Genomic DNA, 227038 nt, shown 5'->3' with positions numbered 1-227038 from the left:
ATTGAAAAAAAATGAAAAAGTAAATATGAAAAAGTTTTTTTCAACTGAAAGTAAGGAGCAGCATTAAACTTAAAACGAACAGAAATTATTATGCATATGAGGGTTTCACCTCCACCTAATACCGCGCTCTTTACACTAAAGTATTTTTTAGTAATTTCAACAATTTTTTCTACAGCCTTTATGATTCAGGGATTGGGGCAAAATTTAAGCTTTAGCGTAACGAGCGAGGTATTGACGAGGGGGCGAACCCGGTCATATACGTAGTAAAAACATACGAATATGGAAGTTCGTTACGTAAGTTACGTATACTTTTACTAATAAAAACGTTCGTAAAAAATTAAAAGTTCTAGTCGCCTTTTTAAGTAATCAAAATGTTGGAGGTTAACTAGGCCTCCTCGAAGGTGCCCCGCTCTTTAGGCTAAAGTTTTTTACTGTTTTAAAAAGTAGAGCTGAGAGAAAGAGTCAAACTTTAGCGTAAAGAGCGGGGCGTTAAGGAGAGAACAGCCCCTTTCATATACGGACTAATTTCTGTTCGTTTTAAGTTTTGATGTCGCTCCTTACTTTCAGTTAAAAAAACTTGTTTTTATTTAATTATATTCCCCTTTCGGTAAGAGAATGTAAGAAAAAGCCTAAAATAAATTTTTTTCGATGATAGATTACGCTTGTACCCGGACAAAATCTTTATTAGCGCCCCTCCCCTTCTGTCCCTCAAAAACTTAAGGCTAGATGTTAAAAAAAAATTTCATTTATTAACAATTTTTTCAATTTATTAATTACCTAATAATCTATTTTTTAATTATTGTCATGTTAATTTAATTATTATTTAATAATTTTTGAATTTATTTTATTTTATTAATTAAGTGATATAATCTTTATTTAACAACTTCGTATCTGTGCTTTTCGCACAATTTAATGCATTTAATTTATACTGGACTTTCAGATTCACATATACGCCCAAGAATCAATTAAAAGGGCATTATGCGTTGAAAATTATTTATTCAAAGGAATCTAATTTACTATTTACTTTCCATAAATACAACTTGACCTTCAGATAAATTTCTAAATCCAATACAAGAGTCTTCCAGGCAGTAGATTCTAAAAATAACGACTATATGGTTATAAAAAGAAAATCATCGCAATACTGGGCTATAGTAATTCAAAGGACGATTTGTTGCACGACTTAAATTTTACCAGAGAGTAGACAGATAAAAATAATATTCAGTTTTTCTTTATTGTTTTCTGTGTTTATGATATATATATATATATATACACACACATATATATATATATATATATATATATATATATATATATATATATATATATATATATATATATATATATATATATATATATATATATATATATATATATATATATATATATATATATATATATATATTATGAAAAGAGAAATCACCAATGCAACAGCACAAACACATAAAAAAAAAAAGTAGTAGTCCTCCTTTATATTCAAGAGAGTCTTGGGTCAAACAGTTTGTGGTAACAAACTGTAAGTAAAGAGAAAACACAATAAATACCCATCTGTAATCTTGTTGGTGGCATAAATAAATAAAAAAATTGCAAAATTCAGTCTTTTATACATTGGAGCTTCAAACTTCTCCGATCTGCCCTTCTTTAAACGTAGGACTCTCTGAGTCCTATGACCCTGAATATCCATTCAGGTCTAGCTTTCAAAGAATCTTAAGGGGAGTGTTGAACTTAATCAAAACGCGTTATGTATAAAGAGGTTGTCAAAACGGCGTAGGTCTGGAATCGCTTAGGGTATTAAGTTGGAATTTTCGTGGAATGATAAGGGTGGGGATTGATGAGATCAATTTACCAAAACGGCAAAATTCGTATGATACTACCACTACTACTACTCCTTGTACTACCGCTCTTACTACTAGTAATACTACAACTACTGCTTCTGCAGCGACTACTATTAAGGCTGTCGTAATTGCTTTGCGTTTTAAGCTGGAACTTTCTGCGAATGCCTTGGGGGAAGACCAATTGATCTAAAGGCAATATGATCGAAAGGCATTGTTTCGGGAGGGGGTAGTAGTTTAGAGAAAAATTATTAAATAGCCCGTGCTCCTTGACTCTCAGGATGGAGACCCCTTTTGTCCCCAATAAAAATGCTGGAGCTACGCCCCTACTTATCATCACTATTACTATCACTGCTATTCCAACTAATACTCCTATGGTAACTAAGATTAAGAGTATTAAGATGAAAATTTTAGAAAATGTGAAGGAGTAAGTCAATCTAAATTAAAAACACTTGCTTGTACAGGTTACCAAAAGGGTATATTGGCAATATCGTAGACACAGCTGATATATTAAGTCGAAACTTCCAGGGCTTGATGATGGGGTGTTCAACTGACCAAAAGATAACATGCTACTACTGCTACTAGATGTACAGCTGCTGCTGTTAGTAGCCTATTCCTACAAGTAGAAATAATATTCCTACTACTATTACATTCACTACTGCTACACCTAAGGCTAAGGGTATAAAGGCGAAAATTTCAGGGGATATTCAGGGAGGAGGTTGAACTGAATCAAATACACTATGTGCATGCAGGTTCTCAAAAGGGCGTATCAGCAATTTCTTAGGAATGGCTTGCAGTATGAAGTCAAAACATACAGGCCTAGTTGTACAAGATAATGAACTAATCAAGAGGCAAATATTTGCATGCTACTACTACTGGTTCAACTGCTACTACTACCACAACTATTGATACTCCTGATATTGCTACTATCATTATAGCTTCTACCTATAGTATTGCAACCAAATCTAAGGGTGAAAATATGAAAGAATGTTATGACAGTATTGAACTAAATCAGAATATACCATATGCATAGAGGCTGTCAAAGGGACGTAACAGCAATGGCCCAGGATATGTTTACGGAAATAAGTTGAATTATTCCGCCTGTTTTAAGGAGGATTTTGAAAAAAATATAAGGTGCTATGTGCATAGTGTTATTAATGCTACTACTACGGCTACTGTAGCTATTGGTACAATTGAACCTAAGGGTATTAAGGTAGGGATTTCAGGGAATGATAAGGGGTATGTTGAACTTGATCAAAACGTACTATGAAAATGTAGATTGTCAAAAGGGTGTACCAGCAATATTTCAGAAAGGGTTTATATTATTAAGTTGAAACTTTCAGGGTACGTTCAGGTGTATTTTGAACTAACCAAAAGTAATCCTGAACCCTTATCTTGTTTTTTCAGCTTAATTTGGCCTTGAAATTACTTAGGAGTAAACAAATAAAAACTATTTCACAATCACAATCTAGAAAGCTCGCAATCTCTGTTGTTTCTGTGACTTACGGCATCAAAGTAACCTATCTCAAGAAGATCAAACTTACCCCAGGTTTGGGGTAAATCCGACACCCCCAGGTAAATCCCATGCATGCAGATATACAAGTTATTTCACATTAAGACATGACAGAGGATCCCTCTATAAACGGAAATACCATAAAAACCGAAACTTGTAAAATTTTGTATGTGCTATAGCAGAATGTCTTTTTTTTCTTACCATGGAGTAATTTCGACATATTTTTATGTACAGATTGATAATTCAATTCATATTATGTTTTTCAAAAAAAGAAACAAAGTAAATCAGAATATAATATAGAATACATGTTAATATTTCAATATCGAAAAAGAAAAAAATTACAACAGAATTAAAGTGATAACGCAAAATAAGTCATATATCGGAAGAACAAAAGAAACATATTAAGAAAACTAGCATAACTAAGTAAAGAAGAAAATAAAATGATCAAATTCATGATTGGAAAATAATCCATTGCTTTGCTTAACCCTCAGTCCCACTCCCAAAGGAAAAAACAAATCAGCTATTATAAATTTTCTATAGAAATTTTGTGAACTCTTAGAAAAATAAAATATTCTAATACCTTGCGATAGCGTGGTGGATAAACGCTGATCTCATGATCGACGGGACAGCGGTTCAATCCCTCGCTTCGCAAGGAATAGTTACTTTATATTTCTTACTGATAATTTTTTTTTCCTTCCGTCTGAGTCACTTTGAATTTAATAGAATTTATAATAATGAGAGAAAATTGGTATAATACTTTTAAAAAAGCAGGGGACAAAAAAATAAAAACTAGCTTCAAATAATAAAAATATAATAAAACAATAAGGAAAGTCAGATTTATATCATTTAAAATTTATTGTTTTTTTTGTTCACTGCTTTGTTTGAATATTACAACCGTTTTCTCTATATATTTTATTTTTTAACTATCCCATTCAATGACGAGCATGGTTCAAAACTTTCCCCAGAATCGTCTGAATATTTTTCAAAATAATAGAACTAATTCCCAAAAAACAAATCTGTGATAATTTTTTTTTTTCTCCGTTACAAAATATTGAAAGAAAAAAATGGTTATGGCACTTGGTATGCCAAGTGATATATAGCTATCGCAAATTCTGTCGGTCTGTCGGTGTGTCGGTCTGTCTGTCAGTCCCGGTTTTGCTAGCTTAGGCACTTCCAGATAAGCTAGGACGATGAAATTTGGCATGCGTATCAGGGACCAGACCAGATTCTAACTTTTTTTTTGTAATTTCGACGCTCTTTACTTCACATATAATTTTTTTATTGATTTTTTTCTTGTTTTAATATACACGATAAACCTTACAAGAGAAAATCTTTTTAACTTAGTCGATCAAACTAAAGAAGTCGGCATGATTTTTTGTTAAAAAAAAAAAAAAAAAAAAAAGAAAAAAGACATAATATCATCCTTTCGTGTTAAAAAAAACAAGTTTCTTTGCCTGAAATTAAGGATCGACATTAAAATTTAAAACTAACAGAAATTACTTCGTATATGAAAGGGGCTGCTCCCTCCTCAACGCCTCGTTCTTTACGTCAAAGTTTGACTCTTTCTTTTAACTCTTCTTTTTAAAACAGTATAAAACTCTAGCGTAAAAAGCAGAGTGTTGAGGAGGGAGCATCCCCTTTCATATACGAAGTAACTTCTGTTCGTTTTAAGTTTTAATGTCACTCCTTACTTTCAGTTAAAAAAAACTTTTGTTTTATTAAATTTCTTCAGTAAGGCAAAGTTGTTCCACCTTGGCGATTTTTGCACTGAGACTACCATTTACGTTCCATGACACGTATGCGCTTTTTAATATAGGGCTCGATCATTTCTAAGAGATTAGCTTTTTGGCTTCAAGTTCTTGCTCAACGGGCAGTTACCCGTTGACAGACAGAACGAGACAACGAGAGACAGAAGGAGAAAAGGAAGACTGTTTTCCTAAATTAGTGATTAATATAGACCAGCACTTGAATGAGGCCTTATAATATATATATATATATATATATATATACTAGCTGTTGGGGTGGCGCTTCGCGCCACCCCAACACCTAGTTGGTGGGGGCGCTTCGCGCCCCCCCCAAGCCCCCCCGCGCGCGTAAGTCGTTACGCGCCATAATAGTTACGCGCCATTGTAGTTGTGTCCCTATGTCCCACCTGTGAATATAGATATATATATATATATATATATATATATATATATATATATATATATATATATATATATATATATATATATATATATATATATATATATATATGGTTTTAACTACGTAAAACTTGCGAATATACAACATTCTTTGCTGTCCCATTGTCTTTGCATATAAATAGATTGTCAGGTTTACCGACTCTTGAACATGCAACATATAATGGTCCATGGGAAAACAATCTGTATTCAGATCTATACCTCATGATTCTAATGATTGCCCTTGAGCTTTGTTGATGGTGATTGCTAATCGACCATTCCCTGTCCCGGTCGTCATTTACATCCCCCTGTTTCCCCCGGTGTCCCCGTTGTAGTTGTGTCCCTGTGTCCCGGTCGTCATTTATATTCCCTGTGTCCCGGTCGTCATTTGTATCCCGGTGTCCCGGTCTGTATATACATTCGTTTTTTAGTTTTGTTTTTCTCCTTTATTTTTTTCCTTTTTTTTTCTTTTTTAGCTTATTTAGATTTTTAGATTTTTTAGTTTTTTTATTAGTTTTTAGTTTTTTTTTCTTTTTAGTTTTTTTGTCCCGGTCGTCATTTATATCCCCCTGTTTCCCCCGGTGTCCCCGTTGTAGTTGTGTCCCTGTGTCCCGGTCGTCATTTATATTCCCTGTGTCCCGGTCGTCATTTGTATCCCGGTGTACCGGTCTGTATATACATTCGTTTTTTAGTTTTGTTTTTCTCCTTTATTTTTTTCCTTTTTTTTCTTTTTTAGTTTATTTAGATTTTTAGATTTTTTAGTTTTTTTATTAGTTTTTAGTTTTTTTTTCTTTTTAGTTTTTTTGTAGTTTTTACCTTCTTTTTAGTTTTGTTAATTTTTTTTTTTTACTTATGTCCTGGTCGTCATTTATACTCCCTGTGTCCCGGTGCTTTGTTGATTGCTAATCGAACATTCCTTTTGTCCTGGTCGCTTTCTCTTTGAGTGTCGTCATTTATTTTTTTCTTTTTTAGTTCTTTTAGTTTTTACCTTTTTTAGTTTTTTTTAGTTTTTTAGATGAAATTTTTTTTTAGTTTTTTCCTTTTTTTCTTTTTAGTTTTTTATTGGTTTTTACCTTTATGTTAGCTTATTTTTCAGTTTTTTCCTTTTTTTTTAGTTTTTTTTTTATTTTTTATAGTTTTTTACCTTTTTTTAGTTTTTTTAGTTTTTTTAGTTTTTTAGCTTTTTTACTTTTTTTATTAGTTTTTAGTTTTTTTGTAGTTTTTGCCTTTTTTTAGTTTTTTTTTTTAGTTTTTTATTGGTTTTTACCTTTATTTTAGCTTATTTTTCAGTTTTTTCCTTTTTTTAAGTTTTTTTTAGTTTTTAGTTTTTTTAGTTTTTTACCTTTTTTTTAGTTTTTTTAGTTTTTTAGCTTTTTTATTTTTTTTATTAGTTTTTAGTTTTTTTTGTAGTTTTTGCCTTTTTTTTAGTTTTTTTAGTTTTTTAGCTTTTTTATTAGTTTTTAGTTTTTTTTGTAGTTTTTTTAGTTTTTTAGCTTTTTTATTTTTTTTATTAGTTTTTAGTTTTTTTTGTAGTTTTTGCCTTTTTTTAGTTTTTTCAGTTTTGACGTCACCTGATCCAGTTTTTTCAGGTGACGTCACCTGATCCACGATCCACAGATCCACAGACAACTTATTTTTATATATATAGATAGTTTTTTTTTTTTACTTATGTCCTGGTCGTCATTTATACTCCCTGTGTCCCGGTGCTTTGTTGATTGCTAATCGAACATTCCTTTTGTCCTGGTCGCTTTCTCTTTGAGTTTCGTCATTTATTTTTTTCTTTTTTAGTTCTTTTAGTTTTTACCTTTTTTAGTTTTTTTTAGTTTTTTAGATGAAATTTTTTTTTAGTTTTTTCCTTTTTTTCTTTTTAGTTTTTTATTGATTTTTACCTTTATTTTAGCTTATTTTTCAGTTTTTTCCTTTTTTTTAGTTTTTTTTTATTTTTTAGTTTTTTTAGTTTTTTACCTTTTTTTAGTTTTTTTAGTTTTTTTAGTTTTTTAGCTTTTTTACTTTTTTTATTAGTTTTTAGTTTTTTTTTTGTAGTTTTTGCCTTTTTTTAGTTTTTTCAGTTTTTTTTTTAGTTTTTTATTGGTTTTTACCTTTATTTTAGCTTATTTTTCAGTTTTTTCCTTTTTTTTTAGTTTTTTTTAGTTTTTAGTTTTTTTAGTTTTTTACCTTTTTTTAGTTTTTTTAGTTTTTTTAGTTTTTTAGCTTTTTTATTTTTTTTATTAGTTTTTAGTTTTTTTTGTAGTTTTTGCCTTTTTTTAGTTTTTTTAGTTTTTTAGCTTTTTTATTAGTTTTTAGTTTTTTTTGTAGTTTTTGCCTTTTTTTAGTTTTTTTAGTTTTTTAGCTTTTTTATTAGTTTTTAGTTTTTTTTTGTAGTTTTTGCCTTTTTTTAGTTTTTTTAGTTTTTTAGCTTTTTTATTTTTTTTATTAGTTTTTAGTTTTTTTTGTAGTTTTTGCCTTTTTTTAGTTTTTTCAGTTTTGACGTCACCTGATCCAGTTTTTTCAGGTGACGTCACCTGATCCATCCACAGACAGACAGACAACTTATTTTTATATATATAGATATATATATATATATATATATATATATATATATATATATATATCTATATATATAAAAATAAGTTGTCTGTCTGTGGATGTGTGGATGGATGTGTGGATGGATGTGTCAGGTGACGTCACCTGAAAAAACTGGATTAGGTGACGTCAAAACTGAAAAAACTAAAAAAAGGCAAAAACTACAAAAAAAACTAAAAACTAATAAAAAAAATAAAAAAGCTAAAAAACTAAAAAAACTATAAAGGTAAAAACCAATAAAAAACTAAAAAAAAAACTGAAAAAACTAAAAAAAGGCAAAAACTACAAAAAAAAACTAAAAACTAATAAAAAAAGTAAAAAAGCTAAAAAACTAAAAAAACTAAAAAAACTAAAAAAAGGTAAAAAACTAAAAAAAATAAAAAATAAAAAAAAACTAAAAAAAAGGAAAAAACTGAAAAATAAGCTAAAATAAAGGTAAAAACCAATAAAAAAATAAAAAAAAAAAGGAAAAAACTAATAAATGACGACACTCAAAGAGAAAGCGACCAGGACAAAAAAACTAAAAAAAAAGGCAAAAACTACAAAAAAACTAAAAACTAATAAAAAAAATAAAAAAGCTAAAAAACTAAAAAAACTAAAAAAAGGTAAAAAACTAAAAAAACTAAAAACTAAAAAAAAACTAAAAAAGGTAAAAACTAAAAGAACTAAAAAAGAAAAAAATAAATGACGACACTCAAAGAGAAAGCGACCAGGACAAAAGGAATATTCGATTAGCAATCAACAAAGCACCGGGACACAGGGAGTATAAATGACGACCAGGACACAAGTAAAAAAAAAAAATTAACAAAACTAAAAAGAAGGTAAAAACTACAAAAAAACTAAAAAGAAAAAAAAACTAAAAACTAATAAAAAAACTAAAAAATCTAAAAATCTAAATAAACTAAAAAAGAAAAAAAAAGGAAAAAAATAAAGGAGAAAAACAAAACTAAAAAACGAATGTATATACAGACCGGTACACCGGGATACAAATGACGACCGGGACACAGGGAATATAAATAACGACCGGGACACAGGGACACAACTACAACGGGGACACCGGGGGAAACAGGGGGATATAAATGACGACCGGGACAAAAAAACTAAAAAGAAATAAAAACTAAAAACTAATAAAAAAAACTAAAAAATCTAAAAATCTAAATAAGCTAAAAAAGAAAAAAAAAGGAAAAAAATAAAGGAGAAAAACAAAACTAAAAAACGAATGTATATACAGACCGGGACACCGGGATACAAATGATGACCGGGACCCGGGACACAGGGAATATAAATGACGACCGGGACACAGGGACACAACTACAACGGGGACACCGGGGGAAACAGGGGGATAACCTGACAATCTATTTATATGCAAAGACAATGGGACAGCAAAGAATGTTGTATATTCGCAAGTTTTACGTAGTTAAAACCATATATATATATATATATCTATATTCACAGGTGGGACATAGGGACACAACTACAATGGCGCGTAACTATTATGGCGCGTAACGACTTACGCGCGCGGGGGGGCTTGGGGGGGGCGCGAAGCGCCCCCACCAACTAGGTGTTGGGGTGGCGCGAAGCGCCACCCCAACAGCTAGTATATATATATATATATATATATATATATATATATATATATATATATATATATATGTATGTATATATATATATATATATATATAATGGAATGTATGTCTGTGTCCATTATGTAGTGCTACACCGTTTATCTGATTGCCCAGAAACATTAAGAGGTGTTTGCGTACAGTCTTCCAAAGGTTTTAGGTATAAATCCCTCCCCTACCCCTTCCGAAGCCCTCTTCGTACTTTTACGGTGACAAAAATTAGAGACCCTTCAACACAAAACTTGGCGGTCATAATATTCGCACTTTCTGGATATTTAATTAACATGTTAGCTAATTACAAATTCTGTCATCTACTACACTTTCCAAAAAATTAAATAAAATCAATAAATCTTCTGTATTTGGTGCAACAGTTTCGTCAATTTGATAAACCTTATTTTTCAAATCTAAAAATACTATCGCTATTTTAAATGTGAGGAATATTTTCAAAGGGTTAATTTTATGGAGGGATATTTTCAATTTCAAAATTAATTTGATCTGCATATCTTTTCCAACTCCTAGCATATGTAATTAAATACATTAATTAGGTAATTTATATAAATGTAGGGCAAGACAACTTTATTCAGCCTGGGATTAACTCTATTATGGAAATCATGAGGTTTAAAAAATTTAAATGTTCGTGTGTATAAATTCAGTGTGTAATCAAGTTTTTCGACATTTCCCAGGCGGGAGGGTAATTTTTCGTATGTAGGGGATTTTCCGGAAGGAGAATTTATCGCGGTGGGAATTTTTTAAATACTTTTAAATTGAAAAAGATGATTGTTAATACGCAGGGGAGATTTTCGCGGAGGAGGAGCTATCCACGGGCAAAGAATTTTCAGGGGGAGGGGAATTTTACTTGAATTTTCTTTCTTTTGAGATTGCAGCAACATACAACAGATAAGCTAGTTATAAATCAAAGCTGTTTTTAAAGAGACCAGCTTTAGGCTTTAAAATCCGAACAAAAAAAAAATTTGATATCAGAAATCCGAATTTATTACTATTTGAAAAAGCAAAAACAGCTGACCAAGAAGGTATCGGGAAAACGCTATTTAAAACCTATGGCAACAAACTATTCGTTAGAGCTTACTTTGTTTGAAAAATAGCTGGAAGGAAGACTTGAATTATACCTGGATGCAATCTGAAATAACCGCAATCTTACGTGGGTGCAACCTACTCCCCTACCCTCAAATTTTCCCTACCCAATTTCGAAAAATATCTTTTTTGGATATTCTCAACTGAAAAATACCCTTTTAGTAATTTCATAGAAGAATACCGTTCTGTGGTATTTTCACTGGGATAATCCCACAATGTCCTCCCCCAAAATTTAAAAAAAATATGCTTTGCCCCCATCCACATTTTCATGAACTGGCATTGCTGACTGTCATCCGTTAAGCATGGAGGATAAAATTCAGGCGCAAGATTTTTTATATTTTTGTCAACAGAATTCTAAAAGCATTTTCATCATCCACCTGTCTTATTAATTTTTAAATACCCCCCCCCAAAAAGAAAAATTCCCAAAGTGTTACCCAGTCAATATTTCATGGGTGCAATACACCCAGTGAATCATTATTTATCATTCACCTACGTTCAATTACTTTTATATTTTACTACTGCTTATTACGTCAATTGCTTTTTACATTCTACGTCATTTTACTGCTTTTCTACATCATTTCTAAGAATTTAATTTCTTTGTTGTTTCGTCATTATTTTCTTCTGTTATAATTTCGTCATCGTTTCCTTCTGTGCTTGCACAAGTGTCACTGTTTTGCCCATTTAAACAATATTATTTTGTGTTTTATCGTTTTTCTGTATGGTTGCCAAGGGCTATTATCTTTTCTATCATTGCAAAAGGGGGTCTGTCATTAATTTTCTCGTTCACTGTGAGAAGTGACATTGCTTTTATATATAATGATACGACTCTTTTAAGGCTAAATCAAACAAGACCTGTCTATTGAGGCCATTCATTGACCCATTCTTGTGTTTTATCGTTTTTCTGTATGGTTGCCAAGGGCTATTATCTTTTCTATCATTGCAAAAGGGGGTCTGTCATTAATTTTCTCGGTCACTGTGAGAAGTGACATTGCTTTTATATATAATGATACGACTTTTTTAAGGCTAAATCAAACAAGACCTGTCTATTGAGGCCATTCATTGACCCATTCTATCAAGGAGCAATTTCGTTTGACCGTGCACTAACCTGAAGCACAGCACAGCACAGCACATCCTAAAATTGTACCAACAAGAAATTCCATTTATAAAAATTACAGGCACAGACAATTGTATGTACAGAAGATTCCACTCACTAATGACAGCAATTTTTGATGTACAATTCTAAATTTGAGATGTTTGACTATATTTCGAAATCTACATAAGAAAACTAGTTTTGTTATAATTCTTTGCGCTGCTCTTATTAAAACAACAAACAAACAAAACAATAAAAAACTTACAAGTTCACAGCTGGGAAAACAGAAAAAATATGTGGTTAAATGGAAAATGCATGAAATTATATAAAAATTACGTAGCCCGTTTTTCCCTTTTTTTGTATGAGGGGGGGGGGAAGAATGGAAGGTATCCGGTGACCTCTTTAATCATCATACCATTGGTTCTTCATTTAAAAGATCCTCAACGGTTGAAATATTTTACCAATATAAACCATAAGCCACTGTAAGCTATACTGTCCTTAGATAGTACAACATACTACTTCATGGGATTATTCTAACATCGAACTCTTTGAGGAAGAATCAGAACTCTTAGCTAATAAAATCGTTTTATAAAGTCAGTTCTCCTGAAAAGGCTATTGCTAGCTTCGGGTAGTTTTATCAATTAACCAACGTTGGCTAATAAGCAATCAACTAATCACAGATAAGTTTAAAACAAAAGTTGGGAATGTTGGCGCACTCGTGCCATTTTGGCACTTTTTGCCAGTCGTTATTTTTACCATTGAGAGTCGAGTTGAGAAGAGTAATAAAATCATTTTATAAAGTCACTCCTCCTGAAAAGGCCATTATTCTAGCTTCGAATAGTTTTACCAATTAACCAACGTTGACTAATAAGTAATCAACTAATCACAAATAAATTTAAAACAAAAGTTGGGGATGTTGGCGCACTTGTGCCGTTTTGGCACTTTTTGTCAGTCGTTATTTTTACCGTTGAGAGTTGAGCTGAGAAGAGTAATAAAATCGTTTAATAAAGTCAGTTCTCCTGAAAAGGCTATTATTCTAGCTTCGAATAATTTTATGAATTAACTAACGTTGACTAATAAGTAATCAACTAATCACAGATAATTTTAAAACAAAAGCTGGGAATGTTGACGCACTTTTACCATTTTGGCACTTTTTGCCAGTCGTTATTTTTACCGTTGAGAGTTGAGCTGAGAAGAGTAATAAAATCGTTTAATAAAGTCAGTTCTCCTGAAAAGGCTATTATTCTAGCTTCGAATAGTTTGATTAATCGATCAACGTTTACTAACAAATCATCAACTAATCACAAATAAGTTTAAAACAAAAGTTGGGGATGTTGGCGCACTTGTGCCATTTTGGCACTTTTTCCCAGTCGTTTTACATTAAAATTTGCCTGAAGCATTACACGTTCTTACATTTATGGCTTTGCTATTTTAAACATTAAAAATGTGCTAAATAAATGCAAAGTCAAATAACATAAAATATTAACAAATATAATTTTCTGGTTGCAATTCTATTTAGATGTAATCACCTGGGTATAAATCTCCTAGCATTGTACAAATTTTGCCCTTAGTTTGGATGACTGGCAGTAAAACAAAATTTTCCCCGGGGGAAGGGAATTCTTACCCAACAGACACCATTATAATTCAGACGACAATACTTACTCCAATGACACATACCGAATTTGTCAAATGACAATAAAAGTTTTATGACATAAAAGATAGTGACATTTACTGCAACAATCGAAAAACAGATGACCAAACATTTTGAAGCGATCTGTCTGTCTCTCTATTTAAACTGTCAAACTACCCGAAAACGCTCTGAGACCACACTACATTACCAAGTAAATTTTTAATAGGTTCTGTATTAAGTCAATTTAATGTAACTGAACCATCTTAAGGAATTAAGTCTATTTAAGAAATCAAGTCAATACAAATCTATTCTGAAACAAGACTGGCTACACATTTAAGTAAATTCTTAACATGTTCTGTATTAAGTTAATCGTAAGCAATTAGGTTAAATTAAGTCGGATAAGTAGTGAAGTCTATCTAAATAAATTATAAAACCACACTGTCTTCACGTTTGAGTCAATTAAGGTAGCCTACTTTGTAATTTACTTCAAAAATTTTGTCTTTTTTCATACATACTTCCTTTTCTTTCCTTTTTTTCACTGAGTCAATTCTCTCGTTCCAAGGAGCTTATTTCAAAATTTAGTCTTTTTCTTTCTTTTATGTACCGCTGGAGTTACGCCTAAACATCATACCTGGCATTTTCAAACTCCTGAAATAATTGGCAAAACCCGTTTGCTGATTTGCATTCAGAGGGAATATCAACAAGGCAATTACTGTATGTATGTTCAATCACACTTCGATCCTCCTCGTCTACATAATATTGTTGACATTCTTGACATATTGATGATATGAAAAGCTTATGCCTTCTCCACAACTAGATTTTACTCTTATCGAAATTCAACTAGCGCTAATTTGAGCCAATCAGATATGTGATAGAATTTTCGATTGACTGAAATGTTCCACGAAAATACTGTTTGGCTTAAATTAGTGCAAGCTAAGTCGCAGTATTAGTTAAAATTATGAAAACGTCTTGGAATAAAGAACAAAGTTGATTTTAGTCAGGGAAATCAACTTAATTTCCTAGAGGGAAGCTTTACAGTTTTTTATTCGATTCATCATCGTTCAAGGACTATTGGAGAATGTTCCTTCTTGATTAAATGCCAATCACTTGAAGATATCAAGGTCACAGTATGACTATCCTAAACCCAACACCACATAAGAGGGGGGGGGGGTGGTACCGGCTTGAACCCCACACCCAAACAAACACACACAAAATTTGTGTCAAACTCATGAAAACGTAATAAAAATACATTTAAATATTTTTTTTTACATGTTTAAAAAATTGTACCCCCCCCCCCTAAAAAAAGAACTGTACATGTTAAAACGTCAGATACAACCAACGACAGTATGCCTCTTTCCTTGCTTTGTTTTGAGCACTGAGAACGGCTTAGAGGAAATCTTTTCCAAATATTAGCTTGGTCTTTTTCTTTTTTTCAATGGCTAGAAATCACCTTCTTTTGGTTTTCTATTTATAATTTATTTTCCTTCGTTTTTTTGCTTAGCCTCAAACTGTCTAAGTCCCCTGGAACACCTCCCAAACGAAAGGTAGTATCATAATCTAGAAGACAATACAGAAGAAACAATTTTACACTTTTAGAAACCCTTTAAGTAAAACTAAAATAAACAACATAAGTGTGGGAACATAAAAAATTTATTAATTGCAACACCCTGGATTAATCAGAAGGGTCAAATCAAACCTACTCTCAGGTACTTCTCCTTGTCATTTTTCTATACCCCAAAAAGGTTTTTTTTTTGCTCGTCATAAAGATTTGCTGAGAAAGTGGCGAGGCGATTAGACTCTGAGTTCTGCGGTAACATATTTGAAAAATAACATTTTTCAGTTATTATCTACAAGTACTACAACCACCAACTATCTGCAGCAACAAGCCGCCCGAAGCCGACACAATTACGCACGCTCCTCCTTCATCCCAATCTATTCAAAGCCTCCCTCTTTACATCATCCCAGAAAGTACACATTTCCCGTAAAAATTTCCTTACGACATCCTCCCAATCTAAAAAAAAAAAAAAAAAAAAAACCACCATCCTCCGGTTATATTTTTAAAAATACCTTTTTTGAATCTTCATTAAAAAAACTCTTTGCCCCCCCCCCCTCATTTATATTTTCGCGAATTGGCACCACTGGTAACAAACAAACTGACAAATTCATTTTTTTTCACAAGTGCTACTTTTTATATTTTTATCACTTCTTCCTTTGTTTACAGTTTTATAATGAAATTAAACAAATCTGAAATGGACAACATTAAAACTACCCTACTCAAAACAATAATACTTCAGCAGAATATATATAAATATATTTTTTATATTAATCGAAAAATAATCCTTTACAAGAACCCTTAGAGCGGATTTACAAACAAAAATTTTAGATGCCAAATTGACCTAATCACTAATTAAGTTCGGTAAAATGCGAAATATAAATTCATGTTTTATACTGTATAAGATAATCTAACATTATATTATTTTTTACTTATTGGAAATAGATAAACATTAGGTACGATAAAATAAGGCAAAAGAAGAAAAAAAAGTTGAAATTATTTTAGCTCATATCTCCAGAGATGTATTTCTTTCACAAAAATAGATTTTCACTGAAGTTTCAAGTCCATTTTCCTATATTTCAACACAATGGGTCCCTAAATATAGGTTATAGAAGGGTCCAAAACTCCCTCCCGACCGAAGGCAGAAGTTTATTTAGAGTCATAACTATCCCTAACTGCATTTTATTTCTAATCAACGTTTCACTTCACAATACCCTAGAACTATTTCAAGTGATATTTCTTCTGATTACGATCATACTTATTTGTGTTTATAAAAAAAGAAATTTCAAGTAAGACTGAATATTCGACTTCACCGAGAATCTGAAGATAATACAAAATAAACAAACACAATAAAATAAATAAAAATGAGCAAATACAACTATTTCTTGAACCCTTTTAAAATGGGATAAATATTCTCAAACGCATCGTAAATTTCTTGTCTAACTTTGGCACCTGAAAAAAGAGAAACAAAGTTATAAGAGAAAGAAGTTGAGAAGCTGGTATTTGGCAACAGTGACGTCAAACACGTGTTTATATTTTAAAATTTATTTGCACATATTTGCAAAAAACTATGGTTGACGATAAGACATAACGTCAGGATAATACCATTATTTACCAGTATTTCCCCTTTACTTGCTTCCTTTTCAGAAATATTATACTGGTCTGTTATTACACCAATTTAATACCAAAAAACAGTATTGGAAGTCTGATAATATTATTTTTTTTATTTAAGAGAATACAAAAGAAGAACATACACTTTAGTACTTAAAACAAAAAAAGACTTTTTGTACGAAAAGAAGGAAGTTAAGGAGCTGGCCTCTGGTAGCAGTGGGATTCAACACGTGTTTTTCATGAAAAATCTATCGGCAGATATGTTTAAACAACAACCGTTAATAAATTTGCAAAAGAAAAGTGTGTACCAGTGTTTTCACTTTGCTTGCTTTATTTTTATTTGCCATAATACCAATTGAGTACCAACAGCTTAATATCAGAAGTCTGATTTTTTTTTTTTTTTTTTTTTTTTTTTAAGAACATAAAAAGGGGAAAAGGGAAACGTTTACTTTGGCACCCGAATAAAAAGAATGTTTATTATGAAAAAAAAAAATAAAAAGCTTGTCACTGACAACAGTACAGTTCAAGATATGTTTAAATAAAAGATATGTTTAATGGCAGATATCTGCAAGCGACTATTTTTGACATAATGATAGATTTTTTTTCTATTTTGTTTGTTTTTTGCCGTCTTAAATTTTGGAATCATTATTATGATGAGATCTTTTTTCCTTAAGAAAAAAAAAAAGTAAAAATGGAAACATATACTTTTACACTTGAAAAAGGAAAAGAGTTTTAGCAGAAAAAGAATGAAGACAAGGAGCTGGTTTCTTGCAACTGTGAAGCATAAAAAGTGTTTTATCGAAAAATTTCGTGGCAGGGATTTACAAACGACTATTTTTAATGGAATGAGACATAAGAGTCTGTTCAGGCTATCCGCATCCAGCACGGAATTCAACACGGACGAATGTCTTCTCAGAACCAGTGTCCAACCTTGCTATTCTGGCGCGTTACAATTTAACGCTTTAAAGTTTTTCTGGGTTGAACACATAGAGAATCTGCAAACGATTTTTTTGCTCAAAACACATTTCAAACCCGCTGCCTGAAAACACAACTAAGGTCAGAAAAATACCAGTGTTTTAATTTGTCTAGCTCCTCTTTATTTGTGATCATACTTCTGTGGCGTTTGGCAAAAAGGGCCAAGCCTAAGTTTTACAAAAATGAGTTAAGCATTTGATTCGAAAGAACTCAAAGAAATCTATCAATCGGCCCATTAAAAATGGGGGTTATCTTTAGTTCTGACCGAGTTATAAATTGTTCCAAAATTGTATAGAAAAAAGTGTAAGTCCCTTATCTTCTACGTAATGTACCCTTGAGCAATTTGGACACTTCCAGTGAATTCTGATTGAGAAGTTAACTAGGATTCAGTAAGAAAACTCTCAAGCTTCTTAAATTCTAATTAATGAGAAAGATTTTGTCATTGTGCGTTTTTATTTTCATTATAATCTCCTGTAAAATTAGGAAAAATGGACTTAAGCCCTTTTTGCAAAATGCCACAGACTAAGGCTGCTATTATAACAGTTTTGTACACGAACCAGTATTGGAAGCCAAACAACATTTTTGAATGAGGAGTCCGCGAGACTCCCAAACCACCACGTTATGCCCGCTCTTTTGGGCATATCATAAATACACTACTCCCTCTCAGTTCCTTTATATTAGATAAAAAGAGGCTTAACATAAGCCCAGTAATAAGGCACTCAAACTGTTAATAGCTAAGGGCCATAAGGAGCATGGAAAGATTAGATGCCCTTGGACTTTTATTACAAGTGAGGATTATGAAATCTGGGAAGTTGCATAAGAGGAGGGGCTAGGAATGGGTGGACCTTTCTGTTGTTTCCAGCTAGGACGACTTTTTTTTTTATTATAACTGAAGTACAAATAGATGCAAAGCATAAAACAGTATGCAATAAAAAAAAAAAAAAAAAAAAAAAAAAAAAAAAAAAAAAAAAAAAAAAAAAAAAAAAAAAAAAAAAAAAAAAAAAAAAAAACAACAACAAACAAACAAAACTCACCGGTAAGGACGACTTTTCCACTGACAAAAATTAGAAGGACAATCCTGGGTTTGACCATTCTGTAGATCAATCCGGGGAAAAGTTCAGGTTCATAACTAAAATGAGAAGATAGTTGTAATGGAAGTAGAAGGAAAAAGTGAGTTTAAGAGATGACATTGAGCCAAACTGATAAAGAAAAATGGCACTTGTACGATATACGCCCTACCTAATATTTTTCTAATATATTTCTCTGACGCTCAATCCTAATGAAATATACCAAATTAAGATAAAAGTATAATATTTTAGAAACAAATTTGGGCTATATATTTGCACATTAAGGGGGACAGGGGTAAAGCATAGCGGGTCTGCATGCATAATGTATTAGGTACAATTATTCTGCATATTATATAGTAAGAACCATTTTCTAACTTCACACTGTCCAAATACTTTACCCCCCCCCCCCCCCCCTATTGTACAAATATATAGCCCAAATTAAATATTTTCCATCGATTCTGTCACTTCTCTTTGTCTTGTTTCAAGCTAAGCTGAAAGAAATTAACGAAAAAAAACAACAACAAAAAAAAAAACGGTTCAATAATGCGTCAATGAATGAACAACTTGAGCAGTAGGGTGTATATCATACAAGGGGAAACAAATGTAAAACGACAAAAGAGGAAGCAGAGAGTAACTTATAGGAAGGAGGTAGGTCACACAATAGGACAAAAAAAGACGCTGTTTCTGTCAACTCTTACTTCAAAGTATCATACACAATATAACCAAGGACTTGAAAATAGTTTAAAGGTTATGAACTTAACAGCCATTATTTCTCCCTCTTTCCTCAAATTTCTCCTTATTTTTTACCAACAGGAGATCAGCTAGACCTTTTTTTTCAGGGCATAAGTACTTGACTATGGAAATTTAAGCTGTTATCTCTTCGCATTACTTTGATGGTTTTTCTAACCTTTAAAAAGAAGAAATCGGTAAAATTAGTAAGATGGTACAGAATACGACACATTTAAATTAAAACCCAATTGTTCTAATCGGTTAAATGAAACTTAGCAAATGTAGAAAATTTAGTTTTTAATGAAAAAAAATCCATATGCAGTTATGCAGTTTTTGGTCGTAGCCAACACCAGAAAAAAGAAAAAAAAAGAAAGAAACGTAGTTTAAAAATCAGCTAAAACATGTGACACCAAACAGCTTATGAATGGGGTTGCTTACCTTTGAAGGTGTAGCTTTTGTCATTGGGATTCAACAGATTGTTAATTTTAAAATAGCTACCCCAAACAGCTTAAGAATGGGGCAGCTTACCCTTGAAAGTGCAGCTGTCATTGAGATTCAACAGATTGTTAATTTTAAAGCAGCTACCCCAAACAACTTAACAACGGGGTAGTGACACCAAACAGCTTAAGAATGGGGTAGTTTACCCTTGAAGGTGTAACCGTCATTGGGATTCAACAAATGGTTAATTTTGAAAATTATTTTAAAACAGCTACCCCAAACAGCTTAAAAATGGGGTAGCGACATAAACAGCATAACAATGGGGTAGTTTATCTTTGAAGGTGTAGCTGTCATTGAGATTCAACACATTGTTAATTCTTAAATTTATTTAAAAACAGCTACCCAAACAGCTTAACAATGGGGTAGCGACACCAAACAGCTTAAAAAGGGGGTAGTGACAACAAACAGCTTAAGAAAGGGGTAGCTTACTTTTGAAGGTGTAGCTGTCATTGGGTTCAACAGATTGTTAATTTTGAAATTTATTTTAAAACAGCTACCCAAACAGCTTAACAATAGGATAGTGACAATAAACAGCTTAAGAAAGGGGTAGCTTACTTTTGAAGGTGTAGCTGTCATTGGGGTTCAACAGATTGTTAATTTTGAAATTTATTTTAAAACAGCTACCCAAACAGCTGAACAATGGGAAAGTGACAACAAACAGCTTAAGAAAGGGGTAGCTTACTTTTGAAGGTGTACCTGTCATTGGGGTTCAACAGATTGTTAATTTTGAAATTTATTTTAAAACAGCTTAAGAATGGGGTAGCTTATTTTTGAAGGTGTAACTTTCATTGGGATTCAACAAATTGTTAATTCTGAGATTTATTTTAAAACAGCTACCCAAACAGCCTAACAATGGAGTAGCGACACTAAACAGCTTAACAATGCGGTAGCTTACCTTTGAAAGTGTAGCTGTCATTGAGATTCAATAGATTGTTAATTTTAAATTTTATGTTAAAACAGCTACCCCAAACAACTTAACAATTGGGTAATGACACAAAACAGCTTAAGAATGGGGTAGTTTACCCTTGAAGGTGTAGCTGTCATTGGGATTCAACAAATTGTTGATTTTGGAATTTATTTTAAAACAGCTACCCCAAACAGCTTAACAATGGGGTAGCGACACTAAATAGCTTAAAAATGGGGTAGCTTACCTTTGAAGGTGTAGCTGTCATTGAAATTCAACAGATTGTTAATTTTAAAATTATTTTAAAATAGCTACCCCAAACCGCTTAACAATGGGGTAGTGACACCAAACAGCTTAAGAATGGGGTAGCTTACCTTTGAAAGTGTAGCTGTCATTGAGATTCAACAGATTCTTAATTTTAAATTTTATTTTAAAACAGCTACCCCAAATAGCTTAGCAATGGGGTAGTGACACCAAAGAGCTTAAGAATAGGGTAGCTCACTTTTGAAGGTGTAGCTGTCATTGGGGTTCAACAGATTGTTAATTTTGAAATTTATTTTAAAACAAATACCCAAACAGCTTAACAATGGGATAGTGACAACAAACAGCTTAAGAAAGGGGTAGCTTACTTTTGAAGGTGTAGCTGTCATTGGAGTTCAACAGATTCTTAATTTTGAAATTTATTCTATTCGTACATTTTAGCACTTTTTTTCGAACTGACACCCCCTCTCCTTTACACAAAACCCAAGCGTATGCACCCGTGTAAGAGGGGAACAGATTTTAGCCTCTGGCTCATTGGCATACCCAGATGGGGAGCGGGAAAGCTACCTTTCTCCCCCGTCAACAATATACACTGAACTGACACATTGCCTGTAAATACTAGTAGAGTCCAAGAGCGTCTGGGAAGACCTTTAATTGAGCTGTACAGGAACAGACATATTTCAGGCTGAGTACTTTTTTAGGGGAGCCTTAGAAATAGAATAAACTTTCGTTATTCATTCTTAAGTGGAAAGCTGGAACAGGAGTAATTAAGTGGGAGCCAGGATAGGAAAAGGATACCACTCTATTAAAAATAAGAGTGATTTTAAAATAAAACATATCTATTCATATTTTCAGACACCCCTTGACCCTCCCCGCCACCCCATATGTGATTATTTAAATAATAGTAATAACAATAATCTTTTAGAAAGATTAAAATCTAAAACAATATTCTTTTTAAAAAAAAGGATCCTCCCGGAAGGCCTACTCATTTTATCTCGCCGAAGAGAAATTAAGATAAAACATAAACAAAACAGCCCAAGCCACATTAAACAGTACCCAGGTAAGTGAGGCATCTGTCAAAAAGGTGGCATGATACTTATATTTTCATATATCTGATATTATAGCCCAAGATTAGAGAGAAATAAACACATGACTTTAGTCCCTCTATGTGTAATGGCGACTGAGCTACCAGTCACCTCATTGACTTCCAGCCCAAGCCAATAGATTTGCCACAACAAGAGTGAACTCGTCCAAAAGGAAATAAGAACACAGTTCTAGCGTGCCATCCACTCGGCCAATAGGATGGCTCATTTTAGTGCTAGTTCAGACGGTGAATGGGTTAAGATAATAACATCAAAAAATTCAAATTTCTATCTTACATTTTTGTATTTTTCTGTCTTTATAGTATTCCCAGATATCTAAGAGATATCTTTCTATGTGTTATTGTTATCATACTTATAGCTGGTGATTATTCCTAGAAAATTTAGGTGGGCAACTGGTGGAGAAAAGCACTCCATCCTTGCTTTCTAGTTACGTCCACGATCAATACAGATCATATACACTCAGTTCTATTTTGATCAGTAAAAATTCTATTCTGAAAACTAGAAAAGAAAAAATCATTTTATAAGCTCGTAATATCACACCAAAATTTAAAATTTAAAAACCTTCCTATTTATATCAATATTTCTTTCAACAGTTATAATTGTCAAGATGTGAACTGACTTTCCACTTTTTCAGATCCAAAATCACCTGCAAAATTTCGAATCAAGGATCTTACTTCAAAACTCGACATTTCCGAGTGGCAATTACACATATCTCCGCTTTCAAAGCTTGGGGAAAAAAAAATCCGTAATACCATTTTCCGCTAGTATAATGAGCAACATGAAAGTGACAAGTTACAATACTGACAACTCCATATGCTGTGGTTACACTTCTACAGTTTTCGCTACAGATCAGTAGATTAGTCGCTACTCGACTATATGTATTAAGACAAAATCATTTTATGTTAACCCATTAGCGGCTTTCCTTACAAATTAGTCACGATTTATTTTCAATCTCTAGTCTGCACTAAGAAGTAATTATATCAGACACTAAATGTGGGTAAATCACCCAAGGTAATTTAGATTTTTACTGGCTTTCATGGCCACTAACTGGCTCCAAGGGCAATCTGTTGTCCTTTTTTCTTCTAAGGTTCATCTAGAAGGTAGTGGCAACAACGTTATGTAGTATCCCTAAGGGTTGTCAACAAACGGGCGTTTTCTACCATGTGGTAGTGTATTTTGTAAATATACTGCTAAGAATGCTGTTCCAACCGTGGCTCAAGACAAGATTCCTTGAGGAGCAATTCAAGATGTGAGAAAAAAAAATTATCTGGCTAGTATCAGCTCTAGAGTTCAAGTACCGCTTGCTGCTGATAGCTGACGAGTGTGGGTGACTGAGAGACGAGTATTACCTTCTCAAGCTTGTCTGAAATTGGCGGTTTTCGTTCACAGTATGGGGTGGGGGGATGGTAAACCCATCCACACAAAGAAGGAAGGGTCTTCCACAAAGGAAAAATGAGATAGGCAAGACATCTGACAATACGACGCCCAACGACTATTCGTGCCATTATATTATTATATGTATTATTATTTTCTTTTTTTGAATGTGAAGGCAACGGGCCTTTGCAGTCTGAGCCTATACTCAGTTTTTTTTTGTGCGCTCTTAATACTACCATTACTACTATTAATAATTCATAGCAGCACCAAACCACACGAGGCCAATACAGCTACACACTATCCTCCTGCATCCTAATCTATTCAACACCTCTCTCTTTACACCCTACCAGGAGGTTCATATTTCCCTTAAACCTTTCCTTAGAATATCATCCAACCACAACCGGGGACAACCTGCTATTCGATTAGCGCTTAATAATAATAAAGATAATTAGGTTTATCTACTTAAAGTGAATTCTGTCTACGAAGAAAGGTCTCTTGAAATAGCGTTATTTGGTAACTATAGCTTCTAGGGTCGTTGATCCAACAGCTCTTTACAGAATTTCATGGAAATACGCAAGAGTTTTCTGAGAAGACAATAGATGCTTGGTTCTGAAGCAGGTGGTATTGGTCCAATATTAAGATATGCACTTACCTACTAAACTGTCCATGGGTTAAGACTAAGCCTTCTAAACGTATTGGAAATTTCACATCACAGGAGCCAACCATATTTTGAATCTTGAAATCTAAGAATTTAGCCTATAAATAAAATAATGAATCATAAATCATGACATTTAAAAACGAACAATAATATCAAGTAAACTAACACATAAAAAAAGCGTGTTAACTCATTCACTGGCACTACAAGTCCATCCAACGGTCAGGGACTCCATACCACTGGATTTGAAAAATCGAAGATATCGATACCGATTCTAACCGCTCACTTTTTGAAAGTAAGACTAACCAGAAACCTAACTCGGATTCCTGATTTTTAATTAAAGCTTAGTGTTTATTTCAATTTGAATCATAATACGGTTATAGTTTGGTTTCTTAAAGGTTGTGGTACAGTTAAGTTTGTGGAATAATATTAAATAAGACTGCGCCTTAATAGTCCAATTCAAAAACATATAGTAAAAATATAAATAACTTTCATTCCTTTCTTTTCTTTCGAAATCCTGCTAATAAAAGAGCCTTTCTTAGGTCTGAAATTCAAAGGCGGCCATAAAAGTTAATTTCACAGGACAAAGTTGAAAGTGATTTCACTTCTACAAAGCTTTAGAAACACAAATATGAAAAGGCTCTAAATTTAAATTTCTGCAACAGCAGAGTTGCAGAGCAACAGCTCTGCAACAGCAGAGTTTCAACGGGGTAATTTAATGATACGCGTAACTAATGCAACTACAACTAATGATAATACTTAGGGTAAAGGCATTAAGGTGAAGCTTTCCGGAATGTTTAGAGGGATGGTGAACTGAATCAAAACACACTATGAGCATGTAGATTGTCAAAAGAGTCTACTAAATCTATCTAAGGAGCGGCTTAGAGCATTAATTTGAAACTTTCAGGGTACGTTGAGGTAGATTTTGAACTAATGAAAAGGCTCTATGTGGAAGTTACCACTATTACTACTAATACTACTGCTTCAACAGCCACTTCTGCTGAGGATAAGGGCATTAAGGTCAAATTTTCAGAGAATATTTAGGCAGATGTCGAACAAGATCAAAACAAACTATGAGCATTCATGTTGCCAAACGGATGTATGATCAGTTTCTTACGAACAGCTTAGAGCATTAAGTTGAAACTTTCAGGGCGTGTTCAGAGGCATGTTGAACTAACCAAAAGGCAACTCGTGCATAATGCTACTACTGTTGTTATTATCGCTGCAACTACTACAACTACTTAGGCTAAATGTATGAAGACGGAGGTTAAAGGGAATATTTAAGGGGATTTTAAACCAAATCAAAACGCATTTTGTTTATGCAGGTTATCGAAAGGCCGTATAAGCAATATCCTAGGATTGTCTAGGGTATTAAGTCGAAACTTTCAGGGCATGCTAAGGGGAGTGTTGAAACAACCAAACGCCATTATATGCACAATACTACTGCAACTATTAATACTACTAGTAAGGCTAAAGGTATTAAGAAGATTTTCAGGAAATGCTGAGGGGGATGTTGAATTAAATGAAGCACACTATGTGTATGCAGGCTGTCAAAAGGGTGAAACAGCAGTATCCCTATGACGCATGTGCTTCAGCAATGAAGCACAATAATATTACTACTATTATTACAGCTAATGGTAATAATATGGAACTTTCAGGGAAAGTCCAGAAGGACGTTGGGCTAAATCAAAACACACTCGGTTGATGCAAGTTGTAGAAAGGGCATATCGACAATATCTCAGAAATAGCTTAAAGTATTAAGTTGTGAAGAGCGAACGTTGAAAATAGCCTCAAAAGGCAAAATCTGTAATAGATTCTTTTACTATGATTACTACTATTGCTAATGATAAGGGTATTAGTAAAACTTTCAGGGAATGGTCAGGGCGGTGTTGAACTGCACCAAAACGCACTAAGTTTGGTTATCAAAGGCGTGTATTAGCAATATCTCAGGAATGCCTTAGGGTATTAAGCTGAAACTTCAAGGGTACCAAAATTACTACCAGTTTTGCTATTACAGTAAAAAATCAAAACAGTTTAAGCGTATCCTGACTGTCAAAATAGAACAGGTTGTCAAAAAATATCCTTACTATTGAACTAAAAAGGGTGTAATTGCATACAGGTCAACAAAATAAAATGGGATATCTTATAGGAATTCAGGCGAATTCCCTCGTGTGAAATCTACCCTTGAAACTTCCAACCACATGGACCCCCCCCCCCCTTCCCTTCAAAAATTACTGTATACTTTCCAATAACAATTACAATACGTAGACAACGTGTATAAGATATGTAGACAATTGTAATTTATAAGAAATTTTATTTGAAAAAACGAATAATTGTATATTAATAGAATTTATACAGATCTTATATATGAAAAATTGAAGCCAATCTTTTGTGCGGCAATACCAAATTTTCTTGGTAGAAAATGGTTCACCGAAAATCTTAATTCCGCTAATTTTTTTTTTAACCTTAAAAGGAAGAAGATAATATTTTAAGTTATGCACTTTCGTATGGAAAAGTTTCGATGGAAAATAGTTCTTCCCAAAAAGTACATGGCGATCCTAGAAAATGGCTCATCGAAAATTTAATTCCGCTCATTTTTTGTTAACCTTAAAAGGAAGAAGATAATATTTTAAGTTATGCGCTTTCGAATGGAAAAGTTTCGATGGAAAAATAATTCTTCCCAAAAAGTACATGGCGATCCTAGAAAATGGCTCACCGACAATTTTAATTCCGCTCATTTTTTTGTTAACCTTAAAAGGAAGAAGATAATATTTTAAGTTATGCGCTTTCGAATGGAAAAGTTTCGATGGAAAAATAATTCTTCCCAAAAAGTACATGGCGATCCTAGAAAATGGCTCACTGAAAATTTTCATTCCGCTCATTTTTTGTTAACCTTAAAAGGAAGAAGATAATATTTTAAGTTATGCACTTTCGAATGGAAAAGTTTCGATGGAAAAATAGTTCTTCCCAAAAAGTACATGGCGATCCTAGAAAATGGCTCACCAACAATTTTAATTCCGCTCATTTTTTGTTAACCTTAAAAGGAAGAAGATAATATTTTAAGTTATGCGCTTTCGAATGGAAAAGTTGCGATGGAAAAATAATTCTTCCCAAAAAGTAAATGGCGATCCTAGAAAATGGCTCACCGAAAATTTTAATTCCGCTCATTTTTTGTTAGCCTTAAAAGGAAGAAGATAATATTTTAAGTTATGCGCTTTCGAATGGAAAAGTTTCGATGGAAAAATAATTCTTCCCAAAAAGTACATGGCGATCCTAGAAAATGGCTCACTGAAAATTTTCATTCCGCTCATTTTTTGTTAACCTTAAAAGGAAGAAGATAATATTTTAAGTTATGCGATTTCGATGGAAAAATAATTTTTCCCAAAAAGTACATGGCCATCCTAGAAAATGGCTCACCGACAATTTTAATTCCGCTCATTTTTTGTTAACCTTAAAAGGAAGAAGATAATATTTTAAGTTATGCGCTTTCGAATGGAAAAATAATTCTTCCCAAAAAGTACATGGCGATCCTTTTAAATCATAAATTGACTCAATAAGCAGCAAATATTTAACCAGCCGCAAAGCGATAAATTATCCTAGTAACTACTTATCAAAATGAGAAAATAAAGCTTACACTAAAGCCAAGCTTTTGCACAATTCTTGCGTATTTCCTCGCTGCTAATCGTGAGTCTTCTTCTGACTTAGCTCCGGTGCAGACCATTTTCCCACTGCTGAAGATCAGTGCAGTAGTTCTAGGCTCCCTTATCCTCATAATAACAGCGGCAAACCGTTTTGGATTATACTCTGCATTTCGGGCTTGAAGGGCAATCTTTTTTAAGTCCAGCCTACACCCAAGATTTACGGTAGATACAATGTTCCTAAAACGAGGAAATAATAAGAATATCGAAGAAGGGATATGACCAAAGGACCTACACAATTCTGAAGAAGTTCAGATTTTTCATTAAAAAATTTCCCGTTTTGCAATTGAGTAGGCCTAAACATAATTTTCATTAACTAAAAAAGGAAAATTTCCCATTAGCATTTGGGTATGCTTAAACATAATTTTCGTTTACTGGAAAAGGAAAAATTTATCGTTAGAATACATCCAAGATTTACAGTAGATACAATGTTCCTAAAACGAGGAAATGATAAGAATATTGAAGAAGGGGATATGACCAAAGGCCCTACACAATTCTAAAGAAGTCCAGATTTTTTTTTTTCGATAAAAAAATTTATAATTTGTCAAAATAATTTTTTGTGACAATTATTATTTATGTAATTTGCATTTATTATTTATAATAACTAAAATATCTGACAGAAGCTTTGGTATTCTCAGTTGCTTTGGTGTTCTCATCGAAGTAACTCTATTAGCTTCTGTGACAAGTTGCGACAATTGTATATATTAATATTGGTTGTTTTTATTCCTTGATTATGGTTATTTTCGTTTTTATATTTTTTCATCAGCGTTGAAGACGCCTCATTTTCATACGGGTGAAACATCCACGTCATTTTAGTTTTTATCTTTTCTCTCTATTGGCTGTAGATTCGTTTGTTTGTTCTTCGTTGAAATTTCCCTAAATTTCGACAATCTAATTCTTATACCTATATTCAGATTTTATTTTTTAATAGCAATTTTAAATAATAGAAACAGCCATACCTCCCCAAACAGATCCAACGGATTACCAACCTATATCCAGATTAAAATGTTGAAACTATGGTAAGAGATGACAAAATGCATAACTAAAATATGATGACCCTTCCTTAGTAAAGGTGAAAGGTAACTCAACGTTACTAAGAAAGGGTCATCATATTTTAGTTTTGTGTTTTGTTTTAAGGTTTTTTTTTTCTTTTATATTTTTATCAGTTTATTCTGTACTGAGGATGGTCAAGCGGAGGCCTTGGTCAGAATATTTGCATAATTTTTAATTTTTCACTGGCTGTTGTCCTCGTTCTTCTTCTCTTTGCGATTTTGTGTTTTGTCATGATTAGCCAGTGTGATTCCAGAAATTATTTATGGTAAGAGATAATTACTTGTTTCCCATTCTATCCGATATCAAAATAGTATTTGAAGATCAGGGAATAAATTCGAACATTCGCGGTAAAAAAGGAAAAAAGACGAGAGACCTGATTCTTGTTGGCTCCAATACTGAAGTCAAAACCAATATTATGCCTTAGCCATACTCTAACTACTGTCCTCTTTCACGGTCACAATGAAGTCCAACACAATATCAAGGTATTATTGGGACAAGAGGAAAGAGTTCCAAGCCTTTGCATTTAAAATAATAACACAAGACCTGGAAAATTCTTGCAGGTTGCAATACTAAAGTCAAAACTGATATTCTTTCTTAACCTTAATCTAACTAATATCCTCTTTCAAGGGCAAGCCCAAGTCAAATCTGATACTGAGTAAGTTCAAGTCTTTATAGAAAATAAAACAAAAATGGTAGAACTGGATAAAATCATTTTGTGTTTTGTCATGATTAGCCAGTGTCGTCTCAGAAATTATGTATGGTAAGAGATAATTACTTGCTTCCCATTCTACACGATATCAAAATAGTACTGGACGATTAGGGAATAAATTCGAACATTCGCAGTAAAAAAGAAAAAACGAAAAAAAAAACGGGAAACCTGATTCTTGTTGGCTCAAATACTGAAGTCAAAACCAATATTATGCCTTGGCCATATTAGTGACGAGCTGAGGCTCGGTTACTCTAAGATTGTGGCAAATCGTTGACAATATAGGAGAAGAGCGCTAACTCGGCTTTACTCAAATTTTTGTGATCATTCTGTACTCTTCTGTACTTGTATTCGGCCACTTCTGTTGACCGATGATCTAAAACGTATTCGTAACAACTATTACCGGTACTGCAAATTTCTTTTATATCTGCCTCGTTCTTAATGGAATACAAAACTAGTTAAAAAGTATTGTGCGACACATATTACTGGTGTTTTCGAAAAATTATGTGCCAAGCTAGCTATTGAAACGCTTTATAGGCTATGATGTTTTCATCGCCTTATCCGTCTTTTTTCTATATGTGATTAAATTTGTTTCTTGTTTTACTTTTGCTGTTTTCTTTTGTATTTACTCCACTTAACCTCTGTTTTGTGAAGTGGGTGATAAATAAATTATTACTATTATAATCAACTACTGTCTTCTTTCACGGTCACACCGGAGTCCAACACAATATCAAGGTATTCTTGGGACATGAAGCAAGAGTTCCAAGCATTTGCATTTAAAATAATAACACAAAACCTGGAAAATTCAGGCTGCAATACTAAAGTCAAAACTGATAATCTTTCTCAACCATAATCTAACTAATGTCCTCTTTCAAGTTCAAGCCCAAGTCAAACCCGATATTGAGTAAGTTCAAGTCTTTACAGAAAATAAAACAAAAATGGTAGAACTGGAAAATTATATAAACCTGCAATGCTAAGGCAGCCGCCTAAACTAAGTCATAGTTGCAATACTAAAAGGTCGTAAATTCTTCAGAACTTCGAAACTGGTTTGTTGGATGACAAAAAAAGAGGCAAAGCTTCAGTCCCAAGTTTTAATGGACAGCACAGGCCTCAACCATCTTCACCGAGTATGGACATGCCCATAAGCCTCTTCTATTTATAATAGGATCAGTTTATTCCGAGTCTTATCAGCAGCGTTCTCTGCCATAGGTGCATTACATGGAAACTATAACAAAATAAGTCCCTTCCCATTTTCAAGCTCTGCACAAAAGTTTTGAAAAGTTTACTAAAAAAAAAATTCAAATGGAGTACTGATTTATCAGCCAAAACTCACTGAAGGACAGGAATAATACCAGGATCCGCAACAGAGGCGGGTGTATGTGGGGTGTAAGCTTGCTAAACAAAATTCGAATAGAGTACTGATTTACCAGCCAAAACTTACTGAAGAACAGGAATAATACCAGGATCAGCAACAGAGGCAGGTGTATGTGGGGTTGCAGGTGCAGGTGTACCAGGGCCGTATATACTCATTGATCCCTCATGCTGCCTTTGTATTGCTGGAGACATCATATGATTCTGCAAAAAATATTCATAGAAATATTGTGACTCGAAAACTTCACGTTATTTTGCTGAATCGAATATTCATGAAAAAATTCACCTATTAAGCATTACAGTTTTTTTTACTGGGTCAAATTTGACACAGAAACAACAAGTAAATTGAACAAAGCGTAAAAAAACCAGGATTATTTGGCTTCCCTTTCTGACATAAGTTTAGGGAATATTGTAATTGGCTCTAAAAAAAAAAACAATAAAATTTTACGGAATTACGTGGTTAGCTTTCGAAAATGCCTGACAAAGATAAACCAATGAAATAAAAGCAAGATTTTCAACATAGAGGTGTAAGAAGTACAAGCTAAGAACTGTTGCATCAAAACCTCGGATAAATACATTGTTTGAAGTCCACATATCATGCAAATTGAATTTATCTTTTTTTAAAACTATTTTTGACTTTTTTTTTCACAAAATCTTTTTTCTGTTGTATGGACAGCCAAAATCATTAAGGGAAAAACATACGTAAAGTACATAAAAAAATTAACCAGAAAGTACCGAATTACCTAGTCTTAACAAATTTCTACCAAGAATAAAAAAATTCTTCCCTCTAATTTCCACGTGCATAATTGCAAATCTAGCTATATAATTAACATTACCGAAACAAAGGAGGCTTTCCAGTTTCCAGAAAAGTTAACAATTCGGTCAATTCGTGACTGATCTGACTCAACAAATTCACTACTGAATATCTGTATAGGCTATCATGTGAGCTGTTTTTTTATAGTTTTAATATTTATCTTAATGTTATACTATTTTTAGTTTATTATTAAACTATGTTACCTCTTGATTTAAAAATAAAATAAAAAATAATTCAACACTTCTATTTGTTACAGGGATGCACAAATTTTTTCAATGCAAAACGTGTATAGGATAAAGTTTATTGCTAATTAGCAAGATAAATGTCATTGAGACACTAGTTATAAATAGTTATAACTTCTATAATATAAATTATAAATAAAATACATAATTTATTAATTACACAATATTTTAATTGTAAAATATTAAATTTATTAATTAAAATAGATTATATAATTTTTAAAATATAAAACTATAAATGCTATATATAACTACTATAATATAAATAACCACTTAAATAATTAATCGACTTAGCAGAATAGAAGAATTAAAATGAACTAGTTGTGGGCAATCAAGTCATGGCTGATTGTAGAAAAAGCCAAGACAGATAGTCCAATTGAGTGATAAGAAAAACGTGGGATTAATTCCCCCTTATTAGGATTGTATAAAAAGGAGTTTAGTTCATTTGTTAATAGATATGTCTATCTATTATCCGTCCATGCACCATTGCTAGGGCAGTAGAACCAAGGTAGATAGTCATAGAGAAAATATAGTGATAAAACCTATAGTTTTCCAAGTGTTTGATTAATTTGGCCTGGGTAAACGGAGGATGTATGCGGGTGCCTTCCTTATTGGACCAATACACAGTTTGTTATCTTTTTAGCAAGTCACGCCTGACAAGAGTCTCAGGTAGGTTGACCCAGAATTTAGAATTGACATAGGACCATTAGATTGCCTGAAAATCAGAGGTAAACAAGGGACGCTTACCTATGGTCTAAGGCAGGTTGAACCAAAAATTTAGAATTGAAACATGAGACTGTTAATTTTGACTAGAATCAGAGGCAAACAAGCAAGACGAATTAGCAAAATAGAGAATTCAGGAAAATAATTCCGAATAAAGACGATAAATTAATAAATTGGTGAAGCACAAGTAATGAGCGCGGCATAAGTAATATCCCTTCAAATTTTACATGAGATAATACAAATATCTTTATTATTTTGTTCTAGTGATTTACCAGATGGATGCTTTCTGGATGAAAAAGATACAGGGATAAAACAAAGAAGACTGATTGGGTAGCCACCCTGTCTGACACAATATCAAGGATTTCTTTTGCAGCATACATTGAAAGACTGATTTTACAATCTTGATTTTGAGATTTTCCTTAAAATGTGAGGAAGTAAAGCAGTGATACCAGTAGACTTCAAACTGCAGAATTAAAAAGCCCAATGTCAGATAAATTTTGAGATTTTCCTTAAAATGTGAGGAAGTAAAGCAGTGATACCAGTAGACTTCAAACTGCAGAATTAAAAAGCCCAATGTCAGATAAATTTTGAGATTTTCCTTGAAATGTGTTGAAAATTTCCAGGTGATGCCAGTAGACTTCAAACTGCAGAATTAAAAAGCACAATGTCAGATAAATTTTGAGATTTTTCTTGAAATATGTTGAAAAGTTTGCAGGTGATGCCAGTAAAATTCAAACTGCACAGTATATAAAGGAGAATATCTCAAATAAACTTAAAATAAACATAAATTTTTAACATCTCAAATGAATGACTGAATTTTAAAACCTTGTATATTTTGTAGCTTCAAATTTATTTTTTCAATTTGGTTTAATTGCATTTATTTTGAACGTTCTTAGGCAAAATAACCTTTCCATTTCGTTTTTGTAGATTATATTAATCCAATACTGTGGTATAAATTACCTGTATAGACATACAGGTATAGATATACCTGTGGGATTCCATGCTAAAAAAAGGATAATCAATAGGCTTCAATTTTGTTCAACTTAAAAAACGGGGGGAAAATCACTAATACAATAACACATCAAATATACAAAAATCTAAGAGATATAATAAATGCAACAATATATAAAATAATATTAATTAATATCTAGTAATTAATTAGTAATTAATTAATTAATATCTAGTAATTAATTAGTAATTAATTAATTAATGTCTAGATGTGTAGTGCTGTGCAAAGCTGCTATGTAGCAATTGCTACAATTTTAATTCATTGCATTAAATTACTACATTTATAATATATTAATATTAAAGTTTAAATTATCAATTTAGCAAATGAAAATATAGTGAAACAGGTAGAATATTTTAGAAAACGCAGTGGACAAAACAAAAGAGCAACTAACTTTAGATTATAAAGAAATCTGAATATCTCAACTTCACTTCTGGAACCTTTAAATACGAAAAAAAAAAAGATAAACTAAATTAAACAAAATATATAAAGAAAACGAAAACAATAAACAATAATTAAATCTTAATAGCTTCCTAACTCTGTGTAATTTAGTTTTAATTTAATTTAGTTTAATTTATTTTTATTTGTTTACAGAAACTTCTAGATACAAACTTGAAATATTTGGATTTCTTTATTATTTAAATTTGTTGTGCTTATTGTTTTGTCATCTACTTTGTTTAAAATAATCTAACCATTGTCAATATATTTTCAATTGTTAAATTGAAACTACAATCATTTAACAACAGAAGGTCTTATAAAAAGAAATGATCTGATCTGGATCCTCAAATCCCATGCAACATAAACTGCAACAAATTGTCCTAAATATGCAAATACTAAATTAATATATTATATGTAAACATATATACTATATATTTAATTATTTCTAATATTGAGCATATAATACAGTATTATTATATGCTACAAAATTCAAATAATATACAAAATTATTGAATATACAATAATAAATATCTCAAATTATAGATAAGTATATTGAGTATTAGATATATTGAGTTTATTTCATAGATTAATGTAATATACTAATTAAATGAAAAATTAAATTTCTCATCTTTTTGCAATTTTGCATCCTTTTTTTCATTGTCTTTGGTTATTTATATTCAATCTATTTTACACTTACATCCTGAGTTTGTGATATATTGGCATGCTGTAAATGTGGTAAGTTCATTCCAAAAGAAGCTGGATGGCGTGGTGTTTGTTGCTGTTGCTGGGTTTGAATACTCTCATCCTCCTGGTGGTGAATTGGTGTCCCTATGCTTGGAATATTATAGCCAGGACTTGGCAACATATTATCCATGGTGGTTACTAAAAGTAAAGAAATCATTAAAAAAGCCTAAAAATGTGTGAACATTATTGCCCATTCAGCATAAACTCTATATATCTAAGCAAATAGTTCTAGATTTTTCTTTCCTTTTTGGTCAAAACAATAGTAGAAGCTTAAATTCAGGAGGGTTATCCTAAAGATGATTAGAACAAGTCATCTTCGGAGTTGTAGGACGACTGTACTTTTTTACTACACTGTCTACTTTTCATAAAAGAAGAAGTTTTACTACTATAATATAAAAAAAAACATATATATTCCTGTATTTAATACTATGTACATTCAATATATCTATGTGAATTACTACCCCCCCCCCCCCACAAAAAAAAATAAATAAATAAACACACACACACAGAAGAGCTACAATTTTAGCAGGAAACTGGGTCAGGCGGGTATATTTTTTATAATATAGAAAAAAACCGACATGTAGATGGAAAATGCAGAAATCAAAAATAATGCTAGCAAAATTCTATATTTTGCCAAGAAACCAAATCGGGAGGATATTGAATGAAAAATATTCCAATCAAAACCCAATTTTTTTTTTACAATAGTTGCCAGAGGTAGAGAAATTGTTAAAGTATTCTTAGACTTTGTGACTATATTCTCTCTATGTTCACAAAGGATAGAAGAATACAAGTTAATCTTATAACATTGCAGAAGAATTTCTATTTCAATATTTCTTCAAATACTTTGTTTAATATTCAACAGCTCTAAGCAAATTTGCATTTTTTTTCTAATTTCTTTTTTTGAGTCAAACAGCTTTCCTGGGTCTACCTTCATGCCTGGCACTTTTTCTGCCAAACATGAAAACAATATTGGCATGTTTTATTTGGAAGAACAGAACCTTGGCAAAAAAAAATAATTGTAAGGTATAAAATTGCTGCATTTCAGAGAGACTGAGATAAATTTATTTAATAAGCCAATAACTGCACAGAACAATTATCAGCTTGAGTTTCTACACAAAAAGGATGAGCCCAAACAAAATACAGTAAAACTTTTAGTCTTGAACATGTATCTATATTAATCAAATGTATATTAATTGAGCAAATAGTAATTAATTGACTAAATACTTAGTTAAAAAAATAGTAAATTAATCAAATGTAAAATAAGGAATTCAAGATATTGGATACTACATATTACTTTCAAATAAATATCTACTTAAAATACTAAAATTAACAAATGAATCTTATCAATAGCTACAACTGCACTGAGCAATTATCAGCTTGAGTTGCCACAGAAAAAGAGAAAAGTCAAAACAAAATATAGCCTAATAAAATCTTTAGTCTCTAACATGTGCATACATTAATTAAATGAGTAATTAATTGATTAAATAATTCTTTAAGAAAGTAATAAATTAATCAAATGTAAATTAAAGGCATTCTAGATATTATATACTATATATATACAATTATCCACTTTAGTTTTTACAGAAAAAGGAGAGAATGTACACTAATTCTAATGAAGAACAAGGAAAATGTCTTTATCCAATATTTTCTTAGTTAGGGAAGTCCAGCAGAAAACTTCAAAAATATGTAAAAAAAAAAAAAAAAAAAAAAAAAAAAAAAAAAAAAAAAAAAAAATATGTTCAAAAAAATGGTATTCAAAAATACTGAAATTAACAAGTTAATCTTATCAATAACATATTGAGTGAATTTCTGAGTACATCCTCAAAACAAAGGATTAGTCCAAACAAAATAGAATAAAATCTTTAGTCTCTAATATAGACATACATTAACGAAATGTAAATTAATTAAGAAATTAATAAAATGTCTTCAAAATATTATATTGTACATATAAACCTAAGGGCAAATATATACTATAATTATACTTAAAATACTAAAATTAACAAGTTAATCTTGTCAATATCATACTAAGGGAATTTCTTAGTGCATCTTCAAAACAAAGGATTAGTCCAAAACAAAATGGAGTAAAATCTTTAGTCTCTAAACTATACTTAAAATACTAAAATCAACAAGTTAAACTTGTCAATAGCATACTAAGGGAATTTCTGAGTACATCCTCAAATCAAAACAATAGTCCAAACAAATTAGAATAAATAATTTAGTCTCTAATATAGACATACATTAATTAATTGGAAATTCCAATAATCAAAGCAATTAAATATGTAATTAGTAAATTAACTGAATGTAAACTATATGCATTCTAAATATGTATGTATGTATATATTATATGTATGTTATATTAACATGTATTATATGTATAGCTGATAAATATGTATGTAAATTATATGTAGACATAACACTCACGTATTAAAAAAAATTGCAAATCTAGGTACCATCATCTGTCAAACAATAAATCCTTCATATTTTCCCCTTGCACTTATGGTGGGGGATGGGCTATTTGCTATCTTAGAAAGCAGTTGAATTGGGAAATTATAATTTCCTATATTTAATGCAGGGCCTTATTTATACCCAGGAAGCTTTCTAAGAATCTACCTCCACCCTTCCTTTCTATACCTTAAGTCAACTTGAAAAAATATTTGTCTAATAAATACAAAACTATCAGAAATACTTCTATTGCTATTTTCAATTCATTTCATAAAAATGCTGAAAATAACAATAGTTTCAATGAAAATACCCAAAAGAGGTATTCTTAAATCTAGAGGTGCACCATGCCCCTCCATATCACCCATCCCAATCGACACCACTGCAGTTTATGCACAAAACTTAGGGTGTCATTATAAACAATGAACATTGTGACAATAAACAAGAAAAATCCAAAAATATTGATGCAGTAAACACAAAAAAGAAAGTTCATAATCTAAGTAACTAAAAAAACAGCAAATAGCATTGTGAACTCAGAAAATAGTTATGGTGTCCCTAGGCCAACCAATGGAAAACTTTCAAAATTTCAGAGAAAAAATAGAAAAGAATATGATTTATTGGCTAAAATAGCATACAAGGTAGCATAAGCATGTTAGAACAATTACAATGATAAAACAGATGTTAAGGGATAAACATAATTACACAGTTAAATCAATTATTAAAATGCAAAACAAAATAGGGAACAAAAGAGTTTTTGTACCTCATGGGTCAACATTTGGGGGCACAAGTCAAGTTGGGTATTTGGAGCTCTACAAGCATTAAGTTTTGTATTAGGAAGGATTGGGGGATTTTCTTTGAAGGGGGGAAGAAGACATTGATGATAGTCAGAACTAAGACACTTGTGCCCAAAGTTCATGGTAAGGATGTGATTCCAATATAGTCTAGTCTCAAGTCTTCAATGTAGTTTAGTCTCAAGTTCAAGTTTAGCTGAACCTTCATTGTAAGTATAGTTTAGTGTCAAGTTCAAGTTTAGCCAAACCTTCATTGTAAGTGGTATAGGACATCCCCACTATAATTTTTAATGTGCTTTATTGAATGTTTTCAATTTTATAACATTTGGCATTGGTCAACCCAGGGTGACAGACAGAGCAAGCATATTCAAGACAGGGTTTTATATAAGAACAATAAATCATTTTAGGGTTCTGGATTTATATGGAGAATTGTTTCAGAAGGGAGAAAGATTTAAGGAGAAAACTGCAAGATTTAAATAAGCAAAGTGTAGGACTTCCATTTAAGGTCATTGTCCAACTGTGCACCAATCAGTTTAACCATATTTAAATTTGGTATGCAAAGGTAATTATTGAAAGATAATTATTGATAAGTACTAAAATAGTATTTTAATGCATAACTAAGTCTATTTTAGCTCTTTGAATGCAAGTTTTGAGTAGGGACTAAGGAATGAATAATCTAATACTTTATTTTCAGAGCCTTAAGTCAAATCAAAGTGGGCCAACCCATAATTAAGAAAGTTGAATTCAATTTTCTAAGCTACATTGGAAGGTATTTGAGTTTAGAGAATAACAATTTCAGGAATGTATTCCAAAACCTAAATTACACATTGGGAGGGTGCCTTCAAGCATTCCTTTACCCCTTTCCTATTGAAAAGGTTTAGGAAAAAAGGCTGATAAAAGACATGCTTATTTATTACTTTCAGTTGAAAAACACATTACTTTTAGTTGAAAAATCTTGTTTATTTATTTAGTTTGTGATCATTTCTAAATAATGCTGGGATATCTACCTCTCCTCTCTATGGGAAATTCTCCCACACAAAAATTCTAAATAGGAAGTTCATTCTCTTTCCATGTAAAATTGCACAGCCAAAGAGGGAGTAAGATAAATAAAACAAATTACTTGAAATTCCCACTGGAAAATCTCTTCCCCAGTGTAAATTCTCTCATGGAAATATCTTCTAGGACCAGTGATCTATCATAACCATTGGTTCAATATAATTACCCTTAGGGAAAACAAAAAAACCTCTAAAGTAGAATCCTCTGATATGCTGAATCTAAACCTAACCTGAATTTGCTGACATTTTGAATATCTGTAAATTTAAGTACTGCTTTGTATTGGAACTTGTGGGATATTCATCTGTCAGCTTTCATATTTTTGATATGTTATCAGAAACATATACTTTAATTGAACATTAGGTGTTAAGGAAAAAGAAAATGGCAAAATACTGTGAAATTTATTCATCTAAGTTAATTGTGGAAAACCAGTGCTTGTGGATTATATAACACAATAAAAACGGATATATAATGAAACAGTAAGTTTGAGACAAATGATAGCCCTTTTCATACCCATAAACTAGAAATATTTTGGTCACTTTCAAGAGCTCAAAAAGGGCTTAAATCTGAATTTTCAATAGAAGAAATTATTATAATCATAAAGAGCTTAAAAAGGCATCAATTGGTAGATTCACTTTATTCATAATTCAATAAAATGAACAAAAAACAATTTATCTCCAAATTTAACATTTATTTGGATTAGAAATGAACTTTACCCCTACCCTAATATACCAATTCAAGGTACAGCCTATTACAATTCAGGATATATATTTGCACATTAGGAGGGGGAGGGGTTAAATTATTTCAAACACAAATGAATGTTAAATTGGATTCAGGATAGAATTCTAACTAGCCTATACAGGTAAGTTTAAATTTTACCCCTACTCCTCCTAATGTACAAATATACATCCTGAATTGGTATATACAGGGATGGAGGCATAGTTCATTTCTAAGGCAAATGAATGTTAAGTTTGGTAAATTCCAGTTTAGTGACTTTTGGCTATCTTGGCAAGGGGTTAGGTTAGGAAAATTAAATTTTGTGGATGGGTCTACAGGCTAAAGTAGCCTATATCCCTAGAAGGTATTTTAAAGTGTCCACCTCTTTTCCTTCTCCCTCTAGAGGGCCCTGGAATTTGCCTACATGGCAGGTTTATACCCATTGAAATTTCAGCAAAACAACATTTTACTTTAATTTTCAGTTACTAGTTGCCTTTAGTTCTAAAAATGCAATTCCTGTTATTGAGTAGAATTTTGAGCTAGGCTATATCAATGTTTTTTTTGTTTTTTTCAAAGTTTTGTAAATGTATTTACATATCTTTAAAACCTTATAAAATGGGACTGAGCAAAGTTATGAAGCTGAAAACAATTTTGTTGTACTTCAATTAAGCAGAAGATCAATTTTGCAAGGTTTTGCTTTTATAACACACATATTTTTAAAGGTCATCAAAGGTCAGGGCCCTCTAGAGGGAGAAGGAGTGGAGGTAGGTACTTCAAAATACCTTCCCAGGACATACTTTAGCCTGTAGACCCATCCCTAAAAGTTTCTTTTTCCCAACCTAAACCCTTTCCAAGATAGCAAGAAGTCAATTAAGTTTGGATTTAGGATGCATTTTTGACTATAGAGGTAAGTTTATTTCTTATCTAGCCTAACTGAATAGTCCATTAATATAAATATTATCCTAATATGCAGCCAGTGTTAATCAATTACAGAATTATAGAGTTCATATCTTACTATGTTTTTTTTTTGTTTTTTTATATACAGCACAGAGCTATAAGATCATTAGAGCTGGGATGGAGGCTGTGGAAGAATTGTCAAAAATACAAAAAAAATCAAAATAAACATAAAATTACTATTAAACCTACACAAAGCCTCTTTGTTCAAGCATACCTAGTTCTGGATATCTGCTATTCTGATCATTTACCCATTAGGCTATTACATTTGAAAAGAGCATTGAATGGTACTAAGCCATCTGATTTCAGCCCTAGTCTGGAACAAATTTAGCCTCAAATAAAGTCTTAGCCTCTGCAGAAACAGGTGAAAGCACAATATTTACCTCAGTAATTAAATTCTTACAAACTTTAATATGAACAAACAATTGATTCGGAATGATTTCAGCTATTTTTTCTTCTTCATCATTGAGCATCGTTTTCTTTTGCCGGGTTTCCAGAGTATTTCAAGTGGTTTATGGATGTCATTTTCAGGTACGGCCCTTCTAATTGGAATCTGCCAAAGTAGCAGGGTTGAATACAGTTCTGAAAGACCTGAACAAGAGAATTTAATACGATAATGTTCACAACTTGTGATGGATTTGAGATTTGATGTTTATTTTGTTTATTACACTCGTGTAAATGGTTGCGAAAACTCGAAAAAACAAATTTTAGTAAAAATATATCTACTAAAATATTTGATGGTAATTCCAAGTACATTCATAACAATGAACTCAACATGACGTATCAAAAGCTAAAATCCTGAGAAATATGCCTAATTGTAAAAAAGGGAGAAAACAACATAAAACCAGACATAAATTTTGATAGAAATCACACAATCGAATTTATTCTACACAAGAGGTTGGGTAAAAAATTCAAGCCCTTATCTACAAAAGTGCGAAATGTGACATTTAGTGTTCGAGAAAGATGATAATGAATGTGTGTTTACATGTTTTTCTCCTTGAAGTAAACGATGATTCTATATCCACCCAATAATTCAATGATATCAGACAAAGGCTGATTAAAAAGGTGTTCATGAAATAGGTTTATACTAGAAATTCACGTCTAAAACCGCGGAAATAACGAACCCTGTAACTTGAATGCATAAAGCGAGGACCAAAGCAAGGAGCAGTAGCCATCTTTTACATGAAGAAAGTTTCTATTACAATATAAACACACAAAAATCAATTATTGATGTTGATTCTGAATATTTGAGATCTAATAGTATTAAAGTACCTCATTAAAACTATTAGAAAAAACTACCATATTAACGTGTTTTTATCAAATTGTAAATTATGCTTTGGTCTTCAACTATTGTATTCAATTATATTATATTCAACTGTTTATTCTACGGTCTTTGTGATTCAGGGGTCATTCTTAAAGAATTGGGACAAAATACAAGCTCTAGTGTAAAGAGCGAGGTATTGACGAGGAGGCGAACCCCCTCATATACGTAATAAAAATGCACAAATATAGAAGTTAATCATGTAAGTTAATTCGGAAGTTACATATATTTATTACCAACAAAAACCTTCGTAAAAAAATATAATTCTTGACGAGCTTGTATTTTTCCGTTGTCATTCTGACCATCTCCTTATAAAATTAGCCCAAAATTTAGAATGTTTGCATCGATTAAAGTATGTTTTTCCTTTTTCAATTATAAAAATTCTTTATCATTCTTCAACAGAACCACGCCTAAGATATTGTCCCATTATCTACCTTAATACATTTCCTGATCATTTTAAACACCTCCAGACATTGCAATATAAAGCCATAAAAATCCTTGGTACTTTTTTTCCTCGTCCTGCACGACTTAAAAGTCTTTCTGAAAGAAAAATTTTATTTTTATTTCTTCATTTATTCAAACTTATTCAACTTAAGGATTTACAATTATCGCTCTGGCATTATGATATTCAGTCTCTGGCGAGTTATTTTTATGAATCACATATTCTTGTTGCCCCCTTTCGCTAATTCGCTTCATCGTCGGCTCCTTTTGGAGCGTATAGAGTCCCCTTGGTTAACTGTGAAAGAGATAAATTTTCAATAAGATACCAAATCCTTTATATAGCAACTAGGCTTAATTTGTATACTAAACTTAAAAATCTTAATAGCCGATCACTTTTAAAGACTAAATTAGTAAAATATATTATTAACCTTTGATGACCGGGTGATTCTAATTGATAATTAGTTTTTTTTGTACCATTTTTGGCATTTCCAATGGTGGGGGAGCCTCCTTTGTCCTTCTCCTTCTATATATTTGGACGTTTTTAGGTTTATCTTTTTTATCTTTATTTTTTGTGTATTTGAATTTAATTCAATAATTGATAGCCTTTTTTTCGAGCTTAGCTCCCTGTTGGCTTTATTTAATTATTTATGTTTGTTTATATTTGTATGAATAAGAATCTGTCTATCTATCTATCAAAGAACCTAGTTTTTGGGAAATTGTTTTGGTTATTTGACGAAAACGGAAGAAGCTGTTAATTTTAAATGCTGCAAAGCTGTGTCCACATTTTATTTGTTTTAAAGCGTAAATAAACCTTTTCTGCTTCTTTAATTGTATTTGCATGGAGGGGGTTACATTCTAGTTTAGGAGATTATTCTTCTCTCGGTTAGTAGCTGAGTGGTAAAATCTCAGGAATGCATCCAGAGCCTTAAAAATCTCCTGATATGATGTTTAGAAACATCTACCTTAACAGCTTCTCCCTCCAGAGGGTCTGATGGCCTTTAATAATGTTTGAGCAATTTAAGTGAAACCTTGCAAAACAGATCTTCTGTTCAGATGAGGCACAAGAAAAGTATTTTGAACATAGAACCTTTCCTCAATCCCAATATATAAGATTTTAAAGATCTATAAAACTGTTTGTTAAATATAAGGAAAAAAATTGATATGCCTTAAAATTTTAACGAAATAACAGGAATTACATTTCCAAAAACTAAGGCTTTTAATTCCAGTTGAATGGCTATTGAGTTTCACGACTCGTTTTCAAAGAATTGGGACGAACAAATAAACGTTCAAATGGGGATAAGTCCATTTATTAGATAGTGAAAACAGATACAACAGTATGGATATTTCGATCATATACACAGCAATCGTCATCAGCATATATTTAATAGAAATATTCAGACTTCTGTATCTGTTTTCACTGTCTAATAAATGGATTTAATGGTATTTATTAGTTAGTGAAAAAGGATACAAAAGTATGGATATTTTGATCATATACACAGCAATCGTCATCAGCATATATATTTAACCGGAGTATTCAAACTTTTGTATCTGTTTTCACTGTCTAATGAATGGATTTATCCCCATTTGTATGTTTATTCGTCCGTCATAGAAAAGCAGTGTGGTCTTCGAGAAAATACCTAAATTAAGGTATTAGGTCAAAATTTGGACTAAAAGTCAAACTTTAGCATTAAGAGCGAGGGATTGAAGAAAAAAAAACCCCTCATTCTGTTCGTTGTAGCTTTTTATGTTGCACCTTTCTTTCAATCGAAGATTTTTTCTGAAATACTACTACTACTACTACTAATACTACTGCTAACAACTCACCGCAGCACTAACGCCTGAGACCAACACAGCTACGCACGCTCCTCCTCCATCCCAATCTATTCATAGCCTTCCTTTTTACACCCTCTCAGGAAGTTCTCATTTCCTTTAAATCTTTCTTTATGAAATCCTCCCACCCCAAACACGGAAAATCTGCTTTCTGTTTAGCACTAGACGGTTGGCTGAAAAGAACAATCTTCGGAAATCGGTCATCCTTCATCCTCACAACGTGCCCTAGCCATCTGAACCTTTCTTTCATTATAGCCCTAGAAAGCGGGATTGAACTACATTTTTTGTACAGCCTACTGTTTGAAATACAGTCAATCTGCCGGGTATCCAGAACAGTCCGTAGTAATTTTCCGAAAATATCTAGCAAATCTTCATCCGCTTTTCGGAGCGCTCATTAAGATAAGATTTTAAATTAAACATGACTAGGTAAATTTAGGTCTCATATTTTGTATAAATGTTGACGTTTTAGAAATAATTTAAAACATATTTATAATCAACTCGCAAAAGCTCTCCTATGTCCTAGGTCCATTTCTTTTTTCAGTCATGATTAACAGCCTCATGAAGGAATTTCCTGACCGATGGAAATTTGTTGTTGACCTAATGGTATTTCAAACTTGCTTCAAAAATCTAGTAAGCGACCCTACGAGTATCCTCAATTTAATTGGACTTAGGCAGGTAAACCCCTCTAAGTAACCCCTCTTAGGTAAACCCCTCTAAGTCCATGATAATACCGATTTGTTTCCTCAAATCCTTGCCCTGTTTTCTTAATCCTATCTTTCCTGAAATTTCTGTGTCCTCATTTAAACTACTTGGCGTCACAATTTCTTCAAATTTAAAGCGGGAAATCCACGTTCAAGACATCATCCATAGAGCTGATGTGTCTATCTCCCTCCTTAAGGTCCTAAATAGATTCCTTAAATAGGAATTCCCCCATTCCTTAAGGATTAACACGTCTTTTGTCCGCCAGCATCTCGAATTTGCTTGTCCAGTTTGGCACCCTGGCATCTCTCGTGAAGAATCGGAAAAAATTGAATAAATCCAAAAAAAGAGCCTTGCGCATAATTTTCAAAGAAGCCAAGGTGCCATACTCTCTGCTCCTAAAAGAAGCTAGTTTGGAAACCCTTGAGCGAAGGAGGGTTTCGTTGTGCCTCCGTTTTGTAAAAAATGCAATAACAAACCCTCGGACGGTTAGTATTTTCCCCAAACGTCACTCCCCATCCAGATTACGGCCGCCTCGAGCTATTTCTGAGCCCATCCCTGTTTTGCCCCCATTTGCTGCGTTACTTCCACATATAAAAAAGCTTTTGTCCCCTTTATCACAGATAAAATGAATAAAATATCCCACTAGTTTCTCCTTTTGTTTCTCTCTTTTTTTTATATATTGCCTGATGGTGCTGCCCAGGTTGTTTGCTTCTTACCCTCTCTGTTTTTTTATTTGCCCTTTTAATTCTTATATATTTTATATTTCGTTCTCTTTTTTATGTTTATTCACTTATTTTTGCCCCCCCCCGTTTTTATCAGTTCTTACCTTTTTAACCCTTTTATTTACTTTATGCTGTTAAATAATTGACCCTTTTTTGTGTCCCTTTTATATATAATATAAATAAAAGAAATATATATATATATATATATATATATATATATATATATATATATATATATATATATATCTTGTTCTTTTTTATTTTTATTTACTTATTTTGCCCCTTCCCCCTTTCTTTAATGTCCCTTTTAATTCTTTTTCTGAATTCTATTTGTTTAAGTTTAGTTTGACCAGTTTTTATCTGTTTCCTTTTTAATTGACTTATTACAATTTAATTATTGACTCATAAATGATTATTCATTGTAATTTTTCTTTTTTGTTGCTTTTTTTTGCATTTTGCCAGTTTTGATGCAACCATGTGACTTGTAGACTCCAAACTCCGAATTCGACCCGTTTTGGGCTTGTGATAGAGATTATTTTGAAAGAAATGTCTTTATCTTATCTAGCACTTATTTGGAATCATAAAGGCTACCACTGTCAAAGAATTTCGCAAAACAATGAGATTTTAAATTATTTCTCGGTAATAAAGCAACACACCAGGCATTTACGCAGAGGGGAAGGTGGCTTGGAGCCTAGCATTCCTCAAGTTCGGCAAAAGTTTTCCCGAGTTTCTGGAAATGAGGACCAAATGACCCTCGAAAAAAACTTCTTCGGGTGTTCATGTGATGAAAATTCTAGGGGAAAAAAGATTCGTTAATTGGAAATCCTAAGAAGAGAAGCATCTCTGGACGAGTATGGGATTGCTTTTTAAGGAAGTTTTACATAAATATTACCAACCATTCACTGGTCAAGAATCGACGCAAAGTAACAGCTAGTGTTGAAGAAAATATATCCGTCTTTATTGCATCAAGAATTAAAATCGTGCTGATATTTCAGAATTCCGGCTTTGTACCTCACTAAAAAAGAAAAAAAATGTACTAAGAATTAAAACCATACTGATAATTCAGAATTCTGCTTTGTACCTCATTAAAAAGGAAAAAAAGGAAATTGTATCAAGAATTAAAACCGTCCTGATATTTCAGAATTCCGGCTTTGTACCTCAATAAAAAAGAAAACAAAAATTGTATCAGGGATTAAAACCGTACTATTTCAGAATTCCGGCTTTGTACCTCACTAAAAAAAAGAAGAAAAATTGCATCAAGAATTAAAACCATACTGATATTTCAGAATTCCGGCTTTGTGCTTCACTAAAAAAGAAAAAAAGAAAATTGTATCAAGAATTAAAACCATGCTGATGTTTTAGAATTCCGGCTTTGTACCACACTAAAAAAGAAAAAAAAATTGTATCAAGAAATTAAACCTTGCTGATATTTTAGAATTCTGGCTTTGTACTTCGCTAAAAAAAAAAAAAAAAAGAAGAAAAAAGAAAAAAGAAAAAAAAAAAAAAAAAAGAAAAAAGAAAAAAAAAATGGACAATCAAATCACAACCAGTAGTTACTTAACTACCAAATATCAGGGAATGTTTTTGAATAAATGTATACGAAGTTTCTTTTCTTAATTCGACTAAGCCCTTGCTTGTTCTCTAGTGTTTTTCTTTCTTTCTGGTATTTAAAAAAATGAGTAAGAAAAATTTTCTGATTTCTTTCTGGTAATAAAAGTTCTTTGGAAATACTGCTAGTTAAAGGTTGTCAAATATATAGATAGGAACAAGCTTGTGGAAACAAAATTAATATTTTATATTTAGATGAATGATATCTACCTTGTTTTATATACAGAACAAGAGTAATATTAAAAATTACGAATGATGGTCTTGGGCAAACAACGGTTTTGACAAAATTCAAAAGACAGATTGTAAATGGGTAGCTTTACAGCCCACATCGGATGATCGAATTCCTGAATAGAAATATCTTGTCTAATTAAAAATAGTTAAAATACTAAATAAATAAGACATTATTTTAAAATTAACGCGATATAATTATTAATAAATTAAAAGATTCAGTGTCTCAACCCCAAGTTCCTGAAAAGCATTTTTATAAACTTAGGATCTTATTTTATAAACTAACATTTTTATTTTTTTAATTCTAATAAAAAAAAAAAAAATTGAAGTAAAATTTTTTTAATTTAATTAATCCTTTCTAATTTTTAAAACATTTTTTAAACTTAGGATTATGAGTCTAGCTGTCTAGTTTAGCTTAGAAGAGACACCCTTTTGAATAGCACGGATGTACACAGGGTGTTTTGATTTAACTAAGCTCCCCACTCACCGTGTCCTGACAGTTTTAACTTAATACCCTTAGCCATCCTTAAAATATCACAGAAATACCCTTTTGACACATTGGATACACATAGCGTCTTTTGATTTAGCTCAATATCCTCAACAGCTTAACCTCAACTTCCAACCTAATGCCCTTAGTTTATCCTGGGATGCTGTACAGACGCCCTTTTGACAACCTGGACACACATCGTTTTTTAATTTAGTTTACATCCCTCTTAACTTTCCATGAAAGTTTAAACTTAATACCCGATTGTATTCCTGAGATATTGCAACTGGGTCAGTCTGACAACCTGGATGCACTTATACTCTTTTAATTTAGTTCAATATTAGTAGAGGCAGTAGCAACTGTAGCACAAATAGTAGCAGTAACAGCAGTAGCAGTCACAGTAGCAGTAGTAGTGACAGCCACAAGCAGTTGCAGGTGTAGTTACAAGTAATCACCGTCACATGTGGTCGCAATTTCAAGTAGTCGGAGTCACAGTCACAAGTAGTCATTGTCACTCTGTAAAGTAGGCAAAGTCACAGTTGCAAGTAGATGCAGTCGAAATTGTAATTAGCTGCAGAAGCAAGTAGTTGTTACAGTCGCAGTCGCACAAAGTCGTAATCGAAGTACCAAGTAGTTGCAGTCACAGTCACAAATAGTAGCAGTCACAACTACTTGCGTCTCTGCGTCATAAGATTAGCATTGTATATTGACACAATAGGACTAAGTCCGGAGCTGAATTACAACCTGGTAAAAAAAAAAGAAAAAAGGATAGCGAATCTCATCTATGTATAGTTTATATAGAGCAACTATGAAGAATGTAAGGCCCGTAACAACTAATATATTTTTTTAAAGAAAAGAAGATATGCAATAAAAATAATAACAGAACACGCAAATAGAGAAGCCACAATAAAAAGAATTAATTATTTAAATGTTCTATGCTCGATGTATGATTCCTTATTCCGCCAAATATTGATCCAACAAAACTTGAGTCAGGAAAACTATTAAGGAAGGACATGGAGCTTGCCCGTTTCAACCTGAAAGAAAATTTAATAATTATAGAAGAAGAGGACGATTAACACCCCTCAAACATATTGTTATAAACCCCTTCTTCTTCGCTTGGTTGGTCAAACCCTTTCAAAGAGTACGAAATTGGAGACTTTTAGTGGCCTAATTGCTTGTTTAGAGGACTCTTTTAAATATAAAACGATCAATACATCCCCAATACTGTCTAAGCCTTGTCCCACTCTTTTAGTTTATTAATCATATTTACTTAATCACTTATTTTGTCTGAATTAATTACTTGTTTAGTTGAAATTATGGCATTAAACAATGAAATTGCCATAACAATGATAAAGAAGGCTAGGTTGGCTACACTAACTCTAAAGATGATATGCTACAAAAAATAACTTTAATAAATAACATTAAATACGTTTTAGAGTAATTATTGTAAGCAAGTAATTGTTTCTCTGGTTGATGGGTATAAAAGTCAAAATCACGAAAACATATAAATAATGAACTCAGTTTCATTAAAAATTTTAATAATGAATGGACAACCTAAAAAGATAATCTCTTAAACTATAGAAAAAAGAAAAACAACTAAAAGAACTCAAAATAATCAAAGAAGACGAACAGGAACAAAAAGCAATTGCATAACTTTACCATTCATTCCTATTTTATCCAAAAATTAGGGAAAGGATAAAAAAAGAGAATACTAGAAGAAGACATAATTCTATGTCTGTATTATAATAATAATACAGAATCCGAAGACACGTAATTAAAAAAAAAGAAGCCAAAGTGGAGTATAATTTTTTTTTCTGGGGGGAAATTTTATTTGGCTAGAACACGCTAAAATTTAGGAAATACATCTCATTTGCTCTTTTTTCTCCCACTTCTGTCACGCTTAGTCAGAGCAGGCTCAAAATTTTTTTTTCACTATTTTTGTTATATTTTTATATATAACATTTTGTTATATTTTCACTATTATATCAACTATTTTTGTTTGAGAAAAAGAAATCAAAAGCATTTACAAAAAGTAAAAAAAATTCTAGAGTGAAAGAGTGAAATCGGGGACTTACAAGATTGAAAACTAGCACTATTGTTGACAAAAAAAAATATCAACGCCATCTAGCGTTTGGTGATACAGCATTTTTTCAAGCTCTGTAATTGTTTTTTTGCCAGGAACTGAGATCGGACCCCTATTACTACCCTACTTTTACAACTACAGTACATGGACCAATGATTCATATTATTACACTGAAAAATACACAGACAGCTTTTTTTATCGACAATACCGCCAGTTTCCACTCCTTATAAGTTACCCACATCCATTGGACCAAATCTTGTAAATCAAGTAAGATTCAAAGGAAAGGATGAGACTAAACAAACAAATGTATTTTCATTAATTTCGCGGATTAAAAATATTAGTTTGGCAGAATTGTCACATAGCACCTTTTGAATTACCATAGCCGATGTTATCAGAAAATTTTTACATGCTTAAGAGGCAAAAAAAAAAGAAAATAGAATAGTAAGCAGATAAATAAGAAAGGGTACTCGTTAATTAAACAAAACACACCCAAGAAAGTGAAGTTAGGTCAATACAAAGCTCCCCAAGCCTAACCCACCCCCACCCCGTAATGTGCAAATATCTAGTGCAAATTATACAAGTCCGATGCATTCTATCACCCGTCACTTGTCTTTGTTGCTATGAAAATCTTGATCGCGTTTCGTTTAATTAACAAGTACCTAAGAAAGAAGCATAGCACCTTGATAGAAGCAAAGAGATAAGAAAAGAGCATAGTACCTAGATGAAGCAGTATTAGGACTTTTTATGTCATCACAGTCTTTTCAAGACTTACAAAAGGCACTGAATTACTTACTTACTTAGACTCTTACACCTGGGGGCGCACAGGGCAGCCATGGTTGACCTCCAACTTGGCCGACCTTGTGCCAAAGACAAAGTTCATTCAGCGTGGTTCGAAGACCCGTCGCCTCTTTCTCCAGGGATCGACCGAATGTTCTGCGTTGTCTTCTACTCCTCTGAATGTCGGGTGGGGTCCAACGTCATAAATCGTGTAGGAGACACCCTTCGCTCATGATGGTCATATCCCCCAGTACTTCCATCTCCTTCTGATTTCGTCGGTCACCAGTGGTTGTTCAATATTTGCCCTTATCTGGGCATTCGTTACTACGTCGTTCCAATGTGTCGCAAGGATTCTACGTAGACAATTGTTTTCGAAGCCGTGTAGTCTTTTCTCAGCACTCTTTGAAAAGGCTCCAAGAATCGCATCCATACAAAAGTACAAAGAGTCCATTACTCCTAAACAGTTGCAATTTCAACTTCTGATTGTAGTTTCCACATCTCCAAATATTCTTCAGCTGAGCATTTTCCATCTGCATACGCTATGCGTAGCATGACTTCTCTATAATAATTCCCATCTTGGGTCACTATATTACGAAGGTACTTAAATTCTCTGACCTCTTCTACATCAGCGCCTTTGTATCGAATGCTAGCTGTAAAGACCATTACAACTGCGTTTGACATGCTTTTCCTTTTATCAACAATAATCTTCAAGCCAATAGGGGCAGCTTTCGCTGCTAGTTCATTCAGGTTATGTCGAGTGTCCTCTTGGCAGTGAGCCACGGTAGTGAGTCGTGTATTTGACACTCCGGGCTCAGTTGTATGCCTCCTTTAAGGTGGCAAGCTCGAAACATAAAGTCTATAAGTATTGCAAAAAATATTGAGAGATAGTAAACATCCCTGACGTTCACCGGACTCGATAGGGAGCCACTATGACAGCGCACTGGACTGAACAAAACAGTGCAGCAAACAGGGCTTCGATCATATTCACAATTTTCGGATGCATTCCATACGCTAGGAGAATTTTCCACATTGCCCCTCGGTACACAGAGTCAAAACCTTTCAAGAAGTGTATGAACACTAAAATAATCTACACTTGCCATTCGTTCGATCCCTCTAATAGAACACTGAAGCTAAATATCAGCTCACAGCAAGAACGATTTGGGCGAAAACCACATTGCTCATCTCTTAAAATCAAGTCCATTTGACTCTACTAAGTATTATCTGACATAGAACTTTACCTCCACTGTCTGGAGTGTGGCACGTTCTCAGTTATCACATGATGTCTCCCAACCTTTCTTAAAGTTTGATGATAATGCCTTTAATCCAGTTGGGAAGGACAACCCCGTCGTCCCACACATTACTAAGCAGCTTAAATAGTGGGCCAGCAAGAGTTTTTTACCCATATTTTAGCTCCGGGGGGACTCCATCACATCCAGTTGCTTTCCCATTTTTGAGAACTGAATAAGGGGCGAAATTAACTATTGGGCAGAAGGGTAACTGCTCCTCCCAGACCTCAGTTTGTACCCCCCCCCCAGTTGAAATTTAGTTTCTTCAAAAATCTGGTCAAAACTAAGATAAGTCTGCATAATTCCAGCATCCATAGAAACGGGTCAGATTTTTCAGTTTCCACTATCGTTTTCACTTAATTTGGGAAAAACTGCTCCAACTTGGCCCCCCAAGATTTTGACAAAATTACGCCACTGCACTTTCCTTTCTACGCCATATTCGAGGGAGTTTAGGCTATTTTTCAAATTAATGTAAATTTGTTTTCAAAATTAAGCATTACTATTTTAGACTAATCGAGGCAATAGTCATAATTCCTGAATCAGCTACAAATGGCATTTTTCTTTCTCACAACAGAGCTTTTTTAGACACATTAAAAAAATTGACTTCTACAGGCCGTGGTCCGTTCTTCACTAGGTTGTACCCGCCGATGCAACCATGAAAAGGAATGCAATACAGAAAATAAGAAAAATAAAAGCACAGAAATAAGAACAACAATGAGAAGCAAATGAATAAGAAAAAGGCGCAGTACCTTGATGAATCACTATTAGGACTTGTGACATCACCACGGGAAATCAATTTCTCAACTTTTTCGACTGATTTCCTGACATGCTCTCGAAATTTCGAGATAGAGGAACTACGACGCAGGCCACCAAACTAAAGAAAAAGAAGCACAAATGTGAGAAGCAAAAAGAGGAAAACGTGCAATAGCTTTGAGACAGCAAACTCAAGAGAAAGAGAAACAAAGATAGAAAAAAAGAGAAAGATAAACAAAGAAAACAAGGCAGAGCTCAGACAATTGCAGTGGCAGAATCTTGTACAATGGTAAAATAGAAATAAAATGTTGCGTGCGGTTAGAAGTCAGTAAAGCCTAAAACCGTGCTCAACACCATTTTTATGACAAACTAGTCGCTATGAAAAGGTTTTATAATAATAAAAAAAAAAATGTTATTGGATGGATCATCGCCTGAGAAAAAAAGAGAAAAATCTCAAGATGAAAAAAAAAAATAAATAAAATATATATATATATATATATATATATATATATATATATCTATATATATAAAAATAAGTTGTCTGTGGATGGATGGATGGATGGATGTGTCAGGTGACGTCACCTGAAAAAACTGGATCAGGTGACGTCAAAACTGAAAAAACTAAAAAAAGGCAAAAACTACAAAAAAAACTAAAAACTAATAAAAAAAAATAAAAAAGCTAAAAAACTAAAAAAACTATAAAGGTAAAAACCAATAAAAAACTAAAAAAAAAACTGAAAAAACTAAAAAAAGGCAAAAACTACAAAAAAAACTAAAAACTAATAAAAAAAAGTAAAAAAGCTAAAAAACTAAAAAAACTAAAAAAAGGTAAAAAACTAAAAAAAATAAAAAATAAAAAAAAACTAAAAAAAAGGAAAAAACTGAAAAATAAGCTAAAATAAAGGTAAAAACCAATAAAAAACTAAAAAAAAAAAGGAAAAAACTAATAAATGACGACACTCAAAGAGAAAAAAAAGGCAAAAACTACAAAAAAAACTAAAAACTAATAAAAAAAATAAAAAAGCTAAAAAACTAAAAAAACTAAAAAAAGGCAAAAACTACAAAAAAAACTAAAAACTAATAAAAAAGCTAAAAAACTAAAAAAACTAAAAAAAAAGGCAAAAACTACAAAAAAACTAAAAACTAATAAAAAAAATAAAAAAGCTAAAAAACTAAAAAAAAACTAAAAAAACTAAAAAAAGGTAAAAAACTAAAAAAACTAAAAACTAAAAAAAACTAAAAAAGGTAAAAACTAAAAGAACTAAAAAAGAAAAAAATAAATGACGACACTCAAAGAGAAAGCGACCAGGACAAAAGGAATGTTCGATTAGCAATCAACAAAGCACCGGGACACAGGGAGTATAAATGACGACCCGGGGGAAACAGGGGGATATAAATGACGACCGGGACAAAAAAACTAAAAAGAAAAAAAAACTAAAAACTAATAAAAAAACTAAAAAATCTAAAAATCTAAATAAGCTAAAAAAGAAAAAAAAAGGAAAAAAATAAAGGAGAAAAACAAAACTAAAAAACGAATGTATATACAGACCGGGACACCGGGATACAAATGACGACCGGGACCCGGGACACAGGGAATATAAATGACGACCGGGACACAGGGACACAACTCCGGTACACCGGGATACAAATGACGACCGGGACACAGGGAATATAAATGACGACCGGGACACAGGGACACAACTACAACGGGGACACCGGGGGAAACAGGGGGATATAAATGACGACCGGGACAAAAAAACTAAAAAGAAAAAAAAACTAAAAACTAATAAAAAAACTAAAAAATCTAAAAATCTAAATAAGCTAAAAAAGAAAAAAAAAGGAAAAAAATAAAGGAGAAAAACAAAACTAAAAAACGAATGTATATACAGACTGGGACACCGGGATACAAATGACGACCGGGACCCGGGACACAGGGAATATAAATGACGACCGGGACACAGGGACACAACTGCAACGGGGACACCGGGGGAAACAGGGGGATGTAAATGACGACCGGGACACCGGGACAGGGAATGGTCGATTAGCAATCACCATCAACAAAGCTCAAGGGCAATCATTAGAATCATGAGGTATAGATCTGAATACAGATTGTTTTCCCATGGACCATTATATGTTGCATGTTCAAGAGTCGGTAAACCTGACAATCTATTTATATGCAAAGACAATGGGACAGCAAAGAATGTTGTATATTCGCAAGTTTTACGTAGTTAAAACCATATATATATATCTATCTATATTCACAGGTGGGACATAGGGACACAACTACAATGGCGCGTAACTATTATGGCGCGTAACGACTTACGCGCGCGGGGGGGCTTGGGGGGGGCGCGAAGCGCCCCCACCAACTAGGTGTTGGGGTGGCGCGAAGCGCCACCCCAACAGCTAGTATATATATATATATATATATATATATATATTTGTCTTATTTCGTTTTAGATTTTATCGAACTGATTTAGATAGATATTTAGATTTTTTAGATACTTTTTATTTTAGATTTTGTCTTCGGTTCTTAGCGTTGAAGACGTCTTGTTTACTCCGGCGAAATATCCGCATGATTTTACTTTGTCTTTTCCATCTACTGGCCGTAGTCCCGTTTTTTTTTCTTCATCGTGAGATTTCTCTCTCTCTTTTTGTTTTTGTCATAGATGGCCCCATCGTTAACATTTACATTTTGGCTCACATGGTTACCTGAACAAGAGACAAACGAAAAAAAAATCCATGACCTGAACAATTGCAGCTTGTTCAATCGTTGCTACAATATCATTGGTAAGAAACATTTACTCAAATGTGGGCAGAACCTTATGAAGGACATGAGGCAAAGGGGAATCTTGTTACAACATTTTGCAGGCAAGCTAAATTATGGTCAACAAGCAATATCAAAAACACAAGTATATTAATGTGATATATATATATATATATATATATATATATATATATATATATATATATATATGTATATATATATATATATATATATATATATATATATATATATATATATATATATATATATTGACACTGAAACATAAAGAAAAACTGTTATTCCATAATATTCCTCTTGGTAAATTAAACTGAAAGTGTAACATTAATTAAACATTTGATTAAAGATACTGGGAAAAATAAACATAATCTGATAAATTTATCACAATATCAAATAAGTTCAGGTATTTCTAGTACAACTTTTCAGTTGTGCATATATATTTGATTTTACTAAGTATAAGTCCAATACTAACAATTTTTTTTTCAAAATCACAAATACAGTTATTCTGGTAAAGCTTCCAGTGACATTGTGCTAAGCACATTCGTAACAATACTTTTAAATAAACTATACATTCAGAAAATCAGTGAAAATTCAATATTCACATTCGCGACGTTTATAATGCTTTATATCTATGCTCCTGATCATATGTCTACGTATTAAACAAAAAAAAAGTTTATTTTTCCTCAGAAAGCAAGGAGAAACATTAAAACTTAAAACGAACAAAAATTATTCTGTATATCAGGGGGGCTTCCCTTTCCTCAGTGTTCGATCTTACCGTAAAGTCAACTAAACATATCTAAAACCACAACACCTAAACAATCTTTACGCTAAAGTGAACTAAAGACAACAATGTTTGATCAGTCTTTCTTCAAGAATTATGACAAAAAGCCAAAGTTTAACGTAAAGAGTGAACAGGGGGTTTCATGTCATCCACAAAAGCATAGTTATGGGACCTTTCAACTATGCCGAATCAAACTGCTATATCAAATTTTTATCAGATGTATTTGGGGAAAAGAGGGCTTGGGAGGGGGCTCCAGTCTGATTCGTTTTATAACCTTTTTTCCTTCATAGCAGTAGTTAGAAAATGAGGATTTTGATAGCGGTATTTTTTTTTCTTTCAAAACGTGGATGCAATATAACAGCCTGACTTACAGAAATAACCCGTCGTTAATAGAAGTAAAAAAAGAACACTGGAAGTTTATACGGCGTCCAGTAAAACTTACTTTGTATAGCTAAAACCTTTTGCCTGAAGGAATAGACACAGGGCTATCGATACAGTATTCCAGCGATTCAGAACCGTTGAATTGGAAACAACACTGCACGCCATCTAACGCTACCCATCAAAATCTTAATACTAATTGTAAATATTTGTAACATTTAAATACACAAGAAGAGATTCTTATTTTTTCTGATATTACCACAAAAAAAAAAAAAAAAAAAAAAAGTCGATGAGTTACCTGTGGAACTATCTTTTTGCCGTAAGATGTGAGAAATTGTATGTCATGAACATGCCTTTTCTTCGTTTGGCGACTCTTTTGCTACCAAATGGCTACTGCAAGCTAAAAGTTCATTTAACAGATTCAAAATGGAACATTTTGAATCTATAATTTTCGGTGTGATGCACTATGGATCTGATGTTTGGCGGCATGCGAAGGGAAATAGGCTAGACACAGTGCAATTAGGATATCGTAAGAGGTGGCTAGGGATAAATAAGTATATAAATAGTTTACTAGTTTGAGGTGATTTAGGTTTGTTTTCTTTAAGAAGGCTTAGGCTAATTAACATGGTTAGGCTCTGGAATTTTTTTTTTAGTGATGCAAAGGGTGCGGGTGATGAAGAGGGCCTATTTGGAAATGTTGAAGGGCAGCTCAGGTAGAGGGTGGCCGTACCAAATAAAGTGTATTAGATCAGTGTGGACTCACCCAAGTGTGGGGGAATAATTTAGGGCTCGAGGATATGGGGGACCAAGTAAGTGGATTAGTTGAAAGGACTTTACAGGACCGAGAAATACAGGCATGGCAGGTCCAGCGTTCGCTGCCGAATTCACTGGTTCTTCATTGTCTGTCGACGGAGATTTGGGGTGAAGTTTTATTTTTTAAGGTGGGTTTGAATAAGAATGAAATAAAGTTATTAATTGAAATGAGGGCTGATAGTTTGCCACTGGACCAAAAAGAAAGTTTATTGGGAGGGAAAAGTTAAAGGCTGGTCCTTATTATTGTCCTATGTGTGAAGGTTTAGATGATAGCGTACATAACTTGATGTGTGAGTGTGAGGAGCTAAGTGATTGGAGACTTGAAGTGCTTTGTATGGGGGATTGCGATTTTGAGTGGTTGGTGAGCGTGTGTGCGGATCAGTGTTTTATGGGTATAATATATAATGTAATATAGCTTGACACGATTCCTTCGTCTCGTGATGAATCATAGAAGTAGATTTTTGTAAGATTATGTTAGGATCTGCGCAATTTCTTTGAAATTGTTCTTTGTTTGTATTTTTTTGCCATGGCTTATGGGCTTTTAGCGCGAATAAATTCTATTCTATTCCATTGCTCAAATGTGCAGAAAACAGAGGGGTACTTGACTAACCATAAGTTTCAAGTTGACAATTTAGCTTCGGATTAGCACTTAGCAGAACGTGTAAAAAAATGGGTTTTCTGAACATGTCTAAAAGTCTAAGTGATTTACGATACTGAACATATTAAAAACAATAAAAATGGGTTATAAATACCCCACAAAAACTAAACTTATCTGTCACAGCCCTGAGCAATCAAAACTACTTGAAAAATAAAAAACTTTTGGAGATAGCCTATCTATTTGATAAATTTGTGAATTTTAATATGACGGCATAGTAGGTATCCAAAATTATTATTACCTACCCAGAAAATTATTACCTACCCCAAAGCCTACCTACCTACCAAAATTATTACCTACCCAGGTTTGTTGTTGTTATTATTCAGTCTAAGACTGAATAATAATTGTAGTAGTCTTAGTTATTAAGTAATTCTTTAATTATTCTGGATTGTTTCTTCAATGAATTCAATATTTAATCAGTCTATTATACACATTTTTTTTTATATTTGGTAGACATAGGCAATAACCGAAAGAAGAGTTAGCAACTCTCCCAAGCTGAAAAAGTACAACAAGCAGTTGTTTCAATCAGAAGATAATCTGAAGGAAAATGAATTCGAGGCCCTTTGGTGAAAGACTAGAGCAAATGAGGACTCCTGAAAATAGTCTTTCTTAGAATAAAATGTTTATGTAAGACTATAATTAACATTATCTATAAGACGAATATTTGAGACTCTGCTGAAGAAAGCTCTGAAAGCTGAAGAAAGCTCTGCAGAAAGCTGAAGATAAGTAGCCACCATGGATATAGCTACAAAAATTTCCTGGGTACGGGTGGTTATCTGATTTAGTTGTTTGCATTCAACGAGTTTAAATATTTAACCTTTAAACGCATGAGAAATATAATGTTAGTGTATATAACAGACAAATATCTCAAAACACATTATATATCTGCCACTTGAAATTTTTTGAAGCCAGATTCATGAATTCAATGAAAAAACAATAGAAGAAGCTCTTATTTTGAATCCCGACCATATCCGGAGATATTGGAGGAGTTGGAGGGGAAACGGGAAACCTTGGAAAACGCTTAGAGTGGAGACATCGGGATGAAACTTGGTGGGAAGAATAAGCACAAGTCCTAGATACGTGATTGACATACTCGTACTGAATCCGCTCTCTTTGGGGGAGTTGAGGGGGTGTTAATTCGGAGGTATTTTTAACTTAAGAACGGGTGACCAGATCTTAATTAAATTTGATATTAGAAGGAACTCATGTCTCAGAGGTCTTATTTTAAATCCCGACCAGATCTGGTGACATTGGGGGGAGTCGGAGGGGGGAACCGGAAATCTTGGAAAATGCTTAGAGTGCAGACATCGGGATGAAACTTGGTAGGTAGAATAAGCAAATGCCGTAGATACGTGATTGACGTAACCGGACTGGATCCGCTCTCTTTTTGGGGGATTTCGGGGGGGAGGTCCAGTGCTTTGGTGAGTTCGGTGATTCTGGACGTGCTAGGACGAGGTCAATTGGTAGGCGTGTCAGGGACCTGCACAAATTGACTTGTTGTTTTCCCCGATTCAACCATCTGGGGACTGAAGGGAGAGGAAAAATTAGAAAAAATGAGGCATTTTTAACTTACGAGTGGGTGATTGGATCTTAGTAAATTTTGATATTTAGAAGGACCTCGTGTCTCAGAGCTCTTATTTTAAATTCCCACCGACATTAAGCCTCTGATTTTTTTCTTAAATCAATGTGTTGATTCTTATAATTTTGCTAGAGCTCATGCCATATGAGCTCTTAGCTCTTGTTTTGGAAATATATACATACATACATAAATTGTAAAAATTTTCGTTGATGTTTTTTTAAAATATGTACAAAATTTACCATTATCTGATCTATTTGAGAATGAGGTACATTTGCATGAACACAGCAAAAGAAACTCAATCAAGTTGATCCCCAGTAATTTTTTTTGTCTTTGTTTTGTTACCAAATTTTCTTTTTGAAACAAAAGCATAAATTTGTTCTTAGAATGTCCACACCTAAATTAATTCTTAGACCGCAAGCTTAAGATGTTTGATTTGAATATCATTTCCTTTTACGAATGAAATTAACAAAATTTGAGGCTCCCAGAAGTTCAAGATGAGTAGACACCATGGATGTAGCTACAAATTTTTCCTGGGTAGGGGTGGTTTTCCGATTTGAAATATATAATGTGTTTTGAGATATTTATCTGTTATATACACTGAAATTAATTTCTCATTGTGTTATATTTCGTTAAATAATTAAACTCGTTAAATGTAAACAACTAAATCAGAAAACCACCCCTACCCTCCAAACTACCCCCCTGATAACCCTTGCCTATGATCAATAACTGATCCCAAGGGACATATTTTTTTGTTTGTCCTTTAGATAAAAGTCATTACACGTAATGCAAAATATTCAGTTTACAATCAATCAGTTATATTAATAGAAATAATCAGTTTAGAATTTGTTAGAATCTCAAATATGAACATTCATTTTGTCACACAGGTGCATCATCACTTCTTCAGCTAAATTGGTATTATGTGAAGTGTGGTACCGAATTAAGGAACTGATTTAGTCGCAAACAGTTTCCCATTTTTCAGCTTTCTTATCTCTCATTTTTAGCTGTTCAGTCGTGAACAGCTGAAAAATGAATTTTTACGATGGGGAAAAATTAACCAAATAGCTAAACACACAAGAAAATAAGTGTAGAAGGATGAAAAATTCTGTACATAAGAAAAAGAGAACACGACTTAAAGAATGAAGATCGATGTAAATATTAAAACAAATTTATTATAAATATATTCCCAAGCTGGGTTGGACAAATATGAGACATAAATGAAGTTCCAAAATTTTATATTTATCGCCGTTTCTCATTTTTTTTTTAAGAAAGAGCATACTTTTATATTCCTCTCCAAATCTCACAAGGGGATGCCAGCTTCCCACCTTTGGAGACCCTGGATACGGCAACCCCTACTATGTTTGTGGATACGGCAAAAACATAATAAAAATGTTTGTAAAAACATTTTTGACGCGTTTTCAAGTTTTTTTGTAAAGCCCCCACTTACCCTCGAATAGAAACCCTGAATTTGGCCTTGTTCATAGTTCTAAAAGCTTTACACCGATATAACTATACAAATCTGTAAGTTCATCGAGTGCTACAAAGCTAAAATCTATAATTTTAAAACTTAAGCAAACCTTTTTTTTTTGTAAATACCAACAGAAAATTCAATATACACAACTAAACACAGATATAGCACTATAACACTAACGTTTAATCCATTTGCAAATCCTCAGTTTAAAATTTGAACGTGTCATCTAAAGACACAAAGAAGAAAAATAATGGAGAAGAGACACCCCGATATTTTTCTTTTGTCCTCTAATCTTTTTTTGTCACCTAAAAAGGCCCCAGAACTTCTGATTTCCATTCAAAATATCCCTTCCACCATCTTCTAGGGCAATGGGTTTAATGCAATCACCCCCTAAAAAAAAAAAAACTCGAAAAAAAGCATTCGTGATCTTTCTTCCGACAAAAAATACAAATTCCACATTTTTGTAGATGTTTGATGGCCGATAAGAACTAAATCTGTATCTCGACAATGATTCGAAAAGAACCGACGAACAGCTCAAACAATTTTATAACGATAAAATTGTTATAACGATAAAAATTCAAATCTGTCTGCAGTGGCCTAATTGTGTCAAAATCATGGAGGGTGGGGCAAAGTTAGATCCAATTCCCCCAAATCAAGTGAAAACGACATTGAAACGAAAAAATGAGCCATATAGTAACATGGCTATATAGTGATCTATATAGCCATATACTGATCAATGAGTCATATAGTAACATAGCTATATAGTGATCAATGAGTCATATAGTAACATAGCAATATAGTGATCAATGAGCCATATAGCAACATGACTGTATAGTGATCTATATAGCAATGTAGTGATCAATGAGCCATACAGTAACATATAGGAAAAGATATACTAAAGAAAACTGACACGTTTCTGTGGATGCTTGAATTATACATGGTTTATCTTAGTTTTGACAAGATTTTTGAAGAGACAAAGTTTCAGCTGGGAAGAGAGAAGCAAACTAGGGTCTAAGAGGAGGCAAAAAGGGTGTGGGAGGGGTAGTTACCCCCTGCCCCTTAGCAAATTACGCCCGTGCATGTCAGCTATGCCAAAATATTAATTATTCAGCTACAGGTGTAGGAGGATCCTTAGCTACAATTTTCAAGTCTCTTCTAACAACACAGAAATCTTACATAGATCTTGTTGAGAAGCTGAAAAATCATAATGTAACAGAAAAAACTATATTATCTTGTTTTGATGCAGTTTCCATGTACACTTCATGCGATTTCCATAAATGTGAACCGGCCTTACAAGGCAAATTAGAGGAAAATTCTGCTTGGTCAGATTATAAAACCTTGGAAATTGACATAATAATGAAACTTGTACGTCTTTGCAACAAGTTCTCTTTATATTTTATGTTTGAAGAAAAAATTTTCCTTCAGGTTAAGGGCCTACCCATGGGCACTGTTTTGTCTCCTTTTTTGGCAAATTTTTACATGGATTTCATAGAACAAAAACGCCCTCTCTGGTTTCACTTCGTTGATGATATTCTTGCTGTTTGGGAACATGGTCAGGACTCTCTAAAAGATGTTTTGGCACATTTGAACTCTTTTGATTCGAATCTTCAATTCACAATAGAACTGGGAGATTCAGGAAAGCTCCCTTTCTTGGATGTTTTAATTATAAAAAATATTCCCAGCCTTGAATTTTCAATATATAGGAAGCCGACCCATAATGATCGGTATCTACATTTCTCGTCAAATCACCCCCCTTGTGTAAAAAGAGGGGTAGTAATTTCTTTAGTCGACAGGGTTCTAAAAATATGTTCACGTAATCATGTAAAATCCGAGTTAACATTTTTCAACTCGGGAAAGGATAAAACAGACCCTATACTAGGTAGTGGTGTCTACAGAGTCCCATGTTCATGTGGAAAATTTTACATTGGCAGGACCCATCAACAACTAGGGGAACGATTACATGAACACAAAATTTCAATAGATAAGTCCCTGAGATTTGAAAATAAAAATGACAACTTTGATTCAGCTCTGACCAAGCATATATACGAAAATCCTGACCATTTAGTTCTTTTTGAAGAGGCAACTTTAATATCTACCGTAATGGCCTACCGCAATCTTTTAAAGAGGCAATTGAGATAAAAAACAAACAAACATATAAATAGAAATTTGGCTATAAATAGAGACACGGAAGATTTTTTCCTTAAGCCCAATTTATAACAACTTAATATTAAAAGACTCTTATGAATATTTTCGCCCAGTCTAATTTAAGACAACCTGTCCGCATATCCAATGAAAATCGAAATGGTAGACAGGCGAAATCTGTTGCAAGGCAAAGGATTGTTTTTCATATTTTGCTACTGGCTGATAAAATCCTCGTTTTCCACCTATTTGATTTTTCTCTTTTCATTTATTATTTCCTTTCTTGTTTTGATACAAAATATTAATCTTAATTTTCAAGAAGCTTTCTCATCTAATGAGGAAAAATACATTATCTCAACAAAATTTCAACAGTTTGATATGTGACTAAAATGTGTCAGAATTTTAGGGATCACAATTAAAGAGATACTATCCCCGGACATCTAGAAATGGTTGTTTTTTGCATCTACATTAGAAAAAATCCTTGCCCCCCACCTATATTTTCATGAACTGAAGCTGTTGTATACAATTAGATGAAGCTTCTAACATGAAACAGTCCATGAAACTGTTGAATGTTAAATTTAACTTGGGAACATTTCAGTATAACAAACACAAGTTGAATACTTGCAAAAATTTCAAATTTATTGTCCTAATGAAAGAATTACTGATATGAGTCCTGTGGTGGCGCAGTGGATTTGACCTTAGCTTGGTACGGGACCCAGAGATCGAATCACGCTGCAGGAATGCACTGCAGGGCCGACGCAGGGACCATAGTAGTCAAGAAGCGTCGTTAATTCTTAAATAATAATAATAATAATTACTGATATGATATACAAAGAACAGTTTGTTTCATTCGTGAGTAGGACAGCCAAGACCAAAAAAAAATCAAAAAATCGTTATGTTCAGAAACACTAGTCAAAAATGGAATCTCTCACTCCAGAAACGATTTTTTTCTTCTTCAAATTCTCCATTAGTGAAGCTTGATAGTATATTTTCACCAGAAAACTTACCCCCCCCCACCAAAAAAAACTTACGTAAACTTCAAACATAAAACTTCACACATAAAACTTAGGCTTATGAAGAACTTCGTGAAACCTATAGATACGAGTGGTGAGGAATTTTTATATCTAGAACATTTTTTTTTTTTAAACAAAGTGAAGCAAAATCTTTGTAAAAAAAAAAAAAAATATATTTGTAGTTACTCAAATCAAAAAATTCATGAAATATGAAATATTGAAAGAAAAGTTGAGTGTTTAAAAAAAAAAAAAAATAGCCTGGGTATCCTAGCATAAAAATGAACCTACCATGAAAGTGCAAACACCTTCGGACTGTAATATGCCGTTAAAATACACATATTTTATTTTTTCTCATTATAATTTGTTTCCTTGAAATTGGGCAGCTTCATCCGTTCATTGTTTAGGTACTAATCTTTCGGCAGGGGTTATTTTGGCTTTTATTTAGAGGCCTTTTATGCTAAGTTAAGCCCCTCCCTCCAAAAATTTATAGAAAATATTTAGCGGATCCTCTTCCGAAGGAAACATGTAATGTAATAAAAGTAACCCCATTAGATTCGGTATTTCGTGTTCTTTCTAAACATCATGATCCTTTTTTTAGCAATACACCCCGCCCTCTCTGATCTTGCAAGATATAGCCCTGGGAATAAATAAAAACTAGAAGAAAACATAAAACAATGTAACTTTAATTTTATAATAGGCAGCATGTTCCTATTCATCAGAATTTACTTATTATCTACTTTCTAAAATTAGTTCAAATAATATTTTTATATTTACAACTCTATTGTTTTCTTTCAACAACTAAATTTCATCCAGTCGACAACGCACAAATCCATTTTAACAAAGAAGAATGACGTCATAATGAGATTCAACAACCACGGAAATTATACATGAAACGGGCATTGTAAGAAAAGCAGCCATACGTTGGAAAGGGCATAAAATAAGGAATCAAATGGTACTACTCTTACTTTAGTAGCATGCTTACTTGAGAAAAGGCCAATTTACTGGGCTTTGTTCCTACCCGACTAATATTTTATACCCATGTCCTGGTTATTTTTATTCAATCGCAATTTATCTTTTAGATACATCACCTGAAGGACATGTTGTTAATAGGTGTTTAGTCTTATCTGGGGCTAATTTAGCTTTCCTACAGGGGGCCTATTTTTGGCCTTTTTTCTTATGTAAGTTCCCAAAAAGTAAACTTAACATTTTTTTTAAAGGAATTCATATTTTATAGAATTTAATCTTTGTCCACTGATACTCAACTATAGATTTTTGTTATTCAGGGTTGTTCTTATTATTTGGGGTCATTGTTGTTTTGTTATTTGGGTCTAATCTTTGTTCCCTCCTAAAAAATGCCATTCTCCTCTTATTTAAATAAAAGAAAAACCTAACAAACAGACGAAAAAAATACACAGAATAGTAATAACTAGCGTATAATAAATTAAAATACATTTCCAAAGAGTCACAAGATAACACGCATAGAAAAGAAACTCCCGGAAAAAGATAAAAGCAACCTAAATAAAATTCAAACTATAGAAACTATACAACTAAATAAAATACAACGAAAGAAATGTAATAAATGTAAGTAAAATGTTTGATTTAGAAGCCATTAAGACAATTAAAGACTTTAATAGGCTCTTAGCTTATAAGTAGATAATAGCCTATTACACAAGTTCTCATTTCAGTCAGCGATTTCAAGATGAAGGAACTGACCAAAGAAAAAAAAAAGAGACATTACTTTCCTAGTCTCGTGATAAAGAGCATGGTATAATTTCATAGGGCTACGTCAGTGACACGTTTTCATAAGCCAATAATATCATTCTTTAAGCTTAAGTTAAAAAGAGAATCCAAACAACCCCGCCCTTTAAGAACCTGATTGGTTGTTCTGGGAGAACTTTTGAGCCAGTAAAAACATGTATTAAAAAAAAATTAAAAACGTAATGTTCCTAAGTTAAGTAGGTTTTTAAGTTAAAGGGCTGAATCCCTTTTAATTAGTTCAAAATTTTAGGATTATTTGATAGATCTTAAGAGTTGACTAATCCCTAAACTGATAAGTTTTTTTTTGATTTAGCTAAGAAAAAGAAGATAAAGAACGCAATAAAGCAGACATAAGAAAAGCAATGACACTGAACGAAAGAGCAAAAAACTGATAAGCTCAACAGGAGGCATACGAGAGAGTTTCCCTGGCGAAGGGGAATGTTGAACGCTAACAAAGCGCTTTGTAAATTGACGCATCTTTGTTTTCTATGGAGAAGCAAGGCAATATAAAGAAACATAGCAAGATAAACTGGAAATCTAAGCTGTCAGTAAACGTCTTATTATTATAAAGCAGCAGAACGTCTCTAACGCCTAGCCAAGCACACGAGGTTATGTAACGGGTATATGTAAATGAAAAAGGGGGCATTATGAAACAAAGAGACGCATATTTAGTTTGTTAATTTTCATGGTTCGGTTCGCGTTTTAGGCAATCCATCCCCAAACCCCTCTAGTGGTCTCACATAGCCCTAGACTAAAAGAAGAAACTAAACGAAAAAATGATGGAATTTTACTTTATATATGCAGCAAGTACTAATGAATCATATTTCCTGTTTTTTTTTTTTCTTTTTTAGCTATTTGAAATTCGTTTTCATCAATTATTTTGTTACTTTTTCTACATAGCCTAGGGTCATGAGACCATTAGAGGGAGGATGGGGATCAACTATCAAAAACGGGAACCGAATAATGAAAAAAGCATAAAATTAGCAATCTAAAAAGGTGTCCCTTTCGGCCTAGCAGATCTCCTTCTAAAGAGTTGTAGACCTTAGCCCTTCTATTTTTGGATGAAGGGGGGACTTATCATTTTTAGTTGGGAGAAGTTGAGAAGAAGCAAATTACTGAACAGCATAATTGCGGTTTCAGGAAAAAATCTTTTTTGTCATTTTCTTTGTTTTGAAATCTTATTAGTTACTGAAGTATTGAATCATATTTAGTTTTAATTTAATTTAGACCTCAAATGGTGCTTGAGAATTTAGAGCCTAACACGACAGGGCTCAAAAATGAAAAACTCCCTTTCTATTAGATTAACTCTACTAGCTGAAAGAGTTTCAGCTCAAGGGAAAGAAACCATTGATAGTTACTCTTTTGAGTTCTCGTACTGGTGATTTTCAATATATTGTAATTCCTATATATAAACTTTTTATGGATAGAATTAGATCCTTTCAAGATTGGCTGATAAGACTGTTTTCAATGAATAAGGCTTAGCTGGGCTGAAGGCATCTGGGTCTTCTTTATGGTTCTTCCAGGCAAAGTCGCCCACACCTTTGACCTTTTCTGGAAGTTCATACCTTCATTGGTGTTTAAAATGCTCAATATACAATCATGTGCATTTGTTTTTTTTTAAGGAAAAGTCAAATCAGATGATGAAGGGGGGACTTATTATTTTTTGTTGGGAGAAGGAGGTAAACATTTTTCATTTTCTTCATAAAATAATATACAGCTCACTTTTTCATACCTATCACACAGGCTTTTCTGCTAGTTTAATTACATGTCAGTCTGTGAGTAATACGTATGCTGGGTCTGATTTTAAGTATTTACCTGTAATTCATAGAGTATATTATTGCATTATTAGTAATGTATTAGCCAATAATAATGTATTAGTAACTAACAATTAGTGTATTAGTAGAATCTTAGCAATCTTTTTTATTACTGGACGAAAACAACGTAATCCACTTTCTATTGTGGATAAATTCAATCTTTCTTCTGCGTGCTGTGCACCCCCCAGAATACTAAACAGGACCCTCGCCCTCTAAATAAGTGCTACGCAATTTAAGTTTTAATATTTATTAGCGGGAAATAGAAGTACTGTGTGTGACTGTTAGTGTCTAATCATGACTCTGATAATTACACTGTTTTATATATTATATAAAACATATATATATATATATATATATATATATATATATATATATATATATATATATATATATATATATATATATATATATATATATTATATTATATATTATATACAGAAACCTCCTTTAGAGTTTCAAGAAACTAGACTAATAAGGTCCAACGTTTAACCACAGGCTCTTTTGCAACGCCTAAATTGACATTTTATGGACAAATAACAAAATTAAATCAGCTAACGATAAAAGTTCATGAAAATTCATGAAAATCATGAAAAAATTAGGGAGGGGAGACTATATGTATTTATTTTAGAATTATGGGGGGTGGGAGCGATTCTGTTATTTTTGTCAATTCTTTCAATAAAAAACATTTTTCAATGGGAATACCAAACTAAACATTTTTAAAATCTAATGATGTCCCCCCCCCGTAAGGGGGGCGAAACATCTAGGGGCATATGCCCCTACCCCCTGGGCGGGGCCAATGGCACAGCAAAGCTGTCTACTCAAGAAATAATCACAAAATTTAATTTCCCATTGGATAATCTATTAGGCATTCGTCCACTAATAAAAACTGAAAATAGGAAAAAATAAAAATAAAAACACTAAATAAAAACTGGACTTAAGAAATTCTGAATGGAGATCATTATACCATCGGCAATAAGAATCTAAAAGGTTAATTTTAATTCACAATTCGGTTGTCTGGATCTCGTTTTCATTGATTATGAAATTAATCAATGATTAGAAATGATTATGTGACATGATTAGATTCTAATCTGGATTCTCGAATGAAATAACAGATAGATTTTCAAAATAAATATTAAATGAAAGAAAAATATTTAGTAACCGATAGTTTTCTGAAGGAATCAATACTAAGTCAATCAATCATTCGTGGGAAATCAAATTTAATTCCGAATACTTTGCCGAAATTTAATTGAATGCTGGATTTAAAACAGCATACTAAGTTGAAATAATTTTTGTTGTCACTCATGATCCCAAAGAGTATGGGTAACTTTTTTAAGAGTGGAAACTGGCACTCGTTTCAACAAAAAAGAGCCATCAAACGCCATCTAACGTTTGCCGACACTTGCCATATTAGAAATTTTGCAATTGTTTTTCTGCCAGGAACTTAGATTAGGCACTTATTACTGCTTTTAATTTGCCAATTGCATTAATTAAATTAATTATTCATATTATTACACTGAAATGCGAAATATCACCAAACACTAGATGATGTTGATATTTTTTTTGTGTCGACATTAGCACCAGTTTTCACTTTTATATGTTACCCATAATCTCCGGATGATCCGACAATCCAGTCCAAGAATCGAGATAGACAAGGAAAGCCCCCATAAATCCCAAAGAGTGCAGTTACCACTTATCCGGGTTGTCAACGTCAGTAAGCAGGTCTAAGCTTTCATCTAACCCATTTTATCCATCAAGGTACGCGTCTTCAAGATCTCCAATCTATTTTATTATGGGTCTATGGTGCAGTACTTTACATAGAAACACTAAGCGAAAGAGAAGTGAGAAAATGTCATAAAATGCCCTTCACAAAGCGTCTCACTAAAGCCTAAAGCTAGCATAACTACCCTTACCCCTTGCCTTAGCCTTAAGCGGGTAGTGTAAAACGTCCGAATATAGAAACGATATGCTAATTCATCCGTTTGAATATTCAGATGCACGTTTTTAAATAAAGTGTAAAACAACGACACTTGTGCTCGCTGGTCTTAGAAAAAGAAAAAAAGCAGAAAAGTACGCAGTTCTAGGTAAAGGGAGAGACAATAATAATAATAGAAAATTATAATAAGTGCTAAAAAAAATTCGGGAAAACATAAAAAGAAACAGAAGCACAAACGTACGCATTTCCGAATGAAGGAAGAGACAATAATAATAAAAAAAATTATAAGAAGTGTTGGAAAATTTAAAAAGGAATAGAAGCACAAAGGTACGCATTTTCGAATGAAGGAAGAGACAATATAATAAAAAAAAATTATAAGAAGTGCTGAAAAATTCAGGAAAATTTAAAAAGGAATAGAAGCACAAAGGTACGCATTTTTGAATGAAGGAAGAGACAATAATAATAATAGAAAAATATAAGAAGTGCTGAGAAATTCAGGAGAATTTGGGACTTGAGCGGAGGCGAGGTCCCATTCTGAGTACATCCCAGAATGTAAGGCACATAAGCTATTCTTCTGAACTTAATAAAATTTGTAATTTTAATTCTTCTCAATTTAACTAGACTTTAATACAAATAAGAAACTAAATTTTGAGCATTTTTTAATTAATTTTTTTTTATCTATCTTGAATTAATCAAACACATAAAAAAGATCACTTCCAACAAAGTAAAATTGCGTGGGTAAGCGGGAGAGGCCCCCCAAACAGGCACAAAAGCATCGTTTTTTATTAATTTGACAGGAGGGGGATTCTAAAAATATAAAATAGAAAGTTCAAATTAAATAAGAACTATTCTTCCAAACAGTAAAAATAGACCTATCATAGGACATTATGAAACGAATAGGAGAAAAACCTGAGATTTTTAGGCGGTCTCATGTCCACAGCCCCCCTTAGCACCCTCCTGCCCCCTGTGAACAACGTTTCGTTTTGAAATGATCAGTGAATACAAATTCCTGTTACAGCACCGTGTAAAGCCTTCCTGAGCCATATTGTTTGATAGTAAATTTCTCCAAAAAATAAAATTTCCTTACTTTTACATAATTAAAAAAAAACTAGTGTATAAGACAAACTTTTATATGCTTCTTTTGAAAATTGGTTAATATACAAATATTAATGATAAAACAGACTGAGTGTAAGCTTTAATCTATTAACGTCTTTAGCTAAAAGGCTATTTCAGAATTTTTGCTAAATAGCATTTTGACACTAGCCGGGTAAAATTTTTAGCGACACAAAACGACATAAATCGGCATTTTCCTGTGACACGATTTGAAACTGAGAGGTATTCACTATAGCCTTTCGATACTTCTGAACCTATTGGCTATCTAACAATTTTTGCTCGACATTTATCTTAGCCCTAATTGGGCCAAAATTGTAGGTCTGCAACACAAAATGGCAAAAATCAACACTTCTCTGCAGCACAATCTCTTGCGTTACTGAAAGGACTAGATCTTTAATTTTTATTTGAATGAGTCTCCCGATATACTATGATGAAGGGTTCGGTATGATTGTTCCTGGAGAAAAATAGACACGCATCCGTGACCAGCTTTGTAAAAAAAACACACAAATTTCGAGTTTTTAACATTGACTTAAAACCTGGAGTATAATGTTTTCGGATATATCGAATTTGGTGGTATAATTTTTGGGCGTGTATTCCCTACATTTCTAAAAGTATTCAAATGTTCTTCTGCTAACAAGTGTTTATAAGGGTACATAAACTTAAAAAATATTTTATATATTTGAAATCACCCAAAAAAGGCTCTTGATATGCATATTTTATATATTGGTGATGTACATATATTTTGTCTTTTGAGTTTGGGTTACTATCGACACGGATCGCTCTTTAATTTCAGTTCGTTAAAACAAACTCTTTGAGTAAATGAGGCATTTGACTTCAGAAACCATATAATACTTAAAAAAAAAACAAGAAAAATCAGCAATCGCTGGTTTTTATCCAGCCTTATAATTCTTGAAATATTACGGGGTAAAAAGTGCGGGAAAATTTTCGCAAACTTTTCCAGAGCGATTATTGACACAATTTCTCAGAAGTGATCAATGATGAAACACCCCCACTTCCCCTCAAATTTAAGCAAGTCTTTAGAATAGACATTAAAAAAGGAATATATTGATTTACAGAAAATGTGAAACTTCTTTCATTAGTTTTCCTGAACAGCTGATACTTTCGACCTAAGAAGCAGGCATCCAATTAACGCGATACAAAGATCAATTAACAGTTTCAGTAATCAAAATTGCTCAAACAATCAAACAGTTTCAGCAATTAAATTGCTAATTATTATTCAGGATAAAGAGGTAGCCTAAATCAATCTTAATATGCTCTGAGATAGTACCCAACTCAGACACAATGACAGGTCTTTTGCCCCTTCCCCATTCCCAGGAGAAGCAATTTTTTCGTATTGCCTTAAATATAGCCTGTCTCTACCCCCACTAGAAACATTACGAATATGACTAAGCGGAAAAATGTTGTAGTGAATGACGTAGAAACAAAGAACAACAAAATAGGTCCTATTTATCAAAAAAAAAAAAAAAAAAAGAAAAAAAAAAGGCTTGGCACATCATTACTTTTTTTAAGGCAATAGTATTTTTTACATCTTCCAGCACTAGAGAAAACATGATAAAGACCTAGCATAAAACTCCCGTTAAATAGGCTACACAATTTGCAAGGCACTAAGATACTTTTTATCCCTTCAAGAGAATTTGGTCCGCTACAATTCCACTCAACAATTTGATAGTGTCACTACTTCAAAATACTAAAGCGTGTTTAAAGAAATGTTGTAATAATGGAAGACCACAGTTCTTCATTTTAAGTAGGGGGTTGAAGGCCCAAGGCTGAAAAGAACTTTGTCCTCAAACTAGGCGGCGTGGCTTGACTCCGGTTAGACCAGGTCTAAAAAGCAATAAAAACCAAAATAAAATCTAAACAAAAATAATAATAAAAGAAGCAGAAATGCAAAGCAAAAGCAAGAAAACAGAAAGCATAGAAAAGAAAAGCGGTGGAATTCAAACAAACATATCAGTATACTAAATACATCCAAACCCAAATATTCAAATAATGAAAAGCATTGAAACGCACATACAAGAGTGCGGGTAACTTATAAGAATGGGAACTGGCAATATTTAAAAAAAAAAAAAAAAAAAAAAAAAAAAAAAAAAAAAAAAAAAAGACACCCGTCTAGATTTTGGCTACACTTAGCATATTTTCAAGCTCTGTAACCATTTTTCTGTCAGGAACGGAGATCAGCCACTTATTATTACCTTAATTTACTAATTAGAATAATGAAATTAATTATTCTCAGAATTACAGTGAAAAAATGCAAAGGAATTAAAATGGAAATGGAATTAAAATGAAATAGTTATGGTCATCAAATCATGGCTAATTGTAGAAAAAGCCAAGACAGATAGTCCAATTGAGTGAGACGTAAACCAGGAATTAATCCCCCCCCCCCAAACTAGGATTGTATAAAAATTATGTTAGTTCATTTAGTTCAAATGCTAGATGGCGTCAATGTTTTTTGTCAACACTAGCGCCAGTTCCCGCGCTTATAAGTTAAACACACTCTTTGACGCACATGTAATAGAGGCATATCCTGCTTAAGAGAATACAGTATCGGCATTAATTAAAACTATACATTAATACAATATACAATAAATATTATAGCAGCTTCAGTAAACAGTAAGAGTTTTCTCAAAAAACGAAGAAAAAAAGAGTATTCAGTTGAATATTAGCTTAGATTACATAAATTTATGACGACTTTATTAAAAAGATAATAAACTGACAACATTAGTGAGGGTCATCAACAGGATCTTTGATTCGGGGGACATAAAGCCACCTGAAGAGCTTGTTTAGCCATTAAATACCTTAGGGTAAAACAGGTAGATAAACTTATACGTTTCAGGGGTTTTAAACCTGACTCCTCTAAATATGGTCTTGCAAAGCCTACTCCAGTTGTCATGACTTCAGTAATAGTTTAAAACCCTCCTTCTGCTCCCCTCGTCACCTTTCACCACTTCGCCCTTGGGCACAGCTTTCGGTACCTCAATTAGAAGAGTGGTTATTGAACGGTCCGCGACCGCAAGTTTCCTCCAATGATATAATTTAAAAGTTCTTCGATGATTCGTTTCAAACAAGTTATATGCCTATCTTTCTACCAAAAAAGGTAACAGACAGAGGAAGCTGAGAGATGGCCCCACTTTGGTATTTCAATAAGATGTAAAATCCTTGCACGATTCAAATTTTAGTAAGGCGTGGTGTAGTGAAACCACCATTTGCGAAACATGTAATATGAAATATAAAAAGATTTATTGTATTGCTACTCTGAATTTTCAAATGTCTATTTGGAGATAAGTACATCTGGATACACACATATTTGCAACTTTTGGTGCAAAGGGAACTGAAATAAAATATATTTTTACAAGGGTGAATAAGAGAGAGGGTTTCAAACATCTATGTCCAATACAACAGCCCATTTTAACTCAATTTTAGCACCACAGAGTGGATCACCCTGTGGAGCACTCTGTGGAGTACCTTGCTCCATTTCATCGCAATCCAACCACAGATTATGGTTATGCTCTTAGGTATGTCAAGGTTAAACAAATACTTAAATAGTAGTTAAAGCCTGCTGATCATACTGGAAACGTCGTTCTTTGTTCAGCAGGTGTACACATTTTTGGTTAAAAAATTCAGACAATATTGCAATAAAAGGCGAAGATAGCCCCCTTTCCGCTGCAATAACAATAATCAAAGATGTCAACAACAACAACTAGCACAGACAGTAGTTTCTGATTGTTAAGTTAGTGTATTTCATCCCCCTTTGAATTTTGTGAAAGCTGCAACATTATTGCAACATGTTACATATTTGAAAGCTGCAACATATTACTGCAACAAATGTGAAAGCTGCAACATTATTACAACATATTACATATTAGAAAGCTGCAACATATTACTGCAACATATAGCTGCAACAAATGTGAAAGCTGGAACATTATTTGTTCCTTGGCTAACAATTTTTTTTACTGGAGAAGCAGAGCAGGACGTCTCCAACTTATAATGAAGGGGACGGGCCTACTAGTTCTACTAGTAACATTATTTTTTGTGCAATAAGCAATGGATACAATTGTTAGGTGTTTAACGGTAAAAGATTTACGTTCAATATTTGAACATGGTTTTTGATGAACAGAATTCAGTCATTTCCTGTTAATGACAGTACTGAAATAAAGAGATAAACTACTACTACTACTAATAACTCACCGCAGTACCAAGACACCCGAGGCCAACACAGCTACGCACGCTACTCCCTTAACCCAATCTATTCAAAGCCTCCCTCTTTACATTCTCCGAGGAAGTTCCTATTTCCTTTAAATCTTTATTTATGATATCCTCCCATCCCAGACGAGGACGACCCGCTTTCCGTTTAGCCCCAGATGGATGGCCAAAAAGGAAAATATTTGGCAATTTGTTAACCTTCACCCGCAGAACGTGGTCAATCCATCTCAACCTTTCTTTCATTATAGCCCTAGGAAGCGGGATTGAACCACATTTTTCGTACAACCTACTGTTTTAAATACGGCCAGTCAAAAAGCTAAAAGTGAAATATATATTGCTAACAACGCAAGAAAAATGTACAAGCTTATAATCTTTATGCCAGTGTAATTCCTCTGGAAAAAATAGAATCAATTTTCTCTATAATAGAGCTGTAAAGTTCTCGAATAACCAAACTTGAAAACATTTTGCATGCAGTTTAAAGCTTATCGTTTACGATAAAGGACTTCCTTGCCCAAAAATTGGTACAAAGGCTCGTCCAGATAAAACTTGAAAACTGTGGCCTATTGTAAATGACCTATGTGTGATCTATATATTTTGCCTATGGTGTATTCACAAATTTGCGAAAACACCTCCTTTACAATCTTCCTCCTTTCAAAAAACAGCATATACCTTGTCTAGTAACTTTAAATAGCTACTAATAATTAATTTTGGAGCGCCCCTCCCCCTTTCCCAAAAGATGAACCATTGGAGGGTTCACTATACAAGTGGAAAAAACTCCATATTATGAAATAGTTAAAATATTGTGCACTGACAAAGACATTACAGCAGCAACTGAAGAGCTATGAAAGCATTTATTTTTCCTTTTACAGCAAAGAAAACAAAATCTACCTTCTGTCCCAGTTTATCCCTCTTGATAGGCAAATGGCTTACAATGCCATCAATGTTAAATTCAATTCCAAGATGATTATTTTTACTAATTGAGATGATGTTGGGTAAAGAGGCGAGTTATCACGTGGATAGATTTACTTCCCCGGATAGTATTATCAATAAAGATGGCGTTTACAGTTTGAATGTTAAAAGCAGAATAGCTAAGACCCAAGGTGTTCTTTCAGAGTTGAAGAAGCTTTGGAAGAAGAAGAAGATAAGTCTGCAAACTCATATTAGAATATTGGAAGTTACAGTGATGACAGTTGTCAAAGATGGTTCTAAAATAAGGGCGCTTTAAATGGCGGAGGAGGATATGATAAATGTTATTCGGAGGAATTGTTTACAGATTCTTTTGGGTATCCGTCTGACTAACGGTATTTCAAACTCTAAGCTGTAGGAAAAATGTGTTTCTATGCCTCTTTCTAGGGCTATAATCAGAGAATGGTCAGGATGCCTAGGGCACGTTTTGCAGATGAGGGACAACCGATTGCCAAAGGTCGTTCTCTTAGGCCAACCATCTGGGTGAAATGAAAAGCAGGTTGTCCTCGAATAGGGTGGGGAGAGATTGTAAGAAATGATTTAAAGGAGATTGGAACGCCTTGGGAGAGGGTAAAGCGGAAAGCTTTGATTATATTGGGAAGGGGGAGGAGCGTGTGCAGCGGTATGGTCTTAGGTGCAGCAGTGAGTTTTTATTAGTAGAAGCATTAGTATTAAGCTGACCCCTAAGTTAAAAAAAAAAAAATTATTTTCGTAGTTACATACAAATTACAGAACAGCATAACTGCGTTTTCAGCAAAGAATCTTTTTTTTTGTCATTGGTTTTTATTTTGAAATCTTATTAGTTACTGAAGTATTGAATCAAATTTAGTTTTAATTTAATTTAGACCTCAAATGGTGCTTGAGAATTTAGTGCCTTACACCACAGGGTTCAAAAATGAAAAATTCCCTTTCTATTAGATTAACTCTACCCAAAGAGTTTCAGCTCAAGGTAAAAGAAACCATTGATAGTTACTCTTTTGAGTTCTCGTACGGGTGATTTTCAATAGATTGTAATTCCTATATATAAACTTTTTATGGATAGAATTAGACCCTTTCAAGATTGGTTGATAAGACTGTTTTCAATGAATAAGGCTTAACTGGGCTGAAGGCATCTGGGTCTTCTTTATGGCTTTTCCAGGCAAAGTCGCCCACACCTTTGACCTTTTCTGGAAGTGTATACCTGCATTGGTGATTTAAAAATGCTCAAAATACAATCATGTGCATTTATTTTTTTTAAGGAAAAGTCAAACCCAGTGTTAAAAATCTACTTATTTTGGCTGATTTCTCCTGAAAAAGCTATAGTGAAGAGGAGGCTGATTAAAACTCTAATCGAGAAAACTTAAACCGAAAATTGTACTTAATTATTTTCAATTTTAGTCCGGCTAGGGATTTCGTTTGAGCAGTTTAGCTTCGAGATCCAATGTGAGGCAAAACCCACAAGGTCAAATAAAATTGATTTTTCGTCGCACATCAAGAAGAAGTAGCAGTAAACCAAATCCACCTTGCTGTGTTTTTATCGTTCTTTAATTCTACTGGAAAGTTATCTAAAATATCCCTAGAAAATATTTACTTGTTTTTTACAATTAAAATCGGAAGAGATAGCTTAAGTTCTTGTCCCTTAGAGACTTTGTCAATTAGTATTTCCGATTGAATCATTTAGCTTCGAGACTTTAGACGTTCATATTTGCTTCTTTTTTTTCATTAGCTACGCCCATTTGACAACCAATCCCCCATCCCCAATTGCTTTATTGAAAAAAATTATCTGCATATAGGCTTCAGTAGAAAAAAAAACAGGATAAAACAGAAAAAAAGAAAATGGATTAAAATCTAGCCTATGCAAACAATCAAAATCACAAGGCTTTAATAAGATTATTTTTGGGATAGCCATTAAGTAGAAGAAGAAGAAACAACAGTAAACCAAATCCGCCTGGCATTGTTCTTATCGTTCTCAAATTCTACTGGAAAGTTATCTAAAAGATCTTAGAAAGTTCCTCTCGAAAATATAGTGTAAATATATAAATATACTGTCCGGTACTATTAAAAGTAGACGTGGTAGCTTATCAGAACTGCAGTTAAGCCATTTAGCTTCGAGACTCTATACGTACATATTTGCATTTTTTCCCCTTAGCTCTATCCACTTGACTATTGAGCCCCCCCCCCCGGGTCATTTGCAGTAGAATTTAAACTAAAAACAACAAAAAAACACTGGAAAACTAAGAAAAAGAGTGGATTAAAATCAAACATGCTCTTAGTATGCGCGTAAGGGTTAATTTAAGTCTGCTTGGATTAGTAATGACCATCATTAACAGAAAATAAAATTGGCACAAAATATACAATACTAAAATCTTATAAACACTAAGCGAAAAGACGCTCCATGAATAAATTGTCACATAATTACATAAACAAACCTAAGTAAAAGGAAATAAGATTGAAGTGAAAGTTTAACTTGTTAATAAAAATTACTGAACACCTACATAAATGAATAAGATGCATAGAATGCCATCTATATTTTGAATCATTAAGATGGCAATCTATATGTATTACATAATAGTCCTACATTTCACGGAGGGTTTGTTGGTTGACAAGACAAAGGAGGCAGTTAGAGCCCCTATTCAAAGCTATAACATACATGAAATGAAATTTAATTGTTTATTTATTTATTTTTAGAAGCTATTTCAAAAGTCATCTATTTAATTATTTTTTTGAATAAATCACGACATTTTATGAGCACATAAAGAATTAACATTTCGTTTTTTTAAAACACTTACATAATTAAAAACAACACATTAAAATGTATATCAGCATATTTCAAGGCAAAAAATCGATGTAGGGGTTTGAATCACTCCAACATTTCTCCTAGCTATTTCCTTATTTTTAAATGTGTATGGCGCTTATTATATCTATGGTTGGTAATTATAAATCAGTCAAGTCCTTTGGCGGTGAAATCGAAACAAACGATTGGTATTAGATAACGGGTTAACGTTCAAGAAAATAAAGAAAAACCTTTGAGCGGAAACGACTAGAATATACCATCAGCCTTATTCCTAATTACCTAAGCATTCCTAAAAGTAGACCAGAAAAATTGTATATTTTCTAAAGTGGCAATTGTAAAAAACTTTCTTTTTTTTGTACCATTTAAAACACCGTAAAAACAATAAACAATAACTACCATTGGTTTGTTATTATTTGGGACTCTAAGTTAATCTTTAGTGGTCTTTTTCGGTTACTTTTTACAACGGTCTCTCTTTACTTACAGTTTTTTGGCTATGTGTTTGATCAAAAGCTTTCTTAAATTTTAAGAAAGGTTATTACTCCTTCCTTCAGCCCCCGTCTTTTACACTCTAGTTTAATGTTCGAAAAATGATGTTTCGAGTACCTGTTACTTAAATTGTTACTTAACTTATTTACTTAATCAATTAAGTAAATAACTTATTTATTAGTTACTTAACTTAAATTAACATAATATTTGTTACTTAATGTTTGTAACCTAAGCCTAAAAGATCAAAAATTAATTATAGGTATACCATTTCCAGTTTCCAAGCCGAATTCTTTAGACAAATCCTTTTTTTTTACAGGGATGTTCTCATGAACGCCAGTAGGACACCATCCTACAGCTTCATGGCCTCAAGTGAAACTGTAGATTTATTCTTTATTAGTTTATTCACCAAACAAAATATGTTTCGAATTAGCTAACATTCACAAGATATAATTCATCAACATTAAAAAACACTCATTGATCGTGACAATATCCACTTTAATTGATAGGAACTTGCTCAGACATAGGTCCTCCAACGCCTCGTGGCGTATAGGGCAGCAATGGTGCATCTCCACGTCAGACTATCCTGAGCCAGAGACCACAGCTCACTGAGGGATGATCGTATTATTCTTGTTTCAACTTCAAGAGAACGAGCAATGGCGCATGGTTGTCTAACACTCTTCCAGAGGAGTTCAGCACCAAATCGCAAGTATTCTTCGCAACCAATTATTTTCAAATCCAAGTAAGCTTTTCTCTACATCCCTAAATGGGCTACGAGATGTGCATCCATAGGTGAATATGGAGATTACGTTTCTATTGAACAGATGGAGTTTCAGGTACTATTTATCTGATTGAATGCTGCACCCGCATGTGCAATTCAAAGGTTGATCTCTCTTTTGCACCTGTTGTTTTGAATTAGTGTATTCCCAAGATATATGAACTCGCTGGTTCTGTGATTTCCGCTTCTCCAAGCTCAAGAACTCCAACTAGCAAAGTGATAAAACCTTTTAAAATTGCCCTGGTCTTCCTCACATTAATCTGCAGGCCTGTTAGGGAGGCTTTAGAAGCTAGCTCCCTAATGTTCCTTTGCCTATCTTCTGTGGAATGAGTAACAAAAACTTTGTCGTCGGCAAAGTTGCAATGATAGTAACTTGAGCCTAGTATATGACAATATTTCTTTTCTTGACATACATTGGAGAAGCCTGAACTTATCAGTGGTAATGACAATAACAGAATAATGATGAGAATAATAAATTGTTAGTTCTATTAACAATATATCCAAATAACACAAATTTTTTAGATTACACGTTTATCAAAATGTTTTTTGCCTATTTTACTATAAAACTCCCCCCCCCCCCAACATACCCCCTTTTACTATCATTGCGTTCTTTTATCTTGAATATTACTTTCTAATATGCCAAAATATGTATCACATAAACCGATCTTACTATTTACTCACCAGAACACATGCACTAAGGTACATAGGACCAAAAGATATACTCTCCTCCTCTACATGCCCCCCCCCCATTGCGCAACTCCATCCGAAACTTCTGATTTTTTCAGCCTTCAAGATTCTTCAATCTATCGAAAAAAAACAAACAACGTCACATTCTTGAATTCAGGTGATTTATCTCATTGAAAGGAACATTCCCTATGATATTCTTACAAAGATTCTTGAAAAAAAGGGACTCTTATGAATGTCTATGGAAAATTGAATACCAACAATATATATAGCGTACTACTAACAACACATATATGAGTATACATCAAGAATTCTATAAATATAACTTATAAATACAAAAAAATTACATTAGATTTGCTGTTATTCAAGCCCCATCCAAATTCTACATGGATCCAGGTTACTGAACTGTTACGTCAAGCTTTCTGTTACAGGTTAACTTGAAACTGAGTATAAAGCCTTACCTCATCGGGGTCTTGACCAGAAGAATCTAAAGACTCTTGTGACCCCCTTCGAGCGTCCCTGCTTACGCGACGACGTCTATCAGCAGCTTCAAGAATTCCAGCCGCTTTGGCTTGCTTGACGGCATCAAGTCCCTATAAAGCAAAAAATGTCATTCAGATTTGCGTTAAGCCCACTATGTTATTCAAAAGCCTAAAATTGGAAGATGGTGCTAATTTATTTATCTTGTTGTCTAGGCCTAAATCCTAGGGCAAATAATATACATGACAATAAACTAATATTATAATAGCGATTAAATTAAAATATCTAGTCATAACAATACTGTATACAAGCAAGATACATACAGCAAAGAATAAACATATAGCAGTGCACCAACAATATGTAACATAATACAAAAAGAATATGCAAAATAACATACCCAGGTCCTAAGTCCTCCCCACATAGAGATCCCCCCCCGCGATCCAAGTTAAGCGGTTATTATTACTAATTTAGTTATCACAATTTTAACTGTTAGACCTACCCTGAAACATGCCGGAGAGGCATAAAGGTAAGTGATTATTATAGTATTTAAAAATAAGAATTTGGGGATAAAATTCCGTAAGCCAGCAGTCAGTGAAAATGAAACCAAGAAGGGTTTAACGTTCAGCATAATTCAATCAGTATATTTCACATGTCTGAGAACCCCATATTTGATTTTTCAACGTCCTTGCTTAAAGAGAAAAAAGAAAAATGTCATGGGACGTGAATACAAAATTCATTGCAAATTCTCCAACTTTCTATTATAAGATATGTTTCAAAATTTGGGTAAACAGTTCCTGTATTTTTGGTATATTATTCATTTTCTTTCTTTCTATATCTATTTTTTTCTTTCTATTTCGTAAACGTTGAATTTTTTTCGACACTTGAGGTATGTACAAAACCACTATCTGACGTCCATTTGTTTCTATTTCTGCTGAATTAATTGGAATTATTTTCCAAAAATAGGCGTTGGTGTAAAGCGTGGGTCTACAGTACCAGAAGCACTGTAGACTTTTTCGCTTCTACTTTACAAAGGAGCCGGGTAGAAACAGTAAAACAAAACATAAAAAATAGACCTCTAACTAAGAAAATATTCAACTTAAATTTTTAACAGCAACGAAAAAAAAAAAACAGAATAATTCGGAAAGGGCATACATTTAAAAAGGATGATAAATAGGAGAGAGGCAACGAAAATCTAAAAAAAAAAGTTCACTTGTTTAGTATGCCGTTAACAAAGACGATAAAGCCTATGCGTAGACAAGGGCAATGGAGCAAGTAAATACATTGGTAGAAATTATGCAGTCGGGGTTTCTCTGGATTATTGACACAGAGAATATTTTTTAACTCTGAAAGAGGCATACCCAGGTTTTCACAGGGTTTTTTAAACCTGGGTATTCGCTTATTTGTAGGAACTTCCCTTAATAAAAATTCAACCGCCTAATAGCGTAAAGTGAATTTAATCTTTTTCTTCACACTAAAAATGTTTCTGCAATAATAGGGAGGCAGACGTCCACACATAAGCGAAAGACCATGTAGTTTTTACCCCTAAATTATGTCCAATAATACAGCATTTGAAAGAGTCTTCAATAGTTCAGTCAATGTTTTTAGTATTAAGCAAGAATATTGTTTTAGCTAATTGTAGATACTGATGAGTGGCTGGTTTTCAAATTAGGTTTTATGGCTTTTAAAATTCTTAACTCTCGTAATTTTGATTTTATCTGTTGTTGGTTTCCCCGTGCTGTTTAGTTTTTAGGTTTGTTTTGCTTATCCTAATTTTAATTTTTATTTCTTTATTTTTTTTCTGTTTTGCTTTCCATGTTGTTTAAAATTTTTTTCTTCCTTATCCGGTTCGTTTCGTCTATATTTTCATACAGAAATATGACCGTGTTTCCTTGTAACTTGCTCTTATAGCGCAGAAGAAGTGAAACAGTTGCCCCCCCCCCCCCAAAAAAAAAATTGTTTGGTTTCGTCCAGTATTTTCGTGGGACTAAAAAAAAGAACTTCGATCTTCATTTCTTCAATTTAGTTTTCCTTTTATCAGAAAAATAAATGAAACTCTGAAGAGCCAAACAAAAAAAGTCTTTACTATGCTTGATTTACACAATCTATCACATAAATTTAATATATGGAATGCTTCGAGTGGGGTTTCCCAAGGTCAGGTCATTGGTTCAAAGTTTTTATTTACATCAATGGCTTGGCTCTTATGACTAACAGTACCAATAAAATGAGTAAATGCTCATTATTTAGCATAATTACTCCTTTCTGAGACCTCATCGTGCAATCTTCCGTGTCCCAAAAGTTTGAATGAGCATGAAAGAAGTTTATTAGAGAGATAGATGACTTTCTGAAGAGGAAAACAGACTAAGTCTTTACTATGTTTGATTCATAAATCCTCTCAGATGAATTTAAAGTTTTTACTGGGGTTCCTCTCGGTATTATCAATTGTCCAATGCTTTTCATTTACTGGGGTGGATCTTAATAATAATAATAGAATAACTACATGTTCATTATTTAGTGTAACTATCTCTTTCCGAGACCTCATCACGCAATTTCCCAATGTTGCATCAGTTTGAATGAGCTTGAAAAAAGTCTATTAGAAAGATTGATGACTTTCGAATGGCCAAGCAGAATCAATCTTTACTATGCTAATTCATACATTCTCTTAGATGAATTTAAAGTTTTGACTGGGGTTCCTCAAAGTAGTCTCATTTGTCATTTATATTACTTATATACTTTTCATATATATCACTGGGCAGAGTTCCATGATTGCGAATAAATAACAATGTGCTGATTAATTGTCATAATTACCTCTTTCCGAGACCTCATTGCGCAATCTTCTAAAGTTTCAGCAGCCTCGTATTTGCCTTGACGTCTATAAAGAGCACCTAGATTTTTTAGAGTGGTTGTCACAGTCGGTGAGTCAACCTTGGCTGCTTTATGCCAGCCACCATATTCTGCGTACGGCGCAGGAGCTCCATTGGTACGCTTCATTTCTTCTCGTTCTTCAGCCACTTGCCAGATAGGCTTGTTGTTACCTAAAAAACAGCAAATGGTAAACAATCTAATTTCTTTCTTTAATATTCAATCTAATTTTATCATTTTTTTGTTTATATTTATTTGTTTTAGTTTATTATACTTCTTATTCGTTGTTGATTTTAAAGGGTTTTTTCTTTAACTTGGACATTTTTTATTTACAGATAGTTGGATGTTTTGATGTCTTAGGCATTAGTTTGACTCTATTTGTGATATTTCGAGTAAGCATGTAAATTTGTATGACGATGGCTATTACTGTGATTTTTATATGTTTAGTACCTTGTTTTTTTTATCAAACAGTTCGTGGTAACGAACTGTAGTAAGGAGCGACCCGGCTCAATAGTAAACGAAACTCTAAAAAACGGAATTTCGATGCTAAAAGATATATCAAAAGAATCGGATTTTTATGCTGATTTCAAATATATAAGTTTCATCAAATTTAGTCTTTGTCATCAAAAGTTACGAGCCTGAGAAAATTTGCCTTATTTTGGAAAATAGGGGGTAACACCCCCTAAAAGTCATAGGATCTTAACGAAAATTACACCATCGCATTCAGCGTATCAGAGAACCCTATAGCAAAAATTTCAAGGTCCAATCTACAAAAATGTGGAATTTCGTATTTTTTGCCAGAAGACAAATCACGGGTGCGTGTTTATTTGTTTTTTTTTGTTTTTTTTTTCCCAGGGGTCATCGTATCGACCAAGTGGTCCTATAGTGTTGCAAGAGGGCTCATTCTAACGGAAATGAAAAGTTCTAGTGCCCTTTTTAAGTGACCAAAGAAATCGGATGGCACCTAGGCCCCCTCCCACGCTCATTTTTTTCCCAAAGTCAACGGATCAAAATTTTGAGATAGCCATTTTGTTCCGCATAGTCGAAAACCATAATAACTATGTCTTTGGGGATGACTTACCCCCACAGTCCCTGGGGGAGGGGCTGCAAGTTACAAACTTTGACCAATGTTTACATACAGTAATGGTTACTGGGAAGTGTACCGACGTTATCAGGGGGATTTTTTTGGTTTGGGTGTGGGGTTCAGGGGAGGGGGGTATATGGGAGGATCTTTCCTTGGAGGAATATTTCATGGGGGAAGAGAAATTCAATGAAAAGGGCGCAGGACTTTCTAGCATTACTATAAAAAAAACAATGAAAATATAAACATGAAAAAGTTTTTTCAATTGAAAGTAAGGAGAAGCATTAAAACTTAAAAAGGAACAGAGATTATTACGCATATGAGGGGTTCTAAAAATACTTTAGCATAAAGAGCAAGGTATTTAGGAGGAGATAAACACTTCACTCTTTATGCTAAAATTTTTTTTTAATAATTTCAACTATTTATTCTACGTCTTTCTGATTCAGGGGTCATTCTTAAAGAATTGGGATAAAACAAGATTTAGTGTGAAGAGCGAGGTATTAACGAGGGGACCAACCCCCTCATATATATAATCAAAATATAAGAATATAAAAGTTTGTTACGTAAGTTAATTTTTGAGTTACGTATTTTTTTTTACTAATAAAAACGTTCGTTAAAAATAAAAGATCTAGTTGCCTTTTTAAGTAACCGAAAAATTGGAGGGCAACTAACACCTTCTTCCCCACCCCTTATTTCTCAAAATCGTCTGATCAAAACTAAGAGAAAGCCATTTAGCCAAAAAAATAATTAATATGCAAATTTCATTTTAATAATTTATGTACGGAGAGCCAAAATCAGACATGTATTAATTCAAAAACTTTCAGAAATTAAATAAAAAAAACAAGTTTTTTTAAATGAAAATAAGGAGCGACATTAAAACTTAAAACGAACAGAAATTACTCCGTATATGAAAGGGGCTTTTCCTCCTCGACACCCCGCTCCTTGCGCTAAAGTTTGATTCTTTCTCGTAACTCTACTTTTTAAAACAATAAAACACTTTAGCGTAAGGAGCGGGGTGTCGAGGAGGAAAAGCCCCTTTCATATACGGAGTAATTTCTGTTCGTTTTAAGTTTTAATGTCGCTCCTTACTTTCATTTAAAAAAACTTGTTTTTTTTATTTAATTATGACAAGAACTGCCACTGATCGGCATGACCGTGTAAGGCGTTTGACGTTAAATTCATTTGAGTTTGAGTAATTTAGATGAATTTGATGATAATTCAATATAAAATATTCAAATTTAATTAAATCAAATTATTAATGTCCAACGAAGTTCACAGAGAGGAATAAACTTCATGATTACTAAAATTAAATGATAAAAATTTATTACAACCATATTAAATTTAATCTAAATAAACGTAAGTTTAAGTCTAAATTGTTGAATTAAGTGTGCAATTAAATCTAAATTAATATTAAATTAAAGAAAATTTATTTTAAATAAATTGAATTTAACTAAGATGATTTTAATTAAAATAGAATTAAATTTAAAGAATCTAACTTAACATATAGTCAAATTCACAGTAATGCATTAATGCAAGCCAAACAACTGAACAAGAAAAGAATTATATATCCCTGAGTTTTAAGTTCCTTGCTATTCGCTACAATCTTCACCACCAGCACATTAGTCAGGTTAAACCTACTAAAATTTGATAGCACCTGACAGATAAATTAGCGATTACTCTGTACTACATATATCATTTTCCGATGCTGGATATGGCATCATAGCTCACTCGGTTCGACATAATAATCAAGAGTGTCACATAAACAAATTGATATGCCTCAAAGTTAGCCTAAAATTCTGAATAACTAATTCAATAGTTTTTTTAAATTGTTTTATGGTAGATCGAATTGAAGTTGTGTAAATACTTAAAGGCTATTTTTATCTATGCAAACACAACTGAATGGACAGTCCCTCCTCCTATACAGAAAAATTTCTGCTCATTTTGGGGTTTAATGTAATTCTAAACTTTCGTAATAATAGCGTAGACTAGAAATATTCCCGGAAATCAAGAGCAATTAAATATCAATTTCACATTTTTGATACGTCTTTTTAATTAACCCCCCCCCACACACACACACACACACAAAAGAAATTCCCAGTTATGGCCCTGGGGATTATATATCAATTTTTATCTCCACCCTCCCCTCGGATTTCCCTTATTTTTTTTATCTGAATACTCAATGAGAGTTGGCATGTTTTGGCATTAAAATACACCCTCTGATGTATCTGTCTCTCTCCCTAACAGGCGAAATATTTTTGAGGTATAAACAGTTTTCAGTGTCTTTGGTAAATTCCCTGTTGTTGTGCAACTTTAACATTTTATATAAGGGCTTTGAACCTCTACAGCGGAGTTTTCTGGATTAGCGATTACTCTGTACTACATATATCATTTTTGGATGCTCAATATGATATCATAACTCACACAGTTCAACACAATAATCAATAGTGTCACATCGACAAATTGATATTCCTCAAAGTTAGCCTAAAATTCTGAATGACACTCAACGGTGTCGCAGTGGCTGATTGATACTCCTTAAAATAGTCTAAAACTGCAGTTATTACACGATGTCTAAAACTCATTTTTTATCCAAAACACAGTCGCAGCAATTACCAATGCTAGAAAAGCAATTTTAGCCTACATCAAAATAGCTGCATTCATGTTTGGGATGCAATCTTGTCCAAGATCTGATAATTAAACATGTAAATTCTCCTGCCCGAAGTGGTACCAACCCTCGAGATTTAAAAACGCTCACTTTAACAGTTTTCAACAATCCTCACCAGCTTTTAGTCAGTCAAACCACTTTTTAATTTAACAATATTTGACGAATAATTTAGCGACTACTCTGTACTATATATAATATTTATCCATACTCGACATGGCACGACAAATCAATGCTTAACAGTATTGTATCAGTGGACTGACACTCCACAAAAGCATAAAAAATTTCGACACGTAAATATAACACTTTGTCTGAAACTCGTTGTTTCGGTCCAAAATACAATTTTGTACAAATACAATGCCACAGTAAAACTAATTTTAGCCATACAAAAGGAATGGCTACCAAGGTCTACCTGGGGGGGGGGGGGTAAGGGGTTTGAGCCCCCCTCCCACTAAAATGTTTGTCCGACTCGTAAAAGTAACAGAAATTAATATAAATTTTTCTATGCGTCTCTTTGTACCCCCCCCCCTAAAAAAAAATTCTTTGGTAACCCCCCACCCCCAAAAAAATCCTTTTGTATCCCCCTCCCACCTGAAAAAAAAATCCTGGGTAATACCCTGATGGCTACATTTGTGTTTGTAATGCGATCTGGTCGAAGATCAGGCAGCAGTCACTCAAAACGACGTTAGACCTTATGTAACATCATCTTGTATACGAAGATGCAGTTTATGTAAAAAAAAAAAAAAAAAAAAAAAAAACTTGTATTTTATCTAAATATTATGTTTCGATAATTACAAAAAGATAAAAAACGTCGACACCTCAGTGGTACCAGTACAAAAAAAGTACGTTTCCTTGTTATTCAAGCCAAGGGACTGTAAATTTCCTCTACAGGATTTTGATTTAAAAGGTGTAATATTTGTTACAATCCAACGCCATTTTTTAGGGGTCTCAGGCTATTTTTCGTAATACCATAGCTTTGTTTTCGAAATGCCTTTTTGCTACAAAGACTAATCAAGATAATAGTTACCATTCCTGAATCAGAAACAAACGGCAATTTTATTTTAATAGGCAGTTTTTATTAAAATACTTTTTTTTATTTTTGGCTACTATGGGCCAAGGTTCGTCCTTTGCTAGTTGCAGCTAAAGTTAAACCATGATCTGACTACATATTTAAATGTGTAAAACAAAACGTATTGTTTCGTCTCCTGAAAGCGGTACCCATCTTAATTTATTCTACGTCCTTTCGATGAATCACTTATGCAATCCTTAAAATAGATGAGGTAGGGAGGAACGACATTATTGCATATATGTGAGAATTTTTGAGGTCTCGCGTAAAAAGTATATGTATATAGCCTCACATATTTAACCTGATCTGATAATTTACGAAGAACTGCTTAAACGAATATGGTTACCAAATCCTTAGTCAGTTCAGTACCCAAAATATTAATGACTCGACGCTTACATTTTTGGTCAAATAAAATTTCAATTTTATTGGGTAACAGAAAATAAATTATTATTTTTTTCGCTTTTTAATACTTTTAAAGATAAAAGCATGCTTTTAAAAAGATCTTTTAGTGGGCTATCCGTATTTTATCTTTTTATTTAAAAACTTAGTTGAAATCTTAGTTTGAAAATGACATTATTGAAGTATCAGCTCCAGTCCCTCTTCCGGCCAGGCGATCATTCTAGATCATTGATGGTTAAATAAAGATCTAATATAAGTTAATAATTTCGTTGATTATAATTAACTAATTTACTATCACTAGAAGTAAGTGCTGGAAGCAATATTTTCAATATTTTTAATTTTTTTTGCAACTTAAGAAGCAAAATTTAAATCCAGTTTTCAAAGATTCCCAGTTTTAAAATTTTCAATTTTTCAAATAACAAATATTTTTATTGCATTTAGGGATAAAGCATGCTTTTAAAAATACTTTTTTAATATTTAATTTTTTTTTGTTAAAAATTTTTAGTTGGAAAATCTTGGTTCTAAATTGTATCATTTAAGAATCAGGTCTAACCTACCTTCGGGTCAAGCAATCATTCTAATACACCCATGGTCAATTGGAACTCTAATACAAGTTAATGCATTAAATAATCTTAATTAAATCGTATATTTTATCATTGAAAATAAACGTGCATGTAATATTTGAGCTCAAACAGCCGACGGTAACAGAATAAAACACTGATGTTAAGATTTAACCTACAGGGAAAGTTACATAAATGTGTCAAAAATAGTAATTAAGCATATTTATTTACCGTCAATACTTCCAAATTCTTTTTCATGCGCTCGAGTAAGAACTTGCTTATACAATATCTCTGCTTCTTTGTATTTTCCTTGTTTTAAATAAGCAGAAGCCAAGTTGTTTTTCGTTTTCGCAACATTCGGGTCGTCTGGACCAAGTTGGGATTCGTATATCTCAAGAGCACGTTGATAGTATCTTTCAACCTCTTCATACTTACCCTAGAAACATAAATAGTTAAGTTAGTTTAGATCAGGTTATCCCCACACCTAATGTACAAATATATAGCCCAAATTTGTTTCTAAAGTATTATATTTTCATCATGTTTTTGTATTTGTCATTTGGATTAACCTAACTTTACTTCTTGAGTGGTAGCAGTATAATACACAAGTACATATTAAAAAAATAAATGTTTTCCCCAGGAATCTTCATAATTTGAAAATTTGTTGAATTTTGCTTCAATTGGTATGTGAAAATTAAGTACTTGTCTTTTTTCCTTGAGAATTTTATTTTGCATATAACGTCTTTCAACCTCTTCATACTTACCCTAGAAACACAAAATTAAAAACACAAGTAATCACTTCATAATTACCCTAAAAACACAAATAATGGCAAGTTTAGACACAGACTTTCTGCGTTTAAAAGCACTGTAACGTTCACACAATGATGATGGGCAATCTGAAACATAGATGGTAGTAGTAATAGAGCCTTGCTTTATACAGTTGGTAAGTGTTTGTAACTTTAGAGAAAGCTTGTTTAGTGGAAATATGTATGCACCAGAGGTATAAAACCAACTAAAAAACTTGGCTATGTCAGCCTGTAGAGCCCCAGACTCAAAATCTTTTGTTAACGTGTTCGAGCTCAACGATAGGCTTTTTTCCGTCCGTAAAATTTAAAAAATTGAAAATATATCCCTGTTTGGGTCAAATTCGACTTAGTGGAGCCAAAAAAAAAAAAAAAAAAAAAAAAAAAAAAAAAAAAAAAAAAAAAAAAAAAAAAAAAAAAAAAAAAAATAATTAGACTGTTAAAAATTAATGGATAAAGAATTTGATTAGCATGAGGAAGCGGGTCTTTTCTTGGCGCAAATTGAGTATTCCTGAAATTATAGTTTAGGTATACACCTTATTTTTTCTTACGGCTGAAGCATCGAGTTGAATCTTTCGGGGGCATTTTTTTTTTGTTTGGGGAGGGGGGTGGTGGTGGTTAGAAACGTGACAAAAAAAATGTTTGGAGGGGGGGGGGGTTTAAAAAAAAACTGTTCATAAATCAGTTTTTTCCTTTTGATGCCTGTCGTTCCACAGGGTTAACTGGTAATTAATGCTTAAGTGGTAAACTGGTAAAATAACAGATTAGAAAGCTTAGACTGGCGCCAAGTCCATTCAAAAAGAGATGAAAAAAGAAGATGCTCGGAAGCGGAGATTCTGACTGAAGACGACGCCCGCCTGAGTGACAACACTACACTAATTTCGAGGTGTATGCGACAAGCGAACGCTTTTTGCGTTGTGGTAATGATTAATAAATGTTTTATCGAAACTCTTTAAATTAAAAAAAAAAACTTTGAATACCCATCTAAAATGGATTAGCAGTCGTACATTTTTATTAGGCCACACACGGATCACTTTTTCCTATTTTAAAGACAATGTTACTGGCAGGGAGAGCAATTTCAACGCTGATCTTCCCGTGTCTAGAACTAAACATAGACGAACATGAACACTATTCTTCAGTTGGCAACGTGAAATCTCGTAATGTACTAAGAATTATATAAGGTTTTGAAAAAAGAAATACTAATAGTGTTTATATCAATTAATGACAACTAGTATTGTTTAATAAAATTTTGAAATTTGGTCTATTTAGTAATCTGTGGTGGCGTACACTGAATTCTGTCAAGCTTATCAAACAATTTATCAATTAATAATAATAAAGTACTAATCTAACAATGTTGAGTAATTATTACTAATTTCTTGTTTATTAATCAATGAAATGGTGTAAATCAACTTTTAAGACATTGATTTTATGCTGAAAACTCCAATTGGTCATAATATTTCAATTGTGGCTACTATTTCTGAAATTAGTTTTATGAATATACTTCATTTCATATAAGGTCATTTTTTTCAAAACTGTCGGAAAGGACTTTTAAAAGTAAAAAAAAAAGAATAGTTCTAGGCAAGTTTAAATGACTTCAACTCTTTAGCCAGAGGAGAGGACTTTTCAGAGAGGCAAAACCATATTTTCAAAAGATAAATACAAACATAGCATCAACGCAATCACATACCAACGAACCGATCACAACCAACATTATTTACTTACAACCAATTTTGGTCAGACACCAGAAACTGGAACCAGAAACAAAACCATATTTTCAAAAGATAAATACAAACAAAGCATCAACGCAATCACATACCAACGAACCGATCACAACCAACATTATTTACTTACAACCAATTTTGGTCAGACACCAGAAACTGGAACCAGAAACAAAACCATATTTTCAAAAGATAAATGCAAACATAGCATCAACGCAATCACATACCAACGAACCGATCACAACCAACATCATTTACTTAAAACCAATTTTGGTCAGACACAAGAAACTGGAACCAGAAACAAAACCATATTTTCAAAAGATAAATACAAACATAGCATCAACGCAATCACATACCAACGAACCGATCACAACCAACATTATTTACTTACAACCAATTTTGGTCAGACACCAGAAACAAAACCATATTTTCAAAAGATAAATACAAACATAGCATCAACGCAATCACATACCAACGAACCGATCACAACCAACATTATTTACTTACAACCAATTTTGGTCAGGCACCAGAAACTGGATAACGAGCTTTTTTATTTAACCTTTATATGGTAATGGAAAACTCCAGCCCCCCGTGGAAAAAGTGTGGTAGCACAGTAGCAATGCTACTTGGAAGGTTTCATGGCCTACTGACATTTGTTGGTATATTTTAAAATTTGTCGGCAGATTTGGCAGCTTTTAGAGTTCTGTCAAATCCTGCTACTGGCAACCTTGGAACTACCTGACTCCAGTTTTAAGAACGGATAAACTTTAAACTGAAGGCTATTATTTAGTGTTTTTAGAAAGGATGGAAAATTAAACTAATTAAGGCAGCTATAATATCTCTGGAGGAAGCCAAAGATCACGTGACCATCATATTGGAAGGGAACGAACTACACAACAAATTTAGAAAAATGTTATAAAATAGCACAAGCAAAAGTTTTAGTCTGAGAAGAGTCAAAAGGAAATTACACGTGTACACTGTTCAGGCAATATGAAAGAGGAGGGTGACAGGAAGACTTCTGAAAGGACAATTAGGGGATAGAAACCCACACCTTAAGATGTGAACAATCATACAGAAAGTATATGATTGTTAGCTAACTTACTGCAATAAAAAGAAAAATAGACTTAACTACAGTTGGACTCTTCCCTAGGACAATGCTGCTTACATTTCTGCAAGGGGAGTAAGAAATGAAAAGAGAAATGAGAAGAGGTGGAAGGGGCTCATTTCAGAAAAAAAGTGCACTCTCAGTCCCAACTGAATTTTAACATGCTTCACCCTGGATTTTCCCACAGAAAGGTTCTTGATACCAAATCCCCTCATAGCGAGATATACTATTAGTATTCAACCACAATGTGCTGTAATATGCAGCATATACACCACTTATCAAAGCACAAAGCCACCAGATGCTAATCCAACAGCACCATGTTCCATTTCCCTTGGGGTTACCACTCTTCAAGGGAGACGTACTCACGACAGGCATAACTAACCAACAGTCTGAATTTTTCGCAATTGGGTAATTCTACCCGGATAAAGGGTTTATTCCTCCTTCCTTCCAAAGGTCTATCAGGAAACACCCCATCCTTAAAAATAAAAATTTGAGGAGCCCTAACACACAATACAATGATGGTTACCCTCTGAAGTTACATTCGTGTGCAAAAATAGTGATAAATAATCAAAGTTAAATACCTGGTTTTGGCAAAGTAGAGCTAAATTATTCAGCTGCTTCGCTACATCTGGATGGTCTTTTCCAAGTACTTTCTCACGAATTTCCAGAGCCCGTTTGCATAAAGGCTCAGCCTCTTTATATTTCCCACGTTTTCCGTATAGGACAGCTAAATTGTTTAAAGTTGCAGCTACAGCTGGATGATTTTCACCAAGAGTTTTTTCTCGAATCTGCAGAGCATCGTTCAACAGGTTAGCAGCTTCTTTGTATTTATTCTGATCTCTAGAAAATCAAAAATTTTAATCAAGGAATTTGAGCAGTATCTCGCATATCAGCAATATCTCAGGAACAGCTTGGGGTATTAAGTTAAAACGTTAAGGGGATGTTGAACTAAATAAAATACACTACATGGTTACTATTATGACGAATACTACTACTACGACTGGTAGGACTACTTCTACTACGACTACCACTACTACAAATACTACAACTGCGACTACTACTACTAAGAATACTACTACTGTTGACGATCAACCGCTTTAGTCTGATCACTCTTACTATTAAAAATAACTACAAATTACATTTTGCTATACAAATCCTTGTATATAGGTGAATGACCTTTATCTTTTTCATCTAAAAAACTTTTCTATGTATATATTCGTAGCACTTTGAAAAGTGCTCAACAGCCATGACTTAATGCCCACTTAATTGGACTATCTGTGTTGGCTTTTTCTACAATTGGCCACGACTTGACTTGCCCACAACTATTCCATTTTTAATTCAATTCAATTTTTAATTTTCTTACATACAACCACTGCTGGCCACACCAACCGTAATGCTTATTGACAAATTTTCGTTTAACTTTTTCTATTTTTTGTCAATAAATATTCTCTCTGTAAGGCACTAATATGCGAAGATTAGAGGTAGTAAACTTGAGTGATGTACTCACGATCTTGTTGCAAAATCAAGAAAACTAATCGTGCACATATTTTTATAAAAACAAATTTCAACATATTCGAAGTCATAAGTTTTAAATTAGCTTGAAAATGAGTTTTCAAAATTTTTTCCCAAAACCCTACTTCAAATTAAACATAGTTCGAAAAGCGATTGATCTTTACTAGTTCATCACCACTATGTTCAAAAGTCAAGACACAGCACACCTCATCTGACAGCAAGATGCATTATAGTTAAATGGAATTAAATATAATAATATGAAAATATTTTTGAGTGGAGGGGAGATCTAGTCCTTAATATTCGTCTATCTTGATCAGGGAGACAATAATACTACTACAACTAATACTACTAACAGCTCACTGCGGCACTAAGTCACCTAAGACCAACGCAGCTAAGCAAGTTCGTCCTCCATCCCTGTCTATTCAAAGCCTCCCTCTTTACACCCAACATCGAAGTTACCATTTCCCTTAAAACTAACCTTACATCCCATCCCACCCCTACAATGGGATGGCCTGATTTTTTTGTTTGGTCCCAGAAGGTTGACCACCAAGGACGATCTTTGGCAATCTGTCATCCTTCATCTGCGGAACGGGTCCTAACCATCTCAAACTTTCTCTCATTATAGCTCTAGACAGAAGGATTGAACCACCTTTTTCGTGGTTCTGCACGCATTAAATTTAATTCAACATTTCACCCAATTTTCGTAGTCCGACGGAGGTAAATTATGAAAAAGCATTGATTTTAAATCTCTGCACATGAAAAGATCATTCAGACCTTTCCCATAGCTCTTCCCCACCACCAGTTCTTTAACAGAAAGGTAGAAATGTTGTAGCTTCCTGTAGCCAGATTGAGCTGAAATTAGCCTAAGGTATTTATTTCCAATGACAATATAAAAAAAGCTTCCCAGCCTCCCCCCCCCCCCTTTCCAACATTGACTCTTTATGAGAAAGGTAGAAAATGTTGAAAAAAGAGAGGAGATAACGCTTGAAAAATATTTGGAACTTTTACAAAGAGATGGCGCACATGGTGTATGCATAATCTCTTTTATCCTTTTCAAACGAACTCGTTTCCTCTTCGATGGAATTAATAGATTTACCAACTCGACAACTTATTTAGCAATTATCTTAACAAGCTGAAAAGATAAAGAAAGGATAAAAGAGTAAAGAAAGGATAAAAGGGTAAAGAAAATACGTAAAGCAATTAAAAAATAAACTTGCCTATAAACCAGAGCTAAAATATTCAGCATGGTCGCCACATCTGGGTGATCGTGTCCAGACGTTTTTTCCAGATCTTCAAGTGCTTGTTTACAGAGTGGAACAGCCACTTCGTAACGGCCTTGTGAGGCATATTGAATGACTAGATTGTGAAGTGTTCTCAGACGAGCAGGAATTTCATAGCCTGCGTTTGCTTGTTGTACCATAGCAAATTGAGCCTGCACTTGTGACATTCCTCAAAGAAGAGAATGTGTTAAGAAATAGAAAATGCAATAATCAGCTGATGATTGTCCAAAAGAGTACATCAAACCTCTAGGACCCCATACGTGTATAAAGCTAAGGGTATAACCCAGAAAAGACACATTATGTAACAATTATCAAACGTTACAGTGCTCACTTTGGTTTTTCCTTGGAATTAGGTCGGTTAAAAGGAACTATTTATTCCGTTGATTTCCAGCCAACAGAAGTGGCAAATCTAGAAATCTGTAACATGTCTGTATTTCGATAATAAAATCAACTAAAGTATCCCCTCTGTACATTTAAAGACAACGTTTCTACTTGGACACCCTTGAATAAAACTAAAGAAATCCAGGATAGCTGTAGATGGTATAATAATAAGCAAATCTACAAATGTATGCCATCTATGTATTTGAAGAGAGCTTTTCCATCTGTAAAACTTTGAACATAACCGGAATCTGCAAATATCTGATATCTGTACATTTTAAAACATTTGATCTACCTGGACACCCTTGAATATAACCAAAGAAATCCAATGATAACTGTAGATGGTCTATAAATAATGTACTCATCACATACTCTTTTAAACTAAGATAATCTTTTAATTAGATATTCAGCAGATAAATACTGCACACTACTAGCAATGGATGCAAGTAGACCGCTGCAGCAGTTGTGACCAATAGGTTATAATTACATAGCAATATATATATCACGGATAATAAACCGTGTATTCTCCCATACTACACTTACAGATGCATTTTAATTATGATAATTATAATCATATACATATAATCATAATAATTTAAACCCTCTTACCCTCCCTGGATACAGTCTTGTATATATTTCAGGTTTTCAAATGATATTATTACAAAATTTATAGAAAGAGTGAAAGGCATAGCTCATGCACCCCCTCCCTCTCCCTAAGAAAAAAAAACATAGTTGAAGAGAAAGCAAAGCCGTCATTTCCCTCCCTAAAAATGGGTTGCCTCTACCTAAATATTTTTCAACGAATATTACTGAGAGGAGAGTCTTTGGCAACCTCATCGACAAGAATTTAACTAATTATATTTCTACGGGTTATCATTTTATCAGTATTTATCGTTTTGTAATGTTGACGTGTAAATTTGGATACTTCTGAAATAAGTTTACCATGTACAAAGCAATTGCCAAACCCTATTCGCATCGTTTCTGTTTTCACCTTATTAAGACTGTGTTTTCCCTAAAATTCTCTTCCTTGTATGGTCCTTATTTTTAGCTCAACAGTAAATTTGGGTGCTAGCACTTGCATTAATATTCATTTTTTTTTTTTTTTTTTTTTTTTTTTTTTTTTTTTTTTTTTTTTTTTTTTTTTTTTTTTTTTTTTTTTTTTTTTTTTTTTTTTTTTATTCCATGAATGAATATGCTCTCTTTGTTCCTCACCGAGAAAGACCGGAAAAGTTTCTTATACATGGTGGGCCAAAGGTCGCTGACCCTTTTTATTTTTCAATATCTTTTTTATTTCTTAAATTCTTATTTTTTCAGATCCGTGATATCCCTGGTATAAGTACGTGATAGAAAATCATTTTCCATCGCCTTGACTTTATGATACTAAAATGTTATGCATATAACTGTTAGAATAAAAAAAGCTATTTAAAATTGAACTGGGTCAGTGACTTTTGGCCCACCCTGTATATCGTCGTAGGTGATGCCAATTCATCGTAGCTTATACTAACTACAAAGTATTTGTTTTATGTATGTTCACTGCATTCACCTTTATAACTAAAACCCCTCTATATCTCCCCCTTTCCTAAAATCAAACTGTTTTTTTCACTATAAAATAACCAAAATAATCTTTTATTTGTCTAAGAAAGACGACACACAATCGATTGATACAAACCCTGTAAAACCCTGTCCGCATACTGTATTGGTCAGTTTTACTTTGCTTTTGGATATTACAACTGTAACTGTTAAGATGTCGCAGCACCAAACCCCTTGAAACTAACACAGCAGTACAAATTCACCTCCGCCCAACTTTTGTCACTCGTTGTGCGTTATTCACCAGCTTTTTACCCCCTTCTGTAAAGTTCATACTTCCTTAATTGTTTTTCTGATCAATTTTTCCGCCCATTTTAGACTTCCCTTCGGGTCAATTGCCAAAAAAATATTTATAGTAGCCGGTCGTTCCAAAAACGCAGCTTAACCATTGATACATTTTTCTTTTTCATTACATCCCTAGAAAAGGAGATGGGGCTCGTTTTTATCAAAACATACTCTATAATACTTGGTCACTCCAACGACTACCGAAATCGGTACTAATGTATTATAGTGACCCCACTCAACAGGTTTGATCTGATCTGTTTGTGTAAAACCGGTTTTTCTGTCTGCCTTCGGAGACAATTAGCTTAGGCACAGTGATATGAACTGCTATATAGGTATACTTTAATTAAATATTTAATATATATAGTTGGTATTTTGGTTAGGTATTTCAAATAACGCGTTCTGGGTGGCCTGCTTTCCACAATTCTTTGTCGTAGTTTCCATAATTTTGTTATTAAGGTACTATATTTTCATCATATTTAGGTATATATTATTAGGGTTAACCTAACTTCACTTCTTGAGTGGGGTCGCTACAATACATAAGTACCCTTAAATCTATCAATTGGAAATTCCTCTGGAAAAAATCTAGCCTATCGTCCTCAATGTTTCAAAGCTCCCACATTTCAGAATCATAATTTGACAACTCCAACTTCTAACATAATTATCTTTATACAAGGGCTTGTAATAATTACAAAACATTAGCTTCATGTATGTTCACTGCATTCATCTTCATAGCTAAAACCCTTCTAAAATCTCCCATTTCCTAAAAATCAAACGGTTTTTTTCTAACTATAAAGTAATCAAAAGTGCCTTTTAGTTTAATTTTTTTTTAGTCATGTTAAGCAACCTACCTCCAATCAAGTTAACGCCTCAAAAATACCAAATTCACTTAAACAGCCTTTCTTATATAAACATTTAACTAAAACTCTGATAGTCCCTAGATACCTGACCATAATCAAACATCAAGCCTTTCACCTCTTATTGTCTGGTACGCATTCTTGGCAGAAAGATATACCAAAATGATCTTTTTCGGATCCCAACTACTTTCTTAATTTTACCAACAAAGGTCCAACATTTCTTTTGTCAGATTCCACGCATGTGCACATTTACTACAAATGTTCACATTTCAGTGGAGAACAGTTTCATTCCCCTACTTTTTATAACATATTTTTGCAATAAATGTGTTTTAATAAATTTTTGACATATCTATATTTATAAGTATTAGAGGATTTTTAAATTATTTCAAACATTTATAGTGTTTCCTTCTCCACAGCCGGAAATGTGCACTGATGCTGCATTTGTGACAATTAATACCTTTTTTTTATTACCTCTTTCTTTACCTCTTTACATTTTTACCTCTTTCTGGCTCTCAGTCTTCAGTTTAAGCCACGTAATATTTCTTTGTTATCGAGTGACTTGATGCATTATTAATATCAAGACTATCATAAATAAAAACAACAAGTAGAAATAACAGGGAACTCTTTTTTTTTAAGATAGTGGAATCTTTATCCTAAATGAATATTTAGACCCTATATCCAAGGGCCGTGAAAAAATATAAAAGAAACACACATTAAAACACGACCATTAAAACTAAAATCCTTTCAAAACAGTCTTAGCATCCTTACTTGAGGGAAGTTCAATCAGGACTGGTACATCAAGTGAGGTGAAAGCTTGAAGGAATTGTAAGCTTGTTTTTAACTGTTTTTATTTTCTTCGAATTAATTGCCTTTTTTCACCTCATTCGATGTACATGTCCTGATTGAACTTCCCTGAAGTAAGGATGCTAGGACTGTTTTAAAAAGATTTTGGTCTTAATGGTCGTGTTTTAATGTAACTTTTTTTAAAATGTTTTTTCATTAATTTTGCTTGGATATAAAGTCGAAATATTCATTTAGGATAAGGGTTCCATTGTCTTAAGACAAGAATTTTGGGCTGTTTCTACCTGTTGTTTGTATTTATGATGGAAAGGCAGTGTGGTTTTCGTCGCTATTCGATACTATCCTTTATTGCATTCTTTCAAGCTCTTGCAAGAGGTAATAATAATTTTCGAAAAATGCTCCTCGTACTTTTCGTACGTTACAACAGTCTTTGAAATTTTTTTTTTTTAAATCTAGGGAGGAAGAGACAATTCTTTTTTTTCAATGAAAATCCTATGGCAATTCTATAGCTTGGGCATTATTTTCAGAAGTTTGGGCTATAGCTTTTTAACTATAATCAACGAGTTTACCAAGAAAAATCTATGACATATGACAAGTCAAGATTTTTCAGGCCATGTTGCGAACATACGACGAGATTTTGAATAGAGGGCAGAAAAGGAAATCCGCTTACCCATTTTTCTATTTTCGTCAAACTTATCTTCATCTGGAAATAGATCAACAGTGGGATCGTCATTTTTCTCCTTATTAGATACATCATTTTGGGATTCTTCATTCTAAAATTGGTAAAATGATAAAACGGTATGATGGTAAAAAAAATTGTAAACATTCTAAAAACGTAATGATGATAGATGGTAATAAGCTTACTGAGCTAGGGGTGTCACGTGATTGAATCTTCCAAACGATAATTTCGACAGGACCTGTGCCTGTCATCATCAGGTTCAGAATCTTTTTTCTTTTTTTTAATTTTGATTTGCATGGTTTGCTGACTTATCTTCCTATTCTTCCAAACTTTTTTTTTAATTGTGAAAAAACACCCTATATGGAAAGGCAACTTTTGTTGATTAGTATGCCGTGCCTTGTCCGTCTAGTAGAAGATATATGCTCATAACCCGTTGACTTAATGTAACGTGTTCAGTGTGTTAAGTTGACTTAATGAACTAATTTGAAATTTTGTTATCTTTACGTGACATATAAAGCGAATTCGGCTCTTAGAGCTTGTGATAGGCTTTTGAAAAAAAAAAAATCTTATCTCATATAGAATTATCATTCTATATGTAGAATTATAGAATTCATATAGAATTCTACAATACAATTTTTTATATAGAATTTAGAATTATAGAATTCTATTATAGAATTTAGAATTCTATATAGAATTCATATAAGATTATCTTATCTCATATAGAAGTTACAGGAAAAGTCTGATGAAAACATAGGACGAGAAACAACCTTCGAAAACCGGTAGGGTTTATGTCATATTTATGAAGTGAATAGCTATTAACTTGAACTGTCTATTATAAAAAACAAGAATTAGTTTTAGTTTCACCAACTGACAACTTTCTTTGAAGTACAAAGATGCAGCAAATAAGTCTCGTTAAGTCTTCAGATAAGTCTTCGAACCAATACTAGAATACTTGAAGCTACAATGATAAGAGTGATCAAGCATGGTTCTGAAACGGAGGCACTTCTAATGACGAAGGAGGATTTGCTAGATGTTTTAGATAAAGTTGTCTTTTGTCATACCAGCAGAATTGACAACTATGGACGGAGCCATCCCATCGCTTAGGTTACGTTTACTATACGTAATCGCTTTAAGTTGCGCTTTACTAAAGTGATTAGGTTACGTTGAGTTAGATTCGTGAAAAAACTTCCGTTTTTTCACAGTTTGCCAGTGACAGTGAGGTTGAGTCTATACTGTGGATACAAAATAAATGCATTCAAAATTTAGCCTTAGTATCCATTGGTAAACAGTAATTTAAAGTCAAAATCTAGCATAGTTGCATCCAAACTAGCCTTAGGGCAGCTTTTTTCAAAGAAGGGTATCAGCAAAAGGGTAATATAAATAAAAGATATAGGTAATATAATAATAGGTAATGTAGCAATGTCAACAGAAGGGTAATATAAAAATATGTAATTATTACCAGAGATAAAAAAAAACGGCCCAAAAATACATTGAAAATATGAAAAAATAGGTTTTATAATGTAGTTTGCGGACATCCCTGTATATAACGAAGGTTTAAAGGGTCAATGCACTTCTCTAAATTTATCACAAATAATATTATTTTACTAATCAATGAATAAACAGAGATTAGGATATATAAGTGTGTAAAACTATGTGGAGCTTAACCACCCAATACTTTTACTAAAATCAAGTGACAAATTATGTGTTAGGTTTTGAAAAAGTGCTTTTTGATAAGAAACCAATGTCAAAGTGCTTTTCTGTGACTTTTTTATCTTATTATAAATCTTATCCATGCACTTTTACGGTTAATAACCTCAGGATCACGACATAAATTAGAGACATTTTCCATTTGTATATCTTTCTTGGAAAATAACAATTGTGCAATCTGCGAAGCAATGTTAATCTTAATTATATATTAAATTTTAATAATATAATCTTAATTATATAATTATATATTTCAACTTAACAATGTTAAATTGAAATAGAACGTATATTGGACAGGTATATACCATATTTGTCCATATAATGTTTTATATCCTATATTACCCAATTATGTGTTATGTGGTAACGTATCATTTACCAGCACGTAAAAGCATGATTTTGACTTCAAATTAGTGTTTACCAATGGATACTAAGTCTTGGTTAAAAACACTAAGTCGTTTAGACAGGGAATTAAGTGAAGATGAAGAGTTGATGTTGGGTAATGAGATGATTGATCAAGTGATCAGTAAGTCATTAAGTCAGTTTGACTTGACTTGATTTATTGACAAAATAAAAAATACTAGATATATAATTAGAATATACAATACTACCATATAATTAGAATATTGAAAGCTACAGTCCAATATATTTCTGAAACGTGGGCACTCCAGAAGGTGGAGGAGGATTTATAAGATGTTTAAAGAAGTTATCTACAGATTGTTTTGGGTACCCGTCTGACTGAACGTACTTCAAACAAAGCTGTAAGAAAATATGGTTCTATCCGCTTTCTTGGGCTAGAATGAGAGAAAGGTTGAGATGGCTGAGACATGTTCTAAGGTGAAAGATGACATTATTTTCAAAGGTGGATTTTCAAAGGTGGCCCTTTTCAGCCAACCATCAAGAGCCAATCGAAAAGTAGGTCGTACCCAGATCAGAAGCGAGGAGACCGTAAGGAATGATTTAAGCAAAACTGGAACTTCATGGGAGGGTCTAAACAGGGAGGCTTTCAATGATTGGAACTGAGGACGAGCGTGCGTAGCTCTGTCGGTCTCAGGCGGCTTGGTGCTGCAGTGAGATGTTAGTAGTGGCAGTAACAGTTTTTGTGAATTTACAATTTCTACACGATTAGTATCTATTTTCTTATTTACGCAAAGTAGATGTCGTCAGTGAGCCACTAGCCGACATCAAAGACTGCTGGAAACTATTTCTCAAGTCCCGATCGTACTAGCGTCGTAGGGCATGTTTTGGTCGACCTCTTTTGCACCTTCCCTCAGGCGCTACTCATAAACTGTTTTTGATATCGATCCTCTGGATCGACTGGCGGTTGACCAGTTCACCGGTGAATTTCAAGGTTGGTGACCTTTTCCTGTCACGACATGTTCTGTACACTTCCAAGGCACAAGTCAAAGGCTAGAATGCGTTTCTCCAGTTGGGCACTTAATCTCCAGCATTCCGTAATATATAGCGAACAGAGTATTTACTACTGCGACAGACTGTTTTTTTTTTGTTAAAACAAATGGCTCTTGTCGATAGTGGCTGAGCATCTTAGTCTGAAAATCCAATGGAAATCAACTTTTTTGGCTAAAGCATCAAAAACAATTTGCCAAAACATCACAAAAGAAGGAAAATTCACAAATTCACCAAAGGAATGTGAAATCAAATGGAAATCGTGTTGATGAGGGAAATCTGGGCATACAAGTAGCTTCTTCAGCTTATATACCTGACAAAGATGCGGCCAAAATATGTATTTGGAAATATAACCTTCTATAAATATAGACGACTCTTAACTTCTATAAAAATCTACGACTCTTAACTAGTAATCAGTCTCTATGTCTTTTATATTATCGAAAATGGACTTCCATCCCTTTCTATTGACTATTTAAATGAAAATAGTGAAAAAGGATTCTTCCTCTACCTTCAAAAAACGATTCAGTATGATTTCTGAATAAATACCCAAAGACCAAGTCCTGGTCTGCAAAGGTTTAGAAAGACCTTTGACCAGATTCAATCTTTTTGACAAGTGTCAATCACTACTTGCTGTTATTTACTACGAAGTGCTTGATCTAGGACCCTCTTAAATTTGATTGGTCTCGGCCACTGGCTGTCCCAATGTTTACAAATCTCAGGATCATAAATGCAAGGCAACTCTAAAATGTATGTAAATCATCCAAGTTTTCTCTTCAATGTTCTAATTGGCAGAAATATTTGTTTTTTTTCCAAGATCAGTGAACTGTAATATCTTAGCACATTGATTGAGCAAAAACAAAAACACAGCTTCACAGGCTCCTCCTCCAGCCCAATCTATTGAAATCTTCACTCATTACTTCGCTATACATTCGTTACTTACGTAAACACAATCTTTCTTGAAATGATTGTCCAGGATATTATCCAGGGATCGTAAATGAAAGATCACTCTGAAATGTACGTAATGGATGCTTTTGTCATTCCAGAGATTCAGTATGATTCCATGTAACATACAATAGATTCCTGCACAGTAAATTGATGGTCTGCTTAGCAATACGGTGCCCAGGATTGGATCCCTGCCACAGCAAGGTTGGGCGACAAGTATCCTACTCGACAATGTGAGAAAAATACCCAGTAGTTGAAACATCAATTAGACACCCAGTGCGCCAGCAAAGGCTCTGGAAGATCATTATCTTTATCCTTAAATATTCCCCAATATTATATGCCAGTGTGCAAAGATAATTCATTATCCTCTTTTTGTTTCACTTTCAAATTATTCCAATATTGTTAGATCTATCACTTTCGTGTATTTGTTTTTCTACTACTTCCTTCGGTTTATTTCACATGTATTTAAAAATTACCTTTATTAGATTAAGAGTCATGTTTAATGGGAAGGGGAACCAAGACTACCCTCAGTAAAAGAAAATTATTTGAGTAATAGTTTTTCTGAAATTTAGGAAAAATTCTAATCTAGGCATCCACCTTACTCTCGGCTTCCAACCGATCCAAGTCTGACTGGCGAAATTACGAAATTAATTTAAGGGAAACAGGGTAAGAAGTAAGATCAGAGCCCTCTGAATTCCATTAAAATCATTTCTATCAATAGATCTATATTCTTAGCTAATTTATTTGCTACAAAAAAAAAAAAAAACAGATACTAATAGCAATTAGCACTAAATAACAGATACTAAATATCAATTTCAAAATACATGCAATGGATGCTTTTTAAAGAAAACATATTTGAATCAAAATGTGCAATGTCTTTTGTATACAACAAACTAGGGGTGAAAGGTCTAAGAGACCATCCTCCCTTTGTGATAGGGCCTAAACATACCTGTACATCCTGGTCGTATTTCTTAATTGAATTCACGAATTCTAAGTGTTTCTTATCCTCTTCTAACTGGGCGACCATTTGCTCCGAGGCTTGAAGTTTCTGTTGAGTGCTAGCGAGTTCATCCCTTAGCCAAGCGTTCTCTTGGCACAGTCGCCGAACTTGAGCACGGAGCTTCTGTTTCTCAGCTTCAACAGATTGAAGATGAGATGCAAGGGCAACCATAACCTAAAAGATTCAAATTGGTAAAAATCCATAAATCCCTAATCCATGAAGAAATCCATAATCCATAAATCCATAAAAATCCATTAAATTGAAAGCCTTCTAAATGACGACACATCAAGGGTTTTCACAAGAACAAAAGAACAAATTTACAACTATTATATCAGAAAGTATTTGTCAAGATCTGCAAAACTAATTGCCATTAAAAAGGAGAAAAAAAGCAAAAAAAACTAGATAGTAAAGGATTTCAAGCACAAAGCGTTAGTACAAAAAAGATGTTCCAACTTGTAAAATGATTTCGCAATCATTAAATTAGAAAGTCATTTTAGATTTAGATTTTATGAAGAGCATTACACCAGGAGTTTCACTAGGAGAAATATCTTAATTACATATTAATCTTACCAATACTATATTAGAAAGCCCTTTCAAGCTAGTAAAATGGCAAAATCACAAGGAATTTCGCCAGAAAGTCTTTTAGAAAGAAAAAACATAGTCTCATAACTTTTACATAAAAAATTCCAACATGAATATTTTATAATTATTGTATTAGAGAGTAATTGTCAAAATAATCTTTTTTTTCTCTCTCTATCTAAAAAAAGGAGAAAAAAAAACAAATAATAAGATAAAACAATAGGTTTCTTTTAATGAGATAAGAATCCAAAAAACTGCTTTAATGAGAAGAAGAATCCCCAAAACATCTTCGGGGGCGAATGCACCATCGTGCGGCGGTATGGTCTATGAAACTGGAAGGCTACATAACTAGGTTTTTGGTAGTTTTAAATCTAGTAACCATCCCAGAATTTTCAGATGAAAGTATTTTAGCCCTCTTACTGGTAAAATTGTTGTTATGAGTCAAAAAATGGTAGTAATCGCCACTTTGCTAAGAAGTGATACAGATTATTAATAAAAAGGATACTAGAACAATCAATCAGCCGATTAGTTTATCAATTAAAGCCTGTGTAGCACAGCACAGCAGTTTATCAATTACATTATAGTGACAAACAGGAATCGCTCCTGTGAAAACCTAGAATAACTATTTATTTGAAAAGCTATTTAATTCTGCAAAAAAAAAAAATTGGAGGCTACATAGATTTACATGGCTCTTACATTTTTTTTTTTAAATTGCCTATTCGCCCCAAAAAATTAAACTTTTCGAAGTTCAAAAATTACTTCAAAAAGCAACCATAGCCGCTTAGTTTATCAATTAAATTGTCATGACAAACAAGAATCACCTGCAAATACCTAGAATAACTATTTAATTAAAAAGCTATTTAATTCTGCAAAAAAATTGGAGGCTACCTGTGCTTCTCCAAGGCCGAGCTCAATCATTTCCAAGCTCTTTTGGATAAGCGAGGCTTTTTCTTCTAAGAGCTGACTGTCTAATTTTTCCTGATGCGCTGCCTGTAAAGAACAAGAAAGACCACCAAGGATTGACTGATGTTCTGATCGTAAGGCCTCCAGACCTTGGACAACAGTCTTCGTGGATGACACAATCTCATCTTGTGTCATGTTGGTGGCTTGACCTATCAACTCGATCTTCTTCCTAGAAATGTTTGAATTAGATTAATTTATAACAAAAAAATTACATTTATTAAGGTAAGTAGCAGCCTACGTACTGACATCAAGCGGATACAATTATCACACTAACATAATCTTTCAGTAATACTAAGAAAAAGCAATTATAAAGTCATAAAACTCGTCAAAAAAAATCAATAGTAAGAATGTGAACTTGACAAAAATATAACAAAACGCCTGATGAACTACTGCGGCTGATTTTTTGGTTAAAGGGGTTTTTCTTTTGTTAACACAATTCTACAGTAACATATAACCCTACTTTCTAGAAAAAAAAAACTATTTTTCTAAAACAAATTCTGCTAGTTTTAGAGGCAACGCTATTGACAGAGGCACTTCATATGGAAGTGGTGGTCGTATAAACTTCGGAGGGGGTTAATTCGATTGGAAATCCCAATTTCTAGTGCCCTTTTAAGAGTCAAAAGTGGTCGAAGGGAACCAGCACCCCTCCCTCACGCTCTTTTTCCCCAAATGCATCCGATCATACTTTTGAGATAGCCATTTTATTCAAAACGGTCAAACAACTACACCTCCAGGGTTAAAGGACCCCCCCCCAGAACCCCTGGGCAAGGACTCTTAAGTTATACATGTCGCCCATTATTAACATATAAGGTTTTATGGAAGGGATGGTTGTATAAGCTTTGGAGGAGGCTCATTCAATTGCAATTGAAAGTTCTAGTTCCATTTTTAAGAGTGAAAATGATCAGAGGGAACCAGCCCTCCTCCCCACCCTTCCTCCCCAAATGTATCCTATAAAAAAATTCAGATAGCCATTGTTCAAAATTGTCCAACGGTCAAATAACTAAGTGCCCAGGGTTGTCGCCCTTAGCCCCAGGGGCAAGGGCTGCAAGTTGCCCATTGTTAACATAAAGGGATTCTTATTGGAAAAGAGAGGATATTTGATCCTGGGTTTCAAAAAAGGCATAGAATAGCCTACTAAGGTGAAACCTCAAGGAAACCTTGAGATGGATATCAAACACAATTAAAACAAACTATGTGCTTGATAATGGTGAAAAAGGAATAAAAGCAATATCTAAGGAACGACAGGCGGTGTTTAGTTGCAACTTTCAAGGCATGTTGAGGAGATCTTGAAGAGAGATTGGATGGCAACCGGCCACCACCCTCTTTACCCTTTTAGGCGCCCCCTCTTCTCAACACTGATCGAAATTTTGAAAGTCAGTTTGTTCAAACTAGTAAAAAGGTTTAATAGCTATATCTCCAGGGATGATACGCCCCCCCCTGATAGTCCCAAGGTAAACATTGTAAATTATACAATTTGCCCATTGTTTACAAGCAGGATTTACCATTAGGAAAATGCAAAATATTTTATTCTGGGTGTATCCAAAAAGGCTAAGGGTGTCAAGGTGAAACTTCGGAGAATGCAGAGGGGTATGTTATACTAAATCAAAAGGCACTATGTGCACCCAGTTTATCAAAAAGGAGGATATGCAATATTTTAAGAGCCACTGAGGGGCATAAGTTGAAACTTTAAGGACATGTTGAGGGAGATACTGAAAATTGGCTAGAGACCTGCAAGCCTCCCTTGCCCTTTTTACTTGCTCTCCCTCCAAAGATATCTCGTCAACTTATGTAAAAGCCATCTTGTTCAAAATAGTAAAAAAGTCAAATAACTATACCTCCAGGACTGACATACCCCCCCCCCCCAAGCTTCTGAGGCAAATGTAAGTTATATAACTTGCCTACTGTTTATATACAAGGTTGGTTATTGGGAAAGGAGGGGCATGTTTTATCCTTATTCGCCAAAAATCCTATGGGTTTTAAGATAAAACATTTAGAAAATAATGAGACGAATGTCAAACAAAATCAAAACACACTATATATGAAGAAGGGTTGTCAAAACGACCAAGTTTAAGGCATGTTGAGAGGGATGTTGAAAAATAAACGAAGAGCAACCAGCCCCCTTCTTACCTTTTAAATGTCCCAATTAGCACTGAGAAAAACCTTAAAAAGCCATTTTATTCGAAATAGTCACAACCTCTAACAGCTATACCTCTGGGGATGTCACGCCCCCACAACCCCTTGGGAAGGAAATGTAAATTATGCAATTTGTCCATTTTTACACGCAGAAATAGCACTGGGAAGAGAGGATGTTGATAAAACTTGAAACGTTGGCAATCAAAAACGAAAAGAAATTAATCAAAAAGTTTTCCAAAAAAGAAGTTTTCAAAGAAAAGTAAGAGTAAAATTCAAACTGAAAACGATCAGAAATCACTATCAAAGAATAAATAAAACCCAAAACAAACAGAAATTAAATAAACAATCATAGCAAAAACATACAACAAGTACTGATATAAATGAAAAAATACCAAGAAATCAAAAAGTTCGTCGTAACGAACTGTAGTAAGGAGCAACACGGCTCAATAGTAACCAAAACTCGCATAAAAAGAATTTTGATACCAATAGTGGTATCAAAAGAATCGAATTTTAATGCTGATTTTAAATATATAAGTTTCGTCAAGTTTACTCATACCAATTAAAAGTTACGAGCCTGAGAAAATTTGCCTTATTTAAGAAAAGAGGGGGAAACACCCCCTAAAAGAAATGGAATCTTAATGAAAATAACAACATCAGATTCAGCGTATCAGAGAACTCTACTGTAGAAGTTTCAAGCTACATTCTACAAAAATGTGGAATTTTGTGGAATCTTTGACAGATAACGGATGCGTGTTTATTTGTTGTTGTTTTTTCCAGGGGTGATAGCACCGACCCAGTGGTCCTAGAATGTCGCGAGATGGCTCAATCTAACAGGAATTAAAAGTCCTAGTGCCCTTTTAAGTGACCAAATAAATCGGAGGGCACCTAGGCCTCCTCTCACGCACATTTTTTTCCCAAAGTTACCGGATCAAAGTTTTAAAATAGTCATTCTGTTCAACTTAGTCGAAAACTTAATGACTATGTCTTTGGGGACGACTTAATCCCCCACAGTCCCCCAGAGAGGGGCTGCAAGTTACAAACTTTTACCATTATTTACATATAGTAATGGTTATTATGAAGTGTACAGACGTTTTCAGGGGGACTTTTTCGCGTTGGGGTGAGGGTGAGTCGGGAGAGGGGGTTACGTGGGAGGATCAATCCATCGAGGAATTTATCATGAGGGAAGAGAATTTCCATGAAGGGGGTGCAGGATTTTCATTTAAAAAAAAAAATGAGAAAATAAATACGTTTTTTTTTCAACTGGAAGTAATGAGCAGCATTAAAACTAAAAACGAACATAAAATATTATGTATTTAAGGGGGTTCGTCTCCTCCACTATATTTTGCTCTTGACGCTAAAGTATTTTTAGTAATTTCAACTATTTATTATACGGCCTTTGTAATTGGGGGTCATTCTTAAAGATTTGGGACAAAATCCAAGCTTTAGTGTAAAGAGCGAGGCATTGACGAAACTTTAATTTCGTTTTACTTATTCATATGCGGTGAGCCAAAATCAAAATATGTTTTTTTAACTGCAAGTAAGGAGCGACATTAAAGCTTAATGCGAACAGAAGTTATTCCGTATACGAAAGGGGTTGTCCCCTCCTCAACGCCTTGTTCTTTACGCTAAAGTGTTTTTATTGTTTCAAACAGTAGAGTTGTGATAAAGAATCAAACTTTAGCGTAAAGAGCAGGGCGTTGAGGAGAAGATAACCCCTTTTATACACGGAATAATTTCTGTTCGTTTAAAGTTTTAATGTCACTCCTTACTTGGAGTTTAAAAAAAACTTGTTTTTTTTTATTTAATTACTATTAAAGAATAAATGAAACTCAAAACGAAAAGAACTTAAATAAACGATCATAGCGAAGATACGGATAACAGGTACTAATATAACAAATAAACAGGTCTTAAAAGATAAAAATTAAAGTGAATATTCAAGTCAAACTTACAATAAACAAAAATCACTACTAATAGGAGTTTGGCTCACTGTGCTCTCCCCCCTCCCCAAACCGTAAAGGTCTAAAGCCTATTATGTCATTTATACTTTACTAAAGGCAAATTATATTGCAAAAATCTTCTTTTGTGCTTAAAATCTTGAGTTGCTGATCTTTCAGCAATTACTATCATCATTTATCAAATATTCAGTTTATTTTCATTAGTTCTTTGCAAGGACTGTTCAAGACAAATGTAGTTTAAATAAAATGCAAATGAAGAAACAGACTTTAGACTTCTACAATTAGGAAAGGGGGGGGGGTTGCCAGACTCCTGTTTGTAGTGAGTTTTGATCGTTGTAAGCTTAACTTGAATATTCAATTTAAGTTTTACTCGTTTTAAGATTTATTTATTCATTTTTATTAATACCTGTTATCTGTATGTCTGCTATGATTCTTTATTTAATTTCTGTTCGTTTTCGGTTTTATTTATTCTTTAATAGTAATTTCTGTTCGTTTTTTTAGTTTCAATTGTTATAGGAACTTATGTCCACTGATCTTATGTTTAATATAGCCCATTACTTTTCTTTGAAGATTTTCTTTTTCCGAAAGTTTTTGGTACTTGTTAATTAAATGAAACACCAAAAAAGCGAAGTTAGGTAAATCCTAATGTAATCTAACCTTCATATAAGTTTTAGTTTATATAATAATATAATTTGAGCTATATATTTGTACATTAGGGGAAGGGGGTAAAGTATTAGGAGAGGGCTCCTAACCTAACCCCCCTCCAATGTGCAAACACATACCCCAAATTATACACGTCAAATGCATTCTGTTACCCGTCATTTGTATTTGTAGCTGTGAAGACGATTTTCTAAGATCTAAGTATAATTCTTAAGTGTATTTTGTTTAACTAACAAGTATCAAGTTTTTTATATATATATATATATATATATATATATATATATATATATATATATATATATATATATATATATATATATATATATATATATATATATATATTCAGGAAAATAGTAAGTAGTATGCCAACCATAGGTCGCTAATGAAGGATTTTTACTGCAAAACCGTGAGAAAAGAAAAATGGGAATAAGTGTGAAAAAACCATGCCGGAAAAATGGGTAACTTACAATCTATAGGCATGCAATGTGGAATTCAACCCACTATTAAGTGTCATATTAGCCACATAGTGCAAAGTAAGGAAAAATCCGAATTAAACTTTTCGTCAATCACCTAGCCAACAAAAAGCATTGATCTCCACTGCAGGTTACTTTCCGAGGGGGCAAATAAGAGACGAAACCGAGCAAACGTCTCCAGACATAAAATGGGAAATCGATTCTCTCCGAAATAAGTCAAATGTATTAGTCAGAATTCGTCTTCATTTATTTTAAAACAAATGGATATTCATGGCTAATATGAAAGCAGACTCAAACGAGAATGTAGAAGAAAAAACGACAAATGAAACGAAAAATAAAGAATATTAGGGGGAAATCATAAGCAGCTTATCTATTTTAGCGAAATACAATTTAAATGTAGTGTCCGTCCGTCTGTCTGTTACACTAGCTTTACCGTTACACCGTTACATGAGCTCAAAAAATTGAGGCTATTTCTAAATTTTATTAAACTGCTTAAAATGTAAAAAACTGGTGATTGCACAAATGTTTCAATATATTTTGAACATGGACTAAAGCAATTCGAAAACCTTAAAACAGAAAACCAAACCAATTTACGTCATCAATTCGATCCAAAAATGACATGGCGTTGCCGGGACCCAGGACACAAGGGACAATGAGAATCCATATATAGAAGCCTGCCGCGTGCCATGCTGGGGCCCGCGAGGACCGGTGGCAAAGCCGCCGGGACCTAGCACTGTCTGTGGTTAGAACACAAGGGACAACGAGAATCCAAATATAGAAGCCTGCCGCGTGCCATGCTTGTATATATATACATATATATATATATATATATATATATATATATATATATATATATATATATATATATATATATATATATATATTTTCCACGCTCATTTTTTCCCCAAAGTCACCGGATCAAAATTCTGAAATAGCCATTTTATTCACTATAATCGAAAAACCTAATAGCTATCTCTTTGGGGACGACTTACTCCCCCACAGTCCCCGTGGGAGGGGCTGCAAGTTACAAACTTTGACCAGTGTTTACATATAATGGTTTTTGGGAAGTGTACGGGCGTTTTCAGGGGAAATTTTTGTTTTGGGGGAGGGGGAAGTTGCGGGGAGGGGGGTTACGTGGGAGGATCTTTCCATGGTGAAATTTGCCATGGGGGAAGAAAATTTCAATGAAGTGGGAGCAGAATTTTCTAGCATTAATTAAAAAACAATGAAAAAATAAAAATGAAAAGTTTTTTCAACTGAAAGTAAGGAGCAGCATTAAAATTTATAACGAACAGAAATTATTACACATACGAGGGGTTCACCTCCTCGTAATACCTCGCTCTTTACGGTAAAGTATTTTCAGTAATTTCAACTATTTATTCTACGGCCTTTGTGATGGGGTCATCCTTAAGGATTTGAGCCAAAATTTAAGCTCTAGTGTAAACAGCGAGGTATTGACGAGGGGGTGAACCCCCTCATATACGTAATAAAAACAAATATATAAGTTCGTTACGCCAGTTAATTCGTAAGCTACGTATATTTTTACACGTTTTTTATTAACGAAGATTTGTATTAGCAATAAATATGCGTAACTTGCGAATTAGCTTACGTAACGAAATTCTATAATTGTATATTTTTATTATGTATATGAGGGGGTTCTCCCCCTCGTCAATACCTCACTCTTTACGCTTAAGACTCAACTTGGTCCCAATACCATCATGATAAATTCCTCCATGGAACAATCCTCCCGCGTATCCCTTTAACGTGAAAAGGTCCCCTTGAAATCGTCTGTACACGTCCCAATAACCATTACTTTACGTAAAGAATGGTCAAAGTTTGTGACTTGCAGCCCCTCCCCCGGGGACTGGGGGAGCCAGTCGTCCCCAAAGACATAATTATTAAGTTTTTCGACCATGCTGAACAAAATGTTGATTCAGTAACTTGAATGGGAAAAATTAGCGTGGGAGGGGGCATAGGTGCCCTCCAATTTTTAGTCACTTAAAAAGGGCACTAGAACTTTTAATTTCCGTTAGAATGAGCCCTCTCGCGACATTTTAGGACACCGGTTCGATACGATCACCCCTGGGAAAAAAAAAACAAAACAAATAAACACGCATCCGTGATCTGTCTTCTGGCAAAAGTACAAAATTCCACGTTTTTGTAGATATGAACTTGAAACTTCTACAGTACGGTTCTCTGATACGCTGAATCTCATGGTGTGATTTTTGTTAAGATTCTTTTACTTTTATGGGTTGCTTACCCCATTTTCTGAAATAAGGCAAATTTTCTCAGGCTCGTAACTTTTGATGGGTAAAACTAAACTTGATGAAACTTATATATTTAGAATTAGCGTAAAATGCGATTCTTTTGATGTAACTATTGGTATCAAAATTTAATTTTTTAGAGTTTCGGTTACTATTTAGCCGGTTCGCTCCTTACTACAGTTCGTTACTACGAACTGTTTGATAAGCTTTATGTCTTGACAAGATGAAAGTCTTTTTTTCTAAGAAATTATACAACTAGTTCCTTTATTCTTTCAGTTTTTGTCTTCAATATTTGATGCTATTTTTTTACATGCCCCAAGAATGTATGAAGAGTGATGAAATAGAAAGAAATAGACTTTGAAATAGAAAAGTCTATGTGAATAGAAAGTCTTGTGATTTTAATCATGTAGTTGTTCAGCTGTTTCGTAACCGGAATTATGCTGATCAAATAGTTCGTGGTAACGAACTGCAAGTAAGGAGCGACTCGGTCCAATAGTGACCGAAATTCTACAAAAAGAAACAGAATTTTCATAATAACAGATAACATCAAACGGATTGGCTTTTCATGGTGATTCCAAATATATAAAATTCATCAAGTTTAATTTTACCCATCAAAAGCTATGAGACTGAGATAATGTGTCCGATTTTCGAAAAAGGGAGAAAACATTCCCCGAAAGTCAAGGAATCCTACCGAAAATTGCACCATCAGATTCAGCGTATCAGAGAACCCTACTGCAGAGGTTTCAAGCTCCCATCTGCAAAAAATTAGTATTTTTTCCAGAAGAAAGGTCACGAACGCGTGTTCTTCCCAGGAGTGATCGTATCGAACCAAAGGTCCAAGAAGATTGAGAGAAGGTTCATTTGAATGAAAATTAAAAGTTCTAGTGCACTTTTCAAGTGACGGAAAAAAATTGGAAGGCAACTAGCCCCTCCTACTATGTCCAAAAGGAAAGAGAACAATATGAACTTAACGGCAAATCAGCAGATAACTATCTCCTTGGATACCAGCAGGAGAAATTTAGACGCTTTGAGAACGGACTTCTGTAGCTTTGTGGAGGGGTACGTTTGGGTAAACTACAGCTAAATTGACGTGAAAGTTTGTTAGGAGCAGACGTTTGATCCTAATGAAAATCGCGTCAGTACATTCAGCATACCAGAGAACCGTACTGTGGAGGTTTCAAGCTCCCATCTACGAAACCGCTGAGTTTTTGCATTTCTCCTAGGAGAAAGACTACGGATACGTCTTTATTTGTTGTTGTTGTTTATTCCACAGAGCTGACCATATCCAACGGATGATCCTAAAAGATTGGGGGAAGGCTCATTCGATTGGAAATTACAGTTTTTGTGCCCTCTTTCAATGACCAAAAAGATTGTACCAGAGAAAGTGGCGTTTTCTGAGGTTTTGTGGTATCAAACTACAATTTTGCCCTATGTAGGACCAAGTTGCTATCCAAAGCTGTATCCATGGATCTTCTTCGATGGGGGAAGGGAGTCATTTTTTTTAAGAAGTTGATTCACTCGATTTTCATGAAATGATTTTGTTAGTGTGTAATTGCGCATCAGCTATTACGAAAGAGGAGCGGTAGTTCATTTTGTAGGTTGGGGAGGGGCAGATGCTTAAAAGAGTGCATTTCAATGCGCAAATTGAACACAGGTTTGGGTCTTTTCAGAGCCCCTGTTCAACCATGCTATTCTGGCACCTTGCAATTTTGAGGAACCTGTGTCCAACAAGCTTGGAACTCGTAAGATGAAAAGCTATAAAGTTTGGCTGGGTTAAACACGGAGAACCTGAAAACAAAATTTTGTCAAACCTGCTCAAAACACGCTTCAAACCCTGTGCCTGAAAACACAAAACAAGCCATCAAAACATGCAACTAAATACCCTAAGTATTGTTCGTCAATAAAATCCGTTCGATATCCGTTAGAAATCAAACAGTTCGTGAAAACAACTGTAAGTAAGGAGTTGTGCAACTGTAACCGGTACGCCAAGAAACAGAGTCTTGATAACAGTAGATACATCAAAAGAATCAAATTTTGATGTTTGTTCAAAATATACAAAATTCATCAAGCTTAACGTTACCCATCAAAAGTTACGAGTCTGAGAAATGTTGTTCAACTTTTGAAAAGCGGGGGGGGGAGTAACCCCAAAATATCAAGTGATCTTAATGAAAATCACGCCATCAGATTAAGCTTATCAAAGAACAGTACTGTAGAGGTTTGAAGCTCTTATATACAAAAATGTGGAATTGTGCATTTTTGCCAAAAAAGGGGTCATGGATACTTGTTTGTTTGTTTTTCCCCTAGGTGATCGTATCGAAACATTGATCCTAGAAGATCAGGAGAGGGCTCATTTGATTGAAAATCAAAAGTTTTAGTACCCTTTTTAAGCGATAAAAAAAATATTAGAGGGCAGCTAGCCCCCCTCCAAAGCCCGTTTTCCCCAAATTGTCCAATACAAATTTTGATATATCCATTTTCTTCAGCATAGTCAAAAGATCTAACAGCTACATCTTTGAAGATGACTTGACCCCCCACAGACCCCAGGGGAAGGGCTGCAAGGACTTTGTCAATTGTTTACATATAGCATTTATTATTGGGATGAATGCAAATATTTTTTAGAGGGGGAGGGTAAGTGGGGGGATCTATCCATGGAGAAATTTTTGAGGGGGAAGTAACTTTTCCATGGAGGGGAGCCTGATTTCCCGTCACCATTTAACAAACAAATAGGAATTAAAAAAAAAGCAATTTTTCAGCTGAAAATAAAGAGCCACATTAAAACTTAAAAAGAACAGAAATTTGTTTCAAGAGTCATTCTCAATGTATATACATATAAAATTGCGACAGAACAGTAATTATGGTTTGGTTCCTCATCAAAACCATTTCAAAATATACTAACTTACGAGCTCGGCTCTCCCCCTTCCCCCCTAATGCCTTGATATTGATCTAGGGAAAATAGAGCAGTTTACTGAATTTTTTTTTAAATTATTATTATTAATAGCATTACGAACCAACTGCTGATGAGAAACAGGTACAAAAACAATGCAAATAATATCAGCGAACTTTGTACATAGTTCTAGGGGTATATACCCCATGCTTCACAAATCTAGGTTTTGAAAATACATTTTTTGGGTATTTTCATTAGAAAAAATCCCCGCCCCCTCAAACGTTGAAAAGTCGAGTTTTGCATCTTCATTTTCTTTTACCGAAAAAAACTCCTTCTCCATGCCCAAAACTTTCGTAAATTGTTCCTACTATAGTGGAGAAAAGGAGCCTTACACCAAGATTATCATGGTTAGTTGTCATAAATGATAAAAACGAATACTAACCTTTTCTTTATACTAACCTTCGAAATATATAGATAAGAATCGGATTTTTCAAACTTAATATTCCATCAAATAAGGAAAGAAGCTAGCTAATCATTATAAATATCACAGAAGAACATAAGCACTGCATTAGAAGTCGCGAAGCTTACACATTACGAACTAAAAGTTGCATATAATGTGGGTTTCAGCTCACTGAACCGGAAGGATATTCAATTACCTAAGGGATTAATTGCTACGTTTTAGTTAGTTATTTATCCAGGCGCTCCAGGAACAGGTGACACGCCCTGAATCCACATAACAGATACTAACACTTGCCAAAAGTGAGAAAAGAATAATAATATCCCAGCTTAGCACCAGAGGCGTAATTTGCCACGGGAAAGGGGGATGTCAACTGGCCTCTCAGACCCCAGTTTGTCCCCCCACAGCTGAAATTTAGCGTCTTGACGAAACTATAGTCAAAACTAAGATAGGCCTAAATAATTCAAGCAATGATAGATCCATTTTCTTTAGTATACATTTACATTTATGGTACTATATGGTTCATTTTTCATTTGGTTATTTTCAATTGACTTGATAAAATCGTCAACAACTTTCAAATTGCAATTTTTCAAATTGCAAATCAAATTGCAATTTTCCAAGTTTCTTCTTTTTTGGGCGAGGGGGAATTACAGTTTTATCTGGGGGAACTGGCGACAAATTTCTCTCCAGAAGTCCCAAAACAGCATAATTTCCGAAGATTAAGATCCAATATATAAATTTTGAGACATCAACTTTCTTCAGCATTGTTGAAAGACCCTGTAATTATATCTTTGGGGACGTTAACCCCCTCAATACCCCCAGAACAAGGGCTGTAAGTTAGGCAAATCTATTCACTCTTTACATATATCATATACTATTGAGAAAGGTATGCAAGGCCGTGCCCAGAGGAGGGGTTGACACCCCCATCCCCAAAATTTTCCAGATATAAGTATTTTTGAACACATGTTTTCCGGAATTATAGAGAATGAAATTGTATCGATATTTTGCTGTCAGTAAGTAATGTATTCCACAATTTAATTAATGATGTTCATGCATTGAGTTGATAACTGGCCCTGCTGTTACAACACGAAAAGCACATATGTGAGAAAAAAGCAGTGAAACAGGTCGTAATTTCGTCTGTGATTTATTGATATTAGTTGAGCCGGTTAGGCGTTAGTATATTCGGTGGCTTTGTTTCACTGTTCAGGTCAGTTTGTTAGTTTCGTTTGGGTTTTAGATTTATTAGTTTAACTCTTCTGTGCATAGTGCTAGTTAGCTACACACAAGTTCTTTGATTCTGAAGACAACCACACACAAAGTAAGCTGCAATCATGATTATTTACGCTTTGTAAATTAATAACTCCAGACCCATTGGTCCGATTTAATTTGTTTTTTCTTTTTATTTTGTTGGGTATAGTTAGGGCTTGACTAAAAAAAACAAGAGCTAAGAGCTCATATGGCACTTGTGACGAGGCGAGAAGAGCTAAGAGCCAAGAGATCATATGGTATGAGCTCTAACAAAATTCTATGAATCAATAGATTGATTTAAAAAGGAAAATACGAGGCTTAATACCGGTCAGGATTTAAAATAAGAGCTCTGAGTCACGATGTCCTAAATATCAAAATTCAATAAGATCCAATCACCCACTCGTAAGTTATAAATACCTAGTTTTTTCTAATTTTTCCTTTCCCTTTAGCCCCCCAGATGGTCGAATCTGGGAAAACGACTTTATCAAGTCAAATTGTGCAGCTCCCTGACACGCCTATCAATTTTCATCGTCCTAGCACGTCCAAAAGCACCAAACTCGCCAAATCACTGAACCCCTCCCCCCAACTCCCCCAAAGAGAGCAAATCCAGTACGATTCTGTCAATCACGTATCAAGGACATTTGTTTATTCTATCCACCAAGCTTCATCCCGATTCCTACACTCCAAGTGTTTTTCCAAGATTTCCCCCTCCAACTCCCCCCAATGTCAAACGATCTGGTCGGGATTTGAAATAAGAGCTCTGAGACATGAATTCTTTCTAAAAATCAAATTTCATTAAGATCCGATCATCTATTCGTAAGATAAGAATACCCCAATTTTCACATTTTCCAAGAATTCTGGTTTCCCCCCCCCCCTAACTCCCCCCAACGTCACAGGAACTGGTCGGAATTTAAAATAAGAAGTTTAAAGCACAAGATCCTTTTAAATATCAAATTTCAATAAGATCTGGTCACCCTTTCATAAGTTACAAATACCTAAATTTTCAAAATTACCCCCCCCCCCCTCCAATTCCACCAAAGAGAGCAGATCCGGTCCGGTTACGTCCGTCACGTATCTTAGACAGGTTTTTATTCTTCCCATCCAGTTTCATCCTGATCTCACCGCTTTAAGTATTTTCTAATATTTCCGGTCCCCCCCAATTGCCCCCCTCCCCCAATTACGCTTGATCCGGTTGAAATTTAAAATAAGAGATCTGAGTTACGAGGTCCTTCTAAATATGAAGTTTCTTGAAGATCCAATCACTCCTTTGTAAGTTAAAAATACGTCATTTTTCTTATTTTTCAGAATTAACCCCCCCCCCCAATAGATCGGATCCGTTCCAATTATGTAAATCACGTATGTAAGACTTCTGCTTATTTTCCCCACCAAGTTTCATCCCGATCCCTCCAATCTAAGCGTTTTCCATGATTTTGGGTTCCCCCACCCCAAACTTCCCCCAACGTCACCAGATCCAGTCAGGATCTAAAATAAGAGCTTTGAGATACGAAATCCTTCTAAATATCAAATTTCATTGAGATCTGATAACCCGTTCGTAAGTTAAAAATACCTCATTTTTTCTAATTTTTCAGAATTAACCCCTCCCCCAACTACCCCAAAGAGAGCGGATCCGTTCCGGCTATGTCAATCATGTATCTAGGACTCGTGATTATTTTTTCCACCAAGTTTCATCCCGATCCCTCCACTCTAAGTGTTTTTCAAGTGTTAGGTTCCCCCCTCCCAACTCCCCCCTCCTATGTCACCAGATCTGGTCGGGTTTAAAATAAGAGCTCTGAGCCACGATATCCTTCTAACTATCAAATTTCATTGAGATCCGATCACCCGTTCGTAAGTTAAAAATACCTCATTTTTTCTAATTTTTCAGAAATAACCCCCCAACTATCCCAAAGAGAGCGGATCCGTTCCGTTTATGTCAATCATGTATCTAGCACTTGTGTTAATTTTTCCCACCAAGTTTCATCCCGATCCCTCCACTCTAAGTGTTTTCCAAGTTTTATGTTTTCCCCTCCCAACTCCCCCCCCCCAATGTAATCAGATCCAGTCGGGATTTAAAATAAGAGCTCTAAGACACGATATCCTTCTAAACATCAAATTTTATTGAGATCCGATCACCCGTTCGTAAGTTATAAATACCTCATTTTTTCTAATTTTTCAGAATTAGCCCCCCTCCCCAACTACCCCAAAGAGAGCGGATCCATTCCGATTATGTCAATCATGTACCTGGGACTTATGCTTATTTTTCCCATCAAGTTTCATCCCAATCCCTCCACTCTAAGTGTTTTCCAAGATTTTAGGTTTCCTCCCTCCAACTCCCCCCAATATCATCAGATCCGGTCGGGATTTAAAATATGAGCTCTGAGACGCAATATCATTCCAAACATCAAATTTCATTAAGATCCCATCACCCATTCATAAGTTAAAAATACTTCAGTTTTTCTATTTTTTCCGAATTAACCGGCCCCTCACTGCCCCCCCCCCCCAGATGGTCAAATTAGGAAAACGACTATTTCTAATTTAAGCTGGTCCCGTCCCTGATACGCCTGCCAAATTTCATCGTCCTAGCTTACCTGGAAGTGCCTAAAGTAGCAAAACCGGGACCGACGGACCGACAGACAGACAGACCGACAGAATTGGCGATTGCTATATGTCACTTGGTTAATACCAAGTGCCATAACAAGAGCCAAGAGCTCATATGGCACTTGTGACGAGGTCAGAAGAGCCAAGAGCTTCTTCCCACTAAGTTTCATTACGATCTCTCCACTCAAAGCCTTTTCCAAAATTTCCGGTTTCCCCTCCAACTCCCCCCAATGTCAACGGATCCGGATTTAAAATAAGAGCTCTGAGACACAAGACCTTCTAAATACCAAATTTCATTAAGATCTGATAACCTGTTCGTGAGTTAAAAATATCTCATTTTTCTTATTTTTTTAAATTAACCGTCCTTCCACTCTAAGAACACAGGCCATACTTAAGAAGAACAATCATTTGTTTTATCGACAAATAAAATTCTTCTCAACTATCTTGTTCTCTCCCCCCCCCCAGATGGTCGAATCGAGGAAGAGAATATTTCTAATTTAATCTAGTCTGGTCCCTGACAGGCCTGCCAACTTTCATCGTCCTAGCTTATCTGGAAGTGCCCAAATTAGTAAATCCCCCCCACTCCCCCAAAGATAGCGGATCCAGTCCGATTGTGTCAATAACGTATCTAGGACATGTGCTTATTTTTCCCACCAACTTTCATCCTGATCTCTACACTCTAAACGTCTCTCTCTACACTGGGGATTTGAAATATGAGATCTGAGATACGAGGCCCCCTAGTTATTAAATTTCATTAAGATCCAATCACCCGTTCGTAAGTTAAAAATACCTCATTTTTTCCAATTTTTCCAAATTATCGAATTAGGTGCCCCTCCAACTCTCCCAAAGAGAGTGGATCCTTTCTGGTTATGTCAATAACGTATCTAGGAAATGTACTTATTTTTCCCACCAAGTTTCATCCTGATCTCTCCACTCTAAGTGTTTTCCAAGATTTCCGGCTTCCCCCCCTCGACTCCTCCCAATGAAAATGGACACGGTCAGGATTTAAAATGGGAGGTCTGAGTTACGAGGTCCTTCTAGACATCAAATTTCATAAAGATCCGATAAGCTGTTCGTAAGTTGAAAATACCTAATTTTTTCTAATTTTTCCGAATTAATCCCCCCCCAATCTCCCAAAGAGGACGGATTCGTTCCTATTATCTCAATGCCATGTATATGACTTGTGCTTATCCCTCCACTCTAAGCGTGGATTAGAGTGGATCCCTCCACTCTAAGCATTTTCCAAGATTTTAGGTTTCTCCCTCCAATTCCCCCTCCCAATGTCACCGGATCTGGCTGGGATTTAAAATAAGAGCTCGGAGACACGATATCCTTCCAAATATCAAATTTCATTAGGATCCTATCACCCATTCACAAGTTAAAAATACCTAATTTTTCTAATTTTTCCGAATTAACCGCCCCCCAGATGGTAGAATCGGGGAAAAGACTATTTCTAATTTAATTTGGTTTGGTCCCTGATTCGCCTGCCAAATTCCATCGTCCTAGCTTATATGGAAGTACTCAAACTTGCAAAACCGGGACAGACTGACAGAATTTGCGATAGCTATATGTCACTTGGTAAATACCAAGTGCAATAAAAACCTTTACCGATAGGTGGTTAAGCTGATGAAATAAAAGGTTTGTTGGAGCAACGAATTTTTAACCAATAAGTGCCGTTAGCCACCCTTGTCCTGATTGAGTATCCAATCCGTCAAAGAGGACAAACTCGAGACAGGCGATTCGATTCTGTAGTTAGCGGCTCGAAATTGAGAAATAATAAACATTACGGATGTTTTAGATCAAGCTACAAAAATACATCAATTCTTAAGGCCCAAATAATCATTCAGGCCATTCTTCTTCCACCATTTCGCAGATTCTCACAATCTCTCGACTGTTTGTGTATGTGCGCCAGTGTTTGGGTCGACAAAGTTCAATTTGTGGTTGACAGTGTAATGTGCGACTCCTTCCTTGTAGAGTCCTTCTTTCAATAAAAAAACAATAATAAATAAATAATTAAAAAATCAATAAGAAAGAGGTCGGGCGTAGAACATGCAAGTACCGATGTTACCTTACGTACTTAAGATAGGTCTTAATACTTTAGCTTGATCTCTAAAAACGGCGAACTGTTATGATTTTGAAAATACATGTTTGGAAATTCGCTCCCTTACATCAGCTCTAGGTAGCTGCAAACCACATTTATTTAAATATATGTAGTAGGCTTTGGAATTATTCTAGTCTCTAGTAGGCCTACTATTCATTTTTTTAGGGGGGAAATAAGAAGGAGATGGCGAAGCGACCTACTCAAGGGCAACCTTCACTTTGGAACTTTTTTTCTATAACTCAAAAAAGAAATACACTTGAGAGTCCTAGTGATAATACTTTTCATGATACTGCGTCAACATGGGCCTCAACTCCTACACCACATCAAGATACTAAAGTTGAAGAAAAATTTGGATGAACACCTCAATAATCTTTTGACATCTCCTTGGGTTCCAGAGAATACATTCCAATTTCCTGCAAGAGGAAAAAGAAATCTTCGTTTTCAAAGCCAGAGGTTGACTCATTTCCCTTGGCTATATACTCAAAGTGATGGTATTTTTTGTAAATATTGTCTTTTATTCTCTAAAGAATGTGTAGACAAAGGATATAAACTAACATTAAAGTCCCTAGTGAAAGAGCTATTCACAAAATGAAAGGACGCTCTGAAATTGTTTAAAAACCAGGAGTCGCATACCTACCACAAAGTAAGTAAGTAAAAAAAAAGTAAGTAAAACGGCACTAGACTCTTAAGGTCCAAACCGACGGTGCTGATCTCAGTTTCATGGCCCTGCAGCCAGGAAGTGCAATGGGGGGGGGGCAACTGTCCTGTGCTTTCACACACCTTTCCTGCTTACCTTCCCCAGATCTCTCCAGATACCCATTTAGAGCTGGGTCAACACTAGATGAGCTTACAGAGTCACGCCACTGACCCCCGTCCCAAACTAAATAACTGGTCACAACTGGGATTCAACCCATGCCCCTTGGACAAAGAATTCCCGCACCAGCGCACCAACCACTCAGCTAGGACCTACCACAAAGATTGCACACTGATTGATAACAACTTTTTGAAAACAAAAAGTGACTCAAACTCTGATATAAGGAATATTATGGATTCAAGTAGAAAAAAAACAAGCGGAAGATAAAAGAAAAAAACTTTCATCAATTGTAGACATAATAAAACTCTGTTTTATTTCTGAGATCAAAATTAAGTTTAATTGCTAATTAAAATGATAAAATTATAATTTTATTATAATTATATTATTATAATGTAATTATTTATTTATTATACTATAATTATTTATATTTTAAATTAAATATAAATTTAATTTAAGATTATAATTTTATAATTGTAAATTATAATTATAAAATAAATAATTTTAATTGCTTAATTAAAGTTAAGAAAATGCTAACTTGAATGCATTGTACATGAGCCCTAAAGTTCAAAATGAATTGATCAATATATGCGAAGAATTACTCCATAAAGAAATTGTGGAAAATGTTAATAGTGCTAAGGCATTTTCAGTTCTTGAGGACGAAACTGCAGATATCACTGGCCATGAGCAAGTCTCAATTTGTGTAAGGAATCAGAGAGACCTAATTTTTTTTATTTGCAAGTAAGATATTTTATGTTTTGTTAAAGCTGAAGACACGACGGGAGCAAACACAATTCATTCAACTCTAAAATACATAGGAGTGGAGATGAAGAACATGATTGGTCAAGGATACGACGGAGCCTCTGCCATGAAGGGCTCATTCAAAGGAATCCAGGGAATAGCGAATAAATCTTCTCCTCTAGCACTATATGTCCTTTGTTGTTCCAATTCTCCGAATTTGGCATTATGCCTCCCCTGCAGTGGCCCATGTGCTAAAAACTATATTGGAACCGTAAAAGCTGTCACGAACTTTTTAAAAGCATCTCCAAAGAGGACAGCTGTGTTGCAATCCTTCACAAAATCGAACTATTCAAATGGTTAATGGGCAACTTTAACAGCCATGTGCGAATCCAGGTGGGTGGAGAATCATAGCAGTTTGCTAAATTTTAAAGAGACCTTTAAGGCAAACTCTAGAAAGTCTTAGTGATAGTCTGGATATTGAGACATCTTCCAAAGCATTGTCGTTCTTAAAGTCCACGCTTACTAGTGAATTTGTAGTGTCCCTTTGTTTATTGGCTAACATACTCCAATCCACAATATCTGTCTACAAAATACTTCAGTCCCCTTATTGTGACCTAAAGTCTGCAGTTGAACACACTGAAGACAGTGTTGACCACTTTGGAAACATCCAAAGAACAATGGATGTCAAGTTTTCAAAGATTTTCATAACAGCAAAAGCCTTAATGAGTCAAGTTTGTGAAGAAATCCATTTCCCAAGAGTCGCTCCACACCAACACTATAGAAGTAACTACTCAACTAAAGACCCCGAAAGTTATTTAAGAATTTCAGTGGCAATCCCGATCCAAGACGATCTTATAAACCAGCTGAAATGCAGATTTAGTGACCGCAAAGACCTTCTAGGAACACTTCAGTGCTTTATACCAGCCTCAACAACTGAAACAGTAGATGCTGAACCTTTGAAATAGCATGGAAATATTGTTGATCTAGAGCTAGTATCTGGGGAGCGCTTGTTGTGGAAATTATTTTGGTAACAAATGGAACAGGAAAAGCCTTCTTGTTCCATTGAGGCCTTAAGTGAATGCAATAGGGAAATTTTCCCAAACATTTTCAAGCTACTGAAAATATTTGCTTCTTTACCAATGACTACAGCAACTGCTGAGAGGACATTCTCTACTCTTAGATGATTGTAGATGTACCTGAGAAACGCGTGTGGACAAGAGAGACTAAGTGGATTGACTCTCATGTCTGTTAAGAGAAGCCATAAAATCTCAACTGACGAAGTGACCTATGAATTCGCTAGAAAAAAGAACAGAAGAACGAATTTTTGTCATTTAGATTTTGTAATATTGTTGTACCGTTTTGTAAAGATATTATTACGTGTTATATTAAACTATTTGAGTCTATTTGTGTTGTTTATATATTTTCACAGTCAACCAATTTACAAGCATAAATTTTCTGTACTTGAAATTAAAAGGTAAAGCTTCCGACTTTTAAATTATCTGCTCAAAGGTTCAGATATGATATGTAAATACAAGGAAAGAATTCTGATGTCTCAAAATCTTTTGATTTTCTAATCAAGATTCTCAAGTCAAACCATAGTTTTTGGTCTATGAACCCTTAAGAGTTCAATTAAAAGTTCTAAATAGCCTAAAAATGCAGCATTTGACACTTGAATTTAGAAAAAAAATTCGGGGGGGGGGACAATATCAACCAGGGCTTACCCCAGCGTGCTTAACCCCCCCCCCAAAAAAAAATTCTTGGATATGGCCTTGAAGGTATCCATATTCGATCCTTACTATCCAAAAAGACAAAGAGCACTTGGTGAGCCTTTCAGAAAAGGCTGAGTGGAGTGTAGAATTAAATCAAAACATGTTATGTATATATGGGCTGTCAAAAGGGCGTAACTTAGGAATGACTGAGTATATTAATCTGGAGCTTTCAGGAAATGATAAGGTGCTGTAAATTGGGAGAGTATATTTAGGGAGAACTACCCATCTTTAGCTTTTGAAAAGTTCGAAACCACGCTACCAGGTCTTTTTGACTCGACAAGCCCAATGAAAAGTATGAAAATAAGAAAAAGCAGCGAGAAAACCGTGGGTTGATGATGAGCTTATGCAAATGATTGATTTAAGAAATACTTTGTATAAAGCACACATCAATGAACCAAATGAGTTTAGTTCTGCATAGTTTAAGGATCAACATAATCTAGTTAACTCAAATAGACAAAAGAAAATGAAAGACTTTTATGGCGAAGAATTTAAGAAAGATGCATCAAACCTTAAAGGTACTTGGAAAATTATTAATGAAATGATCAGAGGTGGTGCTGCTCCACAACAGTGTAGCCTAAACGTTTGTGGCGAAATAGTTCGAGATCTTGACAAAGTATGTGATTTGTTTGCTCATAATTTCTCAAAGATTGGTGAAACTGTTCAGAATGAAGCAGCAGTGAATAAAGAGTTGCTGGCAGAAGAATCTACTCTTGAAAACCTAAGAGGTAAAGATTTCGAAATGAAATAAGAATCCTGCAATTCTGTAGTAATAAAGAAGATTGTTTCTTCACTAAAATCAAACAGTGCTGGGACCAATGGCCTCAACCTACGAACTCTAAAATCAGTGCTTCCGAATATTCTTCCAGTACTAGTATTTTTGATAAATCGGTCAATGGTGGAGGGTCAATTCCCCGTTCGCTAAAAATGGCCAAAGTCATCCCGCTTCCAAAGTCTGGGACTCTATGTGACCTTTCAAATTGGAGACCTATATCAATACCACCCATCATTTCAAAGCTATATGAAAAAATAGTGCACTGTCTGAGAAACTCGATTTGGTTTTAGAAAAAGACATTCAACTTTGCATGCCGCTTTAAATTTGATTGATAAAGTAAATGGTGCTCTGGAAAAAAAAAATATTTTTGCATGACAATTTTCACTGATTTTACGAAGGCTTTCAATACTCTTGATTTTAGAATTTCGTTGGATAGATTGTCGAAATTAGATATGAGGAATAGGTGGTTGAGTTGGTTTGAGTCGTATTTACGAGGTAGAAGTGTAAAAATTGAAATAAATAATAAAGTTTCACAGGTTTATCCACTGAATTACAGAGTGCCACAAGGTTCTGTCCTAGGTCCTCTTTTATTTTTAATTTATGCAGATAGTATGAGATTTTTTATCCCTGGTTACTTAACGTCTTCTGCTGACGACACTGCTATAACTGTTATTGCCAAATCGTTGCCGGACTTGATAGACCGAGCAAACAGTGCTTTAAAAGGACTTCATACGTTTGTTACACTCAGTAAACTTGCTGTTAATGCTTCAAAAACAAATTACATGGTTTTTAGAAGGACTGGTGAGCCCCAAGATTTACCTTCAGATATTAAGTATAATGGTGTTTCTTTGAACAAGTCCGAGAAACGCGCTACCTCTGGTTTCTTCTTGACTTCAAACTGAGTTGGAAGGCGCACAGTGACCTAGTTTCCTGCAAAGTGCCAAGGGGAGTTGGAAAGCTGCAGCGTCTAAAAATTGTGCTTCCTTTGAAAGTTTTAATGTCACTGTACAATACTTTAATAGCATCGTATATAAATTATGGTTATCTAATCTGGGCTGATAACTTTCAGTCTAATTATAGGAGAGTTCAAGTGCAAAAGAATATAGCAATTAGATTTTTAGTAAATTATGATAGTGGAAGCGCTAGCACTGTATCTATACAGTAATGAGAAGTTTGATATTTTGGATGTTGGAAAAATTAGAGACATGCAGATTGGTATTTTAGTATATCAGTGTTTACATAATTTAGGGCCTGATATTTTTAATGATTTTTCTTAGCTTTGGTTCTTCTTATCATGATTATGACACGCGAAATTCAAATAATCTTGGTCATGAGTTTCAGAATACTTCCCAGTCAGCTAATGTCATCAGATACATGGGACCGTCTGTCTGGAATCCATTGCCACAGCAAGTTAAGGAATAAGAAAATCTGCCTTGGCTGAAACGTCACCTCTAGGCCCATCTTCAGAACAATTAATGATTTTGAGTATTTTAGGCTGAAGGAAGGGTATCCCCCCCAAAGATAAGAAAACCGAAGATAAGCCAGTCCATAAAATGACCCAAAAAGGCACTAAAGTTATTTTTAAAGCTCCAGGTGCAAATGGATCATGAAATAAGAAAACCGAATAAAACCAAGAATTACATAAGATAAAGAAAAACTAAAGAATTAAAAGAAAATTAATAGAGCAAGTAATTACACGTCAAAAATATATATAACTGCATGGATGAAAGATAGAGGGGCCTCCGTGCAAAAAATTGAGGTAGCATAGTAGCAATGCTACATGACAGTTTTCATGGCCTAGTGAAACTTGTTGGTGGATTTTGTCTGAAAATATCCTTTTTACATATAAAAATACTTTTGCTCAAAGAAAAGCTGTCAAAACACAAGCTGTGCTACTAAAGTGTCAACAGGTTTTGCAATTCTGCAACTGGCAGCTATGGAACATTTTCCATACCTATAGAGGGGTATCCTGTATCTCCTCCCAAGAAGTTGAGGTACTGGTGTCTAAAACGACACTTTTCATCTCCTTCAGGAAAGCATAGAGAAAATATGTATGCCAACCCCTTTCTCCTCCCCTTAAAAAAACTGTAACCCTGTGTTAAATAAGATTGTATAAATGGATAACCAGACTAAGTGAAGACTTATAGGACAAGGAAAGGATTTAATGTAACATTGTAAACAGGTCCATGTCCAGGATTTGTCCTAATAGGAAAGTAAACCATGTCTTTGAGATGGACCAAGTAAGGTTTCAGATCTTTGTAGTCGCTCAATGACCCAAAAAATCCTATTTCAATGGAACTTAAATAATATAATTTTTCTTGGGTGGAGGGGTGCTTGATCCTAGAAATGGTCTTGGGGTATGGCATTGATTCTAATATCTATTGAAATCTAAATGCATTTTTCCTCATGAAGCACTAGCAAGACCTACCTAGGCTTAAATGTCTCTCTGAAATTACAAGTGTGTTTTGCTTTGATCCATTTTATTTTCCTCTTTTCAGGTAATAATTCAAGCAAAAACAAGGAAAATTTATAAATTCAAAATAGTGGTTGGTATGAAGGAATAGTCTGTGTATTTACAAAAATACTATTTTGTGTTTCATGCTATTCTAATTGAACACAAACTTGATTCCATGAGTTTCTTGGACAGGGGCCTGATACTTAAAAAAAAATATCACATAATAGGATTTTCACATAAAACAATGTGGGCGCCTTATTACCGAGTTTGCTTGGAAAGGAGGAGGGGTCCTTTCAGATAAATTTAAGCATTGTTAAGTCCATATGGCCCAATGTGCCCAGGGCTACTAAATATACAATTTTTATTACCTTGCTAAACAAGAAACAGTGAAACTTCCAAAGATACTACTATGCCAACAAACAAAAAAAGGCCACTCAAAGAAACTGATAACACAACCAAAAACAAAATTTGAATCCAACATAGCCTTCCTTGGTTAAAAATTCGAGCACATATGGCTGGAAAAATAACCTTTTTGAGGATGACAGCTCTTGATTATTGACAGAAATTGAAACCTTTCAAGTTAGCTGAAATTTGACACTAGCAACCATTAGCAATCTTGCAGACTAATTACATGGCTATATAATGATGGTAAAACTTTTTCTAAATTAATAGTACTTAAAACTGTCAGTGGATCCATGGCAACTCCACCCACACACACCCCTCCCCACCCAACCCCTGCACGAAGATTTCAGAGGAAAGGTAGGCATTTAATGTCTTGTTTGAAACATAATCAGGCAGAATTGTCAATCTGTATAATTAGAGACCCAAAAAGGTCATGTAGTCAAAACCACCCTTCCACTTACAAGTTTTCTTCAGAAAGAAATGCATTTAGCATCTTGTTTAAACCAGAGTCAAGTAAAAATTACGATCAGTATTATTTGAAGCAAAAATAGACATGTGGTGATCACCACCTTTCCGCTGCCAAGTTTACAGGCTTCATTGCCTGTAACAATTATTTTAACAATGGATTGTAATATTTTCTTTTGTACCTTACTTTTTCCTGGAATTCTTAGAGAAAGAAAAAAAGTTTGATTGTTGACTTTGGAAGTAACATCTCACTTTCTAAGTTAATCTTTATTTTTAAGAATTTATCCTAATCCAAAATTTCAGGAAAAACAAACCAAACTGTTAACCAAACTGCTAACCAAAATGTTAGGATTTGTGAGGCAGCCCTGCATTTTGCAAGGCACCTGCATTTTCCGAGGCCCTGCATTTTGCGAGGCACCTGCATTTTCCAAGGCCCTACATTTTGTGAGGCCATGCATTTTGTGAGGCATCTCGTTTTCCAAGGCCCTGCATTTTGCGAGGTGCCTCGTTTTCCGAGGCACCTGCATTTTCCGAGGCCCTGCATTTTGCGAGGCACCTCGTTTTCCGAGGCCCTGCATTTTGTGAGGCACCTCGTTTTCCGAGGCACCTGCATTTTCCGAGGCCCTGCATTTTGTGAGGCACCTGCATTTTCCGAGGCCCTGCATTTTGCGAGGCACCTCGTTTTCCGAGGCACCTGCATTTTGCAAGCCACCTTGTTTTCCGAGGCACCTGCATTTTCTGAGGCCCTGCATTTTGCGAGGCACCTGCATTTTGCAAGCCACCTCGTTTTCCAAGGCACCAGCATTTTGCGAGGCACCTCGTTTTCTGAGGCACTTGCATTTTACGAGGCCCTGCATTTTGCGAGGCACCTCGTTTTCCGAGGCACCTGCATTTTGAGGCACCTGCATTTTCCGAGGCTCTGATTTTGCGAGGCACCTCCCCACCCAACCCCTGCACGAAGATTTCAGAGGAAAGGTAGGCATTTAATGTCTTGTTTGAAACATAATCAGGCAGAATTGTCAATCTGTATAATTAGAGACCCAAAAAGGTCATGTAGTCAAAACCACCCTTCCACTTACAAGTTTTCTTCAGAAAGAAATGCATTTAGCATCTTGTTTAAACCAGAGTCAAGTAAAAATTACGATCAGTATTATTTGAAGCAAAAATAGACATGTGGTGATCACCACCTTTCCGCTGCCAAGTTTACAGGCTTCATTGCCTGTAACAATTATTTTAACAATGGATTGTAATATTTTCTTTTGTACCTTACTTTTTCCTGGAATTCTTAGAGAAAGAAAAAAAGTTTGATTGTTGACTTTGGAAGTAACATCTCACTTTCTAAGTTAATCTTTATTTTTAAGAATTTATCCTAATCCAAAATTTCAGGAAAAACAAACCAAACTGTTAACCAAACTGCTAACCAAAATGTTAGGATTTGTGAGGCAGCCCTGCATTTTGCGAGGCACCTGCATTTTCCGAGGCCCTGCATTTTGCGAGGCACCTCGTTTTCCGAGGCACCTGCATTTTCCAAGGCCCTACATTTTGCGAGGCCATGCATTTTGTGAGGCACCTCGTTTTCCGAGGCCCTGCATTTTGCGAGGTGCCTCGTTTTCCGAGGCACCTGCATTTTCCGAGGCCCTGCATTTTGCGAGGCACCTCGTTTTCCGAGGCCCTGCATTTTGTGAGGCACCTCGTTTTCCGAGGCACCTGCATTTTCCGAGGCCCTGCATTTTGTGAGGCACCTGCATTTTCCGAGGCCCTGCATTTTGCGAGGCACCTCGTTTTCCGAGGCACCTGCATTTTGCAAGCCACCTTGTTTTCCGAGGCACCTGCATTTTCTGAGGCCCTGCATTTTGCGAGGCACCTGCATTTTGCGAGGCACCTCGTTTTCCAAGGCACCTGCATTTTGCGAGGCACCTCGTTTTCTGAGGCACCTGCATTTTCCGAGGCCCTGTATTTTGCGAGGCACCTCGTTTTCCGAGGCACTTGCATTTTGCGAGGCACCTGCATTTTGAGGCACCTGCATTTTCCGAGGCTCTGATTTTGCGAGGCACCTGCATTTTCCGAGGCCCTGCATTTTGCGAGATGCCTTGCAGAATGCAGGGCTACCTCACAAATCCTAACATTTTGGTTTGCAGTTTGGTTTGTTTTTCTAGAAATTTTGGATTAGGATAAATTCTTAAAAATAAAGATTAACTTAGAAAGAGATGTGTTACTTCCAAAGTCAACAATCAAACTTTTTTTCTTTCCTCTAATAATTCCAGAAAAAAGAAAGGTACAAAAGAAAATATTACAATCCATTGTTATGAAAATTGTTCTGGAGGATATAAAGTTAAAACAAAAAAATATTCAAACATAAGAGATCATGTTTGACTTTTTCAAATTAATTATTTAATTGATTAATTACAATGTAATTATTAACTTTGTCATGCACAAAAAGATACATGCAATGAGCATTCTGAAAGAGAAGCGTTTTCACTGGCTGCCAGTGACAGAAATTGGTTGCAATCACAGCTCTGCTGACCCTTTGCCTTTGGTCCAATTTAGTTTAGCTTCCCAAAATGGGTAACATAAACCAGAGTCAACCAGTCAAACCCTTTAAACCAGAGTCAAGCAAACATTTTCAATCAATATTATTGGAGGCAAAAATGGACATGTGGTGATCACCACCTTTCCACTGCCAAGTTTCCAGGAGAGTTGAGTAGATACCATGACATTTATGCTTCAGCTAAAGCCCTTTCCCTCAAATCATCATGAAAATTATAATAATTTCATGGCTTATGTATTGCACCATTATCTTTCTACCTTAACTTATTTTTTCTGATTCATCTTATCAGACATGGATATTGTTCAACACAAGTACAAATTTCTGAAACTATTATCAGGAACAAACACATAGTTTTTACCTTGGAGGGGGGCATCCATTAAAGAGTAGCACAAAAACTGTTTGGGGAAAACCTGCTTTCCCCAAACACATCCAATCAAAATTGTGAGAAAGCCATTTGTTGACAATAGTCCAAAGGGCATATAAAAATGGCTTCAAGGTGGACACAACCCTCCAGAGCCCAGGTGCAAGGGGTGTAAGTTATGCCCCTAGCATATAAGGTTTTTATGGAGTGAATGGTTGTATAAACTTTGGATCAGACAGGACTCATTTGATTGGAAGTTGGAAGATCTAGTGCCCTTTTTAAGAGTTGAAATTGAAAGGAGGACAACCAGCCTCCCCCCACAATATATTTTACCGAAAACAAAATATATTTGAAATACTTCCACCTTTCTTACTTTCACAGATGAAAAATTATCAAAACTATAATGAAGAAATGCCACTATATGTCAATTTAACTGACAATCCATGGTCATTTGTTGTTTTGTTTTTTTAGTAAAGCACAAATTGTGCTCTGCAAAATTGTCTTGGAAGATTACTTGACTTTATTTTTGCTAAATCTTGGCTTAATGGAGCTCTTTATGTTTTTTTGAAAAACTTGTCTTGTGGAAAAAAGTTTTCTAAATTAATAGTAACAAAAAAGCAGGACCAATACATTCCCTCTTCAAGACTGTTTCCAGATGTAATTGTAACTAGCCTAATGAATGCATCTCAGTCCCTACCTTTCCCCCTAATGGGGCTATACATAGCTCTAAACTATATAATATACACTGATATTTTACTGATTTTAATTATTTTTTAAACTTAATCCTGATCAAAAGTTGGTTTATACTACAAAATAATACCAATCAAAAAGAAAGTAACAATCAACCAAGATCAGTTTGTAGCCTAGGACTATATTTGGTCCTATTAAGAGGGGGACTTGGAAGCAATGGTTGGTAAAATTTTAGTTTTCTTGAAGAGGTTGCAAGCTAAATAATGGATAAACCACTTGATGTGCCTTTTAACACCGTCTATAAATTCTTGCAAATCCATTGCAGCCCCCCCCCTCTAATGGGACCAGATTTAGTCATCAGTAATATGCAAAACTTAGGATTATTTATGTGTGCTTATTCTCATTAATAGCTGATTCATAATGCTGAACAAAGCCAATTCAGGAAAAAAAAAATACAAAATCACAAAACTTTTGGTTACAACTCTGGTCTTTGGTCTCTTATGAAAGACACACTATAAAAACAAGATTTAATATTGTTAATATGAAGAATATTCACATTAAAAGAATTTTCTGAGTTGCATCCATTTTAATCTATGTTTTGCCTTCTATATTCTACTTAACAAAAAAAAAATATAGTTTCATTTTATTGTGTTTCTGTATTTAAAATAGCAGCAACATTATGCATTATCTATAACTTTCTCAATTAGACAAATAATTACTTTTAATTTAAAAGGGAGCACTTTTAATTTTCCCTCCTTAAATTTGTATGCTCAACCCTGGAGTATGCCTGTCATGTTTGGCATCCTTGCATCTCCATTGAATTATGAGTCAGAATAGAGGCAATCCAAAAAAAAAAAAACAGCCTAGGAATTCCCTTTGATGATGGTAAAGTGCCTTATATTTCCCTGCTTTGGAGAGCCAATCTAGTCACCCTTAAAGAAAAGAAGAGAAAATTTTCTTTGTGTTTCACAAATAATACCCTTTATAGCCCTGGGAGAGCTCTCTGTTTCCCTAGTCAATATTCACCTCATTGACCTTGCCTCCTGTATTCATCTTCAACAAAAATCCCTATTCTAGATCTAATAAAAGTTTCTGCAGAAAGATGTTTCTGCAGAAGAACTTTCATCCCTTACATAGTTGATATTTTCAGTAAAAAATTTTTCTCTCCTCCCCCTCACTCTCTTTTTTACCTAATAATTTTAATGTTCATTTTGCAAATTTTGAGCTTTCTATTTCTTGGTTGCAAAACTATTTTAAGCTTTTGTTTTAATTATTTTATTCTCTTTTTAATTTAAAAACAAAAAAAATACAAAAGAAGCAAAAGGAATTAAAAGTAAACTTTGGAGGTGACAAGGAGTAAAGCTTTGAATAGATCAAAGTTAAGAAAAAGCATGCCCAGCTATGTCAGCTTTGTGCAGCTTTATACTATAATGATCCCCAAACTCCAGGGACTGTCACCCTAATCAGAGTTCGAAACAATCACCTTTAGGAAAGAAAACAAAAACGAAAAGATACGTGTCCTTGACAAGAAAAATACAAATGCCCGAGAGGACAGCCCCTTTCTACCACCTGGTGTAAATCTCAGAGCATCAAGGGTGCCGCACAGTTCCACTATGCGTGGGAAAGTCCCCGCAGCGCTCGGCACAGTTCTGGCACTTTTTCAGTCATAAAATGAACGACTGGCATTCTACTAGTAATATCTTCTAAATCTAAATAAGACTTGGCAGCGTCCTTATTCATCATAAGCCCTACTCCCTGTCAACGCACCCCATCCTTCCAGCATTTTTGAATTTCGCGTGGATATCATAATGAAGTTGTAAATTATATTAGCGATAAACGTTTTTAGAATTCAATGTTGTTTATCCTTCTTATCTGATGTGGCTTGCATGTTAAACAATTCTAAGTGCGCACCTAGTACTGTGTTTTTGCGTCGCAAAAACTAAGTAATCAAGAGCGAATGAAAATGAATTATTGAAGTTTGGTTGAAAGATTTTGAATTTGAATCATGGCTGTACTAGCAAACAGAAGGGGACTTTTATGAAAGCTATTAGCATAGTATTAGTATATTACTGTATTATTAATAGTAATATAACTACTAATACACTAATAGCAATATTAGTATATTACGAATATTTGTATATTCGCTTCTTTACTTTTACTTTTTTCATATTGTGTTATTTTATAGAAGCTAGAAGGCACTTCTGGCTGTCAGTAAGGACGGGGCTCAAGCCCTTGCGCTTCTCCATAATCGTTGATGTTTTTACGATTGCTCCAATAATTTCTTAGTGTCCAAATAACTGAACGATCACTACTTTGTGTTTACAAATTCATAACCCCCCCCCTGACATAAGTTTGCGTGTTCTGCATTGTTCTATATTTTGATCGACTCTCACGTCTTTCTCCCTATGTTGCTGTGAGGTTAGCCTTGGGTCTTAGTTTCTCGTTTCTGCTCTGAAAAATTAAGCTTTCCAGAGTGTCAGTAAGCCAGATTATAACATATTTCTTTGGATCATCATTTATATTTTAATAAAAAGCTGTTTTTGCTCTACCATAGAAATTTTCTATTAAAGCTGATCAAACTGAGGTTTCACTTTCTCTTAAAATTTGTCGATTAATTTTGTTGCATGAAAGCAATATGTGTTTTGACTCTCTGCATCAACCTGGGCTTTCCACATGTTATTGTATTCTCTGGTGTCTTACCACAATAGCCTGTCCTTTCGCGTTAACAATCGGCCGTTTGAGGGATAACTTGTCCGGTTTAATTGGTAACTTATCGATATCAAAAGTAAGTTTTCTTATTCATTTAAATTGTCAAAGGTGTTTTCTATAGGGTGTTGGCTTGTGAGATGTTTCAAACAGGCTAAATTGGCTACTTAGGTCTACTTTTGCAGTATTAGCAGAGTTTTTAACTAGTTTTCTTATTCATTTAAATTGTCAAAGGTGTTTTCTATAGGGTGTTGGCTTGTGAGATGTTTCAAACAGGCTAAATTGGATACTTAGGTCTACTTTTGCAGTATTAGCAGAGTTTTTAACTAGTTTTCTTATTCATTTAAATTGTCAAAGGTGTTTTCTATAGGGTGTTGGCTTGTGAGATGTTTCAAACAGGCTAAATTGGATACTTAGGTCTACTTTTGCAGTATTAGCAGAGTTTTTAACTAGTTTTCTTATTCATTTAAATTGTCAAAGGTGTTTTCTATAGGGTGTTGGCTTGTGAGATGTTTCAAACAGGCTAAATTGGCTACTTAGGTCTACTTTTGCAGTATTAGCAGAGTTTTTAACTAGTTTTCTTATTCATTTAAATTGTCAAAGGTGTTTTCTATAGGGTGTTGGCTTGTGAGATGTTTCAAACAGGCTAAATTGGATACTTAGGTCTACTTTTGCAGTATTAGCAGAGTTTTTAACTAGTTTTCTTATTCATTTAAATTGTCAAAGGTGTTTTCTATAGGGTGTTGGCTTGTGAGATGTTTCAAACAGGCTAAATTGGCTACTTAGGTCTACTTTTGCAGTATTAGCAGAGTTTTTAACTAGTCTTCTTATTCATTTAAATTGTCAAAGGTGTTTTCTATAGGGTGTTGGCTTGTGAGATGTTTCAAACAGGCTAAATTGGATACTTAGGTCTACTTTTGCAGTATTAGCAGAGTTTTTATCTAGTTTTCTTATTCATTTAAATTGTCAAAGGTGTTTTCTATAGGGTGTTGGCTTGTGAGATGTTTCAAACAGGCTAAATTGGCTACTTAGGTCTACTTTTGCAGTATTAGCAGAGTTTTTAACTAGTTTTCTTATTCATTTAAATTGTCAAAGGTGTTTTCTATAGGGTGTTGGCTTGTGAGATGTTTCAAACAGGCTAAATTGGATACTTAGGTCTACTTTTGCAGTATTAGCAGAGTTTTTAACTAGTTTTCTTATTCATTTAAATTGTCAAAGGTGTTTTTCTATAGGGTGTCGGCTCGTGAGATGCTTCAAACAGGCCAAATTGGCTACTTAGGTCTACTTTTGCAGTATTAGCTGAGTTTTTAACTAGTTTTCTTATTCATTTAAATTGTCAAAGGTGTTTTCTATAGGGTGTTGGCTTGTGAGATATTTCAAACAGGCTAAATTGGATACTTAGGTCTACTTTTGCAGTATTAGCAGAGTTTTTAACTAGTTTTCTTATTCATTTAAATTGTCAAAGGTGTTTTTCTATAGGGTGTCGGCTTGTGAGATGCTTCAAACAGGCTAAATTGGCTACTTAGGTCTACTTTTGCAGTATTAGCAGAGTTTTTAACTAGTTTTCTTATTCATTTAAATTGTCAAAGGTGTTTTCTATAGGGTGTTGGCTTGTGAGATGTTTCAAACAGGCTAAATTGGATACTTAGGTCTACTTTTGCAGTATTAGCAGAGTCTCTAATAAGTTTTCTTCTTCATTTAAATTCTCAAAGGTGTTTTCTATAGGGTGTTGGCTTGTGAGATGTTTCAAACAGGCTAAATTGGCTACTTAGGTCTACTTTTGCAGTATCAGCAGAATTTCTAATAAGTTTTCTTATTCATTTAAATTATCAAAGGTGTTTTTTATAAGGTGTTGGCTTGTGAGATGTTTCAGACAGGCTAAATTGGCTACTTAGGTCTACTTTTGTAGTACCAGCAGAATTTCTAATTTCTGCACATACATTTCAAGTAAGAAAAATACTTATCTCTATAGTCAGAATTGCATCCTGAATCCAAAGTTATTGTGCATTTGCATCAGAAAGGAAATTAATATTCACCATATACAGACCTAGCCTATACCAATTCAGGGTATATATTTGCACGTTAGTGAGTATATGTGTATGTATGTGTATGTGTATGTATATGTGTATGTATGTGTGTATGTATATGTATGTATGTGTATATGTATATATATATATATATATATATATATATATATATATATATATATATATATATATATATATATATATATATATATGTATATATGTAAGCCCTATAGATAGGTAGAGTAGCTCCATAGGAGGCTTAGGCCAAGTAGGACCTTGTCCCAGTGGGGCCCATAATAGAAACTGGGAAACCCTCCCCTGGGGGTCATAATTTCAGGTGGAGGAGGAAGAAGGCCCCTCAAATGTACACTCAGCAGGGCCAACTGCCGTGTTCACGCGTCAGATGAGTTACAAACCTTCTCCCAGTAATGGGTTAAATTGCATGGTGAAGCAGAACACCATCATGGGAGGATCCTCTATAGGAGGACAACTGCAGCAGGGCGTAAGATCCAGATTTATGGACAACGGCCTCTGTAAAGGGCTGCCTCGACCCTTTCGGGGTACCTGCAAGACTGGGAAACTTGCAGTCAATTTTTCCCACTTGAGGAGTGGCGCCCCTCGAGGAAATTATAGCCTAGTAAACAACACAGCACTCGTACGGGATTCTGATTATTGGATAATTTTCTGGGCTTGGTTTGTTTTGATGGGCGTTTTCGGGCTGAAAAACCTCTTCCTAGCTAATTTATCTACTATGGGCTGCCTCCCCGTAGTAGCATAATATTTGTAGGCATGAATATATAATGAGTCGGAGGTAATAGGCTTGGGACTGTCTGTGCAGGATTTCGACTCTTGTTGATAGAAGAGCATCGCCAAGTGCTGAAAACCATGTTGTGACCAAGATGGGCCCAGGATTGCACAAAGCCTCCAACTTACTGGAGGTCCCAGGGACTTCTTGCTGTCCGGTTCTAAGCCGGCTTAAGCGCTTCGGTGTAGACTTGAGAAGATATGTTGGTCCCCATCCTGCACTGGTATCCGGGATCACTGCTTTTCTTGAGGCCAAAATAATTTCAAAGATTTAAAGAACATGAAAATTGGAACTTGGAATGTTACGACGTTAAAAAATGACTATCGCATTGACATTTTGACTGACGAATTCAGACGGTTTGAACTGGATTTATTAGGAGTTTCAGAAACTCATATCCCAGGGGTAGGAAGCATGAAATTAGGTGACATAGAATTTGTTTACTCAGGAAGGAAGGATGGGGTACATAGACAGGGAGTATGGCTCATGATGAATAAGGAAGCTGCTAAGTCTTGTTTAGGCTGGGAAGGTATTAATAATAGAATACTAATTGCTCATTTTATGACTAAAAAGTTTAGGGTATCAGTTATAGTAGTATATGCCCCCATTGAACCAACTGATGGAGATACTAGTGACTCAGATGAATTTTACTTACAGTTACAGGAGCAAATAGACAGGGTACCAGGTAGAAATATGGTGTTTTTGCTAGGAGATTTTAATGCCCAGGTTGGTAGAAATAGGGATAGATGGTATCCTAGCCTAGGTAATTTTGGTGTAGGAAAAGAAAACAGTAATGGCTATAGGCTTTTGCAATTTTGTAGGTATAACAACCTAGTTATAACCAATACGGTGTTTGGTCACAAAATGGCCCATAAGTTGACATGGTATTCACGTGATGGTAAGACAGCAAACCTTATTGATTATGTTATTGTAAACAGAAGACTAGCAGGATCAATACAAGATACTAGGGTGTATAGGAGTGCTGTTATTGATGTTAAAAGTAAAGATCACCATCTAGTAGTGTCTAAGGTTAATTTAAAGCTGAAATTTCGGAAGAGTAACTCCCTCCCGGAAAGTTATGATGTTGGTAGACTTCAGGATGAAAATTTGAGAAAAAAATTCCAGGAACAGTTGAGTACTAAACTTGAGGGTTTAAAATTTGACAATGTGGAAGATGGATGGAATAATTTCAGAAAAACAATTTGTGAAGTTGCTGATGGTGTCCTAGGGAAGAGTGCTAAGACAGCAACTAGGAATATTAGTGAAAAAGCTTTAGGTTTAATAGAGAGTAGAAGGGGTTTGTATAAGAATTATCTGAGCGATAGGTTGTATGAAAACAAAAGGAATGTAAAGAAAGTGGAGAAAGCATTAAAATATGAACTAAGGAGATGTGAAATGGAGGTGATGGATAAAATTGCTGAGGATCTGGAAGATGTGGCTAGACGGCATAATAGTAAAATATTATACTGGCATGTTAATAAATTGAAAGGGAGTAGCCGATCCGGACTAGTCCCAGTTAAAGATAGAAATGGGTTCACAATTAGTGATAAGGAAAAAGTTAAAGAAAGATGGGTGGAACATTTTGAGAATGTGCTAAACCGAGATACAGTTGCAGGAAAAGATATAGATGAAAATGAAAAAGTTTGTGATACCTTGGATGTGAAGGAAGATTTGTTTAGTGAGGAAGAATTAGCGACAGTACTAGAAGGATTAAAAAATAATAAGGCCCCAGGTGCTGATAGTATGATTAATGAGTTCCTTAAATATGGTGGCTCTGAGGTTAGGAATAAGCTACTGAAGATTATGAACATGATTTTTGAAAAAGGGGAAGTACCCAATGATTTTAGGAAAACCTTAATTAAACCACTGTTTAAGAAAGGTGACAAGAGTGAATGTCGGAATTATCGAGGCATTAGTCTGGTCTCTGTAGGTAGCAAATTACTGAGTAATATGATACTTTTTAGACTGAGACATGCTGTAGACAAAGTTTTAAGGGAAGAACAATGCGGTTTTAGAAAAGGTAGAGGATGTGTCGACCATGTTTTCACTCTTAGGTTAATAATTGAGAAGTCCCTTCGTTGTCAAACACCTTTGGTCCTTAGTTTTATCGATTATGAGCAAGCTTTTGATTCTGTTGATAGAACAGCGTTAACAAAGGTCTTATCGTTATATGGTATACCAGAAAAATACATTAAAGTGATTTGCGCTATGTACGAGAATAATACTGCTGCGGTTAAGGTAGGAAATGAGGTTAGCAACTGGTTTTGTATTAAATCAGGAGTTAAGCAGGGTTGTGTTCTATCCCCCTTTATATGGATCATTTTGATGGACTTCGTCTTAAGGAGCACAGGAAAGGCAATTGGAGACCATGGAATCAAATGGGGAGGAAGAACACTCCTGGACTTAGATTATGCTGATGATTTAAGCATATTAGATGAAAGTGTAAGCAAAATGAATGAATTTTTAGAGGTTTTACGAGTTCAGGGTGCTAAAATAGGCTTGAAAATTAATGTTAAGAAGACTAAGTCACTAAGGTTAGGAATAAGTGAAGATGAACAGGTGACCTTAGGTAACGAAAAGATTGATCAGGTTGGGAGCTTCAGTTACCTTGGTAGTATTATTAGTAAAGATGGTGGGAGCAGTGAAGATGTTAAAAGTAGAATAGCTAAAGCTCAGGGTGTTTTTTCACAGTTAAAAAAAGTTTGGAAGAATAGAAAGATAAGCCTACAAACCAAGATTAGAATATTGGAAGCTACAGTGATGACAGTGGTCAAATATGGCTCTGAAGCATGGACACTCCGAAAAGCAGATGAAAATTTACTAGATGTTTTCCAGAGAAATTGCCTACGGATTGTTCTGGGTACCCGGCTGACTGACCGTATTTCAAACAGTAGGATGTACGAAAAGTGTGGTTCAATCCCGCTTTCTAGGGCTATAATGAAAGAAAGGTTGAGATGGCTAGGCCACGTTCTACGGATGAAGGATGACAGATTACCGAAGATTGTCCTTTTTGGCCAACTGTCCAGGGCTACACGGAAAGCAGGTCGTCCTTGTCTGGGTTGGGAGGATGTCATAAATAAGGATTTAAAGGAAATGGGAACTTCCTGGGAGGGTGTAAAGAGGGAGGCTTTAAATAGATTAGGTTGGAGGAGGAGCATGCATAGCTGTGTTGGCCTCAGGCGGCTTGGTGCTGCAGTGAGTTATTAGTAGTAGTAGTAGCCAGAAATAACATCTGTTTTTTTTCCTCATCAGTAAATTCAAATTACACTAGCTATAGTTTATGTAATTTTTATATCCAAATTTTAGAAGATTTGAGCAAAGCTAGTCTGAAGTGTATTCTATATTCTATATATATATATATATATATGTATATATATATATGCTTCAAAAGACAAATAAAGTTTCTGGAGCCTATGAAACAGATGTTGGCAAATCTTTATTGACAAAATAATTTAAGATAGTTGATGCTGAAAATATTCCAAAAATAGCAACACACAAGAATATCTTGTGCCATAAAATGCAAATTCAATTTATTGATTTGTTTATCTTGATGACTGGTATATTAAATATATGAAAAACCTACTTAATTGCTGTCAAAGTCTCTAGGAAGTAGCTTTAGATTATTACAAAAGGTTCTCACATTGACTCCTGTGGATGACAAGTTTTTCTAGCATTTCCTATTCTATTCATAAGAATAATAATTTATATAGGCCAGTATCCAGGAATTTTTTTTTAAGCCAAGGGAGAGGCATAACAATACAAAACAGAAATTGAAAGTAAGAGAACTTATAGGACATATTTAATAATTTACAGCTTAAAAATTACATTCTTCTTGATTTTAATGGCTTTCTTCTTGATTTTTTGAAGACCTAAGCCTGGACCTTGCTTCCTATGTTTATTCTGTGTAGGGCTTCTGAAGCATGGTAAATGATGGGTTTATGACATTTGAATATAATTGTCCCTAATCCTTTTTTCATTTACTATAGGCCTACCTTCTTCTGTTATAGAGCCAACATAAACATAGTCATACAGATGATTATTAACACCATCTGTATGAGAGAGCAAATGGTAAAATTCTAGTTGATTGACTTCTTTCAGTTGAAACTTTCAGGGATGTGTCTATAGGCTAAAGTATATCCCAGGAAGTTATTTTGAGGTCCCAAACTATCCCCTTCCCCCTCCTCTATATAATGAAGCTTTTGGTGCATTACAGCTTATATTTTTGTCAAATTTGATCATATATTACTATTAAAAGTGTAAATCCTTGCTTACCTTAGAAAAATTCAACTTTTCACTGTTTTTTAAGCTACTATATTCCATAATTAGTTCATCAGCATTGAAAAGCAATTATAACCTTTTATGGTATAGTTCAAAATGGAATGTAGGCATTTAAACAAACCACACGTTTGAAATGTCTTATCTTTAAGTCACTACTCCACCTTAAAATTATTAGAAATAGACTCACAAAACAAAGATGAAAATGATAGCCCCCTCGTATATATAGGATTATTATTAATAAATTTAATGCATAATCTGTATCAATACCCCTTATTGGCTATGTCCAATATAAATTTGCATCTTACTAAGATATATTGTTGTTTTCTAGTTTCTTCCTTTCTTTTCTTAAGTATTTCAACAGTGTTGCCTTGATTCATTCAACGTAAAGGAAGCTTCTGAAATGAAATTTGCAAAACGCTAATAAGCTCTGTAAATTTGCAGAACGTTATTCAAAATAGCGTAAAAAAGTTGAGGTTTCTGAATTTATTTTGTTCTGAGCTCTTTCTTACTCTAAATAAAGAAGTGACTTGAAAAGCTTATAATGAACATTTGTTTCACTGAGTGTTATTTTGTTCGTGATAGTACTGGTTTTTTGATTACATTTGTCAGAACAAATTTAGATAAGATTCAATCCAATACTGCTACTAAAGACCCCCTATAGTACCAAGTCGCATGAGGCCAACACAGCTACGTGTTCTCTTCCTCCATCCTGATATATGAAAAGCCTCCATCTTGACACCCTCCCAGTTAATTCCCGTTTCCCTTAAATTTTTCTTAACGACATTCTCCCACCCCAACTACGGATGACCTGCTTTATTTTTAGCCCTAGACGGTTGGCCGAAAAGAACGATCTTCAGGAATCTGTCATCCTTCATTCGCAGAATATGCCCTAGCCATCTCTACCTTTCTCTCATTATAGCCCTAGAAAACAGGATTGCAACCCGCTTTCCATACAATCTACTATTTGAAATAGGGTCAGTCAGCCGGGTACCCAAAACAATCCATAGGGAATTTCTGCGGAAAATATCAGGCAACTTTTGCATCTGTTTTTCAGAGATGCGATTTGAACAATCTTTTCGTTATCCAACATCACCTTTTCATATTTACTTATTCCTAGCCTTAGCGACTTAGTCTTCTTAACATTAATTTTCAAACCTATTCTAGTAGCCCGACCTTGCAAAACAACTAAAAGTTCATTCATTTTCTCACAATTTCATCTAGGATACTTAAGTGATCAGTATAATCTAATTCCTAATCCTAATTAGCTTTTTCGATTACTATCCAATTGAAAAAGCTACTTAGAATTAGAATGAATCTACTTAAAAATGGTAAAACATCGGAAGCTTACTCACAGCGTTAACATATAAAAACGGAAATACGTAAATCTAAATCTTCACACTACTAGGGGCGCTGTTTTGGGAAAGGCAGTTGCCCCCCCTCAATCTTTTGAAAAAAATACTATACAGCCCATGCCTCTTGACTATGCAGATATGAACTCCTCTTGCCCCCCCCCCAAAAAAAAATGCAGGAGGTTCGCCCCTATAAATTAGAAATTTAAATTCAATGACTTGTTTTCTACTAAGCCAAAATAATGGTAAAATATATCAAACAAATTGTGGGAAAACATCATTTTTAAGACAAGCCCTCAGTTACAGCGAATGATCCAAACAGATTTCTTTCCTCCATAGTTCAAAGCCTCTCACCCCTTTCTTTTGACATTCCATTTGATTCGCGCTCTCTCAATTTCTCGTTATTTCGCCTTGACATGTAGAGACAAAAATTAAGAACATAAAAAAGTGCAGGACTTGTCCGCTAGACATCCCGAATATACTAATTAAAGCTTTTGCTGACAAACTTTCAGAACCTTTGTCCTTACTTTTTTAGCGAAATTGCCTCTACTGGCAAGTTTCCAAATATTTGGAAATTCGGTTTTATTACTCCCGTAAAACGAAAGGTAGCAAGTAAGAATTTGATAGCATTCGGCCTATTACTCTCACTCTAGTTTTCCAAGTTATATGAAAGCTTTTAGGCTAAATGGTTGAGAGTAAAGATAACCCAAATGTTGATCAAAAGTAATTTAGAAACTTACACTCTACATCTACCACGCACCATCTTGTTCACCTTATGGACACAATATATAACACACTTGAAAAATCCAATACATGGCTTAACGTTAACGCAGTGGACTTGCAAAAATCTTTCGATTTAAACAACCACTTTGCATTGGTATAAAACTACCCAATGACTTTCAAGTTGAGCCTCGTGTCTTTTGTCTCTAATAGAACGCAGGTCATCAAATAGCTGAGTGTATATTCTGATCCCTTCCCAATTAATAATGGTGTACCCCAGGGAACCATGAGAGGCCCAATTTCATTTCTTGCAATGATAAACAACCTTGGTGTCTATTTTCCATATATGGATATTCATTGATGATTTATCTGTCTTAGAGAAATGAATTAAAAATTCAAAAAGTATGAACAACTTGGAATCGACGGAATCTTGGAGCTATTACTAATGATATGAGCGTCAACCCTTTAAGGTCAACGGTTTTAATAATTAATTTCCTTAAAAATTCCCCTTCTTTCTCCTGCTCGATCCCCTCCGAAATGTCTATTAACATTATAAAATCACTGAGTCTTACCATCTCAAACGGCTTAAAATGGGATTGCCATATTAATGATATCTTAAAACGTGCAAATGCTGCATATCATGATTTGAAGATTTTTCTCTCATTAGTACCCTTGAGGTGCCTGTCCTGTTTTGCATCTTCATTGAATTGTCGGACAGAATAGAGGCAGTCCAAAGAAACCTAAGAATTATCTTCAATAAAGATAAAATACCCCATATTTCCCTTCTTCGGAGAGCCAATCTATAACCCTTAAGGAAAGGAGAGCAAAAATGTCCTTGCGTTTCGCTAAAAATTCCCTTCATAACCCTCGGACAGCTCACCTTTTCTCTAGTTAATATTCACCCCTTCGACCTCGCCTCCAGCATTCGTCTTCAACAAGAGTCTCCCTTCATGCTCCAATAGAAGTTTCAACTGAAAGACATAAAAGAAGCTTCATCCCTTAAATAGTTTGATATTTTCAATAAGTGAATCTCTTCTCCTCCCCCTAACTCCCTACTTTACCTTATAATTTCAACGTTAATTTTGCAAATTTTGAGCTTCTATTTCTTGGTCGCTAAACTAAATTGTGCTTTTGTCTTAATTTTTTTATTCCCTTTTTAATTTTAAAATTAAATACCTAGATTATGCAGATGATTAGTGTCCTAGATAACATCTTGAGCAAAATGACCGAGTTTTTGGAGATTATGAGAGTTCGCGATGCAAGAACAGGTTTGAAAATTAATGTTAGGAAGACCAAGTCGCTTCGACTAGGAATAAATGAAGGTGAAGAGATGATGTTAGGCAATGAGAAGATCGATCAAGTGGATAGCTTCACTTACTGGGAGTAGTGTTATTACTAAACATGGTGGGTGCGTCCAAGATGTAAAAAATAGAATAGCCAAGATCCGGGATGTTTTTTCATAGTTGAAAAATGTTTAAATAAATAGTAAGATAAGTGTGCGCACCATCACTAAAAACTTAAAAGATACAGTATTGACTGTAGTCAAATATGGTTGTGAAAAGTATATGGTTCAGAAGGGAGAGGAAGATTTATTAAATGTTTTCCAGTTGTCTATAAACAGTTTCAGGTACTCGTTGGACCGACTGTATATCAAAAAACAAGCTGTGTAAAAAATATGGTTTCATCCTGCTTTCTAGGGCTATAATGAAAGAAAGGTTGAGATGGCTAGGACATGTTTTACCAATGAATTTTGACAGACTGCCAAATATCATTCTTGTTGGTCAACCATTTGGAGCCAAACGAAAAGCAGTCCGTCCCCAAATGAGATGGAAGGATGTCGTAAGGAAAGATTTAAGGGGAATGGAAACTTCATTGGAGGGCGTGAAGAGGGAGGCTTTGAATAGACTGAGGTGGAGAAAGAGATTACTTAGCTGTGTGTGCCTCAGGCGGCTTGATGCTGCAGTAAGATGTTAGTAGTACTAGTAGTCTTGTTGTCTAAGTGATCAAGCAACACGAATTATAAGGACTAGACCCCCCCCCCACACGCCCCAAATGCGCGGGAAGAGGCCATAAGTAAGGATTTAAAAGTAAATTGGAACTTCGTTGGAGGTGAAAGTAATGACAGGTTTCATAGAAAAAAAGTAAAAAAGGACAAAAAGTAAGAAAAAGAAATGTTTTTCTTAATGATGGCATACCAAGATGTCCCAATCTTCAAATTCTATTTCAAATTCAAATTCTATAACAGTTTAGCGATACCCAAAAAACGGAAAAACGAAAGCTTGATAGAAGCAAGTTTGAAATTTAAATTTAAAAGAAATAAAAAAATAGAAAGGGGGAAAAGACAAAGAAAAAAAAAACAAAAATTCGAAATAAGATCTGAAGAGTGAAGCTTTGAATATGTCAAAGTGAAGAAGGCGCAGGCCCAGCTATGTTAGCTTTAAGCAGCTTTTTGATGTAATGAGTTGTTAGTAGTAGCTACTTCTTTTATGTGTAGTTAAGAGTTTATGTCATTTTTACATCCACACTTAGAAGCTTTTATTCGAGCAAAGCTAGTCGAAAGTACATTTTAAGAAGTCATTTTCAAATTCACGCACGACATGCTATAATGAGTGCTAGACAACAAGGGGAACTGATAAGAATACTGTGGCAGTTTTATGACGTAACTAGTAGATATAACCTTGTTTAGTTTTTTTATCAAGGTTCTCTTAAGCATTTCTGCTAGCATTTTAAAGTTGATCAAGACATATCTATTTGTGGCTTCCCAAATCTACCTTCAAGAAAAATATCGCTGGCCCTTTTTTGGGCCATATAAACACCTTTCACAGGAATTATAACAAGACAATTGATATTCAGTGGGATTACGAATGAAGGAATAAGAATTTTTTTTCTTATCAGAATCTCTGAGACAGTGAATACACTGTCATAATCTTGCAAGAAGATGCAATCTTGCAAGGGGTGCTTCTTCGGAGCACTCCCCCTCCATTATTTTTAAATAAAGGATTTTTAAACGCAACTTGCTTTTTGGTAAACTCAAATTTTGACACAAAATGGATGTTTAGAACCTATGTAAAAGTTGGTAGTAGGTCGAAGTTATGAGTTGAAGCTGGTAGGTCAAGTAGGGAAAGAGTTACATTCTTCTGTATGCAGCAGTTTTCAGTAAGAAATAAGGGCAAAAACGCCAGATGGCATTGCTGATTGTTCTTTTCTACATTAAATACATTCTAAGAACGCACTGTTATACATGATCAGCTTTCAACATTCGGATTTCTGTGAAGTTCATTTTAACCGCGTTGATATCGACATTAAAATTATCACTAGTCTCTCTAATAGCTTATCAAGGTTATAGAAATCAGACATTCCCAATTCCTTTACTTTGTAAGGAGTCTTCAAATATACACTTTTTGAAATTTGAAACCACTCAGAAGGCACATACACTGTTTGGTTCTTAGCAAATATCTCGATGAAAGCATGGACCGAATCGTTTTGATTTTGCGTGTGGCCGGTTTCAAGATATATGTGAGTAATTACTATCTTAAATTTACTGGCACAGTATAAATAAATGAAAACAAGGTTCTTGTTTTGTCCTCCGCAACCATCACTTATGAAAACGAATTCTTTTGCTCCTTTCTCTACCATGCTCACAATAAAGCTGTAAACACAACTCCCGATTTCTGACGAGCCTCTTTCAGCAGTGCCTACATGCCACATGTAGCTGGTTCCTTCGCGAGTATTGCAGTTATAGATACTGATATTTTAACAGTCAAGTTTGGACTTATAGTAATAAGAAGAAACCTCTCCACACGGAGACTGTAGGACCTTTTGTAAGTCAAAGCACGCTACGATAATGCTTTCAGGGTTCATCTTTCCTCTCTCTTGTTACTCTGCCATAAACTTTCTACTTCCTTCCTTATTTCTAATGTGCTCACTGGGTTTTATAGTCAACTGTTCTTTCATCTGAAGGCTACCATTTTCCATCGCAACACACTTGTCACATAGGTCTTTTTTTGGAGCGGAAAAAGCTGAAATTGAACTCATACTGAAAAATTTCTCTGTATTTGTCGGATTTTGCAGCCCGTCTATTGTTTTTCCAGGCACCACTCTCGATGGAGTCTATAAAGTTGAGCATGACTCTTGATCCCATCTTCCAAATACTGAGATTTAGATCTAGCTCTGCAGTAATGGCTTCGGGCTTTTTTTCAAAAGTTTTGTATGCTCCCTGCATGATCTAAGTTCTCTCATATCGGTGAATCAGCGGAATTCATCTTTTCGATCTCTTTAATCCATTTTCGCAGCTCCCGTACCAGACAATTTTTTCTTCAACGCAGCTTTCACCATCTGTTCAGAAATTCCTAGCGTATAAACAGTCGACAGACATTATCAGGTACCTCATTAATGCACAAGGAATACGCTACTGAAACGACCCTCCTCTCTGCCTTCTCAGTGTCACTGTTCTGTCCCTCTGTTCCTTCTTCATGATTATCAATATTGCTCTCACGTATTCTAGAACGTTTTTTTTTTGGCTTGACTAACTTGCTGAAGTATGTAGTCTCTTTCTCTATTAATATCACCCAATTCCCAGTAAGACCTGAAAATGGTTATTCAAGTCTCTTCCGGAATTCTTTCATAACACTTCATCTTGCACTTACAAGGCCATTTCTTAGTCCTTTCTGGCACAGTCTTTTCTTTGCTACTAATGTGTTTCATGTCAGCATTCAACACTTTCTTTGCTATGTATCTTTTCCACCTGGAAGGTCTTCTCTTCCTTTTCTTTCCCTGGGCAGTAGGACTTTCTTCTGTTACACTAAGTTCACCAGGAGACACACTGTCATTTTCCTCTATTCCACTAAGTTCATTAGCAGAGGTATTCCCATTCTCTTCTATTCCACTAAGTTCATTAGCAGAGGTATTCCCATTCTCTTCTATTCCACTAAGTTCTTTAGCAGAGGTATTTTCATTCTCTTCTTTTCACTAATTTCATTAGCAGAGGTATTCCCATTCTCTTCTATTCCACTACGTTCATTAGCAGAGGCCAAGCCCTTACCTTTCCTGGCTTTCTCTCTAGCTAGTTCCATTAGTATTCTTCCTCTATTCATTTTGCAACTTGGCCCTTCCTCCATAATTGCAAATTTTTACTATAAATAAAATGATGGTGAAGGCAAACGTTGCCGTCAAATTATAGCCGTCCAAGAAAAAGTATCGATACTTTAGAATGGCAATATCCTATGTCCAAACAAGCTATCCTATGTCCAGCCACTCATCAAAATTTATTACTTGAAACTAGCTCAAGTCCAAATAAGGACATAGAATAGTTTCACAGTGTGAGAAAAGCAAATTTGCAGCATTAAATTAGGAAGGAAAAGGTGATCTAGCAGTGCAGGGCCAATTCTGACTGCAAATTTAGATTCAGCACACAATTTAGCACAAGATAGACTATTAATCCGTTTTTTCCATTTTTGGACATAGGACAGTTTGATTCGTAGCACATTTGGAGGTAGGATAGTTTCATCCCAGTGTAGTGATTTGATACGTTGAAATTCTACGAGATTCTTTTTTTGGTTGTCTCTGGGTCACTTTGTATTGCATTTATATAGGGGTTTTTAGCAGAGCGCACGTTACACTTTTAACAGAGAGTCAACAGAAACTAAAAACTAATTATGCCCCTGGCTGTGTAGTGTTGCCCAAAAAGGTTGGAAAAATAGAAAATAAAAGAAAACGTAGTTCCGTTTTATTTTCTAAGATTTAAGTTTTAAATTTAAGGTCAAAGTATGTTTGGTCCAATATAAAATTTTCTGAAATAGGACGTATTTATTTTTTTCTAGTATAAACTTTCATGTTTTGGAAATTGCTTTCAAATTAATACTCAAAAATAATTTCTAGTTTTGAATCTTCACTGCCCTAAATTTTTGATAATGCTATAGTAGGTTAAGTTATCAAGTAAAACAAAAACTTTTTAATCATTCAGAGGTAACTTAAATATTGGAATTCAAAAACGAAGTGGAGCATAGGAGGGAGTAATTTTCAAGAATAAAAAAAACTTTTAAAACACAAACCTCGTTTACAGTAACAGAATTAAATTTTTTTTCACTTTTCGAAGCATTTATATAAAAACAAGTATTCACATCGTACACAAATTCCTAAGGAAATGTACGTAAGCCCCCTTCTCTCCCTTTCCTAAACAAATAACTATGTGAGGTCCTTGAACTAAGTACTAAAAATCAACGCCTAGAGGGTAATAATTATCAACTAGAAAGTTTAGGTTTGATATATATTGTCTCCTCTTGATTGTCAAGCTTTGCAGCATATCTAGCAGCAGTAAATAAGAAGTCAGAGAGCCTGAAAAGAATAAATATTTAGAATATTTTCAAATAAATCATTTTAATATTGTTATTAGTAAACTGTTACTGTGACCCAATTTCCCTTAGATACTCCTGTTATTTGTATTGCATTTACAAGGAAGTGTAGCATTAGCTATTAACGGAAAGATACTAAACAGTTTCAATGATAATGGTGTCAACTGAGAAGGAGAGGCATTTGCCCCATGCCCAAAATATTTCCGCCCCCCCCCTGGATTTTGAAAAATATTTTTTTGACCTTACCCTCCCCTAGATTTCTGTAAATAGACACTACTGATCAATGAAACTAAAATTAAGGAGAATCCTGTGAATAATTGTTCCTGGAAATTTTGAACACCAAACTAATTTGAACCTAAACCGACACTTAATCAAACTCCAACTAGCAGGATATTATGGTTAATGATTTGCTGATGGTTATGGTTAATGATGGCTGATGGTTACGGTTAATGATGGCTGATGGTTATGGTTAATGGTGGCTGATGGTATGGTTAATGAATGATGTTTTTCTAACTTTTGCCTTGCTGTTTCTTCGTTTTGCTGTCTCTTACTGGACCTATAAAGCAAATTCAGCTCTAATAGATCTTGTGATAGCCTTTTTAAAATAAATATTATCTTATCTAAAAACAAGAGCTAAAAGCTCATATGGCACTTGTGACGAGGCAATAAAAGCCAAGAGCTCATATGGTATGAGCTCTAACAAAATTCTATGAATCAATAGATTGATTTAAAGGGAAAATCAGAGGCTTAGTGCCGGTCAGGATTTAAAATAAGAGCTGTGAGTCACGATGTCCTTCTAAATATCAAAATTCATTAAGATCCGATCACCCACTTTTAAGTTATAAATACCTCATTTTTTCTAATTTGTCCTCTCCCTTTAGCCCCCCAGATGGTCGAATATGGGTAAAGACTTTATCAAGTCAATTTGTGCAGCTCCCTGACACGCCTACCAATTTTCATCGTCCTAGCACGTCCGGAAGCACCAAGCTCGCCAAATCACTGAGCTCCTCCCCCCAACTCCCCCAAAGAGAGCGAATCCAGTACGATTACGTCAATCACGTATCAAGGACATTTGCTTATTCTATCCGCCAAGCTTCATCCCGATTCCTCCACTCCAAGCGTTTTCCAAGATTTCCTCCTCCAACTCCCCCCAATGTCAACAGATCTGGTCGGGATTTGAAACAAGAGCTCTGAGACATGAATTCCTTCTAAATAAAAAATTTCATTAAGATCCGGTCGCCCGTTCTTAAGTTAAAAATACCTCATTTTTTCTAATTTTTCCAAATTAACACCTCCCAGCTCCTCCAAAGAGAACGGATCCGTTCCAATTAGATCAATCATGTATCTAGAACTTGTGCTTATTTTTCCCACCAAGTTTCACCCCTATCCCTCAACTCTAAGTGTTTTCCAAGATATTAGGTTCCCCCCTCCCAACTCCCCCCCCCCCCCCAATGTCACCAGATCCGGTCGAGATTTAAAATAACAGCTCTGAGACACGATATCCTTCCAAACATCAAATTTACAAAGACCTGTGTTACAAAGACACAGGCAATTTGCCTTGTAAGATAAAAATACCCCAATTTTCACTCCCCGATAAATTCACCACATGATATAGACTCCTTGGCAGAGGGTATTTTAGGGGAAGGAAATAAGGGGCACTTGCCCTGGGTATAGAAATTTTAGTGGTGCAAAATTTCGGAAACATATCGTAACGTTTATAATTATTTCGTAATTTTTAAAATTTCATTAATAACGTAAAAGTGCTATTTTCTTTAAATTTGGCCTGAAAGATTTTTGGAAGACAGGGACGGGGGGGAGGGGCTAATCAATATCTTTCCCCGGGCACAAAAAAGGCTAGAACCACCACTGCTGCTTCGTATTGTTTTATCGTCATGTAGACCTGAGATTTGAGATATGAAAGGAATTTGCAAACTTGTCTTTTACCCCTTGCTGGAAATTAAAATACTCATTATTTCGAGTTAAGGTTCTTTATGTCTCTATCACCGTGTAACGACCTTCATTGTCGTTATACTGCTTACAACAGAGCAAAATAGCTTTTTTTCTCTTCATTCAGCACAGTCATGCAACTTAAAGAACAAACATTTCAATTCATAAAGACTCTGATTACATTCAATTTTCCCTGTTCTTCAATCATAACCTTAGCAAAAATAAATAGATAGCTTCCCCTTGAAAGGGGGAGGGGAATAAAGGAACAATACTAGAAGTAGATTCATTCATCCGTTTTGTGTAAATTGGTCAAATAAAATTTCCTAAAAAGAATTTTTTTACTGAAAAGTAAATGCCATATTAAACTTAAGATAAAAAAGAAATAGAAACCTACAATAACTAAAACTCAAAACGAATAAATGAAACCCAAACCGAACAGAAATTAAACAAATAATCATAGCAAAAAATACAACAGGTACTAATATAAATGAATAAATAAATCTTAAAACGAATAAAGCACCGAACCAGCGGTGCTGATCAAACAGTTCGTGGTAACGAACTGTAGTAAGGAGCGACTCAATAGTAACCAAAACTCTAAAAAATGGAATTTTGATACCAATAGCTACATCAAAAGAATCGCATTTTAATGCTGATTTTCAATATATAAGTTCCATCAAGTTTAGTCTTACCCATCAAAAGTTACAAGCCTGAGAAAATTTGCGTTATTTTAGAAAATAGGGAGAAACACCTCCTAAAAGTCATAGAATCTTAACGAAAATCATACCATCAGATTCAGCGTATCAGAAAACCCTACTGTATAAGTTTCTAGCTCCTATCTATAAAAATGTGGAATTTTGTATTTTTTCCCAGAAGGCAGATCACGGATGCGAGTTTATTTGTTTGTTTGTTTTTTTTCCCAGGGTTGATCGTATAGACCCAGTGGCTACAAGTTACAAACTTTGACCAGTGCTTACATATAGTAATGGTTATTGGGAAGTGTACAGGCGTTTTCAGGAGGATTTTTTGGTTGGGGAAGGGGGATAGTCTGGGGGAACTTTCCATCGAGGAATTTGTCATGGTGGAAGAAAATTTCCATGAAGGGAGCGAGGGATTTACTAGCATTATTTAGAAAAGAAAAACAATGAAAAAATAAATATGAAAAATATTTTTTTTCAGCTGGAAGTAAGGAGCAGCATTAAAACTTAAAACGAACAGAAATTATTACCCATATGGGGGGCTCACCTCCTCCTAATACCCCGCTCTTTACGCTAAAGTATTTTTAGTAATTTCAACTATTTATTCTACGGCTTTTGTGATTCAGGGTTCATTCTTAATGAATTGGGACAAAATTTAAGCTTTAGTGTAAGGAGCAAGGTAATGACGAGGCGGCGAACCCCCTCATATATGTAATAAAAACATGAGAATACAAAACTTCTTTACGTAAGCTAATTTATAACTTACGTATATCTTTTACTAATAAAAAGATTCGTAAAAAATTAGAAGTTCTAGTTGCCTTTTCAATTAACCAAAAAAACGGAGGGCAACTTGGCTTCCTCTCCCGCTCTTTTTTCTCAAAATCATTCGATCAAAATTATGAGAAAGCCATTTAGCCAAAAAAAAAAAAAAAATGCAAATTTTGTTTTAATTATTCCTCTCCGGAGAGCCAAAATCAAAACATGCATTGATTCAAAAACGTCCAGAAATTAAATAAAAAAAAAACAAGTTTTTTTAACTGAAAGTAAGGAGCGACATTAAAACTTAAAACGAACAGAAATTACTTCTTATATGAAAGGGGCTGCTTCCTCACCAACGCCCCGCTCTTTACGCTAAAGTTTTTTAATATATTAAAAAGGAGACTTGAGAGAAAGAGTAAAACTTTAGCGTAAAGAGCGGGGCGTTGGTGAGGAAGCAGCCCCTTTCGTATATGAAGTAATTTCTGTTCGTTTTAAGTTTTAATGTCGCTCCTTACTTTCAGTTAAAAAAACTTGTTTTTTTTATTTAATCTACGTCTCAAGGCCCTTCAGCCAGGAAGTGCAATGGGTTGTGCGGGCCAGCCATTCTGTGCTTTCAAACATACAATACGTAGTAATATAAATGAATAATTAAATTTTAAAATCAGTGAAACTTTAATTGAATATGCAAATTAAGCTTGAAACGAGCAAAAATCGCTGGGTCTTGCCTTCTTCTCTCACTGTGAAAGTCTAAAACATACTTTGTCATTGGCGCTTTACCGAAAGCTATATGTGTCTTGAACAGTATTGGAAAGTACAAATAAAATCAAAATAAAAAATTGGTATATAATGATGGTAATTGTTGAAAGATCCACAGGGGAGGGCGGATAAAGGAACAATACTAGAGGTAGATTCATCTATCGCTTTTCTGTACATTTATGATCATAAAAAGGTATACTATTTAGTCAAATGTATGAACTTGACAATAAGGTGAAATCTGCTGTCATCGTATTAGCAAAGACTTCACAAGCAACGATGCATCTCTCATGTTTTATTTTATCTATTCTTTTTCTGGGTCACATCGTTCAGGACAGTTTATCCGAGATAGCCGGCAAAGGGCTCGTTTGATTGCTAGTCCAGGAATCTTATGCCTTTTTTAAACGACAAAACGAATCAACGGGCATTTAACGACATTGTCGGTCAAAATGGTCACAGAGCAAAAAAAAAATTGCGTCCAGGGTGACACGAAGTGAGGACATCAAAGGCTGAGGGCAGCACATTTATCAAATTGACGTATGAAAACAAAGAAACGAAATAATAAATGAAAAGAGAAAAATCAAATAGGTGATTAATCAAATTAAATTATTAGTCTCTAAAATAAGTTGCATCAAGGTAATAAATTATGTTGTCATGGAAAATAGTGATAATGTTTGATATTAAACATTAAAAATCTTTTATAGTAAAAATTAAAAAATTAAACATTTAGTAAATTTTTAATAAATATTAAGCGAATAAACAAATATCAAATATTATATTTGTAATGGTGGACAATTTACAACTTTGTACTGGAGGGGCCAAAAAGTAACCTGGGATATGAATGCTTAGCTTCATGAAGTCCTCAACTTCAAGCACATGTCACTTGAGCCTTCAGAGGAATTTAGAGTGAGAAAGAGAGAGAAAGGAGAGAGGAGGGAGGAAGGGGATAGACAGAGAGAGAGAGAGAGAGAGAGAGAGAGAGAGAGAGAGAGAGAGAGAGAGAGAGAGAGAGAGAGAGAGAGAGAGAGAGAGAGAGAGAGAGAGAGAGAGAGAGAGAGAGAGAGAGAGAGAGAGAGAGAGAGAGAGAGAGAGAGAGAAAATTATTATAAATACGTGCCAATACACTGAACTCGTGAAAAGCCCTCAATAGCAGCAAACAGCAAGATATAGAGAGAAAAAAAAATCAAAGGAACAAAAAGAGATATGAAAAAGAAAGAGGGACAGATGAATAGAGAGAAATAGCTTCAAAATTGTTTACCTATTAAGATACTTCATAGGTTCAGATTCAACTTCTCCGTTTCTAACAAGTGGTACAACGCATCTTTCTGCTCTTCTGCAAACAGTTCGAGCAATATGTAGGGACGCACTTGTTTTCCCACCTCCCTGGATAAAAAGAAATCACAATAGAAATGAGTGTTCAACCACTGGATACTACTACTATTAACAATTCACTGCAACACTGAGCCACCTGGTATCAGCGCAGCTACACAAGCTCCTCCTCAGGCCAAATCTACTCAAAACCCTAACACTTTACACCCTCTCAAGACGTTTCCATTTCAATTAAATCTTTCCTTACGACATCCTCCCACCCGGTTTAAGGACGACCTGCTTTTGTTTGGCCCTAGACGGTATAGATGTGTATATTATTATTATATTCGACGGTTAATTGTTCACCGTTTTGATCGGTGATATACAGTATATCAGAATATATTGAAAAGTGAACGAAGCGTATAATCACTAAAATGTTTGCACTTCAAAAGTTTATACAAGATTTGTAAAATGTTTTTCAAAGCAATAGGCTAATGGTAGTTTTAGGGTACTCGTTGACCATACTTTACGGACATGACATTTATTTTAAAAATCTAATATTACGCATCGAAGGAGACACATCTAAAGCGGGTCTGATAATTACAAGCGAGACATATTCCATTTTGGTCTAAAATCAGTTATGTATTTGTCATGGGTAAACTAAACAGGAGGAATCGAATGGTGCAGTCAGAATTTTTCTATCTTGTACCGTTAGGAAGCTAAAAGAGACATAAGCCTCTAAGTAGCGTATGTCTCTTTTTTGTCAGGTCTTGTTGCAAATCAGAATGATAGAAGAGGATTATTTTATGGACCTATGACGCGGGGACATGATATTTTTCTCCTTTTTTTGTCAAGGAAAATGAAGACACGCCATAAAATAGAAGAATTTTGATACTTGCATACTAAGCCCATTACCGCTTAAGTTGTTCATTCATTGACGCAGTATAGAACCTTTCTTTTTCGTCATTTTCTTTCAGCTTAGCGTGAGACAAGACAAAGAGAAGTGACAGAATAGATGGAAAATAATAATATGGGCAATATATTTGCACACTAGGGGTGGGAGGGGTGTTGATACTGGTAAGTGTTTGGACAGTGTGAAGTTAGAACACAATTCTTGTTACATAATATGCAGACCAGCTATACTTTACCCCCGCCACCTGAAAAAAAACATAAACAAATGACTGTGGATTGTCAGTTTAATTGACACATACTGATATTTGTTCCTTAAAGTTTTTTTTTTATGAAAGTAAGAAAGGTGAAAACATTTCAAACATATTTTTTTCCAGTAAAGCGCAAATTGTGTTCTGGTCTTGAGAAGACATGGGGTTATCAGCCCTACTCATGTTAATTTTTGCTGGTTTGGGTTTGATTCGGCTATTTCTTGTAACTTCTGTTCGTTTTGAGTTTCATTTATTTATTGATAGTGATTTGTGGTAGTTTTACGCTTAGAAGATTATTTGACTTAATTTTTGCTCATTCTTGGCTTAATGAAGCTCTTCACTTTTCTTTGAAAAACGAGTCTTGTGGAAATTTTTTTTAAATTAATTTCCATTCGTTCTTTATTGACATAGTCTTTTTCATGGAAAAAATAATTTTGTATATCTTTTGTCATTTTCTATAAGAATCCATAGTATGGGTTGCTATTTGTATGTTGGAGAAAGTTTTTCAGCAATTTTCAATCCTGACACAAACAATATAATTTTTAATTTAATTTTGTAGCTTCTGAAGTTGACCCGAAAAAAAAATTAATATAATTCCAAAAAGACTCATTTATGCTCTTTGATAACCTGGATAAACTTGCACTATTGTAAAAGAAGAAGTAGTAATAGTAGTATCCTCAAAAGTTTCAACTTAATGCCCCCAGTCGTTCTCGATATATAGTCATTCTCTGAGGTGTATTATTGGCAACCATAAACAAAATACCTTTCGATTTATTTTAAAGCAACATTTAGTTTTAAAGCATAATGATCTAATTGCATAATGGTGGGGGATTGACATACCTAATATCCCTAAAGACATAGTTGATCGACCGTCCTACTATACTGAACAAAATGTCTTTCTTAAAATGTTGATTAGATGTTCTTTTGGAATTGATGAACGTGGGGTGGGGCTTGTTGCCCTCCAATCACTTTTGACTAATGAAAAGGGCACTAGTCCTTTAATTTCCAACAGAATGAGCCTTTTTCGAAGTTTCTACGACAACAAATGGCCTTCGTAAAATTTTTATTAGATACATTTCGAGAAAATATTAGGTATGGGGGGATGGTAGAACTCTCCGGTCACTCTGAATCTTACAAATGGCACTAAAACTTCTGATTACCAGTCCAATGTGTCCCCTCCAAAGATTACACGAATACCATTTCTATAGACTTGCCCAGAGGGCTGTGGAGGGGGGTGATGTCATCCTCAAAGACATAATTTCCCGACCTTTCAATTAAATTGAACAAAATAGCTATTTCAACATTGTGATTGGACGTGCTTGGGGAAATCGTGGGCGTTGGAGGGGGGTTTGTTGCCCTCTAATCACTTTTGACTATTAAAAAATAGTCAAAGGTATGGGGGTTGTCAAAGACATAATTTCCAGACCTTTCAACAGTACTGAGCAAAATGGCTATCTCAAAATTTTGGTTTGATGGGTTTTGGGAATTGATAGCCATAGGAGGGGGGATGTTGCCCTCCAATCACTTTTGACTAATAAAAAGGGCACAGGCCCTTTCGATTTCTAATCAAATGAGCAGTTTTCGAAGTTTCTATGACAACAAATGACCATCTCAAAATTTCAATCAGATGCATTTCAGGAAAACCCGAGGCGTGGGGGAAGGTATCCTCCCTCCAATTACTCTGAATCTTAAAAAGGGCCCTAGAACTTCAGATTACCAATCCAATGAGCCCCCTCCAAAGTTTATACGATCATCCTTTCGAAGTTCATACGATATACACTCAGGGCATAAATTACAACCCTTGCCCTGAGGGCTGTAGGGGGTGGGGTAGTTACCCCACACCCTACAGCCAAGTGATTACCAGTCACTTTCGACTATAATTTCCGGACCTTTCAATTACGTTGAACAAAATGGCTATTGAAAAATTTTGATTAGATATATTTGGGGAAATGGAGGTAAGTTTGTTGCCCTCTAATCACTTTCGACTATTAAAAAGGACACTGACACTTTCAATTTACAATCGAACGAGCTGTTTTCGAAGTTTCTATGAAACAATTGGCCATTTCAAAATTATATCAGATGCATTTCGAAAAAATACAAGGCGTGTGTGTGTGGGGGGGGGGGGTAATCATCCTCCGATCGATCTGAATCTTATAAAGGACACAGTGCTGGTTATCAATCCAATGAACCCTCTTCGAAATTTATGAGATCATCATTTCTATATATACTTTATATGCCCCTAGGGCATAACTTATAACCCTTGCCTTAAGGGCTGTGGGGGGATTATCCTCCTAGAAGATACAATATCCGGACCTTTCAGTTACGTTGAAAAAATCGCTATCTCAAAATTTTGATAGGATGTGTTTAGGGAAATAGTGGACGTGACGGGCGGGTAGTTGCCCTCCAACCACCTTTGACTATTTAAAATGGCACTGACTCTTTCAATTTTCAATCGAATGAGCTGTTTTCAAAGTTTCTACGACAACAAATGGTCACCTCAAAATTTCTATCAGAGGCATTTCGAAAAAATTATGTTGAACAAAATGGCTATATCAAAATTTTGATTAGATGTCTTTGGAGAAATGGTGGGCGTGGGGTTAGTTGCCCTCCGATCACTTTTGACTATTAAAGAGGGCACTAGTTCTTTTAATTTCCAATTGAATGAGCTCTTTTCGAAGTTTCTAAGACAACAAAGGTCCATCTGAAAATTTTTATCACACGCATTTCGAAAAAAACCGAGGTGTGGGGGAGGGTATCCACCCTCGATCTCACTGAGTCTTATAATAGGCACTAGAACTTCTGATTACCAATCCAATAAGCCCACTCCAAAGTTTATACGATCACCCTTTTTATATGTACCTTATATGTATCTTATGCCCCCAGGGCAGAGCTTAAAACACTTGCCCTCAGGGCTATGGGTGGGGGGGGGTCATCCTCAAAGACACAATTTCCAGACCTTTCAATTACGTTCAACAAAATAGCTATTTCAAATTTTAATTAGATGTGTTTGGGGGAATGCTGGACGAGAGAAGGGGATTTGTTGCCCTCCAATCTCTTTCGACTATTAAAGAAGACACTGGCTCTTTCCATTTCCAATCGAATGAGCGTTTTTGCCCTCGGATCACTTTTGACTATTAAAAAAATTACTAGCCCTTTCAATTTCCAACCGAATGAGCTCTTTTCGAAGTCTTTATGATCACCCTTTCTATATATACCTTATATGCCCTAGGGCATAACATACAACCCTTCCTCTCAGGCGTCAATAACGACGAAGACCACACTGCCTTTCCATCACAAACATCAAAAACAAGAAGAACAATAGGGAATTTCTTCGCAAGTCAGTGGAAATCTAAATTAAATGAATATTTCGGCCCTAAGCTGAAAGGTCGTCCTCAGCAAAAATTAATATATAGAAGAAGAAAAACTTACAACAACATACAACCGATAGATCTAAAATCAAACATTTTAAAACAGCCCCAACATCCTTAATTCAGTGAAGTTCAACCAGGACTGATAAACAAAGTGAGATGAAACGAGGCAATTCATTGAAATGAAAGAAGAAGAATTAAAAGCACGTTTTTAGAGCTAATCTTACTTTTTTGGCAGTTGACCTCAAAAGGTCTATTTGTGACTGGTTCTGTGTTTATATCTACTGATTTTTAAAATATCTTGTAAGATCGTTTTTAATTAAATTTGTGTGTAGAGCATTTAGTGAATATTCCCCGAAGTCCCTATTTAAGGAGATATTATTATTAATCTTAAGTCCGATTTCAATTGCTTCTCGAACTACCTGCTTTATGCCTAGGTCATTGCTAATAAGGGCCGATTCTTCAAAAGGTATTTTGAAGCTAGGATTTTAAAATATATGGGTTCTTAAGACAGAATCATAAGAAACAGCCGCAATATTATTGGATTTGTTTGGAGAAATGGTAGGCGTTAGAGGGGGTTAGTTGCCCTCTTTTCACTTTTGACTATTAAAAAGCGCACTAGCCCTTTCAATGTCCAATCGAATGAGCTGTTTTCTAAGTTCCTAAGACAACAAATGGCCATCTCAAAATTTCTATGAGATTTATTTCGAGAAAAGACGAGGTGTGGGGGGGTACCCATCCTCTGATCACTCTGAACCTTAAAAAGAGCACTAGAACTTCTGATTACCATTCCAATGGCCCCCCTCCGAAGTTTATACGAGCACCCTTTCTATATATACCTTATGTCCCCAGGTCATAACTTACAGCCCTTGCCCTGAGGGCTGTAGGAGGAGGGGGGGCGGTCCTCTTCAAATACATGGTTTCCGGGCCCCTTCAATTTCCAATTGAATGATCCCTTTTCTAAGTTTCTACGAAAACTCCTTTGGGAAGAAGTACCCTGGTCTAAACAAATAATACATAGTGCCTATTTCGCTCTTTACTTATATAAATAAAAAAAAACAAGTTTTTTACAGTGAAAGTAAGGAGCGACATTAAAACTTAAAAACGAATAGAAATTATTCCGTACATGAAAGGGGCTGTTCCCTTTTCAACGCCCCGCTCTTTACGCTAAAGCTTGACTTTTTGTCTCATCTCCACTTTTTAAAACAGATAAAAACTTTAGCGTAAAGAGCGGGGCGTTGAGGAGGGAACAGCCCCTTTCATATACGGAGAATTTCTGTTCGTTGTAAGTTTTAATGTTGCTCCTACTTTCAGTTAAAAAAACTTTTTTTAATTTCTAAACGTTTTTTAATTAAAGCAGGTTTTGATCACCGCACATGAATAATTAAAACGAGATTTGCATATAAATTTATTTTTTGGCTAAATGGCTTTACGATTTTGAGAAGAAAAGGAGCGGGGGAGTAGGCCTAGTTACCCTCCAATTTTTTGGTTACTTAAAAAGGCAGCTAGAACTTTTAATTTCTTAAGAACGTTTTTATTAGTAAAAAATATACGTAACTTTCGCAACAAACTTCTATATTCGTATGTTTTTATTACGTATATGAGGGTTGTCCCCTCGTCAATACCTCGCTCTTTACACTAAAGCTTAAATTTTGTCTCAATTCCTTAAGAATGACCGCTGAATCACAATGGCCGTAGGATAAATAGTTGAAATTAATAAAATTACTGTAGCGTAAAGAGCAAGATATTAGGAGGAGGTGAATATGCGTAATAATTTCTGTTCATTTTAAGTTTTAATGCTGCTCCTTACTTTCAATTGAAAAAATTTTCATATTTATTTTTTCATTGTTTTTTTAAAAAATGCTAAAAAATCTTGCACCCCCTTCATGGGAATTATCTCCCCCATGACAAATTCCTTTATAGAAATTTTCCCCCGCACAACCCCCTCACCTCAACCCCTCCCCTAACCAAATACCCCCCTGAAAGCGTCTGTACACTTCCCAATAACTATTACTATATGTAAACACTGGTCAAAGTTTGTAACTTGCAGCCCCTCCCCCTGGGATTGTGGAGGAGTAAGTCGTCCCCAAAGACATAGTTATTAGGTTTTTAGACTATGCTGAATAAAATGGCTATCCCAGAATTTTGATCTGGTGACTTTGGAGAAAATGAGCGTGGGGGCGGCCTAGGTGCCCTCCAATTTTTTGGTCTCTGAAAAAGAACACTAGAACTTTTAATTTCCGTTAGAATGAGTCCTCTCGCGACATTATTTGACCACTGGGTCGATACGATTTCCCCTGAAAAACAAAAAACAAAAAAAAAACAAATAAACACGCATCCGTGATCTCTCTTGTGGAAAAAAAAGAAAATTCCACATTTTTGTAGATAGGAGCTTGAAACTTCTGCTCAAGGTATTTCTGATACCCTGAATCTTATGATGTGATTTTCGTTAAGATTCTATGACTTTTAAGGGGTGTTTCCCCCTATTTTCTAAAATAAGACAAATCTCAGGCTCGTAACTTGTTGATGGGTAAGACTAAACTTGATGAAACTTATATTTAAAATCAGCATTAAAACGTGATTCTTTTGATGTAGGTAATGCTATCAAAATTCCGTTTTTTAGAGTTTCGGTCACTATTGAGCCGGGTCGCTCCTTACTACAGTTCGTTGCCACGAACTGTTTGATATATATATATATATATATATATATATATATATATATATATATATATATATATATATATATATATATATATATATATATATATATATATATATATATATAAATATATATATATATATATATATATATATATATATATATATAAATATATATATATATATATATATATATATATATATATATATATATATATATATATATATATTATCCTTACGCTTGTTTCTTTTAATAAATTATGTTTATTTAATTACAAACAAGTAGGGCACTGATACCAGATTTTACTATGAGTGTGTTCCAAGTTGAAGTTGCAATTCAATTCACCTTTACTTCAAATTTAAATTAAGGTGTATGTTCCCTCTTAAACCCGCTACTGTACAACAATCCTATCAATCATATCAACAATTAGCTTCAGATCTATCAATTCACCGAGCAAGAGTTTTCAAATAGCAAAAATATTTTCCTTAGAGAATGATCTAAACGTTCTTCAAAAATAAAAACAATTCTATAATTTCAAATGCATATTAATAATGAGATGCAGATTTCAAAAATATGAGTTCGGAAAAAGGAAAAAGCTGAATCTCAGCTATCGAGTGATATCAAAGTTGCGAATAACATTAAAACATTAATACCCTAGAAATACAGAAAAGTAGCGTACCAATAATTGTAAAATTGACGAAATAAAAATTATAAACACAAACATTAAAAAAAAATCATTGCAAAAAATTTATATATAATATATATATATATATATATATATATATATATATATATATATATATATATATATATATATATATATATATATATATATATATATATATATATATATATATATATATATATATATATATATATATATATGTTTATATAAAATATAAATACAAAATGTATATTTTATCATATTTTATAAAAAAAATTATATAAAGAGACATATTCTTATTTATAAAGAATAAGAAATAAAAAATTATGAAAATCTCAAACACCTAATTTAAAAAATATAAGTTTAATCTTTGGTTTCAGGAAAGATTTCCAGATTTGTTCTCTGTATTTAGTTTGAAAAATGTAGAGTGAAAATATATCTTTACAAAATAAAGCATTTTTCAATAGAATTGGAACACAAAATACTTACAGGTAGTATGAAATTAGTAAGAGGGGGTAGCTGTGCAGTGTATTCATCAATCCACGTTTCTAATTCCTCAACATAACCAGAAGGCACTGCAACTCTCTTTAAATGGCTTTCTCTGGCAACTGGCAATGGTGTGGCTACAAGTGATGCTATATCTTGCAATACGCATTGGATCCGTATCAGCTGATCAATATACAGTCCGTTTTTTTCTTTCCCATGTTCAATTGCCATTCTGCAACATAAAAAAAAAGTTCAGTACAAAGATCCAAAGGTCAGGAGAAACTAATACAAGAGTAACGTAAGCATAAAAAAAGGACAAAACCCAAGTGATCCTCTAGCAACACACAAACAGGTCAAACTACAAAGGGAAAACCAAAAGGAAGCCCCCTGCTTCTATACGTATAACTCATTTGATCATTTATTAGTTCAGTTATGCTAATTATGGCAACTACAACTTTATTGTTGCTCGCACGGCCAAGGCCTATACCGTCTTCGGCAGGCTGAAACATGTTTGGAAGAAGTCAATGATCAAACTAGCCACCAAAATGCACATCCTTGGCGCCTTAAGTCTGTTCTATCCTGCTGTAGGAAGATGAAACTTGGCCTATTAGTGCAGTTATGGCGCGGCGTTTAGAAACTCTTCAATTTAAGTGACTTCGCAGAATTAAGGGAATAAGATGGACAGACTTTGTCAGTAATGAATTTCTGCGAAGTATGATATCCCAGTTGCCCTTCCCGCACCATGTTGGCCAGCATACACTTCGCCTGTTCAGACACCTTTTGCATCTGTCTACTGACACTCTGCCTCGAATTATTTGCGACCTCGAACCGATTAGTAGTGAATCGGAACGTCCAAGAGGAAGACGAAACTTCCAGTGAAATGACAGTCTCAGGAATTTCCGAGACCAGGCTAGAATTTTGCAGTCTGATGCAGAGAACGTTGTTGCTGACCACCCCTTGTGGAAAAAGCTGACGACACTCTCAACATAAGGATTAAGTAGCCCTCATAAGGATTAAGTGAGTGATTATGGATAACTAATAATGGATGTGGATCAGTAACAAATTTTGATACTCACAAAGGTTTTGCTTTTTTACCAAGCAAAACCTAATAACAAGTGTCTGACTTTTTTTTTATTTTTCATTTCTCACGCAACTTTATGCAAGTTAAGCAAAGCAGCGATGCTGAGGTGAGAAATACACTTGAAATATATATACATATAAAATAGATCTAATGCTTTAACAAATAATACTCGCTCGTTTGTAAATATTTCTAATTCAATTTTAGTTCATAAATAAATAAGTAAATTATTAATTTAACAGGGGTTTAATAAGTCAAAGACCCCTTTGGCTAAAAGGAATGTAAAGAAAACCACAAAACAAGTAAATGAAAAAACACGTTCAGCCAGTAAAAACCCAAAAATAATGTCTTTTTATTTTGTTTTAATTGAGATTGGGTAATTTTTTTTTTCGTCTTTTTATTTATTCTGTGATCTCACTTCATTTTGCATGCTTCATCGCATTTTTTATTTTCTTCTTACAATACTGATGATGAATGATCAGAGTCTTCGTGAGTGACGTCAATTCACAAGAATGTCAAAGGGAGGGAGGGAGGCAAAATACCTTTTCCAAAACCTATAGAGGGAGAAAATTTGTTGATTATTTCGATAAGAATATCAAAAAAGTATTTTTCAATGAAATACACACCCCTCTATATAAAAAGAATTTTTCAAAGCCTAGAGCACCCCAAGTTTTGAAAAATGATTTTTATAAGGAGGGGTACATGCACCTTCTCCTAATCGGCGCCATTGGTTTCGGCCAAAGAATTTCCTTATTTTCAGGTTTGCATTAGCTGAACATTTTTCCGCTTTTTTTTGCTCTACATAAATTTTGATAAATTAAAACTCGAATAATCAAAAGTTGCAGCTTATTCCCTTCATACCTGAAATTTTGAGGCTAGGCAGATACTGCGGTCCACAGGTGAGAAATGTCCAGGATCATCTACGAGGAGAATTACCTACAGGGGGAATCAGCTGGACACCTTTCCAAACTATTTGACTAAAAAGCAACTACAATCTCGGGGAAAAAATTTAAAAAAAAATGAAAAGAAAGACTTATTAGCCATGGTCAGTGAAATTCAGAAAAACAAAATACAAAAAAGAGAATTTTTAAGCAAGAATAGCTAGTTCTTAGCCTTCAAACAATTATTTCCAAGCTTAGATTAAAGACAGCTTCAGACTAGACAGCTATTAATGCTATAAAAAGGATACGGCACTAGGCCCTTAAAGTCCGAACCGGCGATGCTGATCTCCGTTTAAAGGCACTTCAGCTAGGAAGTAAAATGGGGGGCTGGGGGCCAGCCATCCAGTACTTTCGCAAACCCTTCCTACCTACCCATCCAGATCTCTCCAGGTACCCATTTTAGAGCTGGGTCGAATCTGGCTGAGCTTAGAGTAACAATAATGATCCCCGTCTCAAACCAAACAACCGTTCACGCCCGGAATTGAACCCAGTCCCTCGGATAAAGGATTTCAAATCTAGTGCGCCAACCACTCGGCTAGGACAGTTGAGAATCCATAATAATACCAAATACCAAATACCAACAAGAATACCAAAACCGTCGGCTTTAAATAAATAATTATGTAGCTACTTGGCATTTCTCATAAGGTCTGCTCTCTTTTAATTTTATATAAACATGTTTAGAAATCTGAGCGTCATATTTCGAACCCAGTTTATGGGAGCAATCCATAAGGTACATCTTCCCCTAGAAACTTTAATATAACGTGGAAACTGTCAAATAATTGTGAAAAATACATAGAAAGCTAAATTAAAGATGAAAAGACAAAAAATGATTAATACATTATGTTAAACAGTGAAAAACTGAAGAGCAATTTGACTTCCATAAAATTAAAAGGTTAAAATAGATACAGCAGTTTATATGGGATTTCAAATTCTAAAATAGATTAAGCAGGGTAGCTTACGATAGGGAGGTTAGATGAAGAAATGAAAATCTTGTTATAGATTACTCAACTTGTACAATTTACAAAAAATTAAACAAAATATTAAACCAATTCATAAGAATATGACTTGAAAATATTTTAAATGCAACGCAAAAACTTAATGGCAAAAAAGAGACAAATTATGAGGTCAAAGTAGTATAATAGAGCCAAGAATACGATGAGCCCACAACCAGCATGCTTTCTATTATTATATATTTGAGATTGCTGTCTTGATTTCAGGGATTATTCCAGGTATCAAGCAGATTTCTTCCTCGCGCAATTTTTTATTATTAGTAGATCATTGGTTATTTCAGGTTTCGGGCTGTCAATGGAATACATTATGTAAAAATAGTACCCTATTATAGGACGCACAATTCAAAAGTGGTTTATGTGTTGTTTACTGGACGAGTCCTTAATTAGAACATGATACTCGAGATAATTAAGCCAATTTGAGGAAAAGGTAGGATTAATAAGGTATGCTTGCAATTTCTGTAGCGACAATAAAAAAACTGTATTGAATACCCGGTTACCAAAATAACATTTCATAAATATCTGGTAAATTTTTTATTCTTAGAAAAAGCTGTACGAAGCGACAAGGTACGAAACTTAAACAATTTATAATTCAAGTTTTTTTTTGTGGTTTAAACAGTTTCCGCAAAATCGTTAGTTGATCAGATACTGTATTTAAATAAATAAAAGAAAATAATGGACAATTTTGTGGTTAATTCACTTTTTTATGATTAAGTTTAAGAAATGGTTCATTTTTGGAACTCTGTAAGTTAAAGTCCCATTCCCAGCAAAATTGTACCGAGAATAGGCTATTGGTGGTTTGAGCCAATCAGAGTTTTTTGACTGATCAGAAAATCCTAAAAAAAAAACTGATTTGCTCAAATTAACGCTAGCTTTATCTTTACTTTAGTTAAGTTTCATTGCTAATAACACAAATTTATCATCCTTATCCCTTTGCCATCATTTTGAAACTAGAACATTAGATTGTCTGCTAACATTAATGCCATGTTCTGAAAATGCCCACTAATATAATAACTCTGAAAATGCGGGTAAACTTATTGTCTAAACAAAAAAAAGGTCGAGATTTACGCTTACCCAATGTGGGACACAAGCTCGTCAATAGTTCCTAAGGCGTGAAAGATTGGACTATCCTTTTCCCTTCTATCTCCTGCAAATGTGACAGTGGTTCCTTTATCACCTGTTTTTGTGTATATCTTGGGGTATGTTGATTTTGAACGGTCATTCTGACTAGAATATTGAAATAGTGTAGATCTTAGAGCATAGAAAAAACTGTATAATAGAATAGAATAGAATAGGTTTTATTTGCACAATCTCTCGTAGTCATAAAACTAAATGGCGCTTGTGCTTACAAAAAAGAAAAAAAGGATTAAATCAAACGACAAAAAAATAATCAGAGGACAAATAGTTTAAAATCAACAATTGTTATACTTTGATACAAAGAAAGGGATGAATGAGTTGGAAAAACGATTTGTGCGTGAAAAAGGTGCTGCTAATCTGTCAAATTTCTTCAACCTAGTACTTCGATGTTTCACTAAAACTGGTGGTAGTATCGATCTGTATTTATCACTTCTGAGAAGATATTGGCCAAATTCAAGGATCAAACTGAGACGACGCTCTTGAAGAGAGGGAATTTGTAAAGTGGATAATGCTAACTTATATTCGGTAAAAGCATCGCACAATATTACTTTGACTGCTCTTTTTTGTATTGATTCAAGCTGGTCACTTAGGTAAATAGTGTTATTGACTTGTGGGCCCCATACGGGACATGCATACTCTAAAATTGGTCGAATGTAAGTAAGATAGGCTATCCTTAGTTGTGTCACTGAAAAACCAAATCGACGCATTAGTATAAGTGTCCGCATCGCACTATTTGCCTTTTTGATAATTGTATCGACATGGAGGCTGAAAGAACAGTCGATGCTAAACTTGACACCAAGCACTACTGCCGAAGATTCACTAGGATAAGGAGGAGGAGGGCACACAAAGTCTCTCTTCAGGGGATTAAAGCGAAGGATTTTAGTCTTTCCTTCGTTGATTTGGAGGCTATTCGCAGTACATTCATCTTTGAAGTTGTTGATTATTTCGTTACAGAATTGGGGGACAGCCTCAGACTTCTCAACAATGTACTTCAGTAGGATTGACAAGTCGTCTACATACTTAAATCTTTCTTCATAGCCGGAAAGGATGAAATTTATCACTGCCAAAAACAGTAGACTAGCGAGCTTAGTACCTTGTGGGGCTCCGCATGTAAGCTCGACCCATTCGGAGTCGGTATCTCCTGGGAAAAGACTGTAAACGCACTGATAGCGGGCCTGTAAAAAATTGATCACTAAAAGGAGAATATGTTTTTGCGCACCCATGGTGCGTAGATTTGTGATAGCAACGGAATGGCGAATAAGATCAAAAGCCTTTCGGTAGTCTACGAGGAGAAGGTCGACTATAGCACTTCCTCGGTCGAGCCACTCGACAATGAGATGGTACATCCGTACTAAATAAACAGTTGTGCTGCTGCCTCTTAAGCATCCATACTGATACGGGTCTAGATGTGCAGAGTCCTGTGACATAAGTTTGCGGTAAATAAACGTTTCTGCAACTTTAGAAAGGTTCGGAGTTATTGATATAGGCCGGAGTTGATCACAAGATTTTGGACACCTTACTTTTGGAATAACGCGGACATATGCTCTTTTCCAAGCACTAGGAATGTAGCATACTCTGAAAGCCATTGACCATTAATCAATTACCACCTACCATATTTAAAAATAACAAAAAATATAAAGACCATCAAAATATAGCTAAATACATGAAAAACACAAGAAGAAAATATTATAGAACATAGTCTATAAAAATATGTTGCTAAAGGTTTGAACACTATTTCAAAACTTTTTGATTGGACTGAAATTGTTATCAATTTTTCCAATTTATTTTCAAGCATGTGTATCTTACTAAATCCACTGTTCAAAACATCATAAATATGATGTTAGGTTAGCTGCCATGGACACCTCACTAATGTTGTCCATGGACTGGGCTTGGTGCATACTTAAACCTGAGTGGAAGACATTCCAGCAGTCTTGTAGGATGATGTTTTCTCGGCCACTTGTTTTCAAAGTGAAAGCAATTGCCTGTCTTACCTACTTGTAAGGATTGGCAAAAAAGGCCAAGATATTTATATAACTCGTAGATATTGCCCCCTTCCCCTCCTGGAAAACAGGAGGACAATTAAATTAACAAAGATTCCGACTTAAATCCTAGCAAAACAAAGCTCCTTGTGGTACTTGGGCCTCTTTTGGATTTCCAAGTGGCACCCTTGATGTGAATGGTTTGATGGCACTTGCAAACAATTATGATCCTGACACGTGTGGAACAAGACAATTAGAGAGAAAAAGAGAGAAAAGATAAAAAAAGAAAAAAGAAATATTTCTACGATTAAACCTACGTAGCTTAGAAACGAAACGATATTAATTTTGAAAAATGTTTTAACAAAAAAGTTCTCATAAAAAAGTAAGGAAAAAAGCCAGTAGAAAAAAAAGTCTAAGACAACCAGAAATTAAAATAAAGAATAAAAGAAATCCGGGACGAACACAAATTAAAATGAATAAAACAAAAAAAAAAAAACTCAAAACGAACAGAAATTACAATAAATAACAAAGTCAAACTCGAAAATTAACATGAGTAGGGGTGACATCCCCCTTGCCTTCTCAAAACCTAAGACAACCAGAAATTAAAATAATGGATAAATGAAATCCGGAACAAACACAAATTAAAATCAATAATTATACAGATTTAAAATAACAGATATTACTGATTATGAAAAGATGAGATGTGGAACAAATGCAAATTAAACTAATAATCAAGTAGCCTTAAAACAGACAGAAACTACGACAAATTAAAAAGAGGCTACCAATCTAATTTAAACTGTATTCCTTTTATCATTATTATTCTTAAGAACTTTTTCCACAGGATAGGTTTTTCAAACAAAAGTAAAGAGCTCCACTAAGCCAACAATGAGCAGAAATAAAGTCAACTAACCTTCCAAGCGTAAAGCCACCACAAATCCCCATCAATAAATAAATGAAACTCAAAACAACAGAAATTACAATAAGTAACCGACTCAAACTAAAAAATAGCAAAAATTAACGCGAATAGGGCTGATATCCCCCAAGACATCTCAAAACCAGAATATAATATGCACTTTAATAAAAAAAACCTTGGATCGTCAGTTTAATATGCATATACTGATATTTATTCCTTAAATTTTTAATATATTACTATTCATGTTAGTTTTTGCTCGTTTTGAGTTTGACGTGTTTATAGATTGTAATTTCTGTTCGTTTTGGGTTTCATTTATCTATTGATGGTGATTTGTGGTAGTTTTACGCTTGGAAGGTTATTTGACTTTATTTCTGCTCATTTTTGGCTCAGTTAAGCTTTTTGCTTCTCTTTGAAACCTGTTTGGTGAAAAAAAGTGTTTAAAAGTAATTTCTGTTCGTTTTTTTTATTGACATAGTCTTTTTCAAACAGTTCGTGGTAACGAACTGTAGTAAGGAGCGACCCGGCTCAATAGTAACCAAAACTCTAAAGAATTGAATTTTGATATCAATAGCTACATCAAAAGAATCGCATTTTAATGCTGATTTTAAATATATAAGTTTCATCAAGTTTAGTCCTACCCATCAAAAGTTATGAGCCTGAGAAAATTTGCCTTATTTACGAAAATAGGGGGAAACACCCCCTAAAAGTCGTAGGATCTTAACGAAAATGACACCATCAGATTCAGCGTATCAGAGAACCCTACTGTAGAAGTTTCAAGCTCCTATCTACAAAAATGTGGAATTTTGTATTTTTTGCCAGAAGACAAATCACGGGTGCGTGTTTATTTGTTTTTTTTTTTTTTTTGTTTTTGTTTTTTTTTTTCCCAGGGGTCATCGTATCGACCAAGTGGTCCTAGAATGTCGCAAGAGGGCTCATTCTAACGGAAAAGAAAAGTTCTAGTGCCCTTTTTAAGTGACCAAAAAATTTGGAGGGCATCTAGGCCCCCTCCCATGCTCATTTTTCCCAAAGTCAATGGATCAAAATTTTGAGATAGTCATTTTGTTCAGCATAGTCGAAAACCATAATAACTATGTCTTTGGGGATGACTTACTCCCCCACAATCCCTGGGGGAGGGGCTGCAAGTTACTAACTTTGACCAGTGTTTACATATAGTAATGGTTATTGGAAAGTGTACAGACGTTTTCAGGGGGATTTTATTTTATTTGGGGTTGGGGCTGAGGAGAGGGGGCTATGTTGGAGGATCTTTCCTTGGAGGAATCTGTCATGGGGGAAGAAAAATTCAATGAAAAGGGCGCAGGATTCTCTAGCATTACTATAAGAAAACAATGAAAAATAAACATGAAAACGTTTTTTCAAATGAAAGGAAGAAGTAGCATTGAAACTTAAAACGAACAGAGATTATTACGCATATGAGGGGTTCTAAAAATACTTTAGCATAAAGAGCGAGGTATTTAGGAGGAGATAAATACCTTGCTCTTTATGCTAAAGTATTTTTAGTAATTTCAACTATTTATTCTACGGCCTTTCTGATTCAGGGGTCTTTCTTAAAGAATTGGGACAAAACTTACGATTTAGTGTAAAGAGCGAGGTATTAACGAGGGTACAAACCCCCTCGTATACATAATAAAAATATAAGGTTATGAAAGTTTGTTACGTAAGTTAATTCTTAAGTTACGCATACTTTTTACTAATAAAAATGTTCGTTAAAATTAAAAGTTCTAGTTGCCTTTTTAAGTAACCGAAAAATTACAGGGCAACTAGGCCTCCTTCCTCACCCCTTATTTCTCAAAATCATCTGATCAAAACTAAGAGAAAGCCATTTAGCCAAAAAAGGAATTAATATGCAAATTTCATTTCAATAATTTATGTGCGGAGAGCCAAAACAAAACATGTATTAATTCAAAAACGTTCAGAAATTAAATAAAAAAAACTCATTTTTTTAGCTGAAAGTAAGGAGCGACATTAAAACTTAAAACGAACAGAAATTACTCCGTATATGAAATGGGTTGTCCCCTCCACAATCCCTCGCTCTTTACGCTAAAGTTTGACTTTTTGCCACAATTCTACTTTTTAAAACAATTAAAAGCTTTAGCGTAAAGAGCGAGGGATTGCGGAGGGGACAACCCATTTCATATACGGAGTAATTTCTGTTCGTTTTAAGTTTTAATGTCGCTCCTTACTTTCAGCTAAAAAAATGAGTTTTTTTTATTTAATCATGGAAAGAAATAATATTATATCATTTCATTTTTTCCATAAAAATCCACAGTTAGGCTTACTATTTGTAAACTGGAAAAACTTTTCAACGATTTTTAATACTGACATAAATAGTATTATGTAATTTGGGTTTATACATCCTCAAGTTGACCTGAAAAACAAAACTAAATATCATTGCGAAAAAATTCTATCTATGCTCTTTGAAAACCTGGATACACTTAAATTCTTTTGATTTATTTTAACTTAAGAGCAAAAGTAGCATTAGCAGTAGCCCCAAAAGTTTCAACTCAATTCCTCCAGTCGTTCTCGACATGCTGTTGAGATTTCCTATTGGCAAACATACATATAGCGCCTTTTGATTTAGTTTTAAAGCATAACGGGCTATTAGCGTAAACGTAGGAGATTGACATACTCAATATCCCTAAAGACAGTGTTGCTTGACAGTTTTACTATGTTGAAAAAACTGACTGTCTCGAAATTTTGATCGGATGTGTTTGGAAAAGGAATGGACATGAAAGGAGGGCTGTTTGCCCTCTAATCTCTTTTAAAGGTTTCAATGATATTCCTAGCTATTATAGAGCAGCACTATGATATTGCTTGTATGACCTTTCAAAAGACTGTATGCATGTAGTTTTTTCGTTTACCGCAAGTTTTTTCTCACAACCGCAAACCCTCGTAGGTTTTCTTCACCGTGAAAGTGTTGTTTTATTTATTTATTTATTTGTGAATGTGGAATAATAAACTTAGGAACTTTAATTGAAACATACCCTAAACGTTCCCTAAAAGTTTCCTTTTAATACCCTTAGCGTCATTAGTCAAAGTAACTCAGTGGTAGTATTAATAGCATACACATAGTGCCTTCTGGCTAGTTCAAAATCCACCACAATGTACCCTTAAATGTCTAACTTGATAATGTAGGCTGTTCTTGAGATATTGGTTTGTCACTTTTTTGAAAATCCGCATGCTCATAATTTGTTTTGATTTAATTCAACATCCGCCAACATATTCCTTAGAGGTCCACCTTAATACTCTTAGCTTGTGTCGTAGCAATAGTTGTAGGATTACTAGTAGTAGTATGTGCATAGCACCTTTGGTTTCTTCAACATCCCCTTCAACACAAGCTGAAAGTTTCAATTTAATACCATCAATGGTTCCTGAAACATTTCTGATATGTCCTCTTGAGAACCTGTGGTAGCATAGTATGTATTGATTGAGTTACATACAGTTTCAATATATCAAACAATTTTCGCCTTAACAGGTAGGTAAAGGTAAAGGATACGGCATAAAAAAAGGATGCGGCATTTTACCCTTAAAGTCCATACCGGCAGTGCTGATCTCCGTCTCAAGGCCCTTCAGCCAAGAAATGCAATGGGAGAATCGGGGCTAGCCATACTGTGCTTTCGCGCACCCTTCCTCCTTACCTTCCTCAGGTACCCATTTAGAGCTGGATCTACTCTGACTGAGCTTACATTCACGCCACTGACCCCTATCCCAAACCAACCAATTGGCTACACTAGGATTCGAATCCTTGCCCTTTGGGCATAGGATTCCAAATACAGCACACCAGCCACTCGGCTAGGACACTTTTCGCCTTAATACCCCAGTTTCAATAAAAGCAGCAGTAATAGTAACCTTAGCTTTAGTGGCAGTAATACTAGTATGAGTAGAAGCAGTAGCATTAGGATGTAAATAGTTTCGTTTGGTTAGTACAACAAGCCCTATTACTTTCAAGTTCACACACCAAACTATTCCTAAGGTATTTCTGTTACGTCCTTTTGAAAACCTGAATTAGGAAGGCCTTGTGATTCAGTTCACCTTCCCCCTTCATAATTCCTTGAAAATTTCACCTTTATACCCTTAGAAATAGTTTTAGTAGTAGTCACAGTAGTACTGGTATTGCTAGTACTAGAAGCAGCCGTGTTATCAACGTATTCCCTTTTGTCAGTAGAACATCCCTCTCATCAAAGCCGAGAAGTTTCAACTTCTGGGCTTTATTTGACTTTATTGACAAGTTGCGGGCCAAACTATAAATCCTTAAAGAAAATCGGAAAGATTCAAATTATTTTCTTCTTCCTTGAAAAAGACTATGTCAATATAATACTATGTCATAATATATGCACACATATCAGCAATGGCTTATTGGATTAAGTTGGAATTTTCAGGAAATGCTTAATGGGGATCATCTGACCAAATGTCAATATGTGCACGGTATTGCTAATACTACTATTACTGCTGCATTTACTGCTACTACTACCAGGGGCGGATCCAGGGGGCCGGGGCCTTGGAACCCTTCCCCCGAGATTTTTCTGGCACCCTCATTTGCATTCCGTTCTTTTTTCTTTTTTTTACTCCTTTTTTAAGTATACTTGTCAATTTGATCAATTATTTATAGGTCATTTACCCAATTAACAACAAAAAGCAAAGCTTTCCTATGAATGTAAAGAGCAAAGTTGAAACTGAAAACGAACAAAAATTGTTTTTCTTCAGCTGGCTCAGTATATATCTGCAAAATTGGCATAAAATCTTTGATTGCTGCAAAGATTTTTCTAAGAACATGGATATTTCCCCTATTTCATGAAAATGGAAACACCTGTTGAAGATAAAACTGGTATCTTCAACACGTTACATAAATGTGGTAACACAGTTATAGCTATTAGTCTATTCAAAATGATATATTGAAAATTAGACTTGTAGCTAACAGTTCAATATGGATAAAAATAAAAATCTGGACACAAGCATAGAATGGATCAAACAGTTCGTGGTAACGAACTGTAGTAAGGAGCGACCCGGCTCAATAGTAAACGAAACTCTAAAAAACGATTTCGATGCTAAAAGATATATCAAAAGAATCGGATTTTTATGCTGATTTTAAATATATAAGTTTCATCAAAATTAGTCTTTGTCATCAAAAGTTACGAGCCTGAGAAAATTTGCCTTATTTTAGAAAATAGGGGGTAACACCCCCTAAAAGTCATAGGATCTTAACGAAAATCACACCATCTGATTCAGCGTATCAGAGAACCCTAGAGAAAAAATTTCAAGGTCCAATCTACAAAAATGTGGAATTTCGTATTTTTTGCCAGAAGACAAATCACGGGTGCGTGTTTATTTGTTTTTTTGTTTGTTTTTTTTCCCAGGGGTCATCGTATTGACCAAGTGGTCCTAGAGTGTTGCAAGAGGGCTCATTCTAACGGAAATGAAAAGTTCTAGTGCCCTTTTTAAGTGACCAAAAAAATTGGAGGGCACCTAAGCCCCCTCCCACGCTCATTTTTTTACCCAAGGCAACGGATAAAAATTTTGAGATAGCCATTTTGTTCCCCATAGTCTAAAACCATAATAACTAAGTCTTTGGGGATGACTTACCCCCCACAGTCCCTGGGGGAGGGGCTGCAAGTTACAAACTTTGGCCAATGTTTACATACAGTAATGATTACTAGGAAGTGTACCGACTTTATCAGGAGGATTTTTTTTATTTGGGTGTGGGGTTCAGGGGAGGGGGCTATATGGGAGGATCTTTCCTTGGAGGAATATTTCATAGGGGAAGAGAAATTCAATGAAAAGGGCGCAGGACTTTCTAGCGTTACTATAAAAAAAACAAACAATGAAAATATAAACATGAAAAAGTTTTTTCAATTGAAAGTAACGAGAAGCATTAATACTTAAAACGAACAGAGATTATTACGCATATGAGGGGTTCTAAAAATACTTTAGCATAAAGAGCGAGGTATTTAGGAGGAGATAAATACTTCACTCTTTATGCTAAAAATTTTTTAAGTAATTTCAACAATTTATTCTACGGCCTTTCTGATTCAGGGGTCATTCTTAAAGAATTGGGACAAAACTTAAGATTTAGTGTGAAGAGCGAGGCATTAACGAGGAGACCAGCCCCCTCATATATATAATCAAAAATATAAGAATATAAAAGTTTGTTACGTAAGTTAATTATTAAGTTTCGTATTTTTTTTTACTAATAAAAACGTTCGTTAAAAATTAAAAGATCTAGTTGCCTTTTTAAGTAACCGAAAAATTGGAGGACAACTAGGCCTCCTGCCCCACCCCTTATTTCTCAAAATCGTCTGATCAAAACTAAGAGAAAGCCATTTAGCCAAAAAAAGAATTAATATGCAAATTTCATTTTAATAATTTATGTACGGAGAGCCAAAATAAGACATGCATTAATTCAAAAACTTTCAGAAATTAAATAAAAAAACAAGTTATTTGAAATGAAAGTAAGGAGCGAAATTAAAACTTAAAACGAACAGAAATTACTCCGTATATGAAAGGGGTTTTTCCTCCTCGACGCCCCGCTCCTTGCGCTAAAGTTTGATTCTTTCTCGCAACTCTACTTTTTAAAACAATAAAAAACTTTAGCGTAAGGAGCGGGGTGTCGAGGAGGAAAAGCCCCTTTCATATACGGAGTAATTTCTGTTCGTTTTAAGTTTTAATGTCGCTCCTTACTTTCATGTAAAAAACTTGTTTTTTTTTTATTTAATACTAAAAGGATTCAAAAATAATAAGGCTCCAGGTGCTGATAGTGTGATATATGAGTTTCTTAAATATGGCGACTCTGAGGTTAGAAATAAGCTACTGAAGATTATGAATATGACTTTAGAAAAAGGGGAAGTACCAAAAGATTTTAGGAAAACCTTAATTAAACCACTGCATAAGAAAGGTGACAAAAGTGAGTGTCCTAACTATCGAGGCATTAGTCTGGTTTCTGTAGATAGCAAATTACTTAGTAATATGATACTTTTTAGACTGAGAGATAGTGCAGACGAAGTTTTAAGAGGAAAACAGTACGGTTTTAGAAATGGTAGAGGATGAGGGTCGACCAAGTTTTCATTCTTAGGCTAGTAATTGAGAAGTCCCTTCGTTGTCAAACACCTTTGGTCCTCAGTTTCATAGATTATGTGCAAGCGTTCGATTCTGTTGATAGAAGAGCTCTAGCAAAGATCTTATCCTTATTTGGTATACCAGACAAATACATTAAAGTGATTTGCGCTATGTACTAGAATAATACTGCTGCGGTTAAAATAAGAAATGAAATTAGCACCTGGTTTTGTATTAAATCAGGGATTAAGCAGGGTTGTGTTCTATCCCCCTTTATATGTATCATTTTGATGGACTTTGTCTTAAGGAGCACAGAAAAGGCAATTGAAGACTACGGAATGGAATGGAGAGGAAAAACTCTCATGGACTTAGATTATGCTGATCATTGAATTATATTAGATGAAAGTGTGATAAAAATGAACGATTTTTTAGAGGTTTTGAAGGTTCAGGCTGCTAGAATAGGTTTGAAATGAGTGAAGATGAAAAAGTGACATTAGGTAACAAAAAAATTGATCAGATGGGCAGCTTCACTTACCTTGGTAGCATTATTAGTAAAGACGGTGGGAGCATTAAAGATGTTAAAAGTAGAATGGCCAAGGCTCAGGGTATTATTTCAGAGTTAAAAAAAAGTTTGGAAGAATGGGAAGATAGGTATGCAAACCAAGATTATAACATTGGAAGCTACAGTGATGACAGTAATCGAATAAGGCTCTGAATCATGGATGCTCCGAAAAGCGGATGAAAATTTACTAGATATTTTTCCAGAGAAATTTCTTAAGGATTTTTCTGGGTACCCGGCTGACTGACTGTATTTCAAACAGTAGGCTGTATGAAAAATGGGGTTCAATCCCGCTTTCTACGGCTATAATGAAAGAAAGGTTGAGGTGGCTAGGCCACGTTCTGCGCATGAAAGATGACAGATTGCTGAAGATTGTCCTTTTTGGCCAACCGTCTGGGGCTAAACGGAAAGCAGGTCCTCATTGTCTGGGGTGGGAGGATTTTATAAATACAAATCTAAAGGAAATGGGAACTTCCTAGGAGGATGTAAAGAGGGAGGCCTTGAATAGAATGGGTTGGAAGAGAAGCATGCGTAGTAGTGTTGGCCTCAGGCGGCTAGGTCCTACGGTGAGTTATTATAAGTAGTAGTAGTAAATGTTAGAGGTGCGGGTGAGGAGGGTTTGAATATGACGTCTGAAAAATAAAGAAGTAAAAGAAAACTAAAAAAATAAAAAAAGGTTAAAAACTAAATAAAAATGAAAAGAAAAAAATCTAAAAAAACGAAAAAAATAAAAAAATAAATAAGGTAAAAAACTTTAAAAAATCAAAAAAAACTAAAAAAAAACTGAATAAGAACAAAAATTAAAAAAAAAGAAAAATTAAAAAAGAAAAAAACAGAAAAGAAAAACCAAAAAAATAAAGAAAAGAAAAAACTAAAAAAGAAAAAAATAAAAGGAAAAAAATGAAAAAACTAAAAGGAGAAAAAACTAAAAAGTAAGAAAAAAATAAAACTAAAAAAGAAAGAAAGAAAAAAGGTAAATAATATAAAATAAGGAAGAAAAAGAAAACTAAAAAAACAATAGCTCAATAGCACAATAGCTCTGGTTGCACAGGCAGAAATAAGGTTTAAGGTAGGATTCTTACTGCATTTGACTGTAATTCTGTTGAAGCACTAACGAACAAGTGAATCAACCCTACAAACTTAACAATTCTGAAACGACAAAAAGCAATCTTAGAAAGTCACTGCTTCCGAGTTTGAATAGATATAAGATGAGACTTGAGGGAAAAATTGTTTTGAACATTGGTTCCCTCGATGCTTTTTAGGCTATTTTAGCTAAGGCAATGTCGTCATTTCAATTTATACAAACACCACGCGAGTGCAAAGAGTATGACGTCACTCCTCGTATTAGCATCATTGTAGTTAGACAAAAATGACGTCTTACTTATTATATATAGAGCTTCGTAAGCAATAGAAATTATTTGTAAAATGAAAGAGCAAAGATTGTCTATTGCAGACGTAAGCCAGTCTGCGGAAGGAGAAAGCAGTTGCCACACTACAAAGGTGGATCATGCCGTAATTTTTGACATGTCCTGTGGTTTGAGCTTTTGTGGGCTAGAGCTAATGAAATGTACAGACAGAAAAAACATCAAGTACAAACAACTAGATCGCCCTTTATTTAAGTTTGATGGAAAAATAGAAATAGGCAGCAGTATTTTTACTCCATATTCAAAAACATTTGAAGTTGAAAGTTTTCCACACTTACAGAAGACAGTGACAGAAGTTTTATCCAAAAGATATGGATTCGACGCTGAAATTGACATCAAAACATGTGATTTTGAAAGAAATTTCAATTGTCAAACAAATTCAGAGGAGTCTTCTTCAGAAAACATAAAATACAAAAAAAAACATTATATACGATATACAATACTACCAATTGGTAGTTTTGTAATTGATAGTGAGATCAGAAAACTTTCCAGTGAAGCGGAAAAAGAATTAAAACATTTAGAAACGGAGGAACACGCTTTGAAGTTTCTAAACGACTTCGGCTCCCACTACCCTGACCCCAAAAATACGTTTGTTTATGGTGGCAGAGAGATTACCCATTATTACGAAATAAAAGCGTATAAAGATTACCCAAAAAGGAAAACAGAAGGTGTCAAAACTTCAGGCAATGCCCTTTCCAAAGCTTTCAGGGGCCTTTTTTTCAAAAAAAAGGGCCCACAAGTCATGAAAAAATAGATTCAAAAAGAAACACTGAGGAAGGTAAAGAAAGACCAATATCCTCTGATAGAACAACTACTCTCTATCAGAGAGTAGATTGGGGCATCTATCCCTCAGAACAAGAATTCATAAAAGAAGTGACAATGAACCCGCGGGAGGGTCGAATCATAAGCAGAGGACATGATTTGGTACCAGTATGGGATCTAATAAAAGATCAATATAAAGACCAGGCTAATCTAATAAGAAAGGCCTGGATTAATAAAAATAGATGGACTGCGTCAGATATAATTCAAGAGCTCAGAACGAGGTACATGGACAAGGTCACAGGTAAATATTGGGAACAAATAGGGAAAGAAAAGGATTGGGTGAGACCTCAGGTGGCATTACGAAGATATGAGGCTGAATTGAGAAGCAGAGATGGACACCATCAGACATAACTCAAGAGTTCAGAACAAGGTATAAGGGCGACGTAATAAATGAATTTGGCAGAAAAATAACCATGGATGAATCCTCAGGATGAGCTACATAGATGACATGAAAAGATAATTTTTTGAATAGTGACCCATCATTCACAACTATATGCTAGTAAAAATTACATAAAAAAACAAGAAGGTAAGAAAACTTCAGCCAGTGCAAAAGCTAAAATAGAGGCCAGAAGTTTTGATGACACACATATTCACTACTCGTTTCTCCCTTTAATGAAGCAAGAGTTTAACGGCGATTCCTCGGGGCGAGTATTGGTACATGTTACGTCACAAAGGAATGTTTTCTTATAGATGCAAGTGCATTTTACGTAATAGGGTTTGAAGACGGTTACAGATATCCCAAGACGCTTTTTAAGACGTTTCTCTTCAAGACGTTTCGAGACATTCGAAGAAGTTTTTTAAGACATTCAAAACCTTTTCTAAGCTATTTTTTGGAGATTTTTATTATCAAAAGGTTTCAAGACATGCCAAGACGTTTTTAAGACATTTTTCTTCAAGACGTTTCAATACATCCCAAGACGTTTTTTAAGACATTTCTCTTCTAGACATTCCAAGACATTCTAACACATTTTTATTCGAGACATTTTTTCAAGGCGTTTCAAGGCATTTTGTTCAAGACGATATTTTTTCTTAGACATTTCAAGACGTTATTTAAGACACTTTTCTTTGATACGATTTTTCAAGACGTTTCAAGACATTTCAAGACATTTTTTCTATAAAGTGCTTTTTCATGATTTCTTTAGTTTTTACGTAATAGGGGAATGTTTGCGTATGGTAAGGATGAAGCATTCACACTTGACTTAATTTTTCAGGCTACCCTTTGTGATGGAGGAATGGAGCCCTAGACACCTGGACCATGAAACCCTTTCTAAGGTTTTGCTCCAGGAAATAGATTAAACGAAACAATCAATTCGACACGCGAAAAATACCCATGTTCCTCTTACTAGAATGATTAATCTATTGATTGCGTGTTTCCTATGTCTGCAGTAACTGAGCTGCAAAGAGAAAAGTCGATTACAAGTTATTGTCTACTTGGTATTTACCTGCATATTAAACAATGCTTTAGAGGGTGCCATAAGATAATATTGCTATCAAAGATGGAATAAAAGTGAGAGTACCATCTTTGCTAGCACCCACTACACCTTCATACACGGTCAAAGGTTTTTCCTTTTCCTCTTTACTATGCAGAATTTTATACTTACATTAAGAGCATTCTCGAATGTGTGTACCTATTTGCCTAGGCTACAAGACGCTTAAATGGCATCGGTGAAATATATTGAATGGTGAAATTATACTGGATCAATAAATCTAGAGGATACAGACTTTTGTAGATACAAGTTGTATTAATAAAAACAAACTTACAAAGCATAATTATAATACTGAAAAAGCAGTTATAACAAAACAACGGAAAACAAAACGAGAAAAAAATTATAAAGGATAAAATATAAGCAAAAAGAGCCATGAATTTAAGAAAGGCAGGGATCTTACCAACCGATTCGAGAGGGGAGGCTTTCATATTAGAGTAAATTTCAACCACATTAAGATACTGTGAGGTAATGAGAATCCCTCGTTTCCTTGAGCCGAGACTATGCATTTTCGATTTGACAAGCACCTGATTGAAAAATATCTTCCCTTCAATTTCAAATAAGCTCGTTAGAGCTAAATTTAAACCACATTAAAATATTTTTGATGGCTTTTAATGAAAATGCCCAGGTTCTTTGATCCATTGACTAGCTCTCGTTTCAGTAATAATTCTTTTCAAATTTCACAAAATCTTGTTAGAGGTAAATTTAAGTCTCGTTAAGATGTTTTTGAGGGCTTTTAATGGAAATATCTCTTTTCTTTGACTGAGCGTTAGATTTCAATCCCCTTCTGTCAAAAAATCTTTTGACACCTCCCACCTTAACTTTCAGCTGTAAAACATGTTTTTCCAAGCAATTGACGCCACCATGGCAATATGTGGCTGCCGAGTATAAGACAGAAAAAGCGATTCAAAATCAGGAAATGCAAGAAAAAACAAAACACGACAAAAGCTTATAAAGGATAAAATATAAGCAAAAAGAACCATGAATTAAAGAAAGACAGGGAACATACCAACCAATTCCAGAAGGGATTTTTGTTATCAGAGGTAAATTTATACCACACTAAGATATTTTGAGAGATTTTAATGACTGAGCCTTAGATTTTACTTGCGAGCAGCGAGCAAATTTATTAAAATGAAAGCATTGAAAGAGAAAAACTTGTCTATTACAGACGTAAGCCGGTCTGCGGAAGAAGAAAACAGTTCCCACACTAAAGTAGTCAATTATTCAGTAATTGAAAAAATGTCAGGTGGTTTGAGCTTTTGTGGGCTAGATCTAATGGAATGTAAAGAAGACAGAAGAGACATCAAGTACCGAGAATTAGATTGCCGTTTATTTTTATTTGACGGAGAAATAGAACTATGCAATAGTAAATTTGCTCCATATTCAAACAAATTTGAAGTTAATAGTGTTCAACACTTTAAGAAGACAGTGAGAGACGTCATTACAGAAAAATAAGGATTCGACGCTGGAATTGCCATCGACTTCTGTAACGTAGAAAGTAAATTAGGTAAAGAAACTCATTCAGGGGAATCTTCTTCAGAAAATCCAAAACACAGAAGAAAAGATTATGTTAATTATACATTTCTACCAGTCGGATCTTTTAAAGTTGACAGTGAGATGAGGAGACTAACCAGTGAAGCAGAAAAGGAATTAGAACGTTTGAAAACGAGGAAAGACGCTTTGGAGTTTCTAAAGGACTTCGGCTCCCACTACCCTGCCCCAAAAAATATGTTTCATTATGGTTGCGTAGAGATCACCCATTATTCAGAATTACACATAAAACCACATAGAAAAAAAAACAGAAGGTGTGAAAACTTCAGGCAGTGCCCTTTTCAAAGCTTTCAGGGGCCTTTTTTTCAAAGCTGAAAAGGGGCCCAAAAATCATGGAAGAGCAGTTTTAGAAAATTATTCAGAAGAAAAAAATGACGATGGCGAAGAAAATTCAAGATCCCCTGATAGACCAATCCACTGTGATTGGGCGTCCTATCCTTCAGAACAGGAATTTACAAAAGAAGTCTTATCGAAACCGCAGTTTGTTAGAATCATCAGCAGGGGATATGATATTGTACCAGTTTGAGATCTAATCAAACAGCAATATCCAGATCAGGTTGATGTAACTAAAGAAGCATGGATTAATAAACATGAATGGATGGCATCATATTTGATTCAGCAGTTGATAACAACATATATCGGCGAGGTGAAAAATGAATTTTGGGAGACAGAAGAGGAATGGGTGAATCCTCAGGAGGCAGTGCTAACATATAGGTGTAAACATGACCAAACATAATTCCAGAATTCAGAACGATGTACATGGACGACGCGAAAAATGAATTTTGGGAGAAAAAAAGAGAAATATGAGAGTCCTCAGGAGACACTACTAACATATAGGCGTGAACATGACCAAACACACAACTACACAACTACAATGACACAACTACAATGGCATGTAACTAATATGGCGCGTAACGACTTACGCGCGGGGGGGGGGGGGGGTGCCCCCACAAACCAGGTGTTGGGGTGGCGCGAAGCTAGTGTAAGTATAAAATTCTGCATAGTCAAGATGAAAAGGAAAAACCTTTGACCGTGTATGAAGGTGTAGCAGGTGCTAGCCAAAATGGTACTCTCGCTTTTACTTCGTCTTTGATAGCAATATTATCTTATGGCACTCTCTAAAGCATTGCTTAACATGCAGGTAAATACCAAGTAGGCAATTACTAGGAATCGACTTTCCTCTTTGCAGCTCATTTACTGCAGACATAGGAAACACGCAATCAATAGATTAATCATTCTAGTAAGTGGGACATGGGTATTTTTCGCGTGTCGAATTGGTTGTTTCGTTTAATCTATTTCCTGGAGCAAAACCTTAGAAAGGGTTTCATGGTCCAGGTGTCTAGGGCTCCATTCCATTGATTAGAGATCCCTTTTGAATCCTAATGTTGATATAAGATCTCTAATATATAAAGGTTCCGCGAGAAAACGCATTGAAAGAAAATGAATTTCTCAAAGTACTAGCAATTTCAACTATTTATTAGAGATCAACTATTCAACTGTTATTAGTAATTTCAACTATTTATTCTATGGCTTTTGTGATTCAGGGGTCATTCTTAATGAATTGGGAAAAAATTTAAAATTTAGTGTAAAGAGAGAGGTACTGACGATGGGGCGAACCCTCTGATATATGTAATAAAAACATGAGAAGAAAAAGTTTTACGTAAGCTAATTTATAAGTTACGTATATCTTTTAATAATAAAAAGATTCGTAAAAAATTAAAAGTTCTAGTTGTCTTTTTAATTAACCAAAAAAATTGGAGGGCAACTAGGCTTCCTCCCCCGCTCTTTTTTATCAAAATCATTCTATCAAAATTATGAGAAATCCATTTAGCCAAAAAAAGAAAATTTCGTTTTAATTATTCCTCTGCGGAGAGCCAAAATCAAAACATGCATTGATTCAAAAACGTTCAGAAATTAAATAAAAAAAACAGGTTTTTCCAACCAAAAGTAAGGAGCGACATTAAAACTTAAAACGAACAGAAATTACTTCGTATATGAAAGGGGCTGCTTCCTCATCAACGCCCCGCTCTTTATGCTAAAGTTTGACTCTTTCTCTCAACTCTTCTTTTTAAAACAGTAAAAAACTTTAGCGTAAAGAGCAGGGCGTTGATGAGGAAGCAGTCCCTTTCATATACGAAGTAATTTCTGTTCGTTTTAAGTTTTAATGTCGTTCCTTACTTTCGTTTGAAAAAACTTGTTTTTTTTATAAGAGAAAAAGACTGATGGCTGAATGTGCAAGGAAATTGAAGGATATTTCTGGATATTTTGGTAAAATATCCGAAAATATCCGGAAATCGAAAGGTAAGTCTTGACTAATAATAAACCCCCTCCACCCTCAAAATATCCTTAAATTTAGTTTTGTGACTAATTAAATAGCGAATGGCCCAATACGGCTTTTGTGTGATAAATCTGTCTATCTATTTATTTTAACTATATAGCTAAATTTGGTTGAGATTAGTTGAATGAAAGAATTAAAAGCAATTTAGGCCAGGAACAGATACATGAGGTTGGAGGGGGCGACCCTCCTCCTAAGACACTTCTGGCATACTTATTCCATTCTTTTTTCTTTTTTAATCTTTTTTAAAATAAACTTTTTAATTTGTTGCCCACCTCAGGTCACATTGGCGCACTTGGTTCAGCAGCCCCCTTACCCAAGATTTTGCTCTTGATCTGTCAGAGATTCAGACATGAAACTGCTCGCACGACCAGTTTACGAATCATTTCGTCATAAAATTATAAGATAAACTTCGTTTTTATGAAAAATTAGTCATATAATTTAACTTGCTTGCTAGATCTTCATCTTCAGATTGTTTTTTCTTTTTTTCTTTTTTTGGCTGATTTTTTTATTCTCTTTCTTAAGACCCCATTGACTTAGGGTATGGTTTCTGGGAGTCATTGATAGGAGTATGATAAGGATGGGTCACGGGAGGGGAGGCAAAATATAAAGGGGGTTTCGGGAAATGTTTTGGACATTTGAGTTTGCCGAGTGGGATTTGGGAGAGCTAATCGACATGCCCTATCTTATTCAGCTGCCTGACTATAGTAAGATGCAGGGTAGAATACTATCTTCCTAGGACAAAGTCCTAGTGGAATGTCGTCTATGTTATCTGAACATAATGTGGAAGTTAGAAACTACCCATATTGATAAGGTTAATGTAGACTGGCAGATTCACAAGTATCAATTATCTCAAGCTCTATCATCCCTGCCAGGCAACTTGAAAGACTAATGAATCTTATTTATTGCCCTTGTCTCCCTCCCTTTCGTCATTGACTATACCAATATTACCCCCATATTTTGTTTATTATTACCCGAAATTATGGGGGGTAAATAGATAATGACCATATCAAAAGGCACTGTAAGTATGGGTGCCAATAAGAACCTCAGCAATATAAAGAACACCAGGGAGATCTAATCTGAAACTTTCTTGGTTACTACTGCTACTTCTGCTCTTACAATTTAAATAAATAAAAGAGTGTAAGTATCTCCTGGTTGTCAAAGAGTCAAAAATTCAAGGTTGTCAAAAATTCTTAGGCAATGTTAATGAATCTTATTTTCTCCATTAATTGATTTTTTTTTATCCAACTCTAAAGAAAAAAAAATTAGTTGGGTTTACTCAAGTCTCAATGAAGCCATAGTAATTTATTCATCAAAGAATCTGCTCATGTCTGTGATTAATATGCATTTTACTGCTATAAGAAAATATTATTGGCTTTCAAAGAGGTTTCTTAGTCATTTTGCATCAGCACCAACCAGATTCACACAAACAAACTGGTCTGATGAAAGCGTTATCTATACCTCCCCCCCATCATTATGTTTAAATCATTTTGGCACCCTTGGTCCAGTACCCCCCCATATTTTTCTCTAGATCCGCCCCTGAATACTGCTACTTCTATTGCAACTGTTTACAAGGGTAAGAGCATTGAGATAAAAATTTTGAGAAGCGTATGAACATGCAGGCTTTCAAAAGGACATATCAGCAATGGCTTATTGTATTCAGTTGAAACTTCCAGGCTTTGATGAGAGGGATGTTCTACTGACAAAAGTAAATACGTTAATAATACTGCTGCTACTAGTACTACTGCTATTACTATTACTACTACTAGTAGTAATACCAGTACTACTGTGACCACTACTACGACTATTTCTAAGGGTATGAAGGTAAAAATTTTAAAGGAATTATGAAGGGGATGGTGAACTGAATCACAAAACGCCTTCTTAATGCAGGTCATCAAAAGGACGTAACAGAAATATCTTAGGAATAGTTAGGTGTGTAAAGTTGAAAGTTATAGGGCTTGTTGTTGGGAAATGTCAAACCAACCAAAAGAAACTATTTGCATCCTAATGCTACTGCTTCTACTCATACTACTACTACTGCAACTATAGCTAAGGTTACTACCACTACTGCTGTTATTGAAACTGGGGTATTGAGGTGAAAAGTATCCTAGCTGAGTGGCTGATGTGCTGTATATGGAATCCTGTACCCAAAAGGCATGGGTTTGAATCCTAGTGTGGCCAATTGGTTGGTTTGGGACAGGGGTCAGTGGCATGATTCTGTAAGTTCAGCCAAAGTAGATCCAGCTCTAAATGGGTACCTGGGGAAGGTCAGGAGGAAGGGCGTGCGAAAGCACAGTATGGCTGGTCCTCATCCTCCCATTGTATTTCCTGGCTGAAGGGCCTTGATACAGAGATCAGCACCACTGGTTTAGACTTCAAGGGTCAAATGCTACATCTTTTTTTTGTGCTGTATCCTGAAAAAGTCTATTTGCCTCTTCTTCAGTCCTTGGTGAATCCCAAATCTTCATTTTAACCTCAATGGTGAGACACTCTTCTCTATCACTACTCATCACAAACTAAATAAATTTCATTCATGGTCAGAGATACCAGTACTGCTCAGATCACAAACTTGAGTGGGGTCTCTATACATAAGCACCAAACAGTTATTGGATCTTCCAAGTATGCTGAACAAAATGACTATCCTAAAATTTTGATCAGGTAACTTTGAGGAAAAAGGTTTGAGGAAGGAGGTATAGTTACCCTCCAATTTTTTGGGTTACTTAGAAAAAGCGCTATAACTTTCAATTTCCATTTGGATTCACCCCTTCCCTGCCTCCTAGGACCATTATTTCAATACAATCACCCCAGAAAAAAAAACCACAACAAATAAATGAACATCCATGATCTTTCTTCTGGCAAAAAATAGAAAATATATAGGAGTTTGAAACTTCTGCCATAGTGTTTTCTGATCTGCTAAATTGGATGGTTTTTTAGGGAACTTTTAGGTGGTGCCCCCCCTATTTGAAAAATCAAGCCAATTTTCTGAGGCTTGTAACTTTTGTAGGGTAACACTAAACTTCATGAATTTTAAATATTTGGAATTTGCATAACATGCAGATTCTTTGGATTTATCTGTTGATATCAAAATTCAGTCTTATACAGTTTTGGTTACTATTGAGCCAAGTCGCTCTTTACTTACAGTTCCTTACCATGAAATGTATGAATATATTTAGTGAACATGAGGGGGGAGGACGGAACACTAGAAAAATATAAACAAATAATATAAATTGTCATTGAAAGTCGAATTTGAAAGTGTCTTATCCTGTAGATTTTCCTATGACAATTATTCTATGAAATTGAACTATGTTTCAAATATATACAGGGTGGGAGATAACTAACTGAAAACTAGAAGTAAATAAATGACTAAAATAAAAGGAAATTCAGTTAATGTCCCCACCCCTCAGGGCAAGGGCTGTAAGTTAAGGAACTCCTTGATTATTTACACATATTAAGTGTTATTGAGAAAGGTATACATGCTTGATTCTTACTTTCCAAAAAGACATAGAGTATCCATGTGAGGCTTTCAGAGAATGTTGAGGGGAGTGCTGAACTAAATCAAAAGACATTGTGTGCATACAGGTTGTCAAAAGGCTCAGGAATGTCTGTAACTCAGGAATGTCTGAGTATATTAATTTGGAACTCTCAGAAAATGATCATGGAGATGATTGATTGACTGAAAATATTAGGGTGATGTATGGGTATTGGGTGATGGTTGGGACTTGGCTGACTGCAACCTTGAAAATTTTTCTTCAAAATTCAAACTTAGACAAAAGTTACCCTTACAATCTAGCCTACTTAAATACAATCACTCTGCTTCACCATTGCTCAAGTGGTAGTAACCATCCGCTTCACCCATACCAACAATATACTCATTCTCATATGGGGTTCCCATCTAGCCCATGTCCTACTCCACTTTTTGTAGTCAATTACAGACAGTTGAATTTTTTGTTTCTGGCCCAAATCCCTTGGCTTATAATTGCAAGTTCACTTGTATAAGAGTCAAGGCAGATTGCAGGAGGCCCTTGTAGGCCTTGAATTGGACTCTTATTTCCATTCATATTCATTTCTTTGGCGGGGTAATCAGTTGTAAATAGATTGCCAAATTTGTCAATATACTGCTTCCCCCTTCCTCGACCATGAATTAGCCTGAGAGAGAAGCTAACCAACAGGTTGAACCCAACCCACCGTGAATTAGCATGAGAGGGTTGACTCTAGTTCAGCATTGTCGAGTGATAGCCATGAGAGGAAAATTTTCAAGTAAGTCAACCTGCGTGTGTTCCCCAGCAAGAACCTCCAACAGGTACAACTCTAGTTTGGCATTTGTGAAGGGACACACATGCACGGAAAGGTGTAGCATAAATGGGAGACAGTAACAACAGCAATCAAAGGGATAAAATTAACCTTGACTGGGCTGCCCACTTAATTGAACAATCTGTCTTGGCTTTTTTCTACAATTGGCCATGACTTTGACTTTTCCCACAACTATTCTCTTTTTTTTAAATTCAATATTTTCTTTTTTTAAATTCAATTCAACAACATAGTTGTGTTGGATCAAATATGTCCATGATTAAGTCTGCCTAATTTAGATACTTTTTGGGTAACTTTAAGGTACTGTTTCCAAGATCAGACAATATTTTCTGCTGCCTAGAACCTGTTTTATTCTGTTTATTTGCTAATGCCTTGCCCTCTTCTATCCATCATTCATTATTAAAGTTGTTTGTTGATGATGTGAAAGTCTACTTACCCTTAAAAGATCTAATAGATGTACAACTTATGCAAGAGGACCAGGGTTCCCTGACTCAGTGGTGTGAATCCCATTCCTTGTTTATAAATCTGCCTAAGTGTGTTGGTTGTAGGATACCTCCCAACTATACATATCTTTTATCTGGTACAAATGTCCCTTCTGAAGAAGTAGTGTGAGACCTTGGTATCCATTTCAATACCCAACTAAAATTCAATAAGCATGTTTCAGCAATTGCAAGAAATACAAACTAGGCTACCATCTTTTGTCTTTGAAGAGAAGTTTCAGAAAATTCAATCTTCAAATTTCTTTTACCTTAACAAGTCTCTTGTTTGCCCACTTCTTGAATATAATACTTCTGTCTTGTTTACTTTAAATGTAATGGATAAGCATTGTATAGAAAAGGTACAAAGGAGGGTGCCAAGGATGACCTTCAATATCTTCTCTGCAAAGAGTGACTCTCTATGCTTGGTATTCCATCATTACATTTTAGACAGTATTGTGGGGACCTTATCAACAAGTTCTGTATTATCAGGGACTGGGACAAAAGGGGACTGGGAGAGGGCTGAGTGGGAGCTGGATTGGGAAGCTAAGCCAACATAATTACATCACTCACCACCAGTGAGAACCTACAGGAGGATCTACCACCTTATCTTGCTGGCAAATGCAATTTAAGGTAATTTTAAGGTAAGGTAATTATTAAAGGTATAGACAACCTAGATTATGATTCATTTTTCAAACACAGTCACTATCACACAGCCCATCAACACCATTACAAAGTGTACCCTCCAAAATCAAATAAGGATATAGGGCAATATTCATTTTCTAGTAAGGTTGTTTCAAGTTGGAATAGTCTACCTGTTGAAGTTGTGGAAGCTGGGAATGTGCACATAGCCTATTTAAACAATCTTTAGTGGTGACACCTTTCTATTTGAGAGTTTTTGATGTTTAGCCTAGTTATTAGTTATATGTTGATCTTTTGGTTGAGTTTTGTTTGAGTTTATGAGCAATGAATTTTGAATATGAGTTGCTTTTTTTTCTTCTTCTAACATTTATAAGTGTTGCTAATGAGCTTATTTCTTGTTTAGTTTCTATAGTGACAAGCACTATTGCTTACAATTTGATTTATTAACAAATATATATATATATATATATATATATATATATATATATATATATATATATATATATATATATATATATATATATATATATATATATATATATATATATATATATATATATATATATATATATGCACTTATACATTTTATATGCTTATAGCCTATATTTATAGCTATGTTACATATATATGAACTATATATTACATATATGTAAATACATTAGTAAACCTTAAAAATGACAACAGACTTAGAAAAAGACAATTAGTAGCCTATACCTTAGAAAATGATATAACCTAGGCTAACTAAAAAATTTTGAAAGCAGTTTTCAAAATATTCTGTATAAAGATTAAGAATATTAAGCTAACATTAAAACAAGCTTCTTATAAAAATTTGATCCAGGTACAGATGCAGTGAAAATAATGTTTCTACTAATTATAATCAGCCTTGTTGTTTGCATTTTAGATCTTTTGCCATAAAGCTGCCATCTTCTATAATTGCCATGTTTTCTGCAGGACGTATAGCCCGAACCAGCACAATAAACATTAGAGGCAGAGTCATATGGTTAAAAATTGGAAGTTCTAATCTATCTTTAAAGATGGCAATCCCCCCTGCCCTCAGAACAAGGGTTGTAAGTTATGCCCCAGGGGCACATTGGATTCTATAGACAATGTTGTCATATAAACTTCAAAAAGGGCTCATTTGATTTGAAATTGAGAGGACTAGTGCCTTTTTATTAGTCGAAAGTGATCGGAGGGCAAGAGCCTACCCCTCACGCCCATCATTTCCTAAAACACTCCCAACCAATGTTTTGAGATACCATTTTGTTCAATGTAGTTGAAACGTCCGGTAACTATGTCTTTGAGGCTGACAAATTTCCCCCCAAGCTTTCAAGGCAAGGGTTGTAAGTTTTGTAATGGGGGCATATAAGGTTTTTATAGAATGTGTAGTCATATAAACTTCGGAAGGAGCTCATTGGATTGATAATCAAAAGTTCTAGTGCCCTTTTTAAGAGTCAAAGTGATCGGAGGGTAGCAACCCCCCCCCCCCCCCACAAACACACGTCATATTGTCCCAAAATGCATCTAATAGACATTTTTACACCCCTATTATATTTAAGATAGTTTAAATATAATATAATAATGTTTTTGAGGTGGAAACAATCCCCCAAAGACTTTGGGCAAAAGTTGTAAGTTATGCCCTGGGGACATTTAAGGTTCTGATAGAAAGGGGACACATATATTCTTTGGAAGGGACTCACTGGACTAGTAGTCAAAAGTTCTATTGCCCTTTCAAAGAGTCAAAATGATCAGAGCGTAGCTTCCCTTCCCCCCCCCCCCCACAAACACGTAAACAAGTCGTGTTTTCCCGAGATGCATCCGATAGGTATTTTGAGAGAGTTCTATCATTCCAAATTGTCCAAAGATCATATAAGAAGGTTTTTGGGGTTGATACAAAACACCAGAGCCGAAGGATGAAATTTTAAGTTATGCCCCTGGGCCATTTAAGGTTTTTATGGAAAGGATGGTTGTATTAAACCTTAGAGGTGCCTCTTTTGGTTAAAATTGGAAATTCTAGTTCTATTTTAAGAGTCAATAGTGATAAGGGTTAACTAGCCCGTCCCCCAAACTACCCCTCTTTTCATTAAATGTATCTGATTAAAGTTGTGCGATGATAATTTTGTTTAAAATAGTCCAAAGAGCTTATAACAATGCCTCTAGGGTTGGAACAGCTTCCTCCTCCCCCCTAGAGCCCTGGGGCAAGGGTTTTAAGTTAGTCCCTGGGGGTATATAAGCTTCTTATTGGTGGTCGTATTAAATTTAGATGGGTCTCATTTGATTTTAAATTGAAGTTATAGTGCCCTTAATAAGAGTCAATGTAAATTGAAAGAACCCCCTCGGCCCCCCACGCCCATCATTTTTCATAACAAAGATTAAAACAAAGTTTTGAGACACCGTTTTTTCAGCATTGTTGAAAAGCTCAGTTATTTTGTATTTAGGGATGTCAACCCCCCCCCCCCCCCTACCGAGGCCTCAGGGTGAGGGCTGCAAGTTATGCAATTAGTTCATTGTTTACATATTACATATTGAGAAACTGTATGCATGTTTGACTTCTACTTTCCCAAAATGCAAAGGGCATTAAGATCACTCTTTCAGGGAATGTTGAACCAAATCATTCTATGTTATGTGTATATGGGTCGTCAAAAGGGTGTAGCTCAGGAATAACAGGATATGTTAATTCAGAATTTTCAGGAAACGATAAGGGAGATGATCAACTGACCAAAAAGGCAATATTTGCACGCTACTTTGACTACAACCTTTGCTGCTTCTACTGCTACGACAAGCGCTTTTACTACTACCACTACTATCACTAAAACTAATACTTCTTTGACGAGTGCTACTAAGGATGAGGATATTGAAAAAAAAAAATCTCAGGAAACGTCGAGGGTAAATTTGAACTGAATCAAAACATACTTTGTGTACATAGGTTGCTAATACGGGCGTATCAGGAATGTCTTTGGAACGGCTCATTATACCAAGAGAAAACTTAAGGGGCATCATGAGTGGGATGTTCAGTTGACCAAAGGGTAAAATGTACCTGTTACTTCTGCTATTAATACTGTTGCTACTACTGATATTACTGATAATTAGACACTATTACTGCCACTAATGTTCCAACGACTACCACTACTACTACTACTATACTATGACACCAGTATAATTAAGACTACATGTATGACGGTGAAAATTTAAGAGAATATTGAGGAGAAATTTGAACTAAATCAAAACTCACTATGCACGTGCAGATTCTCAAAAGGACGTATCTCAAGAATTGATTTGGGTATTAAGTTGAAACTTTCGGAGAATACTTAAATCGGAAGGTCAATTAACAAAAAGGTAATATATGCATGTCGCTACCAACACTAATACCACTGCTACTTTTCCTTATGCTACTACTGCTGCTAAACTACTCCAACTACTACTTCAATTGTAACAATCTGTAAGGCTTAAAGTATTAAGATGGAAAAGGGCGTTGAAAGCGCATATCAGCAATATTTTTGGAACGGCTTAACGTGTCAAGGTAAAACTTCCAGGGCATCATGAAAGCGATGTTCAACTGACCAAAAGGCAATATACACATGCTACTACACCTAATAATAGTGCTGATACTACTGCAACTACTACTACTAATACAATGCTAACACTGCAACTACTTTTACTGCCACCGAAACTGCTGTGATAATAGTACTGTTAAGGCAAAGTCTATGGAGGTAAAATTTTAGAGATTATTAATGGCGAATTCAAACTAACAAAAAAGACTAAAGCAATTAGATTGTCAAAAGAGCGTATCTTAAGAATTGATTTGTGTATTAAGCTGGAACTCTTCAAGAATACTTAAAGGGGAAGATCAATAGGACAAAAGGCAATATGTGCACGCTACTACTAATACTAATACTACTGCATCACTTGCTAGTTCTACTACTACTATTACTATTGTTCTAATAACCACTTCTATCGCAACTACTTGTAAGGCTAAGGGCATTAAGACAAAAATTTCAAAAAGTATACGAACATACAGGTTATCAAAAAATTAAATCGACAATACCATAGCAAGGGTTAATTGTATAAAGTTGAGTGCACTTTGCTGAAAAAAAATGAAATGTTTCCACTTTTACAACTTTAATAAATAAACCATTATTAGCATTTTAAGGAATAAATATTAACATATGTATTTTAAACTGACAATGCACATTCATTTGTATTTTTTTTCAGCAGAGTACAAATTATGTTCTGGCGTAGAGAAGGCATAAGGTTTTGAGCCCTACTCGTGTCAATTTATGCTCGTTTTGGGTTTGACTCGGTTATTTATTGTAATTTCTGTTCGTTTTGGGTTCCATTTATTTATAAATGCAGAAGTGTGGTAGTTTTACGCTCGGGAGATTATCTGATTTTATTTTTGATCATTTTTGGTTTAATTGAGTTCTTTACTTTTCTTTAGAAAACTCGTTTTGTTGAAAAAGGTTTATAATTAATAGTTATAAAAAGGAAATTTTTAAAATAAATGCTATCTAATTTTAGTTCTCAATTCTGAACATCTAAGACAAATACGGAAACTAATTACAAATTACGTATAATTAAAATAAACTGATAAACAGATTTATTCAAACGAAATCCCTATTGGGCCATTCGCTATTTAGTTAATCACCAAACTAAAATTAGGGATTTTTTGAGAGGGGGAGTTATTATTAGTCAAAATTTAACTTTGGATTTCCAGAGGTTTTACTAAAATATCCGGAAATATCTTTCGATCCCCTTTCTTATTCAGCCATCATTTTTCGTCTCTTATCCATTCTATGCTCGTGTCCAGATTTTTTCTTTTGATCTATTTTGAAATTTCAGCTACAAAGCTAATTTTCAATCTGATGTCAGATTGTGAATTGACGAATAGCTGTAATTTCCAGTGTTATCGAACGTTTATCTGGTAACACGAAGAAAAACTGATTCATCAAAACATGAGTTTCGTGATTCATGTTCATAAAATAGGGGGAAGTAATCAAAGATTTTTATGCCAATTTTGCAAATAAATACTGAACTAGCTATACATATTTTCGTTTTAAGCTTCAACTTTGCTTTTTATATTCACAGGAAAGCTTTGTTTTTGTTGTTAATTGGGTAAATAAGCTACAAATAAAACTAATCAAATTGACAAGTTTACTTAAAAAAAGTAAAAAATAAAAAAACACGGAATGGGAATGATAGCACCAGAAAATCTTGAGGGGGGCGTTCTCCCCCCGATCCCCTGGATCCGTCCCTGGACAAAATCAATCTAAAGTTTCCCAGTTTTCTGTCATGCTTTCTAAGAAATTGAGGAACAATCAACAAAACTATTTTTCACTAATATTAGATGGCGATAAACACAAATAGTTTCTTCACTTCTATCAAAATTTAGTTCACAAACAAAATCTGAAGAATTTATTAAAAAAAAATGTCTTTTCGACCCAGACCTGGGGTAGTGTTTATGAGTGAGTATTCCATAGCGCAAATTTAGAGTGAATTCTTAACTCTGTAATTGAAGGGTAAAATTCTAGAAAAGCTACTTCTTCTATCTTGGAAAGAGTGTAGGAAAATGAATCCAGGGTCAAGAATATTGGTAAAGTATTTCCAAGCTACTATGTTAACCCTCTTTTGATCTCTGAGTCTTAGACATTTGGTAAAATTCTAGTTGATAGACTCTTAGCTATCTCAGAAAGGGGTTATGTTTAGAAAATGAAACTTTCAGGGATGAGTTTAAAGGCTAAAGTATGTCCTGGGGAGGTATTTTCAAGTACCCACCTCCACTCCTTCTCCCTCTAGAGGGACCTGACCTTTGATGACCTTTAAAATTATGTGTGTTATAAAAGTGAAACCTTTAAAAATAGATCTTCTACTTGAATGAAGTACAACAAAATTGTTTTCAGCTTCACAACTTTGCTCAATCACAATTTAGGCTATAAGGTTTTAAAGATATGCAAATACATTTCCTCTATTTTGAAAAAAAAACATTGATATGGCTCAAAATTCAGTCAATGTTGGTATTACTGAAACAATTGTTTAGGGTCATGAAGCTATTGTTAATAGATAGGCCTACATTTTGACTTTTTGAACATATTTTCTCTCTTGCAAATTATGTGCAAACTCACCATTATGGAGCTAATATATATTTACACATTGGGGAGAGGGGGGGGGGTAAAGCATAGCATATATTATATAAAGCAATGGTTAGTTTATACATTTAATATATGTTATGCTTTACCCCCACCCCCCTAATGTGGAAATAAATAGCCCAAATTTGTTTCTAAACTATTACAGATTCATGATTTCAAATATCCAATCAACAAAAATGGAAATGATTGCAATTCTATATATACAAATACAAGATTATTTGGGCTAAAATAACCCTATAACAGTGAGTTTGCAATGGTTTTTCAAGAGAGAAAAGATGTTCAAAAAGTCAAAATACATCTATTAACAATAGTTGCATGACTCCAAACAATTGTTCCAGTAATACCAACATTGACCCAGAATTCTACCCAAATAACAGGAATTGCATTTTCAGGACTAAAGGCAGAGAAAAGGCAACTAGTAACTGAAAATTAAGGTAAAATGTTGTTTTGTCAAAATTTCAATAGGCATAGACCTGTAATGCAGGCAAATTACAGGGCCCTCTAGAGGGAGAAGGAGTGGAGATGGGTACTTCAAAGTACCTTCCTGTGACATAATTTAGCCTTTAGACCTATCCATGAAAGTTTCATTTTCCTAAACTAACCCCTTTCTGAGATAGCCAAAAATCAATCAACTAGAATTTTACCCAAAACTTTATGGCCTACAGACTTTCAGGGTCTACAGACTAAAGTATGTCCTGGGAAGATATTTTTAAGTAACTACCTCCACTCCATCCCCTTTTAAAGGGCTGTGGCCTTTGATGAACTTAAGGTGTTATGAAAGTGAAACCTTGCAAAACAAATCTTCAGCTTGAATGATGTACATGGAAACTGTTTCAACTTCACAACTTTGCCCAATCCCAATTTATGAGGTTTCAAACATCTGCAAATACATATAATAAATAAAAAAAAATAGCACTGACAAGGCTTAGAATTCTAGGCTACTCAAATAATAGGAATAAGTAAATTTTTCATTGCTCATATTATTGACTTACAAATAAAGTAAATATACCACTCAATGGCTTTTTTAAGCTCTTTATGAATATAATAATTGCTTCTACTGCAAATTCAAATTTAAGCCCCTTTTCAGCTCTTAAAACCTAACCTGAACTTGCTGGCATTTAGATTATCTGTCAATTTAAATACGGCTTTGGATTAGAACCAAAGGGGAGTATATATCTTTAGGGATATATACCTTCTTATGTTGGCTTTAATATTTTTGATATTTTATCAAAAAACATACTTTAATTGAACATTCAGCATCAAGGAAGAAGAAAACAACATAATATTGTAAAATTTATTTATCCAGAATAGTCATGGAAAATCAGTGCTTATAGATTATATAGGATTACAAAATTGATTTATAATGAAACAGTAAGTGTGAGATGAATGTTTTAAGACTTTTTTATACCCAAAAGCTAGAAAAATTTGGTCATTTTCAAAAGCTCAAAAAGGGCTTAAATTTGAATTTGCAATAGAAATGATTATTATATTTTTAAAGAACAAAAAAAAGGCAAAGTAGTACATTCATTTTATTTGTAAGTCAAAAATATGAACAAAAGAAATTTACCCAGGCATACCATTTTAAGAACTAAAACCAGAGAAAAAGAAATCAAAAACTGGAAATTAAGGTACAATGTTGTTTTGTCAAAATTTTAATTAGTAGCCTATAGACCTGTCAAGTAGACAAATTTCTGAGACTTAGAAATCAGAAGAGAGCTAACTTGGAAACACGCCAATACCTTCCCAGATATGTTTTTGGCTCTGAATTCATTGCTGAATGTTCTATTTTCCTAACTTAACCCCTTTCCAAGATACCAAAAAGTATCAATCTAGAATTTTACCAAAAATGCAGCTCTTGTTATTTCAGTAGAATTAGGAGCAGTTAGCCTATATATTAATAGAGTATATACCCCTATCCTCCTGACATGCAAATATATAACCGGGATTGCACCCTGAATCCAAATATAAGATTCATTTGTGTTTTAAATGAACTTTACCCCAACTCCCCAATGTGCAAATATATACCCTTATTTATATTTTCAGGGGTGGGGAAGTTCATTTCTGACACAAATGAATGATGTATTTGGATTCAGGATGCAGTTCTGGTTGCATCTTTGTACATTAGGGGGGTAGGGGTATATAAGGTAAGACCCCAAGTACTTGGCCAGTGTTTAATCTTGGCCAGATATTCTGATAAAAAAAAGTATCTTTCCTATGTATACACAACAGGCTCCTAAAACACAGAAGGGCCTTATGTGTATAGGGTTAGATAGTTATGATTGGCTGATGGAGAGAGATGTGGGTGATAGAGAGAGAATGAGTTGAGATAGGCACTTCAAAATACATTCTGGGACATATTTTGGTCTGTAGATCTATCCCTGGTAGTTTCATTTACCTAACCACTTTCTAAGATATTAAAATGTAGCTTGTTGTTGAATTATCTTGTCAAATATATCAACATGTAGAAACAAGCACAATTAGACTCATTAGAAAATTGGAGTTTTGTATTAGCTGAACACAGCCTACCAATGTATACATTTTTTGTGTTCTTTCTGAATCTAGCCTAATAGTTATTTCACTTAGAAATTTAATTTTAAACCCTTTATGGATCCTTAAAAATAATAGGCATTTGTCTTATATATAGGTCTAGACTAGGGGCTATTCAGTAGGAAATACAATAAGAAAATAATTCTTACTTCACAATAGCCTATGCAGAATAATTATAGCTAGGAAAATTGGCATGCAGCCCCTTTATATTTCACCCCCTTCCCTTAATGTGCAAATATATAGCCCAAATTATATATAACCAATATATTCTACCACTTGTCACTCTTGTTTTTCTGGTCCTTGTTTTATCACAGTTGATCCAATATTTGGAGTAGGGCAAAACACCCAGTACTTAGCCAGGGCCTAGTCTTGGCCAGACATTCTGATTAAAATTATATTTCCTATGCATGAAAATCAGGCTCCCAATCTTGGAAATTGTGTTTATAGGTTTATGTAGATGGGATTGGCTAAATATAGTCTTTGAAAATATCTGGTCTTATAAAATTTGACTTTAGACACAAGTTACCTCTACATTGTAGTTTATTTAAACACAATTATTATGTTTCACAGCACTCATTTTAGATTAAGCCTATCCAAGGTTGACTGTGTCTGCTGTTTTAATATATTGTTCCAACTTTAAGATCCTGAGTCAAAGATTGGACATCATTTTCTAAATTTAGGCTCAAGCTTTAAATGTTTGGCCAAAATTAGGCTCCACTAATATTTATCAGTATATTTCAAATTTTCAGTGTTGTGTATAGTAAAAATATTCCAGCTAATCACATACTTAATAGAAAGATTTTGTCACATCTAATGGTGAAGTAATCCACTTTCTAGGTCATATAATGGAAATTTTGCAATGATTTAGCTTTTTACATATATCTTGGACCACCGTGGGAGAGGGGGGGAGTATACTGTCAGAAAAAGGGCTATGATTTTTTATTATATGATAATCTAATATTATGTAGGTCATATAATTGAGATTTTACAATAATTTAGCTGTTAAAGAGTATAACTTTTAGGTGGCCAACTACTGGGCATCTTACCCTTCATGGGTTGAAACAAAAGATACACATTGGAGAAATACACAGGAAATATTCGATTTTAGCTATATATTTGTGTATCAGGGGATGGTGGTAAAGCATAGCAAAGGTGCATGCAAAACATGTTAGCTACAATTATTCTGCATATTATGAAGTATGACTTATTTTCTTAGAATGTTTCCTTCTCAATATCCAAATTGAGACCTATACCTTCTCTTATTTTTAGCTGTAGTGAAGGGTTAAAAAGAAAAATCCTATTTCATAAAAAAAGAAAAAAAAACATTTCAGGTGCAGATTCACTATACTTTACCCTCAAACCCACCTAATTTGCAAATATATAGCCAAAATTATGTATTTTCCATGAATTTTGTGGTTCTTGATTTTGTCAAAGTTATTCCATTTATGTATAGTTGGGTTTAAACAAGTCATACTAACAGCTTAAAGTAAACACAGTAATTTTTAGAAGATTTATGATTTGTTCCTTTGATTAAGTCATGATGGATCAATGCCTATGGATTATATACATTTAACAAAATGGAATTGTAATCAAACAGTAAGTTTTTAACAAATATTTTAAACCTTTTCTACAGCCAAGAATAAAAAAAAAGGTATCATCTTTAAGGGTCAATAAAGGGCTTAAGATTCACTATACCTTACTCTCAAACCCATTTAATTTGCAAATATATAGCCAAAATTATGTATTTTCCATGAATTTTGTGGTTCTTGATTTTGTCAAAGTTATTCCATTTATGTATAGTTGGGTTTAAACAAGTCATACTAACAGCTTAAAGTAAACACAGTAATTTTTAGAAGATTTATGATTTGTTCCTTTGATTAAGTCATGATGGATCAATGCCTATGGATTATATACATTTAACAAAATGGAATTGTAATCAAACAGTAAGTTTTTAACAAATATTTTAAACCTTTTCTACAGCCAAGAATAAAAAAAAGGTATCATCTTTAAGGGTCAATAAAGGGCTTAAGGTTGAATTTCCGAGTAAAAAGAATATTGTTTTTGGAAATAACATAAAATCCTTTATTTTATGTTCTTTCCAAAAAAATCAAGGCCCCTTTTCTGACAGTATAACCCCCACCTCCCTCCCATGGTGGTCCAAGATATAGGCCCTAGTTATATATTTCTCCATTATTTTGCACCTTACAACATGTCTTCTTTGTTCACTGGCTTTCTTGTGCTCTTAATCTGATGAAAACAGTATGAAAAGAGATTTCAATAGGATTGATAGCTTCATAGGATTATGTGCCTTGAATGGGCTCAATAGGCTTGGTAAAAATTTGAAATGATTTGAAATGTGAATAAGAATTAAAGCAAACACTAATGCCTGATCTGATTAATAAACACATGCTGTGTGCCATAAAACAAGAATATAATTGTTTTAGTACCTTCTTTTAGTTTTTATACATTCTAGGCCAAAGCCATAGCTAGGATCACTAGGAGAGGGTTTGTCAGAAAAGCAACCATGATATTTGGAAAGAGCATGAAATAATGAAATTAATTGTACTACTTTTATTTTATTAGGTTGCCTTCTTAGATTTGATCATATCATGATTTACCTAGGTCAAGGCTCTAAAATAATAAAGGTATGTAAGGCAATTCAATAATTTATATTTAACTCATGTAATAAGATAAAAAGGGTGAAAACCCAGAAGACAGGGTTTTTGCTATCTTAGGAGGTAGCATAGCTAGGCTAAAGCAGTATTCACATGTATGTCTAGCTAGAATCTGATGTTTAGACATGTGTCTGGCCAGAAATCAATGTCTAGGTAATTATGTTTCTCAGGAAGAATTCAGTGCTTGGTTAAAAATAACCAGTTCTTAGTTTTCAGTTTTCAAAAATTCAGTGCTTAGTTATAAAATTTAGCTTCAAATGAATTTCAGTTGTCTTATCTAGCCAATCAAGAGAGCTTATGTGGGTAAAATTTTTACAATTGTAATTCCTGTTTTTACTGTCACAAGATAATGGATGAGACAAGCCAATTACTCATCAGGCCCTTTCAGAGCTTGGTGATCACAGCTGGAGATCTACTGGAGTATGTTCTTTTTATTAAACCAAGAGTTTGGCTGGCACTGGCTACTATAGACTGTGCATGAAAATTAAGCTTGAGCTTATCATCAACCAAGACTCCCAGATCTTTTTCACCATGCATACATATGAGTGGCTGTTTTGAACCATCTCTAGATTCCATAAAATACTGGCACAAAGGGCTATTTTACTCCAAAATGAATGACTGCATTTCTGGATATTAAGCTCAAGCCGCCAGGATTTTGCCCACTTTGACAATGCATTGCCCACTATGGCACTTTGAGGGTCATGAAGAGGGCCAATTATTTTGGAATCATCTGCATACAATGAAATTTTACTCTCTATGATTGAAGGTGCGTTGCTGATAAAAATATTAAATAAAGTCGGACCCAAAACTGTTCCTTTGGGTGGTACTCCACTTTTTACATTTGCTGATTCCAAGAAGAAGATTGATCCATTGTCTCCAATTACCCTTGCCACCGGCTTTTCATTGGTAAGAAATTGCATTATCCAGTTGGAAACATCATCATGGATGCCCATTGCACAGGGTTTAGAGTTTTGTCTCCTGTGACAAACTTCTTCAAATGCTTTGGCTGGATCTAATAATAACTTGTCAACAGGAGATCCCTCATCCACAAGTGTTGAGACATGCTCATATTTGTCAATGAGGTTATTGTCAGCTGATCGATTGGGATAAAATCCATGCTGATTAGCTGATAGTAGCTTATTTGTATTTAAATGGACCACCTAAATGGCTGATTAGACTATACCTTCAAGTAGTTTTCCAATTGCTAAGGTTAGACTAATGGGTTGATAATTGTTGGCTCATTTCTTTTGTCCCCTTTGTTTACAGGCATGATGTAGTCAAGTAAAAGAAATCAACCAGGGTTCTGAACAGGTCCCTATCCTCCTCCCTTTGTTAGCTGTATGTGTCTCCTAATTTATTATCCATTAATTTTTTCTTACAAAGAATAGAACAAGAAACTTTATCAAGGTACTAAATTTCACTGGATAGCTGGTGTAACACACTGCCTGTCCTTAAAGAACATTGCTGGTCATTTCTAAAATTTGATGATACAAAATTAGTTAATTTACCATCTCTTTATTCAGACCCATACAGAAAGAATGCTTTGAAGTCAAGTTCATACTGAAATTTTTCCATTTTTTGTGAACAGACTTGTTCTAAACATCCTAATTGCTGCAGTGCAAATATGTATACCATTGCAAAACAAAACAAAAAAACAAGTAAATGACCATAGAATTCAAGAGTAGTTATACTACAAATTTAAAATTTCTTCTTCTTCTTGTGTTTGCTAGCTTGTGGATATTTTGTTTATGAACAGGCCAGTACCAGATATTCACCAGTTTCAAATTGAACAATAAAGTCAAATTTTGTACTTGGCTGGAAAATACCTGTTTTAGTATTGTTTATGCTTTTCTCTTTTTTTTTATGACCTAGGTTTCTTTTTCTTTGTCAGTCAAGATGCAGTTCAATGGTAGCAATTATTATATTTACAAATTACATTGAATGGAGTCAGATGGTATCTTTATGTTTTAGCTAGAACATTTATGTGTTAGACAATCTATGTATGTGTGGTAGTCACTATTAGTTCATAAATTGTTTCCTTATTTTAGGTGTTCCTACAATTGTTCCTACAATGGTTAACTTCACGCCTGTAAGTTTTGCACCAGCTGTAAGTTATTAGCTAGTTTGATTGCTTTGCTTTTCTTGGATTTCTTTTTGTTAATATGCCAAAAAAACCATTCATAAAATGATGTAATATAGTCTCTAAAACATATATCTTTCAGCTTGTTGATTGACATGACGTCATTTATAGCTTTTCCTTTGTAAAAGTTAATAGCTTTGATTATAAAAATAAAGTTTTGATTTTCATGATAACAATTGTCACCATCATGACTAATTTTATATTTACACAAAGGGCAACTAGTACTGTTGGCTGTTCTTATTTTAGTTGTCTTAATATTACATAACATCTATTATTTTATTAAAAAAAAAAAAAATTTTTAATTTAATTTTATTTTAATAAAAAAATTATTATTAAAAAAAAACATTCATAAGATGATGTAATATAGTCTCTAAAACATATATCTTTTCAGCTTGTTGACTGACATGACGTAATTTATAGCTTTTCCTTTGTAAAAGTTAATAGCTTTGATTATAAAAATAAAGTTTTGATTTTCATGATAACAATTGTCACCATCATGACTAATTTTATATTTACACAAAGGGCAACTAGTACTGTTGGCTGTTCTTATTTTAGTTGTCTTAATATTACATAACATCTATTATTTTATTAAAAAAAAAATTTTTTTTAATTTAATTTTATTTTAATAAAAAATTATTATTAAAAAAAAACATTCATAAGATGATGTAATATAGTCTCTAAAACATATATCTTTTCAGCTTGTTGACTGACATGACGTCATTTATAGCTTTTCCTTTGTAAAAGTTAATAGCTTTGATTATAAAAATAAAGTTTTGATTTTCATGATAACAATTGTCACCATCATGACTAATTTTATATTTACACAAAGGGCAACTAGTACTGTTGGCTGTTCTTATTTTAGTCGTCTTAATACTACATAACATCTATTATTTTAATAATAAAAAAAACTATTATTTTTTTATTTTATTTTATTTTAATAAAAAATTATTATTAAAAAAAAACATTCATAAAATGATGTAATATAGTCTCAAAACATATAACTTTTTCAACTTGTTGATTGACATGGTGATATTTATAGCTTTTCCTTTGTAAAACTTAATAGCTTTGATTATAAAAATAAAGTTTTGATTTTCATGATAACAATTGTCACCATCATAACTAATTTTATATTTACACAATGGGCAACTTGTATAGTTGGACGTTCTTATTTTAGTTGTCTTAATATTACATAACATCTATTATTTCAGTAATAGATTTTATTATTGTTTTTGTTATCAAGTTTGATATTATTAATTCAAATTCACAAATTTGTTGGACATTTTAAAGGTTTATATAGACAGCTTACATATTCATTTCAAGCTGAGTTTTTTTTTATATCAAAGGAATATATGTAAGAATCAAATTTTACTTATCTTAATTCGTAGCAGGCTATAGCCTATATCTATTTTATGGCTCGTGTGAGTCTGGTTATGGTAACCTACATGAGATTATTAGAAATGCGAATTATACCTTAATTCTTAGACTTATTCTTGAGCTTCATATTTTGCAGCCCGCCATGCAACAAGTGGGGTAGCAAAGCAGCAATGCTATTTGCCAATTTTCAAATTTGTTGGCATATTCTGTTGGAATATACCATTTTTTACATATAAAAATAGTTTTTGCTCTAAGAAAACCTGTCAAAACACAAGCTGTGGTGCTAAAGTGTTGCCAACTTTTGGAATTCTGTTGAATTCTGCTACTGGCAGCTTTGGAACTTTTTCCATACCTACTTGCAATATTTATTCAGGCACATATTGAGCTGACCCTTAGAAGGAGGGTTATTAGAGGATTTTTCCCAGGGGAAGGGGGGGGGAGCAAGAAGTTAGTCCTTTTTTAAGCTAATATATGAGGAAAATTTGGTGTTTTTCTCTGTGCAGATAGAAGTGTCTAGAAGTAGGCTAGTTGGGTATAGGCGATACTTATGGACCCCCTCTACAAATTTTGAATAATTGTAAAAATTCTTAGTTTTATCAGTTAAAATACAAAAATGCTTTGTTAAGCCCATGTGTCTAATCCTAATCTTTTGTTTATTGTGTACCCATAAGCTTTTGAAAGGGAAATACATCACCTGTAAATAGAGTGGTAATTGTGAAAATTTTTGACGTCTAATTCAAGCCATAACAAAACCACCCTACCAAAAGATAGTAGATCCCTTAAATGAGATCGTTCTTCATTACTAATCCTCAAAACAACCATTCTCCAACTATGTAAATCTTTGAAAGATCCATGTTTTTCTTTGAGTTGCACAATCCAGGCATTGCTACTTATTTTTCTTTGAATTAACTTGAATAATTTTAATTCAATTAATTTGATTTATATTGATTAAATTAATTGATGAACTTTTGTTCAATTGATTAAGTTGAATTTACTTGATTTAAATTGATTAACTTGAATTTACTGGATTTAAATTGATTAAATTTAATTGATTAGCTTGAATTAGCTTGATAACTTTAATTTACTTGAATATGAAGAAGGATGGGAGATACAAGGATACTATGAAGATTTAGCTGTTTCAAAAGAATTGAATTCAACATTCCTTAAAAGCTAAATGCATAATATTTTAAAATATCATCACCTTTTAATAGTATTACACTATTATAATGTCTATTGATCAGTGAAAAAGAGAGGTTTTTTTGTAAGTGTATTTTGCCAAGACTAGATTCCATACTCTATTTAGATCAGTATTTCTCAAACTTATTTAAACACTGTACCCCTTTTTACCCACAAAAATTTTAGGTACCCCTGCTCAATTACCAGTACTATGTAAACTACAGCTTAAGTATGAATAAAATATTCAATCCTAAACTTAAAGGGCTATTTTTTTTGTTGGCCGGCCGCGTACCCCCTAAAATTTTTTGCACACTCCCAAGGGGTACGCGTACCACAGTTTGAGAACCACTGATTAACATTATTCAACGTTTCTATTGGACATTTTGTATGGAAAATATGCCATCGATGGAACTGAAACACAACCCACTATACAATAGACAAATGTCTTACTGGTAGGTGATGATGACATTCTGAGACATTTTGTCATAGCCAAAAAGTTCAGTGTCCCAATTTTATAAACTCCTACTACTAAACTTCAAGTTAACTTGAACTAATTTTGAATGAAGGATTTGCTAGTAGTAATTATCGAATTGTTGTTTGGACAAATCATCATATGCTTATAATATAGTTTTAAAACAAATAAACAAACAAATTATCCAGGCTAAAGAATAGCCTGAAGGTGCCTAGGGTATTTATCTTCACAAGATGAAAAAACAACCTCATGGAGACCGAAAATATGTTCAAAGAGATGCAAAAATAGTTCACACAACGGTTAGTTTGTCCTTGAATTTAAAAATCTAAGAAAAAGGGAATTAGAAGCGTTTGCTTTTGATACCTATTATTATTTAACTGTTTATTTATTTGATAACATTTACATAACTATTATTTAACTATTATTTCTAACTGTTATTTAGAACATTATGGAGCTGTAAACTATATTTAAAATATGTAAACTATATTTTAAATATTCCGGGATCTTCTATGCTTCTCAAATGTGCAGTTGAATATGCGATTCCTGTTGCTGCTTGAAAATCCGGCGTAATTAAACTTTTTCAATTTGGTGTCATTTTTTAAGGACTTATGATGCGCATTTATTTATGCAAATTTCACATAGAAAAATGCTGTTTTAAGTACATATGTAATTACACTCATAATTATACAATACAATTGCATAATATCATAATTATTATTAATACAATTATAATTAATAACCATATAATTAATATATGATTTATTACACAATAATTAATGTTTGATTAATAATAATATGTGATTATAATAATTATATAATTAAAATTATAATTATATAATTGTATTAAGTACATACATATTTAAGTGCGTAGTTTTGCGGGGGTCTTAAGACCATAAATCTTGTCCTGGATATGTCCTTTCTTAGCTGTACTACTGTCCTTTATTGTTTATTGACATGTACTATTTGGTTACTTTTGTGTAAGAGAAATAAATTACATTTTTTGTCCGCAGATTTTGTTTTAAACTCAAGCCAAGAAGAGGCTTGAAGAGAGTCGTGAGTGTGTGAACATTGCTTGTTTTTGCTTTTTTGGGGTAATTTATAGATGCTATTGTTGACATTTGTCATTGCTGTTGGAGTAATTTACACCAGTTTCAATTGATGTCTTTTATTTTAAAATGTAAATTATTTATTGCTGCTTGTACATAGTTTGTTTGGTGCTTCTGTGAAACTATTAATACTTTTTTTAATTGATTTTCCATTTTTTTTGTCTATACAGGACTGTTCAAAAGAAAGGGGGCAACTGGGGCAAGCTGTCTCGGGTGCAATGACGGGGGGCTACCGCGACTGTGTCTTCTTTTATCTATGTTTATTTCGGGAGAGGGGCAGTTAATTTTGCCCCATTACGCCATCAACCCTAGGAACGGCCCTGCCTCTATGAGACATTTTAAAGCACTTTTGTGTTAGATAAAATTCTAAGGAGGTTCAGGAAACCGTTTGTTTTCAAAGAAGCAGTAACTAAAAGACAACAATTGAAAATTAATTGCTCTTTTGTCTGGTGGTGGTTGAACAGACTAACAGTGGTAAGCTCAAAACAGGATGCAATAATTTTTTATGTTACATTTTCCCTTTATTAGCATCAATTTGAATGAATTCAATGCCGTTCATGAGACAAAAAGAAATGTAGATGTTAAAATGCAGGAGCTGGTATCATCATCATTTTTATTTTTGTTCGTACTACTATTCCTATTGCCTCTTCTGTGCTATACGTAAAAAATGAAATAAAATCAGTTTTTGAGCTTGTCCCTATTTTATATGGTAAGATAAAAACTTTGGTTGTGGTCTGTTTGACTTCTAGTGTCTTTTTTTTCAGTTGCATGGTAGCATAATTCTTTTACCTATATGTGATTGATCCTTTCTTTATGTTTCCACATTGTTACTCATCTCAATGTCCGCTGTGAAGTTTTCTTGCCGATGTTATGCTTTTATCTACATACCAGGGGGAAGTGGTATAGGACTGGTCGTGTACCTAAAGAACTTTCATCATCTTTATAATTCTTTTTTTGACAAGGATGCTGCTAGAAATTGTGTTTCAGCATGTACTGGATGCTTATCTGATAAGCAAGGTGTGCGTCATATTCCAATTTGCAAGGGTTGGGTGGTACCAGGAAACAGGTTCAGGGCTACTCACACTCGGGAACATTAAAGGTCGAATGAGGAAACGGAACAAACGTCATATTGATTCTGATGGGTGTCTGTTCTATCCTTCAGGTTTCATTTGAACGTGCTGGGTCTAGACTGTTTTTCCTTGTTATCTGAAGTGCTTCAACTGATGCATTGCTGGGTAAGTTTATGTTGTAACCTAAGAGACGTTACATCCGCTAAGGTTATCGTAGGGCATTTTCCCCCTGGATTCGTCTTAAGTTTATCCCTTAATAAAAAGCCAGGATTTTAAAAGAATTATTTTATTTCTTTGGAATTATGAAAGGACCACGTTTTTCTCAGTGTTAACATGTTGAAGCATGAAAATAAGTGATCAAAACTAATTAGTTAAATTTAACTATATTTTTTGGCCTCTAAAAGCCAGATTCTAAAAATGCGCTTTTGATTCTCAAAGGTAGCTATACTTTCTAAGGAAAGCAACACCTTCTTCAGTTGTTTGGTGCAATGTATTTTTAGCTGATTTTTTGCTGATTTTACCCATATTTTTTCTTTTTAAATTTGGAGCCTAATACTACTGAAAACTACATTACTGTTGACGATGGTAAATTGCGTTCCTACTTTTTCTTTATTTTTTAACAATCACATGGCTGTGTAACTTTCTACTTAACAAATTCAGATTTCACTGTACTTGGTATGTAAAAATTGTAATTAAAAATGGTGGACATCTCAACTAAAACAGGGAAGAGCCAACTTAATCTTCTTTTCAGTAAATATTGTATACGCATTTGTCAGTCTATAGGCGTTTTTGCCTTGGCTTCCTTAAACTTGTAGGTCAGCAGTTTCTTCTGCGAGAAGCTGTTGTCCTGCAAATGCTTTGTTGTGACCAGCTAGGGTTTTTGTGACCAATAAATGTTACTGAAAAATGTGATTCCTGGCAAAAATATTATTCAAAGGAGCTTCTTGGGGACAGTGTAGTGCTTGTGGATCAATATTGAAGCAATACATACCGTACTATTAATCAGGCCCTATACATTGTTGTGACTAGCAAGGGTTTTTGTGACCAAAAAATGTTGTTGCAAAATATAATTCCTGGCAAAAATATTGTTCAAAGAATTTTCTTGATGTCCATCCTTGGGGACAATGGAGAGCTTGTGGCTGAATATTGAAGTAATACATACTGTACTATTAATCAGACCCTATGCTGCTTAATATGAGGCTATCAATCAGAATAATAAGCGGCACATAAACTAGGTATAAAGAACGTGAAAAATCGTGTCTGATCAATAGACTTTGTAGAATAAGAGGTTTCTGAAAAGGAAACATTTTAAGTTCTTGCTGTATCGGTTAATTTCACTTTTTGAGTGTTGCATTTCATTTTAATACAAAATAAAATGCATGTGATATTTATACAGGACTAAAATATATAATTATAAACAAATTTTATTTGATAATTTGAACAAGAGGTGCTCAGAAATCCAAGACGATTTTGGGAGGTTAGGCCTCTATAATTACTATGCTCACTCTTATCACCTTGCTTATACAAAGGTTTAATTAGGCGTCACTACCATTAAGATAAGATGGCTAGGCCTTTTCAGGATGAAACTAGAAAGTCATAGCATTAAATAAGCCTTTTAGCAGCCAAAATGAAAAGCTGTATCCTTTATTGCCTATTATCATGTCCTTACTTTTTGCTGTATTGGTTAATTTCACTTTTTGAGCATTGCACTTCATTTTTATGCAAACTGTTAAATGCATGTGGTAAATATGTGTATTAATATATGTTCTTTTTCTTCATTTTATTGTTCTTTTTCATCTACAATTCTCTATAATAATATTAGTCTATTTCCTAAATATTTTTGCTGCTCTAAATTTAAGTTAAAGTATAAGAATGGAAATGATTTTTAATTCCTAGTCAACAAGCTTCAACTACATTTAAAACATCTCTGATCTTCCTTGAATGTTTTTATGCTTCATAAAATTTTTGATTATAGGAAGTTCAGTTTTTGTTTTACTATTTCCCCCTTATAGGTTTTACACACTATTACTCAGCAGCAGGCCTTTCGACATCGTGCACCTGAAATGCGGCCAATGGTACCTGTTCCAGACCCCCCTTCTACGGGACCGATCATCACCGTCTTTGTCGGTAATATTAGTGAAAGAGCACCAGATGCTATGATTCGTCAGATGTTGACATGCTGCGGACCTGTTGTGTCCTGGAAGCGGGTTCAGGGTGCTTCAGGTGTACTGCAAGGTAAGTAGCTTCTTAATTATTAGTGAAAGAGCACAAGATGCTATGATTCGTCAGATGTTGACATGCTGCGGACCTGTTGTGTCCTGGAAGTGAGTCCAGGGTGCTTTAGGCGTACTGTATGGTAAGTAGCTTTTTATTAATGAAAGAGCACCAGATGCTATGATTCGTCAGATGTTGACATGCTGCGGACCTGTTGTGTCCTGGAAGTGGGTCCAGGGTGCTTTAGGCGTACTGTATGGTAAATAGCTTTATAGTTATTAATGAAAGAGCACCAGGTGCTATGATTCGTCAGATGTTGACATGCTGCGGACCTGTTGTGTCCCGGAAGTGGGTCCAGGGTGCTTTAGGTGTACTGTATGGTAAATAGCTTTTTATTAATGAAAGAGCACCAGATGCTATGATTTGTCAGATGTTGACATGCTGCAGACATGTTGTGTCCTGGAACGGGTCCAGGGTGCTTTAGGTGTACTGCAAGGTAAATAGCTTTTGGAGCATATAAATCTATAAATAAATATTATTCATGTTTTATGATAGGTTAAATTTTTCATTTGCAAAACATGGTATAATTTTTTTTAGACGTGAAAGTGCTGTATTAATAATAGCAGTAAATTTATTATAAGCCAGACAATGACAAACAGTATTCGATGATCACATCACACAAATAACATTCAACACATCACATAAATAATATATGTAATATAAATATTATATATATAATTAATAAATGAATAATATAGACATTGATCTATTCTTTCTTTCCCACAAAAAAGAAGTACAAAGACAAACTGACGTTACTTTCCTTTTTCTAACAAATCATTAACAAATATGCAATCCTGACCCATTAAAATTTTTTAGCATGTTCGCGAGATCATCTGGAACTCATCCCTTCCTATCTGGGATATCATCCCCTCCTCCAAAAAAAACTTCTCAAGTGAGAAAGCTATTGGTGCCCTGTTATAATATTGGCCCCCCTTTTATTGGTAGACGATTTACTCGAATCAGAAACCAAGCTCCTAGTATCTTGGCCGGTAGAGTCGATTCTCGATAATTTGAAACTCAAGGGACCAGAGGAAAAATTCATGTTACCGAGATGTTCAAAATAACAAGAGTTCAAATAATATAGAAGGAACAATGAAGAATTTAAAATAAACAAATGCTCTGTTAAAAATACATAAGACAAATATGTATATACATATAAACTATTTTATTTAATCTCAATCTCGTATGTATGTTAAAAATAATGCGGGCGAAAAAACGATTTTGTTAAGTAATATGTGAATTATCGGATGAAGCGACTTCCTTCTTACATTGTCCAATTCATTTTCAATGCGATGAGAGCAGTAAAGAAATTATCACTTGTTTCTGTTCTAAAAGAGCTAGGAACGTAAGGTGCTGATGGACAATCTTGCCCGCTGAATGTGACTAGTTTCTCCTTTTCATCCTTCGCCTCCTCTTGAAAAGTCAACAATTCAGTATCGGCTAAAAACACCATGGGCAGCAATTTCATTGTCCATGGGTACAAAATCCTCAAAAGTAAACTCATCACAGTTGGGTAGAAGTAATCACTCTATGTCCCGTTAAATCTCGTGATCCTGATAACCCTAAGGGGTTTTCTATTTCTTTAGCAAACCCACTATCTAAGCAGTTATGTAGGGTGGTACAACTGACATTTTTCCAGGTTGTATCAATTATAGTTATAGTGGTCAAAATTGTTATTTTCACATTCTCACTTTTATCAATGCTATCCAGCAGAATTTCTGTATTTTTACCGTGTATTACCAAGCAAGATGCCCTCGTTAAAAGAAAAAAGAATGTATGTAAACTGATATTTATTTCTTAGTGTTATAATTTTTTATGTATTAAAATAAAAAAGTGAAAACATATAAAATATATTTTGTTTTCAGTAAATTGTAAATCATTTTCTGGTCTTGAGAAGTATGGGGGTTGTCAGACCTACTCGTGTCAATTTTTGCTCGTTTTGAGTTTCACTCGGTTATTTACTTTAATTTCTGTTCGTTTTGGGTTTTATTTATTTATTGATGGTTCTTTATGGTAGTTTTAAGCTTGGAGGGTTATTTGAATAAATTTTTGCTCATTTTTGGCTTAATGGAGCTCTACTTTTCTTACAAAAACTTGTTTTGTGGAACAAGTTTCTTTTTTAAATTAATTTCTGTTTGCTTTTATTGATAGTCTTTTTCTTGGATTTTTGTTATATACATATATATATATATATATATATATATATATATATATATATATATATATATATATATATATATATATATATATATATATATATATATATATATATATATATATATATATATATATATATATATATATATATATATATATATATATATATATATATATATATATATATATATATATATATATATATATATATATATATATATATATATATATATATATATATATATATAATATATATATATATATATATATATATATATATATATATATATATATATATATATATATATATATATATATATATATATATATATATATATATATATATATATATATATATATATATATATATATATATATATATATATATATATATATATATATATATATATATATATATAATATATATATAAATAAGTTGTCTGTTGGTCTGTCTGTCGAGTGACGTCATGTTTGTCCGCATATGACGTCTGAATTATTTCATCATATACCAATTCAAAAACGAAAGTATTCAAGCCGATGTAACTGAGTTGGTAACGCGTGATGTTCCAGATTCTAGGTTCGAGAGGTTCCAGGTTCGAACCTTGACTTTAGTATTAATACAATAGAAGAAAAAACAAACTAAAAACAGGTTAAGACTACAAAAAAAAAACTAAAAAGAAAAAAAACTAAAAAAAACTAAAAAAGCTAAAAAAAAGGTAAAAAACAAAAAACTAAAAAAGAGAAAAAACTAAAAAGAAACTAAAAAAGGTAAAAATTACAAAAAAAAACAAAAAAGAAAAAAAACTAAAAACTAATAAAAAAACTAAAAAATGCTAAAAAACTAAAAAAAGGTAAAGAACTAAAAAAACTAAAAACTAAAAAAGAAAAAAAACTAAAAAAGGAAAAAACTGAAAAATAAAGGAGAAAAAGAAAACTAAAAAAAAAATAAAAAAACTAAAAAAGGTAAAAACTACAAGAAAAACTAAAAAGAAAAAAGAAATAAAAATTCAAAAAGCTAAAAAAAGGTAAAATCCAAAAAAAAAAACCAAAAAGAAAAAAAAGGAAAAAAAACAAAATTTTTTTTCAAAATTAAAAAAGAAAAAAAAAACTAAAAAAGGAAAAAAAACTGAAAAATAAAGGAGAAAAAGAAAACTAAAAAAAATAAAAATAAAAATAAAAAAATACTAAAAAAGGTAAAAACTACAAAAAAACTAAAAAGAAAAAAAACTAAAAAGAAAAAAAGAAAAAAAACAAACAGCTAAAAAAAGGTAAAAACAAAAATAAAATAAAAAGAAAAAAGGCGCTCCACGCCCCCCAAGCCCCCCGCGCGCGTAAGTCGTTACGCGCCATATTAGTTACGCGCCATTGTAGTTGTGTCCCTGTGTCCCACCTGTGAATATATATATATATATTAAATAAAAAAAAAACAAGTTTTTTTAAATGAAAGTAAGGAGCGACATTAAAACTTAAAACGAACAGAAATTACTCCGTATATGAAAGGGGCTTTTCCTCCTCGACACCCCGCTCCTTACGCTAAGTTTTTTATTGTTTTAAAAAGTAGAGTTGCGAGAAAGAATCAAACTTTAGCGCAAGGAGCGGGGTGTCGAGGAGGAAAAGCCCCTTTCATATACGGAGTAATTTCTGTTCGTTTTAAGTTTTAATGTCGCTCCTTACTTTCATTTAAAAAAACTTGTTTTTTTTTTTATTTAATTTCTGAAAGTTTTTGAATTAATGCATGTCTGATTTTGGCTCTCCGTACATAAATTACTAAAATGAAATTTGCATATTAATTCTTTTTTGGCTAAATGGCTTTCTCTTAGTTTTGATCAGACGATTTTGAGAAATAAGGGGTGGGGAAGCAGGTCTAGTTGCCCTCCAATTTTTCGGTTACTCAAAAAGGCAACTAGATCTTTTAATTTTTAACGAACGTTTTTATTAGTAAAAAAAAACGTAACTTAAGAATTAACTTACGTAACAAACGTACATAACTTACGTAACTTACGTTACGTTTTATCCCAATTCATTAAGAATGACCCCTGAATCAGAAAGGCCGTAGAATAAATAGTTGAAATTATTTAAAAATTTTTTAGCATAAAGAGCGAAGTATTTATCTCCTCCTAAATACCTCGCTCTGTATGCTAAAGTATTTTTAGAACCCTTCATATGCGTAATAATCTCTGTTCGTTTTAAGCTTCTCCTTACTTTCAATTGAAAAAACTTTTTCATGTTTATATTTTCATTGTTTTTTTTATAGTAATGCTAGAAAGTCCTGCGCCCTTTTCATTGAATTTCTCTTCCCCCATGAAATACTCCTCCAAGGAAAGATCCTCCCATATAGCCCCCTCCCCTGAACCCCACACCCAAACCAAAAAAATCCCCCTGATAACGTCGGTATACTTCCCAGTAACCATTACTGTATGTAAACATTGGTCAAAGTTTGTAACTTGCAGCCCCTCCCCCAGGGACTGTGGGGGGTAAGTCATCCCCAAAGATATAGTTATTATGGTTTTCAACTATGCGGAACAAAATGGCTATCTCAAAATTTTGATCCGTTGACTTTGGGAAAAAAATGAGCGTGGGAGGGGGCCTAGGTGCCCTCCAATTTTTTTGGTCACTTAAAAAGGGCACTAGAACTTTTCATTTCCGTTAGAATGAGCCCTCTTGCAACACTCTAGGACCACTTGGTCGATACGATGACCCCTGGGAAAAAAAAAACAAACAAAAAAACAAATAAACACGCACCCGTGATTTGTCTTCTGGCAAAAAATACGAAATTCCACATTTTTGTAGATTGGACCTTGGAATTTTTTCTATAGGGTTCTCTGATACGCTGAATGCGATGGTGTAATTTTCGTTAAGATCCTATGACTTTTAGGGGGTGTTACCCCCTATTTTCCAAAATAAGGCAAATTTTCTCAGGCTCGTAACTTTTGATGACAAAGACTAAATTTGATGAAATTTATATATTTAAAATCAGCATAAAAATCCGATTCTTTTGATATATCTTTTAGTATCGAAATTCTGTTTTTTAGAGTTTCGTTTACTATTGAGCCGGGTCGCTCCTTACTACAGTTCGTTACCACGAACTGTTTGATATATATATATATATATATATATATATATATATATATATATATATATATATATATATATATATATATATATATATATATATATAAATATATATATATATATATATATATATATATATAATATATATATATATATAATATATATATATATATATATATATATATATATATATATATATATATATATATATATATATATATATATATATATATATATATATATATATATATTTATAACACTACGTAAAACTTGCGAATATACAACATTCTTGGCTGTCCCATTGTCTGTGCATATAAATAGATTGTCAGGTTTACCGACTCTTGAACATGCAACATATAATTGTCCATGGGAAAAACAATCTGTATTCAGATCTATACCTCATTATTCTAAGGATTGCCCTTGAGCTTTGTTGGATGGTGATTGCTAATCGAACATTCCCTGTGTCACCGTTGTCATTTATATATCCCCCATGTGCCCCCCGGCGTCTCCGTTGTAGTTGTTTCCCTGTGTCCCGGTCGTCATTTGTGTCCCGGTGTCCCAGTCTGTAATTTCTCTGAGTGTCGCGGTCGTCATTTATATTCCCGGTGTCCTGGTCGTCATTTTTGTCCCGGTCGTCATTTTTGTCCCGGTCGTCATTTGTGTTCCGGTGTCCCGGTCTTTAATTTCTCTTTGAGTGTCCTGGTCGCCATTTATATTCCCTGTGTCCCGGTCGTCATTTGTGTCCCAGTGCTTTGTTGATGGTGATTGCTAATCGAACATTCCTTGTGTCCTGGTCGCTTTCTCTTTGAGTGTCCCGGTCGTCATTTGTATTCCCTATGTCCCAGTGTCCCGGTCGTCATTTGTGTCCCGATGTCCCGGTCTGTAATTTCGTCAGTCGACAAACATGACGTCAGTCGACACACAAACATGACGTCACTCGACAGACACACAGACAACTTCTTTTTTATATATTACGATACATCTATATATATATAAATAATTTGTTTGTTTGTGTGTCTGTCGACTGACGTCATGTTTGCGTGTCGACTGATGTCTTATTTGTCGACTGACGTCATTATAAGGATTGAGCTGTAAGTCGTCATGAAGTTGTTTGTCGACTGACAAAATTACAGACCGGGACACCGGGACACAAATGACGACCGGGACACTCAAAGAGAAATTACAGACTGGGACAACGGGACACAAATAACGACCGGGACACAGGGAATATAAATGACGACCGGGATACAGTGCCACAACTACACCGGGGACGCGGGGGGTACAGGGGGGATATTATATTCACAGACAATGGGACAGCGAAGAATGTTGTATATTCGCAAGTTTTACAAACATATATATATATATATATCTATTTATATTCACAGGTGGTGTCCTGTGGTGGCGCAGTGGATTTGACCTTAATAATATTCACAGGTGGGACACAGGGACACAATTACAATGGCGCGTAACAAATATGGCGCGAAATAAGCTAAAAAAAGAAAAAACCTAAAAAGAAAAAAACTTGAAAAAACACCGGGACACAAATGACGACCGAGACACAGGGAATATAAATGACGACTGGGACACAGGGACACAACTACAACGGGGACGCCGGGGAGGGGGCACAGGGGGATATATAAAATGACGACGGGGACACAGGAAATGTTCGATTAGCAATCACCATCAACAAGGTTCAAGGGCAATCATTAGAATAATGAGGTATAGATCTGAATACGGATTGTTTTTCCCATGGACAATTATATATTGCATGTTCAAGAGTCGGTAAACCCGACAATCTATTTATATGCACAGACAATCGGACAGCGAAGAATGTTGTATATTCGCAAGTTTTACGTAGTTAAAAACATATATATATATATATATCTATCTATATTCACAAGTGGGACACAGAGACACAACTACAATGGCGCGTAGTATATATGTAGTATAGTATATATAGCTAGTATATATATATATATATATATATATATATATATATATATGTAAGTATATATATATATATAATATATATATATATATATATATATATATATATATATGTATGTATATATATATATATATATATATATATATATATATATAAATATATATAAATATATATATATATATATATATATATATATATATATATATATATATATATATATATATATATATATATATATATATATATATATATAAATAAGTTGTTTGTTTGTTTGTACGCATATGACGTCATTAAAAGTATATAAGGGGGCGATTCAAAGAGATATTTTAGTATAAATCTTACAATGGCAGAAGAAACAGCCGAGGAAGCTGCTCAAAGAGTTAATTCAAAGAGATATTTTAGTATAAATCCTACAATGGCAGAAGAAACAGCCGAGGAAGCTGCTCAAAGAGCTAGTGCCAAAAGGCTTGCGGCTAATAGAGAAAGTAAGAAAAGAAAGTGTGCCGAGGAATCACATGAACAGCGTGAAAACACGCTTGCGTCTCAAAGAGAAATTACCAAAATAAACCGTGCCGAGGAATCACAAGAACAATGTGAAAACGGGCTCGCGGCTCAAAGCGAAATTACCAAAAGAAAGTGTGCCAAAGAATCACAAGAACTACGTGAAAACAGGCTTGAGGCTCAAAGGAAAAGTTAAACTTCCTCAACTGGCTGCACCACCAGAGCCATTGAAGACTTTATGACGTTACAGACTCGGACACCGGGACACAAATGACGACCGGGACACAAGGAATATAAATGACGACCGGGACACTCAAAGAGAAATTACAGACCGGGACACAAATGATGACCGGGACACAAATGACGACCGGGACACTCAAAGAGAAATTGCAGACTGAGACACCGGGACACAGGGAATATAAATGACGATCGGGACACAGGGACACAACTACAACGGGGACGCCGGAAGGGCACAGGGGGGATATATAAATGACGACGGGGACACAAGGAATATTCGATTAGCAATCACCATCAACAAAGCTCAAGGGCAATCATTAGAAAAATGCGGTATAGATCTGAATACGGATTGTTTTCCCATAGACAATTATATGTTATATGTTCAAGAGTCGGTAAACCTGACAATCTATTTATATGCACAGACAATGGGACAGAAGAATGTTGTATATTCGCAAGTTTTACGTAGTTAAAAACATATATATATATATATATATATATATATATATATATATATATATATATATATATATATATATATATATGTATATATATATATATATATATATATATATATATATATATATATATATATATATATATATATATATATATATATATATATTTATTCACAGGTGGGACACAGGGACACAACTACAATTTTGCGTAACTAATATGGCGCGTAACGACATACGCTCGCGGGGGGGGGGGGCTAGGGGGGTGGCGGCGTGAAGCGCCTTGGCTTGCTATTTGCATATTGAAGAAACTTTTTCAAAATTTCTAATCTGGACAGAAATAGTATTGTTTAATTTAATTTTATACCTCCTCAAGTTGACCTGAAAATTAAAACTTAATATAATTCCAAAACACTATCTATGCTCTTTGACAAGCTGGGTATACTTACTCTCTTTTGATTTATTTGAATTGTAAGAGCAGAAGTAGTAAAAGCAGTGGCCCTGAAAGTTTCAACCTAATACCCCCAGTCGTTCTTGAGATATTGCTGAGGTGTCTTATTGGCAACTATATACACAGTGCTTTTTTATTTAGTTTTACAGCATAATGGGTCAATTGCATAATTATGGGGGATTGACATACCCAACATCCTTAGAGACATAGTTTCTGAATTGTTCCACTACGCTCAACAAAATGACTCTCAAAATTTTGACTGGATGTGTCTAGAAAATTAATGGGCTCGGAGAAGGGCTCCAGTCTTAAAAGGGGCACTCGAACTTCTAAATTTGAACCGAATTAGCTCCTTTAAGTTTCAATCATATTTCTAGCTATTATGGAGTGGTACTGCCGATGATATTGCTTACATGCCCTTCTGGAAACCTGCATGCATATTGTTTCTTCGTTTAATTAAAACTCCCCCTTAACGTTCCCTAAAAGTTTCATCTTAATACCCTTAGCTTCATGAGTTACAGTAATTGTTGCGTTAGTATTGATAGTATACACATAGTTCCTTCTGGCTAGTTCAGAATCCGCCACAAATTACCCTTAAAGGTCAAACTTAATAATGTAAGCTGTTCTTGAGATATTGCTTTGTCACTTTTTTGAAGATCCACGTGTTCATAGTTAGTTTTGATTTAGTTCACCATATATATTCCTTAAAAGCTTCATCTTAACACTCATAGTTTGCTATGTAGCATAGCATATATATATGAATATTTCATCTTCATTTCATTATGCATAGTTGTAATAGTAGTAACTTTAACTTTCAACTTGATACAACTAGTCATTGCTGATAAGTCCTTTTGATAATCTGTTTTTTCGAATTTTCATCTCAATGCCCTTAGCCTTACAAGTAGTTACAATAAAAGTAGTAGTTGAAGCAATAGTAGGAGTATTAGTACCTAAAAGTAAATGTAGCAGTGTTAGTAGTATTGGTAATAGCGTGTCTATATAGCCTTTTGGTCAGATTATCTTCCCTTTTAAGTATTCTCTGAAAGCTCCAACTTAATACCCTTGTTAATCCTTAAGGTACGCTCTCTTGACAATGTATATGTTCATTGCATCTTTTAATTTAGTTCAGATTTCCTCTCAATATTGTAAGTGGAGTATTGTGGTATTAGTAGTAGTGATAGTTGTAGTGGTAGTGATATTTTAGACCTTAGATCCTCCTGCGCCTCCAGAGGTGCTTAGGGCATCCAAGAATAGTCACTAGTCATCTCTCATCGCTGCGGCCGCCCAGACATCTTCCCATTCAGGTTGGATTGAGACATTGAGGTTTGTGAAGCCAGCCTAATAGCTGCATCGTAGGGTGTTTTTGGGGCGTCCTCTTCTTCTGGTACCACGTGGCTGCCACTGAAGGACGATCTTCGGTAGTCAAGTTTCGGGCATGCGGATGACATGACCGAGCTATCTGCATTTCCTATATTTGATCACTTCGGTTACCAGTGGCTGAGATATTCTCTGTCGTATAGTAGCGATTGTTACTTTTTGGGACTAGTGGATATTTAGAATACGCGTTAAACACGTGTTTCGAACGTGAGGAGTTTCTTTTCATGTATTTGATCTACGTGTTAGTTTCAGAACCATAGC

General features: G+C 34.2%; 4 protein-coding genes across 26 annotated transcripts in view; 1 reads left to right on the top strand and 3 right to left on the bottom strand.

The window, feature by feature from the left end:
• Window positions 1–16312: 16312 nt before the first annotated feature.
• LOC136028699 (TATA-box-binding protein) lies at window positions 16313–42041 on the bottom strand. Its single transcript, XM_065706530.1, has 7 exons — window positions 41398–42041; window positions 35014–35198; window positions 31167–31300; window positions 27903–28146; window positions 24266–24369; window positions 18712–18806; window positions 16313–16543 (listed from the first exon to the last, which is right to left on the bottom strand). The coding sequence occupies exons 2-7, from the start codon at window positions 35188–35190 to the stop codon at window positions 16470–16472; spliced, it is 828 nt and encodes a 275-aa protein (XP_065562602.1). The 5' UTR covers window positions 35191–35198; window positions 41398–42041; the 3' UTR covers window positions 16313–16469.
• Window positions 42042–49168: 7127 nt separating this feature from the next.
• LOC136028702 (kinesin light chain-like) lies at window positions 49169–146046 on the bottom strand. 18 transcript variants are annotated; one of them, XM_065706540.1, is made up of 11 exons: window positions 145978–146046; window positions 108001–108244; window positions 106483–106707; window positions 101475–101577; window positions 96837–97068; window positions 94689–94947; window positions 90716–90920; window positions 84666–84892; window positions 81842–81973; window positions 53246–53370; window positions 49169–49384 (listed from the first exon to the last, which is right to left on the bottom strand). In XM_065706540.1, the coding sequence occupies exons 2-11, from the start codon at window positions 108208–108210 to the stop codon at window positions 49267–49269; spliced, it is 1836 nt and encodes a 611-aa protein (XP_065562612.1). In that variant the 5' UTR covers window positions 108211–108244; window positions 145978–146046; the 3' UTR covers window positions 49169–49266. The 18 variants fall into 18 exon arrangements, 17 of the variants coding, with proteins under 17 accessions (XP_065562612.1, XP_065562613.1, XP_065562609.1 ...); XM_065706541.1 differs by having other exon boundaries at window positions 145940–146012; XM_065706537.1 differs by lacking the exon at window positions 145978–146046 and adding an exon at window positions 131762–131889.
• Window positions 146047–153795: 7749 nt separating this feature from the next.
• LOC136028705 (corrinoid adenosyltransferase MMAB-like) lies at window positions 153796–196569 on the bottom strand. Of its 2 annotated transcripts, none has more exons than XM_065706561.1 (5): window positions 196416–196569; window positions 171991–172143; window positions 167894–168122; window positions 159504–159628; window positions 153796–154074 (listed from the first exon to the last, which is right to left on the bottom strand). In XM_065706561.1, exons 1-5 carry the CDS (start codon window positions 196505–196507, stop codon window positions 153981–153983), a joined length of 693 nt encoding a protein of 230 aa, XP_065562633.1. In that variant the 5' UTR covers window positions 196508–196569; the 3' UTR covers window positions 153796–153980. The 2 variants fall into 2 exon arrangements, with proteins under 2 accessions (XP_065562633.1, XP_065562631.1); XM_065706559.1 differs by lacking the exon at window positions 153796–154074 and adding an exon at window positions 154103–154647.
• Window positions 196570–200965: 4396 nt separating this feature from the next.
• LOC136028701 (RNA-binding protein 25-like) overlaps window positions 200966–227038 on the top strand; it is a 110739-nt gene continuing 84666 nt past the window's right edge. The window contains exons 1-4 of one of the 5 annotated variants that reach the window (XM_065706536.1): window positions 201035–201070; window positions 209022–209080; window positions 213146–213188; window positions 216324–216546. In XM_065706536.1, the coding sequence (XP_065562608.1) occupies window positions 216375–216546 (172 nt within the window). In that variant the 5' untranslated portion in view covers window positions 201035–201070; window positions 209022–209080; window positions 213146–213188; window positions 216324–216374. Of the gene's footprint in view, window positions 201071–201159; window positions 201199–209021; window positions 209081–213145; window positions 213227–216323; window positions 216547–227038 lie in introns of those variants that run through there. The other 4 variants (XM_065706534.1, XM_065706531.1, XM_065706532.1 and 1 more) reach the window with 4 other exon arrangements.

The sequence above is a fragment of the Artemia franciscana genome, chromosome 7 (assembly GCF_032884065.1).
Source record: "Artemia franciscana chromosome 7, ASM3288406v1, whole genome shotgun sequence".
Classification (NCBI taxonomy): domain Eukaryota; kingdom Metazoa; phylum Arthropoda; class Branchiopoda; order Anostraca; family Artemiidae; genus Artemia; species Artemia franciscana.
Note: the sequence above shows the minus strand (reverse complement) of the source record. Positions and strands in the feature narration are given on the sequence as shown.

Coding starts and splice junctions, on each gene's coding strand:
- LOC136028705 (XM_065706559.1), bottom strand. CDS start 196,507: ATGCAAACAACAAGGCTGATTATAATTAGTAGAAACATTATTTTCACT. Junction 168,123..171,990: donor GAGCTTGTGTCCCACATTGG/GTAAGCGTAAAT, acceptor TTTATGTTGCAG/AATGGCAATTGAACATGGGA. Junction 159,629..167,893: donor TTACTAATTTCATACTACCT/GTAAGTATTTTG, acceptor CTTTTTATCCAG/GGAGGTGGGAAAACAAGTGC.
- LOC136028702 (XM_065706537.1), bottom strand. CDS start 131,874: ATGTTGGATTCAAATTTTGTTTTTGGTTGTGTTATCAGTTTCTTTGAG. Junction 101,578..106,482: donor AATACGACCAGGATGTACAG/GTATGTTTAGGC, acceptor TACCAATTTTAG/AATGAAGAATCCCAAAATGA. Junction 84,893..90,715: donor AGAATTTGGAAGTATTGACG/GTAAATAAATAT, acceptor GCTGTTTTTTAG/GTAACAACAAGCCTATCTGG.
- LOC136028699 (XM_065706530.1), bottom strand. CDS start 35,190: ATGGATAATATGTTGCCAAGTCCTGGCTATAATATTCCAAGCATAGGG. Junction 31,301..35,013: donor ATATATCACAAACTCAGGAT/GTAAGTGTAAAA, acceptor TATTTTTTGCAG/AATCATATGATGTCTCCAGC. Junction 24,370..27,902: donor TGCAAAAGCTTGGCTTTAGT/GTAAGCTTTATT, acceptor TTTTATTTATAG/GCTAAATTCTTAGATTTCAA.